The sequence below is a fragment of the Macrotis lagotis genome, chromosome 1, assembly GCF_037893015.1.
Source record: "Macrotis lagotis isolate mMagLag1 chromosome 1, bilby.v1.9.chrom.fasta, whole genome shotgun sequence".
Taxonomy (NCBI): Eukaryota; Metazoa; Chordata; class Mammalia; order Peramelemorphia; family Peramelidae; genus Macrotis; species Macrotis lagotis.
The window spans coordinates 200,387,109-200,675,466 of NC_133658.1; the positions used below are offsets into that span (position 1 = coordinate 200,387,109).

At 34.8% G+C, this 288,358-nt stretch overlaps 2 protein-coding genes, 2 long non-coding RNA genes and 1 pseudogene across 11 annotated transcripts; 3 read left to right on the top strand and 2 right to left on the bottom strand.

Moving 5' to 3' along the window:
• Positions 1-10,041: 10,041 nt before the first annotated feature.
• Positions 10,042-63,802, top strand: TDRP (testis development related protein). The gene is made up of 6 exons (XM_074209555.1): positions 10,042-10,265; positions 10,737-10,977; positions 40,670-40,729; positions 58,739-58,842; positions 60,867-61,177; positions 63,579-63,802. Exons 2-6 carry the CDS (start codon positions 10,858-10,860, stop codon positions 63,611-63,613), a joined length of 630 nt encoding a protein of 209 aa, XP_074065656.1. The 5' UTR covers positions 10,042-10,265; positions 10,737-10,857; the 3' UTR covers positions 63,614-63,802.
• LOC141504505 (serine/threonine-protein kinase 25 pseudogene) lies at positions 22,885-37,554 on the top strand (annotated as a pseudogene).
• Positions 63,803-90,628: 26,826 nt separating the features above from the next.
• On the bottom strand, positions 90,629-193,760 carry FBXO25 (F-box protein 25). Of its 6 annotated transcripts, XM_074209556.1 has the most exons (11): positions 193,669-193,760; positions 179,400-179,540; positions 145,390-145,493; positions 143,837-143,886; positions 139,531-139,623; positions 120,525-120,618; positions 119,219-119,403; positions 107,746-107,928; positions 102,251-102,394; positions 93,033-93,059; positions 90,629-91,651 (listed from the first exon to the last, which is right to left on the bottom strand). In XM_074209556.1, exons 2-11 carry the CDS (start codon positions 179,531-179,533, stop codon positions 91,562-91,564), a joined length of 1,104 nt encoding a protein of 367 aa, XP_074065657.1. In that variant the 5' UTR covers positions 179,534-179,540; positions 193,669-193,760; the 3' UTR covers positions 90,629-91,561. The 6 variants fall into 6 exon arrangements, with proteins under 6 accessions (XP_074065657.1, XP_074065660.1, XP_074065659.1 ...); XM_074209559.1 differs by lacking the exon at positions 145,390-145,493; XM_074209558.1 differs by lacking the exon at positions 139,531-139,623.
• A 638-nt stretch (positions 193,761-194,398) lies between these two features.
• Positions 194,399-222,639, top strand: LOC141504509 (uncharacterized). Of its 3 annotated transcripts, none has more exons than XR_012473393.1 (5): positions 194,399-194,660; positions 202,319-202,436; positions 210,583-210,658; positions 212,300-220,473; positions 221,413-222,639. It is a non-coding gene; the product is annotated as an uncharacterized LOC141504509 (long non-coding RNA). The 3 variants fall into 3 exon arrangements; XR_012473392.1 differs by adding an exon at positions 203,254-203,305 and having other exon boundaries at positions 194,407-194,660; positions 212,300-222,639; XR_012473391.1 differs by having other exon boundaries at positions 194,423-194,660; positions 212,300-222,639.
• Positions 222,640-225,774: 3,135 nt separating this feature from the next.
• LOC141515096 (uncharacterized) lies at positions 225,775-229,378 on the bottom strand. The gene is made up of 3 exons (XR_012476217.1): positions 229,102-229,378; positions 227,211-227,314; positions 225,775-226,045 (listed from the first exon to the last, which is right to left on the bottom strand). It is a non-coding gene; the product is annotated as an uncharacterized LOC141515096 (long non-coding RNA).
• Between the last annotated feature and the right edge of the window lie 58,980 nt (positions 229,379-288,358).

Here is a 288,358-nt window from a genome sequence, read left to right on the forward strand (position 1 = left end):
TAAGAAGAAACAGATAGGGTTTCATAAGTGATATTCTGTTACATTAAAAAACTTCTTTGGTCTTTTTCTTTCATCTTTTAGGAAGATTTCAAGAAAATCTATCTTGTCAAATTCTCAGTCTAATATTTTCATATCTTTACTATTTTGAAATTGCAAGAAGGATGTAAAAAGTACAAGATCTCATTATGCTTATTTTTTTTTATTATGAAAAAGCACCTAGTAGAACAAAATGACACTTTAAAGGCTATTTTCCACAAGGTTTCTCCCATCCATACATATATCAAAATCAAGATTTCTTGAAAGAAATGACAGCATGATCCTGTTCTGTTTAACCTTTATTTTTAAAGAGGATCAATGTCTTTTCAGGATGATGGCCTGACTTGTGTGTGAATTGAATTTAAGTGAGGCAGAGTCACGCAAAGTTGTCGACCTCACTCTTCCAGAGTCATTGAATTCTAGAGGTGGTTCTAGTGTCATTGTGATGTGTAAAAATGTTTTGGTGTGTGCTTTTTTAAACTTTGTGTGTGAAGAATTCACAAAAGACTTGACTCTGGCCCATAAATATTTTGGACATAAGTTTTATTTATGTATAACTATGGTTAGCAGAAGCTAAAGAAGAGAGAGATAAATCCCCTGAAGGGATGAGCAAGAAAAAAAGTAAAGATAGTTAGCAACATAGCAGCAGCACCAAGAGGGAAAGAAGTATAAGGAAAAGGAAATGGGGACTGTTCCTAGATCATGTTGCAACAGGGCTGATAACAGCAGGATGCATCAAGGTTAAAGGTCAGATTTATATTGGGGATCAATGCAGTACAGGGAAAAGGGTAAGGGAGGAGTTAGGGAAAAGGATGGTGGTTAATTCCTATTAGCTTGGTGGATTCATCTGCGAAGGGGTTGAGGTGATTCCCCATCTCAGTATCTCTTTTATGTAAGGTTAGTCCCAGAATAAGTTTGGGAAAGAAGCTGAGATATATGTATCTCAGAAAGGATTGAGGAAATTTCCATCTCTGTACTCCTTTTATGTAGGATGTAGCCCTGGGTGAGTTTCCAGGTGGCTCACAATGGCTTGATAGAAATGGGATGGAAATCAGATGCCCACAGGATGGTCACATTTGGTCTCTGTCCTACATTTACTCTTCTTCAGTTGAAGTCCAGTGGCAAGGCAAAAATCAAGTCAACTGGCAATGGCCCAGGATGCAGTGGATGACCTTGGTGTCTTCAATGTCTGATCAGGCTCTAAGTGCTCCACAGTATCTGCTTCAGCTGTCTTCCTGGCCACCAGAACAAATGATTCTCATCTCCCCATTCTGTCTGGAGAAGTCACCACATGCTTGGGACTGGCATTCCCATAACATATATATGGATTTAAGGCTTGTCAGTTTCTCTTGACATGGTTTAGCCTGACGGCAAGATGGTTTTACTGGGGTGTGACCACAGTGCTGGCTACAACTTCTTGGAGCCACAAGTCAGTTGAGTGACAGATGGACAGCCAAAGTGGATGAGCAGTCCTGAAAAATGACTTGGCATCCCTCATATAAGAGGTGTTAGTCCTCCCTGAAAACCTATGACCCTCTTAAAAATCAGGCAAAACCATAAAATGGAGAGACATTTGTTTGCCAAAGATGTTCACCAAAGTTTTAGAGGAGAAACAGCTCATAGTCCAAGATGCTGATGGATATTTTGTGGGTGGTGTGGTCCTCCAGTTGCTTCTGTTTGCAAATGATGATGTCTTGGTTGTATCATCCCTGATATACTTGCAGGTATGTCCAATCTGCAGGTTGCAGTCCTTGGCCCTCAGGGCCCATCCAAGCAGACCTACATGGCATTTGTTGTGATGGTGTGGGTTATACTGTATTTATGATGGGGTACTGAATTCTGTATATAACCCTGAGTGCTTTTTGCTGGGTGATCCCAGAAGAGTTAAAAGTTACTTCTTCTTCAGTTAAGATTTGAAAGCACTTAAAAGAATTTAACCTAATATTCCCTGCAGAAATAATCAAATAGATGAATATTTATTGCTCAGATTATGACAGCTATTTGGATGGGTAATTTATAGATTTTTATCATTTTGTATATTGAGGATCTACCATCAAATGACAATTTGGGTTCAGAATTAAAGAGGAGGAGAGCAGATTGGATTGCCTTTAGGAAATTACAAAGTTTCTTTAATGAACCCAAACTTCTCCCAGAAAAAAAGGCTCAATTTTTAAAAAATATTAATGTTTTACCAATATCATTGCATTTGTGACATGGTACAAATATTCTCAGAATAAATGAAAAAGAATATCAGAAAGAGGAAAAATTTATTGCCATTAAAATCTCACGATTCAGTTATTCTAGATATGAATAAATTGCAACATATATCTTATTAGAAATCCAGAAGAATTGATGTAAAGGATGTTGTTAAGAAAATGTATGATAGAAAATGATGGTGACCTGGTCATGTGGTAAGAATGAGGAATGACAGGTAACCAACCTGAGGGTGAGGGTTCCACCAGTATTTTCTTAATTTTGGGAGAAAAAGAATTCCAGAATGTTTGGGAGACACTCTGTATTGAATTTATGAAAGGATATGAGCATCTGCACAGGATAGGAGAACATGAATGCACTGCATTAGAGACAACATTCAAATGAATGAATTCACAGGTCATCTAAGTTTTTGAGTAGTCATTAGTCAGTTCTAATGCTGCTAATCTCACTTGTTTCACATCACATAGGTCTTTCCAAATTTCCTTGTATGATTCATGTGTATATTTTTTATAGTATCATAAGATTAAAATGTTACCAGCTAAAGATTTCAAGGGATTTGAGCAAATATGAAAGAATTCACTTAAAATATCTATTCCAATCCAGGAGAATTTAGGGGCAAAAAGTTTATTTAGGTATAGCTGTGGTTACCAGAAGTTAAGGGAGAGAAAGAGTAAAGGTAATTGGAAGTCACTGATCCCCCTAAGGGATTAGCAGTAGCAGCAGCAGCATTTGCATCTACATCATCATCAACATCAGCAGCATAAGCTGCCAATGAGAGGATGAGTAACAAAGAAGGGTATAGGAGCATGAAAGGCTACCTGGGGGATCATGTTTCCCAAGAGTGGGCTAGCTTCATGGAAGACAACTCAAGAGTAGAGGGTGAACTTTTAAAAGGATACTTAGGGAAACTTAGTTGTAAGGAAATGTAGACATTAATGTAAGTGGGAGAGTGGGTAGCTCAGAGAGCAGAGATGAGGTAAGGAGGGATATGTTGTTGAGGGATGGGTAGTTCAAAGATTTAATCCTTTCAGTCTAGGTCAGGGATCTGTTTTATTGATAGGATCTTGTCCTTGCCAGGGACAAAACAAATTCAGGGACAAATTCATTGGCCTCATCTCAATGACTTGGCCAATGGGATGGGAGTAGAGACGTAATATTATTGGCCTGAACAATATTAGATGTAAGATACAGAGCAATATAAATATAAGATATATATAAAACATATTTTTCTAATATTTTTCTGACTTCACCGACATATTACTATCGCATAATGTATTTTAGTCATTTTTAAGCATTTGAAAAGAAGTTTTAATGAGTATAACTGTCTTAACCTATATAACAACTATTTAAGAAGCACTTATTCAGTTAATATTTATCACCTAGTGTTCTCAGTACCATGATAGTAGGAAATTTAGTTATAACATAAGCTATTGTCATAGTTATTATTTCACCTTAAAGAAGTTTAGAAAAGTTTTGAACTTTTAGATTTTTTTGATTCGTGTTTAAAAAATATTGATATATTTTATGACACAGAAGACACTTTTGAATGAATAGTTAAATTTACTATTTTATAGATTTGGGGTATAATTATTTTGGGCAAACATAATTATGAAAATATAGCTCAAATATCTATCTAGTTAGCTCTCTATCAACCTATTAGAGATTATAACAAGGCATTTTTTTTGGACAGAATTACTAAGCAAATAAGGTGAATTTCCCCTGTGCGTGAAGGAGTACAATCACAGATTCCCACATCCTTGGTGAGAGAAGAAACATTCCTAAACAACTTAACAGTACTAAGACTGAGTCCCATCTGGACTGTCTTTTACAACACTATCATGTAATAAATGGATTTGTTTCAACGGTGCTCCATTCTACCCCTCAAGCTGGTTTACTTGTTTCCAAAGTTACTTGTTGATCCTTCATCATAAAGCCACTCTTGCTATTTGATGCTGGGTTTCTTCTTTCCTACTGAACTCTTGCCATCTGCTTGGCTTGTTGATTACTGGGGCTTCTTCTTCCTCAAAGGGATTGCTTTCACTAATTTGTAACATAGCGCATGACTTCAGCTGTTCAACATATTTTGACTTTTTTTTTGTTATTTAAGCCTATAGGAACACTTACCAGTACAGAAAAGAAAGTCAGGATCTTCCTCTTTTAAAACCCTCACTGCTTCTCAGCAGGAATTTCCCTATGGTCACTTATTTAGGCAGGGGTTCACTAAATTCTTTTCAGTTCCCATCAATACCATGGTAATTAATGTCAGGACCTTGAAATTATCCTGCCTCTTCAGTAAACCTCAAGGTCTTAATAACTTTTGAGCTGACAACCTTTACCTTGAATTCCTATTGCTTCATTTATGTCTCTAATACCAATAATTTTTCAACCATTCTCAAATCACTGAGCAGATATTTTGTTTCCAGTTTTTTTGCTATAAAAAAATCATGAAAATTTTTGCATGTATTGATCTTTTCTTGCTGTCAGTAACCTTACTGGCTTATTATCCCACAGGTAGGATCATTGAATCAAAGCACATGATTAACTTATTAACTTTTCTTACATAACTGAAAATTATTTTCCATATTCACATCAAAGCTTTGAATTTATTCAAAGCTCTATCCCCTAAAACACTGAATTTTCACATTTTAAATTTTCTAATTTTATGTGTATGAGGTATTGTTTACAGAGGAAAAATAGTACAAAAGAAAAGGCATTGACTTGGGAGTTGGAAAAGATCAGGATTCAAATTCTACCTTTGATAGTTAACTTACTTGTGTGACTTGGGCTTCAGTTTCTTCATCTGGAAAATTACAACTAGATGAGGTTATCTTGGATGTTTTCTTCCAACTCTTGATCTATAGTACTTAGCAATTTTGAACATTTTTAAGTGGTTATTGATAATCTACCTATCTTCTTTTGAAAACTGTTAGTTAACCTTTGATCACTATAATGAGTGGCTCATAATTTTATGCATTGTATCAATTTCCTATAAGATTTTGTTATAAATTTTTTCATTAAAATATGTAAGTTTTTTTGATCCATATCTTTTCCTCTGAATCTAACTGTATTGATTTTATTTCTACAAGTATTTTTAAGAGGCTTAGCTCTTTCATTAATCCCCATCCCTCTTAATTCTAGTACCTTCCATTTGCTGTTTCTCCCATTAAATTGTGAGCTTCTAAGAGAGCAGTACATTTGCCTTTTTTTATCTCCCAAATGCTTAGCACAGTGCCTGAACACACAGTAGATATTTAATACTTATTGACTGATGAATCTATGAATGAATTAACACACTAAGCCTCACTGGTTGCATAAATAATTTTCATGTACAGAACAATCAAATCATAGGTGCACTGAAAAGTCAGTTGTTCGCCTATCAGACTTCTATCAGCTATAAATGACAGCTTCTCTTCTATTAACTGCTTTTAGCTAGCAATAACCTTCAAGCAACTGGATTGGGTCCTGTTCCTGACTGCTGACTCTGGTCTTAGAAAGCAATTATTTAACCTCTTTAACTTTGTTTTTCCTTGAAAATAACAAAATTGACTTAAAAAAATTTTCTATGAATCTTTATTCTATCAGGACAATTTTGTCCATTTTTCCCCTAAATTATTGATACTTAGTGTTTATCTAACATGATTTCTAGTACAGTATGAAAAAATTTACTGAGGAAGGTATGCTTTTAATTCTTGGGAACAAGGAGTTGTTTCTGACCTAGGCAAACTTTTGCCTGATGGTAAAGCTTTATGGAATGTGGCTTTACTTAGTCTGAATTGACTGGACAAGTTGTCCACAATTTTGTTTGGAGTTTTTGTGGATGTAAGCTACTACTTTGGGGGTGCATTCTAATAGCTTTTGAAGTATCCAAGACTGGGACTAGATTATTTGATTGCAGTTGGCTGATAGATATGGGAAAGGATATAGGTTATTTCTACCCCTAATTCTTCTGGAGTAGATAGGACCCTTTACTAGAACACCTAAAAATTTCAAAGTAAAGATTTACATGTCTATGAATCTGAGCAGATCAGAAGAGAAAGAAAAAGGAAAGAAGTTGATCGGTGTTAGAAATTGGAATGAGAATAGGAAGGAAAATGGTAGGACAGTTGGAGGCTAGAAATGGTAGGACAAAGAAATTAGAAGTCTATTGAATATTAGAGCAGGAAAGGGCCTGAGTTCAACTTCCTCATGTAAAAATTGAGTCTCAGAAATGGGAAGGGGTTTGACTATGGTTGCACATCTAATTGGTAGCAGAATTAGCATTAGAACTCAGTTTTCCTGACTCCTAATGTAAAAATGTAATACTACCTCTTATAAAATCTTAAGAGTTTAAAGGATCTGGAATTAATTTCTCACCTGAAGCAGGATCCCTACCTCAATATTCTTAATTTTACCCTTTCAGTTTTGAGATAGTCATTATGATTCTTGAGGGTATCAAAAACAGTTTAGTGGTTTTTAAGTAAATATTCAGGGGAACAGAGGACAATCTTTCTTTGTAATAGAATAACAGACAGAAGCAATGTGATACAATGGTCAAGGGTTCAGAAGATTAGAACTTGAAGAAACTTGAAAATATTTAGTCTAATCTCTTCATTTTATAGAGGGGGAAAGCAAGGCTCAGGTCACAATGCCGGCTATTAAGCAGATGGAAATAAGATTCAGGTCTTCTGCATCCCGGTCAGGTGCTTCTCCACAGTTCTGGATAAACAATGGGGAGAGTTAATCCAGTGCAACAAACATTTATTAAAAACTCAAGGATAGAAGGAAAAATGTCCTTTTGATCACAGCCATCAGTGAATGATGATTAATAGCTCAGCAATTGTGAATGTAGGTACCTGGGGTTAAAAAAAATCCTTGATATTTTCAGGGGATATCCTAAATGTTTTGTTGTTATAGAACTTTGCTTTGTGGTAAACATAGCCAGAAACCTCATCCTTATTCTTTGGGACTAGCTCAAACCAAACTCAAACTCAGTTTTTCATAACTAAATTAGGAAATTCAATTCAACGTTTAGTAAATTGCCTTGCATATGGGGGGAAATTCTGCTAAAACAAAACAAAACAAAACAAAAAAACAGTTCTTGCTCTAAAGGAGTAGACATTTTTACTGTGAAGAGATGCCATAATATATAGACATATGAGTAAATACTTTGAGAAGGGGGGGGAAGGTTTCATAGAGGAAGTGGCACCTGTGCAGAGATAGAGCAAAAGATAGAACAGGAAGGGATTCCAAGCATAAGCAGACATTTGTCCAGGTGCAGGTGGGAGGTGAAATGTCAAGTCTGAGTGGAAAAGATAGTCCAATTTAGCTGAAATGGAGAATGTGTGAGAGGGAGTAGTGTAAATTAAAACTGAAAAGATAGGTTGGGGCCAGATTGTGGAGAGCCTTAAATGCCTGGCAAAGAAGTCTGTATTTTACTTTCTGGCAAGAGTTCTTAGGCTTTTTGTGTATTGTGGACTCTTAGCAGTCTGTGAAGCCTATGGATGCATTCTCAGAATACTGCTTTAACAAAGCCTATCTTGGTAATGGGGCATACTCTATTTTAGTTAGAAGTAGGGGTTCTTAACTTGTGGTCAAATCAAGCTATGTTAACAAACTTTTATTAAGTATCTATTATATGTTAGGAGCTGGGGGACACAAAGCAAAAAACTGTCCCTGCTCTCAAGGAACTCAGTCTATGTTTAAACAAGATATGGACAAGATAAATTTGAGATGACTTCAAGGATAAAATATTAAGCACTAGCTCACAATGTTCTTTTAAAAAATATTTTTATAACTATTTTAATATAATTGACTTCCTTTGTCATCTTATATATTCTATTTCTTTGCACTAAAAACATTTTTCTGTAAAGAGATCCATTGGTTTCCCCAGACTGTCAGAGGGATCAATGATACACAAAAAAGTTAAAAACCCCTGAATTAGAGGTTAGTGAAAAGAAAGATGTAATGCTTATGTCCTACCCAAGTTAATGGACCCCTTGAAACCTATCCAGTCTCTGTGGACCTCAGGTTAAGAACCCCTATTGTGGAAGCAATCTTCAGAGGCGATTGAAGGCTTTTGAGTGAGTGAACTGGTGACATGGTCAAAGCAGTGTTTTAGGAAGATTATTTTGGCAACAAGTTAAGAACTTTGAACACAGTAGGAGAAAGAAGGAGGTGCCCTGAACATGCTCTTTCCCCTGCAAACTCCTGAAATTTGGTTTGTTCCTTTGTATTGGGGGAGGGGGGAGAAATGGTCCTTTAGGAGTTTAAATGTCTTTTTTTTTTAATTGCTGGGATGTTTGCCTGGGGAGGTTAAAGAGTGCTTGATAATTGAAGGGAGGACAAAATATAGCAAAATTTAGTAGAGAAGCTACTATTTAGTAGAGAAATTTAGCTCCTCTTTCTTCATAATTAAAATAACACACAGAAAGCAATTTTTCTTTTAGACTTGAATTCTGAAGTAGAAGTGAAGAGTTTGAAATTGTCTCTGTCACCAGTAATTTCTCAAAATGTTGGGAGTTAGTAGAAGTAGACTGCAGTCTAGGTTATTCTCAAAGAAATGATTTCAGGTCTATAGCTCTAATGTGATCTATCTCCTGAACTACTTTCCAAAGATCTGGGGGAACATTTCTATTTCCATGTCCAGCTTCACTTCAAATTGAATATGCCTAAAATTCAACTCAGTCTCTTCCCCCCCCCCCCCCCAGCTCTACTTAGAGACCTCTCCATTTTTGGCAATGGGACCATCATTCTCCCATTCTCTGATGGGGAGGCATCTTGTTTCCCCTCCCTTGATTTTCTTTTCAGTTTACCAATTCCTGTAAATTCTTTCTTTGTAAGGTTTTGCATTCTTTCCAGGGCCACTGCCCCCATCTCGGGCTAAAGTTATTACAATAATCCCTCCAGAAATGCCTCCCTGCCTCCTGGATAAACCACCTTGCACAACACTGTTAGATTATTCTTGTAGTCTTCCTAGATTTCCTAAGTCATTCTTGTAGTTTTTAATTTTCAGTGCCTTGCTTGCATGGGGCAGGTCTCAGTAAATGCAAAAAAATAGATGGTAAGCATTTTCAAGTGGAGTGGTTTTTTTTGATATGATCCAGGTGAAGATGTTGAGTTTGGTGCTTTTTTCCTTGTCCCGCCCCCCCCCCCCCCCCCATTCCATCCAAAAGCATGCCTGTAGGACACCAGAAAGCCTCATTCCCCACCCCACCCCCTTTCCCTACAGGATGCAGGCAAGCCAAACTGGCCGAGTCTCCAAGCCAAGTTTGCCCACCTATTAAAGAGGTATTATTAAGTCTGTACAGTCTCCTCAAGGGGGCTTTATTGCTGCTTTATGGTTTTGACTAATTAAATTATATAAGGCCGGATGAAAGTTCCTTTGCCCTTAAACCTAAGTATAAAAGCAAAGTCACCCGAGACCTACTACTTTGTCTTCTAACCTTGAACTCCGGTTAACAGCCCCAGGACATTTCCCCTCCCTTGCATTACTCCATCCTTTGGACCACATCATCCCCTGTGAGTGTGTAAAGAATGGATTTAGAGTCAGTCAACCGACATTTATTAAGCTTTCCCTAGCAAGGCAAAAACCCGGCCCCGTCCTTGAGAATGTGTTCTTTTTGGGGGGTAAGAGTCAGGCTCGGGGCTGGCTGGCTCTCCTCTCGGCACACAAGGCGGCCGCGGCCTCCCAGGTCCTCCCGCGCAGCCCGCGCGGCTCTCGGGCCCCCCACCCCGGGCTCTCGGGCCCCCCGGGCTCCGCCGCCGCAGGGCCCAGCCTGCCCAGAGCGCCCCCCCCCCCCCCCCCCCCCGGGGCCGGCCGCCGCGCCTCTCCCGGGCTCCGGGCCCAGGCCGGCCGCGGTTGCCGTGGTAACCGGAAAGCCGGTCTCCTTCCCCCCGCCCCGCTCCCTCTGCTCCTCCCCTCCCCCGGCCCGGGAGCGCCGCAGCTCGCTCCCTACTAACATGGCCGAGCCCCCCGGCCGGCGGCAGCGGCTCCGGCTTCAGCTCTGGGCTCTGGCCGGGGTGGGGGCCCCTCCCTGGTGAGACGGGGCTCCTCGGAGCCGCGGGGAGATGGGGCGCCCTGCGGGGAGGGGGTGCGGCGGGGCCGGCGCGGAGGGGCTCCCGCGGCCCTGGCGGGAAGGCCGGGCTGAGCGGCGGCCCCAGGCCCGAGGCAGCAGGAGCCGGGGCGAGGCCGAGGGGCCGGCGGGATGCGCAGACGAGACACAGGCGGCGGCCGGGAGCGGGTCGGGGCCGGGGCCGGGAGCGGGTCGGGGCCGGGGCCGGGGCCGGGAGCGGGTCGGGGCCGGGAGCGGGTCGGGGCCGGGGCTGGGGCCGGGGCTGGGGCCGGGGCCGGGAGCGGGCCGGGGCCGGGGCCGGGGCCGGGGCTGGGGCTGGGGCCGGGAGCGTGCGGAGCGCGGGGCGCCCCGGCCGGGGGGCGGCGCCCTCCGTCCCCGCCCCCTGCAGTTCTCACAACTTCAGTTTCTCTTTTTCTCCGTCTTGTCTTGGGACAGAAATCATAAACCTGACAAAAATTACAGCTCCTCAGCCCGCCACCCTGACCGGAATCCAGCAAGTTGCTTTTTTTTTTTAAAAGAGGGGTGGGGAAGAGAACGCCCCCAACCCTCCCGGAGCATGTGGAAACTGACCAAGAGCAAAGTGCTTCTGGATGATTCTCCGGAGGAGGAGGAGAGCCGGGGCCAGGGGAAGGCGCTGCCACCCCCCGCCGCCGGCCCGGCCGCCGCCGCCGCGCAGGTACGTGGGGGGCGGGGAGCTGCGGGACCCCCGGGCCCTCGTGCGGGGCACGCTGCGGGCGGCGGGGGTCCACCTCGGCGCCCCTGCCCCCGACGCGGGAGGCCCGCCTCTCCGGGGAGTCCCGGGGCTGGGGGCAAGAGCAGGCTTTGGCTTCAGACCTGCCCCCACTGCTCCGGGACTTCGCAGTCCTCCCAGCCCCCCAGATGTTCCTATTTTAAGCGCTTCTACTTTAAGGTTTTATTTATTTTTTAAAAATTTTATTTATTTCTTTAAGATTTTATTTATTTTTGCTTCTAATAATTTGTTATGCCCAAGCCAGCCCCCGCTGCCAGGGGAGTCCACATAATGTAATTTCCCTAACTATAAAAAGAAATTAGTTGATCTCTTAAGTTTCTTTCCAGGTCCAAATCCTATGATCCTATTGACTGTAAGGCGGCGAGGCTATGGGATGAGAGGACTAGGTTCTAGAGAGCCCGGGCAACCGAGACAGGATCCATTTATGGCAGGCACAGGAGTGCCAGCCTGACCCAGGGTGAGCCCCGTAACCTCTCACTGACTGACCTAGGCCATCCTTCTCAGACTGTTAAGTTGCAGAACAGTTGCGGGTCTGCATTGGTTGGGGGAGTTTCCTTATTTGGAGTTCCCTATTCCAGTGAAATTACAGGTCCAGATTTGGACCAAAAAAAAGCCAGTTCAAAATAAAATAAGGGAAATACATTTTAAAGAATATTTTTTTAAACATGCAGAAGAATGCTATCATAATTCTTCACAATCAAGAGTAACAGTTAAAAATAAAACTTATCAAAAAGTAATTTTTTTTCTGAATTATCTTTATAGGGCAGATCAAAATCCCTGCATAGATAATTCTTATCCTATACATTTGTTGTCCTTGTTCTTCCACAAATTGTTCTTAAAGAATCTACCTAAAGTGCTTGAGACATTATTCTGGCTCTTTTAATATTAACTGAATACCTATGCTATACTCAAGTTGTCTGTTTTTATTAAACTTTGCATGCTTTTTGCTTTTCCTTTCAGTAGATTTAAGCTCTGAACCATATGAGGCAGACATCTAAAACTAAAATAAAGAGTTTCAAATTTTAATTTGGACATTTTGGAATGGTCAGGTTCTCAGAACCACAGGCAAGAATTAGTGTATAGGCTGACATTTTAATAGTATGAAATAACAGAGTTTAGATAATGTTTACTTTCTTTGTAAGTAGCATCTATTAAAAATTGGGGAAGAAAGGCAAATAAAGGATATTTTATATTTTGTGTACTTAACCACCATATATTCATTTACTATTTTCAGAGTATACTCATCCTCAAGGTTGCTTTGAGAAGCACTTTATAAAGTCTTATATAAATGTGAACAGCTACTTATTCATTATTTCCCTTCCCAACTCAAATTTATGATATAAACTTCTTTAAATTAAATGTTGAGTGAACATTTTTCTTCTTATATTTTGTAGTTATGATGTATTTACATTGAATGTTAGTTGTAATAGTTGCAGAAGTATGACTTACAGAAAACCATAATCATATGTTTATTAAATAAGTTATTGAAATGCAGATCTTGATAAATTTTAAGTGTTAACAAACATTTGGTTTACAGGCATTTCTTTTTTCATTAGCCTTTGATTATATGAGGAAAAGTATACGCTTGTATACTGAAAACAGGAAGGCATTGATATTAAAATTTAGAATCTTGTTTCAAATGTTTTTGAGTAGAAAGTTTTCCAGATGGACTCTTTTCACAGATACTTTCCACCTTTCCTCTTCTATTATTTTCTTCCATTTTATGTATAACTAACTAGATGAACTATGCAGTGGGATTTCAATGCTTCAATTCCTTTTTGTGAAGAATCATAAAGAGTAAGCAGTTGAACATTGGCTCTGAAGTCAGAATCAAATCACCCAGTGTTTATCATGTACCTAGTATATCCCAATCCCTGGACTAAGCACTACTGTAAATTCAAAGAAAGGCAAAAAAAGTCCCTGCTATCAGAGAGTTCACAGTCTAATGGCAGAGGCAACATATACACAGCTATACCCAAAGAAATATAGGAAGACTATGTTGGGGATAATTGCAGAGGGTGTATTAAGATGAATTGGAAAGGGCTTCTTGTAGAAAGAAGGCAGAATTTAACCTGGCACCTGAAAACAGAGATGAGCAAAGAGAAAGAGTTGTGCCCCTCTAAACCCTCAGGACAGCCAGTGAACATGCACAGTGGGGAATTGGGGAGGAACAGCAAGGAAACTACATTTTCAGGGAGATTAGTAAGTTGTAAGCCAACTGAAAAGGTAGGAAGGTGCTAGCTTCTGAAAGAATTGAAAAGCTGAACAATTTTGGATGTGTTGAGTTTGAGATGTCGATAGTATAGGTTTTTTTGTGTATGTAATTTTTTTTAATAGTATATCCAGTTTGAAATATTTAATAGAGATGTGAGACTCTTGAGAGGTCAGGAAAGAAGTTATTGTTATAAATAGGTCTGGGAATCAGCACAGAGATGACAACTGAATCCTTGTGAACCAATGAAATCATCAAATGAAATAAATTAGAAGGGGAAAAAAAGAGGATAAGTTTGATATGCAAGTCAGGAAGAGGGGACCTGAGTTCAAATGTCCCTTATGCTCATTATCGGTATGTCCTTGAGCAAGACACAGTCTCACATTCTGGAGGTAACTGGTACTTTAGTCTTCAGAGAGTTTATGCTTGTATTTTTCAAGGACAAAAAGAATCAGCATTTCATTTTGAATAAATTATATAAAATCCTAGGTCAGAGTACTAGGTCTAGAGTCAGGAAGCCTCATCTTCCTGGGTTCAAATCTGGCATATGATACTAGTTGTTTGACACTGGGCAAGTCACTTAATCATGTTTTCCTCAGTTCCTTATCTATAAATTGAGCTGGAGAAGGAAGTGACAAGTGACTACAGTATCTGCCAAGAAAACCCCAAATAGGATCCCAAAGAGTTGTATATAATTAAAATGATCAAACAGGTATAAAATGAAAAATCTTAAGCTTTATCATAATCTATATAGCTTCCTATTTATCCCAAAATCTTAGATTCTTTAATCTTAAATAGAACTTGTCAGTATTCTCTGTATTACTAAAACATTAGTAAGATTTCATTTAAATAATTTCAACTATCTGGGTCATATACCTACAAGGTAAGTGAGGAGAAAACTGTTCATGTTTCTTATGCTGACAGAGATGAGGAGGAAAATTATCTACTAATTCTGATAGGTTAGTCATATACTAAATTTAGTGTTGCCAACTCTTTCAAAAGTCTGAATCTTTATCGTAACATCCATCAAATTCTTTTAAGTATTGAATTTAACAGTGCATTGCAATTCAAACATGAAATCTCTGCCCACAAAGTTTTATTTTAAGTTTGATAAAGAATTATACATAAGCAGTACTGAAATAATGTTAAAATATGACAGGTTCTTCAGTCTTATTAAAACTGATAACTTAGTATTTCTACTAAATTTTCAGAGTTCTTCATTGTAACTTCCCTTTTCCACACTAAGTAATCTAAGTAGCAAGATACTAAAAAGATCTCTATGCTAGAATTACATTTGGTTTGAAATGAAATATTTTATACTTCTCTGTTTTAATTTTTTCAAGAATGGTATCATTTAACTTGGCTGTACTATTAAGCAAAAAAGTGGTTTAGTGTTGAACAGAAATGAGGGTGAAATGTGAAGCTTTAAAATTTTTGTTATTTAATAGAAACTTCTTAAATATTGTGATAAAATGTTAGGAGAGAAGGTTGGGAAAACAGCATATATAAATTAAAAGATATCAGTATCAGAATATCAGTAGATTTCTAGATCTTTTAATATGAATTTCTTTCTTTTGTTTTAAATTCTGATCCTGAGGAAAGCAGTGTAATGACATGATCAATATCAATTTAGCTTTTTGCTTATGAGTATTTAAAATTAATCTTTAGGGAGGCATTTTATAAAAGTTGTCATATTAAAAAAGTTGTCATTTTAAAAAAGACTCCCAGATATGCCCAGGAAAATATTAGAAGAGAGGAGAAAAAAGGTGTTATTTCAGATAGTGAAAGAAATCAACACAGAAGAAAGCCACAGGATAGGTAAGGCTAGAATTCAGAATCTGTTAAGTTAGAGTCTTCTAATAACACAACCTCAGATAGGCTGCAATTTGATATAGAGGAAGAATAGGTTTGCTAACAAAATTAATCTTGAAAACAAGATTCTGGAGTATATGCTATTCGAATTACTGAGTTCATCCTTGCCTTGGTGCTGTAGCTATGTAGCTTCACTTAACTTCCATGTACTTCAATGACCTCATCTATAAAATGAGTTCTTAGATTGCAAGATCTTATCTTTCAATAATTTTCAATCACATCCAGCTCTTTGTGTCACAATTTAGACTTTTCTTGGCAAAGATAATGGCATGAATTGCTATTTCCTGCTCCAGTTCCTTTTACAGTTGAGGAAACAGAGGCTAAGAAGGTTGCTCAGGGTCCCACAGTTAGTATCTGAGCAGTTTTGATCACAGGAAGATGTCTTCTATTCCAAACCCAACACTTTATCCACTGCTCTATCTAGCTTCCCTATAGGGTTCCTTTCAGTCCTGAAATTTGGTGAACAAACTATTTTAGAGAATTTAAATAACTTTATTATTTGTATAAATGGTCACTATTTAGATGTTATGTAGATAATAGAACTTAACCTGGCAAAAATTCTGTACGGAAATAAATACCTTTTAAACTATTATTCTGTGACCTTGAATTTTTTTAAAAAATGAATTCTTTCAGAAATATTCTGCAATGTAAATTAGTCTTACACCAATTATTAGGAACTAACGAAGTTTTATTATATGGTGTACCTATCCCTAACAGATTCTCTATTGTCATTTTTGAGAATTTTATGTGTTACCATCCAATATGATCATGTTTCACTTATTTCTATGAGTTTTCATGATTACAAAGGGGAAGAATAGTAGGTTTGCAGGGGCTATATCTTTTTGATTACTTATATTTTACACATTCTTACTAATTGGGGAGAAGAAGGATGAGCATCTAAATTGGAAAAGGAGGCAAGTTTATTTTGCATGAGTATATACTATTACTCATACATCCTAATGTAAGATTCATTGAGATCTCTAGGCTTATCTTTTGGAATATTAGATATATTATTTTCTTCTCCTCAGTTATCTTAATTGGATCAACTTCTAGATTAGTGTTTTCAAAAAATATATCAGTTGCAAACAGTTTTGCTACAAATTCTGCTGGGAATATTCTGAAAATCTGGATGTTACATTACTGTGGATAAAAATTCATAATTTTGTTTAATATAAATTGTACTTACATAAGACACAGGCATTATTCACATAATAAATAAAACTTACCTAATTATACATAGCTAATTCTAAACTAACCTTGAAACCTGTTAGGTATTGAACTGCTAGAAAAGAACCTTCATGAAGACATAAGGTCTCCCCCCCCCCCCTTTTTTTTGTAGTTTTGAGAGAATTTCATGAGCTTGTTCATGCTAGCAATATTATAAATTCCTTAAGGGTAGTTATCAAAATTTATATATCTCCTTTTTTATTCACAGTTCTTAAGACTGTGACATATATATATATATATATATATATATATATTAGACTCAGATAAATAATTATTATATTAAAATAAACAAACCTTTATTAAGTGACTGTGGTAGACTGGGTATGTCATAGCTGACAATTTGAGATCCTTAAAGGCATTTATAACCTAGTAAACTAAAGAAAATTACACAAATAACTGTACATAATAAAAATTAGAATATGCCAAGTACATAAAAGTGATAAGGTACAAGATGTATGAATTCATAGGAGAGTAATTCCGATTGGAAGCAACAAAGAAGGCTTCATGGCTGAGGTGTCATTTGATTGGGACCTTGAGGGAGAGGCAGGATTTCTGATGTCTGCTTTTGACTTTTTGAACTTCTCCATCAACATACAGCAACCTCCCTCACCTGAAAGATCTCCCTGAGTTCTTTCTTTGATTGATCAGTTCTCTTCTCCCTTGAGCCTCCTTTAAGGGAAGTGTATAGGCTAGCTGTGTTCATTCTTTTGTTCCTCTCTCAAGATCCATTCTTCACTCTTCTATATTCCTCCCTTGTCTTCAGGATCTGGCTTTCTTTTGCTTCTATTTCTATTGGTAGCACTTAGTACTGTGCCTGGCACATGAAAATGCTTATTACATATTTCTTGAAATGACTTTCAATAAATGTAGGTGGAGGGAAAGATTTTCTAGGTAAAGAGAATAATGTGAACAAAAGTTTTCAGAATAAGATGTTAAGGTAGGAAAGCATGAGACGTATGTGAGAAATAGTTTTACATTTTGTATGTGTAAAATGAAAAAAAGAGTATCTAGCCTAGAGCTTGCCTTCCTTTTCCTTCCATCAGTTTACCTTCATTGTGACCTTATTTGCCTCTGACCATACTGTTTTGTTTCCCTGTTCCTCCTCTTCACCACTGGCTATACTTTCACTCTTATCCATACCTCCTGACATTGATCTCTGCGATTTCTGTACTCCTTTATCATCATCACTTAGCAACTTCTTTCTTTGAAGTTCACAGAATCAAAGTTTTCCATCCAAATCAGAGTATGATTAATGTTGTACATGAATCCCCAGGTCATCCTTTTTTTTCAGGGATTTTAGTATCTCTTCCTTTCCTTCTCAGTTCCTGATCTTATACTAATCAATTCATGTTGATTCTCCCTCTAACTCCCAAATTTTCAATTCCTCATTCTCTTTGAATTTCATGACATTTATTCCATTTTGCCCCATAGAAATTGTCACACACTGGATTCTTACCATCACCTAAAAGTATGTTTCATTTCTCTAATTTAAAATTCCTACATTTCTGTATTGGATTGTAATTTCATATCATTCACTCTCTCCCTATGCTTTTTATACCAGCTTTTTACTCTCATTGAAACTGCCAATCCTTCTGTCCCAAAGTACTTTCTTGGACCATTAATGACTTCACTTTCTTCACTTAATAATATTGACCCTGTGGATAGTCTGTTCTATATTGTCCCCTATTTTTGAATCTCTAGTCCCCTTTGAATCCTATAAATCCATATTATCCATCTTCAGCTGGACCCTCACTGCAGCAAGTCACTCTTTTATTCCTTCCTAATTCCCTATTTCCCAGAAAATCTTTTCTAAATCTTGATTTATACTTGCCTCCTCTTTTAGTTTAGGATCTTATTTTATTGAGGAAAATTGAGGTTATTTGAAGTGAACTTACTCTTCTTTTCATCTCAAAATCCATTAACACTGTCACTGATTCTCCTCCTTTCCCTCTGACAAAGAGATAGCCTTTTCTCCTTGCCAAAACTAATCTCTTTTCCTGGGCCCCTGATCCCATTCCCTTTTGGCTTCTCTAGTAGATTGCAACCTCATTCTTCCTCCTTCCCTCCCTTTTCCTTAGCTTTATCTCCTTATCTTCATGGACTTCAAATGTGTTCAAATCTCCATCCTTAACAAAAACACTCATTAAATATATCTTCTCTACATTTCTCAGCCACATTCCCAGGAAAAACTGTCTCCAAGTGCTCTTTTCTCTCTTATTTCTTAATCCTGTGCAGTCTGGCTTCTAATCTCTTCACTTATCTGAAACAGCTCACTTTGAAGTTACCAAGTGATCCCCTAATTGCAAAATTTGGTGGTTTTTTTTTTTAGAGTTTCTTGACTTAACAGCTCTTTGCCACCATCTCTTCCTGTATACTCTCTCTATTCTGAGTTTTTGTGATAATACTCTCTTAGTTCTACTTGCTCTTTCTGTTAACTTTGCTGGTTCACTTTCCAGTTTAAGCTCCTTATACCCTCAAGGATCTCTTCAGCTCCTATGGTTAGGATCCCCTCTATTCTGATGATGCATGTCAATTTCTACATATTTCTATGTCAATATAGAAATATGAACATATAGAAAATATATACATCTACCTGTATATCAACAGATTTCTCTAGCCCTAGTTTCTTCCCTTAGCTTCAGTACCAATTGCTTATTGGACAATTCAAACTTAGCATGTTCCAAGTAGAACTTTACCCCCAAAGTTACTCCTCTTCCAAACTCTACTGTCTGTCAGAGGTAGCCACCACTTTTTTCATCTCCTGGATTCATCCCTTTGTCTCTATTCTGGACTCACTGTCTCACCCTACTATAGGCAGCTTGCTGCTTCTCTCTTGGTCTAACATCTCTCATATTATATACCATCTCTACTTATATTTTTTCCATCTTACCTTAGCTTCTCATTTGGTCTCCCTACTTCATTCTCTTCCCCTTTCCCCTGTCCACTCCCTCCTCCACACTGCTGTCAAAATGATTTTTCCTTAAGTGCAGATCTGACTATTTTCTTACTCATTAAATTCCAATGGCTTCCTGTTGCCTCCAGCATCAAATAGAAACTCTTGTATTTAACTTTATAGATCTCTAGAAACTTGTGCTAACATGATTTTCCAGTCAGTCAACAAACATTTATAAAATAAATGCCTGCTGGTTTTCAGGCTCATTGCATATTATTTCCCTGTAACCATTACAGACAAAAATGACCTCTCTTACTCACATAGAACACCCCGTCTCTTGTGCTTTTGCTGTGATGGTCTCCTAGCCTAAAATGTACTCCCTTGTTACTGCATTATTCAATTTCTCTCCCCCTCTCCCTCTGTTTTTGTTAGGCAATGGGGTAAAGTGACTTGCTCAAGGTCACACAACTGGGTTAATTATTTAATGAAAGAATTTTTTTAGTTTTTTCCAAGGCAATGGGGCTAAATGACTTGCCAAAGGTCACACAGCTAGGTAATTATTAAGTGTCTGAGGTTGGATTTGGACTCAGGTACTCCTAACTCCAAGACTAGTGCTCTATCCACTGAACCACCTAGCTGCTCCAATTGGGTTAATTATTACGTGTCTGAGGTCAGATTTGAACTCAGGTCCTCCTGACTCCAGGCCTGATGCTCTATCAACTGTGCCACCTAGCTGCCCCAATCTTCTCTTTATGAAGCAATCTAAAGGTTCTCCCTCTCAAACTACTTTGGATTTATTCTCTTGACATATTTTATTTATGCTTTTCTATGTACTTGTTTCCCTTATCAGAATGTAAGCTCCTTGTTAATAGGGATGGTTTCATTTATTGTATTTGTATCCCCATTGCATAGTATAGGGCTTAGTAGGTACTTAAATACTTTTTGTTTGATTATATAAGGTTTTGAATGCCAGGCCAAGGTTCAAGTGGGAAGCCTTGAAATTTTTTCAGTAGGAAATGATGTGGTAAGAACTCTTCATTAAGAAGATTAAGTTGGCAACAGAGTTTAGAATGAAATGGAGAGGGAAAGGATGAGCCTGGAGGTAGAAAGGCTTATTGGAATAGTGCTGTTGAGGAGTAGTAGGGGCCTGAATTATTGTGGTGACATTGTTGAGACATTTTGGAGATAGAATCTATAAGACATGACAATTGTTTAGATGTGGAGTTGAGGTTACTGAATCAAAGATAACAGAATGCTTGAATGACTTGGAGAATGGTAGTGTCACTGGTAGAGACAAGGTAATGAAAAAGAGGAAAATGATGTGTGCCTTTGAGCATGTTGAATTTGAGGTGCCTGTAGTCTATCTAGGTGATCTAGTTGGAGATGTCCATCAGACCTTTGGAAATGTAGTCTTCTCAGTAGAAAAGTTATGTGTAGAAATAAAAACTTGGGAATGATTTTTATAAAATAGAGTTTATGAAGGGGTAGTTAATAGATACTCTTCATTTTCTTGGGGCCCCTTATTCCTTTGTTAGGGTTTTCTTAATTACTGCTCTGTACTTAGGCCTGTTTGGATCAAGGTTCAGAAAGGGCAGATTCAGTATCATGTGGGCCAAAGGGATTGGTCAGCCTTTGCATAGAAGAGGGCCACATAGGTGGAAGGAACTGCATTAAGTGACATACTAAATAATGTTTATAGAGAGAAAATTAACCAGAATTCTCTTTTAATCAAATATTTTACTTTCCCATCTATTTCCAGAGTTTTACTTGGGGGAACAGGAGAGAACCTCATTGTCTGACAATTCCTTTTTACTTGATAAGTGGTATAGATAAGAAAGTGAGAAAAGAGGCTTGTAGTATCAGAATTTAGAAAATGAAAATAGCTCCTGTCTTCAAAGATCTTACATTTCATTGTGGAGATTAGTATAAACAAGGTATTTTGGAACAGTTGTGGGGACCAGGAAAGGCTTTATGTAGGTCATACTTGATTGAGCTTTGAAGGAAATTAAGTATTCTTAGAACACACATGAGGAAAAAATTCATTGTAAGCATGGGGAATAATAGCTAGTATGAAAGTGTTAAGACAGTAGATGGAATACTCTGTGTGAAGAACCAGTTTGACTAATAGGATGTATAAAGGGGAGTAATATATAAGACTAGAAAGGTAGCTTGGAGCCAGATTATAAAGGACATATAATACCAAACTGAAAAATATATGTTTGATCCAAAGGTGATAAGGAGCTGATGGACTGGAGTATGTTGAAGAGGAAAGTGATCTGATTAGGCTTTAGGAAAACCAATTTGCACCTGTATGGAGGCTTTACATAATCTTCCCAAAATGCTGTTTTGATTATATCATTTATCTATTTAGAAACCTTCATGTTACTTAACTTTCAAAACTCTCCATAGGCAGGTTCTAGTTTGTTTTGCAGTCCTCATCTACTTAGTCCTCTCTGCACTTTCAGGTCCTGAATCTTAAGTGAACTTTGTACCATTCCTGCTAACTAGCACTAAAAATATTACAGTGCTGTTGATAATAGAGTAAGTAGTCAAAGAATGTCAGTTGAATTAAACTCCTATTTCACTGCCTTTTTTTCCCATTACTTTACTCTTTTAATTTTTTTTATCCAAATAATATCCATTTATGACCCACTGTGGTATAGTGGATAATGTTCAGCTTGGAATTGAGAAGTCCTAGGTTTGAATTCCACTCCAGTTATTAGTTTTGTAATTCTGGGCAAGTCATTTGATCTTTGATAATCTCAGTTTCCACATTTGTAAAACAAAAACATTGAAAAGGACTCTGATGATCCTTTCTAGTCCAAATCTATGATCCAAAAGTAAATCAAGTAATCTACTTGATCTTCCCTTGGTCATTTCAGGCCACCATGCTCTTTTCTTTCACTTGAACACACACAACATTTGACTATGTTTACTACTTGGTTCTTATTTAGAGCTAGAAAAGAATCTTAGAAATCATCTTATGTAAAGTCTTAATTGTTTCTACTTCAGACTTGCTGGGGGAATGTGAAAATGAGTAAAATTCTTCTTTTTGGTTTTTGTTTTTTTGCAAAACACTGGGGTTAAAAGTGACTTGCCTAAAGTCACACAGCTAGGTATGAGACCAATTTTGAATTTAGGTCCTCCTGACTCCAGGGTCTCAGTACTCTATCTACTGTGCCACCTGGCTGCCCCCCAAAATAAGTAAAATTCTTAAAGGGTATCACTATCTAGTTAGGGAATTAGATAAATAGCATAAATCAGAACATAAGTCTATAGGAAGGATAATAAATGCTATGAAAGCTCTGAAGAAAGAAAAATTACTTGGCATCTGATCTAGACCTAGGAAATTTTAATAAGAGAGGACAGATAATGGTATCTTCTTTAAAATCAAACAGGAAAGGGCAGGTTGATTTGGGAAATGATAAACTTATTTAGCACAATAGAGTCATGGAAAAGAGTGATATAGGCCGCGGGAGCCCGGGTGGGCCGGGCCCGAGTGGGGCACCGCGGACCGGGCACCCGGGCCTCCATGGGGACCCCCAGAGGCGGGGCGCGCTGAGGCCTGGGACCCCCGGGGGGCGCCTTGGGGCAGGTGAAGAGTCGGCAGGCCACCTGAGGCCCGGCCATGGCGCACCTCAGGGACTTCATGAACCAGCACTCGGGTGGACCCCGAGGAGCTCTTCACCAAGCTCGAGAGGGAGGATCGGGAAGGGCTCCTTTGGGGAGGTGTACAAGGACATTGACAGCCGCACCAAGGAGGTGGTGGCCATCCAGATCATCGACCTAGAAGAGGCTGAGGACGAGATGGAGGACATCCAGCAGGAGATCACTGTCCTCAGCCAGTGCTACAGTCCCTACATCACCCGCTATTATGGCTCCTACCTGAAGAATACCAAGCTGTGGATTATCATGGAGTACTTGGGTGGTGGATCTGCCTTGGACCTGCTGAAGCCAGGGCCTTTGGAGGAGATCTACATTGCCACAGTCCTGCACGAGATCCCCAAGGGTTTGGATTACCTTCATTCTGAAAGGAAGATCCACTGAGATATTAAAGCTGCCAGTGTGCTGCTATCTGAGCAAGGCGATGTGAAGCTGGCTGACTTTGGGGTGGCCGGGCAGCTCACAGACACTCAGGTCAAGAGGAATACTTTTGTGGGGACCCCTTTCTGGATGGTGCCAGAAGTCATCAAGCAGTCTGCATATGACTTCAAAGCAGATATTTGGTCCCTGGGAATTATAGCCATTGAGCTGGCCAAGGGAGAGCCTCCCAACTCAGACCTTCACCCCATGAGGGTTCTGTTTCTGATCCCCAAAAACAACCCTCCCACCCTGGAGGGACACCACAGCAAGCCCTTCAAGGAGTTTGTGGAAGCTCGTCTCAACAAGGACCCCCGCTTTAGACCCGCAGCCGGGAGCTGCTCAAGCACAAGTTCATCACGCACTACACCAAGAAAACCTCCTTCCTCACGGAGCTGATTGAGCGCTACAAGAGCTGGAAGTCGGAGGGTCGGGGTGAAGATTCCAGCCTTGAGGATTCTGACATTGATGGAGATGCAGCGGATGGTGACCAGGGCCCCCTCTGGACATCCCCCCCAACTATTGGCCCGAGCCCCCACAGTAAACTGCAGAAAGGCATGGCCCTGCAGGCCTCCCAGAAGCCAGCAGAGCCCATCAAACGGCAGCCACGGTCTTCAGAGAGCTCAAAGAGAAGCACAAGCAGACTGGAGGGAACGTGGGTGCCGTGGAGGAGCTGGGGAACGCTTTCAGCCTGGCTGAGGAGTCTTGCCCCGGCATTTCCGACAGACTGACAGCACATCTGGTGGACCGTAGCCAGAGGTTCTCCCATAGCAGGTACCACCTGACCTCAGCCCGCTGACTGGCCAGTGATGGCCCCCCCTTTCTGAGAACTGACCTCATCCCCCTGTGCTCTGCCTCTGGGGACCCCGCGGCTGGGCACGGTGCCCCCTTCCAGCCCCCGGTCTCTGCCCATGATGTTCTGGAGAAAGGTGGGGACTCTTGTCTCAACCCGGGGTTTGCTGCTCTACATTTGTGGCGACGGAAAGGGGGTCGGGGGCAGCCCTGCTCCCTCCCTAGGTCGGGATGAACAAGTTAGGGAGCCCCTTCCCCCCAGACCTCCTGTGGGGGTGCAGACCATGTCTTGTTTGTGATGATAGTAGATGCCTTTGTGGTATTTAATCAGACCCCTCATCTTCTTCCTCTGCATGCCAGAATCACCCCAAAAGGGGATTTTGGTGGGGTTTTTTTTGGTTAAAAAACTAGAACCTTCACTTGTTTCCTTCAGTATTTGAAGATAAAGATTTTGGTTTTCAAAGAGCATTGAAAGGGATCGGCTACTTTCAATAAAGAAATGACCTGGAAAAAAAAAAAGAGTGATATAAATTAGGTTGGAGACAGATTCTATAAGGCTCTAAATTTTTTATTTAAAAAAAATTTTTAATTGATATTTTATTTTTCCATTTACATGCTATGGTAGTTTTTCAGCATTCATCCACTTGCAAATTTATGTTAAACATTTTTCTACCAACCTCCCTTCTCTCTCCCCTCCCCTTGGTAGCATGATAAAAGTTGTACATGTACGTTTATGTTTCACATATTTACATATTAGTCATTTTCTGTAAGAAGAATTAGGATTAAGGGGAAAAAGGAAAGTAAACCATAAGAGAGGAAGGAACAACATGAGAAGTTTAAAAAAAGTGAACAGAGTATACATTCAGATTTGGTGCCCCCCCCACGTGGATAGCATTGTCCATAACATGTCTTCCAGCATTGTCCTTTGATCTCTGAACTGCTGACATCCTTCATCCTTCAACTCACAATGTTGTTAACATGGATAATGTTCTCTTATTTTGCTTCCTTTGCTCAGCATCAGCTCACATAATTCTTTCCAAGCTTCTCTAAAGTTTGACCACTCATGATTTCTTAGAACAATTCTACTCCATAACATAGGCCATAACTTGTTCATCCATTTCCCCAATTGATGGGCATTTCCTTAATTTCTAATTCTTTGCCACCCCAAAGGAGCTGCTGTAAATATTTTTAATATGTGGAACTTTCCCCATTTTTTATAATTTCTTTTGTATATAGACCTAGTATTTGTATTGCTGGATCAAAGGGTATAATCAGTTTTATTGCTCTTTGGGCATAGCTATAGATTGCTCTCCAGAATGATCAATCAGTTTATAATTCTACCAACAGTGCATTAATGTCCCAATTTTCCCACCTATCTCTCCAACATTGATTATTTTCATTTTTTGTCATCTTAGCCAATCTGATAGGTGTGAGGTGCTACTTCATAGTTGTTTTAATTTGTATTTTTCTGATCAGTAATTATTTGGAGCATTTTATCCATATGAATTTTTGAAGCTTTAATGTCTTTGGTCTGAAAATTACCCATTCATATCATTTGACTGTTTTGGGGGAATAACTTGTGAGAAGGTTCTAAATTAAGCAGTAGATATCCACTTGAAAACTTTTGATCAAGGATATGACCTAACTGGAACTATGTGTTAAGAATATTATTCTATCATTGGTAAATAAGGGGTGGCTAGGTGGTGCAGTGGATAGAGCACCGACCCTGGAGTCAGGAGTACCTGAGTTCAAATCCAACCTCAGACACTTAATGATTACCTAGCTGTGTGGCCTTGGGCAAGCCACTTAACCCCATTTGCCTTGCAAAAACCTTTTTTAAAAAAAAAGGAGAAAAAGAGGTAAATAGTATAAATTGAATTAGAGGACATTGAAGTTAGGAAACCCCTATTTTAGTAGCCCACATTGAGAGATAATTACCTGAAATAAGGTGATGAACATGTAGTAGTTATTCATAGCAGAACTGAAAAAACCTAACTAAATTGTTTGTTCCTGATGCCTTCCTTTCCTTACATATTCTCTCTCTTTATTTTTTATTGTCTTCATTCATTTGTTTTCTTATTCTTCTCTGATGTCTCAAGTTTCTATGTTCTGCGTCTAAAGTAATAAACAGGTTTTAGAAAATAGAATTAATCAGAAGATTCCTGCCTTTAACTTAACAGCAATGATGGAAAATATTCCATGTATGGTTATGTCTATGATAGGAAGGAAGATAGATTGAAGAGGGAATAGGAAGAAATTTAATGTGGAGGGATCTGCAGGACTTTAGATTTAGAGGTAGAAGGCATCAAATATAACATTCTGCTCCATGTCCCATTTTACAGATAAAGAAACTGAGGTCCAGTTCAGGTTTCCCAGAACCATGACTAGTTAATATCTGAGAAAGTATATGAGTTTGAATCTTCCTTCCTTCCAGTCTAGCTACATCCACTGTAGCAACCAATTGCCAAAGAATAGGGAAAAAGATCAGAGCAGCATTCATGAAAGGGACCAGGCACCTGGAAGCTACTGAGGATGTTTTTCCCTGGCTTGCTTCAGACTCTCTGCTATAAGAACCTAACTCAAGGACCTAAGTGATGTAGCCACTGCTACTGCTTCATGTTAGCAAGTATTTATTAAGCACCTATTTTGTGCTTGTTAGGGCATACTAGTTCTGGAATGATTAGATTGGTTCTACATATTAACTTCATGAGTTCAAGATAGCGGAAGTTACAGCTAGAATATAGTTGATCTTAAAAAAAAAACAACCTAAAAGTTTTAGTGGATTGCAAGCATAATATAAATCAACTTTGATATAGCATCCTTAGACTGACTGTCCTGAAGTGTTAATCACATTGTATTTTGTCCTGTTTAGATCACCTTTTAAGTGCTGTATTCATTTCTGAGTGAAGCAGTTAGGAAGAACATGTAATACTAGTATTTCTGCTACCTGCAATGACTACTACCACTGTTCCCACTTCCACCACTTAGCATTGTGTATTACTTTGCATAGTGCTTTACAAATGTTTCATTTTTATTCTCACTCACAACTCTGGGGTGTATCATTATTTCCACTTTACAGATGAGGAAACTGAGGCAGAAGTTAAGTTGCACAGCTAGTAAATAAATGTCTGAGTCTGGATTTGAACTCAGGTCTTTCTTATTCTAGACCTAGCACACTGTTCACTATAACACCTTGGTAAGACCTAGACTGTTTAGAGAAAGGTAGCCGAAATGGTGAAGGATCATGAGGATCACATATAATGACCAGTTGAAGAAACTAGAGATATTTACACTGGAGAAGAGAAAACTCAGGATAGGAATTATCTCTTTAACTTTAGAGAACAAAACAAGAAATAATGGATAGAAATTACAAAGAAGCATGTTTAGGTTTTGATGTATGAAAATATTTCCTAACAATCAGTTATCAAAAAATGGAAGAGTCTGTCTAGGGAGTATGGTAGATTCTCCCTTAGTGATGGAGGACTTCAAACAAAGGATGGATGACAATTTTTCAGCTACATTAATTTGAGGATATATTGAACTAGTTGAGTTCTGAGGTCTCTTAACATTGGACATTCTGTAATTCTGTAATTCAGACACCCAAATCTGGTATTACAAATGATTTCCTTAAAATTGAGAAGTAATTATTTGATAGTCTCTCTTTTATATTATATAAGTTGCTTTACCACTTCATTTTGTGAATTGTCCTTTCTCCACTTCCAACTTCCATCTAGTGTATATGTCATGATCCTTTAAGTATGAATTTTTTTTGGGGGTGGGCAGATCTTGGTATATAATTACTAATTTCTGTATTGTTTGTTGCCAAAATAAAGATTCTTTAGAGGTAGGTTACTTCTTAAATTTTTCTTCATGTCTACTTCTTTTTAAAAAATTTTTAATTTCCTTTTTTTTTTTATTTGCAAGGCAATGGGGTTAAGTAACTTGCCCAAGGTCACACAGCTAGATATTATTAAGTATCTGAGGCTGGATTTTAACTTAGGTCCTCCTGACTCCAGGGCTGGTGTTCTATCCACTGCTCCCCAACAAGCATCTTATAAGCACTTTCTAGGTGATAGATACTGAGAATGCAAGGATAAAAATGAAACCATTTCTATCCTCAAAGAGCTTTTGTTCTTTCAAGGGGATAACAAATCCATAATTAAGTATACAAAATAAGTTTAAGATAAAAATTTTGTGATGAAGGACTTTGTTTCCTTCTGATGATACAACTTCCCTGGCTTCTCTAGCCAGCAATGTGACTCATACCTTTTCACTCCTGTAGTTGGGTAGTTGGAATACTCCTTGCTCCCCATTACCACTCTCAGGTTCTCCCTCTCCCATCCATCACTCAGTAACTTCTCCTTTGGGTTCCATATTTATTAAGCACTCAAGATTCAGTTATCTGTAGATCTCCAGGGTACTTTTCTTCTTTACATCATTTCAGTGTGTGGTCAAAGTCTTTCTTTATTCCCCAATTCTGCCCTAGGGGACTTCAGCATATATATTGTTATTCCCTCAAGCATCATTCTCACTTCCCAATTCCTTAATTTACTCATTTCCCATAACCTATTCCTTTATCTAACCAATTATACAGAGTCATGCCCTTTATTTTGTCATCACCAACCAATGTTCCACATTCATTTACATAAGCTCGGAAATTTCTTTATCACACTCTGTGATCATTTCAGCTCTTTTATCTTGCAATTCTCACCATAACTTCCAATCCTTTTATTCCTTAGTTCTTTGGAGATATACATTCCTGTATCTCAGGAGAAAAATTGTATCTAGATTTTAGAGTTATCTCATATTCATGCATGGGAGTTCATGTTTTCACAAAGAGAGTACAGAAGGAATTGTTTGTTTGATGTTTTAATGCTGAAGTAGAGGTAGTACTACACACACATTTTCAGCTCTTTCTTACTGGGAACTTTTTATTTAGTCATTTACATACAAGTCTCATTGTAGAAATACTTTTATTTGGCATTTCTGTGAGAAATACTATCCTCATCTTTTAAAATAATTTTTAATTTTTGTGTTATCAAAACCCAAGAAGTTTTAAAAATTAAGTTTTAAAATGTATAAGAATAGAGTGCTAGAAAAAGTACTGATTTCTTTTAATCCTTGTTTAAGACTTTTAGAACATACAATTTTATCATTAGAAGGAACTTGAGATAGTTTGACCCAATCTCCTCATAGTAAATATGAGAAACTGAGGGATAGTTTAGTACCTGCCCAGCTGTATGTAGCTAATTGACAGTGGATTCAGTTGGTTTGAAGATTTTTGACTGAAACCTGGATACATGGCTATTTTAAAAAATAAACTTTTATTGATTATTGTTTTTTTTATCACCTTATTCCTTTCATTTACCCTCTTCCAGAAAGTCATCACATATAGCAGAGTTAAGAAAAGAGACAAAAACTGGTCATTGCATTGAAATATAAATATATTTATATGTAAATATATTTATATATATATATTTAATGTCCCCTATTAATGAATCATATTTGCAAAGGAATGAGGGAGTTTTCTTCTCATATAAACACACATGGTCTTTAGGTCCATGCTTGTCCTTTGAAATTTTGCAGCATTCATTTTCCATTGTTTAGTGATTATTGTTCTTTACATTTACATTTACATTGTTTTTTGGCACTACTTACTGCACATGGTTCATCTGAGCCTTTCTTACATTCTTCATGGTTCTTACATTGTAGTTGTATTACATTTCATTCATATGCCACAATTTATTTAGTCATTCCTCAGTTGAAGGGACATCAACTTTGTTTCAAGTTTTGCTTATCTTTCAGATTTCTCAAACTTGATGTCCACTTATATTAGAGGATAATTAGAGGATTATTAGAGGATAATTCCGTCTTCCTAGTCTAACAAGTTCATAGTCGAGGAATTATCATCAGCTGCTCACTATCTCTTACCCTCCCATATGCATTCCACTGCTAAGGCCTGTTGTACTCCCCCCCTTACCACCACTCCAGTTCAAGCCATCACACCTTGATTACTTCAATAGTCTGCAGAGGGGTCTCTCTTCCTCAAATCTTTCCCTTCTCTAATCTATCCTTCATAAAACTGCTAAAGTGATTTTTCTAAAAACACAAGTCTGACTACTCAGTAAACTTAATGATTTCCTTTTGCCTCCAGGATCAAATATAAAATGTTCATGTTGGTATTCAAAGCCCTTCGTAACCTAGCCCCCTCTTAGTCTTCTTACATCTCTTACTCCCTGCCATGTGTACCATTCTAACTAGGGATACTGGCCCTCCTTGCTGTTATCTCCAAGCTCAGGCATTTTCTTTGTCTATTCCCTATTCTTGTAATATTTTCTCTGCTCAATTCTGCTTTCTGGCTTCCTTGGCTCCCTTTAAGTAACAACTAAAATTGTCTTTTATTAGGTGGCTTTTCCCAATTCCTCTTAATTCTAATGTCATCTCTCTTTTTTAATAATTTGCTATTTATTCGGTAATGTTACTTACCATATTATATAATAATATATACATAATGTACATATAATATATTTATTTTCCGGATGTCTTCCCTGTTAGAGTGTAACCTCCTTAAGGTCAAGGGATCTTATTTTTTGTCCCTTTTTGTATCTTCATTGCTTAACATGGCACATAACAGAAGCTTAATAAATGTTTATTTCATGCTTGACTATCACAAAAAACTTGATAATATAAATATTTTGCTATAGATGGAAGCTTTCTTTTTTATCAGTGACCTACTATACCTGAGTGATTCTATATTGCTTCCAAAATGTTAACCCTAGATAGTTTAAGCAATATTTAACAGTAATAAAATTTTAACTTACAATAACCAATGAGGGTTGATGTATTAAAAAACTTGAATTTACTTGAAAATTGCTTTCCCAAAAGTCATAGAATTTTTTATCATCTCTAATTTGCTTCCTTCCCTTGGTTATCTGGGTTTTATAGGGGAGTGCATAATGAAACTCTTTTTTAAAAATCTGATTTAGCGCTTAAAATTTCAGAGGGAGGTATGCATGGATTTATAAGGAACATTCAATACACTTGTTAAATTAATTTTTTTTTATTACTTTACAAACTTGTTTAAACAAAAGAACATTTTTATGTTCCTAAGGAAGTTACGGCTAGGTTGTTTTTTTAACTTTTCCTAAGAATAGACATTTATAAGATTTTTATTTTTATTACCTAGACACCAAAAATAATGTATTCAAAGGATAATTACTTGTGCCAGCTATATAACTTTTTAAAGGAAACTTATACTGTCTGCTAAATTCTGAAACATTCTAAACAATGAAAACTCATTTGAACAAATTAGTCTGTTAAGTTGCATCAAAACTGAACTTTAAAAGAGATGAATAAAGAAGTATGATTTTAAAAAGTGCTTCAAATGGAAGATTTCTTTTTTTTAAAAGAAAACAAATGAAGTGATTTGATTTTTTTTTTTTTTTAGGTTTTTGCAAGACAAACGGGGTTAAGTGGCTTGCCCAAGGCCACCCAGCTAGGTAATTATTAAGTGTCTGAGACCGGATTTGAACCCAGGTACTCCTGACTCCAAGGCCGGTGCTTTATCCACTGCGCCACCTAGCCGCCCCCATGATTTGAATTTTAAAATCAGAATCTGGAAATAAATGTAAGCCATGAACAGATTAGTTTTAGTAATCACTTTCCTTGGCATCCCTGACTCTTAATGTATATAGAAAATTAACTTTTCCCCCATGTTATAATTTAAAGAACAGAAGCTTTGAAATATTGAACATTGAGAAATACTTAGATAAAGAAATAGTAAAGATGAAAGTTATGATTATGTCCGCTTAGGCCTTTAGTCAATACCCCAAAGTAATGTTAAAAACCAGAATCAATAAGTAGCAGGGTGTTGTTGGCTAAAGTTGTAAACAATATATGCCATCATCAAGGTGTAGAATGAACTTATTTGTTTAAAATCTACCAAATGTTATAGATGATATATAGATATGTATATGTATATAGTTGAAAAGTTTAGTTACCATCATTTAATTGTGAGGAAGATCACTATGGATCAAACTTTTCCCCTCATTATTATGAAATAAATTATTATTTATGATAAATTATCATAAATCATAGACTAGGAAAGAATCTTAGTCATCTAGGTCCTTTACTTTATGGATGTTGAAACTGAGGCTCTTAAGAAATGAAATAATTTTTATTTTCCCAGGGTCACACCGCTGTTGATTGCTTGTGTGAGAAAGTTTCAGTGTTCTTAAAAATTAAGTTCTCAAATCTTTTTTTCCCCTTGCCAGCCAAGACCACACTTCCTGTACTATTTTCTCTATATTCTTGGGTCTATTAGCTATTTTTTCCCTGTGAAATTTCACCTGATTCAATTTTTGCTGTTTTATATTTGCCAAGTACTATTTTAAAAACTCTGACTTATTGAAATTTTAGGAATCTAAAGATGAAACAAAGGATAATAAATGATTTTAACTTAATTTATCTTACCATTTGCCCAGGATATCAGTATTACTATAAATGTAACTCCTGCATTTAGAAAGATAGCCTCTTTAGTGAGGATTTTCTATAAAATGATTTAGAACTTTGGAAAACTATTTCATGTCATTGCATCACAGCTATTAGAAGGAATCTTAGTGACTACTTTTACAGTTGAGAAAACTGAGACAAGGAAGCAAAATAACTTGCCAAAGGTCAAACAGCTAGTAAATGACAAGAGTCTTATGATTTCAGCATCAGTGTTCTTTCCTTTGTACTATGTACTATGTGTACTGTATATACTATCTGAAGATTTGCATTTTACCTTCATTTATCTGTAATCTCCCTGTAAAGAAATAATAATTCTCAGTAAGTCATCAGCCAATGGAAAAGTATCATATACAGACATTGTGCTAAGTAGCACCAAAGGTACAAGATAAAAAAACTAAGCAGTCTTTGCTCTTAATCATTACATGCTATCAAACTAGTGTAAATTATAATAAAATTCTAGCTTCTTTTTAAGAAATGTAATTTTACTTTTTTCCTCATCTTAGATATTTTAAGAAATAATCTATAAATATTAATATGTGAATGGAAACTTTTATGACAGAATAATTATATCATAATATGTAAACTAATAAGTTACGTATACTGTATTTGAAATAGAGACATTGTGGTAAGAAGTATCTGACTTCAACCTAAATGTATAATCTTTAGGAAATTTCTCTTAGATTTTGATAAAGCAAAAAAAATTTTAGATTTGGTCATAAGTTAATGTCTTTTTTCCTTCATTGAGTTTTTTTTTTTAGTTTTTTTTGTTTTTTGCTAGGCAATGGGGTTAAGTGGCTTGCCCAAGGCCACATAGCTAGGCAGTTATTGTGTCTATGAGGCCGGATTGGGAACTCAGGGAATCCTGACTCCAGGGCCGGTGCTCCATCCACTGCGCCACCTAGCCTCCCCCTTCATTGAGTTCTAATATTTGCAAATGCTTTATTTTTATTTTCAAAAAAAAAAACTTATTTCAAAATGATACTTTTATATCATTACCCATTAATAATATGTTTTCAGAAAACTTTCTGGCCTTGAAAAATAAGGGCATTCCTTTCTCCCATATGCTTATACAAACCTTTACTCAAGTAAAGAATTCAGATTCTTGCTACTTTCTTTTTTTAAAAAAATTACTTTGAAGGACTTTTGATTATTACATTTTATCTTTAGCTTTTTAGATAGGCATTCCAGTGATGTTGACTATAAATAGAGCTAATTTTCTTTAAAACAGCTGCCTATTTCCACCATTCAAGAACTATTTTTAGGTGTGAAACTAAGTTTCTTTTTCTCCCAGTGTTTCTAAGCACAGTTAAACAATAAAACAAATTTGAGGGAAGGAAGAATTTTGGGTTGATTGATTAGATTGTGCTCCATTAATAATTTTTTAACATGTACTCCTAATGTATGCATATTTATTTGTATATAATATAATGTACTACTGTACTAATATGCATATTATAAAATGCACACAAATGTATTTTTAAATGATGAGATGAAGGTGAAATAACTTTGTAGTACAAACATTTTCACTCATTAAAATTATTGATGTTTGTTAGTGAGAATAGTGTGATTAATATACTTCATTATTTTAAAAAAATCTTGGTTTAACACTTCAAGTTTAGTTTATAATATTTCATGTATGTCATAATTGAAAGTACCTGGCATTTAGTAGTAGGTGCTTAATAAAAAATGTTTATTGATTGATTAAAAAAAAGATACTAAGCAACACAAGAGTGCTACACCTGGGCCTTGAGTGTGAGCCTTGAAAGGAGTGAAATTTCTCAAGGACATTTGTCTATTAGAATGTAATTGATTATTATTTAGTTCCGTCATTGCTGACAAGTTAAATAGCTTTTTCAGCTGTCTTTACCTTTCTAGGTTTTTTTTTGTTTTATTTATTTTTTTGTTATGATTGTGCTTCAAATATTCTGCTCATGTCTCTCTCCATCCTCAAAAAAACCTTCACTTAGTTGGAAAATGCCCCCACGGTTGTTATCTGTCTCACCTCTCTTTGGTTCCTAAACTTTTTTTTTTAATTTATGTAAGGGAATGAGATTAAATGACTTGCCCAAGATCACACAGCTAGGTAATTATTAAGTGTCTGAGGACGGAATTGAACTCAGGTCCTCCTGACTCTAGGGCCAGTGCTCTATCTACTGCGCCATCTAGCTGTCCCGGTTCCTAAGCTTTTTGAGAAAGTGTCTAAGCATTCCCTTCTTCTAAACCTCTTGCCAGCAGATTTCTGACTTTATAATATGTAAGGATAAAGTATCCTCTCTAAAATTAATAATTGCCAAATCTTTTTTTGTTTTTTTACAATGTAACAGGGAAGTGACTTGCTCAGGGTCACACAGCTAGGTAATTATTAAGTGTCTGAGGCCATATTTAAACTCAGATCCTCCTGACTCCAGGACCAGTGCTCTATCCACTATGCCACCTGGTTGCCCATGATTGCCAAATCTAATGATCCTTTCTTAGTCCTCATCTTCCTTAACCTTGACCTCTGTAGCCTGTGACACTGTTGATCATTGTCTCTTCCTTAGATTTTTGTGGCATTACTCTCTTGTCCTCCTTTCTGGCCAACCATTTCTTCTTGATCTCCTTTGCTTATTTTTAATCCATATTATGTATACCAAAGTTCTCTCTTGGCTTGTCCTAGCCTCTTCATTGTATACTGTCTTGCTAATCTCAGTTCCTATGGGTTCAAGAATCATCTCTCTGTAGATAATTTCCAGCTCTATATGTATCTGCTGAGTTATAATCAGCCATCTCTAATTTCCTCTTGGACATATTGAATGGATTTTCTTTAGCGTCTCAAACTCAAAATGTCCCAAAGCAGGAACACATTTCCTCCTAATTCTTCCTATTCCAAATGCCTTTTTATCTATCCCATTCACCCAGGATTGCAATCTTTGTTTCATCATTAACTTCCCACCTTCACCTCATATACCTATTCATTCTGCCTCCAAATCATGTCTATATCAATATCTCTTTATATATTCCCTTCTTTCTACTCATATGGCCTTAAGTTTAGCTAGTTCAAGCTTTGGTCCTACCTCTTCAAGTTCCATACTCTAATCTATCTTGCATTCATTCAGTTGCCAAGGTAATTTTTCTAAACTGTGAATCTGCCCACATTACCCCATTTGCCTAATAAGCTCCAATGGCTTCCCAATTTTACCTTCAGGATCAAATATAAACTTTTCTGTCCTTTAAACTTTTCATAACTTGATTCTTTCCTACATCTCCAGTCTTATTATTTCTTATGGAAACGCCATACACCATAGTCCAGCTACCTCTTTGAAGTTTTTAAATAGGATACCCCTCTCCCACCTCTGTGCCTTATCTCTCCACCAAGCTTGTAGTGATCTGCTTCTTTACTAATACCTGAGCTTTCTTTCAGTACTTAGCTTAAAACCCATCCTCTTTAATAGCCTTTTATGGTTTCTCCTTACTCTTTTCTTCTTCTTCCCCCCTGTATCCTCCAATTGCTAATGCTGTTTCTCCTTTCAGGTTACTTTCAACATACTCTGTATTTATCTTCTATATGCTTAGTTATTTATTTGACTTCCCCATATATACTCTTTTGAGAGCAGGGAATGTATTTGCTTTGTGATTCCAGTGTTTAGTACATTCCCTGCAACATGGTGCTTCAATAAATACTTGTTAACTGATTGATTTTTACTTGAGGCCCAGTCACGTTAGCAGTGTTTCTAAGTCTTCCACTCTATTAAGAGTCCATTTCTTCCCCTGGAGAATTATATTCAGTTTTGCACTGATAAGTCATTTTTGCTTATTTTTTTTTTTGCTTATATGCCTTTATTTATTTGCATTTTTGAGTATTATTAACTTTTCTCTATTTTATTGTAGTTATAATTTAGTCATGTGACCTTGTCTGTCATTCCTTGATGTTTTGACTCCATAGCTGCTTGCAGTATTTTTGTTTAGCTCTGAAAATTTTGGGTAATGGTTTTTCTGGGTGCTTTCAGTTTGAAGTTTCTTTTAAGAGGTAACCCAGTGGATTCTTTTAATTTTCACTTTGCTCTCTGAGTTCTAAAACTTCTGGGCAGTTTTATTTCCTTTGAAATACAATATCCATATGTTTTGTTTGAACATAGAATTCAGTATCTTGGTGATTCTTGAATTATTTCTCATCCTGTTTTCCAGGTAAGTTTTTATGGTGGATATCTTTTTACATCTTCTTATAATTTTTCCAGTCTTTTGACTTTATTCTAATATTTTTTGTTTATTTATTTTGTTTTTTGCTTTTTTTGCAAGGCAGTGAGGTTAAATGATTTGCCCAAGGTCACACAGCTGGGTAACTTAATATCTGAGGCTGGGTTTGAACTGAGGCTGGTGCTCTATCCACTGTGTAACCTTACTACTCCCTATTCTAATATTTTTTTGATGTCTTATTGAATCATTGAGTTCTGTTCCCTCTATTCTATTTTTTAAGGTATCCACTATTGACCTTTCAACTTTCTCTTTCCATCTGTTTGTCCTTTCCTCAAATTCTATAATTGTGCGTTTTTAAATTTCTTCTTTTAAAATTCACTTTTGGAGTTTTTTGTCCAATCTATTTTTTTTCTCCTTAGGTTCTTTTTTTTTTTTAGTTTTTTTGCATGGCAAACGGGGTTAAGTGGCTTGCCCAAGGCCACACAACTAGGTAATTATTAAGTGTCTGAGACCAGATTTGAACCCAGGTACTCCTGACTCCAGGGCCAGTGCTTTATCCACTATACCACCTAGCTGCCCCTCTCCTTAGGTTCTTCTGGTATGGAATCAACTCTCCTTCTGAGTTCATCTCTTATGCTTCTCTAAACCCATATTATTTTTTCAGTATATTAGAAGTTTTTGTCTTTTTACTTGTATCTTAGCATAGTTTCTGATTTGGGACTTTGTGCCACAATCAAAATAAGGCAACTAGGTATATATATATATATATATATATATATATATATATATATATATACCTTGATACAATAGAATGGCTAGGTTCTTGTATTCCTTACAGCTTTCTTAATCCCTTGTTTCTACCTATGTCTGATCTTGGGTTGACATAAGCATAGGCCTTTCTCTTATCTTCTGCTTAAAGTTATTCCTTTTAATCATTAATCTTTTTAGCTTCAGGCCTCCTGGAGATCCTCCAAGCACAGGCTGCCCAGGAGCATTAGTCCTTTGTTTCCTTTCATAGTTGCCTATTGGGAGCTATCCTTGTCCCTTGGTGTCTTGAGATCCTGCTGTTTCAGGTCTCCACCACCAGATTGCACTAATTTCAGGTTTCCTAGAGGGTCCCTAGTTGGAACCAAATTCCTCTCCTCTTCCTTCTCCTATTTATGAAGTCACTTGCCGAGAATTAGCTTTGTCCCCATGTCAGGACCCACAATCTCTTTATATTCTATCCCTCTTAAGGGTCCTAAAAATGGACAGCAAAATATAGCCTGCTGTCTTACATAATTGTAGCCTGGATAGCCAGGCTTGTTTTATCTCCCTGTTTTATTGAAATCTTTTCTTCCTTTGGCATTCTTTTTCATCTGTTGAATTATTGGCACATATCAGGTCTCTATTGTTAGCCATATTTGTTTTTATTTCAAAATATCTTTGATAAAAGAACTTTTACCAGGGATAGAAAAATGTAAGCTCTATCACATTCTTGTGGTTAGCACTCACACTAATAGAATTATCTACAATACATGCTTTCCTTATAGGAATTTTTTAAAATCACTTGTCCATTTTATTGGATTAATTTTGTTAAAACTGGATACTATAATCTATAAATGCATTTAATTGTTCACATATAAACTGAAGCATGTTGCAATACACAAAGTGATAAGGAGTGAGGGTGCTGTATTTTCAACTTTTCCACTTTGTGGAACCCCTATATTGCCTCAGGTCTATGGGCTACTGAAATCTCTTCCAAGTATCAAATTTTGTGATTCTAAGGCTTGATGGTTTGTAAAGTCAAGATACTTTTTATGCCATGCTTGATATGTTATTGTTTGTGATAGACAGATTGAGAGCTCCATTGCCAGTCTGTAGATATAGATTAATACTGGAAAGAATGTTACATTTATTTTGCAGATGAGGAAATAATTTAGTATTTTCTTTTTTATTACAAGTGCATAGAGAATTAAGTGAATATAAAGTTCTTTTGGTTAATAGGAAAAATCTCTTCAGTATGCTTTTTGTACTTATATTTTTTATCAATAATTACGTATTTGTTGATAGTCAGACATCCACTTGTAATTTGTTAATTGATTTTGTGACTTCTATTAAGAGTTATTGGGGGCAACTAGATGGCACAGTGGATAGAGCACTGGTCCTGGAGTCAGGAGGACTTGAGTTCAAATTCAGTCTCAGACACTTAATAATTACCTACCTGTGTGACGTTGGGCAAGTCACTTAACCCCAACTGCCTAGCAAAAACAAAAAAAAAAGATTTAAAGTTATTCCTTCTAATCATTAATCTTTTTTAGTTTCAGGCCTCCTGGAGGTATTCATTCCCAAAACTAGGGATTACTAAAGACCTGTAGTGTCGTCATATGTTAATCTTTGAGAGACTTTGCATACTATCAGGTTTTATACACTTGGAAGGGTTTTCAGTAGTCATGGAGCTCAATCCAATCACCAAAGATATTCTCATTATACCTGAAAAGTTGTTATCAAATCTTTACTTGGAAGGACCTACAAGGTATGAAGAGCCCACCATCTCTTAGAGACAGCCAATTCTGCTTTTTGTTAGTTCTAATTATTAAAAATTTTTCCTGACTTCAAGCCTAAATTTACCTTTTGTAATTTCTAACCATTCTCCTTTTGCCCTCTAGGGCCAAATAGAAATCATGCAATCACTTCTCTATATTATTGAAAGATTCAAAGGAAGTCCTGAGTCTTCTCTTGATCAAGTTCAACTTGATTCAGTTTCTTCAATTAATTCTTATTTAACAAATGGAAAAGGTCTTTTACCATATTGGATGCCTTTTCCTATTACATTCTTTAGCTTATCAATATACTTATTAAAACTGTGGTGTTGAAAACTAAATACAGCAATTCAAAGGAGATCTGATAAAGCCACAGTACAATGGGAATATTACCTTTCTGTTCCTGGAAGTGATGACTTTTTAATACAGCTCCAAATTGTATTAACTTTTGGTTGCCACATCATGCTACTGACTCTTAATGGATTTTCATTCTGCTAACCTCTAGATCTTCAATTCAGTTGTGTTTCTTCTTTCTTGTACATTTGTAGGTGAATAAATTAGGTTATAGAAAAATTTAGGAATTAGCCCAACATCATACAATGAGTGAATATCAGGTTAGGTTTCTTGGCACTACATCAAGTATATATTATATCATGGTGCATCCTTAATTGTGGAATCACTTTCGTTTGTTGTGGATATTGATCAGGAGCTAACTCTTCTTAGGGGGGAATTCATATCCTCAAGTATGGTAACTCAAATAGACAAATATTCTGACTCTCGGACCATTGTACAATTTATTTTTTTAAGTCAAGACTTTTTAGTATTACAATGAAAAAATGTTAAATCTTATTTATAGAGGGGGCAGCTAGGTGGTGCAGTGGATAGAGCACCAGCCATTGAGTTGAGAGAACCTGAGTTCAAATCTCACCACAGATACTTAATAATCCCCTAGCTGTATGACCTTGGGCAAGTCACCTAACCTCATTGCTTTAAATAAATAAAAATTTAAAAAATCTTATTTGTAAATGAAATTTCCTAACCATATGGAAAAGTTGCATTTGTCTTTGAAATTTGTTTAATTCCATATCCATTGCTTACTAGTTAGACCTGGGTAAAGATTTCTAAGTTTATAACAGCTATATTCTAAGTTGGGTTTTTTTTAGTGTTATAATTAAAATAATTTATACCACAAAAATAGAATTTTCCTTGGAATTGTGATGGAACCTATCATTAAGTTTGGTAGATATAATAAATGTTTTTGTTTACTACTTTTAATTGATAAATGATTTATTTCCTATTCAATTGTCTGACTTTTAAAAATTTATTTTTCTTAAGAATAAAGATCAGCTACTTCAAGATGAAATTACCTCCTCGGTGTCTCAACTTGCCACAAAGGTAGGTATTTGCATGTTTGCTTTTCCTTTTGCATGGTTTCTTGAATGAGTCTTTAGTTTTAGTTATATTTTGGGAGGAGTTTAGTCTCATCCTGAGAAAAAATGATTATATCTGTTTATAGAGCAGTTTACATGCACTTTTTAATTTAGCATGAATGGGGAAAGTAGTGATCAAAATAAAATAGAAGAGGGAAAAATATATTCTTAGCAAGTATTAAAGCACATTGTAATCATTCAACTAATATTTCTAGTAATAGATAAAATGCAAATCCATTTATCAATATCTCATTTTTTCCTAGTTAATAAAAATCAGTGCCGAGAGATTATTAATTTGCTCTAGTCTAAGCAAATTCCTAATAACTTTAGACAATTCCCAAATAAAATTGCTATATTTATCTATGCAAAATAAAGTGGGAAATCACAGCAATTTCTGGACAATTAAAACAAAAATGAAATAGCTTTTCCCTGAAAGTAAAGCAGAAGTGATTTTGAGTTGCCTGAAAATCATCTCAATTTTTTACTACATTATTGAATATTGATTTAATAATAATATCTGAAGTGCTTTCTGGTTTTTATATAGTACTTTGTTTTCTTTTATATTTTTTTATATGTAACCCAACATCTATCAGTAGATGTTGCCAGAGAGGATAAGAAAATATGGCAGCAACTTGATTTAGGAGAGACAGTATGGTTTAGTACAAAGAGTCTTGGTATTGAACATAAGACAGAGTTATTTAAATTGCCACTTGGATGCTTACTGGCACCATGTCTTTGAGAAGGTGGTTAACCCCTGCCAATCTTTGACTGTTATTCTGTAAATTGGAGGTAACACATTGTATACTTTGTTATAAGGTTGTTATGAGGAAAGGATTTTGCAGACTTTGTGGCATCATCTAAGACTGATATTTTATTATAATGCAGTTATTTACAATTTTATTAAAGACCTTAGAATGGAATCATTATTTTTTAGAGGTAGCAGAGCCTTTGGTTCCATAGAATTTATAGCTAGAAGGGACCTTAAAATGATATATTCCACACCCCTTTATTTTACATAAGAAGAAAATGTTCCAGTCAAATAACTTGTCTTAAGGTCTAGTTAGTAGGAGAGCTAGTCATAAAATCTGGATAGCTTAATTTTCTGGGGCTCATTATCTTCTATAATGATTCATTTTATTTGTATAAAAAGACTCTCTCTCTCTCTCTCTCTCTCTCCATACATACATATATGTACATATTTGTATATACACACATATACATACATACATACACGCAATAAATGTATATTGAGCAACTAGTAGAGTGCCTAGCACATGGGAGATATTTAATAGATGTTTGTTGAGTACCTACTATTTTACTACCAGGCATTTTGCTAAGTAGTTCATGGGGCTCAAGGGACATAAAATGACAGCCCCTGCCTTTAACAGAACTTACATTCAACTAGGAAAGGACTTATAAAATTATGCAAATAAATAGCAAAGTAATATTGTGGGTGCTAGGGGCATTAGTGACCAGATGATCAGGAAAGTCTTAAGGGGTTTCTGGAGCCTAGGAAACAAGGGATTCTCAGCTTATGATTAGAGGATTTCTAAGACTATATCTATTTCTTAAAATTCCATCATTTTTTGACTATTAGTGCAGTAGAAATGTTGTAGATGGTGCTAATCAAATTATACATCAGTGTTTTCCAAAGGAGAAAACCTTACACTCTTATTTAATTATCATAACTTTTTTAGTTTTTAAATTGGATGCCTAGGGTTATTAAAAAATATTTGGAAGAAATAGAATACTGATAGCTTTTGGACAGTCCTTAGAATTTTTAGTTATTTTGTAATATACATTTATTAAAAGCCTCTTTAAGTTTTTCTGCTTTATAAATACTCTTATCTAGTAAGTGTCTGAGGCAGGTTTTGAATTCAGGTTTTCCTGGCTCCAGGATCAGTGTTCTGTGTACTTTATCACCTAGCTGCCCCTCTTCAAATATTTTTTGCAATGCATTATCACAAATTCAGTATAGAAAGGGATTAATATTATTTTTAGAAATTGTCATGTACTAGTCATAAAATTTTTTTCAGTTTGAAATTCCAAATTTCATAATTACAATGTAATTTAGATGTAGTCTTCTCTTTGAAAGGAATTTTTATTTTTTAGCATTAGAGGAATTCTGCATGTAGAATTTTTGCTATAATTATGTTTTTATGTCATTTTTTACTTTTTAAATTATACTTGTTAATATGTTTTAAGGAGTATAAATTAATATCCTCTGACTTCTAGTCTGAAGATTAGTTATAGCTTGGGGTGGTCGAAATGTATGGAAAATTTCAATGTTTGTTTTAGTCCTTATCTGAAATATGATACAATTGGTGATTCAGAAGGATTCCTGAAGTTTAAGTTGTCATATTAATTTCCACACATTTCTTTCAAAACTATTTTTCTTTTTTCCTTTTCCTTCACTGTGAACTTATTTGTGAGACATTTGTTGTCAAAAATAATATTTCTTTTGTTTTTAAGAAGACTAAGAATAAAACTGATAACTAGAAACTTATTTATTTTGATCACCTTGGTAGAAATTTTGTACTCTTTATTTTATAAAATTTTAAAATGAATGAGAATACTTAATGTTGTTTCTATTCTCTAATTTGTCTCCCCCCCACTTATTCAAAAGAGTAACTTCTTTTTTAAAAAAAAACCATCCTTTATCCTCTGAGCTGCTGAATTATTTTTTAATTGTTTTTTAATTTTTATTTCTTTATTTAACTGGAGTTAAGTGACTTGCCCAAAGTCACACAGCTGGGCAATCATTAAGTGTCTAAGGCCTGATTTGAACTCAGGTATTCCTGACTTCAAGGCTGGTGCTCTATCCACTGTGCCACCTAGCTGCCCCTGTTTTTTAATTTTTCATTCTTATTTTCCTGAATCATCCTTTCAGTCTTATCAGCTCCAGCTAACTTGCTTTATTGGCACTTGCTTCTCCTTATTTTGATGATTTCAAGACCTTTAAAATGAAATCATGTAATCAAGTCTCAAGAGTGTTCACAACAGTGTTTAGTCAGCCTTGAGAGTGTTTGTGGTGGGATGGGATGTCTCAAGAATGCTCACAACAGTATTTAGCCTGAGAGTGTTTATGGAAATGGGATGAGGGAGGGGTGCAGGTTTGAACTTGGATGTGGTCATAAGTTATGCTCCTGAATTCTAATGTAAAAAGGGAATATTAATGTCCATTTATTCATCTAATCTCTTGAGGTTTGAAATGAAAACATGTAAGCAAGTTTCAAGAGTGTTCACAACAGTGTTTAGTCAGCCTTGAGAGTGTTTGTGGTGGGATGGGATGAGGGAGGGGTACAGATTTGAACTTGGATGTGGTCATAAATGAGTTTCTGGACTCTTAAGTGAAAAGGGTAATATTAATTGTCCATTTATTCATATAATCCCTTAAAATTTACTAAATACTTTCCTTATTGGTTTGATGATGGTGTTTGTCTTACATTCTTGAGGAAAACTGTGGAGGTATAGAAATGGCAAATGATTTGCCTACAATCATACAGGTTTGGAAGTACCTAGTACTGGAAACAAATTAAGGTCTTGTTAGCTTGGAAGTGCAAGCCTCTTGCCTTATTAGAATAATTTGACTTTCATAGACTATTGTAGATGCTTGAAGCAAATTATTGGATTATTAAATCATATCTGTATTGTATGGTATAAGTTTAGTTGTTATCATGTATACTTTTGTTCACTTAGTGTAAATAATTAAAGTAATTGTAATTAGATCAAGTATTAGTATTTAAAAGAAAAAATTATCTAATGCATAATTAATAAAGTGATTAAATAGTAATGAAAATTATAATGTACAAATAACTGAGGTGTACAGTATATTAATGTGTATGCACAATGATGTTTTTACTTTAGTTTACATGAATTTTAGGTGGTATATTAATAATAATGTAATTTACATTTATTTTCAAAGTGATTTTACATAACATTTTTATTATTCTTTTCCATCTAGTTTGAAGGTTGTTTAAAAAAATTCTGTACAGGATGTTAAATTTTTAAAATTGACTTGTGGCACAAACTGTTCTTCAGTCTGAATATAAGCAGTCTTTGCAGAACTTAGTGCATAATGCCGATATTATAATTTAGAATGCAGGTTTTACTTGGTTAGTACTCAGGGATAATGAAGCAAGGTGGAAGTTGCTATGGTTCCCAACTTTGTTCCAATTCTAAATCTAATTAAGTAAATGGCTAAGTCCATTGTATTATATATATTGGTTCACTGTGTGCTGCTGGAATTTCAATATAGCTTTATTCCACAGTAAATAGTGGAGTTTTTATCAGATGGAGGAACAGGGGCAGGGAAACATATAAAGGCCCTTGCATTACTTTGATCAACCTTGATATAATCAGCAGTGCATGCTGTCTGTCAGTTTTTTTAGGTAGCTTTTGTTGCCTTTATATTTTAGTGAGAAGTTAATGTTACTCTCTGTTCCCATTCGTCCATATCACAAGGTTAGGATCAATGATTTAGAACAGTAGGGATGTTAGAGTTCATCAAATCCACCTGCATCATTTTACAGAAGTGAAACTGAGGCCTAGAAAAGTAAAGTGATTTGCCTGAAGGTCACATGGAATAGAACTGGGATTTGAATTTACCACATCTATAAGAAATTGTTTAATAATTAATAACTAAGACTCACAGAAAGAGATAAATTCAGAGCTTAAAAACCCAATTCTTCCATTTTATAAACTAATTTCCAATTATTGTATAATTTAAAATTTTTCAATATATCCACAGGTAAAGTTTAAAATATACATCTCTATGTGGCATCTATTGATTTGACTGATATTCTCTGTTACTTTCTTGTAGATTATTCAGGGTCTTTATCATGTCTCCAATATTTTTACTTCATATACATATTTGGGATTGAATTTAAGATCTCCAAGGTAATTGAACATAACTCGGGTGGAGGAATATTGATATGAAGACAGTTTAGGAATATTCATTTTTTTCTTTAGAATTTTAACTGTGTAACATCTATTACATTCTTTTTTTTGTTTTTGTTTTTTTGCAAGGCATTGGGGCTTAAGTGACTTTTATTATTATTATTATTAATTATTATTATTATTAAGTATCTGAGATTGGATTTGAACTCAGGTCCTCCTGACGCCAGGGCCGATGCTCTATTTACTGCTGCCCCTTCTATTACATTTCTTGCATTTAAACTTTTATCATTTTATTTTCAAAATTTAACCTTTTTTTCTCTTAAGTTGCTGCCCCCTCCCCAAATACTCTCTTAATGCAGGGGGGAGGGGGAGAGTAATCAAAATTTCTCATGGACCATGTTTTAAAAAGAATATATCTTTTTTTTGGTAAGGCAGTGGGGTTTAAGTGACTTGCCCAAGGTCACACAGCTAGGTAATTATTAAGTGTCTGAGATCGAAATTTAACTCAGGTCTTCCTGACTTCAGGGCTGGTGCTCCATTCACTGTGCCACCTGGCTGCTCCTTTTTTCCCCCCCCTTCATTTTGATCATCAATATATAAGAAGGAACACATGTATCATCTTCCTATATATTAATCTTAAGCAGTTTATCCTTATTTCTTAGTGAGCAGTAAAACTGTCATTCGGCATCTTGCCCTGTCTTAGTGCCCCATTGTGGGCATGACAGAATTAGGACATTTTTAAAATAATGATTTAAATAAAAACCATTGATAGCCTCATCTGAAAACTGTGCTTATCTTTTAATCATTTTTCAGTTGAGGAATGGCTCTTATTTTTTATATTTTTTATAAATTTGACTCAGTTCTCTGTTTTTGAGAAAAGAAGTCTTTATCAGAAACTTGTTTCAATATTTTTTCCCTGCAGTTACTATTGTTAACTGTATTTCCCTCCATCCTATTCCCTCCACCCTCATTTTATTCTATTCTTTCTCTCCTTTCACCCATTCCCTCTTCAAAAGTGTTTTGCATCTGGCTACCTCCTCCCACAATCTTCCTTCCCTTCTATCACCTACCTTCTTCTTTCCCCACCGCTTTGTCTTGTCCCTTTTTCCTCCTACTTTACTCTAGGGCTCTGAGCCAATTCTGATGAGAGTAAGGCCCATTCACTCTCCCTCACTTTCCCTCTCTTCCATTCTACTGCAAGTTTTTTCTTTGCTCTTTTATGTAAAATAACTTATCTCATTATGCCTCGCCCTTTCCCTTTCTTCCAGTACATTTTTCTCTTACCCATTAACTCCATCTTTTTAATTAAATTGTCTCTTCAAATTCAACCTCCATCTGTGCCTTGTCTATATATGCTCCTTCTCACTACCCTCATAAATGAGAAAGTTCACATGAGTTATCAGGAAAATAAGCAGTTCAACATCATTAAGTTCCTTATGATTTATTTGCTTTTCCTGGTTTATTTTTTTATGCTTCACTTGAATCTTATATTTGAAAATCAAATTTTCTGTTTATCTCTGGTTGTTTCATTAGTGGAGTTTGAAAGTCTCCTGTTTCCTTGAATGTCTATCTTTTCCCCTGAATGTTTACTTTTGCTGGGTAGTTGATTTTTGGTTGTTATCCAAATGTTTGCCTTCCAAGCCCTTTGATCCCTTAATGTAGAAGCTGTTAAATCTTGTTTTATTCTGGTTGTGTTTCTTTCTGGCTGCTTACAATATTTTCTCCTTGACATGGGAGTCCTGAAATTCAACTTATAATACTGCTGGCAGTTTTCATTTCAGGATCTTTTTAGGAAGTGTTTGGTGGATTTTTTTCAGTTTCTGTTTTATCTTCCAGTTCTAGACCAGGGTTGTCCAAACCTTACTGTTAAAAGTTTTTATTGAAACAATAGACAATATAGAACTTGGCTATAATATTCCTCCGGGTTTTTTTTTTTTTTGAATCTCTTTCAGGAGGAGATTGGTGGATTCTCTCAATTTCTATTTTTATCCTTTGCTTTTAGGATATCAGGGAAATTTTCCTGTAGAAATTCTTTAAAAGTGAGGTCAAGGCACTTTTCCTGATCATGACTTTCAGGTTACCCAATATTTTTTAAATTGTTTCTTCTGGATCTGTTTTCCAGGTCAGTTGTTTTTTTTTCTTCAGTGAGATAATTCAAGTTTTCTTTTAGTTTTTTCATTATTTTGATATTGTTTTATTGTCTCTTGATTCTTTGTGAAGTCATCAGCTTCCTTTAGCTCCATTCTACATTTGAAGGAGTTGTTTTCCTCAGAGAGCTTTTTCGTCTCCTTTTCCATCTGGCCAATTCTGCTTTTTTTAAGTAATTCTTCTCCTCATTAACTTTTTGAACTGCTTTTTCCATTTGACCTAAACTGGTTTTTAACATGTTGTTTTCTTCAACATTTTTTTGGATCTCCTTGACTAAGTTGATGACTTGATTTTCATGTTTTTCCTGCATCTCTCTCATTTCTCTTCCCAATTTTTCCTCTATCTCCCTTACTTGATGTTCAGAATCTTTTTTGAGCTCTGTCATAGCCTGAGCCCAACTTCTGTATTTCTTGGAGTCTTTAGATGCAGAAGCTTGGACTTTCTCATCTTCTGAGTATGTGTGTTTTGAACCTTCATGAGACCAAAGTAATTGTCTATGGCCAGGTTCCTTTTTTTCTGTTTACTCCCTAGCCTGTACCCTGGTTTTGGGGTGCTTCCTAAGCTTTTTAGTATTATTGGGATACCTCCTGCAAGGACTTCACTTCCTTCAAGGTCTTAAGAGAGACTTTTGACTGCTGTCCTTGCCTGTGCTTTGGACTGTGGATGACTTCAAGCCCTCCCCTCTGCCCTGGAGCTGTGAAGAGGGTCCCTGCTCTATGGCAGTGGGGGCCCCAGACTGCGATCAGAGGAGAGACCTTGACAGTCTCCCTCCACCCCCTTACCTTCTGTGGGCTGAGTACTCTGGCAGCAGCTGCTGGGCTGCTCCCTGCTGGGTGGCTCTGTGGGCCTGCTTCTATTTCCTGGGGTCTGGGCTGTGCTGAGAGCCTTGGTTGCACTGAGGAGGGCCATGCTGGTCTGGGCTTCGTGCTCCTTCTGGCAGAGATCTCCATGCTGATCTTCCAAGTTGTGTTTGGTGCTCCCTGGGTTGGAAGATTGGGAAACACCTGCTGCCAGGAGCTGGTGCTCCCAGGGATCCAAATACTCTGCAGGCTGTTCCTGGAGGGCTGGAACTCCTTTGCTCAGGTGGGGTGAGCCTAGTCACACCCCCCCCCCCCCCAAACCCTATGGATCAGAGCCTTCCCATGATCTTCCAGGTTACCTTGGGCTGGAGAATTGCCTCACTGGATCTATATGTGGGTTCTGTCTCAAAAATTTAGTTAGTCATAATTTTAAAGTTTTGAAATATTTTGGAGAGTACTCCTAGAAAAGGCTATTCTCATGCAATCATCTTGGCTCTATTCCCCCCTCCTTTTTGAGCTTTTCCATGGCCTAAGACAAATTATATTTTTCTTGGAGGCTTTGGATATAGAAGCCTTGACTTTGATATCATCTTCTAGGTGTGTGTTTTGATCTTCCAGATGACCATAGTTACTGTTTATGGTCAGATTTTTTTTCTTCTGTTTTTTGCTCATTTTCCCAACCTAAGACTTGATTTTTGTGGAAGATGCATTGTTCTGAATTTTTGATGGTTTTTGCAACTGTTTTCAGAAACACTTCTAGGGAAATGCAAGTTTTCAATTTTTACAAGGTTTTATGAGAGATTATGATTACTGTCCTGGCCTCTGCTGCTCTGGTCTGTGGGTGACCACAAGCACTTCTTTCTGCCCTGGAACTGGGAGGAAAGTCCCTGTTCTGCTACAGCAGTAAGCTCTGTTATGTCCCAAAATGTGACCTAGATCTGAGTATGGACAAAGTAACAGAGTCCTGCCTCAGTGATAGAAAAGAGACCCCTGTAATCTTCTGAATCCCTTACCACTTGTGATCTGAGAGCTCCAGATGCAGCTATTACTGCTAATTCCCACCCTTATCATTTTTTGATAATGGCAATTTGGTTTTCTTTTTCTCTTTTAAATAAAATTAAAATATATCCCCCCCACATATATAAAGCAGCTCATAAGTTTAATTTTTATTCAACGGTATTTTTAAACTTTCATTTTTATGTGTCTCCTTTGATTTTTTAGGATTTCTATTTTGGTTTATAATTGGAAAATTTTTATTCTTTTGAGTTTTTTAAAAATTGCATATCTAACTTGATCTCCTTTCTCCCCTTTTTTTATTGATATAAGAATTTAGAGATAAATTTTCCCTTGATTTTGACTTCAACCCACAAATTTTGCAATTTTATTTCATTATTGTCTTCTTAAATGAAATTATTATTTCTGTGATTTGTTCTTTAACCCATTCATTTTTTAGAATTATTTAGTTTCTAATTCCATTTTAGGTTATGCTTCTAAGACCCTTTATTAACTGTTATTTTTATTGCATTATGCTCACCAAAGTGGGGCATTTAAAATGCATGTTTTTCTGCCCTAATTCATGATTCAGTTTTTGTGAGGGTTCCATATGCAGGTGAGAAAAATGGAATGATGATGATGATGATGATGATGATGATGATGATGATGATGATGATAATTTTAAAAATGGTATATTTCTTTCTCTTCCCATTCAGTTTTCTCCAAAGGTCTTTCTCTTCTAAAATTTTCCTGAAATCCTTTTCTTAGTTTTTGAATGTTATTTTATTTTATTTTTTCAATCACATGCAAAGATAATTTTCAACATTCATCTTTTTATAAGCTTTTGAGTTCTACATTTTTCTACCACCCTTTCTTCCTTCATGCCCATGAGTAATCTGATATAGGTTCTACATGTACTAAAATCATGTTTGTTTTTTTTGGCAAGACAGTGGGGGTAAGTGACTTGCCCAAGGTCACACATATAGGTTTATTAAGTGCCTAAGCCCAGATTTGAACTCAGGTCCTCTTGACTCCAGAGTCAGTGCTCCATCCACTGCACCACCTAGCTGCCCCCTACAATCATGTTTAGCATATTTCATGTTGTAAAAGAAGAATCAGAACTAAAGGAGGGAAAAAAATGAGATAAAGAATAAAAACAAATTTTAAACATTGAAAATTGCATGCTTTAGTCTCCATTCAGACTCCATAGTTTTTCCTCATGATGTAGATGGCATTTTCCATCACAAATCTTTTACGATTATCCTTAGTCACTGCTGAGAGGAGCTGCTTCCATCATCTCAGAATGTTGTTGTTGATGTGTACAGTGTTCTGATTTGACTCACTTCACTCAGAGTCAGTTCATGCAAGTCTTTCTAGACTCATCTGAAGTTCAGCTGCACATTTTTTCTTATATAACTATGTAACATATTTCTTATATAATATTTTTATACCATAATTTGTTCAGCCATTCCCCAATTGATGGACATTCTCTCATTTTTCAATTTTTTGACACTACAAAAAAAAAAAAGCTTCTATACAATATATTTTTGTACATATAGGTCTTTTTCCCTTTTATAATCTTTTTGGGATTCATTTATATATAGTTTTATTACCCTTTGGGCATATTTCCAAATTGCTCTCCAGAATGGTTGGGTCAGTTCAAAACTCCTAGAACAGTTCACCATTGTCCCTGTTTCCCCACATTCCCTCTAACATTGATAATTTTCCTTTTTTTGTCATATTAACCAAATCTAATAGGTATAAGGTACCTCAGAATTGTTTTAATTTATATTTCTTTAATCAGTAATGAGTTGGAGCATTGTTTCTTATGACTTGATTTCATCTGAGAACTGCCTTGTCATGTCCTTTTCATATCCAATTGGAGAATGCCTTACATTCTTAGACAGTTGTCTGTGGATATTAAAATTGTTTCCCTGTTTCCTACCTTCCTACTAATCTTGGTTGCATTGGTTTTATTTGTACTAAAACATTTCGATTTAATGTAATCAGAATTATCCATTTCACATTTTATTATGTTCTCTATCTCTTCTCTTAGCATAAACTCTTCCTCTCCATAGATCTGAGGATAAACTATTCTTTGTTCTCCTAATTAGATATCACCCTATTTTATATCTAAATATCTTTATATCTAAATCCTGCACCCATTTTGACCTTTTCTTGGTATAGGGTGTGTGAGGTGTGAGTTTGTTTCTAGTTTCTGCCATACTATTTTCCAGTTTTCCCTCATCTTTTTTGGAGTCTTTGAGTTTATGAAACAATGGATTACTATAGTTCCTTACCACTGCTTCTTTTGTGCCTAATCTATTCCACTGATCCACAACTCTTATTTCTTAGCCCAGTATCAGACAGTTTTGATCATTTCTGCTTTATAATACAGTTTTAGATATGGCATACCTAGACCGCTTTCCTTTGTATTTTTTCCCATCAATTATATTCTTGGCCTCTGTTACTTCAGATGAATTTTGTTACTTTTTTTTTAGCTGTATAAAATAATTTGTGGGTAGTCTAGAACTGAATAAGTGGATTAATTTAGGAATATCAGACATGACAGGGAGTCCTTGGGAGGAATGGAGTTGGAAACAGCACCAGTAATGGCCACTTACTTTTGAAGATTTGTGTATCTCATGACTTCATCAGAAACACTGTCTTTCTTTTATGTATATGGAGCAAAATTTCCTGGATACACCATCATAGCCAACATTGGCATCTAATAGTCTATGTGATTATAAGAAGAGCTAAACAGGATGAGAGAGTGATGAAGGCAATGTATGGTACAGACCACTGGACTGATCACAGACTCATCTTTTCCAAGCTAAGTATTCACATTCAACCTAAGCAGTGGTCCCAAGGCAGAATGACTACCAAAACAATTAATGTGAAGAGATTAGAGCACTTCTTTGAATGGAAACCATTTGTTGCTCATTTGGAGAGAAACTGGAGCCAATACACAGTTGGCAACACTGGAGCAGAAAAAGAGCAGGCATCTTTTAGAGATTTGGTACATCTATTTATCTGGGTAATGAAATTTTTGATGAACATGATGGAGAAATACAGAAGCTTCTGAATGAAAAAACAAGAGCTCCACAAGGTTTACCAGCAGGATAGTTCATCTATTTCTAAGGCAGAATTTAATTACATCAAAAATAAAGAACAATTGAAGCTAAGAGAGATGCAGGACTCTTGCTCAGTAAGAAGATAGATGAAATTCAGGGTTTTTTTTGCAGATTAGCAACAATCCAAAATGCTTTTATAATTCCCCAAGGGCTATATATGAGCCAAATACATAAGGTGCATCTCAACTACTCAGTACAGATGGAACCACATTGATTAATAATAGGGACATGATCCTAAAGAGATGGACTGAATACTTAAATGTATAGTGGTTTGCTGAGGTTGTCATCTATCAGTGCAAAAACCATTTACCACCTCAAATTGAAGTCAATCCATCCCTAGTTGAAGTTCCAACTGAGGAAGAGGTTTGGAATTTCATTAGACTGGCTTGATGTGGCAAAACACTTGGTGCTTTGAGATCTACAAGGTAGAGGTTCCATTGCTCATCCAAAAGTTGACTGAAATTGTTTAGGTTATATGGCATGAAGAGATTATCCTCTAGGAATTCAAGAATGCCTTCATTGTCTACTTCTATAAAGGTAAAGGGAACATAATGTCCTATGACAATCACAGAGTCGTTTCTCTTTTAGTCATTGCTGGTAAGATTCTTGCCAGAGTCCTTCTCAATAGGCTGATCCTTCACCTGGGGGATGGTCACTTCCCTGAGAGCCAGTGTTTGCTGCCCAACAACTCCTGGAAAAATGCCAGGAGCAGAACAGAGGTCTGCATGCAATGTTTGTAGATCTGACGGAGGCCTTTAGTACTGTCAGTCGTGAGGGCTTATGGAAAATTAAGTCAAAATCTTGCTTGATGGAAGTTTATCAGTATTGTACATTAGTTTTAAGGATAGTGGATGATGTTCTTCTCATTTTATGGTCACCATTGGAGTGAAACAAAGATGTGTCCTTGCTCCCATGCTTTTTAAAAAAGCATGATGTTTTCAGCCATGTTACCTAATATCTTCACTGAGGATGAATACAGCATCAAGGTCAGCTATCACAGTGATGGCAGATTCTTCAACCTGAAAAGACTACAAGCCATGATCAGTTTGGAGGGAGTGTTGAAACTTAATCTTCTATTTGTAGAGGATTGTGCATTGTGCACTCAATACAGCTTCTGAAACTGAGATGCACCAAAAAGTATGGTTCAGTTCTCTGCTGCTTGTGCTAATTTTGGCTTAACAATTAACACCAAAAAGACTTATGTGCTCCATCAACCAGCACCACACCATCCATATATAGAATCATTAGTTATAGCAAATGGAGAAATTTTGAATACTATGGACAAGTTCATTTACCTTGACAAGTATCCTTTCCAGGTAGGTACACATTGATAACGAGGTTGGCACACATTGCCAGAGCTAACTCAGTATTTGGGAGGCTTGAAAATGTGAGAGAGAAGAGGTATTAAATTGATTGCTAAACTGAAGGTCTACAGAACTGTTGTGCTGACTTATTGCTATATGCCTGTGAAACTTGAACAGCCTTTCAGCACCATGTCAGGAAACCGAATCACTTCCATTTAAATTGTCTTAGGAAAATTCTGAAGATCACCTGGCAGGAGCAGATATCAGACACTGAGATCCTTTCTTGAACTAAACTGCCTTGTATTCCAACATTACTCCAGAGTGGGCAACTATGATGAATTGGCCACATTATTAAAATGCCAAACATATGCTTGTCAAAAAAAAAAGTTATTTATAGGGAATTCAACACTGGGCTAGTGCTCATAAGGGGGTCAGAAGAAGTGATACCATTATACCCTGAAGGTCTCTCTTAAGAACTTTAGAATTGGGGGCAGCTAGGTGGCGCAGTGGATAAAGCACCGATCCTGGAGTCAGGAGGACCTGGGTTCAAATCCAGTCTCAGACACTTAATAATTACCTAGCTGTGTGGCCTTGATCAAGCCACTTAACCTCATTTGCTTTGCAAAAAAAAAACTTTAGAATTGATTGCACAGCATGGGGAACACTGGCACAGGACTGCCCAACATGGTATGCCCTCATCAGAGAGGGTGCTGTGTTAAATGAGGAAGGCAGAATTGAAGCAACTCAAAGTAAACATGACATAAGTAAGCTTAGAATAAACTTTCCAGGTATTCACATGAACTATTTGTGCCTGATCTGTGCTGGAGCTTGTCATGATCTGATCAGCCACAGTCGGCCACATTGTAATTTGTCTCAAACATAATGATGTCATTTTGTTCTTCTTTGATAATGAAGGACAAGAACCAAGAACCAATTTTTAGTCTTTTATTACACATGATTTTTATTGCATCATAATTTACAAAGGATACATTTAATATTTTTGCCTTTCTTCATTTGATTGTGAAGGTTTTTTTAATACTCTAATACATGGTCAATTTTTGTGTAGGTGACATGTACCACAGAGAAGGTGTTTTGCTTTCCATTTCCATTCAGTTTTCTACAGAGATCTAACATATCTAAATTTTCTGAAATTATAGTCACCATTTTAACTTTTCTCCTTGCTTATTCTCTGGTTAGATTTAATCTCGATCTGAGAGAGGAAGGTTTTGGTCTGCTAGTATAGTTTTGCTCTCTTGTAACTGCTTCAGCTTCTATAAAAGTTTGGATGACATTCCACTGGGTGCATTTTTTGTTTAGAATCGATATTAATTCATTGACTAGTATTTTTTTAAGAAGATGTACTTTCCTTATCCCTTCTAATAATGAGATCTATTTTTGCTTTTGCTTTGTGTAAGATCAGAATTTCTGCCCTTCATTTTTTTTACTTCAATTGTAGATATATATTCTGCTCCAGCAAATTGCTTTTATTCTGTGTGTTTCTCTCTTCTTTAAATGTTTCTTGCAAACAGCATATTATAGGATTCTGGTTTTTACTCCACTGTGATATCCACTTCTGTTTTATGGGAGAATTTATCCCAGTCACATTCTCAGTTATGATTTCTGACTCTGCATTTCACTCTATCCTATCTCTCCTGACCCACTCTTTGTACTTTCCTCTTTGCTTTCATCCTGTCCCTCCTCACCACTGTTTTGCCTCCATTCTCCTTCCTCTCTCTTCCCTCCTTTCAGTCATTCTCCTTCTTGTTTTCTTTCCCCCTTTTTCCTATTTCTACCTTTTTTTCCTTTCTCTCAGTCCCTTTCCCATCTCCCCTCCTAATTCCCTGTAATGTAATCTAAACCCAACTGAGTTCATTATTTCCACTTTGAGGCAAATCCAATGAGAGTTAGATTCAAGTGATTCTTCTTACCCATTTCCTTCTTTCCCTAAGCTTGTAATAGGTCCTATGTGCCTCTTCATGTGATGTTATTTTACCCTATTTTGTCTCCCTCTCCTTCTTTTAGCAATATAATCCTTTCTTCATATCTTAATTCATTTTGATATCATCATATAAAAATTAAATTATGCTTATACCCTCTGAGTATATCCCTCTAATAGAAATGCTTGTAAACAGTCTTATTGAATAATTTTTTTTCATTTCCTGTTTGCCTTTTTAATATATCTCTTGAGTCTTGCTTTTGAAGACTAAATTTTCTGTTCAATTTTGTTTTTTTAATCTGGAAAGTTTGAAGGTCCCCTATTTTGATGAATGTCTGTGTTTTTCCCTTGAAAGAATATTCTCAGTTTTGCAGTGTAGTTGATTCTTGGTGGTAATCCCAGTTCCTTTGCTCTTTGGAATATCATATTCCAGGCCTTTTGATCCTTTTCTGTTGAAGCTGCCAGTGCCTGTGTAATGCATACTGTAACTCCTTGATATTTGAATTATTTATTTCTGACTACCTCCAGTGTTTTCTCTTTGATCTGATAATTCTGGAATTTGGCTTCAATATTTCTTAACTTTTTCATTTTAAATGCCTTTCAGGAGGTAATTGGTGGAGTCTTTCAGCGATTGTTTTATCCTATGGTTCTTGGACATAAGGCTAGTTTTCTTGGTGATTTCTTGAAAGATGTCCAGGTTCTTTTTTTGATGCTGGCTTTCAGATAGTCCAACAATTCTTAAATTATCTTTCCTGGATCTTTCCATAGACTTGTTTATCCAATGAGGTATTTTATATTTTCTTGGATTTTTTCATTTTTTTTGATTTTCTTTGACTGATTCTTGATGTTTTATAAAGTCATTAGCTTCAACTTGCCCATTTCTAGCTTTTAAGGAATTATTTTCTTCAGTGAGCTTCTTTATATCTTTTTCCATTTTGTCCAATTCTGATTTTTAAGGAGTTCACTGAAGAAATGAAATTTTTATACCCCCCTTTTCCATTTATCTGTTTTGCTTTTTTAAGTTCTTTTTTCTCAGTGAATTTTTGACCCTATCGAATTTGGTTTTTTAAGGTACTTTTTCCTTCAATATTTTTGTACCTCTTACCAAGATATTGACTCTCTTTTCATAATTTTCTTGCACCATTCTCTTTTCTCAATTTCTCCCCAGCCACTCCAATTGCTTTCTTTAGCTCTTATAGGAATTCTTATCTGCCTTATTTCCAGTTTGCATATTTTTCTTTGAGACTTTGGATATAGCTGCTTTCACTTTCTTTTCTTCTTCCCTGTTACCATACCAGGGAAATGTGGTGTGGTGGATAGAGCACTGGCCTCGGAGTCAGTAGGACAAGAGTTTGAATCCAGAGTCAGACACCTGACTCCTACTAGCTGTGAGACTTTGGGCAAGTCACTTAACCCTGATTGCCTCACATCCTAGGCCATCTCCAGTCGTCCTGATTCATATCTGGCTACTGGACCCAGATGGCTCCAGAGGTGACAGTGAGGCTGGTGACTTAGTCCAGCACGCCCTCACTCAAATTCAATTCATGTGCTTGTCATGGCATCACCTCCCTCATGTTTTGGTATTCTTTGAGAATGAGGAACAAACATTAGTAGCTTTTTATGATTATGTTCTTTTGTTGTTGGTTGTTCATTTTTTTAGCCTTTTTTTTAACTTTTTAACTTTATATTAAAATTGGACTTTGTTCCCACTGTTCTGGGAGTTTTTGGGTGCTTTCACAGTGGTGTGATCTGAGGAGAGGTTTGGTCAGTTTTCCTGGCCTGTTCTCTGGTCTTTACCTAGGAAAGGTCACTGCTCCCCTGCAGCTCTAAATGCTAGTGCTCCCCTCTGCCTTCAAAGTGTGACTAGGGTCTCTGGTTCCCTGCTCTCTCAAGTGCTCTCTCCTCTTGACCTTGAAATTGTAAATAAACAGTGCAACTGGCTCCTGTGCCCAGGGCTCCTTTTAATCTTTCTGACCAGTCATTTTACCCCTTCTTAACTGCCTCTGAGTAGAGAGCCCTGGGAGCTGCCACCACCACCATGGAAGCCCTCACTAGGGCCTCCAGCTAATGCTGTTGTGCTCTAGGCCAAGTACCCAGGTGTCACAGATCTGATCTGACTTCCTGAGCTGTTTTGGTCTGAAAAAATGTCTCACTCTGACCCTCTTAGTTCTGTGGCTCCAAAATTAGATTTTAAGTGTTATTTTAGTTTTTGGAGGGGAATACTGGAAAAGTTGGGCTAGTTGATGCCCTTATTCTGCCACCTTGGCTCTGCCTCCTCTTTCATGAGTTTCTATAGCCTCCATCTCCCACATTCAAAAGCTGATATTAAGTATCATAAAATTTAGTTTAGGATGATCTTTAGTCAATAGAAATTTTTTTGTCCTTTCACCTATATTAAAAAACCTTTTCATCTTTTTTTTTTTTTGGTTTTTGCAAGGCAGTGGGGTTAAGTGATTTGCCCAAGATACTAGGTAATTATTAAAGTGTCTAAGGTCTAATTTGAACTCTGGTCCTCCCCACTCCAGGGCCTGTGCCTTATCCACTGCACCACCCAGCCACCCCCAAACCTTTTCTGTAAGCAGAACCCATCAGAATTTTGTGCCATGATGAGGCATTAGAGTAGGGCTTTAGTAGTCACTGTAATGCTATAAAACTTAGAATAAGGTGTTAGTATGTATAGGATTTTGATCTGCTCATTTGCTATTTCATATTAAATGTAAACTTTTAGCAAACTAAAGCAAACTAAAAATATTTTATTAGGTTCAGGGAGCCAGTTTCCGAGGTTGGAAAGAAGTGACCTCAATGTTTAATAAAGATGATGAACAACAACTACTAGAAAAATGCAAATCTCCAAAGTTTAAAGGGTAAGTAGAAAAGTTCATCAGAAAAAATTATATTAAAAGAATAAGGCAAGGAAACAGATTTGAATGAAAAAAGGAAATGATGTGTGTAATTATGTTGAAATGTATTTGTGTCTTGGTTTTCAAGTATTTTGGAAAATTTTTGTTGTTTGGATTTTTGAGCTGTCCAACTCTTCGATAGGGTTACACAGCTTATAAAGTGTCTGAGGCCAGATTTGATCATTAAGATGAGTCTGCTTGATTCCATCCAGTGCTTTATCCTTTGTGCCACCTCTTACCCCTTGAAATTAGTGATAGTATCTTTTATTTTTAAGGAACTTCACAAACTCAAAAATTAGCCATATTTATGGTGTTACAATTATTTGTAAAACTAAAGCTTTCAGATTTTTTTCTTTGTGGTCCTATAAATAAATCTATTGAACTATTTTTAAAAAACTTGGTATCTATATTTTAAACAGAAAATGCATTCTGTTTAATGTAACTTAGAAATTTTAGGACTTTTTAAAATTGTTAACTGAAAATTACATCTTGGAGTTAGCTATTAAGATTGAAATTTGCCTTGCCTTAAGCAGCTTCAGTTGATGAGAAGTCAAACTACATTAGAGATTAGGCACTATTACGTTTTAGTGGCTTTAAAAATATGTACATTTATATGTGTATATTAGTTTAAATGTATCTATACAACTTAAATTATTTTTTATTCTAGATGAATTACATTGATAATACCACTATGTACATTTTTAAAAGATGGATTGACTGGCAGTACTTTTCTTTATTTTAATAATTATTATAACCTTTAACTTCTGGCAAAGTAGATTTGATTTAAACATCATTCTTTTCTGGACAAGCTGGTTTTAACAATGACAAGCTTAGATAATTTTAAAAACTTCTTTTCGGTATGTTTATATCATGGAACCGTTCCCCAATTCTAGGTAGAATTTATTTTGTGGAAAATATGTTTTCCTGAATTTTAGCATTTAAGGAAAACAAAACCTTTTATTAAACCTGATGGGGGACAATCCTAGTTAAAGGTATTCAACTGCAAATCCTTGTTGTAAATTGATTGGTCTTTTTTGTAACCTATATTTTTGTAATCATACCTCAAATGCTGGTAGAAATATTAATGCATTTTTATCAGTTTATACTATAATATTGCATTAAAGTTTATCCTTGCATTATTCCTTGTCCCTAATTTTTTTTCCATGAAAACTGTGTGCAGTCTGTCTCAAATTTTCCTCTTCAGAGTGAATTTTATACAGAAGTGGTTTCATATTCAAATGGAAACAAAAGCCATTAAACTATACATAGGGATTCTTGTGGACCAAGAGGAACATATATTAATGTTATCTTTGATCTATCATATTCATATTTATTTTATTAAATGTTTTCCAATTACATTCTAATCTAAGGACATAAACATCATAGACAATAGGTCATGTGATTGACACCTGAAATACAGTCCATTGTTTTTAACTCATCTTCTATTTCTCATTCTAAAATTTAACTTTAGTCTGTTACTTTTATCCTAGTAGAAACATAGTTCTCTCACAATAAGAACTAAAACTCTTCTTTGCTTATAAATTTGATTGGGCTTCTGCTATTAAAAATATTTTTTAAGAGTTCTAGGAGGAAATCTTTAATTTCATTAATAAGGAAAATGCCAATTCCATGACAATTTAGTTTTACTATAGCTGTAAACAGTTTATCAAGTAAGTAGGTATTCTCCTCTATCTGTGCAACATTTTAGTAAATAGTCTTCTTGAGATACTAATCCTTTGATAAATCTCAATATATTATAAATTTTTAGAATTGATTTTAGATTACTTGGGAATGTTAATTTTATAAATTAAAAGTTTTGAAGAATGCTTTCAGAATAATTTTGGTAGCTCCCCTCACCCCCATTAAAAACTTCCTAACAGTTTATATCTAATTTTTAAAAAAATGATTTAATTGGAAGCATAAAATTAAAAATTGCAAAGAATCTTTTCAAGAAAGTTGTTTAATATTTAAATTTTCACGTATTTTAGAACTAACTTAAGAATAAAAGAAGATATGAAGACTGAAAAGAAATCTGGATTTTGGGACAGTTTAGTATTAAAACAGAATATGCAATCTAAGAAACCAGATGAGATCGAGGGATGGGAGCCACCTCAAATTACTCTTGAAGATCCAGCCACTGATCTAGGTGACTCTTCTAAGGACCATCTCTCCTGGCCAGGTTGGGAAGATGAAACTAAAGGTTCCACTAAATACACTAACCTGACCAGCTCAGGAAACAGTTCCAGGTGGAGTATAAAATCAGCTGGAAAATTGGTCAGCATTAGACGGCAAAGCAAAGGTAATCTTACTGATAACTGGGAAGAATTAGAATGATAATGGCGATTTGAAATACTTCATAAGTGAAAATATTCCTTGATGTCTATGTATAGTCAAACCAAAATTTGCTCAATATTGCACCTATATGTTAGTTTTGTTCAGAATCTTATATTTTCTGTTATTTTTAATTAGTATGTCAATAAATGATTTGTCTGTTTTTTCTTTGTTTAAAAAGAATAGAAAACCTCTTTTGTGCCTAGTTTTTACATTTGAATTTTTCTAATATGTCAGCTTATTGACATAACCAAAAATACCGTTTTTTCCTTTGTGAATGTATACACTGGGTTTGAATTTGAATGCCTTATCTAGAAACTTCTAGGTTCTTGGGATCCCAGGACTTCTGAAGTTACTGATGTTAATTGTGGATGACTTCCCTTAAAAGTCAATGTTGATTTTTAATTTGCCACAAAATTCTTTTTATGCCATAGTTATAATTCCTGGGTTTTTGTTTGAAAATCTTCTTTCCTTGTTTTTTTAATTAGCCATTCTGTTCCTGTTGTATGTTATATGAAATATGAGACTGTAGCAGTTGTACAATTCTCTTCCATTGCCAGAAAATTGCAATCAGAGAGTTAATGTCTTCCAAAGTTTAGGCTAAAAGTTATTTAATTTAGCAAAAAATTAAAATTTGCCATTAAGAAAACTTGGTTAAATAGTTGAATAGAAAAGTAAAGGGTTATAATTGAGTGCAAAATGTCAAATAAAAAATTATATTCATGCAATGCCTGTGGAGAAATAGCTTCTAGTTTGCACATGAATAGTAATGATTCTGGTTTTGTTTTGGTTTTATTTTTCCCTTAGTTCTCCTTCTTGACTTTTAAACATTGATCTTATTTTAAAATTATTTATTCTAAAAAGCCACTGTGCTTTTATGTTGTCAGGGTAACTAAGGAAAGATAGAATGTGTGCTATGTGACTTGGTACTCTTAAATTTTAGTTTGGAATTAAATTGATATACTTATGTTCATTATAGATTTCAAACTGTATAATACAAAAACTGAAAGTGCCTCTTTTTCTATTATAGTCACAGATTTGGATTTAATTTTCAAATTGTTATTCTTAATGTAATGGTTGTTAATTAGTTACATATTATCTTGTAAAAATTGACTATTTTTAGGAGGAAAAATAATTTATGGCTGATCCATTATTATCACTATGAAGTTATTTCTTGAAGTAAAAATGTTTTAAATTTCTAAACTTTATTGTCTTTTTCTCTGTCCTCATGTCAGGTGTCTTTAGCAATATGCCACCTCACCAGGGATGCTTACATATTTTATCTGAATCACCAATTTGTTTGAAGAGAAAAATAGTCATAGCTTTTATTGGTAAAGAATAATTTTTTCTTGAGATTTTTTTCAGGAGAAGATTATATGCTTCAAAACAGGCAATTTACCAATATTGTTAAACTGCACTCTCCCTGTGCTTTGCAAACCACATAGTGCAATTGTACTTCTGTGCAGTTCAGTTTAAATGGACTTTCCAATTAATATCTCCTTGGAATATCTGAGTATGCCTGATAGTAAAACTATAAAGTGTATAAGAAATTCTAAAACTGATATGTTTTAGGAAAAAAAATATTTTCTTTTACAAGAATAGTCAGAGGATGCTATGTTTTAAAAATTTAAATGTAATAAATTTAATTTTTTTGTTCAAAATATAATAGAAAGCTTTACTAATTCTATGCTACTTAGCCTTGTTGAGGAAGAAAAATAATTTGCCTCAGGTAAATAAGTTGATATTTGTTTTTTGTTGTCAGCATTTTTTGCAGCTGTGTTTGCTAAAATTACATAAGGATGCATTTCATAATTCATAGATCCATTTCATAGTTTATTAAAATTTAAGATCAGGAGCAGTGTTTTGACATGTTTTCAGCTGTTGCTGATTTGTGAAAATAGAAATAAATCAATTGAAGATCTTATTAACAATTCTTTAACTGGGGAAAGAGGTCAGGAAATGCCATTCCCCTCCCCCCCATGGGAGTTATGTTATACCAAGACCAGTAAGTATTTCTATGCCTTGAATAGTTTATTGTCAAGTGCCTGTATTTCATCTTTTAATGTATTTGTCATGCATAGCTGGAGAAATAGGTCTGTATAATTACAAAAAGTTTCCCATAATCTTAATTTTCTGGGATTAAAACTATATTTGGATCAGAATTTGCTATAATTTATCTGAATTTTTCTTTCTTACAGATGGAATATATTAAAACAAAATATTAATGTTTTCTGTATAATTGTATTGTTTGATTTTAAGATAAAATGAATATGTTGTTATTTTAATATAATTATTTATTATATTTTGTAGCATAATTCCTTTTGAGGAAAATTTCACTAAAGTGGGTTTTTCTTTTGTTCTTTTCATAGGCATTTCATTAAAGCTCTTACCCAGAAAATATTGAGGCCTTAGTTTGTGGTTTAAAATGTTTATATATCCTGAATATGATCAGGAGTACTGGATGCGTGCAACAGGGATAGTATGTAACTCTTTAATGCTTTGTTTGATTTTGATGAGAAATTGGTCATTCTTCATAAAAGATAAAGAATGAATTTTGAGGTTATACAAAAAATAAAATTTTACTTAAATCTTTTCCCCTATTGCCAATTTGCATGATTATTGGCTTTTATTTAAGTTAATGCTTCAGATGACTGTAATTAGTCATAGAGTGATTTGATTTTTTTTAGCCTTATCTTCAAATGCAAATAATACTTGTAGAGTTTTCCCATAAATAAAGAAATAATTTAAACTGGAGTTTCATGATCTTTTTTTTAATCTTCAAATTTCCCACATAGTAGGTATATCAAAATTGTCACAATAATTAAATTATCAGTGGTTGGTGGGACCTACCTCTGAAATACTATTCTTGATACGTGACACAGGTGGATGAGATGTTCAAGTAGGACCACTGTATTGTGGGTTATGACTGGTACAGGTTGCCTTGATTTCACCATTGTTTACTTTGTGTTCAATAAACCATCATCTTCTTGCTCCCAATTTGATAAACATGGAACAATAGATCAGAGATTTGTCCTGGGAAAAGACCTTGGAGGCTATTTGGTCCAACCCCATTATTTTTCAGATGTGAAAACTGAGGCTCAGGATTTAGCCTCTGGTTAAATGGCAAAGCCAGGTTTTGCAATTAAGATTGCCCATACAGATTTCTTAAGGTCATGTACCTCTAAACATGCCCCCTTTTTTAATTCTCTAAGTCTGAGATAGTACCATACTTTTCCAATGCATACTAGATAACTCTAAATCATCTTTTCTCCCTAATTCCTCATATTTAAGTGGTATTCCTGTTTTAAAGATGAAGAAATGGAATGGAAGTTCAGAGAGAGGTTTTATTTTCCATAATCACTTAACTAAGAATATATCAAAGCCAAAACTCATACCAGAATTTGTCACAAAAAGTAAAGGACTTCCCTTACTGTTGTGCCATGCTGATTTTAAGTTTGGATATTCTGATTCCATAGTCACTCTCTTACCCTTGTGTCTCTGCTGGACCATCTTAGCTGTTATCATAGGATCATCAATGGAGAGGTGACAGGGAGGGACCCCAAGCACAAGCATAAAGCATAATCTTCTTTAAAACAAATGAAAGGGGGGCAGCTAGGTGGCATAGTGGATAAAGCACCAGCCCTGGAGTCAGGAGTACCTGGGTTCAAATCTGGCCTCAGATAACTTAATGATTACCTAATTACCTAGCTGTGTGGCCTTGGGCAAGCCACTTAACCTCATTTGCCTTGCAAAAAAACCTTAAAAAAACAAAACAAATGAAAGGCAGTGTGGATTAATGGTCAGAAACCTTGATTGAGAATAAGAAGACTGAGGATTCAATCTTAGATTTGATACCATGTGATAGTGGGTAACGCACAACCTCTTTAGCCCTTAAATGTTCACATTTCTGAAGGGTAGGCTTGAAGTAGATAAATGTAAGGTTCCTTCTTAACTTTCAGTACTGTGATTTATGTGTCTTGAATGGTGAAAACAGTTTCAGGGGAGAGGTCAAAGAGGAGAGCTCTGTTTATGATGGGAAAGTACTTAGTAGAGTGCCTGGTGAACAGTAGGCACAATACAAAATAATTATTCCCTTCTCCTTTCACCTCTTGGGTATTTATCTTGCCTACCCAGAATAGGAGGAAAAAAATCCAGAAACTTCATAAGAAACTTATCTTGTGTTGACAGATTTCACCTTTCTTATTTCAATATAGTTTGACAGTTGTCTGGCAGTCGTTTCTGATTGGAGATATGTAATTCATAAAAGAAACAGGTAAGGGGTAGATTGAAGAAGAAGAAAGTTTCTGGTAGGAGATAGAATGATCTTTAATCAGATTTATTTTCTAATTTATTATTGTCCATTAACTTGTTTTGGTTCCTAAAGACAACAGTCAGCCCTTTCTTATAATACTTAAGAAAGGTCATGCAAGTTGATTTGGTTTTTAGATCTCTTTAATAGTTTAGATTGGGCAGCTAGGTGGTACAGGTGCCAGACCCAGAACTCTACTTCCTGAGTTCAGGTCTCTGACTGACACTCACTAGCTGTGTGACTCCTCACTTAATCTTGTTTGCCTCAGTTTTCCCATCTGTAAAATGACCTAGAGAAGTAAAGGGCAAACCACTTCAGTATCTTTGCCAAGAAAGTCCCAAATCATGTCTCACAGAGCCAGACATGATGAAATGACTGAACAATAATAACAACAAAAATTTTTAGATTAAAATTATGCACACTGCTCCTCAATCCAAGGTTTGTATCCAGAAGAGAGATGTCCTGAACTATACTTGTATCTTGTTAATATGATTTAAAAAGAGAAGAAAAAGAATTCAAATAATAGATTAAGCAGATGGAAAATAATTCAAATTAGATTAAGCAGACTTAGTGGACCTAATTATTTAAAATTTGTTGACCAAATTGAAACTTGAAATGAAATAATTTTCTTTTGTTTAAAAAAGTTTTAAAGATAATTATTTCCTTTGCAGGAATTCTAAAATTTTTTTTGCTGCCATGAACCTCTTTGGCGATCTAGTAAAGACTTTGGACCCCTTCTCAGAAGAATGTTTTTAAATGCATAAAATAAAACATATAAGATTAAAAAGAAAAAAAAACAAACTCATCAAAAATAAAAATGTACTTTTTTTTAAAGACCCAAGTTCCAAGAACCTTCTCCCTGCTCCTAGAATTCTTAAATCCTTTGGACTGCTTTTCTTTGAAATTCCTTGTGATTATTGTCCCCAAAGCTTAGACAGGCTTACAGAGTACTTCCTTAGTACTTGCCTCAGGATTGTTTGTTAGGATCAAAGAATTAGGATGGAAGGGACCTCAAGATCCATCTAATCTACTCAAGCTCCATCATTTTAAAAATAAGGAAACAGGCCCAGGGACTCATATCTTTAATATTAAAACTAAGTACTGAATATAATAATGAAGCAATCACATATATACATTGGGAGACAAAATTAGGAAATTAGGTTTTTGTATGTGAAACTTAAAATTCCGTTTCAGTTATCATTTTCTGATAGTGGAAAGAGTTTCTCTTTTAAAAAAAGATACATACACACACATATATGCATATACATGTATGCACATATATAAAATTATGTACCATCAACTAGTACTAAAATTGTAGCCACTGAGAAAGTGTATGTGTGTGTGTGTGTATATATATATATATATATATATATATATATATATATATATATATAGTCTTTTTCCCCCCTTTTTAAAAAAAAAACTTATTTAAGGCAGTTGGGTTAAGTGACTTGCTCAAGGTCACACAGTTAGGCAATTAGTAAATGTCTGGGGCTAGATTTGAACTCAGGTACTCCTGACTCCAGGGCCAGTTCTCTATCTACTGCACCACCTAGCTACCCCTAAAAACTTGACAATGAAAATATTGGATTTGTGAATATCAACTCAGAGCCACTTGTTTGAAAAAAAAAGGAAAATTAAAAAGTGACCATAACTTTAGTAAGATTTATCTTTTGAGATTAATTGAATTACTCCTTCTTTAACCACCAACTACTATCAAATATAGGCAGGTAAGCCCCAAAAGCCCCAGGGATAGCAATGTTCCCACATTATTGACTCTAGCTCCTGCAGCTAGGAAAGCAATTTTTTGTGGAGCAGGGCTTAGTCATTCCCACCGTTTGCTAATAATTGCCCCTCAAAGAAGAGGCAAGTCGGTCTAATTGAAGCAACAGTATACTTGGAAGAAATAAGAGGCAGCATGTACCAGGTCAGTCAAAGTATCACCTTCCATTAGACTCCAGGGGAGACAGTATGGCACCCTGAGTCCAAGAGCCTCTTTGATAGGCAATGCCCTATCCTCATTATCATCCCTATTTATAGACCAGTTTTTGCCATCATCATTTAGAAAATCAATCTTTGTGGATATGTGACCTAACTAATAACTTAAGAACAACAAAGTCCTTGGTATCCTCAAATGATGCAGTCTCAGAAATGGATATAATTTTATTGGTGAAAATATTTTAAAAAAATGCAGTAACATCCATTTGCTTTGCTGCTGCTTGTATCCTCAGCAGGTCTGTGTGGATTTTCTCTCTGACTTGTATCTGAAACTTTTATTTTTCTCTCCATTAAGATAATGAACTCCTTGACATCAGGGACTGCTTTTCCATTTGTATTTCTACACTTAATATATATAGGAAATGCTTTCTTAATTTTTTTCCTCTATTAACTAGTATAATCTAATCCAGTAGCCTCAGTTTGATTTTTTTTTAAGTTTTTGCAAGGCAAATGAGGTTAAGTCAGTTTGATTTTAAGTATAAATTGGAAGCATTAATAAGTTGAAGGAATCAAATAAGCAACAGACTTTACACTGCTTATATTACCAGATGAGAGTATATTGTAAATTACAATACCTCTCTGTATCTTAATTTCCTCATTTCAAAATTGGACTTAAAGAATTATAGCTTTCAAGTCAGAAGAGAAAACTCAGATGTTTAGCCCAACTCCCTCATTTTATTGATGAGCCTAAGGAAATGAAGGTACTTGTTCAGACTCCCTCAGGTACTAAGTGAGAGAATTGGAATTTGAACATAAGTCCCCTTTATCCAGTATTCTTTACACTACCCGAACATATTCTTTATCTGGTGCTATCTGTAGAAGGTTGTTGGGAGCATTAAATGCGAATATAGGTAACACCCTTTATAGTGCTTAAAAACATCTTTAAGGAATGTTTTATAAATGTTACAATTATAAGAACAGAAACATAAAAAGATGTCCTAAACAAAGATGATTCTCCCTGAAATGCCTAACTTTTTTCTCACAGTTCAGGAGAATTTATCATTTATAATCTTGGACCCCTCTTGAACAGGTGATCTAACAGACTTCTCTGCTAACCAGCAGCTTCTCATCCCCTAAACAAAGGAAGCTGGTATCAGATATTAAGGAGAACACTTCAGTGGCTTGATTATTTGCCTTATTTAAGTACACAAAAGGTGTACTATTTCTTTGTGGAAGAAAACTGACCTCAATAACAAAATCCACACTTTGTTCTTAAACTTTTTAGTGTGACCTAAGGGGAAAGTAAAAACTTGGAAATATGGCTACAGAACCAGAGTAAAAAACCTCTAACTTGCTTTGGAAAAGATTGCCTTTTAAAAGATGGGACTAGTAAACTGGTTTCAAGTAGCTTACTTTATTGGCTCTTAACTGCATAAAACTACTTAACTTACATAAGTCTCTGCTTCAAACAGTATTGTTTTCTCAAGTATCATTAAGTGCCTTGTTTAGCTTTAATGACCATGAAAGAGGGTTAACTTATTTATATCCAGTTTCGTATCAGGTTTACCTGTACCTTCCTGTATCTTCCTGTACTGAAAATAGGAACAATATTAAACCTCTCTACCAAATTAATGAAACCCCTTTGAAAGATGCTTTGTTCTTGTCAACCCATATTGTACTTCCCTTAACTGCATTAAATTAATTAGTTTATTTAGCAGTTTCATGGTATTAAACATTTATAGTTTTTTTATGGGACAAGGAAGGAGGCTAGCAAGAAGCAGCCCTAGCTCATGTATTAAAATTATTGAGTTTGTATTAGCTACTGAAAAATGTGTCCTGATAGGTAATTTAGGTAGGCAGTGTGAGAATTATTTCTCTCATTCTTAATAACTTATTATGTTATGACCAAGGTTTTTCTCCTTTTCTACTTATTCATTCAGAAGCCAATCTGGGTGGGAGATCTACCCAGGTTAAGATCTGATCAAACAGTTAAAAAATTCCAAGTTTGGTTAATGGATGTATTCTGTTTACTTCTTTAACAGTTTGGGGAAGTGTAGATTCTCCCCTTTTGGTAGAAAGTAATATGGAAATTAATGTTCCTTTGACCAAGATTTGGGTGACCCAGGTCACTAATCCCAAGATTCTCATTGTAATATATCCCAGCCTCTCATTGCAATATCCATCATCTCCTTAACTGTTAACCAATCAGGGTTGATTCTCATGATACACAACACTCTTCAAAGGGTATATAAAATGTGAGCCTGTCTCCACAATCGACTTTGGTTTAAGAGAGACCGCTAAATGACCGTCCTTTTATTAATAAATGTGCTGGCCTTATTAATAAAGCAATTAGATACTCAGAAACTATGTCTCTAAGAATTTTCTTAATCATCACAACAATGAGGTCTTTTTTTAATCATCACTACATCTGAAAAAGTATATTTTGTTACTTGACATTTCTCATTCCCCTTTCTGAATTCTGTGATCCAATCAAATTGATTTTTTGGTTGTTGTTCTTCACTCATACAAAAATAAAACTAAGGTATCCAAACGTAGATAGGAAATTCAGATACAATATCCTTTAATCAGAGGCACCCAAAGAAAGAAAAATGAATTTACATTGAAAATCGTGAAGTGAAATCTGAGACTATTCATTTTTGATTGACGAGCTACATTGATCAAAATGATTGAATAATCGGGTACTAACAATTACTATATTTTTTTTGTTTTTGCAAGGCAGTGGGGCTAAGTGATTTGTCCAAAGTCTCACAGCTAGGTAATTGTTAAATGTCTGAGGCTAGATTTGAACTCAGGCCCTCCTGACTCCAGAGTCAGTGCTCTTTACACAAGTTGGCCCTATCATCCAATACAGAAGGACTTTTTAAAATTAATGAAACTTATTCAATTACATTGTTCTCAAGCTAAAAGATTTTTTTGTACCATTTATTAGAAAAAAATTAAAAGTAGTATTTATTTAGTGCTCCAAATCACTAAAGATAAAAATAAATCAAAACAACCCTTGAGATTTTGCCTTACACACAGGAAATTGACAAAATGAGAAATACTGGATAAGAGGATGTGTGAAAAAGATTAATATACTATTGGGAGAACTGTGAATGTATCTAACTATCCTGAAAAGTAGTTTGGAATTATGGAAAAAGAGATCAGACAATTTATATCCTTTGACCAGATATTCTACTGCTTGGTATAACTGACAGGAAGGTTAACAACAAAAAAGACAAGCTCTGTATATACTAAAATATTCATAGTAGCACTTTTTTTTAATTTGTAAAGAATTGAGAACAATGTAGATGTTCATTGATTGGGGAATGGTTAATCAAGTTATAGTATGGGGAATGTAATGGAACAATGCTATAGTCTAAGAAACTATGAATGTGATTAATACAGAAGAGCATAGCAAAGTAAATAAAACCAGGAAAACAATGACTATAACAGTGTAGTGACAACAAAACAATGAAACTAAATATTGTGAAAGTAATAAAGATCAAATGGTTTCAAAGAAAGGATATGAAAAGAAGTTACCCCCCCCCCCCCGCCCATTTGTTATTGGTTTGGTGGACTTATAACACTGTATAATAGACTTTTTTTGATAATGTCAGTTAGTTTTGCTGAACTTTTCCAATCCGTCTTATATTTCTTAGTCTCCTTTGCTGCATGTTGAGTGTCCCCACAATGTTCTATCTGTGACCCCTTATATAACCCTTTCATTTGGTAATGTCATCAATTCCCATACATTCAGTTACCAAATCTGAACTTACTTTTTCCCACCCCATTTCTTCTTAACTTCCATATTACTGTTGAGGGTACCATCGTTTTCTTAATCACTCAGACTTTTAAAAAAGTGTTTCTTTTGACTTCTCATTCTGAGGCTCTATAATCCAATCAGTTGCCCAGGTCCTGTCACTTCTTCCTTTGTAATAACTCTCATATACATATATACACTATGCTTTTTCTTTCTTCTGACATTGCCACCACCCTGATGCATGTTGTCTAAGGACTCGACCTAGAGTAAGGAAAAGACAAGATAAAATTCAAATCTACTCTGAGTTATTGTTGGCTGTGTGACCCTGGGCAAGACACAACCTCTCTCAGTTACTTCCACTGTAAAATTGAGGTAATAGCATGAGAATCAAAAAAGATAAATTTGTAATACACTTAGCACAGGACCTTGTTTCTCCTTCCTTCCTCTGCTAGATCATTGCAATCTTGTGGTTGTTCCTCCTCACCTGTCAAATTGATCTTTCTGAAGTACAGGTCTGTCAAACCATTTAATAAATTCTAGTGGTTTCTTAATTTTTCCAGAATAAAAAAAAACAGACAAACAAAAAACTCAAAGACCTCTGATTGACTTTTAAAGCTCTTCATTGCTAATGTCTTTTTTATCTTTCCAGTTTTTTTATGCTTTACTCTTCTGCATAATTCAGTGACTGTCCTTTTTATTTCTCTACTTTTGCATTATTCTCCTCGTTGTTGTTGATCATTGTCCTTTGTTCAGGAAGAGGACCAATAATATCAGGAGGGTGATGCCTTGACTGAAAGTGAATTGAATTTGAGGAAGGCAGAGCTGTGCAATTATCAGCCTCACTTTCTCCTCCAGAGCCATCAGAATCCAATGGTAAGACATAGGTCAGGATGACTGGATGCAGCGGAAGACCTTTGCCTTCTTAAGGTAGGTGTCTCAGACTAACAGAACCTCCCTATCCCAGTCATTCCAGATCCACTAGCTGTCATTCAAGCTCCATTCTCCTACTGTTTACTCCCTTATTCCTATTTTCCTCCTCCTAACCTCCTAAGAGTTAAACTCTGAAGCTACTTGGCTCTTTCACTGCTTGTTCTATGGGAATGCTAGAAACATGCTTTCATAATAAATCTTTTGCTTTCCCACTCCTCTCTTCTGACTTTCACCAGGACCTACTCCCTCCTTATGATGGGGTTTGAAATTTCATTCATTCCCCATGCCCACAACACACTGGTTGATCTGGGGGAATTAGAAGACTTCATGATTGTCATTGCCATTTCAAAGCTCAACCTCTGCCACATCATTCCCACTCTTCCTTTGAAGTTCGCTCAATATATATCTACCAACTAATCAAGAATTCTGGCAGATATTGCTAAGACTTCCAGGATACACAATTAGTTAATGGCAGAGATAAAGTTTTTAACAGAGGTCTTCTTCAAACATCAGTGCTCTTTAGTAAAAACTAGTATTAAACATCAAACTTCTTGCTTCATGTCTTTGATGGAGCTTGTTAACTGGTTTTTTTCCTTTGGAAGATCCAATAGTAATCATACATAACTTGCTCAGCAATTTGGGTTTCTTGTAGGTCATGTGAGAAAGAGGAATAAAACTTTAGTTCTATCCACTGCATGAGTAGCCACAATAGAAGAGCTAGTAATCCCAACAACTCTCAGCAGCTAAACTTTGGCATATTAATTCTAGCCTCACAACATTTTGATATGTAATATCACTTGGACATTGGTTATCATAACCAAAGCTAGGTTGAGATATGTATGTACTTTGAGTGTGATCAATAAACAGAATGAAGAAAGGGAGGAAAAACATGTATTATCTATAAAAAGATTGGATTCAATTTGTAAACTTTTAAGTTTACTATCCATTTTTTTTAACTTACAAATTTCAAAGTGTGGCAACTAAGTGATACATTGGCTGTAGAGTCAGGGCCTGGAGACAGTTCAAATCCAGCCTGAGACATTTAACTATGTGACCCTGGGCAAGTCACTTAACCCAGTTTGCCTCAGTTTCTTTGTAAAATGAACTGGAGAAGGTCACGGCAAGCTATTCCTTTATTTGTTTGCCAAGAAAACCCCAAATGGGGTTACCGAGAATCAAGACATGACTGAAATAATTGAATAGTGGTGTGACATCATGAAATAGGGTATTAGACTTAGAGACAATGAAGAACTAGATTATAATCCTGTGTTTTACACTAGAACGTTATACCCTAGTTTTCTTCTTGGTAAAATAAGGCAGCTGGATTATATGACCTTTATGATTTCTTCTAATATTCAAATAAAGATTCTAGCAGAAAGACAGGACTCTCTTAGAATGGGCGGACAGGATGGAGGGGAAAATCCCTATCAATGAATTTACAGATCCACTGGAGTTTATACAGTTATGCAACATGATGTTTCTTCTCATTTAATATAAGAAATATGATACAGTGTCTTGGGAGCGATCAGTAAACTTGTTAAAGACATGAATAAATGCTTTTAAAGACTTTATATGGATTTTTTCTTTTCACACAAGGTATTCAAAGTATACTCTTTTTTAACCATAAAACTTTTATTTTGCTTTTTAAAAAATTAGTATCTTTTTTCTTTTACAGTACCTCCAAATGCCATGATTTTGTTTTTGAAAAAATACGTAAACAAAACCTACAAATTCCTGCTTTAGCGATGTCCAAAACTGAATGTTTCATTCTTTGTCGAGTCAGTTGATCTCTTTTTGGAAGTAATTAGTGGGACTCATCATGTCATATGGAATCATGATCAGTTATTATGTTAACCAGAGTTCTTCAGTCTTTCAAAGTGGTTATCTTTACTATATTGTTGTTGTGTATTGTTCTGATTTTGTTCACTTCACTCAGGATCAGTTCATTACCAGATTTCTCTGAAAACTACACAATCATCATTTTTTAAAAATTTTAGCAATGGGGTGAAGTGACTTGCCCAAAGTCAGACAGCTAGGCAATTATTAAGTGTCTGAGTCTGGATTTGAACTCAGGCCCTCTTGACTCCAGGGCCAGTGCTCTATCCACTGCACCACCCAGCTGCCCCTAGTCATCATTTCTTGTAGCACAAAGGTACCATTCCATTCATATATCATTCTCCATTTGTGAGCACTCACTTAATACCCAGTTCTTTTCCACTCTAAAAGATCACTATAAATATTTTTATGCATATGGATTCTTTTCCTCTTTTTCTGATTCTTTAGAAATCAGAGTTTTACAGAAGTTATTTTTACAGCAGTTCAGTGTAGTAGAAAGATTCTGACACTTAGAATCAAAATGGACTTGTGTTCAGATCCTGTCCCTGACATGTACTAGCTGCATAAATACTAGGCAAGTCAACTCCACTTTCTTTAAAGTAAGGTTCTCATTTATTTTGCTTTCCTGTAAAGTGGAAATGAGAATATTTGTATTAACTACTTTATCAGGTTATACGGAAAATATTTTTAAACCTTAAAGTGCTATGCGATGATGGTTATAATTGTTTGACATTTTTATTGAATTGGGTCTTCCAAAACAGAAATTCAGTAATATAACAATACTCTGTACAATCTCATTCATGCTTAAACAATCCCTTAAAGATGGATATTGCACCCATAATGTGCAATAAATGGTATTTGGTATTTTTTTGTCTCAATTTTAGAACATTTGTTTATATAAAACTTATTTTCTCACTTATTTCCTGTTATCTCAACAGTGGTGGTCCTTCCCACTTCCTCATCCTTTCTATTTCCATTCAGCTTCATTCCACTAGGGTTAAGGTTAATTGATTTATGGAACTTGTGAACCTTTTTAGTCTCAGACAATGACTTGGCACAATTGTGATAGAGGATTAAAAAAAATAACAAATCAGTTTACTTCTCTTGAGGAAGCAAACTATTTTTTGACCATATATATATATTCAATTTTCCTGTAGTAGGAAACCCCAATAGAAACAGTTCTGCCTACAGTGGGAGACAAGGGAAAGAGAATTTTAAAAAGCAACATTTTAAATGTAATAAAATGGTATTTAAAACTTTGTTGAGAATTTTTAATAAAAGGAATTAGTGATTGGAATGATATTTTATACATTTTAGTCACATTGAAACTGCCTGGAAAATAAATATTAAATGATTTAAAATATGGAAGATCATTCCAATGAACCATGCCCCAGAAACAGGTATTTGAGGTATGTCTAAAGAGGAATAGATCTGGTTCTTCTAGCTTTAACTTTATAGGTATTATAAACCAAATTGGCCTTTGACTTAAAGTACACAGAAATTATCACCTTTTAAGACTCCATTTCAGTAATTTTCCTTACTTTTCTCGGTTATGTTATGGTGGGTTACTTATAGAACCAATTCTATTCTCACTCTTTAAAATAACATGAATGTTCTAAGTTTCTAATGCGATCATGCATGAAAGCACTTTGCAAAACTTAATGTTATATAAACATCAGCTTTTAATTATTGCATCATTGGTGTGGTCAGTAAAGGGCAGTGGAAAGAATGATAGTTTTGGAGTCAGAAGACATCAAATCTGATATTTTATGGCTGTGAAATTTATTGACAATATTTAATCTTAGTCTGTTTTTTAAAAAATCTGTAAAATGGGCATAATAATATTTATATGACCTACTTCATGTGACTATTGGTAGGAAAACACTTTGTACAATGACTATGAAACATTGTGAACAATGAATGTGAACATTATGTACAATGTACATAAATACAAACTGTTGTTATTGTGTCCTCCCTTCAGTTTGCCAAAAATTACCCTTCCATTCATGCCTAGCAAATACCAAGGATATGGGCTAACCTTTGATTAGCAGGTGCAACAGTAAGTTGTCATACCTACTAGGAATTATGGAGTCACTGCTCTATTACTGGGTGTCACAGTTTGGGCAGAATGCCAATTAGGTGTAGGTTTGAGGTACCATTTCTATGCAGAACCCTGTTGAGTATTTAAATTGACAGTCCCTATCCTCAAGGAGTTTATTCTCCAAAGGAATAACACACACACACACACACACACACACACACACACACACACACACACACACACACAAGGATAAATGTTATATACCTGCCAGATAAAAGTGGAATAGAAAAATTTGAAGAGGAAGAAATTATTTTGGCTAGAAGAATCAGGGAAGGTTTAACAGAGGACATGGCAAGTGATCTGAACTTTGAAGGAAGAGAAAGATTCTGAAAGACAGATGAGAAAGATCATTCCAAGGATGAGCTTTGTGATTTCACTGAGGTTAAAAAAAGACAAGATCAGGGAATAGCCAGTAATCTAATTTGACTGCACTATATAGTATGTGGAGAGAAGTAATATGAAATAAGGCTAGAAAGCTTGGTTAGGTCCACATTGGGAGGTCTTAAATGCTGATTTAATAAATTTTTATTTGGAAACCACTGAAAGTTTTTGTTTAAGAATATGATACCACATCTCTGCATCATGAGCTTGGCAATTGTGTGGATCATTGATTGGTGAGGTGGAAAATATATATAGAGATCAATAAATAAGCTATTTCAGTCATCTAGTCACCTGGACCTAAAATAGGGTGGTGATGGTGTTACCCTATGAAGTTGAATGAAGGAGGTGTTATGGAGGTAGCGTCATTAGGATATGTAAAATGATATAATGTTACTTGTCCTTCATTCTCAAAGATCATGACACCAGGGAGTTGATGCTGTGACAAGGAAGGGAGTTGAATATGTGAGGGTATGCTGTGCAGTCACTGGCCTCATTTTTCTTCCCCAGAACCATCAGGGTCCAGTGGCCAGATATGGATCAGGATGACTGGAGATGACCCTGGATACAGTGGGAGACTTAGTCTTTAAAAACTAGGTCTTTTCCAGGTCACAGTTTGACTGAGACAGGGCGATTTCAGTCTTTAAGGCTAGGTAAGAGAGGCAAAGAGGTCAAGAATGACCACTTCTAGAAAGAAAGAAGAAAAAAAATGTTGGGAGAATATCTCTGGGATTTAGGCAGTTTAAGAAAGCAAAGAAGCTAGGAGCCTTTTTTGCATAGTCAACTTCATAGCTTTCTATGTACTTTAGTACAATTTCATATAATAATTGAGAAAACTATCGGTTTTGATGTTGCAATGCCAAGAACTTTAGTTTCTGGATTTTCAGTAGAGGTAGCTTTTTGAAGAGTTAGGAGGCAACTAGCAGATTAATACAGGTTCCCTGACTGGAGGTAGAGCTTGGGAACTTCTGGTCACTGGATTTCTGAGTCTTGCTCATATGGGACTCTGGCCTGGGACTAAGAGGAGATGGTCATGGGTGACTGAACCTTCTTGGCACATCCTCTCTCATGTCTTGTTCCTTGTGCATCTTGCTGCTTCAACCTGGTTTGCATTTGGAAGTGGTGGCTTGGGAGGTTCCCCCACTCACCGACTATGGGGACAAGACTGAAGCCCGAGAACATCTTTAAAATTGGACTTTTTGGAGCACAGAAATTTTTTTTGTTCATTTTCATTTTATATCTGTTAATCACTTGACTTCCAAAGGTTCACCCAAGGGACAGCTAGGTGTATCAGTGGATAGAGCACCGGTCCTAGAGTCAGGACCACCTGAGTTCAAATCTGACCTCAGACACTTAATAATTACCTATGTGTGGCCTTGGGCAAGTCACTTAACCCCATTGCCTTGCAAAAAACCCTAAAAAACAACAAAACAAAGGTTATCCAAGATTGTGGGAGAATCTTCAATCTTAGAAGATCTGTAAATCAGTTTTTATTTGGGAATGCATTTTATTGAATAGGGCTATTAGAAAAGTCCTAATTTTGGCAACAGAAATTGCAGACCTTATCTCATTGCTTTACTTAATTTGTAAATGGGAAATAGTGATCTTTCAGCACAAACCCACAGTAAGATTTTAACTTTAAAATAAACAAAAATCTAAAACTTCGTAGGGCATCTTTTGCTGCTGAAATCGTGTCATTCAGTACCATAGCGGTAGAAGTCAATGTTCTGTAATTATGAGGCAGACTCAGAGTATAGTACAGCTTTACAATCATCACTTTTTTTTAAGGTTTTTTTTTTTTTGCATTTAAGTGGCTTGCCCAAGGCCACACAGCTAGGTAATTATTAAGTGTCTGAGGCTGGATTTGAACTCAGATACTCCTGACTCCAGGGCTGGTGCTCTATCCACTATGCCATCTAGCAGCCTGCATCACTTTTGTTTTTTTATAAAAGATTTTATTTTGAATTTTACAGTTTTTCCCCTAATCTTGCTTCCCCTCCCTCCACCCCCCACAGAAGGCAGTCTGTTAGTCTTTACGTTGTTTCCATGGTATACATTGATCTAAGTTGAATGTGGTGAGAAAGAAATCATATCTTTAAGAAAGAAAAATAAAGTATGAGATAGCAAAATTACATAGTAAGAGAATTTTTTTAATTTCAAATTTGAATTTTTATTGTGATATCATAAATGCATTATGGCCTCCTAAAGCACCTTTACATCGGGAACTCAAAGATAGAATGCCAAAAAAAGTCCAGAAATTTATAAATCAAGCACTTTGGGAGACCTTCCTTCCAGGGACTTAAATTTTTTTTGGAAGATTTTATTATTTTGAGTTTTACAATTTTTCCCCTAGTCTTTCTTCCCTCCCCCACCTCCCAGAGAAGGCAGTCTGTTAGTCTTTACATTGTTTCCATGGTATACATTGATCTAAGTTAAATGTGATGAGAGAGCAATCATCCTTAAGAAAGAAAAATAAAGTATAAGAGATAACTTTTTTTTTACATTAAAAGTAATAGTCTTTGGTCTTTGTTCAAACTCCAGGAGTCTTCCTCTGGATACAAATGGCATTCTCCATCGCAGATAGTCCAAAATTGTCCCTGATTATTGCACTGATGGAATGAGCAAGTCCATTAAGGTTGATCATCACCCCCATGTTGCTGTTAGGGTATACAATGTTCTTCTGGTTCTGCTCATCTCACTCAGCATCAGTTCATGCAGATCCTTCCAGGCTTCCCTGAATTCCCATCCCTCCTGGTTCCTAATAGAACAATAGTGTTCCATGACATACATATACCACAGTTTGCTAAGCCATTCCCCAATTGAAGGACATTTACTTGACATCCAGTTCTTTGCCACCACAAACAGGGCTGCTATGAATATTTCTGTACAAGTGATGTTTTTACTTTTTCATGATGTCTTCAGGGTATAGACCTAGTAGTGGTATTTCTGGATCAAAGGATATGCACATTTTTATTGCCCTTTGGGCATAATTCCAACTTTCTCTCCAGAAAGTTTGGATGAGTTCACAGCTCCACCAACAATGTATTAGTGTCCTAGATTTCCAACATCCCCTCCAACATTGATCATTGTCCTTTCTGGTCATATTGGCCAATCTGAGAGGTGTGAGGTCGTACCTCAGAGATGCTTTAATTTTCATTTGTCTAATAAGCAGTGATGATCATCACTCTTTTCTCCTTAAAGCAGATTCCCATTCCAAAGCAAACCAACAGATGTGGCTATTTAGAAATGGAGGGGAAAAAATAGTAAAAGAGAATTCTGTTTAAATGAAGTTAAACTAAAAAAAATTTTAAGTGGCAGCTAAACTGCACAATTAATTTAGTTCTTCAGTATATTTTTTATTTGCTTTTCAATTTTTAAAGAAAGTACAGGAGAGGCCAGCCTTGGCCCCTTTAGGCTTCTACCCCAGTGTTCACCAGCTGTCCCATGGCAGAGTTCCAACTAAGTTAATTACTCTTACAGGTGCCAACAGCACATCTTGCCACAACAATGTGAAGGTATTTTAGCTAATTCCCCAATAATTCCTGATTCTTCACCAGAAGGAAGAGTGCAACTTAAAATGCAGGTGAGTTTTCTTTGTAAAAAAAAAAAAAAGAAAAATTGAGGGGCGTTGGATTTGAATTGCTGGTCAATCACCAAATAAAAGCAGTAATAGTAATTTCACACATTTCAATTGTTTAAGGACTCAGAAGTTCTTAGTTTATTATCTCTTAAATTGCTACCATTACATTAACAAGCTGTGTGGGAAAACCCTGTATGAACTATGATCTCCACTGCTGTCTTCTCATTAATAACTAAAGAGGAGGCAACAGTAATGAGTATAGATAGACAAAACAAACTATCTCAAAATCATCTTGATCAAGATTTAAGTGTGTTGCGTCCTTTTAATTAGCTACATGACAACATGCATGGAGATGAAATCTCATTATTTTTGAAAACATTGTTTAATGTAAATTAATTAAAAGAAATTTGCAGCTGTCACTGAACAAGAATGATAAATTGAGCTAAAGCCTGGTTTGGCAATAGAATGTTGGTCATGAAGACCATGAGATATTCTAATACCACAAACCACATAATTGGGTTAGCAATCTCTGTAGGAATACCTGCCTAAAGATGCCAGTTCTTGGAGGAGGCTCAGAAAAACTACAAAATTATCAAATCTTAGTTGTTACAAGGTAAAAAAGCTGCACAGTTTTCTTTTTAGGTTATTTTGGCAAGGCAGACAATGGGGTTAGGTGGCCTGCCCAAGGCCACACAACTAGATAATTATTATGTGTCTGATTTGAACTCAGGTACTCTAGACTCCAGGGCCAGTGTTCTATCCACTGCGCCACCTAGCCACACCCCCAGCTGCACAATTTTTAAAGGACAACCTTTGTTATTGGAAATGGGTATTATTGTGAGTGGAGCAAATCTGAAGATCAAGGAAAAGACAAAGCATTCATTGAAATCTGTCTCCTAAAGATAGCATATCCCTGGCAATATCCTCCACTGATGACCATTTACTCCCCTTTCTGTGACTTCTTATTTAAGGGCAGCTGACATGAGGTGTCACTATACTCTTTTTCCCACTCCTGTTTCTAGAATACTTGTATTATCATCTCTGTAGTTGCTTCTTTTCATTGAAAGTTTTCATTCAGATCATAGCATATTCTTCTCACCTGCATGTCTAAAATAATTTTCTTCCAGAACACTTCCTAAAAGACCAAAGAGCATGAGGATCAGTCTCCCCTTTCAGTTCCATCCTTTGCTATTCCTTTGCAACTTCAATATTTAGGGGGATGAACCTTCAACAAAATATTTGACGTGCATTCCTCTTTGTCCAACATTTTCACTTGGCTATGTCCTTCTGATCTCAACTTCCTCTATTCTTTCTATTCTTGATAATGGACTGGTGAACTAAGGTTTCAATTAAATCCTTTATGACTTTATGCTCTCTAGATGGAGTCTCCCTGTTTGCTGGATAATCCATTTATTTGTCTCTTATTGACACAGGTTTAGCTGTTTTTTCAAACTTTTCACTCTTCTCAAAACCTCAATTTTGCCTCATCCTCCCATCTAAATTACCTTTCTTATTTGTCTTGCTTTACAAAGATAACTTCAGCATTTCCCATTCATCCCATCTCAAAGTTTACTCTTGTCTCTGAAGAGGAGTCCCTCTTCCTTATTAATGTCTCAGTCTGGGCCCTTGATTATTCTTCTGGGATCTTGTCTGTGATCCTCCTCTCCATTAATCCTCAGTCAGACAGTTATCTATTAGTTTCTTGTCTTTTGCCAATAGACATAGCCAGGTCTTCACTATCTTAAAACAAAATCCTATGCCCCAAATCTCGTTTTTCTTTAAATTCTCACCTTTTCTTTCCTCTTGACTCCTAAACATCAACGATTTCTCTGCTTTTGTCTTCCAGCTTCTCACCATCTATGAATCTTTTAACCTTTTATTCAGTAAGGTTTTTGCCCCAACCACTTGACTAAAAGTGCCTTCAAAGTTTACCAGTGACCTCTTCATCAGTGTTCTTTTCCTTTGGCATTTGGTATGGTTGTCCAGTTCCTTCTGGAAGTTTTTCCCTTATTATATATATTAACAAGGTTTGACTACCACATCTACCTGGATGAGTTAAAAATCTATAGGCACTTCTAGATCATACTACCAACAAGTCTGAGGACTAGAAATCTCTGAAACCTCTCCAAAATAAGAATATGTATATAAGATAAATTTATGTCAGTTGAGATAATAGACTGATGAATGAACCCATCACCTCAACATTGTGCCTTGCTCATAGAATTTCAGAGTTTAGAAGGAACATCAGAGATCACCTAGTACTCCCATATTAAACTAGAATCTTTGCTACAAAACACACCTAAATGGTTTTGCTTTTCCTTTAATTCCACTGAAGACATCTTTTAATAGCTCTTAATAATGAACTGCATTGTGTCCTAATTTGATAATGTATAGTATTGAGTATTATAAATCATACCATTCATATCATTAAAGCCCCCAAAGCTATCAGTTTTCCTAGAAACTTAAAGTAATTTGTATTGTAAAGTTGCATTTCCTTAACTCAAGTGAGGTCTTTTCACTGGAATCCCACCTTCTATTTCAAATGAGCCTCTGTACTTAGGTGCAGGCCACCCCTCTTGCCTGGAATATACCTTTTCTCTGTCTTCTGACAAAATCCTTCTCTTCCTGTAAGAACCATCTTTGGTGTCACCTTTTCCATGAAACCTACTTTGATCTTCCCTAGGTAAAAGTTCACCATCAAGTTTTTCTAGATCCTTTTTGGAATATATGTACCCCTCCTGTGTCACCCTACATTCCTTTTCAGCTTCAATATGAAAGGTGATGAGCCTTCTCCAAAGTATTTGCCATCACCATTCTTCCTCCATTCTTGATGATTGACTGAACTAAAATTCCAATTGAATTTTTTGCGTGTACTATATACATGGGATGCTTAATAAATGTTTGTTTAATGAGATTTGTGTGCACTGATACAGAAGGAAATAAGTGAAACCAGAACACTATGCATAAGGACTACAAAAATGAAAAAGGAAAGTATCAAAAGGAAGAAGAACTTTTGAGGAGTTGATTAATTATAATTAATGCCAATAGTGGTTTCTTTTTTCTTCCAAGACTTCAGTTTCTTAATTCTCAAAAAATGAAGGCATGGACTTAATGTAGTGAATAGAGCATTAACCTTGGAATTAGGAAGAACTGGGTTCAAATCCCACCTCAATATGTAGTAGTTATGAGCCTGGGCAAGTCATTTAATCTCAGGTCCCTCCTATCTAAATTAATCATCCTATCATTTTGTAAGAAAGTATTTTTAATGTTCTGTGTAATTTACAAAAAATCCCCCAATTTTTTTTCTAATATAGCCACATGGAAATAAATGCATGTTTGTTATATTTGCTAGAAAACACAATTGAGAAATAAATTGAAATTATTTGCCACCATGTCATACATGTACTATGTTCTTAAAGATATAATGAGATATCAGCATCCATTATTTCTGAGGCAGATGATAAATTTTGAACTTAATTTTTAAAAGATTAAAAATATTTTCTAAAAAAACCAGATTTTTTTTAAGTTTAAAAGTTATATATATATATATATATATATATATATATATATATATATTCACTATTCCAAGAAAGCTCAGAAAAGAAATACAAAAATGAGGAAAGCAGAAAGGAAAACACCATATTTTTGTTTGTGTCTGACTCTTTGTGACCCCATTTGGGGTTTTCTTGACAGAGATCCTGGAATGGTTTGCCATTTCCTTCTCCAGTTCATTTTACAGATGAGGGAACTGAGGCAAAGAGGGTTGAGTGACTTGCCTAAGGTCACACAGCTAGCAAGTTTCTGAGGCCAGATTTGAACTTGGAAGGCTTTTCTGCCTCCAAGTCTGGGACTATACTACCTAACTGCCATAACTAATAGCATTTATTTTTACAATGGAGGTATCAATTCCAAAGGTGTCAGTAGGGGATACCTAGAAATAATCATGATATAGAACAAAAAGAAGATATAAACAAGAGAAAGACTTTATGAAAACTAATATCATCTAGCTTAAAAAAGTCAAATTGAAAGGTACTGAATATCACCTTACCTCAGTAGGTTCCATGAGAGTAGTGATTGTATTATTTTTCATCTCTGTAACTTCAGTCCTTCAAAGTAGCAGTTTAATAAGTGTCTGAACTCCAGTTCAGCTTCCTCAGTTGACATTTGAGAAAAATGAGATCAAGTGAAGCTCGAAGTTACAATGTGAGTAAATGACAGAAGTAGGTTTTGAACCCAGAATTTGATTCTCTACCCAATATCCTTTCAATTTGCTTTCCATTTCCATTTCCACATCACTGCAAGAAACTGAGAAGTAAAGATAGCAAAACTAGGGACAGGCATTGTTTCACCCCTTTATAAAAAAGGAGTTGACACATGAAGCACATCAACTTGGCTTCAGATTCGTGTTTATATTATATAACTTCTTTTATAGTCAAATGACAGATTCATACGGTGTTGGAGCTGGAAATGACCTTGGAGATCATTTAGTCCAATTCTCTTGTTTTAAAAAGAAATGACCTGCTCCAGTGAGCAAAATGCAGAATCTAGAACCAAACCCAGGAGTTCTAAATCTATAGCTTTATATTCTTTATTATGAACTAGTCCTTCCAAGTGTGGAGATTTTAAGAAAATGTTCATATAGACTCTTTAAATAGCAGATTTGAGTTCATTTAATTGTATTTGCAGGAAATCATAACAAACATGGAGGAGGAAAAATCCTTCTGTTTTATTTAGGTTTTCTCTTGAAAGGTGTTAGTTTTGAAATCCAGTTGCAAAACAATCACCTGCCTGGAGACCACTTTAGATTTTGGCCATTTTGTTGTATAAGCCCCTAAACGTTCATCACTCAGAAGCATATAAAGAAAATCACAGAATTTGTTGAGGACGAAGCTCCTGGAAGCTGGTCTCTGGAAGTCCAGGAGTTTCAGGTCACACAAAAATGACTACTTTTGGAGATACACTCATTTTTACAGATGAGCAAACTGAAGTTCAGAGAATGGAAAAACTTTGAGATTATCAAGTTCAACTTCTTCATTTCACATATAAGAAAAATGAAACTGAATGAAGCCCAAAGTTACAATAAAAGTAAATGACAGAAGTAGATTTTGAACCCAGAACTTGATTCTCTACCCAACATTCTTTCTATTTGTTTTCAATTTCCATTCTTTGCAAGAAACATTTACTTAGTTCCTATTATGAGTAGTTTATTGTGCTAAGCACTGTGAATTTCAAAGAATAAAAGTAAAAATATAGGTATATATATATTATATATATTTATAAAAATCTATAGAATCTTATACTAGGGCTCCTAGGATACCAGAACTTTCAGAAGAGCAAATTATTTTTGTAACAATTTTACTCTATGTCATATATACATCTATTATACATCTATTTATTTATACATCTTTTCTTATACATCTATTTTCAATACACATTAGCACTGTTCTGTGCTAAAATTATGTGATTATATTATGGCTTCACATCACAATCCAGACAGTTCATTTGGATGGAAATTGCTGGAGAAGTTCAACTTCCTCATCATTTGGTTTGTGGTTAAGACCAATTTTATAGCTTTTGATTTTATGCATATTTTTTCAGCATAGGGAAACCTCTCCCCATCAATGCTGACTATAACTGCAAGACATTTTTTTTGGCAAGGCAATGAGATTAAGTGACTTTCCCAAGGTCACACAGCTAAGTAATTATTAAGTGTCTGAGGTCAGATTTGAACTCAGGTTTGACCACAGGGGAAGTGACTTGTCTAGGGTCATACAGCTAGTAAATATCTGAATCAGAATTCAAACCCAAACTCTGACTTCCAAGTCCAACTATATTTACTCTACCAGACTTGGTTAATAAGATATAGCTGTTTACATGTTTCTGATTTGTTGGTCCCAAAGGAGGGAAAGAAAAATTATTTTCCAGAACCTGTTCTTATGAAACAGCATAATACAAAGGAAAGACCACTGTATTTGAGGTCAGAGGATCTGAGTTCTAATTCTGATTTTGCCACTTCCTATCTACATCTTGGACAAGTCACTTCCCCTCTCTCCAGGTTTCATGTTTCCACATATATAAAATGATGGTGTGAATTCAATGATTTGTAATCAGTCTTTTCCATCTCAGTCCTATTAAGACTTCATGGATGAGGTAGAGAGGGAAGCAGCAAGTACAATACCCAAAAAAAGGTGGGGCATAACACTTGTAAATGGAGGGCAGCAAATGGTTATGGGGGGAAAAGGACTGGAAAAGGCTCTAAAGATTGAATAGAGTTTCTGTATGCCATTCTGTAAGAATGGCAAGAATAATAAAAATAAGAATTCAATTATACATTACTTCAAGGTTTACAAAATAACTCTTTACAATATTGCTGTGAAATAGGCAAAGTCTGCTTTTGATGGGTGACATTCATCCAAAATGGGTATATTCATAACCAGACACAAGTATTATACATTTTTCAATTCCTGGAAAATCCAGATGTCTCAAGATGCAGAATGACATGCAAATAAGTAAAGTCACCACTTTTTTTTTGAAAGGCAATGGGGGGGGGGGCGGCTAGGGCATAGTGGCCTTGGAGTCAGGAGTACCTGGGTTCAAGTCTGGTCTCAGACATTTAATAATTACGTAGCTGTGTGGCCTTGGGCAAGCCACTTTAACCCCATTTGCCTTGTAAAAACCTAAAAAAAAAGGCAATGGGATTAAGTTACTTGCCCAAGGGCACACAGCTAGGAATACAAAGAATGGCAGAAACTGTCCCTACTCTCAAGAAAATAAGACTATGGTAGATAACAAAGAATACATAGGATAAACTGCAGGTAATTTCAGAGGGAAGGTGCTATCATCAAAGTATATAGGGAAACCTTCAAGAAGGTGGGATTTTTAGTCAAGACTTCAAAGAAAAAGAAAAAAGCCAGAAATAAAGAAAAGAAGGGAGAGCATCCCAGGCATGGGTACCAGTCAGTGAAAATGCACAAGACAGGAGATGAGTGTTTTTTCAAGGAGCAACAGCAAGGGCATTGATGTCACTGGATTGTAGAATAAATTGGTGGGGAATAAAAGTAGAAGATGGGAAGGATATGAAAAGGCCAGATTATGAAGGGCTTGAAAAGCCAGGTTTTTATATTTGATCCTGGGGATGATAGGGAGCCACTGGAGTTGTTTGAATAAGGTTAAAGGTGTGCTTTTAGGAAGATCATTTTGAAAGTTATTTGGAGGATGGAGTAGGGAGAGGACCATTGCAGGAACCCAAACCATTAGTGAAAAGGTAGACACACATAATACTATGTTGTGTGTGATATCATGTAGACCAGTATGACAGAACGCTTGGGAGAATATGTGAAGATTGTAAAGGTTGGCTACAACATCTACAAACCAGACTTCGCTTAAAGACCTTCAGTGATGGATGCTGCCAGTCATGCTGGCTCCACTGAGGACATCATCATCATCATCATCATCATTTTTTATCAGATCATGTCTCTGCCTTTGGAACTCTCCTGTTTTGATGGGTCAATTTTGGTTGTATCTTGCTTAGCTCTAAACCTCCCTAGCATTACCCATACTTATCTAGATATGTTGGCTTCCCTTCGGCCATTACCTCCACCTCCTTCCTAATAAAAATTGAGCTCTCATGAGGGTGGATCTTGAGGTGGAAGCTTGAATGGAATAATTACCCACTTCTCTCAATCAACCCCTCTAACCATAGACATTCTACTAGCCCCATTAGCCAGTGGTTATCATATTCTCATCCTCTCTTGCTCTCCCTATCCCAGTGGTTCTGAATCCTAGCTGCTGAAGTATAAACCTTATTCTCCATCCTCCTCAGCTCTATCCCTTGAATGCCATACTGTAGATCTACTTGTCCTTTCCACTGTGCTCTCTACTATATGTACTTTATCACCAATAAACTTGTTTTTTCTTTCCTCATTCCTGTCATCCTGGGTCTCTCCTGATGACACTGAATCCTTGGCTACTCTTTCTAGTTATGGGTGCACTTTCACTTATCTCCTCTTTGCATATTCACTGTGCATAGTCAGAAGTGGAAACACTTCTTATTAATTTCTACTTCTAGACTCCTCTGCGACCATCATTTCTGCTTTTTGGAGGCATATGTGATTCACTTCTATCACTCTAGATACTGGTGAGCATCATTTATTGATCTCTATGTCATCATTCTTCATCTTTCCTAATTAAACAGTACCTAGCACAAGTCTTATCCACCTTAAGTTCATATTAGTGAATTTCATTATACATAGTGATACTCCCTCTAATATTCTAATTTCACAGTTCATAAATCTAGTCATTTCTTATAACCTAGAGATTGTCATACTCTTAATCTTGCCCTCTCCTCTCTCTCTCTCTCACTACTTGCAGGTTCATGAACTCCAAAATTTCATTATCTGATCATCCTATGATCTTGTTTTTCATTCTGTGATCTCCAACCAGTGTTCTTTTCCAAGTCATTACCCTTGTATTGGTTAAAGTATCCTCATTTTCCTATCTTGATTGCTTGGTGAACCAGTTTAAATCTACGCTGTCTTCTGCATTTAGATCCAATGAGACATTTGTAAAATATATAGTGCAGTGACTGTCACTGTGTAGGTTCTTAATAAAAACTTATTTTCTGCCTACCTTGAATTCCTTGCCCTATTGCCAACACTTTGCTAATCGTCAGACTCATTACTCTGTTTCCTTCACTCAAGTTCACCTCAGAACACAATCACTTGATATTCCATAACTTTAACAGGGTCCTCGCTACAGCAAAGCAATCCTCATACTTCCTCAGATCTTCTTTAAAGAAGGCCTCTACCAACCCTCTCTTCATTTCTCACCCAGATGTGCTCCTTTGAGCACTCTCTACCATGCCCTCCCTCCTAGCTTTTCAGCTTTGGCTGTTGTCTTTCCCCATAAGATTGTAAGCTCCTTGAGGCCCTTTTTCATAGCTGTATCTGTAGGATGCACCACATGCATAGTAGAAAGTTAATATTTACTAGTAAACATACTGCCCTGAAAATTATTCCCTTTCTTCAAGCCCCCATGGCAGCACCTTCCCCTCCTTTCAGTGGAGAACTTCACAGGAAAAAAAAAAAATATATATATATATATATATATGATTCAGAGTTGCCCCTCCCCTCCCCTCTTTCTCATCTCGCATTACCTCAATGTCTTCCTCTACCCTCCTCTTTCACCCATCTCACATCAAGAGGTGATCCCTTTTTTCTTGCCAAGGGAAATCACCACCCTTTATCCCATTCCATCCCATCTTATCCAGGAGACTTCTCTTACTATCAAACTCCTTCTCGCTAATCTTCAGTTTCTCCTAATCTTTTAGTTGCTTTCATGCCTACGCTCTCTGTCCTACCATTAAAAAACAAAAACAACTCTTTTGATTCCTATCATCTTTTCCTTCTTGAGAAATCTGTTCACATAGAGCCCCCATTTCTCTTCTTGCTTTTTTCACAACCCTCTGTAAGCTGACTGAAATTGTTCTCTCCAAAGTTACCAATGATCTCTTAATGGATAAATCCAATGGTCTTTCCTCAATCCTCGTCTTTCTTGGCATTTCTGACTCTGATGTTAATGATTGGCCTCTTCTCCTGGATACTTTTTCTTCTTTAAATTTTTTGTGACATTATTCTCTTCTAGTTCCATTTGTCTGACAATTCCTTCTGTTGCCTTTGCTTGATCTTCATCCAGATCAGAGCCAAATTTGGCCATTCCAGCAGGGTTTTTTCCAGGGTTCTTTTATTTACTTCCTGGATACTCTCATGCTTGATGATCTCTCAATGATCATCCTTGTGCATGTTGTCTCCTTCATTGGAATGCATACTCTTTTAGGGCAGAGTCTGCTTGCTTTTATATTTACATATATATATATATATATATATATATATATACACACACATATACATGTATACATAGACTATATGTAGGTATATAAATACATATAGGATATCTGGGGGGGCACAATGAATAGAATGTCAAGCCTGGATTCAGGAAGAATCATCTTCTTGAGTTCAAATCTGGCTTCAGACACTTGCTAGCTGTGTGACTCTGGACAAGTCACTTAACCCCTTTTGCCTTAGTTTCTTCATCTGTAAAATAAACTGGAGAAGGAAATCATCAAATCTTCTGAGCACAAGTACTACATAAATTCTTTTTCTTTCATTCATGCAGCACCAGAGGCAATTTTGAATAGTAATTAGCTAGTATTTATAGAGAAATGTAGTGTTTGCAAAGTACCTGACAAAAATTTCATTTTGTTCTAACAGGGAGCTGGGTGCTATTCTTACTCTTTTTATGATGAGGAAACAGAGACAGACTGTGCCCAGGTTCAAACATCTCTTGAGCCTAGATTTGAATTCAAGTCTTCCTGATTTCTGATATAATGATCTATCCACTATGTCATCCAGAAGAAATGGGTAGGAGATGAATCTGAAGTAGTGAGACTGGCTCACTATGTGTTGGCAATATTGCAAAGAACCATTCATGAATGAGGGAGGGAGTCAGATAAGTTGGATCTTTAAGATAAGAGTGCATGATTTCAATTTTTTTTACTTAAAATTTTAAAAAAAATGACAAAAGAAATCAACAGATAATCATGATTTATTACATTTGTCTACAAAATTAGTTTCAAAACAAGCAATGTTTTAGCATATGTTTTGGGCTGTACATGACTCAATTTCTGGACAAATGCTTAACTCCTGAATTTCTTCAGCACGGATTTAGTTCTGTATTTCTTCTTCGTATACAAAAAAAAAAAGTTTTCACAAAAATGTTGCTTTTGTAAGTAAGTACTTTAGCAAGGAAGAGATACTAAAGTCTTTCCAGTAGCATAGGTCATTGAGTGCCCTGAAGACAATATAGTCTTTAGGTTTTAATTTTCCCTAGCCTAGACATCAAATGTGCATGAATGTTTTCCATTCAACAAATACTCATCAAAAGAATATGGCTACTGTTTCCCTAGATTAGTTGCCCATCAATAATAACTGGTTTGGACATACCCAATGTGGTTAATAAAATACACTTTAAGAAAAATAAATATTCTGCTTAACGTATATACACAGGAGTCAGTTTTATCATTTACCACAAAACAGGAAAACCATAACTTAAAATATGCATGTACTTGGCCATTAGTGTCTATTAGTAAATGTCTTGAGTTTCAAAATCCAAAAGATTTTAGTTGAATTATATTTATAAATGTGCAAAATTTAATATGTAGAAAACTTTTTTAAAAAAGGAACTAATACATGTTATGTGAGTCCCTCTTTCCTTAATCATCCCATCTCATTAATCAAATAAATATTACAATATGCAAAACTACAGACATTTTTACCTCACATTCTCTTTAGAACATGTAATTCAAAACTGATTTAATATTCATTCCAGCAATCCCCGTCTTCATGGGATGCCCACCCCCACCCAATCCCTTTTTAACACTGCACGTTCACCATTAGAGCTTGCACATAAAGCATACCACACATCATTTTTGAAAACAGAGGCACAGTGCAAGGGCTGAATTTAAAATTTGAAGAGATCAATGAAGTGCTGGGGGGACACTGGCATGAAGCAGCTGTCGGGGTTGTTTGCCGTACAGGGGTGTCCGGAGTCCTGCAGAGGGTGAGAGAAGAGGAGGTGAGGGCACATCAGTAGCCTGGCAACAATCTAGGGACCAGCCTAAGGGGCAGATTGCTTTCTTGAAAGTGCAATGATTTGCTGAAATGTACTAGGGAATTTGACACTATTTTGAGGGTGTGTATATGAAAGTTTGATTATTTATCATGAGCACTGCTCAAGCAGTGAGAGAGCATTGACAGTTTCCAATTGTGGGATTTCCTCTGGGATTTACTATTTAAGTTAGTCAAGAATAAATATACTTCACCTTTTGAGTGTCCCTGAGAAAAAGATCATGTCCTTAAGATTAAAATGCTGTGAGCTCATCAAAAAATTTCATTTTTCTGCCTAAGAATATTCTTTTTAATATTGTTTTAAAACCCTAGAACTTTCTGCAGCCTTAGATGAGCTGGTCTGATTTCCTCTCATTCTTACAGCCTTCTTCCCCAGTCCTGTCTCTCTTATTTCAGATGCACTATTTTCCTTGATTAATTCTCATTCTCAGATTTTTCTTGTCTTCTAACTATATAGATCCCCCTTTTTAGGGGCCTGGTAAAGCACTTTACAAAGCAGTTTGATTCGACACTGTTCTAGATATTTTGACAAGGAAGTCAATACAAGAAAGGAATTCTTAGAATCCTTCAGTCTGGCCTCTGCAAGAAAGGGGTTGGACAAGGCTGTAGTGGCACTGCAGATCAGTTGGCAGTGATAGCTCACACTGGGTAAACCAGACAATCTGATGACCTGGGAAATCCAGAACTACTCCTGATGGCTTCTGACAGGAGTGGTATCTGTTTTACAGGATGAGAAAAATGATAGAAGAAAAAACTCAAAAGCTTTGTAATAAAAACGTCTAAATGCTAGGGGACAAATGCTTAAGGCTCTTAAATAACAGGCAGAAATAAAGAATAACCAAGACACATGTAATTCTTTCCTATGTTCAAAAGAATTATTTACTAAGTTTCTGCTAAATATGGTATGCTGTGTATATATTTGTTATTTGAACTAGAAATGCACATTCATAGTTTTACATTGTCCCTTAGGATTGGACTTTAATTAGATTGGACTTAAAAATCTTTTCAATTAAAAGCATTTGATTATTAGTGCTGTGTGAAAGGTAGCCATGTTTTCACATCCCATTATATAAAGTGGAGCTAACTTCAATTGTTTATTGACCTTTGAACTTCAATAACAAATGCTTAACAAGCCACTCACACAAACATGCAATAAATACAAAGTATGGAAAACACCGAGTTAGGACAGAGACAGGCACGATTGCTACAGAACAAGCCACAAATGACACAAGATGGAATATCACTCCTAGTTCTGTTCATTCCAAACAGACAGACACAGTGTATGTGGTAAAATGTGAAAATACCTTAAATAATAAAGCAAGATGGTAGTCCTTGAAGATCATGAAGAAAGAAGCAGGAAGGAATGCAGTAAAGCAAAAAATGAAAAGTTAAACTTGGGAAAGGATCAGACAGAATTTAAGCATTTAGGTTTTGGAACACATTATTTGTAAAAAGAAAGTTCTATTTCATCACAAAAACAAACGAACAAACAAAAAAACTACTCTCTCTTCTTTATCCCAAACTAAAGAATGAAATTTTGGCATACAGAACCTTAACAAAAATCAAGCATGTGCAAGACAACAAAAAGTGTTTCAAAAACTCATTGACTTGAAGAAACCATCAAAGATAATGAAAAAGATGTCCTCTTCCTTTCAAAGCTTTCAAATAGATACATTACCAATACAGGAGTTACATAATGTAAACTATAAAAAACATCTCTAGAGGAAAAAAAAAAAAAAGGGAAATTTCAATATTTTGGCTTTATTGCCTCAAATCACAATAATTTTTGGGAAATACTTTCCTATATTAAATTAGACATGCTTTAGCAAATAGCAGTTAAACTTTTAAATATAAGATTAGCATTTCTATGTTTCTTTCATGAGTTGAACCCTAGAGTGTACATATATAACACATTTCCACCATATTCTTACTGCTAATGATTTGATAATGTAAATTATTTTATTTATTTATTTATTTATTTGTTTTTTAGTTTTTGCAAAGCAATGGGGTTAAGTGGCTTGCCCAAGACTGCACAGCTAGGTAATTATTAAGTGTCTGAGGCTGGATCTGAACTCAGGTACTCCTGACTCCAGGGCCGGTGCTCTATCCACTGTGCCACCTAGCTGCCCCATAAATTATTTTTTTTAAGGTTTTTTCAAGGCAAATGGGGTTAAGTGGCTTGCCCAAGGCCACGCAGCTAGGTAATTATCAAGTGTCTGAGACTGGATTTGAAGCCAGGTACTCTTGATTCCAGGGCCGGTGTTTTAACCACTGTGCCACCTAGCTGCCCGGAGAATGTAAATTATTTAGTGAATATATGTAACCTTTTTATCTCCATGTTAAAAGTATTGGGAAGGAGGTCGACAAGTAATTTGATCCTGAAAGACAATCCATACAATGATAAAAAGTAGGCTATTTCCTTGACTTCAATGTAAAAAAAAATTCTGACCATTACTAATTCCATGGAATTATTTTTAACAATTTTTATTCCCTAGGTAACCATGAGTCAAAAAATCAAAACAAGAAAAACCATACACCCACCTAACCACAGATACATAAAGCAGAAGGTAGTTGAGTTGAGTTAGTTATTTTTAAAAATACCTCCTCCAGATTGAACCCTCTTCTTTTGACTCTCCTCTCCTCAACCCCAATTAAGCCAAAAAATGTAATATAGTGACTACATGTGACAAAATTCATATATATATATATGTGTGTGTGTGTGTATACACACACACACACACACACAAAATACATCTTCTCTAATAAACAGATGAATGTGAATTCAGGGGAAAGGGGAGGGGGAGCAGAGTTTAAAACCTCAGATCTGATAGACTTGAGTGTGGAACAACTGCATATTGCTGTAAAAGAGTTGTTCTTGCTGAAAATGGTTGCAGATATGATGAATTTCAAAACAAATAATTTACGCAGCAAAGATGTTCAGTTTAGTCAACAGTGAGCTTTTAGCTGGTTCAAGTTACAGCATGACTACAACAAATAAAATGCATTTTCTTCTTGGTTCTCATTAAAGGATGGCAGATGGTCACTATCTTCCTGTCAACTCAATTATTTAATGAAGAGAAGCAGCAAGGTTTGACCTGTAAACCATTTCCGTAGTTATGTGCCTACTCAGTCCTCTGTACTGAGCCCTTTCACATTACAAGTGCGTTGTAGGAGGGCTTTAAATTTTGAGCATGCTACTGCTGACCAAATAGATATGTCACACTTTAAAGCCTGTTTCCATAAGGATGCAAGGTGGTACAGTGGAAAAATATTGAATTTGGAGTAAAAGGATTCAGGTTAAAATCCCATCTTTGTCACTTAATACCTATGAGAACTTAATCACATTGGGCCTCACTTTCCTTGTCAGAAAACTGAGGGGATTGGACTAATAATGATCTATCAGATCCCTTTCAGTTCCAAATCTATTATCTAACAGTGTAAAAATAAAAGTTTTTAGAAAATGAATCATATTTTAAAAAGTGACATGGGAAATTTCTATTTGAAGCAATTAAAAAAAAACTTTCCTGCAAAATGAGTCATCATACCCAATCTGAGTTTTTCAATATCCTGTTTGCTTAAAGAAAAATAATAGTTGCAAAATATATTCAAAGTACTTGAATTGCATTTTTGTTCTTACAGCTCCATATTTTTTCCAGGCTAGATAATTTTAATTCCTCACATTTCTTCCCATTAATTATTTTGGTACATGTCCAATTACTTTAGGTTGTTTTTTTTGGGGTTTTTTGCAAGTCAAATGGGGTTAAGTGGCTTGCCCAAGGCCACACAGCTAGGTAATTATTAAGTGTCTGGGACCGGATTTGAACCCAGGTCCTCCTGACTCCAGGGCTGGTGCTCTATCCACTGTGCCACCTAGCCGCCTCATGTCCAATTACTTTAAATTTTTATTTAAGACTTTCCAGTGCTGCTCAAAAAGGCAGTCAGTGAAACAAAAAGTCAAATAAGCAATGCAAAACTGGGTAATTACACTTTAGTATTAGGGTTCTTCCCTTATTTCTGTTCTGATGAAACTTTGATTAAAGAATATTTACTTGGTCACCAGAAATATTCTCCCAATTTATGTAACACAAATATGTGAAATCGCCTTTTTAACTGATAAAAGATTTTGTGCTTTAAATCTTTGCTCAAAGTACTGATTTCCCCAAAACTGAGTGTAAACTGGGTATCTGAGACAACTGACCTTTTGGCAGACAATGAATGAGGGATCCAGAGCCTAACTGGGATTCCTGGAAACTAAGCTACTCTAAGTTTGGAGCTGAAAGACTGTTCTGCTGCATTAGGAGCTTTGAATAGATTTAGCATCAGAGGTGACTAAAGATGTTCTCTTAGAGGTCAATGGACTCATCTTACTACCATTCTCATGGGGGAAACTGCAAGGAAACTTTCTATGAGTTTTGGAAGTTGTTGATTTCCTCCCATTGGAGGTTTTCAAGCAAGTTTTGACCCCCTTTTCTACTACCTCATTCCTTAAACTCTACTTCATCTCCGTAAATTCTGAGACCATGAATGCTCCCAGAATTCGCCTCTAGTTTAACTAAGATCTGGATGAATATAATGTTACTTATTGACATTCCAGAATGAAATGCAGATAACCATCGGGGTGTTGTACTCAAAGGGCAAGCTAGAATATACAAAGGGATCTAGTTTCAGTTCTGCAAGCTCTCTACCTTGTCTCAATGCAGAGAACTGAATTTTGCAATGGATTCACAAGTAGTAGGTTGGAAAGAGAAAATTAGACTTCAGAAAGAGTGAGCAGGTTATAAAACTGGACCTACCAATGGTGGTACCTGGAAATGCTTCATGAAGAGAAATCCTTCAAAGGCAAAGAGGAAGGTGAAGACTTTGGGGAGGGAATACACAGCCCCATAGTGGGACAGAGAGCCTAGGGACACTATCCTATGTTAGGGGAAACTGGAGACCTTGGCACAAACCCCAGAATACTAAAAAGCTGATTCTGAGGAGGCAGCCACTTAGGAGTATGGAACAAGCCTGAGCTGGGCCAGAGTTCACCTGAACAGCAGTCATTGTTGGAGACAGGGTGTGGAGAAGAAGAATCATCTGGTATCTTCCCATTTTAACTAAATGTTTTTGCTAACAAAGTGCTGAGCACAATTGTTTCTATCTGCTAAAGGACAAGAGCTGTCAGATCTAAATTTAAGATCCTTGTATGAAAGACCTGATTATCATCAGAGCCTTTCAGGTGCCACAGAGGAGAAAGTATTTGACTTGGGAGTCAGGAAGCCCTGAGTTTGAATCCCATCTTAGACCCTTCCTAGCTGTATGACCCTGGCTTGACAAGTCAGAGATAATGTGTTAAATTCTCTCAGCCTCACTTTTTTTCCTATATAAAACGAGGAGACTCTTAGATCCTACTGCACAAGAATGGTATGAAGATAGATCCCTTTTCTTTCACCTTAAAGTCCTATAAAAATGCTTGATACTGCTACTTTACTATTATTTCTAATTACCACTTTGGTAGGTAGATCAGAGATAAAATAGGAATAACAATTCATACTGAATGTTCAATTGTGCTTTGCTACCAAAAACTTATCATAAGCGATATGAATAACTAATAAATTTGCATGCCCAGGATATGAAAGTCTACATGATCTAGTGGAAAGAACATTTGAGAGTCAGAGAATCTGAGTTTAAGTTCTTGAAGGTTTACTATATGTAGGATTTGGGGCATTCCCTGGGTCTTGGTTCTTTCTTCTATAAGAGGAGGGAATTGGTCTAGATGGCCACAGAGGTTCCTTCAGTTCAATCTAAGTCCCTATGATCCTATATATCAGGAAACATGGATTTGAGAAACTTTCACTGAGATTTCTGACTTATAACCTATAGTTGGTAAACCTTCCAATGTAAGAACTGTACATGGAAGCACAAAAATGGATTAACTTTTGAATAAAACAGTCTGTGTTTGTCCAGAAAGAAAAGATGGTAGAAATCTAATATGCTATTTTTTCCCCCTTAAGAGATTTGCTGATATAGGAAAATAAAGAAAGATGCTATCCTTAGTGTAATTAAGGGAGTTCAGATGGGAGGTAGACTGGGGACAAGCAGAGAAGATGCCTGGTGCCTGCTTACCTCAAAAACAAGATAGAAATGGCCAGATAATAATGGTGTCAACTCCTTACCAAATCTAACAGCTTTGATAATGCTTTCAGTTAATCTAAATCCAGTGCTTCTCAAACCCCTTTTTTTGTTTACTGGAAAGAGAAAAGTACTTATTGGGATATCAAATAAAATGACTAAGTTGTATGAAGCATACTGTAAGAAAATCTTGAGGCCAAATTAGAAAATATAGAAACTAAACGGGAGAAAAGATCTATCAATTATACAAAGAACAAATTTTCTCCTTATTCTACATATTATCAGCTAAGCATTTCTTTTGTCAGCAAGTATCACTTGGAAACAAACAAGAGAGCAGGGGAGGAAATAAGCATTTTAATACAGTGCCTACTATGTGCTATTTGATTAGGTAGATGGATAGATTAGATAGATAATGTCTGAGAAAGAGAGCTGAGCTGCTAGGTGGTGCAGTGGAGAGTATGGCCCCTGAGTCAGGAAGACTTTTTCTTGGGTCTAAATCTGGCCTTGGACATTTGGTAGTTGGATAATCCTGAGCAAGTGACTTAACCCTGTTTAAGTTTCCTCATATGTAAAATGAGCTGGAGAAAAAAATGGCAAATCACTCCAGGATCTCTGCCAAGAAAACTCCAAATGAAGTCATGAAGAATCAGATATGATTGAGATGACTGAACAATAACAATAACAACATGAGCTGATCATCATTGGGACCTGTTCCATTGCTTTAATAACTGCAATTACTAAAAAGGTTTATCTATGGAGAAGTTCTATCACTTCCTGAACAAGAAAATGAAAAAGTATCTTAATATTAAAAATACATATTTATTTCATTTTAGGCTTGTTTTAGAATTTATTTAAATTCTTTGATGATAATATGTTCTGGAAGGGCTGACTTCATGAAATACAATTAAATGGGATCTTATTTGGGAAGGGAGGGGCTCACCCCAACAACGCAAATCACATTTGCCACAGATTATCCACAGAAGAGCTATCAGGCTAGTGTCCTTTACTAATTTCTCTAATATTAAGGGCCCTAGTAGGGCATTATGGCTCTCTACTTGTCACCTCTGCCTTGACACTTGATCAACCATCTTTTCTTTCCATCATTCAAATTCTTGGTGACATTTTTTACTTTGTTCTTTGAAGTTTGCATGTTGCAGACAGCTTACAATAAGCATCTGCCTCTCCAATGCCCTCTATTATTATATTCATTTTTAAAAAGTTCTTCAGGGAGTTATATTTCATGTCTCACTGTCATATATAGCAGCACTGGTAGAATGTTAGCATTAAAAGGATGGGCCTTGTTTCCATGGGAACCTTGGAATTGTTCAAAAAAGCTTTGCAATATCCCTAAGGCAATCCAGTACTTTCTTCTCCTATTTAATTCTCCGTTCTACTCATTGACCATCTGTCCAATTGTCTGTTATTGTCTATTTAAGATAGACAATATTCAGCTATTGGTCAAGCTCTATAGGGAAATAATAAACCCTAATTTTAGTCTTTTCTGTAAGTCTGATTCCTTATATTTTCAATTATTTATATTTTGAGAATGCTATATGAACTACAAAGCATTTCCCTCACAATCTCACAATTATGAGGTAAGTAGTGTAAGTGATTATAGAATTTTTTTTTTTTTGATTAGTGGCTTTCTTGGGCAATATAATGGAATGTTAAAAGGGTTTAGACATTTTATCTTTATAATTCCAAATTGATTTCCAAAATAGTTATACTAATTCATAGTTCCACCAACAATTCATTAGTGTGTAATCTTTCATCCTCCCTTTCAACAAAGAATATTTCTATCTTTGCCAGTTTATGCCATGTACTTCCTTTTATTTTTTTGTTGTCTAATTAAAGGTCATGTGTTTTCAAAGTGATTTAAAGCTTTTTACAGAAACAAAATAGGTTGGTAGAACCTTAGATATATGATTTTAGAGATTACTTAGATTAATTCCCTTAATTTACAGATCAGGAATTTGAGACCTTGAGAGGGAAAGGACCTTGTCTAAATTACACCATTAGTAGTTTGCAGAAATGTGACTAGAATTTAGGTCTTTGCTACCACTAAACCTTCTTAAATTTTCATTTTCTCAGTTATAGAAAACTTATAATTAAAGATAACATTCATAAGTATCCTGAAACTAAGAGATAAAAGCCTTCCATCTCGGGAAACTAAGAAAATATTCCCCACATCTAAAGTCTTTTAAAACTATTTCATTTTTCATATATATATATATATATATGCACATATATAATATATTTTCTCAATACTGATCTTGGTATCTTGGCTATTATAATTTCATTGCTTTTTTCCCCTCCCTCTTTTGGAAGCAAAACATCATTAGGAATTTAAGAAGAAAAATGAATCCAAAAGTTAAATTATATGTGCAGAAGTCAATAGTTCTAAAGGATGCTTGTTATCAGGCACACTTGGGTTTAAGTCTCCTTTAACCTCTCAATGCCTCAGCTAATTCTCTGAGACTTTAAGTTACAAAGGTGATACATTGATCTGCATTGGTTCACAGAGTTTCTTTACTAGGATTTCCCTAGACCAATGAAATCACAGATCAAGTAAAAAATAAACAAAGCCTCATTTCTCATTATAAATCACCTTGGAGCAAATGAAAGAGAAATGTTCAAATAACAAAAGGAAAACAAATCAGTCTACCACTTATCAAAAACATCCAGAAATTGCACAAATAAGATTTGTTCCTAACTCAAAGGAAGTTGTAAAGCAGACACATACAAAGTTAAGGAGAGGAACCGAGCAAGAGAGGTCAGCTTCATTCCTTGCATCAGTTGGAGAGATGAAGCTATTCCCTTGGAAAGGAGCGGGGAACTGATAAAAGTCAGGGTCAGTGTGATGAACCTACAAAGAGTTCATAGTTCCTCTAACCTGAGTCTTCCCTCTACAGACTGTTTTGTTTGGAGTGAGATACATCCAGATTCAAATTCAAGCAATACAAATGCATTCCAAAGAGCCAAATCATGAGCTTCTATTGCTGTGCTGTTCATCAGGATAGAAAGAAATAGCATGTAGAAACTTACTGAATAAGTAAAATACTTTTTTAGGCACATTTTTTTTTTCCTGGCTATAAACAGCAAAAGAAATAATGAAAGAAAAGAGGAAGAATGATTTCAAAATTGATATTTTCTGAGAGATAGCAAATGTCATTGAAAAAAGAGGCCCTAAATCATCTTTTTAAGAGTCAGGCTTCTTGTTAACCTTCAGTCATACAAATATGTAACTAAATGTTCCTGTATTTAGGACTGTAAAACTAATATTTCTAAGATTTCTTTTACAACATACTTGTTATTTTCTAAACAATCTTTATTGTTTATGAAACTAATTCAGTCTGAGAGAAGGAAAAAAGTTTATAAGAACTAGAAAAATGCATTATAATTCTGGTGGATGATAATATAAAATTAATGATCTGATGACATGAAGAGCCTGATTATGTGTCTTATGGACTGATACCCAGTTCAGGTCAAAAAGCTCTTCCTATCTGTTACACTCTCAGACATCCTTCTCAATGAAGCTGGCATTGTTCAAGGGTAGACACTGATTTCTGAGACTAGGTTCAGCACAAATATGGTAGAGCAAAGTAATGAAATTCTAGAATGCTTATGTGAGATGGCTGTGGGCTCAAGAGAACAATTCCTGAGTAGAGGTGGGTGAAGCACTTGTTCTAAGGAAGCTGCCTAAAGTAGCATAGAAAAAACAGCTAAACAAAAGACTCTTTAAGTCATTTATTAACATATTGCAAGTAGTCCACTTAGATGAAAAAAAAGTTGTCTAATTGAACTCACTCTCATTTAATTTTAAACTAATGTTGGGTTTTAATATTCAAATACATATTAATAATTATTAAACAGAAGCACAATCTTAGAACTGGATGCCCATAATCATCACCTACCACTGGGCTGTGTTGGAAAATGTTTTAATAACTTTCTTTCTTAAAAAAAATGTATGCATGACACGTTTTTAAGTTTAATCTGAATTAATAATATTCTCTCCACTTTTTGGTCAAGATTAGGAATCAAAAAAACAACAAAACCAGTCCCTAGTAGCATTTGTTGATTTCTGAGGTATAAATGCTCACACTGAGAATTTAAAGATCATTTTGCCAGCAGGTGTGAGTTGGCTCTATAGTTCATGCCTTTCGGCTAGTATAACCTACCACTCCATTCCAGATTCATCTTTACAGTGTCCCAGACAATCCCTAATTCAAATATTTCTAGTGGCGGGCAACACATTGCATAAAAGGCAGTCCATTTAATTTTTCTGGATAGCTATAATTGCTATAAAGTTAGAAATATATTTTATCCTTAGAAATATATATTGAAATAGTTAAAAATTTATTTTAATTTTTAATTTTAACACCTGGAATTCCAGTATATTTTAAAACCTTACCTTCCAAAAAAGAATGCTGCAATGCCTGCAAAAATGCAATGTGTCTCCATATTGCTCTTTGATGGGATAACATTTCTGGAGTGCAAAATACATCAGCTTCCATTCAATGTGACCTTTTTCAGAGAGTATCAAATGTCTACAAAACTAGAAGGAAAAGAAGCAATTTCTTTGGAATCAGAAGATAATTTTCAAATTATAGCATTAAGAATAATTTATTTTTTAAAACCACATAAAATGTAAGTGAAAGTAATTGCTCTAAAAAACCGAATTGGATAAAATATTATGTCTTAGATTAGGACCCATAGTATACAAGAATTCATAATTTTCAAGTTTTGAGGAGAGTTATCTATATCTTCAATTATCTAAAAGATTCTTATTTCTTCTCCCATTTATACTTTATTCATATTTTTATAAAGTATATTCATACTTCAAAAAAAATTCCATCATTAGTTTTGATCTCTCCAAAGTGATACCATAAAACTAACTGCATACATTGCTAAAACAAATGCCTCTAGAGGTATTATAAAACAAAAGCCCTAAATAGATTCATAGCTCTCCTGTGTCTTGATCCCGTGTCATTTATTTTTTTCCCCAGGGTTGGAAAATGCCATTTGGAAATGCACTTGCTGCATCAGGTTGATAAACCACACTTTCCCACCTAATTTTGACTTACAGAAGACCTGTAAATGGTATTTTTTTTAATGTATAGGTCTTAGTTACTTCCTGTTAAGACAATCTAATTGTAAAGGTTTGATTTATATTTAGACTAATATGGTCAATCTGTTTTACCTTTCCAGTTTTATTAGACTTGACACTACTCATGATTTAGCAATGCTGGCTTTAAATGCTCTTCCTCCCTCAGGATTCTCCATTTCTTCATTCCTTCTCCTTAACCAGTGCCTATGCCTTCAATACTCTCTCTTCCTAACCTTTCCTCCAACTTAGATGTCACCTGCTTCCCCTTCCCTACCCTTACTGGTTCTCCTCTGAGATCATTCCTCCTTGGATCCCATTTACCTTGAGTTATGTCCTCCATGTATTTGGTTTCCCCCATTAGAACTTGAGCTCCTTGAGGGACCATCGTCTTTTTGTTCTTCTGTTGTAGCCTCAAGGCACATAGTAATTTCTTAATATATGATTTCTAACTGACTGTCTTTTCTTTGATATACTGTAGAACCAGATGCTTCTGTTGCTAAACAAAGGCAAAGTGAAGAGAGCTAAAAGGAGCCATGACCTTTCTACAATGTATGAGAATTTTTAAATACCAATGCTAAACAATGTATCACACATCCTAAAATCTTTTAAACCATTAACACTGGATCTATTATGTGGGTGTTTCAAGTAACAACTTCAGACTGAAGAGAGACCAGCACAAACTTCATGCAAGAAGAATGAGTAGACGAAGAACTGTAAATTTAGATGATTTTGTGCTATGATGGCTACTATTCTAGAGGTAAGTACAACAAAATAAATGCCTTCCTTGGACTTTTGGTTCATTTCTATCACGCTCACTAAATTGCTCTAAAAGCTAAAATCGTAACAGAATTTGAAGTCCAATCAACAAGCATTTATTAAGTACCTACTGTGTACTGGTTACTATGTAGTTCTAGGAATTCAAAGAAAAGCAAAAAATATCCTGCCCTCAAAAATAAAAAAAATGGGGAGAAAATAACATTTAAACTGATTATGTACACATATGATCTATTGGAGTAAACTGGAAATAATCTCAGAGGGAAAGCTGCAGTATTGAGGGGCACTGGGAAATGCTTCTTTCAAAAGGCTGGATTTTCAGCTGATACTTGAAGGAAGCTGGGAGGCAGATATGAAGGGGAACATTTCACCAAATGAAAACTCAGAGGATACAGGGCCAGGAAGAGCAAAAGAAGCTGGTGTACTGAATCAGAGAGAAGTAGGGAAGAGTGAGGTATAATTAGCCTAGCAAGATAGGAGAGGGCCAAGTTATGAATGAATTAAAAAACCAAAGTATTTTATATTTGATACTAGAGATCACTGAAAATTACTGAAATTGGTTGACTATAAGGAGTGACATTGTCACTTTAGGGAGAACTCTTTAAAACTAAATAGAAGATGGACAGAAATGGGAAGAGAGGAGGCAGAAACATCAGCAAGCTATTATAATAGTCTAGAAATTGATAAACAAGAGACTGAACCAGCTGTAGCAATGTCAGAAGAGAGTAAGGGATGTGTTTGAGAGAAGATAGAAAAGTAGCCTTTGGCAACTGATAATGGGAGTGAAAGTAAAAACGAAACAAAACACAGGATGAGACCTAAGTTGGACACTTTTGTGATTGAAAGAATGATAAGTAATACCCTCATCAATAATAGGAAAATTAGGAAGAAGGATTGGTTTTGAGAGGGAGATAATGAATTCAGTTTAGGCCATGATGAATTTAATATATCTATAGGATATTCAAGATATTCACTAGGCAGTTAAAGATTTGAGAAAGGAAATTAAGAAGTGAGGATAGGGTTGGATAAATAGAGCCAAAAATCATTTGCAGAGAGGTAATTGAATCCATGGGATTTATTTAGAATTTTTTTATTAGCATCAAAACAACCAAAACTTCATATTCAGAATGTGAAATCCTTCCCAGAGTTCTAAACTTTGATGTTCAGCATAAATCAAAAGGAGGTAGTTTATCCAGGTTTGTATTCATGAGCCAACTCTGAGCAGCTTTACTCTACTTGGAATGCTATTTTTCCTTTTTCTCCTCAAACTGCATTTGTTCAGATGATCCAGGAGAGGCTGGTATACATCATATCTTCAAAAGGCATAATCTTTAATCATAACTCACGTTTACTCTTCCATTAAAATCTTATTCTGAGCTTTTAAGTCTCAGCCTAGCAAGTTAGAAAGGTTTGGCCACCAAGAGATGAATATTTCTGTCCATAGCAACTCATGGAAGAGGCAACCAGGGAAATGCTGCTTCCAATCTGCTCTTGGTGGAAGAACACCCACAATGATGAAGTCAGAGATCTTTGGAAGTATTGAGTCATTCAGTTTTCTAATAAAAAGGGATTATTATTTTCTCCCAAACACTTTTTTCTAATGACCTTTCAAGATGTGCCTAAATTCTTAAAATGAGAACCAAAGTGAGTATTTGTACCCTGATGACAATTTTATTTTATGTTATGAATTTGGGAGATAAAATTTTACACAAAGTAGGTGCTGAATAAATATGGATTGGATGTCTAAATGAACAGATAACTTGGGAATAGAATATATAAAATGTAAGATGATGGTGCATTTCTTCTTATATAATCATTGATCTTATGCTTTCTTCAAATTAAATTAGATCAACAACTACTTAGAAATATCAACCAGAATGACACCTAAAAATACATCTATTTTTATAAAATATCTGCAGCCTCTCTTGTTTACCCATTCATCAATTCTATTAAGAAATTTCTCACTTCTCAATCCTCCATGGTAGATCTTATGCCTATATTACCTTAATGGGAATAAATTTCATTTAGTTTATCTCAGAAAATTATGATACAAATTATTTCCCCCCAATTTATATGTCATAAATTATACTAGGTAAATAGGTAGATGAGTTTCAAAATGGATCATTAAATAGCTATTATTGATGCATCTAGTTAATAATATCTTTTAAAACCAACTTAAAATTTATTCCTAAAAAGTTCAAGCAAATATTAGTTTTTTATTTTTTCCTTTCATTAATTTTACATAGTGAATATAAAAACAAATGTAGGGTATTGTTCTTAACCCTGAAACTTCCGGTTAGATTTTTTGCTTTTTATGTTTTTATCTACATGTGCATTATACATATATATGCATGTAAATGTACATATATGTATATAATTTAAAACAATGAGATGCAAATGAATATTGCTATATTAAATTTACCCCAGCCTCACAGATTCTGAAATACTTTCAAACCGATGAGGTATACATAAATTAATTTCTAAATGATGCTCATATATCTCATATTCATGTTGTTATAACTCATATACTATATAGACCTATAAATCTATAAACTAGAGATAATTTCATTGAGCCAATTTTGAAAATGATGTGTTTTTATACTTCTTGGTTTAAGAAAATCTGTACATAAATGGCATATGTCTCTAAGTGCTAATTGCTACATAAAATCCAACTAATCTAAGTGTCAAAAAGCTAAGTGACTCATTTAAGTTATTTTAGTGATAACTGTAGCAAAAAAGTCTAAAAACTTCACAAAAGTTTTAAAAGACTTTCTAAAATGCTCTGGAATATGGATTTATACAAATGCAATGTAGGTTTTTTATTTGGGAAAAAGTCATTCACAACAAAGTGGATAATCCTGATCAATAAAGTAGTGACTAAATAAATCTAAGAGACTATGAATACACACACTAGAAGACAAAGGAAGGGCAAGTGTCCCCAAAATATACTTCCCAAGATGGAACTGTGTAATGGCTCAAATTGGAGAGTGAATAAGTCCTGAAAAGAAGTCTGCTTTCCAAGTGCTTCAATGACATTCACCTCATGCAGGGATTTCTAGGATTTGATTTCTATCTCTTAAGATACCTCCCCCCCATTTTTTTTCTTATTCCCAATTTTCTCTCACCTTATTTTCCTGTTGTCTCCCAACAAATTCTCACACTCCTTTGACCTATAGAACTTAAATCTTCTTTCTTTACAATTTACTTATCAAATTCTTTTTAATCTGTAATAAATTTTAAAGCTATACCATGTTGAGACATGCCATATAACTAGACACAGAGCACGACTTACATAACTAATTCCTCAGTCATTTCAAATGTTGACATTAGATAAATTCCACATAAAGTTTCTCTGACACAGTTCTTATTCTCATGTATTAATTACACATTAAGAACCAAAATATAGTAAGATCTTTGTGGTCAATATTTAGATACAAGGAAGTCCTCTGGAAAGATGAAAGAAGATGTAAGAAAGGCAAAGAACGAAGAAAAAAATATTCAATGAAGGATGAAGAATTGTGTATTCCCATGCTTACAAGAGTGACAGTAAAAGGCAAACTAACAATTTATGGGGGGGCAAAAATCAGCCTTTGTTTCCACAGCTCTCCAGGAAAAAGGAAATAAAAGGGAACTCATTTCACAGGATTATGTTATCTTCTGGAATCATGTTTTTTCCCCACATATCAAACAATGATTCTACATTCTACAAATTGTACTTGGAACAGACAACATGTGATAATCATAGAATATCAGATATGGAGGGGGACTTCTGAGGCCACTGAGTTCAAACCTTACCTGAATGAAAATTCCTTCCATAGCATCCTACCATTGCTTGGAAATCTGTCAGGGTCCTGAATTCCACTACTTCATGACACAGTTTGTTCTGCTTTTGAATGTCACTAGCTAATTTTGCTGAAATAGTAGTCATATGATTGCTCTGTGTAACAGTTGAGTGAATGAATATATTTACATATAATCTTCTCAATAAGCAGAGAAACACATTTCTACCACCATGGACATCTTACCTGCTTTTCAGCAAAATGGTATTGGCAAAGTTTCTTCCATAATTGCCTGTCTTCACTGAGCATGTATAATGTTGGGGTCACTTGACCTAAAGTAATGATATCCCAACCATCTGAGAATCTGTATAGTATATTATTCAGCATATGCAGAGGAAGATCACTAAGGGTAAGGCCATTATTTACTTGCTGAAAAAAAAAGAGTAGCATTTCATTGAAAGAAGCAATAAAGGTCATTCTGTTTATTTACATTTAAACAACATTTCAAGAGAAAAAACTGTATTACCTTTACACTGAACTGGTTAATACACACACACATATTATATATATGTATATATAAAACAATAGTCATTTCAAATAAGATGGAAGATGTCCACAATCATCTAAGGAATTATGATGGTCAGTATAAAGATAGAGATTGATAAATGAAAACAATATTTTATTGAACAGCCTGGTTGGTCACACAGTCAAGAAAGAACACTTGATTGATTTAGGAGACCTGACCTTTTCCAGATTCTAAAACACACATACTCTCATCTAGCCATGTTTTTGGTTTTTTTTTTTTGTGTAGTTATGAAATAGTTCTTATTTGGGAAGAATTTGACTAAAGTCTGGTAAAGAAATGTATGATATACTTTTGGTCCTTAGTCAGTATAGTATTTATTTCATGCTGTTTTCTTTTTTTTTTGTTTTTGGTGAGGCAATTGGGGTTAAGTGACTTGCCCAGGTATACACTGCTAGTAAGTCTCAAGTATCCGAGGCCAGGTTTGAACTCAGGTCCTCTGTACTCCAGGACTGGTCTCTACCCCATTGCATCATCTAACTTTCCCAGTATAGTATATCTAGATGTGAGTTTGTCTAGGAATTCATAAAGCGTAAACCTGAGAATCTTAAGACCTATCTTATCAGCTATTAAAAGAAAATGCCCATATTGACAACTTCTAGATCCAGAATGAAAGTTATCATAAAGATATGATTCCCTTATAAGGATATGTCCCCTTAAAAGGAGGTCTAGAGGAAGGCTGCATTTATTCCAGGGCTCAAGTTGTGTAGGGTCATCCCAAGGGTTCAATATAGTACCAAAGAACACAACTTAGTGTATCTTTCCTTAAGAGGTGTTTAAATCAGTGTTCTGTACCTCTTTATGGGCATGAGACAATTGCCCAGAGGAATCATCCTATGAACACTGTTGACAAATATGACTCTATGCCCTACAATTTGACCAAAGAAGAAATAAACTGGGGAACTTTCTGGACTGACTTCTGGGCCCAGCAATGCTAGCTCAAGTGAAGCCAACTCAACTGCAAGGCACAGTTTGCTGGGTTATTGATCCCTTGATTTTCTTCTCCCAGGCCCCTAGGAAAGATATAACTAATAGAAGGCATGTTTGTTAAATAATGAAATATATAATATTCTTTCTATAAACAGAGCAATACAAAAAGTTATTCATACTGGCATCTATTTTTAAATAATATTTGTACTTTATAAATGTATAATTTATCAGTTCTTGCCTTGCAGTTTTTAACTACTCAGTAAGTACTTTGTGAATGAGCAAATTTATAAAATCTGCAGAGTTTGAAAAGAATTGCATACTTTAAATAGAATATAAAGTGATTTTATGGATAATTCAAAAGATACATGGGTTATCTTCTGAGTATAATGATGGAAACATCTAAGCATATTTTATTCAGCAACTTTATACTTACTATTTAGTAATGACAGCATGCATAAGGCAGATGTACATTCGAAAAGATAATGTTCAACTAAAATTATCCCCATCTAATAAGTCTTTCTACCACTACCAGAATTAAACATAATTTTACACAGGTGCTCCTTTCTTCCTTACACTAAAAAGAAGAAAATTTCTACAACTATGAGATTTTATAAAAACAGCCTTGTGAAACTTTCTTTCTTTTTTTTATAAGATTTTATTTATTTTGAGTTTTACAATTTTTCCCCTGATCTTACTTCCCTCCCCCCCACTCCCCACAGAAGGCAATTTGTTTGTCTTTACATTGCTACTGAAACTTTCTTAAGGCAGACTGGAAAGCTGGGTGGAAAGAACATATGACTAAGTAAAGAGAACAGGGTTCCTGTCCTACTTTTTCTAATAGCTAGCTTCATGGGTCACTTAGTGATAATAATGGCTCCACCTATCTCAAGTTTTTGTGATGAAAAAAATCAAGCATGAATTTAAATGAATGTCCTTCAAAATAAAAATCATTAAAGCATTTTTTTCTTAGGTTTTTCAATGAGGTTAAGTGACTTGCACAGGGTCACCCAGTTAGGTAATTATTAAGTGGCTGAGGCCAGATTTGAACTCCAGTTCTTCTGACTCCAGGGCCAGTGTTCTATCCACTGCACCACCTAGCTGCCCCCTAGAAATGTATTTTCAATGACAACATAAGATTTATAAAGAATCTCAGAATTGATAAATGGCATTCTCCTAATTCTGTCTTTGGGGGAAAAAATCAGAATGTTGTAGGGGAAGAAACAGACTTGAGACTTCACATTTTCATAAAATGATACTACTCAATTGAACAACAGTGTTTAACAAGCAAAAAAATAGGCACTGTTAATCTAATGAGTTTTCCCTGTGTCAGTGTATATACATAAAGACATTTCACAGGAATCACTTCAAACATTTAGAGGAACTACAGGGTTCTAATCAAGCTCACTAACTACCCACACAGCTGCCATCCTGGATTTTCAAACCTTTCATCTATCAAGAAGAACAAAGACATCTCCAAAGCAAAATGAAGTTGTTCGAGCCAGATTGAAGACCTGATCTCTGCTAGGAATTTTTTTTTTCTTTATTTAGTCAGTATTTATGCCTCCCCTACTTCCCAAAGGACTTAAGGGAGAGCTCTGGGTATTTTTCTCCTCTGAGGTCTCAGAAGTAATTTCCAGATTGCTAATTTGAGAAGGCAAGCACTACCTATCTTCAAAATGTATGATGGATAGTCAGTCAAAAAAAGTTAGATCTGCTTTATGGAATAAGAATAAAGATTATTACAGCACTGACAGAAAATAGAGCCGATATGTAAGAGATCGATTTAAAAAGAGTGATTAATTCTCAAAGCTATTATTATGTAGCTGTTTTTTTACTTTTGCAATACTACAACTAAAAAAATAATGAGTTCAAAATTAATGTGTTTGGGGAAAATTTTAAAGGAGAAAATGGTAGTTGGTTGGAAGTAGAGAGTATTTCTGTCAAAAGGTTTTAAAAATAGTCAATCTAGTAATGGCTCAATCATGGCTTAAAAATGCATACTCAGAAGCAGTAGATTTCCTATCCCTTGTCCCAAGTTGACAAACTAAATTTGCCATCAGTGAAGTAAACTGGTAGGACCAAATCTCCAGAATAATCAAACGGAAACATGTTAAGAAAATTAGGAGGGAGGTTACTGATGCTTTTTAAAGACTTAGCAATCTATAATTATATTCTATGTATTTGTGGTAGATTAAAATTTGAGGAAGATTTTTTTTGTAAGGTTATCAAGATCCTTTTGTTAGAATAATGCATGGAAATTAGAGGGAAAAAGTGTTAGGAGTGGGAAATAGGCAACCAGATTCTTTAAGGCCAAGCTGAATTCAATTTCAAGAAATGGTCCTGCACTTCAGTCTATCAAGAATCTGTGGAAGACCTTGGCCATTCATTATTATTCTTCTCTCTGACTTGTGGTAACACCTTAAAATTGACTATGAATAAACATAAGGCACCAATTCAGCTTTAGATCAGCAGGTTGAAAGAAATGGACTTATTAAGCAGAATCAGACTAATTTGGTTGGCTTACTTTAGGAGCTACCTAAAGCAACTGAATCATTTGACACTGTGAATGAGCTTTTATCACTGGTTTCAACTAGCATTCATAGGAGAAGTAAAAATCCTCAGAGTAACTCATAAAATTATGTTATAATAAAAAAAGCACATGGGAAGTGGTAATAGAGTTTCAGAAACCACAAGGTATCACAAAGCAATGTAGACATGCCAAGGCCAGATATGCTTCCTTCCACCTTCTTTTATTATCAACAATATGAACCAGGAAAAAAAATTCAAGATGAGCAATGGAGAGAGCAATCCACTCTCCATGCCATGCAAATAATGGGATTTTTTAAAAGGAGCCTATGAGAAGAAATAAACTTGAAGAGGACATGACAAGAGCAACATAGAGAGGTTTGGGGGTAGTGTGCAATGGTTAAATCCCTATGTCTGAACTACAGCTTTCTACCTACTGCTGATGAGACTTGGGCTAGTTTTCTTCTGAGGGCCACAGGTTCTTTACTGGAAAATGAGTAAATTGGGCTAGATTACCTTTTAATTCTAAAACTATGATCCTATGAATTCAGTGGCTATCTAATAAAAAATATATGAAAGGGAATTCTATAGGCAACAACTGGCCACCTACCTTCAGCCTAAGAACTTTCATCAAAAGGTATTCTACTTCTATTGAAAGAAGCCTATTTCACTTTTGGACAATCAGGTAGAACATGATAGTCTAGGTGTGGTTAGAATCTCCTTATTCCAGTAGATTAAGGTTCTTTTAATGTAGGCCAACATCAAATGAATTTTTTTTGAAGCCTCTAAATCTTCTTTCAAATTATCTAATCATCTTGTACTTGTGAAGTTGACTTCTTCATCCCAGTAAGGCTACATTTATCCCTAATGAATTGCATCTCGTTAGATTTGTAGCCAAGAATCTTGACTGTCTTTAGTGTATTATTTTTCTATTATCTACAAATCAGATGAACATGCCATCTTTGCCTTTATCCAAATGACTGATAAAGTCACTGAAAATGTAAAATAGTATATAACCAAACATTAATATCTTAGAGAAATAAATTGGAGACATCCTGTCAAACTAAAATTGAACCATTAACAATGAATCCGAGTATGGTCATTCAATTGGATTGGAATTATCATCTGAACTTGTATCTAAGTCATATCTCTCCAGGTTTAACTCAAGAATAACATTCAGATACTTTATGAAATGCTTTGCTTCAATAGTGCTCTGACTAGTTTAGAAACTATTTCAAAAAGGGAAATGAAATTATTTTGGCGTGACCTTTTTTGAGGAAGACATGATGACTTTTTGATGCCAGACTTCTTTTTCTAGGTATTCTAGGTATATAAATTGAATTTATATAATTTATATAATTTAATTTATTAAATTCAAAGTCAAGTTCACTGATCTGTAGTTAAAAACTCCATCTCTACTTTTTTCCTTAAAATCATGGCAAAATTTGCCTTTATTTTAATCCTTTGTAACTTTTTTTATTCTCTATATATCATGACAACAATAACATCTGCCAGTTCTTGCAGCTCCCAATAATACAGTTATCTGGGCCAGTTGACTTATATTTATCAAGTGTAGTTATGTGTTTCCTCAATATGTCATTACGCATTCTCTCTGTCAATTACCTGTTGGCCATTCCCCACCCTCTCATTTTCAGTCTAGTTATCAATTTTCTTAGCAGGGAAAAAAAAAAAGGTAAAATCTAAGCATCTAATTCTTTTCTCTCTTTTCAGCTATCCTTTTACTATCCATCCCAAGCTATAGTCCTATTTTTTTATCTTAATCTTTTCACCAATATAACTATAAAAGTACCAAAATGAATAAAATCTGTTTTTTTTTTTGGTTCATGTGGAAGTCTTGATTCATTCTAAGCTTTAGTATTTTCAGTTCTAGTTTTATATAGCATGGAAAATTCTTATATTTTATTCTCTGTTACCTGCTCTTGATTCTATACACAACACATACACATATATATATATATATATATATATTTCTACATATATGTGCATAGAGAGAGCTATAGATATATATCTATACATACATATACACTCATATACATATATATGTGTATACATACAAATACACACAGATATATATATACACATATCTATCTTTATAGTTTTTACTGTTTTTCCTGCTAAGAAAATTGTTAATTAGATTGAAAATGAGAGGGTGGGGAATAGTCAACAGGGAATTGATACAAAGAATGTATAAAAACATAGTAAGGGAACATACAGTTACACTTGATATACATATACATACATAAATACATATATATGTATACATTTATATTATATATACATATATACACATATATGTATTGGTGGGATCTCTGTATAAACAAATTGATTTCTTCAGTCAACTACCATTTACCTCTTACATTCTTCACCTAGAGAATTTTAATCCATGGTCTCCTGCTTATTCATCCTCTGAACTGTTTACAACCTGCTCTATAAAATCTAGAGTGCATGTCAAACTATGCCTAGCTATTTTTTCTTCTATCACAAATTAATAGGAAGAAACTGATCACTTTCCCCTAGGATTCCAATTATTTTCACTCTAACAACTAGTTCTTTTCTGATGTTTAAAGTCAGACTCAAAATTGAATTCCTCCTTGGTCAGATGAGATTACCATTAAGGAAAGTCAAGAAGTTATTAGTTGTTACTGCTATCCCCTTAGCTAAATCTATGGTCACTAGCCTTCATGTAGCTGATAGTTGGCATAAGAATCAATCTAGAGAGCTGCACACACAAGAGCATTTCATTCATCTGGAAAATGTTTGGGAAAATCACAGTACCTATGTTCATTTATCCTCTTTCCTTAGATATATATGGTCAGCTATAGGTATATCAGTCCATAAATTTTGCTAGTATATATAAATTTTGTTGACATATTTTTAAAATTTTGTTTAGTTTTATAACTTTGTGGTGTTAGTAGAAAGAGAGCTCTAACAGATAACTGGATAACTGATGGCCCTCACCACTATTATGCCTCTGAATCACTTTTATGATCTATTTCCAATATTCCTTATCTATTTCCTCTTTCTGTTCAGGTCTCTGCAGTTATCACTGCTTGGGTAATAAAACTGCTTTTCTTTTTTCCTCCATTGATATTCATAGAAATACTCTCCATCAAGTTTTCTTTCTCTAAGATATGGGTTTTCTTACATGAATATATGTTAAAATACAATGTTATATCAATTTTCACTTCTTTTTTTCCCCATTCTATTTTGCCTGAGAAAGGTATAGCAATTGAGAACCAGATTTTTATTACTGGCTTAATAATCCCACAAGTGTTAGTGAGAAATTCAAGGTAATATTTGCTTCTTTGAGTTCTAATCTTCAGTTTTTGCTTAAGCAAACAATTACTTATTTAAAATGATAACTGGTATCATTATTAATTTAATTTAAGAACTCCTTTTTCCCTGGTCTCTTTATAGTGTGTCTTTGGACACTGAGATAAAGATTTTATTCTTTCCTCTTCCTGGTAACAAATTTACCAATTTATTCAAGCAAAGCTTTATATACATAAATTGGAGGAATGACATAGTGTTCTCTTATGCATGTGTCCACATCACAACTATTTGCAGTCCTACTTGAGGCAAACAGGGATTGTGGGAGCTTGGTATAATGTATATTCTTCCTCTTGATTTATGGCTAGAATTCTAAACCAGAGATCTAGAGAAAAGACATTAGGAATATAAAGAGAAAGTTTCTGACTGATGAGTGGTGAAAGAATAGAAAGAAGAGGTGACTTTCCTTTTTTGGGACAGGATTATTAAATAGCAAACATGAGGAATGCTACAGATTTAATTTACTTTTCACAAAGAAATAAAATCTTAAACTATTCCTGTGGAAAAAAATACAACCTAGATGAAGGAATACTTTGTTGTCTCTATGCCTGTTAAATGACTTAGAGTCAAGTAATAGTCATTAATAGTTTAATATCAACTTAGAAGGAAAGTTCCAGGGTAATTCCCCAGGAAACTGGCCCTATGTTGCCTACCATTTTTTATCAAGGACTGGATCAAGAAGCATTTATGGCAGACTTATAAAATTTTCAAATGACACAAAGCTAAAAAAGGATAGTTAAGAAACTGTATGTCAGAGTCAGGATCTAAAATGATTGACAGGTTAGATCACTGGGCTGAATCTAGTAAAATGATATCTAAGGAAATTATGCAAGCCTTAGACTTGAGTTAAAGAAATCAGTCTCATAATTACAAGATGCGGGAAATATGGCTAGATAACAGTTTGAAAAAGATCTAAAGATTTGAGTGGTTTGTGGGTTCAGTATATGTACAGCATGATATGTTAGCCGAAAATGTCTATTTGATCTTGAGTTCCAGTAAGAAAGGCCTCAATTTCAGGAATAAGGAGGTAACAGACCCTCAGGATATTGTATCTAAATTATGTGTTTGGAGGCTGACCAGTACCTGAAGTAGGAGAATCAAGAGAGTGGAAATTTTTGAGTTCATATAAAAAGAGAATTGATTGATAATTAAGGATAACATTTCAGCCTGGGGAAGCAAAGGCTTGTGAGGATATGACACAAATATTCAGTGAATGAAGGCCTAGGATATAGAGAGGACATCAGACTTGTTTTCCTTGGCTCTAGATGGCCAAAACAGGAATAATGGATTAAAATGTCAAAAAAAAAAGGCAAATTAAGGTTTGATGTTAAAAACATATATATCTTTCTATCCCAGAGTGGAATGGGTTGCCTGGGAGGGTATAAGTAGACAATGTAAATATTTTAGATGTCTTCAAACACGATAACTATAGTATGCTGGCTACATTATAATGTAGATTCCTCTGAGCATGGGATAGACTAGGTCTTATTCAACTCTAAATTTCTATAATTCTGGTTCCTGAGGTCAGAGGTATTCCTGAGTTCATGTTCCAGAGATTAAAGGTAGGGTGAAATCTTTATCTCAGGTGTCTGAAGTGTTTTTACTAAACAAATCAGTGACAAGAGCATATTGTATTGGAAGAATTGTTGTTCTTTAACCTCTTATGTATAATAGGAATCATACTAAATGACCTCTAAGATTATTTACTTTTTTTCCCCATCTTTTTCTAAATTTTTGAATTTACTTTTTCCCCTAATCTTGCTTCCCTCGCCTCACCCCCCCACCGAAGGCAGTCTGTTAGTTTTTACATTGTTTCCATGCAATACATTGATCTAAGTTGAATGTGTTGAGAGAGAAATCATAACCTTAAGGAAAAAATGTGAGAGATAGCAAAATCACATAATAAAATTGCAGTGTTTTTTTTTTTAAATTAAAGGTAATAGTCTTTGTTCAAACTTTGTTCAAATTCTTTCTCTGGATACAGATGGTATTCTCCATCACAGATACCCTAATATTGTCCCTGACTGCATTGATGGAATGAGCAAGTCCATTCAGATTTATCATCAATCCCATGTTGCTGTTATGTTGTAAAATGTTCTTCTGGTTCTGCTTATCTCACTTGGTATCAGTTCATGCAAATCCCTCCAGGCTTCTCTGAATTCCCATCCCTTCTGGATTCTAATAGAACAGTAGTGTTCCATGATATACATATACCACAATTTGTTTAGCCATTCCCCAATTGATGGACATTCACTCAATTTCCAATTCTTTGCCAACACAAACAGGGCTGCTATGAATATTTCTGTACAAGTGATGTTTTATTCTTTTTCATGATCTCTTCAGGGTATAGACCCAGTAGTGGTATTGCTGGATCAAAGGGTATGCACATTTTTATTGCCCTTTGGGTGTAATTCCAAATTGCTCTCCAGAAAGGTTAAGTTCACAGCTCCACCAACAATGTATTAGTGTCCCAAATTTCCCACATCCTTCCAACATTGATCATTGTCCTTTCTGGTCTAAGATTATTTTCAATGAAAGAGGGTTTTAGAAAATTTTGACATTAAGTCAGTGAGACATGAAAAACAAATAAATAGATTAAAAAACCCTACCATCAACTTAGGGTATTTTAAGTATAGTATCAACTGAAGAAATTGATAGTCTCAAATAGATTCTTTCATAATCAGAATATATTTAGTTCTGGATAAATTTTAGGGAGACAGTGGGGAGGGATGATGGAAAGAATGTTGGATTTGAAATCAGAACTTTTATTCAAACCATTGTACTTCTACTAACTACCTGTTTAACCTTAGTCTTAAATTTCTTAATCATCAAAATGAAAGGGGAAGAGTACATGGTTTCTGTGGTTCCTCCTAGCTCTGAGTCTATAATCTTATGTTCCTAGGAAGGAAATTGATAAGATAGAGGAAATTCAGAGGAGAAGAATAAGATGATGTGAGGACTAGAAGCCAAGCAATATGAAGAACAATTGAAGAAAGTGGGGATATTTAATCTAAGAACAGAAAGCTTTGGGGGCAAGGAGAACATGACAACTTTCTTCCAAATATTTGTGGACAGTCACAAAGAATAGAGTGTAGACTTGTTTTGCTTGGCTCTAAAAGGCCAAAGTTTTAAAAAGGATGATTTAGATTTGTTATCATGAAAAATTTTCTAGTGATTAGAAATCCTGAAAAGGGTAACGTATTGTCTCCAGACATAGTGTATACTCAAGTAGAGTTTCTCAAGGGGAAGCTGAAGAGCTCCTCAGTGGGGATGTTACAGTGAAAATTCTTGGTTAGGCTGTGAGTCCCTTCCAGAATGTGGAGGGAAAAAATGTTTAATGTGTCTTTCAAAGGGAGAATAATGGAACCTTTGGGAAAGAATGTACCTGAACAGTAAAATGCAGAAGCTCATCAATCTGGTTGGTAGACAAGCTAGCAGTCTTAGCTGGGCAGGATGCCACACAGACTACAAGAATCCAGAGAACTTTACAGAATCACAGAATCTCAGACATGGAAGGATTTCAGAGGTCAGCTAGTCTATATAGTAAGTACTAAATAAATGCTTGATAGTTGAAAAGAAAGGGAGGATATATAAAATTATCTTATTTGCCAATTCTTTTTCAGAAAACTAGTTAGCATAATTGTTTAGAAGCAACAATACAATGGATTTGAATTCACTCTCAAACAGGAGAGGGGGAAATAAACAACTTAAGGACTAGATGGTCTATAAACTAAATAATAAAGGATTACTGTCAGTACATTGTACTTCCTGAAAGGTGTGGAAAAGTTACCTAAATTAATTTACCTTCTATTCACTTAAGAGCTCAGACTCATTGGATGATTATCATTTCTGTTATATTTCCAGAAAGAAGTAGTAAAATATTTAAGGTTTCTTCTAACTCTAACTTATCTAAAAATCTTTTCATTATTACTGGTAAGAAGAAAACAGGTATTGATCAAAATCTAGAACTGTCACTGATTGATTTTTGGAATACATGTAGGCATTATAATATGGAATTTGTGGATATAATGTTAAGAGTAAATTAAATATTTAACAAAGAATCATAGTATCAAAGATCATAGATTTACATCAAGAAGGGACCTTAGATAACATGGAGTTCAACCTTTTAATTTTAAAAAGGAGGAAACTAAGAGCCCAAGATCTCCCAGGCAGTAAAGATAGGTGGAGGTTGAACCCAAGTCATTTGATTTCTAATCTAGCAGCTATCTCACTTATCCATGGTGCTTTTTTCAGCATTTATAAATATTCTGTAAAATGTGGACATTATTAAGCACATATTGTCTAATAAAGAAACATATACATACATACCTTGTTCATCTGAAGGTTTTGCAGCTGTTGTTGCCAGGTAAGGATAGTTTCTAATCTACAAATCCAAATATTGATATTTCCAACCAAAACAGATTTTCCTACGCCCCTAATAAGAATACAAAGCGTAGAACTCAGATCCTGAAGAAGATCTTTGATTAGGCGAGGATTTTGCTGGTCATCTAAAACTGGAAAAAAATAAAGACAGTCTAAGAGTTGGTGCTGGAGTTAATCTTCAATTTAAATTTTTCAAATTTTACTATAATTTTGAAGAGGCACTGCTTCCAAGATAACATCACATGGGAATAAAATATGATAGTTTTTATGTTCATGACTATCTAATAGTAAATTTTTTTTGAGGGAGAAGAGTGGATAGTTTAGGGGGAAATTTTACAATGTTTCTTTTTGCAAAGCACTGGGGTTAAGTGACTTCCCAAGGTCACACAGTTAGGTAATTATTAAGTGTCTGAGTTTGGATTTGAACTCAGGTCCTCCTGACTCCAAGGTCAGTGCTCTATCTACTGCACCACCTAGCTGCCCCCAACTTACAATTTTTTTTAAAAAAGATTATATATTTCAATGTACTAGTTAATAGTAACTTTAACATTATGAAAGTAAATCAATGTAATGTTTAAGTGTCATATGTACTTTAAACCATAGATTTCTGCATATGAACACTTGTTCAGTTATTTGAGTACTGTCCAACTCTTCATTACCCTGTGACCCACACTGTCTAAGGGATTTTCTTGGCAAATGTACTAGAGATGTTTACCATTTTCTTCTCCAGTGTAATAAGGTACACAGAGATTAAACAGAGCATTCTATCTACTCAGTCTTTAGCTGCCCCACTATGTGTACTTACAAATAGATATAGACACATTTTATATACATGGTCCAGTTAAAAACTTGTGAAAGGTAATTTGCTTTCATTTATCAATGACTACTTATCTGATACCTAAACAAAACAATCTTGGGCTTTTCTAGTGGGTGAATTGAAAAACTGATAGAGCTGATTATTCTTCCTTTTTGGGTCATTAGTAAGGAGTTATCTGAAGAGATAAAATGTCTCCAAAAATTAAGGAATAAATCATCTTTCCCATTATCAGAATGATACTTTGTATGTGGTGTACAAATGCTACAAAAAGAAAAAACCAAAACATTAAGAATTAAAATGATTACAGTAAAATTTCTGTAACACAACTCCAATTTTAACCATTAATTATAGACAATACATACATTACAAAAAATTATATCACAGGAAAAGACTTTTGGTTATGATTCCAAATACCAACATACCAATCATTCTTACCCTTTTGAACGATTTTGTCCAAAATGTTAAAGTAATTTTTTTGTGCTACTCCACTTAATGAAGTTAACTGGGATTTCGCAATTAGCTGCAAAAGCTTTAAAAGAAAAAGAAAATAGGATGTAATCTAGTCAATAAAAAATTATGTATTATAAAATATTAATATGTTACTATAAATTCAAATGCCAGGCTACCAAAACATTTAACATTTATGAAACCCTCAGAGACAAATCTCAAAGGATGTTTTGTATAGTTCATGACAAAGTAGCCTGGTTATATGTGTATGTTTACCTTTGGCCAGTGATGACAATAAATAAGTTTTTGGGGAAAAGGGTCTCTTAATAGTAAAAAAAGCTAATTTAATTCATTTAAATTGAGGAAAACAACTTGTGTTCAAATTCTGACTTATTAGCTTTGTGATCTTTTTTAGGTAGATTTCCCTTTCTGAGTCTAGACTGCGTAGACAGAGTGATTATATATATATATATATATATATATATATATATATATATATATATATATATATAAAAAGCAAAGGGATATAGATCCTGGCTTATTATTTTTTTTTGTCATGGACCCTTTTAGGTCCCTAAAACACTAAGGAAATGCTAAATTTCCATTAGAGAATAGTGAAAATAAAGGGTAATTTTTTTACATACAAGTTTTTAATAAGGCTCCCTAAATTAATATATCCAAGGAATCCTCATTAAGTAATCATGAGCTACATGGTGTCTAAGTTCCATACCTATTTTGACACTCAAGGAGTCAATTATGGGAAGACAGGTGGGGGAAAATAAAGAGCCTTAGCCTTTGAAGCTTTTTTTGACACTAGGGAGAGGTATCTAATAGAAAGAGGTAGGCCAAGGCACCACTGAAACTCTAAGCTATCTCTACCTTAGATAACTGGGGACTGTAGATTATAGTGTTCTATTATGGTGGTAAAGGATAGATTTAGCTAATTGAACTAGTAGTATTCTACAATAAGGAATACAAAATCTTATACTACCTATACAGAGTTTTGGATGTTATAGAATCAATCTCATAGTTGCATAGGATGTAGGAGGAAAATTAGTCCAAACTGTACCTAAGAAAGAATCTCTTATATGACAGACATGTTAAACAAATGGTTCCAGTGAGTGATTGGAAGTTTGTTGGAAGGATTCTAGTGAGGTACAATCCATTACCAACTTGAGGCAGCCCATTCAATTTTTGAACAGAACTAATAGTTATTTTTTTTTTCCTTTTTAACAAGTCAATCAAATTTGCCCACTGCTCCTTGCTTTACAGACTGGGGTCAAGCAAAACAAATATAATAATCCTTCTTTCATTTAATGGTCTTTTAAATATTTAGAAATATCACAGATCTAGAGCTGGAATGGAATGCAAAGGCCATCTAGTCTAAATACTTCATTTTACTGTTGAGGAAATAGACCCAACTAGGTTAAGTGATTTGCTCAAGGTCACCTAAACCATGGGTGGATTTGATAACAGGATCTCTTTTCAAACACACCTAGAATATCAAGATTTCTGTTCTCTAGATTAAACAGCCTAATTCCTTCAAATGATTCTCATATGACATGCTCTTGAGGACCCCCATTACCTACCTCTTTCCTAAAATATGGTGCCCAGAAATGAACAAAATACCCAGGTGTTACATGACAAGGGGAGAATATAGGAACCCAATCCCTGGATACCATGATGGTCTGAAGACATTCTAAGTTAATATTATTCTCTAAGTTAATATAATTCTCTCTGTATAATTTTATATAGATAGGATCAACTTCTCTTTCTCACCCTCTGTCTCTCATGTGCACACATCTAGAACCACTTCTGAAAAAAAGAACTCAAATTTGTTTTCAGTCTTTTAGAACTGATCACTCCTTACTGATCACTGATCATCTCCTCAATAATACATACTAGAATTTTGCCAGAAATTAAAATCAACCCCATTGCTCTGTAGTTCACAGATTCTCGCTCTACTCTTTTCTTTCCTGTTTGAAAAGGGAACAAAATTTACTCTTTTGTTTACTCCAGTTCTCTCCACTGCTGATAATCTTTTACAAGTTACTGGCTCAGTACTCAGTTTTTGGTTCAACAAGCAAATGGTTTTTTTCTTCAATTTAAGTAATTTTATTTATGTCTTTTTCCAACAACATGCAATGGTAGTTTTCACAATTTTGGGGGGTAATGTTTTGAGTTCTGCATTTTTCTCCCTCCCTCCCTTCTCTTTTCCCACAGCCTGACAGAAATCAATCTAATGTAGGTTCTTTATGTATATCTATGCTAAACATAGATCCATATTAATCATGTTGTGAAAGAATCAAATCCAAATGGAAGAAAAAAAAAGATAAAAAACCCAACATAATAAATAAATAAGATAATTTTAAAAGTAAAGATAGTAAACTTTGGTTGGCATTTAAATTCCACAGTTCCTTCTCTGGATATGGATGGTATTTCCCATCACAAATCTTTTAGAATTGTTTTTGATTACTATACTGCTGAAATGAACAAATCCTTCAAAGTTGATCATCACCCAATCTTGTTGTTAGTATATATAATATTCTTCTGGTTCTGCTCATTTCACTCAGCATCAGTTCATATAAATCTTTCCAGGCTTTTCTTAAGCCCTGTCCCTCACAATTCCTTATATAACAATCAGTGTTCCATCACATTCATATACAACAATTTGTTTAGCCATTCCCCAAATGATGGGCATCCCCTCAATTTCCAATTCTTTGCCACCATGAAAAGAGCTGCCATGAATATTTTTGTACATGTGAGGTTTTTTTTTTACCTTTTTTTCATGATCTCTTTGGGATACAGATCTAGTTAATGGTATTGCTGGATCAAAGAGTATGCACATTGTTATTGCCCTTTAGGCATAATTCCTTCCAGAAGGGTTGGATTAGTTCACAACTTCACCAACAACGCACTGGTGTCCCAGTTTTCCCATATCCCCAACATTGATCATTTTCCTGTTGAGTCATATTGGTCAATCTGATAGGCATGAAGCAGTACCTCAGAGTTGTTTTGATTTGCATTTCTTTAATCAATAATGATTTGGGACAATTTTTCATATGATTATAGATAGCTTTAATTTCTTCATCTGAGAATTACCTTTACATATCCTTTGACCATTTATCAATTGGAGACTGACCTGTTTTCTTATAAATTTGACTCTGTTTTCTATATATTTTAGAAATGAGTTCTTTGTTAAAAATGTTAGTTATAAAAATTGTTTCCCAATTTAATGCATTCCTTTTAATCTTGGTTGTATTGGTTTTGTTTGTGCAAAAACTTTTCAATTTAATGTAACCAAAATTATCCATTCTGTCTTTTATAATGTTCTCTATCTCTTCTTTGGTCATAAACTTCTCCCCTTTCCATTGACTTGACAGGTAAACTATTCCTTGTTCTTCTAATTGGCTTAAGATATCATTTTATTAGTCTAAATCCTGTACTCATTTCAATCTTCCTTTAGTATAGGGGGTGAGATTGGTCTATGACTATTTCTGTTATACTATTTTCCCATTTTTCCAGCAGTTTTTATGGAAGTGAGTTCCTAGAAGCTGGAATTTGGGTTTACCAAATAGTAGATTATTAAAGTCATTTACTACTGTTTCTTTTGCACTAGTCTATTCCCCTTATTCACCACTCAATTTCTTCGCCAATATGATGACTTGTTGTTTATAATTTTAGATCTGGTATGGCTAGGCCTCCTTCTTTTGCTTTTTTCCCTTAATTCCCTTGATATTCTTGATCTTTTGTTCCTTCATATGAATTAAGTTATTTCTTCTAGTTCAAAAAAGTAATATGTATGTAAGTTTGATTGGTATGGCACTGAATAAGTAATTCAATTTAGGTAGAATTGTCATTTTTATTACATTAGCTTGGCCTACCCATGAGCAATTAATATTTGCTCAGTTATTTAGTTCTGATTTTATTTGTGTGAATAATGTTTTATAGTTATTTTATATAGTTTCTGAGTCTGCCTTGGCAAATTGACTCCCAAGTATTTTATATTGTCTACTGTTACTTTGAATAGCATCTCTCTTTCTGTCTCTTGCTGCTGTGTCTTGCTAGTAATATATAAAATGCTGATGATTTCTGTGGGTTTATTTTATATCCTGCAACTATGCAAAAGTTGCTAATTGTTTCAAATAGTTTTTTAGGTGATTTTTCTAAGGTTCTCAAATCATCTACAAAGAGTGAGTTTTGTTTCTTCATTATTCTATTCTGATTCCGTCAATTTTTTTCCTTCTTTTATTTCAGCAAATCAAACCTACCAGTTCTTTCTTGAGTCTCGAGATCAGAGACCACTGAGAACCTTTCAAAAACATCAAAGGTACTCTTAATATTTCCCCTCCCAATCTTGCTGATTAACACTTTATCACCTATTTCTGTTGTTATATCCAGTCCAAAGAATATATTTCTTGGCAGAAAAAACAGAAGCAAAAACTCTTTTACTCAATTCAGCAGGTTTGTTATAGGAGGTTATCTGACTTACACATTGGTGAATGCTTTTCTCCAAATGGCTAAAAGTTCACATTAGTTTTGCAATTGAATTATTACTACATTTTCCTTTTGTAAAATTAAAATGCCATCTTTCTTCCCTCTTTGAGATGAAGAGAACACTGATTGCTCTTTGTAAGGGAAGCTTACTCTACCAGTTGGCCCTTGGTATTCTTGTTATGTTATAAATATGTCAATACCCCTGGCCCACAACTTCAATAATAAATGACCTTGTGAAATTAAATTTTTAAAAAAATTTTCTACCTGGAAAGTAGATGTAAGTACTGAATTAAACCTCTCCATGAGGTTGGAGTTAGCTACTCAAAAAGAGCATTTCTCCTACTTGATAATTTCCACTGGTTCTTAAAGAGTTTAAACTTATCCCTTACTGACCTTTTCTATCTATCCCTGAAGAATTAATCAATAAATAAACATCCAACAAGCACCGGCTATGTTCCAGTTCTTGTGCTAAATGGTGGGAATAAAAAAAGAGGCAAATGATAGTTCCTGTCTGCAAGTGGCTTACAATCTAACGGGAGACCAAACATGCAAAAAAAAAAAAAATATATATATATATATATATATATACACAAAGCAAATTATATACAGAATAAATAGGAGACATTTAAGAAAAGCTTCCAGTAAAAGATAGTATTTTGCTACTGCTGATGTTTGTCCTTTGGTCTCAGAGAAGACCATGACATCAGGGAGGTGAGGTCAGGACATGCATATGTATTGAATTTGAGTAAGGGGGTGCTTTGCTAAGGCATCAGGCTTATTTTGTCCTCAGGAGTCATCTGGGTCAAGTGACTAGATAGGAATCAGGATGACTTGGAGAAGGCCCTGGATGTGAGACAATCAGGGTTAAGTGATTTGCCCAAGGTCACACAACTATTAAGTATTTGAGGCAAGATACGAACAAACTTGGGTCTTCTTGACTCCAAAGCCAGTGCCCTACCCACTTCACCACCTAGCTACACCTAATTCTAGATAGTTCAAACTTAAAGGAAGGCAGGGAGAACATAGGCAAAGGGGAGAAAGAATAGTATTCCAGGTAAGAGGGATAGTCAGAGAAAATGCCAGGTCTGAAGGCCTAATGTAACTTTAAGCCACGCCCTTTTTTCTTTCTCTCCTCGATTTTTTTTGGCTTTTGACATAACTGTCCCCAATCCTGCTCTATAAAAATCAAGGGTCTAGAATTGTTCCCCTCATTGATTTCTTTACGTTTGAAGGTTGAAGTTACCTTTAAGAAGATTAGATTCCTGAGACTAGTCTATTTTCAGCCTTGGAGTTATAGGATGATAGATACAACTTTAAAGGACATCTAGTTCTCTCTCATTTTAATAATGATAATAATAATGATAATAATAATAATTATTATTATTATATTGCTTTTACTGTGGGCCAGTTACCATGCTAAACACATTATAACTATTATCTCATTTGAGACTTACCATTGCAGTTATTACCCCAATTTTACACATGAGGAAACTGAGGCAAAGAGAGATTATGTGACAGCTAGCAAGTATTAAGCTAGATTTGAACTGTCTTATTGATTCTAGACCTAGCATTCTATCCACTGCTCCAACTAGCTGTCTAGAGGTATGAACTGGTTGCCAACCATTTATAAGACATTTCCTTGGGTAGTATCATCTGCCTTTCACCCAAGAATCTAGCTGTCCTTTCAAAGTGAATTAGAGCTTAACCACATACATTGATAAGATTATGGGAAAGTTCCTTAATGTTTAATCTTGCTGATTGATTAAGGGAAAGCCCCATCTTTATATTAGTAATTCCTATTTCTAGAGTGATCTACTGCTTGCAAAACATTTCCCTCAGGACAACTAGGAGAAGAAGCCAGTGTTGATTTGCCTTTATTAATGTGCTCATTTTGCAGAAGAAACAGGTAAGAGAAGTAGTTACTTGCTATTAGTTACAGAGCTAGCAACTGTCAAATTCAGGACTCAAATTCAGGTCTCTAGACTTAAAATCTAGTTTGCAACATTTGTTAACTTGTATCCCTCATTAGATTGTGAGCTTCTTCAGGCCAAGGGATATCTTTTGCCTTACTTTGCATCCCCACTGCTTAGTATAGGAGCCTAAGATGTTCTTGTCCATTTACTGATCAATCTTGAGGAACTTATACTCTATTAGGGGATATAACATGTTGGGAGAAATGATTATTAAACCAATGATTTGGGAAGAACCAGAGTGCTCCCACTGCCATTCCCTTTTTCTAAAGTCCTGATTTCAAAGGTTCAGTCTCCTGAAAGACATTAATAATGAAATTAGATTAACTTTCATAATAATTTTGTTCAGACCCCATACTGGCAGCAAAGTAACAGTGCTCTAGGTTTGGATTAGGGTAAACATTTTGAATAGATTGCCCAAGGCTGAGGGTAACAAAAGTAAATGACAAAATCAAAGTTTATTTGAATATGTTCAGTCCCTCATTGTAATATTCATTCTTTCATTGTTAGTCATTTATAGTTCAAAGTCACCCTCTTCCAAGAGGCATATAAGCCATGAGCTTGCCCATGATTATCTTTGGCCTTAAAGATAGCCAAGTGGTCATTCCTTTATTACTAAACATGCTAGCATTATTAATAAAATGATTATATTACACCAAAATTATCTCTTAAACTTTGTAAATATCACAGGTAAAACAAGGAAATATAAGATAATTGGATGATGAAAAAAATCAATTAATCATAAAAAAAGTAACACCTGGGCTGAACCATGAAGAAGCTAAAGATTATAAGAGGCAGAAATGAAGAAGAGATGCACTTGAGGAATTGAGGTATCCTGCAAAATATTTTGTAATGGATCAATAATTAAGCCAGTTTGGCTATCTGGGGAGTATATAAAGGCTAGAAAATGTGAAGTAAGTCTGGAAAGGTTAGACTAGGAAAAAAATAATTCTCAAGTGTTTTAAACACCAAGTCAAAAATTTAAGATTTTGTCTTCCCAAGTTTGTCTGATAAACAACGTGTTCAGCCATTTCTCAATTGATGGCATCCTTTCAATTTCCACTTTTTTGCCAACTTAAAGAGAGAAGTTATAAATATTTTTGTACATATAGGACTTTTCCTTTTCCTTTATCTCTTTGGAATTCAGAAATAAAGATAAGATTGCTGGGACAAAGGTTATGCACAGTTTTATAGCCCTTTAGGCATAGTTTCATATATTCTCCAGATAACTTATTTCACTCCACTAATAGTGCATTAGTGTATTTATTCTTTCATGTCATCTCCAGGATTTATCATTTTATTTTTCTGTCAAATTAGTGAATTTGATGTGTTTGAGATAGTTATTTAGTTGTTTTAATTTGCATTTCTCTTTTAGTTATGTAAAGAATTTTCATGACTATTGATAGTTTAAGTTTCTTCTTCTGAAAATTTTCTGTTCTAGTCTTTTGACTATATATCAACTGGGAAATGGCTTTTATTTTATAAATTTGGTTTAGAGACCTTTATCAGAGAAACATGCTATAAACATTTGCCCTCAGTTTCTTGCTTTCTAATGTTAGCTGCATTAGTCTTGTTTGTGCAATTTTTTAAATTTAATGTAATCAAATTTATCTTCTGGTTCTCTATTTTACTGGGTGACAAATTCTTCCTTAATCTCCTCATGATATCATTTTATGTCCAAATCATGTAATCACTTTGAGTTTTAGTTGGTATACACAGTAGGAGATGTTGGTTTTTGTTTAGTTTTTGTCAGACTGGCTTTCCAGTTTTTTCCCAGCAGTTTTTGTTAGTCAAATAGTGAGTTCTTGACCTCCCCAAACTTTGGCTTTTTGCATTTATGAACACTAGTTTTCCAAGATCATTTTCTTCTGTATATTATGGGCTCAATCAGCTCTTCTGATTAACTACACTATTTCTTATCTAGTACTGGATTGTTTTGATGATTACCACTTTGTAGTTTAGTTGAAGATCTAGTACTGCTCGGTTACCTTCCTTCACTTTTTTCCCCCATTGGTTCTCTTGATATTCTAGACCTTTTGTTCCTCCATATGAGTTTTGTTATCTTTTTTAAAAAAAGTTCTATAACATAATTCTTTGTAAATTTTTATAACACTGGGCAAATAGACTGATTTAAGTGATATTGTCATTTTATCATATTGACTTAGCCTTCCTACAAGCAATTAATATCTAATTACTTAGATTTGTTTTCATTTGTAAGTAAAATGCTTTATGATTGTGTTCATAAAGTTTGTCATGGCAGGTAGACTCCCAAGTATTTATTACTGTCTGCAGTTATTCTGAATTGAATTTCTCTTTTTTCTTCCTTTTTGGTTTTGCTAATAATAAATAAGATTGCTAATGACTTATGTAGGTTTATTTTATATAGTAACTTTGCTAAAGTTATACCATCATATAATTGGCACTGCCTTTTCTTATTCCTTATATTTCTTTTTCTTGTTTTCTTACTATTTTAAGAACACTATTGATGATAATGATGATAATGGTTATCTTTCCTTTAACCCTGATTTTACTGAAAAGGATTTTTATTTTATCTCCATTTCAGCTAAGGCTTACTCTTAGTTTTAGATAAAAACAACTTATAATTTTAAGAAAAGCTCCATTTATTCCTATTTTTAAAATTGGTTTTTAATAAAAATTGATGATGCACTTTGTCAAAAGCTTTTTTTGCATTTTTGGGGATGATAAATGATATGATTTGTGTTGTGTTTTGATATGGTGACATGGTCAATTATGCTTACAGATTTCTAATACTGAACTATCTCTGAATTCCCAGTATAAATCCTACCTGGTCACAGTCTATGATCTTTGTGATATGCTTGCTATATAATCTTCCTAGTATTTTATTTAAATTTTTTGTATCAACTTCATTAGGAAAATTGGTCTATAGTTTTTAAAATTTGTTTTTTGCTCTCCCTGGTTTAGCAATCAAAACCATATTTGTGTCATAGAAGGAATTTAGTAGAATTCTTTTACTATTTTCAAATAGGATTTTTTTTATATGTATAGTAGAATTCACTTGTAAATTCATCTGGTCCTGGAATTGTTTTTCTTGGATAACTCATTTATATATGACCTTTACAATTTCTATAAGTTAGGGTTGTTTTCTTTTCTGTCAATCTGGGAAGTTCATATTTTTATAAATATTCATACATTTCACTTAGATTGTCACTTTTATTGGCATCAATATTAGGGGAATTGGCCTATAGTTTTCTTTGTTTTTGTTCTGTTTTGTTTAAGATTTTAAGGGCATATAGGTTTCATAGAAGGAATTTGATAGGAGTCTTTTTTTACCTATTATTTTCAAATAGTTTACATAGTTTTAGAATCAATTGTTCCTTCAGTATTTGGTAGAACTTGCTTGTAAATCCATGTGATTCTGGGGATTTTTTTCTCAGGGAGCTCATTTATGGCTTGTTCAACTTCTTTTTCAAAGAGAATTATTTAAGTATTTGAGAAGTTAAGCCACTTAAGATTTTTGAAAGAATCACATGGTTTGACCTGTGCTTTGGGAATAAGATTGGCAACTGTGTGAAATGAGAATTGAGAAAATCTGGAATCAGAGAGACTTTGAGCAAAGAAGTCAATCAGAAGGCTAAAGTAATAGTTTAGGTGAGAAATGATGATAGACTGAAGTAGCTGGTTGGCCTTTTGAATGGTGAGAAAGGGAAAAATGAGAGTGATGTGATAGGGTGAAGGAGAGGGAAGAGCCGAGGCTGAGTCTAGAAACTAGGAGTAGACAGGGTAATGTTGACCTTAAGACAAACAGGAAAGTTTAGGGGGAATAGGGAAAAGACAATAATTCTAAGGTGAATGTGGGAGTAATAACAATAATTACACTTAAAGATTTTCTTACCTACCAGGCTGTGCTGAGCACTTTACAATTATATTCTCATTTTATCTTCACAATAACCCTGGGAAGTAGGTCCATTATTGCCTCCATTTTACAAAAGAGGAAATGAGGCAAACAGAGGTTAAGTGACTTCCCCAAGGTCACACAGCTGGTAGGTATCTGAGTCCAGGCTTCCTGACTATAGGTCCAGTGCTCTATCTATCATACTACATCCTGGAAGATATATGATCTCAGTTTATAAGGCAAATATACTAACAAAAGTTAATATTATGTTGAACTTACAAAATTGAATGAATAATTTTAAATATCTTTTTTTGGTATTACTAATAAATATTTTAAAAATTTGATATTTTCTGAACATTCACAATATTTTATTATCCAAGACCCTATACTGATTATTTATTAGTTAATTATATATTATGTCTCAATATAGCAACCAGCTCTTTTTCCAAAAATAAAAACCACTAATTGTTTAAGCAGCCTACTATTTAAAAAAATTACTTTCTGCTGCTGTCAGAAAAACGAATTGCTAATTTATCTGATGAGAGAGAGCCCAATGCAGTAATGAATACTCTAAAAATAAGAGCTCATGAAGAAATTGGAAAAAAGGTAATCCAAATCCAAACTCATACTATTTGGATTTCTGGTAGGTTGCATAAAATGTCATCTCTTCCTGAAACTCCTTTTTTTGAGAGGACCTTGTCATTAATTCTAGGTATTTTAGGTAATTATGGTAACCTCTCTAAAATAATGGCAATACAAATGAGAGGTTGCTCTTATATAATCAGATTGTCCCAAGTTCATCTAATATATATTTTCTCTTACAAAGATGTGTGTACCTTTGGAACTTAGTTCATCTCTTTTGCAGTTTAATAGAAACTTGAAATTGTATTACCTTTTAAAGTTGTTCACCTTCAAATATAAGTTTGCAAGTTCTAAATACAAATGTAAGTTTAAGGAGATACAATGGTAACATGTAGGTAGAAGTGATTGTATAAAAGGTAGAGCTATATTATAAAAGACCTATTGTGCTGTTCAGTAACAAAATCTTTATAGAATTATTAATGAAATCTTGAAAATAGGCACTGGACACATGGTCAGCATTTATAGGAAATCAGAAAACAGGCTTAATGAAAAATTAAGATCTAATGTAAATAACATACAATGTAGGCTCTTATAGAATTTATAGTTTTTTATATGGGCAGACACATTTGCTGTAAATCAGTGCTTTTGATTTTCTAATCCCTATGGAGTATTATTATCACACATACAAGATATATGTGTGTGTATGTATATAATTTAATATCCACCAATGTATAAACATCTATCTTTGTTTTACTTGATTTTTATTTTCCTATACTCTATTAGAAATATAAGTTTTTTCAATTCTATTGGTCAGCCTGTCAAGTTATAATGATGACTATAATAATGAATAAAGTTTATTTTAATTCAGAACTTCTTATTAAAAGCTCATGGAAAATTTGGAAGAAGGTAGAATATTAATTCTAAAATATTAATTTTAAAAGATATAACTGCTAATAAAAGGCCTGACTTATTACTGATCTATGGAAAAGAAGATTCAAAATTCCCATAAATATTTGTTTAAGAAAGATAGGAACCAATTACTCTCTGTTTCAGACAGAACAAGAAATAATTTAATCCATAGAAGAAATAATTTGGGAAATATATCGGAAGTAGTTTTCTACCAATAAAGACTAATAATATTGAAATGGTTATCAAGGAATAAATGCATACTGCAGACTCTCAAAATAATAAAAATTAATAAAAATGATGATGCATTTTGTCAAAACCTTTTTTTTTGCATCTTTTGGGATGATATGATTTGTGTTGTGTTTTGATATGGTTACAGATTTCTAATACTAAACTATCTCTGAATTCCCAGTATAAATACTACCTGGTCATAGTCTATGATCTTTGTGATATGCTTGCTATATAATCTTCCTAGTATTTTATTTAAATTTTTTGTATCAAATTCGTTAGGAAAATTGGTCTATAGTTTTTTTTTAATCTTTTTTTTTTGCTCTCCTTGGTTTAGCTATCAAAACCATATTTGTGTCATAGAAGGAATTTGTTATTATTTTCAAATAGGAATTTTTTTTATATGTATGGTAGAATTCACTTGTAAATTCATCTGGTCCTTGAATTTTTTTTCTTGGAGAACTCATTTTATATATGACCTTTTCAATTTCAATTAGTTAATGATTTTATGAGTTTAGCAGACAGTACTGAAAAATCTCTCCTAAATTAGTTAGACTGATCCTTAGAAATATACAATCTGTCCCAAGATACATCCTAAAAAAATGTTTCTTGGTTCATAGGGGTATTCTGATGGCTTTATTTTTGCTAGGTCACTTCCACACACTGGAGTAGGAGAAAAATTTTTTCGTAGGGGTGATATGTCCCCCAAATGCAGGAGGTAGAGGATGAGAGGGAAATCACTGTTACTAAGGGACTAGAAAATTCATCTTCTAGTCATGAACAAAATAGACTCTATATACTTTTCTAAATTAGAAAATAATTCATAATCATTAACATATGAAAGAAATCACCTTAGAACCATGATTTCTAAAAATAAAAGTGTCTTGCCAGAAGGGGAGGATCCAGGAAGTAACCTTTGAGGGATAACCCGGCTTAAAATGTAGGAAATGAATAGTTCTGAAAGGAAGACTAAAAATCTGGTCATGGGGGAATTTGGAAAAACAGTGAAATAACATTCAAGGGAGGAGAGGGAATATTCAGGAACCTAAAGGGATAAACTCTTTGCAGATAGCCCCAGGTTAGAATATGTATAAATGGAGAAATATATTTATTAACTTGGCTATATGGTTCGACAGAAGAAATGAATTTTATCTAGTCATATAAGTTAAGTTATTCCTTGAATAGGATAGGAAATGTTAGGGATGTGTGATCATTTGAAAAGTTTTATAAATATTTATATCCCTTTGTTCTAAAGGAAATTATATTGCCAATTTTTATTTTAATTTCAATTATCTTAAAAAGCCTCCTGAAACATATCAAATATATTCATGCTTTAGGATACAGAAATGCTAAATTTAATTTAACTTAATTTTAATGATGAGGTGATCTCTATACTATCTTACACAGTTTTTGGAGAGAAAACATTTTGCAATCTCCAATTACATAAATCACTGTATATCATTAGTATTATTATCATCAAAACTATCAAAACCTTATACCCTAATATCTCATCAGAGTATGAAGTTCGTAAACTTGGGTTCTTGAAGGCTATGCCAACAGAACACAAGTTCAAGTAATATATATTAGAACAGAAAGACTTTAAGATTAGTCCTAGCAAAGATTTAGTCTGATTTGTGAACAGTGGTCTGGCTGAAGAGACTTATCAGAAGATTAGATCCTCATTTTTTCAGTCATGACAAATCATCAAAGAAAAACACAAAACAGCTTCAGTTCAGGGGCAGCTAGGTGGCGCAGTGGATAGAGCACTGGCCCTGAAGTCAGGAGTACCTGGGTTCAAATCTGTCCTCAGACAATAATTACCTAATTGCCTAGCTGTGTGGCCTTGGGCAAGCCACTTAACTCCATTTGCCTTGCCAAAAAAAACCCAAACCCAAAATAGCTTCAGTTTTGATTCTGCAGCACCAATGACAGAATGGATGCAAAAGGGGACAAAGGGTACTAAGGATAATCCATGAACTTTTTACTTAATGAAAGGGGTAGGGTTATTAAGGGGTATTAAGCATTTGCTGTGTGGAATGATGTGTTTGGTGCTAGAGATACAAAAATGAAATCTTTCCTTAACAGAGAAACTGCACTCTAATGTTGAGGTCTAAAGAAAGGTCTGGAGCACACTGGGTAGATTTAGGTGAGGATATGGACAAAAATAATATAGGATGGGGGCAGCTAGGTGACGTAGTGGATAAAGTACCGGCCTTGGAGTCAGGAGTACCTGGGTTCAAATCTGGTCTCAGAAACTTCGTAATTGCCTAGCTGTGTGGCCTCGGGCAAGCCACTTAACCCCATTTGCCTTGCAAAAAAACTAAAAAAAAAAAGTAATATAGGATGATGGGGTTCAGATGCTTTGCTATTTGCACTATTGTAGATCATATCAACCTCAATAAGTCACAGATCCTATTAAGTATTAACATCAATGTAGTGCTGCTATAGTGAAGCCCACAGAAGATATCAAAATATGTATGAATTGCCTTGCCCTTTTATTGCATCCCATGAATGAGGGTAAAGAGTGCTTTGCTTAATGTAATAACAAGAGTAAGAAGTTAATAAATGTTTATTGAATTGATTCCCCTAGTCAACTCATCCCAAACTGATGTGCTCTTCTAAGTAGGACTTTTTTCCTCCTATTTATTCCCTTGTGACTATCTTGTTTCTCTTCATTGATAATAGACTTGTTTCTGTTTTCCCTGGCCCCAACTCTTTGACTGTTCAGAAACATACCTATTACATTTTATAGATAACATAGCACAAAATTGAAGATTTGATGCATTTGTGCCTACCATTCACTTTATCTTCAACTTAAGAAACACTGTTTTCCTTCAACATTTTTAGAGGTGCCATCTTCACTGGCAAGTTTTTCCTCATCCCTCCTTGTTTCCTCTCCAGTTCTGAAATGATCTTTGCCCTTAGTTTACCTTCTACTAATTTTGTGTCTTTTATTTTTATCCTCTCTTCTTACATCAAAAGAGTTTTATTTCATCTGTGCTAAAATTCTTGCATGTGGTGGTGCTTAGTATAAAAATTTTAAATTGTATTGATTTTTTTTTTTTAGATTTTTGCAAGGCAAATGGGGTTGTGGCTTGCCCGAGGCCACACAGCTAGGTAATTAAGTGTCTGAGACCGGATTTGAACCCAGGTATTCCTGACTCCAGGGCTGGTGCTTTTATCCACTGCACCACCTAGCCACCCCGTATTGATTTTTTTCAAGGGGAAATAATGGAAAAAAAAGTCTTATGTGTAAAAAAATAAGTCAAATCTCCACTCCCTAGATACCACAAAAGAAAAACTTCACTTCTGACTTGGACAAAAATACCTAGGTTTTGAAATAGTTTGGGGAAAAGGTGTAGAGGGACAATAAACTCAGAACCATTTCAACTTTCTTCTGGTTTCATGATTGTTTTATAAAGGAGGGACCTACAATAAAATCTGATTTATTCTGGTCATTTTTAAAGCAACCTAATATAATGTTTTGTTTTGTTTTTTTGGCAAGACTTGCCCAAGGTTCTACAGTGAGGTAATTATTAAGTACCTGAGACTGGATTTTAACTCAGGCCCTCCTTACTGCAGAGCCGGTATTCTATCCACTGTACCAACCTAGCTGCCCCTAACATAATGATTTACTGAAGTTATATTAACAATGTGAATGAGTCATTAAAACAGAAGCAAATTGCTTTTAAAAAGTGGTGTTATTAGGGGTGGCTTGGTGGTGCAGTGGATAGAGCACCAGCCCTGGAGTCAGGTGTACCTGAGTTCAAATCTGGCCTCAGACACTTAATAATTACTTAGCTGAGTGGCCTCGGGCAAGCCACTTAACCCCATTGCTTTGCAAAAACCTAAAAAAAAAAGTGGTGTTATTCCTAACAATTAAGTTATTAAAAACTAAAATATAAGTATTTTATGAATCCAAGAAAGTATAGAATTTTGAGATATTTAGTCAGTCTTTTCTAAAATTCATTAAATCATTTTAAAAGGAAAAAACATAAAACCATGATAAATTTAAAAATAACATGAACAACTTTTTAAACAGACATTTTTCAAATGCTCTACATTGTGACTTAATGATTAAAGATATTTAAGTGTTGCTATAAAGTCAAAGAGAAAAAGGAACATATTGAAGAATTTGAAAATTTGTTTATTAACTATATCACAATCTTAAACTGACTTACTCATTAGCCCAAATGCATAGGTTTCAATATACTCAAATCTCTCAACAGCAATCAGTTGCATAAGGGTTGTAGAAGTACTGAACAAATTAATGGTTTTAAAAACTATATGAATCATTAGTTCTTCATTCCTTTTAAATAATCTTTATAATAAATAAATAAATAAAAAATAATCTTTAAAGATAAATCTGAATCATAAAGGAAAATTAGGTATTATATGGCATGCTATTTGTCGATAAGTCATTTCAGTCATACCTAACTCTCATGACCCCATTTGAATTTTTCTTGGGAAAGATACTGGAGTGGTTTGCCATGTCCTTCTCCAGTCCATTTTACAGATGAAGAAACTGAGGTAAGCAAGGTTAAGTGACTTGTCCAGAATCACAAAATCAGTAAATGTCTGAGATCATTTTTGAACTCAACATTTTAATTATCCTAACATCTTAAAATTAACATCCTAAGCTTGGAAGCTTAAATAAAATTTATTTTTTTATTTTTATTTGTGACTTAAAAGGTATCAAATTTTGTTCCATATAACTCCATAAGAACCATACTTTGAGACTACCAACTAGAATGATATTTCCTTTGATTATAGAAACAATCTATAATTGGAAGTTGAAATCTCATACTATTACATTCTTAAAAATGTAATATACCTGGACAACCTCCAGAATTTGATAATGGTAATTTGGGCATAACTATGAATTCCTATATAAAATGTTATCTTAAAAGCTTAATTGAAACCTTTTTATTCACAAGTTTCTAAAGAGAAATTCTTGAATTCATTAGAAAAAGTGCAAAAATACTCTTTTCATACATCACAAAACTCTTTTTTCTAAGTTAATATATCTGTAAATTAAGAAAAATAATCCAATTATATCAATAATACTCACTGAGAATACAGATAATTTGATATTAGTCATATTGATAAAGCCATGGCAGTGAAGTTAAATATCATTGAAAAAAAGTTACTACAAATGCTTAATAGAATAGAAAAACAACATGCATTTCTCTTGTAACCAAAGAAAATAATGATGGCTGTTAGTGAAAATTATTATGTTTGCCTCCTATAATGCTCAAGAGATCTAAAAACAACTATGTTCCAAATGAATTTGCATCTGCTTGCTTGGGCAAGCCACTTAAGTAGGCAAATATATAAGCAAAGTAGACAATAAGTAGACTTGGGCAAGCCACTTAAGTAGACAAATATATAAGTACCTTAAGTCTTTGTATAGCATTTCCCTTCCTACAACATCTAAAATTTTGTGTCACTCTGCAGAAGACTGAAGGAGAACAAGGATCTCTCCGTGGGAATAAACAAAAAGGCAAACATCCTTAAAAGCTTTTGTTTGTCATCTGGCTTCACTCCCATGGTAACTCTAGATCTAACTTTCTTTTCCTCTGTAAAATTCAGAAACTCTTGTGGAGATTAGAACATGCAATCCTTTATTTAAAATATTATTTTTTTCATTCATTTGTGATGTGGTAAATATTTTTTTTTAAATTGCAACATACTTCCTGGGTTATTTAGTTGTGCTTCTGGGCAAGTCATTTAGCCTGAAGTATTTCAATTTCATCACCTATGAAAGGGATAACCGGAGTATATAGAAATATATGCATAATACTTTATAAACAATAATGAATTCTGCATAATCAGGATCAGAAAAATGTCATGAAGTAGATATATACATTCTGTAGAGTTATTATCTTATTCTCTAATGCAATATATAGATTTCATTTTTTCTCTCCAGTAATCTTTTTCAATATTTTAAATCAAAATACTTTTTAAAGTGACATTTTATTTTATTTTTTTAGGGTTGTTGTTTTTTTTTTTTGCAAGACAAATGGGGTTAAGTGGCTTGCCCAAGGCCACACGGCTAGGTAATTATTAAGTGTCTGAGACCGGATTTGATCCCAGGTACTCCTGACTCCAAGGCCGGTGCTTTATACACTACGCCACCTAGCCGCCCCTAAAGTGACATTTTATCATTAAGAATGTATAATAACATTCATAAATACCTATACTTTATCCAAAAGTAAAACATAAGAGCCCACAATACAGGGATATTCTTATCCATTAGAATGAAGATAATTACTTAGACATAATAAATACAAATATCTATCTCAGGCTCATTCTTTTGTATGTCATCTAACATGAAATCTAAAATGTTTAATTTTATGAAAAAATATATGGTTTCTAGTTCATCAATTAAAGATAAATTTTATTTTTGTGAAATTCATAAAAGAGACTTGTATTTCTGAAGCTCAAAAAAAACATCACTATTGAAGAAATTATCTTAAAAAGATAGGAGCACCCAACAATGTATCCAAGAGAATCAAGGCATTGGCATGACATGACAGTAATATAGAAGACTAACTATACACAAAAATCGATTTTTAGAAAAATGGCATCTCTGTAGAACTAGGATCCATGTTTCACATTATTTTCACTCTTTTTTCACACTATTTTCATCCCAATATGATAACTATATTTTGATGAGGGGAGCTAAACTATAATCCTACAAAAAGGCAAGAGGAAAGTTTAAACTTTTTGGCATTCCTTTCAATTCAGTAATTCTATCATGGGTAAAGTTTAGTTTTTTCTGAACTCTGTTTTTCCAAAAAGCAATTCAGATAAAATTGTCCACTAATAAAAAACAAATTAATCATATTAGACATGCAAGATGCTAAATGTATCAAGTGTGGATAGATTAGTTATTTATGACACTACTATACATTTCAAAGCTCCAAGTCCTTACTTTAACAACGTAGTTGAACCTTCGGATATCTTGAATTGCACTTGAAAAGTCTAAGCGATTAAAGGCTTCTCCCAACGTACAATAACCATGCCTCTTTAAAAAAAAATGGAAAAAACCAAACAATAATTTAAGAGATAATACATATATATATATATATAGTTAAAATACAAGTTTAAAAACAAACCAGTAAAGGTATTGATGTATTTGTTAAACATTAAAGGAGAAGAAAATAGATGAAAACACCAATTTTACATTATTTTAATCAGGTGATCATCTAAAATAATTAAATAAGCTAATTTTCAAAATTGGTCTTGTGAAATGTAAGCAACATTATTTTTCTATTATCATTATAGCTAGAAGACAACAGAAGGAATCAAAAAATGTAACAATTATATGTAAGAGTATATTACTTAGACAGTTAGGTGGTGCAGTGGATAGAGCACCAGGCCTGAAGTCAGGAAGTCTTATCTTCCTGAGTTCAAACCTGGCCTCAGACATTTAATAGTTATGTCACACTTGGCAAGTTACATAACCCTGTTTGCTTCAGTTTCCTCATCTATAAAATGAGCTGGTGAAGGAAAAGACAAACTATTCTAGTATCTTTACCAAGAAAACAAAGAATTATGATGACAATAATGGGTAATGATTGGAATTCTTCATGGCTATGTCAAAATGCTCTGACAGGTCCTATAAGGCTAGAAGATTTCAAGTACAGATTTGGTAATGGATTGAATAAACCAACCCATATAAATTTTAAGGGACTCAAACAATTAGCTTCTGGAAGGTGAGTTTTTCAGTGATAAGTCCTGAAGACTATTAAGTTATAGAAGAGCCATAATCCAATACCATCAGAGGCATTTGAATACTTATGCAAGTTTAATAGTTACATATTTGAGATTCATTATCTTCCGCAATATAGTGCAAAGACTTTGAAGGTGGGAACTGTCCTATTTTTGCCTTTAGATTCTCAATGTCTAAGACAATAAGAGAACTTAATAATTGCTTTTTATTGACTTATTCCTAGTATGGTCACCCAATTGTGAAATCAATAGCCACAAAGGATCAAGAAGTTGTCAAGTGGACAGCCCTCTTTTTTTCTTTATCCCTTATTTCGCTTTTAACAGTGGTAATTTAGAGGACTTTTATCTCATCCTACTTTCTTTATTTCACCACAGTGGGTTGCAAAGAGGCTGTATTTTAAGCTAAGTAGCACTAGTATGGCCTTCATGGTTCTTTTAAAGAAGGTTAGGAATATACTCCTTTGACAGTCAGTCACTTGAAACCCTGATTTGATAAAACTCCTTAATCAGAAAATTGCAAAGGTAAAACTAGAACCTAAACATCATCTTGAATCATGACAAGAACAAAGTATCATATCACTTTTGCATTTGTCAGGAATAAAATATCACAGTTATTATGAACAGGCTGAGGAAAAAAAGGTATTCCTTGGTCCTTAAAGAGCCACCAGGGTTAGAAAGTATATACACAGTTCTAAAAACTAAAGAGGAGAAAAAAAAGAAATGAACTCAAACGAAAAATAGAAGATTCTTCTTGTCTATTTCTTAGATTACTTCAATGCGAGTATATACTATGACATAGGAAGTAATGAAGTAGATTTTTAAATGTTCAAGTGAGATTAACAATAATAAATAAAATAATGTAAAAAGAGACAAGAAACAAATAACTATAACTGTAAAAAAAGAAAATTGAAAATGGTTAAGGGTTAGTGTCCTTCCCATAGTCCTGGCTCTGCACCTGGTAGCTATTATACCATAGTACAGACAGATATATTTATTACAGCAAATGAAGGGTAGTATTCTTAGGTTCTATCATGGCTTGGAAAAAATATTTAAAACTGTAATAACTATTTCCCCTGATGCCTTATTCACCAGGTAAACCAAAATTGAACTGGTACTTGCATAAAGTTTCTAATTCAGGAAGAAATGCCTGATCTTAATGGGAAAACTGCAAGTTGGCCAACAGTTTTCACTGTGAAACCAAATTTCTAAGTTTGGTTATATTTATAACAGTCCTGTTTTCCTGATGTCTATGTTTTTGGTTTCTTAAAAAAATGTGTGCATAAAAATCACTTTATAAAGAAAACTTGTATTTGGCTTTTTCTGAGATTGAAGAGGGAAAATAAAAACCCAAACTCAGTTAAAGTCTGACAGGATGAAATGAATATATAGGTCAGGAAAACAAAATGAGAAAAAGTTTTGCATGTAATTAGGCATTCAATAAATGTTCTGCCAGGCATCATGAAAATTTCAAGTTTGATTTATCAAAGAAAGGAGATAGGAAGGCTATTGATAAGAGAATCTGGATAGCAGTAGTAATGAACTATTAAAAATTTTTTCAGTGTTCTTTCATTTTGCATGAATGATGGTGGCAAAGAATTAGAAACTGAGGGGATGCTTTTCAGTTGGAGAATGCATAAACAAGTTGTAATATAGGATTGTGATGTATTGCTATTATCCTACAGGAACTGATAGGCAGAATGGTTTCAGAATGATGGTGAATGAGCATCTACCAGAAAGTCCAGGTTAAAAGACAAGAATGATATTAATCTAACAGGTAAATGGAATCTTATCAGGTAACTGAGCCAACAGGAAAAACTTTCTTAATTAGGAATAAATTAATTTATTAAACATAGATTTTTTCTTTAGATAAATACAATTTTATCCAATAGTAAATGCCTTTTAATGCACATAGTACAGAATTCTCACGGTATATTAACTAGGAGAATTTCATTTTAATACTATCTTCTTTATCCAAGATATTTCCTCCTTACTACTCAAAAAGCCATATGAATTTTTTCCTTTCTTTTTTTCAAAATATAACTCTACATCCTTAGATATAATTAAATATTAGTTTTCTCCTTGAATACTTATTGTAAGAGTCTCTCTTCATCTTCCTAGAAGACAGTCATTATTATATGATTCTCTTTTTATCTCTCTCCAAGGATATAACACAAACCAGATATCCTCCATACAATCTGAACATCAAATTCTATAGTTCAATTATTTACAATATAAACTCCAATATTCGAGACATAAATGCTTTAAATAGGCAAAATATTTTCAATTTAGAAGTGAAAAGAATACAATGGCTAGAGATTGAAAATTCTCAAAATGATCTCAAAAAGGCTAATTTCAGAAGTGGAGACAAGAAGAAAATGTGAGTTCTTTTTTCTTCTTTTCTTCAAGATGCTAGTAGTAAAGGGATAGGCTACTCCTCTTCAAACCTCCCAAGGAAAAGTTCAGTGCCAAAGTGCATTTGTAGGGCAAAATCCTCTCATGCCTATTAAAAAGGAAAGTAGCTTGGAGGCCTTTTCTAAATACCTTCCCAAGATTTTCAGAATTCATTATGTTGGCATATAATATGAAATGTAATAGACTTTCATATATATTTATTTCTAATTCTCTATATTTTTGAAAAACAAATAGGAATCTTTTAAAAGATTTCTTAGAAGGTTCAAGGACAGTGAGAGCTATATCAAGAACTTTTAACACCACTAAATGATCTGCTTTTTTATAAACTAGTCTGTAGAGAGAGTTTTGGTGGCTGGTATCTTTTCAACACATATTCCTGGAAGTTCAAACTTAACTTATCTTGGTCAAATTAGTACATAATGAACGCGTGTTGCTTGCTCCCTTAGTCATTTCCCCTGATTGCTACAAAGTGTGCTGAAAGAATAATTTACTCCTTAGTCTAAAGGACAAACTAAACTATACAATGTTTTACATACAGTTAAGCAAACAATAAAGACTTTTCTGCCAGAGATGAGGCCATCATTAAAATTCCAAATTTGGCTTATTAAAGAAAGGAAAAGTTGTAACCTATTATGTTTGGATTGGGTACCTTAGACCCACTTCTTATAATTCCCATCTCCACTCAAAACTTGATCAAGTATCCCTGGATAACAGTTCTAGAGCAGGAAGGACTGCAGAGCTCAACTATTTCAATGTCTTAAATTCAGATTAAGAAACCAAGGCTAAGGGAGGTAAAGGGTCACACAAACAGTAAACAATTACTCTTCCATGAGGCTTTGTCTGCTATTTATCATTTGTGTATATGTTTGTATAGAAGCAGATATATTTTGTATATACTTATATGTACATTATTATTTGCATGATAGAAGCAAACTCTTTAATAGTGAAGGGTCTTTAATTTTTGTCTACAAATTTTTCAATTTTAAATATGTTCATCAAAACTCATTTGACCACTGGAATAATTACCTCAATAAAACTGAAAGAAAAAGGTATATAAAATCAAAACCCTTCATTCTATATGATAAAATACTTACTTCTCTGGTGCTTTCTTTATGTACATAAATCCATTTTTCACGATAAAAACCTGAAACAAAAATTAACTTTTAAAAAAAATTCAATAAATTGTTTTTCTTTCTTTTTGAAAGATTTTATTTATTTTAAATTTTACAAATTTATCCCATTCTTGCTCCCCCCCCACAGAAGGCAGTCTGTTAGGTTTTTGTTTTTCTAAAAAAGAATTTTCATAATATTAATAGAACTGCTACGTTTAGATGACTGCAACTACATTATTTAGTTGAGGGAAAAATTACTTTTACTAGAAATATCAGAGTCTTACAAGTGGTCTTCTAAAACAAATTTCTTTGAGAAAAAATGAAAATGAATCACAGGGCAAATACCAATGAAGAATTTAGAAGAATCAAAAAGGAAGTGGTATCAATGAAGCTAGAGATAATAGATACAAGTTATAGAAAAGAAACACTTAAATATACAAAAATTCCAACTTAGCTGACCCCCATTTTTTTTACTAATTCCTTATTCATTTTTTTTAAAAGAAATGTTAAATATTTTTAAGTATATTGGTTTCAAATTCAAAATGTAAATGAATGCTTCCTTCATTGGGGAATGTGGTATTCTATAACTTGGAACTTTTAGTTAAAGCACTAAAACTTAATTTTAGCTGTTTTGGACCAAAATCTTTAAAAACATTTCTGCCTTTTTAAAACAAGCATAATTTAATCTCTTTTTTGATGACGAGGGGGTCATCATCACACGTCAATTAACACATTGCTCCAAAACAAAATGATTTCTTCAATGTCTACTTAAACTATCTCAATATAGGCATCAATTTACTGTACTTTTACATTTTTTTCTATCTTTTAAAATAGTTTTTTATATCTCCCCCCCCCAATGTTTGTGGTTGATCAGCTGTTAACTCTTGTTAGTGTTATTCTCTACTCCTCCATTCCCCAACTAAATGGCTTCAGGCTAGGAAATATGTTAACTAAAATTGTTAGAACTATATACAGTATAAATTTTAAGTTAACTGGCTTCCAATAAATGCCTGGGTTCCCATTACAGGGACAAAATGATTAAGCTTTGTGATAACTATGCCAGTCATTCAGACAGCATGGTTTTATTACCTTTTTTACATGCCAGAAGTCTGTCCTAACCTGAAAATTGGGACATAAAAAAAGAAAATACAGATATATATATACTGATACACTGGGGCTTATTGGATAAATATAGTCTCAGCCTGTCCTTGACAATTATTAATTGAGTGATTATGGTTAAATCATTTAATTTCTTACTGCCCCAAATATTTCTCAAAGTCCATATTTAAGTTTCAGATAAACTGCTGCAAAGGGTAGCAATTTCTATACCACATTATCCCTGACACCAATAAAATCACAGGTTCAGACCAAAACCTAAATAAAACAAAAGAAATAAACAAAAATGCCTCTTCTATCTAATAAGAGTCAAAGGTAGTAAATGAATCAATGACACACACACACACACAAACACACACACACACACACACAAACACACATATATATGTGTAAAACTATGTTATGGAAAATTATCTTACATTGAGTATTTGTGCTTTGTCTAAAGTGATCCTTTTTCCTTTTTTTGGTTGCAAATTCACACTCTTCAGGGTTGAATATATCTTCATCCTCACTATTTACAATACTGAAAGAACAGACATATTTTATTAAAAATGTCATCTAGTAAACTCTTCACTTTTTTCTCTGCCACACAATATAAGAGGGTATCAATAAAAATTGAGCTTAGAAGTCAGGAGACCAAGGGAAAAGACAAGAAAATATTGATTTGATAGGCAGGCTTGGGCTGTAACATTTTCAAGTATGATCTGTGTTCATGAAGTGGCATAAAAGATATTATAAAGAAAATTTTTATTAGAAAAAATAAGTAAGGGATAGGGATAATAAAGACAGACAGTTCCAGGTGAAATACATAAATATTGAAGGACCCACAAAAAGCTTCCAGCACATGGGCTATTTTCTTTAGAGGATTTATCAGTTGTCTTGAACAAGAAATACAGAGTATAAGAAGACATAAATGGGACGTGACTTATAATATTGGAAGGCAAACTCAAATTGATGCATTGATGAGATTAAGTATCAAAATGTATCTTTTAATTCTAAAAATAAAATGAGAATTTATAGAATAAGAGATCACATAGAAACTTTTACGATAGTGAATTCCATTCTTGAAAATCTGAAATTTTACCCTGCTTCCTCAGGCTATAGGACAACTTATTCAAACACTATGCCAAGAAGAGAAAAACATTCTATAAAGTGTTCAGAAGAATTCTGTTATATTAAGCTGAAATCATTTCGGATATTGATAGAATTTATAAATAATTATAAAGACAATTATATTCTAGAAATGTAGTTACTAATGTTTTCTGTTCCATGAACCCCTTTCAACAGCAACATCAAGTTTGTAAATCCCTGGGGTCCTGCATAAGGCACTAATAGCCAATTTTAAGTGCAGTTCCCCTTTGACCACTGTTGTAAACTCCCATGGGGTTCATGAACCACTAAAGGGAACCATTTTCTAGATGAAAGCATTTTTAAAAATTCTTTTTAAATGATTTGGTTACTTTCTGTTTGAAAGTCTATTACCTATTCTTAATACAGCTACCATTTTAAACACAAGTACTCTATAAATGTTTGTTAAATCATTACAGCAATGTAGCGTTTTCTTAAGCACTAACCATATATATTATACATTTTACATAGCTTAACTAAACTAGAACAAGAAAAGTAATATAGGAAAACTTTGAATATCTATACATTAAATGCAGTTACTCAGATTTTGTTTTTTTAAAAATATATATATTTTTTAATTTCGGAAAAGAAAAAATCAGAAGTCATTCATATATTTCATTTTTTCATGTATTTTTTAAACTAAAATTTTTAGTTCCCAGACAAGTGGAAAAACACATGTATCATCCTAGAATTACAAAAAATAAAGTCAAAATTATACTCTTTTCCCAACATACGCTGATAACTAAAATGGTTTTTAGTTTGAAAGTAAGAACATTTCAAAGATAAACTAAGAATAACTCAAGGTATGTGGAACTGATGCTCAACAAGTAGGAAGTAACATCACTTTATTTCCCCATCATCATTCTCTGACAAGAAAATTGTATACAAGCTCCTTTCTACTCAACAACATTCACTTTTAATAAAAACAGCTGAGTTTTCCAAATGAATCTATTTATCATTGTCAAAATAGACTTAAGCAGAACCAGCAATAGTTGTAAATCAACAAGACAAGCAAAAGTGTATTTGGAAAAAACCTCATACAAACACATTCTCAGCAGCAAACACTAAATAATTCGAATCCACAATGATGTGTTGATCCAGGTTAAATCTAATAATATTCAATCTTAAACTATCTTCTGTCAAACTATCCAAACATTGAGTCTAGCAGGTTTTGTATTTGGAAGCCTTCCTAACTAACTATATCAAATAAAGAATCATATTTACTGTTTCAAAAATGTCAGAGAATAGGCCTTGTAATGGGGATGGAAGTGAAGACAGATGGATTTTTTCCCTATAATTAGAGAAGCAAGAGGGAATGCACAATAGACAAATGTCATACACCTAAAGCTATGATCATGCAAAAGGGGAAGAAGCGAGGACAAAAAATGAAAATATAATTAAATTCTAGTTTTGAGATGTCCAATACAAAGGAGAATTCAGGGGAGAAAAATCAAGAATGCATGCCCAACTTGCTTATGATTCATAGTCCAGTGTTATACAGTCTTATGTATAACAAAGTGTTTTGTAAAATATGAGTTCTTACCATACAGAAGTAAGATGCTATTCCAGTTATGAAGATGACATAAGAGTCTTTGATTGTCTTATCTGGAGGTAAGAGGGATTTTGATTCTATGGAATTCTACTGAATCCCAGGGATGGCTCAACTAGCTGCCCCTGACTTTCTAAAGATCATGAGAACCCAGTTCCTTGTGTTGGCTTCAGTTGCCTAAGAATTCCCCAAGTAGGGTGTGGTTCAAGACCTTCTTGGATTCCCTCAAAAAGTACAGAGCATATGGATTCATTTTAGCAGAGTAGGAATCAAACTAGCTTTGGGGGTCAAAAATCAAAACAAAAACAAAAAATGCTAAGTTATAAAAGATGAAAAAGAAGACAGCGTTATTGCTTTAAAGAAACTTAGAGTCTATAAAGGGAGATAGATTGTTTCCAAATAATCATTCACAAAGTAAAATATGGTGGGTTCCTAAAAGAAATAAAACAAAAACTCTATTAATCAAATTCAGAGGAAAGAGAAATTCTTCATGAGAGAAAAGGGAAAGGATTCTAAGATATAGTACTGGGACTATATAGTACTATAATACTGGAAAGATACATCATATTTAGAAAAGCAGAAAAGGGAGAATAGAATGTCATTCTTTTTGGTGAGAATATTATTAGCAAAGACACAGAGGAGGAAAGCTTGGGCTGCATCTAGGGAATGATAAGTATTTCAGTTAGAATACAAAATACAGTAGCGTAGTAGGGAAGAAAAGTCTGGAAATACTTAGGATTAAATCACAGCACTTCTAAAATGTGAAACTGATATGAGAACTTTAAAAAAAATCTTCATAGGCAATATCTCCAATAATGGTAAAAATCTAAGGTATATAAGATGAATGTATATCTGGTTATATACACATATGAATATGTGAACATGTATATCATCATTATCCTTATCCAAATCCACATACATATATATTTTTAATATATATGTATATATCTAATATACATGAAAAAAATAGTCTTTTTTGGCAAGCATACTTCTGGAAACGTGACCAGCCCATCATAGTGGTACTCTCTGTAGTGATATTGGAATACTAGACTTTTTAGCTAGAGGAAGGACCTTAATGTCTGCTATCTTCTTCTGCCAGGTGATCTTCAGAATCTAAGACAATTCAAATGAAAGTGATTCAGCTTCTTGACATTGCACAGGGAGATTGCCCAGGTTTCACAAAGTATACACAATAATGATTTTTGTGGAGAACTCACACAGGGCAAGTGCTCACAAGGGGGTCAGAAGAGGCAATATTGGGATACCCTGAAGGTCTCTCTTAAGAGCTTTAGAATTAGGGGCAACTAGGTGGCACAGTGGATAGAGCACCAGCCCTAGAGTCAGGAGTATCTGAGTTCAAATTTGGCTGTGTGGCCTTGGGCAAGCCACTTAACCCCATTGCCTTGCCAAAAAAAAAAAAACAAACCCAAACAAACCCTGAAATAAAAAAAATTTAAAAAAAAGAACTTTAGAACTGATTGTATAGCATGGGAGACACGGGCCTAGGACCATTCAGAATGGCATGCCCTCCTTAGAGAGGGTGCTGCATTCTATGAGGAAGACAGGATTGAAGCAGCTCAAATCAAACGTAACATATACAAGTTCAGATAAGCACCCCAGGTGTTCACATGGATTATTTGCTCACATACACACACACACACACACACACACACACACACACACACACACACACACACTCATTCTCTCTCTCTCTCTCTCTCTCTCTCTCTCTCTCTCTCTCTCTCTCCCCTACCATTCCCCAACTGATAAATCATCAAAGGATATGAACAGGCAATTTTCAAAGAGAACTTCAATAGAAGAGGCAAGCTTATTAATGACCATATGAAAGAAAATCACATATCAGTTAATAATAAGAGATACATTTGAAAACTTCTTTGGAGTTTCATCTTACAAATTAAAATGATAAATATTTCAGAACTATGTTATAGCAAACACATTGATGCATATTAGTTGAGTTACTGAAGACCTCTGACTAGAAATCACTAAATTGTAAATACCCTTTGATAGGGTAAAATCACTACTAAAAATAACCCCAGACCACCCAATACCTGGCAAAGTCAGGTTGGGTCAGATGGAGGAGAAATTTAATTGACCTTCAGAGATTGAGACCTTAAAATGACAGAAACTCTGAATCTCCCCAAATCATAAATTATCATAACTTTCTCAGATATATATCATGCTAATAGGATCTGAAGAATCTGATAATCAGTAGGATCTGTTGAAAAACTGGATATGGGAATTAGGGAATAGGAGAATTCAAATATGATTCTAGGGCCTCAAACATGGCTGACTAGTCATATGAAAAAAGATTGAAGAGATGTTAAAAAGTCAAGCGAGGAAACAAGACAGGACAAAAAATTTAGGAAATAGAAGGCCTTTTAAAGGAAACTTTCTTTGCCTCACCTCTGCCAACATCAACCATTTAAAGATGGAAAAATTCTATGGAAGAATTTTTTTTAAAAAATGTGTATGTTTTTATTTATTTGTATATTACTAAAATAGTCTTATTGTAAGAATAAAGATAACCTCTCCTACACCCCACAAAAATAAAAAAAACCTCATGAAAAATAAAGTGAAGAGAAAAAGAAAAAAAATTGTACTTCAGTCTGTGTTCAGATTCCAGCAGCTCTGTCTTTGTGATGGATTGCATTCTCTATCATAAATCCTTCAGAAGAGTTGCTTCTATATTTTTTTCCACAGTTGCTATTGCTAAAAGTATTTCCCTCCATCCATTCCTCTCCATTCCCATTTATTCTATTCTCACTCTCCTTTCACTTCGTTCCTCTTCAAAAATGTGTTATGGGACAACCAAGTGGCACAAAAGACAGAGCACTGGCCCTAGGGCCAGGGAGGACCCAAGTCCAAGTCCTGTCCTGGACACCCAACACCACCACCTTGAAAAAAACAAAGAAAGTGTGTCATATCTGACTACCTTCTCCAATGATCATCTATGCAGAATTTTAAAAAGTTAAAACATCAAAACTTAAAGGGAAGGAGAACAATAAATATTTATATAAGATGATGTTCCTAAGGCAAACAGTCTATATTACACTGGTGTAGTATTATTTAATACTATACAAATCTCCATATTAAACATGTATAGCATTTCCCCAAATCAAAGCAGTTTATCTATGTCTCCAAAAACTGTACAATGTAATCATAACTCAAAGGAAAACTTCCTGACTAGGTTTGACAAGCATGATAATCTAATCATCACTTACCCTAATAGGTAAATAATTCCTTTTATAGAATTCTATGACGTGACAAGTTTTAGTGCAGAAAACAGATAAATTTTCAAGTACAAGTTCTTCATAAATCTACAATTTATCTAACATATGCCACCAAAATTTTATATTATCTTCATCAAAAGTTGTGTTCCAATAGCACTTCAGTCACTCTCTTTTAGGCAAACTGCCTAAAATGTAATTAAAACTACAAGAATTCTTTTACACACATTTGAACAAACCCATCTAACAGTGCATGCTCATACCAAAGTAATCTGCAATTTAAAAAAAGGCTAAAAATTTGAAAGAATCTTCTAATTAACCCTAATGATGAAGGTAAGAAATTTAACTTCTCTGGGTTAACTTTCTTCATCTAGAGTTGTTTGAATAGATGGGCTCTGAGGTCCCTTCCAGTTCTAATTCTGTGATTTCAAAGCACAGAAAGTTAGGTTCACCTAGTAATTTATTTTAAAGGCTAAAAAAAACCCTTAAAAATACCTCAAATATATTATCCATGGATGCAAAGATTATTTACCTAAATTGCAACAGGTATTCTAATGTTAAACCATTCAAAAAAGATACACATTTTACTTGTCTAATATTTATTCCTTAAAAGAGAATAATCAATCAAGAGAATTTTCAGTGCCTACTATATGCCAGACATGGTATGTTGGGTATACAAAGAAAGACAAAAGACAGTCCCTCTTCTCACAGAGTTCAGTTTAATGGAGGAAACTATGCAAACTACTACTGTATATGCAAACACTGCATATACAGGATAAATTGAAACAATCAGCAGAAGGAAAGGCACCAGCATCAAGGGGTAATGGAAAAAAGTTTCCAGTAAAAGGTAGGATTTTAGTTGAAACCTGATAGAAGTCAGGAAGTGGAGATTAGTGGAAAGCACATTCTAGATAGGGGGAACAACCAGTGAAAATGCCCAGAGCAGAGAGGAGTGTGTGTGTGATTAAACAACCAAGCGAATAATGAAGAAGTCAGGCTATGAAACCCAAACAGCAAATTTTATATCTGATCTCAATGGTAACAAGGAGTCAGTGGAGTTTACAGGGGGACATAGGGGCTAGCTAGGGAGATGATCAGGTCAGACACATACCTTAGAAAGTTAACTTTAATAGTTGAGTGGGGAACAAACTGGAGTGGGAATGACTAAAGTCAAGATGATCAACAAAACAACCTATTGCAGTAGTCCAGAGGATAAGTGTCTACACCAAGGTATATAGCACCAGTTCTCCAAAGTACTACTTGCCTATCAATGAAGAACTATGATTCTATAGCAAAAGTATAATACATCATTCTAGTTTTCCAAATGGACAATCAAAGACATAAATCAAACAATTGGCCACAAGATAAATACATCTGTGTAAAAACTAAGAGTTCTAATTCAATTCCATTAAAAATCAAGGAAACCTGACTTCAACAAGATTAAAAGTTTTTCAACTTCAATACCAACTATCTAAACAGGAAGAGGTGAGTTTTTTCTAAAAGCAAAGAACAAAAATCTGAAGGAAAGTTCCCCCCCCCTTCCTCATCTCACCCTTTGCAAATGCTATACTGGAAAGTACTGCATTTGGAACCACAGGCTCTGGGTTCAAAAATTAACTCTGCAACTTAGTGAACCTTAACAAGAAACTTAGGCTCTTTGAGTCTCCGTTTTCTATTTGTAAAATAACAGGCTATACTCAGTGGGGTTTTTTTTTCAATTATCAATCTATGAGTATATAATTCACCTGGTGATACATGTATGGTCATGCATAAAACTTTTCAATGAGATATTTTTCATCCCTTCTGCTGAAACCAAAATTAGGGACAGGAAGGAACATTATAAAATTTCTCATTAAAAGTTTTTTAAAACTCTTTGGGAATACTAATTCACCTTTCGAGTGCTTAAATAATGCTAAGCCAAAATAATGCACAATCAATAAGAAATGTTGAAGCTAAAATCATATTTAATTATTTAGACAGGCATTATTAAAGACTGGTATAATAAATGAGTTAAAAAGGAAATTCTGCAAACATCTAGTCCATCTATCCCCAAGAAGAATTCTCACATCTAAAGATGGCTCATCCAGTCTTTTACAGACCTCTAATGAAGAAGAACCCACTATGTTCCAAAATTGACTTTAGGGCAATTCTTAATTGACGGGAAATTTTTTTCTCTTTATCAGGCTTCACTTTATCTCTTTTGTCATTTTGTCTATTGCTTTTGTTTTTTTTTTCCTCTAGGGTCAAACAAAACACATTCAATCTCTCTTCTTCATGTGATAACTTTTCAAACAACTGATCACAATGGCTTCCCCCACCCTCCACCCCCACCCCAGGTCTGAACTTCCTCAAATTCTTCAGGTAATCTTCTTATGGTATAAACTCAATGCTCTTTCTCATCATGGTTGCCTTACTCTGAAATCTCTCTAGTTTATCAATGTCATTCCTAAATGTGGCACTCAGAACTAAACAAAATGATGTGTGACAAGATAGGAGTACACTAGGAATATCACCACCTTATACTGGAAGCTATGCTTCTCTTAATACAGTTCAAGATCACATTAGTCTCTCTCTCTCTCTCTTTTAAGTCTGACACATCATATTTCTGGATCATGCAGAATCTACAATTCACTAAAATATTTCTATCTTTTTAGCTAAATTGCTGTTTAACTGTTCCTCTCCAGACTTGAACATTTGAAATTAATTTGTAGAATGCCAGTATAAATAAATACTGAATTTATTTCAATCCAACTTTTAATAAAAGATCTTTTTTTACATTATTTTCATTTCAAAATATATTCTTTTCCTCCCCTCCCCCATTTAAAGAACAATCCATTGTTACAAAGGATAAAAATGGGGGGAGCATGTAAATAAAACTAACTAATAAATTGACTGAATGAAATGTTCCACATCCAAAGTCACCTCTGCAAAGATTGGAGGGAAATATATTCTCTCAATCCTTCTCTGGGGCAAAACTTTCAGCTCAATGATTTAGTTTGTTATGATTCTTTTAAATCCTGATGAACATCTCCTGTTGGCTAACCTTTTGAGTTGTTTCATCTATGACTTGGCTAAATTGACTGAATTGATAAAAATGTTCTACAGCACAGGGTCGCCCCATTGGAGATATTCTGTCAAGCTGACATAAAGTGTTAACATTTATTCTTTAAATTCAGTCATTCAATCAGCTATGAATACATCTAATTGTAGTATCTTCTAGTTTACATCTTTCTAATACAAAATATAGTATATGATACTTTATCAACTGCTCTGCATAACCTAGGTAAATTATATTATAAAAGTTTCCTGATACACAAATTTAATGAGGAAATAAGTCTGGCAGTCCTGTTCTTGATTATGCCATGTTTTTTCTAGACACATACTAAAAAAATCTGTTTAATTTAATTAATCTGTTTAATTCTAATATTTTCCCAGGTATCAAATTCAGGGCTATAGTTTGTGGATCTCCTTTTTAAAAAAATTAGGACAATATTAACATTTCTCAATTTTTTTTTAAGGTTTTTGCAAGGCAATGGGGTTAAGTGGCTTGCCCAAGGGCCACACAGCTAGGTAATCTTTAAGTGTCTGAGACCAGATTTGAACCCAGGTACTCCTGACTCCAGGGCCGGTGTTTCATCCACTGCACCACCTAGCTGCCCATTGTTCATGATTTCTTACAGAACAACAGTATTCCATCATATTCATATACAACTATAAAAAGAGCTGCTATAATTTTTTTTGTACATATGGGTTCTTTTCCCTTTTTTTAAGATCTCTTTGGGATACAGATCTAATAGTATGGACCAAAGGGTATGCACAATTTTATAGCTCATTGGACAGAGTTCCAAATGACAGCATTCTTCTTAAACTTTGTCAAGGTTGTCTGCCATCTTAGATACTTTTTTCTTGACCAATGAAGACCAAATTTCATTTAAAAATTCTATGTAAAATTAAACTTGTAAAAAAAGTATGATTCTCTGTTCTTGTAATTGAATGTCAGCAATCATACTAATATACTTAGAATTATGGTCTCAGCACTGAAAAGTAATTCAATCTCTACTTCAAAAAATAATTCACTCTATAATACAGCATGCAAAAATGATTATTCAGTCAGACTGAACACTTTGAATGCAGGGGAATCCACTACCTCCTGAGACTGATGAAAGTGCTTTTGTATAACTGTTCCCTTACATCTTGCCTGAATTCTACCTTTTTGCAACTTCTACTCATTGTTCCTAATTCTTTTCTCTGGGGTCAAGATGAATAAGTCTAATCCCTCCCTTTTCTATGTGACAGTCAATCAAATAAATACATGAAAACATTTGCAAAACATAAGTCAATGAGCAAATTTCCTCTATAATCTTTTTCTTTTCTAGTCTATCTTCAGCTCCTTTAACTGTTTCCCATATTATATGATCTCAAGACCACTGATCACAATAGTCTCTATTTTCTAGACACTCCTCAGTTTATCAATGTTTTTCCAAAATTTAATGCCCTGAATTGAATATAACATTCCAGAAAATGTGACAAGGATAAAGTAGAGAAAGACTATTAGCTCCCAAGTCCCAGCTAATATATTTCTTAATGCAAGCTTATACTCAAATTTAATCTTTCTGGTTATCCTATAATACTAGTGATTTATACCGTGTTCACAGTTCAGAAAAACTACCAAAACTTGTTTTTCAGAAGGTATTGTTTAGCCATGCTTCCCCAAACTTGTATTTATGAAATGAAATTTTAAAAACCAAAATACAGGGCTTTACACTTATCCTTTTACAATTTTGGGTTATAGTTTCAGTCTTCTTTTTACAAGTCATATTTGCTCCCTAAGGATGGGGATCATTCCATTTTTGTCTCTGTATTTCCAATGTCAAGTTCAGCATCTAACATTCCACCAGGTGTTAGGTTTTTGCAAGGCAAATGGGGTTAAGGGGCTTGCCCAAGGCCACACAGCTAGGTAATTATTAAGTGTCTGAGGCTGGATTTGAACTCAGGTACTCCTGACTCCAAGGCCAGGGCTCTATCCACTGCGCCACCTAGCCGCCCCAAGCAAATTCTTAAGGTAATCAGTCTATTAGTGATTTCCCTTCAAACTAACAATGACTCACTTATCCTTTAGGTCCAATTCATTCAACTAGTTCTGAATCCACTTAAATCAATGACACAAATATCACACACACATATCACTCCATTTTATTCACATGGGAAACTCAAAAAGTTCTTTCAACTGTGTTGCTACAATTAGGTAAATTCTATTTGTATCCTCCTGATCTACCAGTCTAATAATCCACTCAAAAAAATGAGTTTAGACTAGAATGACTGATTTTTGGGGGGTAAGGCAATGGGGTTAAGCAACTTGCCCAAGGTCACAAAGCTAGGTAATTATTAAGTGTCTGAGGCCACATTTGAACTCGGGTCCCTCCTGACTTCAGGGCCAGTGCTCTATCCACTGTGCCACCTAGCCACCCCTTAGAATGACTGATTTTTTTAAAGTTTTTTTTGCAAGGCAAATGGGGTTAAGTGGCTTGCCCAAGGCCACACAGCTAGGTAATTATTAAGTGTCTGAGGCTGGATTTGAACTCAGGTACTCCTGACTCCAGGGCCGGTGCTCTATCCACTGTGCCACCTAGACGCCCCAAATGACTGATTTTTAATGAATTTGTGCTGCAAATTTATGATTGTAACTTCCTTTTCTAGGTATTTACTAACCATCCCTTTAATAAAACATTCTAGAATTTTGTCATGAATTGAAGGCAAGCTAAATGGCCTTGTAAATTGTAAATTCTACTCTTTTCTTCATATTCCTTCTTAAAAAAAAAAAAAGATTGGATTTCTCTCTATCTTATCCAGTGCAGAATTCTACTTATGGCCCAGTTCCTTTCTAGAATCTTTCATCTAGTCTACCCCTCCTTAAGCAAACTGGTGAGGGTTTATCATATTTATACAAAAATTAGAGTATACATTTGATTAGCATAGCCCCTGGAAGCTCACAACTCCCAAGAGAGCAGACTCATTACCTTGCTGGTAGTTAATATAACAGACATGCACCACCATGCCTAGCCCTCATTTTCTTTCTTAAAAATCAGGAAAATATTTGCTATACTTTAATTCTGCAAAGTCTCTCTTTCAAAAATCACTTAGATTGGCTAAGCGTTCACAGTAACTAAAGAATGCTTTCAATACTCTGGGATGTAGTTTGAACCTGCCTTTTGAAATTCATGAAAACAAGAGTTCTTAACTTTGGATCTGTGAACTTTTAAAACAAAATTCCAATAACTATATATCTATATAACTAGTTTCTTTTGTAATCCTAATCATTTTATGTTATACATCTAAAAATATTATTTGGAGAAGAGATTCATTGATTTTAGCAACGTGTCAAAAGGGTCCACCACACAAAAGTTTAAATACTCTTGTAATTAAAGGCATTAGGTGCTGTTATAATATCCCTACTCATCTTCAGTTCCAGCTCTCTTTAAACCAATTGTATTGCCTTTCTGGTGTGATGACAATTCCCCTGGGCAGAGAAAACAGATGTAAAATAAAAACTGAGCAATTATATCTTTTCTCTAGTATCCATTAATAGCACTCTGTCAACTCAGTCTTATTCTTTTTTAGGGATAAGGAAGGGGAGGGAAGGAAATTTTTGTTATCATTAGCTCCCTCACTAAAGCTCATTCTAAGCTCTGGGACTCCTGACATTATTTTTCAAGGATTTGCCAAGTTTCAGTACATATTCTGCAACTTCTGCCCTTGTTCACCTCTTTCATACTGTCTTTTTAAAAAAAAAAAAGATCTAAGATTCATTCATTTATTCAAAAAATCTTTAATAAGGAAGTGTCTACATTCAATAAGCTTACAATGTTTGTGGGAATGAAGAGAGAAACCGTATTGGATTCTTTGGATAATTCCCTTTTTCATTATCATTTTTAATTAAAAGCATTTCAATCTTTAGAGCTTACATTCCTCCTGGGTTGAAGTTACCTATAGAATTACTGTGAGACACTTTTCTAACCTTTCTCTAAAATTTTTGAATTTACTAAATTTAAGGTTAAGTTCACACTATATCTGTGTTTTTTTTCATTCTCTATCACAAATCATTTCTAATTCAGCAGCTAAGTCTTATTAGTAGTAATCATATACAGAATGGAAATTATCCTTGTTAATTTTCATTGATTATTCTACTTTTTGAAGCATGACAGGAAAATAAGTCAAAAAACTTTCTGCTAGTCTGTATTAGCAATCAATCTATCAATCAAAAAGCATTTAGAAAGCATGTTACTATGTTTCATGTGTACTAAGTGCTGGAAATACAAAGAAAAAAATGATCTTACGTTCTAATATAAGAGAAAACATGCATAAATAGGTATACACAAAACACATTCCATGTTGCTATAAGGAAATGCACAATCAACTTGGGGGATAGGGTGAAAATTCTATAGAAGGTAGAATTTGAGCTGAATCTTGAAGGAAACCAGAGATTCTAATTGAACAAGATGAGTTCTGGGTCATGTGGATGGGAGACAGATTAAGGTTCAATAAATATCTGAATATAGTAATGGGAGACCCCTAATAACAACAGTGTTGATAACAGTAAGCATGTATATAGCATTTTAAGGTTTGCCCTTTGTATATATTATCTCATTATGCTCACAACTACTAATCATGCCTCTATGCCAAGTTAGTGATCTTTTTCCTGAACATTTATTTTCTCTTTCAGTGCAAGCAGCCCATATATTTATAATATTGCTTCCATTTCACTTCTGTTGACTTTCATCCAAATGTTCTCTGCAACTCTGGATTTTCATGATACTATTTTCTTCTTTCAATTTTTTTTCCATTTTAGAGAATATCTTATTAATATTTATTGCAAGACACCCAACCTCCACCTACAATCCAACCCCTGTCAAAAACAAACCATATTTCAATCTCAAGTTCCATTATCTAAATCTCGGTAGTATCTCTGAGGTCTAAGTGCCCCCTTGCATTGGAACACCTAGGTTTTGCTTGTCACCCATACTTTGTTCATCAATGCACAAACACATGAGTCCATCTATTTTACTACTGGTTCCTTTTTGGGAATTTGTCGCCTTTGAAAATTTTTTATCTCTGCTATTCCCATGTGATATTTCTGCCAGTATTAAGAGGCAGTTTGTTCTTTCTCCTACACAGAAGCTTCAAAAAAATAAAAAAAAATTATAGTTCATCACCAGATAGTTGACTAGCTCAATGAAGTAAAAACCAAAATGCAAATAAAAGCTTTCTTTGAAGTGTAACACACAGAGAAAGCTAGTTTCAGAAGTCCATGAGTAATTACAAGGGTTTAAAAATATAAGAGGCAGGGAGCTAGATGGTCAAGTTGATAAGAGTGTTGGGTCTGAAGTCCAGAAAACCCACATTCCTGGGTTCAGATCTGGTCTCAGACTAGCTGTGGGACCCTGGGCAGGTCACAAGTTTCTTCATCAGCTAAATGAGCTGGAAAAGGAAATGGTAAATCACTCTGGTATCTTTGTCAAGAAAATCAAAAATAGGGGCAGCTAGGTGGCGCAGTGGATAGAGCACTGGCCCTGGAGTCAGGAGTATCTGAGTTCAAATCTGACCTGAGACACTTAATAATTACCTAGCTGTGTGGCCTTGGGCAAGCCATTTAACCCCATTTGCCTTGCAAAAAAAGAAAAAAACTAAAACAACAGTAGGGCAATCACATTTGGCAATGGTAGTAATAAAAAAAAATAAAATATTATTACTATTTTAGTTACTACTGGCTTTTCAATAGGAGGAAAAAAAAATCTAGACCAAAAAATAATCTTCAGAATGAGAGAGAAATGCCAGATAGATGAATACAAAGTTCTTTGCAATTCTTGGGTTTCTTTATTTCTTCCCTCATTACTAATCTGATCTCTGCTCATCCTTCCCCTAAGCAAGTAATCCAGCATAAATTTCATATTTCTAAATCTAAACCTTATCCTAAATATTTTCTAATTGTTCCATATTAATTCATAAATGTTGAAGTATTTCAGTTTTAAGTATGACTTTTAATTAACCTGACTTATTTGCATTGGGGATACTTTTATTATGATGTTGATTAGACAAGCCTAGAACACTGCTGACACTAAATTTTTACTTTATAAATGTTCCTAATTGATTTCTATTCAAACCCTTTATTGTCTGACTTTACACAAAGTTACTAAATAGCAAAACTGATCATCTTGAATTGTCATTTCTATTTTTGTCCAAACAGGGAAACCCTGGGCACATCCCACCGAGTTTTCCAACTTCAAATTAGTCATTTGTAGAACAGCAGGTTATGGTCTATACGCTAGGCAGTCTATATATCTATTATTATCTTTGCTTCATGATCCACTCAGTATCTCTCTGCATAATCAACTGCCTTTAATATACCTATCATTTTTGATATTTTGAGAAGAGTACCTCATTTGTTACATAATCATGCTGGAAGATTGCAAATATCATTATTTTGATTCTACCCCAGACAACCCCAAACTTCTGTTCTTTACTCATTGCTACAGAACATTCTGTGCTGAGCCAATAACAAGCAACGAGTCGGAATTTTCATGAACACTTCATTATTAGTTAGGATTGTGGTCCAGGTCCTATCTTCTGTTCTATTCTTCATTCAAATTCTTATCTTCTGGAATTTGGTGACCAATTGATCACTGAGTTTTAAAATACCTTTTTATTTGTTCAAAAATTAATTTAAATGAAGGATTTCAAGAAGATAATCTTCAAAATAGACCCCATTACTTTCTGCTCAAGATTTACTGCTGTGTTGACAGCTCAAGGTGCTCCGATTCTGATGCAGTGTATTAGTGTCATTGCAATAATTTCCACATCTAGTAATACTTAAAACATAATGCAGTAGGTACTTATTTGACCACATGATCATGTATTTAAAGGCAGAAAGAATCTGTTAGGTTATTGAGTTCAATTCTCTCATGAACTGCCTCTAATTCTTTAGTCCTTTTTTATATACTGTATTATTATGTATTTTATATTACCCATACAACAATATATTCTTTTACTACTGCTTGACTGAAATTATACAAGAATTAATGCCACTGTTGAAAGACTAATAAGACATTAGCATTCAACTTTCTTTGTTATTTTAATTTTTTTCTCATAGTCAACAAAATGGGTTATTTCTTTTTTTCTATATGCCAAAAAAGGTTTTCATTTTGTCAAGTTGTATAAAGTCAATTATTTCCATTATCCATTTTCTTTGATTATCCTGAATTGGCAATCTGTCACACTGAGGACCAAGAGTCTGGGAAAGTATATATTTGATACTAATTTTACAGAAATTCAGTAAAGAGAAAAATCCCTTTTTTCATTCAACAGCTAGGTAGTGCAGCAGATATATTGGCTATGAGTCAAGAAGATCTATATTCAAATCTGGTCTCAGACAGACACTTACGAATAGTGTGACCCTGGACAAATCATGTAACCTTTGTACACCTCAGCTTCCTTGATTGTAAAATGGGGATCACAATAACATTATTCTCTTATGACTGTTATGAGAATCAAATGAGATAGTATTTGTAAAAGTCCTCAGCATTGTGCCTGGTATATAGCAGGTGCTTCATAAATGCTTGTTTCCTCCTACTCTATTAAAATCTTTGAAACCTTATCTAGTCAACACTTTCTCCTATATCTAAGGATAATTTAGTTTATTCTGAACTTAATATGTGCTAAATAAATTGATATTTCTATGAAAAGTATAATAGAAAGGGGTTATAGATCTTTTATATAGTTTGCTTTTCTTTTAAATATATATGCATTTAAATAATCCAAAATGTTATTTTCAAAGCTATCTTATCAGTGATTCTTTATAGCCCATTTTTTCCTGTTGCTCAATGACTACTCTTTCTTTCTATTTTCTTTCTTTCTTTTTTTCTTTTTTGCTATGCTACTTCTTCTTTCCCCGATGGGGGGAAAATGAAGTCCTTGCATTGTCAAGCAAAACAAATTCCAACATTTGCCATGTCTGAAAAATGTTTCCTATTTTGTATCTTGGGTCCATCACATCTGTTAGTAAAATCATGATTGTTTAATAAAATGGTTCAGAATTCTTCAGGCCATTTTAGTGTATATGTACATGTTCCTATATAAGGATTTTTCTTATTTTTTTCCTTCCCCTAAACTACTTCTATTCAGTAATTCTATTTCCCCACTTATACCTCAGATACTTTTTATACCTATTATACATTTATTTTTATATATTATATTTGTATATATAATATATGCATATAATAATTATATGCATGTCATTTCACTCTATTGTAATATAAACTCCTTTAAGGTAAAGGGTCTTGTCTCATTTAATTTTTTTAATCTTACCTAACACTTATTTCAGTTTTCTGCACATTGTAATTATGAGAACTTATATTAAATATATTTAAAGTCCACAAAATACTCAACTTATAGCCCTTATGGTAGACAGACACTAGTAAATATTGTTGTATATGCTTATATATCACTATGGGTGATCATATATTTGGATATATAACTCTGCACTCAGGGGCCTCAGGGTCATTCATCTCAGTAAAGATGAATGTAGAGAAAGTGAGGTATAGGTAAATGTAAATGGTAATTATCAATTGACTAACTCAAAGACATTAATGTATGAGCTGTTTATAATTATATGCATCTAGTGTATATGTGTATCTGTCATCAATATCAACTCTACAAATGATGAATGGACACTTTAGTACTTTTCATCTCTAGACAAGAAAGGATTAGAAAAATTCTTTCCAAAATTCTTAACATCTGGGAAAATATGCTTACCCTTAGTAACCCACTTCACTATAACACAGAATTTGGCATAATACAAATACATATATTATATTCTGATATATTTTTATATTTTAGAAAACAACATAGCCTCTATTCATGCCTTTCTTGTCAAAAGAATGCTCAAAGATAAAATTTTATTTTAAGTTACAATGCAGAAAGATGATTGAGTAAATGAAATTACAGGTATTTGTGAAAAGCAAAACTAAGAAGTGAGCTGATAGCAAAAGCCAATCTCAAATACAATACAAAAATATATTAAGTACAAAACTAGCCAATAAGCAAAATGGAATTGAGCTCCTAATGTAAGTTGGCAAATCTGACCTCCCAGGAATTGCTGTGTCTTGATGGGATAAAAACCACAACTAAATTAGGATCAAAAGAAAAAGGACCCTCAAAAAGTGATGTATAAATAACATTATATTCAAAATACATACTCATGTTAAAGAAATCCAAGGGCCAGAGAGAGGAAGAATGATGTTGAATGTTTTAATTTCTAACCTCTCCCTATTGATGTTTTGAGTCACTCAGCTTGCTTAACTCCTGTTTGATCTTATAGAGTATTAAAAGAAAAAAGAAAGAAGTTAAAGTTCTCATTTACCAATATTGTAAAATATAATAATGTCAGAATGATGCAGACTTCAAAGGTCCATTCTTTCATTTTATACTAATTAAAAATCTTATTTTTCTGAAAAAATCAAATGCATCTCAGAACTTTAACTCAGGAGGGTAAGATAAAATTAACTCAGTAGTTCTAAATAGAACTTGATAATTTCCAATTGAAAGCTCATGGCTGTCTTAAAATAAGATTAAGGATTTTTAGAGCTGGACAGGATCTTAAAGATCATAAAGATTCTTGTTCAAACATCTCATTTTAGAATTAAGGACACTGAGAGTTAGAGATTACATGAATTGTCTATGGTCACACAATTAGTAGTAAATAGCAGAGATGATTTTAAAACCCAGTATTCTTTGTGCTACACTATATAGAAAACAAGTTTAAATTACATTTCCCATGCTTCTTAATATGTACTATTCTGAATATATAAACACTCATCTTCAGTAGAACTTTTCATCTGCTTTCAGACTATGTTATTGTTCAGTTGCTCAGTTGATGGACCATGCCTGACATGGGATTTTTTTTAGCAGAGGTACTGGAATGGTTCTCCAGTGGATTCAGGCAAACAGAGAATCCTTATTTGAATTCAATATGAATTCAATTGGACCTAGAATTCACCATACTGGATCGAAAAGTATGGTAGCAGAGGTGAAGAATGTGTCTCCTTGGCCATCAAGCCACCCCGGCAAATGTCACATAAGGAGAAAGCTCTCTACAGGAAAGCTATTTTTTAGGATCAAAGAACCAGGAGACAAAAAGATATTGTAAATTAGAGGGGCTATGATAGTTCAAGTCTTCCTGACTTCAGGTCCAGTGTTCTAGCTATCAAACCATCTAGCTGCCTTGGTAGGTATCTCTAAAATATGAAAATTTTAACCTTTCTGGAGAAACTGGAATATACATACATATATATATATATATATATATACATACACATATATACGTATATATATACGTACATATATACGTACATATATACGTACATATATATATATATATATATATCTCACGGATATGTCACCATCCTTTTAGATAGTCATTTTTATGTTAAATACTTATTAGATATCCACTACTAATGGGGCAGAGCATAGAGGGATTGGGTTTCTGACATTACTAGCTGTGTGACCTTTGTGTGCCTCAATTTCCTCAACTATAAAATTAAAGTAATAATAGTACCCATCTAATAGGGTGTTTTGAGAATCAAATGAGATATTTGTACAGCATTTCACAGGGTCTGGCAGGTATTCTATAAATGCTCAGTTCCCTTTCTTCTCTTCTCTTCTCCAGTTTCTAGTTATCTTTTCTTATTACTACTCAGTGGGCAGGACTCCAGCCCTGGATTACCCACACAAGTCACCTTTTTGGCTCTTTCTCCTATGTTACTAAATAGAATTAGACACAGTGTCTCTGCCATGCTGAATGGAGCCCCTACAAATTTGTTATCTAAATCTTCACTAGTCCTTGACCATAGTAAGATAATTCTTATACTCTCTCCTTAGTTGATTCTATATTGCACTCTGCACAAAGGTCCTTTAAACTTGTTTCTTTTCTCTTCAAGCCTCCTCACCAGCACTTTCTTCCCACCCTCTCAGCTGCTGTCCCACTCATGCTTTTGAAGCCCATCCTCCAGTCCAACTGTCCCAATTTCCTCTATGTTGAGGAGTCAGAGAGAACTTCAGAGCTTGTCTATGTCTCTCATTCAGGATTCCAGAACTCAATGAAGGTGTGAGATTTTTCTTTCCTACTGCTATAGTTCATGAGCCACACACATGTGCTTTCAGCCATGATTATCCAATAACCAACTAGTTATCTAGCATTTAGGAAAGAAATTCAAGGGCTTGTCCTCTAATCTCCTTGCTTACAAAGCACATCTTTTTCAGGAATTTTGCAAGAACAGTCTCTCCTAGCTCCTATCTGCTTGAATCTCTCAGGTTCTAAACTATATCCCCTTTGGGGTAGCTAGGTGGTACACTTGTCTTGGAATCAGGAGGATGGGAGTTCAGATTCAGCCTCTGACACTTACTAGCTGTGTGACTTTGATTTTTGTGTGACTTTTATTTAAGGCAATGGTAAGGTTAAGTGACTTACAGCCAGGCAATTATTAAGTGTCTGAATCTGGATTTGAACTCAGGTCCTTCTGACTCCAGGGCTGGTGCTGTATCCTCTGCACTATCTAGCTGCCTTGATTTGAGTGACTGGGTAAGTCACTTAACCCTGATTGCTTTACAAACAGGACCATCTCCAGTCATCCTGACTCATATCTGGCCACTGGACCCAGGTGACTCTGGAGGAGAAAGTGAGGCTTGTGACTCAGCACAGCACCTCGACTCTCTCAAATCTAGTTTATGTACTTGTCATGGTATCCCCCTCCCTAATGTTGTGGTGTTCTTCGAGAATGAAGGGCAAACATCATCATCATCAACAAATTATATCCCTTGAATAAAAGATGCCCTACAAATTTTTCCAAATTTTCCTCAGTCAAAAGGAGTAAGTTTTCTGGCAATATCATGTAAGTACATCCAATGACATGTCACAAATATATCAAGTGATCAAATGACTTTTTCACTTTAGTTAGAACGCCTTTGATTTACTGGGTCCAATTGAGATGTATTCTCACATTGTTAAAATATTAACAATGTAGCATTTCTTCATTTAATTTAAACTGAGTAAGAGGATAGGGTTTTAATTCAATTATTATAATTCATTCCCCCCAAATTAAGGCTCTTTGTAAAAACTTCCTCTCTTCTCAGCAGACAATCCTCCTTCATCTCCTTGACATTACTTCCTCATCTTCTTTAGCACCTGATGAAAGTCTCTTGTCAACATGGTTAACTTCTTTACATGCATCTTTGATCCTATATTCTCCTCTAGCAGAATGCCTGAACTATCACAGCCCCTATAATTTACAATATCTTTTTGTTTACTGGTTCTTTGATGCTAAAAATAGCTTTCCTGTGGAGAGCTTTCTCCTTACATGACATGTGCTGGGGTGGCTTGATGGCCAAGGAGACATGTTCTTCACCTCTGCTTCCATACTCTTCATTCCAGTATGGTAAATTCCTGATGGCCATCTTGCTCAGCTCCCCTTCTTCAAGGGATTCCAGTTTGTAATCCTGTAATGCTCCATGGTGATTCCATTTTTCTACTCTCACTCTCAATTCCTGGCAATTTAGCTTTTGACCTTAACACTAAACTTAATCGGCTCTCTCAAAAGGTTACTGGTTAAATTCTAATAGATTGAGATTTGCTAAAGTGACCAATGTAGTTGCCTCTTCTCAATAATCTCCTAACACTTATTTCTTTGCTACATATGATACAAGGGACTCTTTCCTTCTTAATATTTCCTTCTTTCTAGGTTTCTGCCCTTTCCTATGTTTGATTGTTCCTTCTCAGCCTCCAACTACTCATGCCATGCCACCTAACTACAGATGTATCCAAATGTACCAGTGATGTATGCCTGGGCCTGGAGTCAGGAAGACCTGATTCAAACTGAGCCTCAGATACTTACTTACCTGTGTGGCCCTGGACAAGTCAATTAACTGTTATCTATTCAATTCCCTCAACTTTAAAATGGAAGTATTAACAGGACTTACCTGATAGGGTAAAGTAAAGTGTAAAGTGTAAAGGTAAAGTGCCTGACACATAGGAGTATGGGAACTCTATCCACCAAAGTTGGTAACACCAAAATCTAAGATTTATCTATAAAATTTCATTTTATTGTCATCAATTCTGGTAGAAGCTCTCAAGAGTTTCTTGTGCTAAAGTATAAAAGAACAAATAATAGAGTTGAAAGACACTTTATTAAATAAATGACTTTAGATATTAAATTAAAATTATACCAAAGGTAGCACTTTTTAATAGTTCTAAAGAATTAAAAAAATACCCAGAAGTTTGGGACAATAGAGATGAGAGAATCTATACATATGGATCAGTTAGAATATAGCAAGGTGAAGGAAAAATCTGATATAAAGTACTATGCTATCAAAATGAATACATAATGATAGAATACCAAAGATAGCTTAAAAGGAAAAACTAGAAGAATGAATATGCCAAAAAGAAAATGTCAACTATGTTTTAGAATACTGAAATAGGTCTATATGTCAAAACCTATTTTATGTGAAGATCAGAATGGCAATAGTTTAAACCCATACATGTTATTAAACGACTTTTTAAAAAAATTATCAAGTCGATTCCTAAAATTCTCAGGCAACAGAAGCAACACTGCCCCCTGGTGCATGGGTGCTTATCTGCATGGAAAAGCTAAAAATACAGCTCATATGACATTCATTTGCAAGTGACAACACATACACACACACACACACACACACACACACACACACAAATTAAAAGAAAACAAAATGATTATAAAAGTAGTATTACCTCAAGAATGTAATTCTGGATCCAGAATGATCCCCTGGACTCTGAAGGTTACCACCTTAATTTTCCTTCCCTCAATGGACAGAGAAGAATCATATAGTTCTGGTATTTTGTCTAATTTTTTCAGCTCAAATTTTCAAGTGACACTATAATCTTTTAAAGTTAAGCTTAAGTTTTCATTTCTTTAGCTTGTTTAATGAATAAACTATGTTTTATGATTAATCTTTGCCTTTAAAAAAATTCTGGATTGACAATGATAAACAATTATATGTGTACTTAAACCAAACTATGTACTTATAGTTATGTTATTAATTTTAAAAAAATTAATAAGTCTGAAAAGAATGTAGAAATAGGTACCTGTAGCCTCTGAAGCTTTTTTGACTTGTTTTAGAAGTTTAAATCCAACTCAGACATTTCACTAGATCTATAAACCAGAGAAAATCAGTTAACTTCTCATCCTATTTTATTACAGCTATCTGCATCTGTATTGTCTCTCGTATTAGCACAAAAGATTCATGAGATCTGATACTTTCTTTGTATTCGCAGCACTTAGCACAGTGCCTGGCATACAGAAAATGTTTAATTAATGTCTGCTGACAGACTGACTTCCTTTCTTTAACTGTAAGTTCCATGTGGGCAGGACCTATGTCTTATATTTCTTTGAATTGTATGCATACTGTGCACTTAAGGAGACACACATTTTTTAAAAAATTTTAATAATAACAGTAATAATGACAAGACCGAGAGTTAGTTTTTGAATCTGAATGAAATTTTTATATTTTTTAAATAATCTATTCTCTTTCCCCTTAATGTTTCTATCAGTTTAAAGTATGCTATTTAATTTCTTAAAAGGTTACTATCTCAAGAACATTGCTTTTCAAGTTCAGACAAGAAATAAAAGGTCTAGGGCTCATAAGTAAGTAAACTGTACAAAATCAAAGACAAACATTGTGACTAAATGTCAAAATGTTGCTTTCAATCATAAATGTATATAATGAAAAATATCTACATTTCAAAACATTCTTGTATTTATTATGCTAGTGTTAGATAGTCAGCAGTGGGTCTACAGTATTACAGTTAATTTTTCTTTAACTGTGTCTATTCTTGACAGGCTTTTTAAGTTAACAACAAGGGAAGCCAGTAAAAAAAAAAATCACCATGAGCAAATTCTGAACTTTTACTATATAAAGTATATGTGTGGTGTATATATATGTGTGTATAACATATGAATACAAATTTAAACATATAATCTATATTCACACCTATGTATACAAATGTTTACACACACGATTGTACAAATAGCTTATATTTTTATGGCACATAAAAGGTTTGTAATGTGCTTTATACATATTATCTCATTTGATACACACATCAGGAGTGAGGAAGTCAGAAAAGTTAACTGATTTCCTCAGGTTCATAGACCTAGTAAAATATCTGAGGTGGGATGCAAACTTCTAAGCTTTGAGTCCACAAATTTACCCAGTTTTATGTATTAGGTTTTTGAGAAGTTGCTTATTTTTAAAAGAATCCTAAGGTTTCTTAGTACATGAAAGTTATGAAATTTAGAAATAAAATAAGGTAACCTGAGCTTTAATTCATATCTGTCATAGTTATCAATGACAATATAATATGGTACAAAGAAATCAGTTCCAAGGCCACAGAAGGAATTCCAAAAAGCTTGTGAATAGTAGATGATTCAATTCAATCTATTATTATTAGAAAAAGTAGAAAAGTATAATTCATGCCTTATTGTCAGGGAATTAACTCAATTTTCACATATAAAAGTTAAAAAGCTACCATTGTTCTTATTAACTGTTATTATGTATTTAATATTACTTTAAATTTTTTATTGATTTCTTACATATCTGAAACTGCATGAAACTCATGAGGAACTCAAATTTTAAACATCATCATGCTTGCATGTCTATAAATGAACAGTAACAATTCCAGGTGTACTACTCATATACTCATATCACTGATACTTCAGGAAACAGTCTCAACAATTAAGACTAGTTACTTAGTCTTAGATCACTAGCAATTAGGACCAAATCTGTTTCTGATATTGAAGGATGCATGAATATTCATAGCCTTTATATTTAATTAAAACTGACTTTTCCTGATCAAGTTATTCATTAGAAGTAATTTCAACTGCAATCACAGATTTGGGAGGGGGGGAACCTTTTGAATATGGAACAATATAAAGCAATTACTAAATGGCCATGGCATTGCTGCAGTAACTGTTTCAATGAGTAAAGATATTAAATGGGAGAATCTGAAGCCTCTAGAACCTTCATTAATCTTTGAGATAATCCTACTCTTTTATGAAAGATTGGTAATACACCTACAGTTTCACAATAATTATTATAAAAGTCACTGTAACTCAGAACCCCTGTACTGTCATTATATCATCTCCCTGAATCAGTTTTCTTCCTAATTTTTTTCTTTTTTGGTTATGTTGTAGTATCTTTCAGAATAAATTTAGATATTAGATAAAATACTAAACATTACAAAGACAATCACAATAAGCAATGGTGACAGTGAACAGGTTTCCTACCTATAAAACAGAATAGCTAATTTGTATTGTTGGGTTTAGCAAATTTAAATACCAATTATTGTAATGCATTTCTTTTAAAGTCCCAATTAGCATTATTTTGAATTATTTCAATCATTAAACAAAAAATTTAAAAGATCACTTGGTTAACACAAATGCTAATCTGCAATCCTGGTTTCATGGTACCTCAAATGTCATTAATTATATTAGAGTTGCAAAATAATTAAATAAATTTAAAAAATTAAATCCTTTTGAATTAAAACACTTGTAAAAGTTCTATTATTCAAATATTTTCTAGTATACCTTAAACAAAGTAGGAACACTTAAATGTTCGGTGAACCAGAAGTTGTCGCTGTATTTGTGTGTCATGTTTTCTCAATTATTTCTAACATAACCACAAAAATGTTCCCAAAACACCCCCCAACATATAGTAATAATTAGATCAAATTAACAATGATTTTAGGAATAATTTGCCTATGTCAACGGACAAGTTGCAAGTTAAAATACTTTTTACTTTTTATTAGGGCAACAATCCATTTATACTCAGAAATAGATTTCCTCTATATTTTATTAGATAAATGTATTTTATGTTGTTCTACAAAAAATAAAAGGTGAAATTAATCTAAATTCTAAAAATTCACATATTTAATTATATATAACATCTAAATGTATGTCTATATATAATTAAATATGTGAATAAGGAGACATCACCAATGCATTTACACATTTAGAGGCTGTTATTAAAAAAAGATGCAATACATATTCACATCTACTTTACTATTTAAAAAATTCAGGAGCCCATTAGATATAGTTGATTTCTGGATATATCAAGCCAGTGATTAATCAAATGGTGGTAAACTGACTGGGTTCTCTCTTGTATTTTTTTCCTCTCATTTTAAAAACAAATGTTTCAGTGATTCTTTTCCTTTCTTAGATCACTGTGAATTCTCATTGACTCTCCTTTACATAACTCTCCTATCTCAACAAAACAATTTTTTTGTTTCCTATCACAAATCAATAAAAGGCAAACTTTGTGGTTTTTTGAGGGTACTGATTTCAACTAGATCTCAGATTTTATCATCTACTCTTTTCACAAGAATTAGTTTTCATACTTGTAAAAATGGTTTCACTGATTTAAAATGTAATTGCTGTAGATTTTCTATTGCATTTCACCAATGGAATATTCCTTCTCAATATCCAATATTCCTCCTCAGCCAACATGTTTTATTCACATCTGCTTAGATATGGCTTTTCAATTATGGAATTTTTTTTGACGAGTGTAGTTCTTCTACTGATAGGCACATAGGTTTTCTGGGAAGAAGTTCCAATGTGAATCTAAGAAATGGTTCTTTAGTGACATGTTATATCCCATAATTTCATTGACTTTGAGAAGATCAATGACAATTTCTTGATAGTTTTCTGCCTTGTATATTTCCCTAGAAAGGTTTTTGTTCACTTTGTATAATGTTTTCACATAGCATCTTCATTATTCACCTGCCTTTTAATAGGTTCATCTTTTATCACTTTCTTTGGGGATACATATATTAAATCTGTAACATTTCTATACATCATCTTGACTAAATTTTTCATTAAACCAAGTCTAATGCATAATGATTTTGCTATCTGTTCACAAAGTATCTGTAATATACTTAAAATGTAATGAAAGAAAAAAGAGCAATCCTTTCCAGATACCCACAGATATGCCAAGAATACTTTTTTATAATTAAAAGAATACTTTTATACTTATGCTTCTCAAGAGGAATTTCATATTTTGGAAATACTTTATTGCAGGAGGCTTCACAATTTTATCACAGAAGCTAAAAGCTCAGCCTGATTGTGGAATAAAATTAGGATTACAAACAAGGTCTTTTTATGCCTGCTTGATTTACTAAATAGGATTGAAGACAAAAAGATGATTTCAAATGGAGATGACTACTTTTCTTTTTTCCAGGTTTGTCATGTAGAACCTCAGAAATGTAATCAGAATTATTGAGTTCACCTTGATCCATGTTTAAAATTTTAAAAGGGACTGTACTTTTCACCATATAATTCAGGTCATAATCTGATAGCATATTTAAATACTATAGAGTATATTTAGATTGGATGAGAATACTTATTCTCCCTAACTTCTAGAAACCATAAATGGCTTGTAATGAGATTCTTGTTTTCAGCTAGTTGGTACACTAAGATAAATGTTACAGCACAAATAAGGGACCCAAGTCTTTTATAATCACAATATAATTCTTATGCTTTCTTAACTAGGAATAAAGTTTCATCACTGAGATTTAAAAATTAACTTACTGAATATATAAATCAAACTATTTAAGTGATAGACACATTTTTAAACCATCGTGAGAATTTAAATAATGCATGCCAATGTCAACAAAGAATAAAACACTTTAAAAATTAGAATATGTTTAACAAATGCCACTGAGCAAAGAGCTGAAAGATAGTTTGCTCCATACTGAGTTTCATACTTGAATATAACTCAAGAGGAATTAATGCGTCTGTGATGCAGAAAATGTGTTAAACAGGGCTAAGTGATCCAGGGTTATACAGCTAGAAAGTGTCTGAGGCTATATTGGAAATCAGTTTCCCGTTTTAAGGTCCAGAACACTATCTACTGTGTTACCTAGCAGCATCGAATACAGACAGGTTATAGCAGGTATTTAATAAATTCCTAATAATTTATTGATTACAATTTATTGGCTATATTGGTGATATAAGATCTTGTATCATAAAAAGCTCCCTTCTGTTGTGTGAATTTGTAATTGTCATTATCTTAGTAGATATGTCCTATTTTTTAATGGGATAGTAGTGGAAGTGATTGACTTCAAAGTTAGATAAATTAAAAACAAAGACTAAGGTAATACATAGAAATCAATAAGTAAAGATTAAAAAAATGAAGTTTTTTTAAATAAACTTGTGGGAAAATGAAAATGTAAACATTTTGAGAGTGAAGAAATAACAATATTCAAAATAAAGCTTTATTAGATTGTTGATATTGTTGAGTATGTTTCACCTTTTGCCATTTATGTTAACATACTTCAAAGACAGGAAAAAAAGAAAATGGACTCATGCCAGCAAATGATTTTCTTACCCATGATGCCAACATTTCTGGTACTCTTTCCAGAGCACAGCAATATCAGATATAATAACTTTCCTTGATTCTGCATGCATTAGTACTATGGATATAGAATTCTTCCTCACAACTAAATTCAAGACCGTATAATCAATAACAATTATAAGAAAGACTGACAAATTATGTACTTGCAAAGGCTTATTGGATATCCTTATCCTAATCAATGTGATGAAATACATTGAAAAAGGAGAAGAAAATTACTTTCCAAAGAAAAAGTTAAGAAGGATGGTTACTAACATTTTTTTTCAGATTAAGAATCTATTATGAACACTGGCATATCAAGTAATAAAAAGAAAAGGTAAGATACAAAATTGAAAACTCAGAAAGGGAATTGGATAGATGATCACCAAGGGCCTTTCAAGTTATAACTTCCTTCTCTTTGAAATAAGTACTTTTGAAATTTCTCCTATGGGACAAAATTTGAAGTAAAAGTAAAATGGTAAATCAAAGAAATATGAGTTCTATTTTTCACTGTGTAACTTAGTCTCAAGTTCTGTGCCCCAAATTTATCTTTGAGACGTAACCAAAAAACTATTTCATAATTGTTTCAAAAGGATCCCATTACTGTATTCATGGATGATTAAAATGATACTATTTATTCCACAATGATTCTCAAGTTTATTTACCTTAAAATTCACTCAGTCCATCCTCACTCCCCATTCAAATAACATTTATTGATTGTTTATAATGTTCAGAGCTGGGTATTTGAGGATACTAATTAAAAAAAAAACTAAAACTTGCTCTACTCAAAAGAAATTTTAGGATTAGGAATACTGTCAGTTGGATCATTAGGAAAGCCTGTGTTTTGGAGGTAGCAGTTGGAGCTGTCTTAAGAAGAGCTTTGGGACCAAAAAGATAGATATGAAGTTGGAGAACACCCCAAACATACCTAATGGGAGCCTCAGTCCTTCAGGTTTACAAGGTCCCTTTTCTATACTCTTCAGTAGGAAAGTACTTTAGATAGCTCCAGAACATGAGTATTGAATTATAATTATGATAAGTGCTTATAGTTTAAATATAAGATAGAACCACACGTTTAAAAACGGTATAAAGTTGATGGATTAGAATTAATCTTATTAAAGTAAATACTGTTGGAAAAAAATGCCGTGAAAAACCTTAAATATATAATAGGTGCTACTAGACTAGTTTTTGTAGAAACAACATACTTTATTTTCAAAAATATGTAGGTCTTTATCTGTAGTCAATAATGGCAGTCTGCTTTAGTTTTGGTTATTTTCACCATCCTTTGCAAAAAGAAATGGGACATTAAATAGAAATTAAATCACTTCTGTATTTAATACTTACAGAAAAGCCTTGACAAAATTTTCAAGGTCTTTCTGACCCCACAATCAGTCCTCTGTCCACTGTTAAGGTTTAGTTAGTTTGATTTTTATGGTGATATTTTATTCTTACCATATGCCACTCTATAGATAAATGTGTATATAAATGTGAGGCTTCTGCACAATCTACTGACCTTTGGACCTCTCTGATTTTTTAATATTGAAATTTTTTTTTCATCCTCTTCATTTTGCTTTAATCCCTTGAATTGGTATCCTACCAAGCAAACTACCAAAAGATAACTTTATAAAGTTAGAAAAAAATAACAATTTATCTGGAGGAAGAAAAAGTCTAGAATTTCAAAGGAAATAATTAAAAAGTGAGAAGTTATTTTCAGTGATTTAAAAAAATTTTTGATTATTAAAAAAAGGGAAAAATGGATTTACAACAATTTTGGCATAAGACACAACTAAGTCATTTTGTCCATGAGTATTTGTTGCCAAGAGAAAGATAAGATAGCCAACATATTTGAAAAAACTTACATAGGAGATAGTAGATTGTTAAAAATAGGGTTCCTTTGAAGCAATGGAAGGAAATACAAGTTTAAAGAAGATTGATTGAGAGTCTAAACTAATAAGCAAAGTCATCAAGAGAACATTTAAAGCTGAAGTTAAAAGAACAATAAACATGAAAAATGGATATCTGTAAAGATTTTTTTAGAACAAACTCTTTTCATCATTAAGAAGAATGGAGTCACTCCATTTGGTTTTCAATGTGGAATGTTCAATGTGCCACATGAGGAAATAGGGCTAATACTAAAGAAAAACAAAGACATAGAAAGGAACTGCACTAGAACAAAACAGATAATTTCTGTACTAGAGGCCAAACAATTAGTAGTGAAGTAGGTTCTCATAGTTTTTTTTTTAAATTTTATTTACTTAAGGCAATGACGTTAAAGTGACTTGCCCAAAGTCACACAGCTAGGCAATTATTAAATGTCTGAGGCTGGATTTGAACTTTGGTCCTCCTGACTTCAGGGCTGGTGCTCTATCCACTCTGCCACCTAGCTGCCCTCTCATAGTTTTTAAAATAGGAAAAAGATTTCAAAGAAATGGAAACACCTGACATTTTTATCCAAAAGGACAAATGAGAGAATAACAAATGAGCTCCATGCACACTTTCCCAACCTCTATAAAATATCTGACAGAAATAAAAAAATCTATACATTAAGGAAATCTTTGGAGTAACTATGAAAAAAAGACAGGCCTTCTAAAATAATATTCTATCGAATTCTAAATCTTTACAATCACAAAATTGATGAGATGTAGAGAATACACGATTCCACTGAATTAATTATCTGACTATAAAATGTATATATTTGAATCATTATGGAGTTAAATGCCCCATAAATACTCCATTAAGAGGGGTCTTAAAGGTACCCCCCCGAACAAAATGACTCCCATGCAAATGTTAAAATCATATTTAAAAAATTATAGTGATTGATTGACCAATTCAATTCAATTTCACAAATATCCTATGGCAAGTACTTAGGCAATTAATTTTAATCAAGGAATAAGACAGAAAGACACATACTTGCAAAAGGTGTTAATCATAAAAAAAGGTGTTAATCATGATCATGAAGAATATCTAGTACAGTATTCTAATCAAGGAGGGGGGAAAAATCAAGGTGAATCAAAAATTCAAACTGTCCAATTCAATTTCACAAATATACTATGGCAAGTACTTAGGCAATCTCTCAAGCAAATTCATCACTTTTTTTGTTTTTTTTCTTGCTAAATAGATGTTTGATTGATTGAACTCTCTTCTTTTTCCCTTCCAGCTTCCACTCAGTCTTCAAAGTGCTATTCCTAAAATGTAGGTATGGCTATAATATCTCCCTACTCAATAAGCTCCATTAGCTCCCTATCACAAAAATTTTTGTAGTCAAGTTCCTTCCCACCTTCCAATATTCTTGTACTTTACTCCACCCACTTTCTAATCCAGTGATATTATCTTCCTTTTTGTTACAGAACAAGACATTCCATTCTTGGCTCTGGGCATTTTCTCTGGCTAGAATCTCAACTAAAATCCCTCTTAATTCAATGCCTTCCTCTCTTTCCTTTCATTATCATATATATATATATATATATATATATATATATATATATACACACACACACACACACACACACACACATATATGTATATATATAAAACACACGTGTTATATATATAAATATACATGTATATAAATATGGTTATATATATATAAATATACATGTATATAAATATGGTTATATATATATGGTTATATATGTTTGTTATTCTTTCCATTAGATTGTAAGCTCCTTGAAGGTTTCCTTTTGTATCCTCGGGGCTTAAAATGGAGCATGGTACATTGAAGACACTTACTGAATATTTACTGAATGACTAATCGATTGACAGAATATTTCTGAAACTCTGGTTCACTTGGCTTGTTTATTCATCTAAAATTAAGATATAATACTAATATTACCAACCTCAGAGTGTTATGTTGAGGATATTACTTTGCATATGTTATAGAAATGTGATTTCTTATTATGAAACATATTCATTATTCATACAGTTTAGGGCTAAAGGGGACCTTAGAAATAACAGACAAACCCAAGGCCCTGATATTTTGGAGTTAAGGGAAGTGGGCTTGGAATATTTTAAGAGATTTGCCCATAGTTATAAGCTGATGAGTGGCAGGAGTATGTGGATTAGCTTAATGAGTCACCAACAAGATCACTATGTAAGATCAGTTATAATACCAACTTCCATTTATATATTGTTTTATGTTTTATTAAGCTCTTTATCTACAAAGAAACTTGAGTGATAGGAAACAGAAGTAGTCTCTCTCCATTTTATGAATAATGCAATTGAAATTCAAAAAGATTAAATACTCTGATCAAGGTTACAAAAATACTAGTTATAATTTGAATTCAGTCTTCTGACTCTCAGACATTACTTTTTCCATTGCATCAACTAACTTAAAGAAAAGCATTTTCTGATGGTGAATTAATCATGTTATTTCAGAATAGAAAGGCAGAAATATGTAAATATTCTTCATTAACATTGGTTTTGTATTTTTCCTTTCATTGACAAATTCCTAGGAAAAATAATTAATATTCTTATTGCTTCCCCTTTCTTTCCTTATTTATTTTTCACTCACTAAAAATCTGGACTCAGACATTTATTCCTCAAAAGAAACAACTCTTCAAAATTGCCTTCAGCTTTGCTATTTTTCCAACTTTTTTCAGCTTGCTGTTATTCCCACCTAGTTCCAGGGTCTTCTGTCTTTAAGTTTTCAGTGCTTCCAAGATAGTGTGGTCAGAGGAGAGGTGTGGTCACTAGTCTATTCTTTGACTCTTATCCAGGAAGGGTCCTTGCACTCTTGCAACTGCAAGCACTAGCACTCTTCAACTGTCCTAGAACTGCAAACTGAAACTATGGTCCCTGCTCCCTTGTGACCACAAGTGCTCTTCTCTGTAACCCTAACCTGAGACTGGGTAATTTGTGATGGATCTGCCAAATGGTGCCCAATTCTATGCCCAGGCCCACATAAGGGTCCCCATAATCTCTTTCTCACCAGGTGTTCAATGCTTACCATCTAGGGTTGGATGGCAGCTACAGAAGGAAACATAAAGCTGAATATAGAACTAAAGGCTGCTGCTATCATAGTAGTTGTGTGGTTTCATTCAGTCTGACTCTTTGTGACAACATTTGGGTTTTTCTTAGCAAAGGTACTATGGGTTGCCTTTTCCTTCTCTAGCTCATTTTACAGATAAGAAAACTGAAGCAAAGAGGACTAAGTTACCTCCCCAGGGACCAACAACTAGTTAAGAATCTAAAACTGGATTTGAACATAGAAGGATAAGTATTCCTGACTACAGGCCTGGCACTCTACCCACTGCACCACCTCCTTAAAAGAGGAGAGGTTAGACCAAATAACATTTGGAAAATTGTGACTTCAAACACACAAATTCCACAGAAAGCTCTTATCTAACATCAATATTCTCCCTGAGAATGCAAGATGCTTGTGAAACATGAAATCAGAATCTCAGTAGAATGAGTTTTAATTAATCCAGATTTAAGGTATAAGTAAGATTTCAAAATGTTACTAAAAAGCAGAACAAGAGCAGTATGAAAAATAAAAAATAACATATAGGAATAGAAAAGTAGCTGGCACAATGATTTTTCAAGAATGAGAGATAGAATGACAGTCAGAGTACCACAGTGGTCCTCTTAGCACTTTGAGATCTTTCATGGAGAATTAATGGGGGGGGGGGGCGGGTTAGGAATTATATTGAAAAAGGAGGCATAAAAGAGTGGCTATAATCTTTATTTATGGGTATAATACCTATTCTGATGAAATCCCAGACATGGCAAAGTCACCAAATAATCAATTTGATAATTTACTTTTTTAATAAATGAACATCAGTATCTCAAAAAAGTAAATAAGTACTAGATGGCAAATTCAACAAACATGCTAATTTATTGAATTGAACTGAAATTTATCTTGAAACCATGAAATTATTTAGTGCAAAATACAATCTCATGTTTAAAGACAATGCATATCTTCATCATAAGGATGTTTTAACAAAATCAAAAGGCATATTTCATGAATTTATTATAGTTTATGAATTTATCATTTAAAATAAAAATACTATATCAAATTATAAATTAACAAATAATTGTAACTTACATGCTATGATTGATGTTACATTGGTTGTTCTCTCTTTCAAGTTCCTGACTACAGGATTCACATCTTTTCCAGCCATCATCTGTTTTAATCCAACTCCATCCAGGAGATCTCCAGTCTTGACCCAAAAATGGCATGTTTCTCCTAGAAAAATGTTTCATTTACATAAGATATATGTATATATAAATATATATTTAAAAACTTTTCATATTACAATATTACATTAACCTTTTTTCTAATAACAATATGGCACTAGAAATCAGAACTAGTAGAATGACATTAGTTTAGTTTACTCCTTGTATTGCTGCAATAATTTTTTTCCTCTTTTTCCATGTTTTTGTTTTTTATTTTGCTACGTTTTAAGTTCCGACTAACTCTCTCCCTACCTCCCCAATCTGCACTAGAGAAGATCAGCATTTGAAACAAATTTACAAACATACAGAAAATCATATGCATACTTCTATTTATCAGCTTTTATCTCTGGAAATGGATAGCATCTTCCTTCATAGGTCCTTTGAAGTTGAGCTGAGTATAATACTCAGAATATCTTGGTTGTTCACAATTATTCTTCAAACAATATTACTGTTACTGTATACAACATTCTCATAGTTCTGCTCCTTTCACTCTTTAATATTTCATGCAAGTTTTCCCATATTTTTCTAAAATCAACTAGCTCATTTTATATACATATATACACACACACACATATATATGTGTATGTATATATATGTATATATATATATATATATATATATATATATATATATATATTTTTTTTTTTTTTTTTAGATTTTGGCAAGGCAAATGGAGTTAAGTGGCTTGCCCAAGGCCACACAGCTAGGTATTTATTAAGTGTCTGAGACTGGATTTGAACCCAGGTACTCCTGACTCCAGGGCCAGTGCTTTATCCACTGCACCACCTAGCCACCCCAAGCTCATTATTTCTTACAGCACAATAGTATGCTATCACAATCAGATACCACAACTTGTTTGGCCATTCCACGGTTTCCCTCAATTTCCAGTTCTTTGCCATCACAAAGAGGGCTGCTATATATATATAGTTTTTTTCTTTTTTTCCCCTGAACACCTTGGAAAACAGAACTAATAGTGTTATTACTGAGTCAAAAGGTATACACAGCTTTATAATTCTGTTAGCATAATTCCATATTGTACATGCATAATGTTTAATATGTATATTGTGTGGTCTTTTAACCAGTTTCCTTCTCTTAAGTCTTTCATCATTTCAATACATCTTCCACATAGTTGCCAAAGTGATTTATCCTAAGGTGCAAGTATGACCAGACTACTCCTCAACTCAATAAATTTCAGTGGCTCCCTATTACCTCTTTAATCAAATATAAACTCTCTTTGGAATTTAAAACTCTTCACAACTAAGCTAAAATCTTCTCTTAGGTTGGTTTTAACCCACTCTATTTGTACTGAACATATCTTGTGTACTACAGGGGCATACTAAACCAGTTCAAACAAATCACGAGAGTCTGTTGATTATTAAACTTTATGTTATCATTTATCCCTTGGAAATTAGCAAATATTACAAATCAGGGCCTGATTTATTGTTGTTATGTTACTGTTTGTTATTATTATTGATTATCTAGACTTAAGTGTTTATAGTTCAGATTAAATTTAAAAGTGTCATGTTCTCTCCACCTCTCCCCCCCCCAATATGGTTAACATTTATCAAAATCCAAGTCATCCTCGCCCACTTCCCACCCCCATAATAAAGTTAAGTCTATAAAGGTAGAGATTTTCAGTTCTTTTCTTGTTCCCTTAGGACATAGCATCATACTGCCTGGCAGAAAATGAGTGCTTACCAAATACTTGGTGATTAAGTATCAAGAATTCAAGGTATAAGAGAAAATAATCTTTGCATAGACCAGAATTTGAGAATTTAGAAAAGACCTTAGTGCCCATACAGGTCAATATATACAAGAAAGCAATCTCCAATACAACATTTTCAACATATCTTGCTTCTGTTTCAAAACCAACATAGAAGGTAAATCCATCACCTATCTAGGCAATCTAATCTAGCTTTAATTGTTTGGAAGGTGTTCCTTACACCCATCTGAAATTTGCCCCTTTTCAACCTAGTTGAACCTAGTTTTCATTCCTAGTTCTGCTCTGGAAAGTATCTTAACTGTTCTTCTACATGATAAACCTTCAAATTTTTGAAGACATGTCCTCTTTCAATCTTCTTTTCTTCAGAGTAAATATGTCTACTTCTTTCAAATGAATATCATATGGCATAGACTCTAGGTTGAAAATCATGCTGAATGCCTTCCTCTGGTCGTTCAACGATTTAGCAACATTCTTCTTAAAAATGATGGAACCTAGAACTGACCACAGTAAAGCAGATGAAGTCTGAAGAGGGCAGAACAGAGTGGGACTACCACCTCCCTAATCCGGAAAACTGTCTTTCTTAAACTAGTCCAAGATTAAGTTAGCTGTTGGGGAGCTGCTATATTTTCTGACTCATATTGAGGTTATGGTCTATTAAAACCCTCAGATGCTTTTAGAACAAATGCTCACCATACCTAACTTGTACATAGTTTGCTTTTTGGTCCCCAGGTGGCATAGGAGACACTGACACAGGACCACCTAGCATGGCATGCTCTCACAGAGAAGGTACTGTGCTCTATGAGCAAGACAGAATTGAAGCAGTTCAAAGGTTCACGTGGACTATTTGTGTGATGTCGTTATGGTCTTCAATATCAAAGAACAAGAACCAACCAGAATTCCTTTTCATTATCCTTACTGAGTTTCATTTTACTAGATGGAGCCTAATGCTGTTTTTTTTTTTTGGATTCTGATTCTATTAACGGGTTCAGGGGGCACATGGATAGAGCCTCTATCCATAGAGTTAGCTACCTGAATATACCAGTTTTGTGTCATTTGCAAAATTGGTGAGCATGTGATCCATATCTTTATCCAAGTCAGGGGCAAAAATGTTAATAGTACAGAGCTGAGCACAGATTCCTGGGAGTATTCCACCAGAGACCTGCCACTTTGACATTAAAACTGAATCATTAGCAAAATTATTCTAAGTCTAGCTATCTAGACAGTCTGAATCCATGTAATTATGTTTTCTCCTAACCTTCATATCTCCAAATTTTCCACAAGCATGAAAAATTTTTATCAAAAGCTATGATAAAATCTAGCTAAACTACACCCATTGCATTTATTCAGATCTCCTAGTTTATTAACAAAAAGGTAATAAGGTTAGTTTGGCATGATCTATTCTTAATAAAGTCATGCTGGATTTTTGTAATCATCACCTCCCTTTCTAGATTTTGCCAATAATAATTTAAAAATCATCTCCAGAATCTTCACAGGAATCCAAGTCAAGCTCTACTCTCTGCATTTTTGGAACTAGGAAAACATTTGCCTTTTCTCCAATCTTATAATACTCCTTACATTTTTCATGATCTTTCAAGTATCCCTGACAATGGCACAGAAATCACAAGTCAGTTATTTCACTAGGTGCCGTTAATTCATCAAAGATAGTTATGTGCTCTCTTATTAACTTCTTTCATATCCTAGGTATCCCCCTCTCTCACTTTTATTATGCCAATTACAGGGCAAAGGTCATTCTCCTTAAAGAATCAGATAGGTAGCTTTGTCTTTCTTTTTAAAATTCAATTATCACTGTAGATATTATCTTTTCTTGTTCTTGGTGTTTTTTTAAGGCAATGGGATTAAGTGAGTTGCCCAAGGTCACACAACTATTAAGTGTCTGAGGTTGGATTTGAACTCATGTCCTCCTGACTCCAGGGTCGGTGTTCTATCCACTGTGCCACCTAGCTGCCCTGATATTATCTTTTCTTGAACCTCTTTTTCCTCTGTTAGCATTCTAAAATAACAAGAACCAAAACACTCTCAAAACAAAAAAAAAAAAACCCCAACAAAAACATTTTGTTGTCTTTCATTTCCATCAGCAGATGTGACTCATTCTAAACTACAGCACTTCTAATAATATTTTTCCCCAAGGTCATGCTAAGCTTTTTATAAGGAAAGGTAGCCCAGTGGATAGTGTCAAACCTGGAGTCAGAAAGATATGAGTTCAATTCAGATGCTTGCTAATTGTGTGATCCTGGGGAAGGTACTTCAATTTTGCTGCATTAATTTAACCCTCATCTAAAAATGGGGTTAAAAATAGCACCTACTTTCCAGGGTTGTAAGGACCAAATGAGATAATAACTGTAGAGTTATTTGGTTATACAAATATCAGTAATATCATTATTATTATTGTTTTTATCTGGTATTTGGTCTTTTACTGTCTATATTCTGCACCCTTAAGTTCCTTGTGAACCCACATTGATCTCTTCAGATGAATTTCATTCTTATTCTTTGTTGGATTTGTTTTTCTCTGCATCTTCAGAAAGTCATTCTTGAGCATCCCCCATCCCACTTAAGCTGACTTCTGTAGGTCTTTTATTCCATGAAACTCTATCCATCTTTCTTATGAATCTGTAAATTTTCTTTCTCAAAAATTATAATGCATGTCAGAAATGCTCAGAATTCTTTTTCTTTATTTTTATTTTACTATCAAGAAGTCTAAGAGGGAATAGTCTTTTCAAGCTCCAGTTATTTCTACTCCAGCAACCTTTAGACTAATGAAAATAGCCTTTTTGATCCAGAACAGACTTTCCTCATTTTGATTCCTATATCTTTTGAAGGCTGCAATTATCATTAAGGCTCTGTTTTTCTAAGAGACAATTTGTGGTGATAGAAGATCATCCCATCACTATTAGAAGTTGTTTCTGTATCAAGATTGTGATATTTCTTGTGAGCAGAAGGGACTCTTTATTTAGTCAGTCAATTTGTAAATATTAATTTAGCAATTACTTTGTGTCAGATATCATGCTACATAGTGGGAATTCAAAGAATGACAAAAGACAGTCCTTGTCCTCAAGGAGTTCATAATCTAATGGGGGAGGCAGTATGTAAACAATTATGTACAAATTATATAACCAGATATAACTAGAATATAGAGAAAATAATAAAAGAGGGAAGACTCTAAAACTATGAGAGATTAAAAAGGGGAGAAAAAAGATGAGGACTGAGACAAGGTCATCAGATTTAGTAATTAAGTAACTTTATAGAACCATTTCATTTGAATGATGAGTTTGGAAGCTTAATTGTAGAGCTGATGTTTGTCGTTTATTCTCGAAAAAGACTATGACATCAGGGAAAATGATTCCATGAAAAGCACTTGAATTGGATTTGAGGGGAGGGGGTGGGCGGGGGGTGGGGGTGGCTATGCTAAGTCACCAGCTTCACTTTCTTCTTGAGAGCCATCTGGGTCCAGTGGACAGATATGAATCAGGATGACTGGAGATAGCTCTGGATCTGAGGCAATCAGTCTTAAGTGACTTGGCCAAGGTCTCACAGCTTGTTCGTGTCAAGTGTCTGAGGCTGGATTCAAACTCTCATCCTCCTGCCTCTGAGATCAGTATTCCATTCACTCTGCCACACTGAAGAGTTAAGAAAAGTGAAAGGAGAGGAAGTGGAGACACCTATTGTAGACAGACTTCTTAAGGAATTGTGTCACAAAAGACAGAACAGATATGACACAATGGTAGTAAAAGGAGACATGGATATGTTTCTAAGTAAGAAGCAGCCAGTAAACATGGAGAGATTGAAGATAAGTGAGAGTGGGGCCAATAAGCAGGGGATTTCAGATGGAATGGAATCATGTAGAATTTGTCTTGGAAAAGAGGGACATTTCATATGAAACAGAAGTGAAGGAGGAGATAGTGGCAGAAGATATCTGAGTGAGGTGAGATGAGGAGGTGAATGGTCTCAATTTTTTCAGCAAAGTATGACATAAGGTTCTCAGCTGAGAGGATGGAGGGAAGGGAAATCATGGATGGTCTGAGGAGGGACAAAAAAGGTTCAGTTTAGAGGAGTGGGAGAATGAATTGTTTAGGGAGGTACAAAAGGATTGCCCAATAGCAAGAAGACCTAGTTGAGATCACATAAGATAAATATATTTGATCCCTCTCTAGGTTGGTATGTATCATATTCTATTGACAAAATTATTTTTGTTTTTCTAATATTGACCTTGACACAAATTGTCTGAACAGAAAGGCAGACAGATGGTAAGGAACATGAGTTTGTTGTGAAACAGAAAGGATTGAAGTTGGTGAATCCTTGCTCATATAAGTCTATGGAAGATTATGTCCATGTAGTGAGAGTAGAACCCTGTCCACAAGTGGAATGTAAGAAATAGGTCCAAAGGTCATGATGGATCAGACTCTGAGTTCTCTTGTGGGATAGGGTGGGTGGGTGAGCAGCCTCAGCATCTAGCCAATACAAAGAAAAGGGAAGGGATATGAGCAAGAAGGTTGGGAAGGGCCTCTCACAGAATCCAATGTGCTGGACCTCCTGACACATAGAAGAAGGGAAGGGAGAAAAACACTTAGATAAGGAAAGTACAGATTCAAGGATGACCCTTAAGTCACAAACCTAGGTGACTAGAAGAAAGAGAAAAGTTAAGAGAAGTGATGAACTTGAGGAAAAATAATACATTTTTTGTTTTGAACAGCTTTTGAGATACCTGTATATGTCTCAGATTCAGATGGAAATGAATGACAATTTCCTCACCAGTGCTAAACTATACACACAAATGCACATTTTTCTTAATCACATGTAATTAATTGTAAAATATATACTGTAAGAAAGTTCCAGTGTAACAATCTAAGAAGGACAATTAAAAGCATAGAACAGAACTTCTTAAAATAGCTTCATTTATTCCTGTCATTTTTACAAAGAATATTTTCAAGTGTGTTTCCTAGATACTGAACATTTTAAAATGTTAAAGACATCTATGTCAGCAGTCACCCCAGGTCTATATAAGAATGGGGTCAGGGAATAAGAACCAGAAAAGAGAGCACAAAGTTTATAAGATCATAGACTTTGAACTGGGAAAGACTTCAGGGATCATCTGGTCTGCCCCCCCCCCACCCATTTTATTGGAATTTGGTACTTAGAGAAATGGTACTTAACTTCACTCAAGGTCACACAAGTAGTATGTAACAGCATGAAGACTTGCTAAATAGAGAAGAGAACTGGGAGCCACTGACATCACTAATATCTCTGATATCAAAACAGATATCTTAAAATCCAAGGCTGTAGAGGAAGCATCTTAGCAAATAAGCGGAGTCTAAACCAGGATTGTGTGGGATTGTGTATTAGTATAGAGAAGGGTGCATACACAAGAGATATTGTGAAGTTGAAACAAAAAGATTTGGCAACAAGATAGGCTATGAAATGAGCAAGAAATATAAACTATATGCAAAATACACAGTAATTTGGAGAAAGCACAAACAGGGAATCAGAAAAGGCTTTCTATAGAAAGTGGCATTTGAATTTTGAAAGGAGTTAGGGGACCTGGAAAGTAAGAAGAGTATTCTAGGAAGGGATATACTGTTGCAAAGGCATGAGAACAGGAGATGGAACTAGTTTGGCTAGAACAATATGAAGAGGGAGCAAACAATATGTAATCAACCTAGAAAAATAAATTAGAGATCCATTTTAAAGGCTCCATATTACAAATAGCAAATGTTTATGTTTTAAAATAACCAGACAATAGAGAGCCACTAAAACTTCTTGAGTATCAATCTAAAGAGACTTATGGAAGATAGATTAGAAAGGGAAAAGATGAATGAAGGGAAACTTTGACCTGGACAAGATTCGGGGGCACATGAAAGCTGTCATCCCACATATATGAAGGGATAACATGTAGAAGAGTGTTATTTTTGTTTGCTTGTTTGCTCCCAGAGGATAGAACAGAAATACGTAGGAGTTACAGTGTAGATTTAGGTTTGACATCAGAAAAAACTTCCTGGGAGGTTGTAAATTCTTCCTCACAGGAGGTCTTCAAGAATAAGCTGGATGGCTACTTGTCAGTTAAGTTATAATGGGGATTCCTTTCTGGGACTGGTGAGCCTACATGCTGCTAAAGTCCTTTCCAACTGCAAAAATTCTGTGATGTTATCCAATTAGGAGACTATCACAGAAGTCCAGGGAAGATGCAACGTAATGGCTTTGAAAATGCAAAGAAGGACAAATGCAAAAAAGTGTTAAGGTGGTAGAATCAACAAGACTTGACAAATGATTGAGTATAGGTAGAGAATGGAAGAGGGAAGAATTAAGGATGATTCTTGGATGGCAAATCTTGTGTCCTTGACAAATTACTATCTCTGTGAAATGCACCACAGAAAGTACTTGAAGTCAAAAGACTTGTGTATGAGTCCCAATTATGCAATTTGTATGAACTTGGGTAATCAATTTTTTTTGTCGTTCTAAAGGGTAGCCACAAATCACAAAAGAAAAATAGATATGGTTTAAACATATCAACTATTTAAATCATCCTTAGAACTCATAGTTAAAACCTTAGTTTCTTGTGTTTTTTTAAGGTTTTTTTGCAAGACAATGGGGTTAAATGGTTTGCCCAAGGCCACAAAGCTAGGTAATTATTAAGTGTCTGCGGCCGGATTTGAACTCAGGTACTCCTGATTCCAGGGCCAGTGCTCTATCCATTGAGCCCCACCTAGCAGCCCCCAAAACCTTAAAGTTTCTAGTACAAATATAAACAAAATAGTTTTGTTATTGCTGCTGTGGATTTTGATCAGATCTGCTTTCTTCAGTGAAAAAATGCTTGTGCCAACTGCAAAGTCAAGATTTGAGACAGAATTAATCAATCAACATGTATTTGTGAAGTACATACTGCTCACAATATGCTAAATGCTTGGATGAAAAGACAAAAATGAAATCTCTTTTCTAAAGGTTACATTTTGATAGAAGATACAATAGGTAACAGATAAGTATTTAAAAAATAAAAACATAGTAATTTCAAGTGAAATGGCATGCCCAGAGAGGATCTGGAAAGGTTTATCATCAGAAATTGTGTTTGAGCTGAAAAGGAAACTTCAATGGAAATTTTCAAACAGAACCTAACAGTCACTTTTCAGTTACATAGGAATCTCTTTTGTGAACATGGGTTGGACTAAATAGCCACTAAGAGCCCTTTCCAAATCTCAAAGCATCCCCTTCCATCAAAGAATTATTTCCGTCATTTTTTTTTTTAGGTTTTTGCAAGGCAAACAGGGTTAAGTAGCTTGCCCAAGGCCACATAGCTAGGTAATTATTAAGTGTCTGAGACCGGATTTGAACCCAGGTACTCCTGACTCCAGGGCGGGTGCTTTATCCACTGTGCCACCTAGCCCCCCCCCCCATCATTTCTTCCATAACACTTTCCCAGAGGCAGCTAGGTGGCTCAGTGGATGGAACACTGGCCCTGGAGTCAGGAAGACCCGAGTTCAATTTCGGGCTCAGACCTTATTACCTAGCTGTGTGACCTTGGGCAAATCACTTAACCCCACTGCCTTACAAGCCCCGCCCCCCCCAAAAAAACCCCTTTTCAATACCTCCTTCTCTCAAAAATCCTAGTTTTCAAATTCCAGTAGAATTATCATTCATTTAGCCAGTAAAAAGAAGAGCTCATGCTACCTTGTTTAGTTATTTATCTTTGCATGAATATGTTGCATTTTACCAAGCAAAATGGTAAGGAGGACTGGGTATCACGCTCCTCTGTGTCCACATTATCCAGTACAACATCTGACATGCAATGGGAGCTTCTAGCATCTCTGGGCCTTTGAATCTCTCTTGCCCAGAATCTAGACTCTTCTCCAACTCTGAAATTCTGTGATTGCTGAGAATGACAAAGGCTGCTGTTTCCTTAAAAAAAAAAGTGATTGCAGTATTTCTTAACCATCAGCTGCCATAGAGATCTATCAAGTCAATCAGTCAAAAAATATTAAGAACCAGCTATGTAGAGGCAGCTATATAGCGCAGTGGATAGAGCACTGGCCTTGGAGTCAGGAGTACCTGGGTTCAAATCCGACCTCAGACACTTAATAATTACCTAGCCATGGGCAAGCCACTTAACCCCAATGCCTTGAAAAATCTAAAAAAAAAAAAAAAAAAAAGAACCAGCTATGTGAACATGGCAGGTACTATGCTAACCTAGAGATAAAAAGAAAGGTTAAAACAAATAGTTCATGCTCTCAATGAGCTCACAATCTAATGAGAAAACCTGCAAACAACTATGTACAAACAAGCAATATCCAAAATAAATTTGAAATAATCAATAGAGGGAAGAGATCAGAATGAAAGGAAAACAGGAACAGATTTCTGTAGAAGGTGGGATTTTAGCTTGTCTCAAGACAAGATTTGAAGGAAGTTTAAGGGAGCCAGGAGGAAGAGATGAAGAGGGGAAAATGATCCAAGCTTTGGGGGATAGATGTGAAAATGGCCAGAGTTAGGAGATAAGAGTGTCCTATTCAAGGAATAGCAAGCAGATCTGTGTCACTAGATCACAGAGGATGTGGAAGAGTATAAGGACTGGAAAAGATGTTGAGGTAGAGGGTTGAGGGGCAAGAGACAGATTATAAAGGGCTTTTAATGTCAACTAGAGAACTTTGTATTTTAACACACAGGTGCTAGGGAGCCACTGAAGTTTAGTGAATAGGATGGGTTAACATGGTGAAACTTAGTTTTACAATGATTACTTTGATAGCTGAGTGGAGGATACACTGGAATAGGAAGAAATTTGTGGCAAGAAGACCAACCAGTAGGCTATGTCAATAATCCAAGAGTGAGGTGAGGAGTGGTGACAGGGGAGAGGAGAAAATGGAGCATAACAGAAAGAAGGTGCAAGAAATTGAGGATGCCACCTAGGTTGTGATTCTGGGTGACTAGAAGGATGATAGAGTCCTCAACAACAACAATATGGAAGTTAGAAAGAGAAGGTTTTGGGGGAAAATAAAAGTTCAGTTTTGAATAATTTGAATTTAAGATGTCTAAAGGTTATAAATTTCAAGATGTCTGACAGTCATTTGGAAGTGGGGATCTGGAGGTCAATAGAAAGGTAAAAAGTAGGATAAGTAGATTTTTTTATTTGAAATTTTATTTTACTTTCCCAATTACATGTTATGAAAGTTAGGATAAGTAAATTTTGAGAAACATCAGCAAAGAGATCATAACTGAATTCACAAGAACTGACACCAAGTGAAATGATATAGAGGGAGAAAAGATCAAAGCTTAGGGTAAAAACCTACACGGACATCTGAGATTAGTGGACTTGACCTGAATGAAGATCTAACAACATCAACATAGAAATTGAGAAGATAAGTGGGAAGAGAATCAAGAGATAGTAGTATCTTGTAAACTTAGAGAAAAGAATATCAAAGAGAAGAAATCTGAGAGGTCAAGAAGGAAGAAATTTGGGAAAATTTGGTCATTAGTGATTTTGGAGAGAGTAGTTTTGGTTGAAGGATGGGATCAGAAGCCAGAATGTAGACAGTAAAGATAAGACTGAGAATAAAGAAAGTAAAGCACCCATTTAAACCAGCCTTCTTAAGGAATTTAGTAACAAAAGGAAAGAGAGGCATGGAGTGGTAGAACTCCTCTAGTATTGCCTCATTCTTTTCAAATAAAAACCTCATTTTACCATAAGCCCTTAATTAAGCTCATCATGAGAAAAAAAAGTGTGGATCTGACATTGGTCTCCATTCCCTAAGTATTAGGAACAAAATTAGAATATTCACAATACAACTTATCAAATATTTATAAAGTTTATAAAATTTATAATATGTGCAGAATACTATATATAATGATTAAAAACCTTTTTTTAGACTTGAGATACTATGAGAATTTCAGTATCTGGTACTTGGAAAGTTTTTCCTTTTTTTTTCCTTTTTTGATTTTTTTTGCAAGGCAATGGGGTTAAGCTGCTCATGGTCGCACAGCTAGGTAATTATTAAGTGTCTGAGGTCAAATCTGAACACAGGTCCTCCTGACTCCAGGGCCAGTGCTCTATCCACTGCACCACCTAGCTGCCCCTACTTGGAAATGTACAGAATTAAAATTAATTTTATCTTAATAAACTTGGAGAAACTCTGGCTGTGGCAGATGTAGGAATCATACAGGTAGAGAGTATTATATGTATAACTATCTAGTTGCTGGGTAAATATCTAGCTGCCTTGTACAATTACTTGTAATGAGGCTACTGCATATTTCATTGCAAATAATGTCAAGTTAAATGTAGCAATGAGCTCTCTTATCATTAGGAGGAAAACTACATCCCGTATTGTATTAAGTAAAAGTGATGAGTTCTAGTATAGATAGAAAAACAAGTCCATTTCAGAAGCAAGTTTAGCAAAAAAAAAAATAGTTGATCCTTCAACCATATGACAGCATTTTCCTTCTCATTTGCTTCCTCAAATCATAAGAGTCAGCATTTAGCACCCATATTATCATAGTACTATGTAACACATAAGAATTAAAATTATGAATAATACAAATAACTGGCATTTATGTAATATTTGAAGGCTTACCTTACCAAGCACTTTCCATAAAACAATCCTACTACACAGTAGAAAAGTGTGAATGTTATTTTCATTTTACAGATGAGAAAAAGTAAATTTGAAAGTGACTTCCTCAAAATTACACAATTTTTTAAGTACTGGAGGCAGGATTTAAACCCCAGTGTACTGACTCAGCTTCATTAAATTGACTTTGAAATGTCTTTTACAGTAAGAAATGGAAAATGTGATTCAAACAAAAAGCAACTTTAATCCTCAAAAAAGAAAAAGCTTTCTGAACCTTTTATAATATTTTGCCATCTCTTTCTCTCAGTTAGGTGGAAGATATGCAACTAAACATGCTTTGAAAATCATTAAACTAGCTATTATATTGTTCTTCAAGATAATAACAACTCTAAGTATAAGGTATGATCTATAAATAGTTTGACAAACAACATTATCAACTGATTATAATGGCAACAAGGTTGTTTTTATGGATGTCCAAGAGAAGATATATATATTTTTGATTGTTTATAATTTTTCACTATATATTTCAAAGGTATCACAGTCTGGAAAGAGCATTATAAGCCATGTACTTCAACCCTTTCCTTTTTCAGATGAGAAAACTGGGATCCAGGAAGGTTCAGTGATTTGTCCAAGGTCACACCATTCCTCATTCTTAAAAGTCTGAATCCACATCATATAGGACATTTTTTCATTACAGATAAACTCTCAAATTCTTCTATAAATTAATACAAATAATTTAAGACATTCTATTTCTAGATTGCTTACATCAAGGCTGAGTTTCATTAAGGAAAGAAACAGAGAATTCAATCTAGGGCAGAATGTTAAGAATAAAGTTAAAGAAAGCAAAGGAAATAATCATTGTTATTGCCTGAAAATGGAGAAGCTCAAGAGGAAAATAAATATAAGCGATGTCAGGAGATGGGCGTCCTTTTTTATTTAGGGCTTGTTTGGAAGATGGCTCAAAAAGAGAGGAAAGAGATGATGTCTTGGGTCAGGAAGAAAGCCTCATGTGAGCTGGGTCAAGACTTGTTTAGGTCTTTCCAAATGGGAGAAGTTTGATGGAGTGTCAAGAAGACTGAATCTATGACCCAAATCAAATACTTTTCTAGGGTTTCATCCAGATCCAACATCTTGATGTGATTCTGTGACTGGGTTTTTAACAGGATGGAGAAAAGAGGCAGTATCTGATGAAGAAAGGTGGTTAGAATTACGGTTTAACAGTAGGAAGACAATCACCACAAGTAAGGGGGAAAGGTAAGGAGTTAAAGGATTCCATTTCCTAAGCAGTGAGTTGGGGGAAGAGTCCAGTCAAGCCAAGAACGTCACAGGCCCTGTATTAAGCACTGGGCTATGGAGCAAAGTCCCTGCCCTCAAGCAGCTTACAGTTCGGTGGAGACAAGGTGCAAACAAATACACCTGGAAATGCCTGAGGGCGGGTACCCGTAAGGGGAAGGTTCCTGACAAAGGAGGCTGGAAGGAGGCTGGGGAGGAGAGGGCTGGGGCAGGCCAGAGAGCAGGAGGGGCGCGCAGGACCCGGGGAAGGGGCGCGCAGGACCCGGGGAAGGGGCGCGCAGGACCCGGGGAAGGGGCGCGCAGGACCCGGGGAAGGGGCGCGCAGGACCCGGGGAAGGGGCGCGCAGGACCCGGGGAAGGGGCGCCGGCGGCTGCCCGGGGAAGGGGCGGGAAAGCCGAGGGGAACAAAGGGGAAGGGCGGGCGGGCTGGGGATGCGGGAGGCCGACCGCAGCGCCGAAGAGGGGAGCCGGCCGGGGGGGAGGCAAAGGGGGAGAGCGGGGGGACCCCGGGGAGGCGGCGGATCCCGGGGCGGGGAGGGCAGGGAGGGGAGCCGCCTCGGGGTTACCTGGCTGCGGCCCGACGAGGAGGAAGCGCCCGACTCCGCAGCCCCGCAGAGCAGCGCCGGGTTATTGCCGGAAGTCCCCGAGGGGAGGCCCCACCCCCCTCCCGCGGGCTGATTGGCTGCCGCGCGCTCCGCGTGCCTGTGTTGCTACCCTGGGCGGTAGACGCGGGGATGCCCTCCGACTCCACGGCTCGCGCATGCTCCTTGCCCCCTCCCCCACGCCTCGGCTCCACCCCTCTGCCGCCCCACCCGAACTTAAAATACGGCCCTAGAGCGGCGGATGAGACGGGGTGGGCGGGGCTGCGACGGGGTGGGCGGGGCTTAAAGGGGCGGAGCCATCGAATTCAAGGTGCATCTCCTTAACCTTAAACTGTCCTTAAAGACGACAGGCACCCGAGGCTCTGAAGAATTTTTATGTCACGAATCCCTTGTAATCTTGTGAAGCCTATCAGAAACTGTCAGAATGATGTTTTTAATTACATGGGATAAAATATATTGACAGCAAAGCAATTCAATTATGTTGAAATAATTATAATTAGAAATGTTCAGTTAAGAACCCCAGTAGGTTATGACTCCTTCATTTTCTTTTAAAATTTATTTTTTTCATCCATATGCATGTGTATATTTTTAAGTGACAAAATTTCCTTCCACCCTCCCTTCCCTCCTCCCCTCAGCAGTGTACAATCAGGTTAACATTGCACACACACATACATATTTTTGATAAACATGTTTACAGATTAGTCATTTTCAGTATGACTAATTAGGATTAAGGGAAAGAGATACATAAGAGAATTTTTATAAAGTGTTCATTAGATTCTGAAGGGTTAGTTTTGTTTTGTTTTTCCTCCTCTGCAAGGGGGTAACATTGCCCGGTCTAATGAGATTGTCCTAGCTCTCTGAACCGAGAGGAGCTGCTCCCGTCAAGGCTGATCATCTCACCATGGACAGCATTATTGTTCTCCTGGTTCTGCTTCTTTTGCTCAGCATCAGATCCTGTAAGTCATTCCCTGCTTCACTAGAGTAAGACCATTTATGGTTTCTTATAGAACAATATTATTTCTTTGTATTCATGTACTATATTGTTTAGCCATTCCCCAGAGCCCTTCATTTTAGAGAAAGAAATTACAACTCTGACGGGAAAGTTCTTCCCCAGAGTCACAAAGTTAGGGAATATCACCATTAGGATTTGAAGTCTTACGTCTTTGCCAAGGCCCTGCATTTTGTGCTAGGCATAGGAAAAGAATAGAAAGACAATTCCTAGGGGCGGTTAGGTGGTGCAGTGAATAGAGCACCAGCCATGGAGTCAGGAGTGCCCGAGTTCAAATTCAGCCTCAGACACTTAATAATTACCTAGCTGTGTGGCCTTGGGCAAGACACTTAACCCCATTTGCCTTGCAAAAACACAAAAACAAAAAAACCCCAAAAGACAATTCCTGCCTTCAAGGAGTTTATAATTAAATGAGAGCAAGGCAAACAAATATGCACAAACATATTTAGGATAAATAGGAAATAATTAAAAGAAGGAAGAATATGGGATTTTTAGCTAGGATTTAAACGTCAGAAAAAGTATTAGGTAGAAATGGAGAAGTAGCACATTCTCGGCAAAGGGGCTAACCAGAGGAAATGACCAGTGCTGAGAGATGAAGGGTCCTGTTCAAGAAACATCCAGGAGTTGGTGTGGATGGAAGAGTATGAAGCAGGGATTAAGGTATTAGAAGACTAGAAAGGTAAGAGGAGGATAGGCTATGAAATACTTTAGTGCCAAAAAATAAATGAAAAGTTTTGTTCCAATTCCAGTCAAGTGAGGAAGCCCATTATGTTCTATTCAGATTTGAGTGGGGATAAATTCCTTGATTAGATTGTCTAAGACTGGGGCTAAATTTGGAAATAAATAACATAATCAAAATCACATTCCCTCTCAGAATGTATCCACCTTTCATTATAATAAGCATTCTCTTTCATTACTTGTTAACCAATCAGAGTTGATTGCCACCTTTGGAACTGTCCACTCTTCCAAGGGCAGATAAGTGTTAGGTGGGCTCTATGAGGGGTCTTTGGCATTTAAAAATGTCACTGATTTCTTTTATTAATTATTGTATTATTAATAAAATGATTAATTATTCAGAAATCATGACTCTTACAGTTATTAAACATCACAAATTGGAGTGAGGACAGACTTGAGGAAGGCACACCCACCAATAGTTATTTAAATAATGCAAGTGTGAGGTGTGAGTGATGAAGGGTCTGCACAAGGGTCTGCACCCATATCAGAAAAGGTGAAAATGCATACCTTGATTTGCTTGAGTGTTCTCTCCTCACAACCCTTTCACCCCCAATTATCTAGGAAACCAGAAGAACTGTAAGAGGGCTAGCTATATTGGATTGATATACTTTGTGGTGGTGGAAAGTAACCTCAGCTGGACATGAAGAAAATCAGCAATTCTGAAGCCAATTAAGATTATACCAGCTTTGAAGCAGACAGACCCTGAGCCATTTGGCGGTTTATGGTCCTTCAAGAGCCATCCTATTTTCAGTCTTTCCTGACAGCAGGTTATAAGACTATAGACACATCCCATTTTATGATTTTTGGAGAAAACCTTAAATCAAGAGACTCCCCTAACTTCATTTAGGCACTCTCAGAATATCTCAATTCAAGAAACATCTCCTTTTGAAGACTTGAACTACGAACTGCTTATCATTGAGGATGCCTTCTGATTTGTATATCAAAGGACCTGACACCTTCTTCACTTCCCTCCCCTTGGAAGGGCTCATTGATTCTTTCCTTTCTAAGCCCATTTCCCCCCCTCAATTCTTTGCCTTCCTTTGTTTAAAACTCTTCCTGTCCTTTACCTGATAATCCTGTTCAGCACAGGCTGGACAGAACCCATGGGCTTTTTTTTCCCCCCCTTTCCCTGCTCAATAATTTTACAGATATTTTCTTTCTTTGGTTTACTTCCCTTTAGAGAAAAGGAAGATTTAAATAACAAGAACTGTTCTTTGGGTTATCCTGGTATTTTTCTGCTTTGAGGAAATAGATCTAAATTCTTTCAAGAGAGCATCTGCCTTGGTTTACAGGAACAGATTTCAGAGATGTTGCAAAGAAGAACTCTATAAATCTTGGCGATAGATTGAGTATGATACTGAAAGTAAAGGAAGAGTTGAAGATGATACTTGGTTTAAGAGCTTGAGCTCTAACACTCAGCAGTAATAGAGAAATTAGGAGAGGAAAAGGGTATATATTGCATAGATATCTTTTTCAAGGTGTCTGAAGGGCAGCTGAAGATGATGATATTGGAGGTCAGCAGAGAGGTAGGATAGGTGGAGTCAAGATCATTTTCAAAGAGATTATAATTGAATCCAGAGATCACTAAGTGAAATAGTATAGAGGGAGAAGAAAAGAGGACCAGGGTAGCAGATTCCCATGGGATATCTACAATTAGAAAGCATGATTTGAAAGAGGATCTACCAAAGGAGACTGAAAAGGAGTACTAAGATGGATAGGAGAAGAACCTGGAGAGAGTGGTGCCTCAAAAACCTAGAGAAAATAAAGTATGAAAGAAAAAGGTTAATCAATTATCAAAAGCCACGGAGTGGTCAAGGAGAGTGAGGACTGAGAAAAAAAGCCTTTGAATTTTCTTTCTATTAAAGAAGTTTTTGAACTGGAAGCAAAATTTAAACTAAAGCTGGGAAACCCGAGTTCCACATTAGGCTCAGATATAAACTATGTGACCTTGGAATCTAAATTTTCCTTTTGGAATCTAAATTTTCTTATGTATAGGGACAATGTTGTAAATATGAAGAGGTTAGCCTATAGGGTTTCTAAACATGGAATATTTTGATTCTAAGTCATATAATTTATTTCCTTTATAATTATATTTTATTTTTATGCATTTAAAAACATCAAACAAGAAAGTTTTGAAGGACTCTAATCCTCTGGAACACACAAATACTATCATATCATTTTATTAAAGCTGAAAGCTCATGGAAGGACATTTAATGGGGGAAAATGGTGTAGGAAGAGGAGGAGATGAGAAGGAATGCCAGTTCAAATGTACTTGAGGTATTTTATGATAATGGACAAAATTGCAAAACTAACATTCAAACCCCTAGATCCTTTGATTTCAAATTCTCCCTGAGATGCTAAGCAATCTGATATGGTGCAATCATGTAAAGTATTTCCATGTTTGTCATTTTGTAAAAGAAGATTTGAATAAGAGAAAAAGAATGAAAGTGAAAAATAAGTTGCTTAAATCTATATTTTACCTATCAGTTATTTCTCTGGAAGCAGAGAATATGCTTCATAATTAATCCTTTGGAATTGTCTTGGATCATTGTATTACTGATAATAGCTGAGTTATTCACAATTCTTCATCATATAATATTGCTGTTATTGTATACAATGTTCTAGTAGTTCAAAAAGAATATATATTTTATTTTTTCTTGTTTTTTTATCAGTTTTCTTTAATGAAATGACTATCATGAAAATATGTTTTATATGACATATGTATAATTGATCAAATTGCTTGTCTTCTTAAAAAGGAGGGAAGAGAGATGGAAGAAAAGAATTTGAAAATCAAAAATTAAAATTTTTTAAAATGATTTTTACTTGTAATTGGGGACAAAGTAAAATATTAAATAAAAAAAAAGTTCCACTTGGGTAGTTATCACCTGTTACTGTTATTTCTGAAGGTCCTTCTTTCATTAACCCATACTGGCAGAAACATTCTGAAGAGGAGAGCTCCATCTAATTCACTTTTACCCAGCTACATACTGATTTCTCAAATTAATCTTCTCTGAAATGACTTCAGTGCTTCAAAGGATCTATGATTTCATCAGTATGTGTGCTTCCTTCTACATCTCCTACATTATACTAGTTAAACTTCCTTTCTTTACTTTGCCCTTATTGCAATGCATGCCAAGCAGTCATTGTATGCTTGTCAGGCAGATAATTCTATTCTACTGTCTTTTCTGCCATGGTGGAGGCTGAACTGTCTTCTTGGTCATAGATGAGACTCTTGTTTCCCCTGTTTTCCATATTTCCATAACCTTCAGTAGATACTGGTCTATATTTGCCCCCACAAATCACAATTTAGTGCCTACTCACTGTCTTTGAATAAAAAAGCCCAAGAAAGTGATTTTCAAGTTCACAAAATCAGTCACAGATTCTCAGAATTCCATGGGACTTAGAAGTTGCACAGTCCAACTTGAATCTAATGAAGAATTCTCCTAAAATATCCCCAGTAGGAGACATCATAGCATAGGAAATATCTGACTTCAGATCATCAAGAACTAGGTTTAAGTCCTGCTACTCATATGATCTGCCTGTGTGATTGTGGGCAAGACATTTAATATCTCATTACCCCAGTCAGTCTAAGACTGTATACATTACAGATGAGTAAACAGAAAGTTTCCTCATCAGATGTTCCCTCCACCATTGAAATCACATATCCAGATTAAAAAAAAAAGAGGAGGGCTGGGGGTGGGGGAATGGAATGTGTGCCACATTTCTAATTTCAATTGTTCGCAAGTGTTATACCTGGAGAAAGTGTGGTACTGTGGAAAGAATATAGGATTTGGAGTTATAGGTCTAGTTCGAAACCCAGCTGGGTCACTTACTACCTGTGTGACCATGGGCGACTTACTTTACCTTTTCAGGTCTTATTTTTGTCATCTGGAAAGTAAGGGAGTTAGCCTGGATGGTTTCTATGTTTCATTCCAATTCTCAATCTATTTTCCTATGATCTTACACTCAAACAAAACCTGCCTCTATGTAGTTAACACCCATTATTCTTATTCCTAGAGACAAAGAGAATAAGTATAACCCCTTTCCACATGAAGTCCTTTGAATACTTAGAAAATGTTGTTTATCATTAGCCCCTTGGGCTAGAGTGTCAAACCTTGCCTGCCAAATTTCCAAGTGGGTCTAGAATCAGATTAAAAATGGGGAAATATTTAACAAAAATATATATTATAACATATACAATATTAATTTATGGTTTTCTAAAACAGTATTAGGGCCTACAGGGATCTGTGTCTATTTGAGTTTAACCTTTCTGCTTCATACCATGATATCCCTAGTTCCCTCAACTAAGTTCTCTTACATTATGATTTTAGGGTATGAAAAAAATTATAAAAATTGATAAAATAAACATAGGCAAAACAAAAACAAAATTATCACTATATTCAGATGGGGCAAATAAATGGTATAGTAGATAGAGCCCCTAGAATCAGGAGGACCTGGGTTCAAATCTAACTTCAGATACTAAATACTTACTAGGATAAGTCATTTAACTTTTATTGCCTCACATCCAGGCTGTCTCCAGTTGTCCTGATTCATGTCTGTCCACTGGATCCAGAAAGCCCTGAAGGAGAAAGGGAGATTGATGACTTAGCACAGAAATCTCTCACTCAAATCTAATTCATGTGCTTGTCATAGCATCACCTCCCTGATTTCATGGTCATCTTCTAGAACTAAGGACAAATAACAATATGAAGGCATACTTTACCACCACAGAAATTCAAATAAAATTATTTTGAAATAACTTCAGTAAAGTATCAAAATAAATAAAATAAACCCAAAGAAATCACTGGCATTCTAAATATTAAAAACAAACTCCAATAGAAAGAAATAGGGGAAAAGTCATCCAAAAAGATGGTAAAATGCACATAAAATATCTGGGATCTAAACTATAAAAGCACAATTAGGATTTTTTTTTTTTTAGTTTTTGCAAGGCAAACGGGGTTAAGTGGCTTGCTCAGGGCCACACAGCTAGGTAATTATTAAGTGTCTGAGACTGGATTTGAACCCAGGTACTCCTGACTCCAAGGCCCGTGCTTTATCCACTACGCCACCTAGCCGCCCACCACAATTAGGATTTTTATGATTACTATTACAAAACTACTACCACCACATTCTTTACAGAAATAAAGGAAGACATAACTGGAGAGATTTTAAGAGTTGATGGATGGGTGGGCAGTACCAAAATAATAAAAATGATAGTACTCCTTAAACTAATTCTAGATTTAGTTCCATATCAATCAAAATATGAATTATTACTTTATAGAACTAGACAAAATAATAAACAAATTCATTTGGAAGAACAAAAGGATAATAGTGAAAAAAAGTGCTGTGCTGTGATATACTATACAACAGGCATCATCCATTTTTTAAAAAAATATTGGTTATTTAAAATAAATTCTTATTAAAATATAAAAACTATCAAATTATTTTTTTAAAAAATAGATCTAAAAGCAATTAAACATAGCAGCAGAGATATTTCTTAGAAATTCTCTAAATAACAAAAACTGGAAATCTGTCTGGCAAAAATTAGTCCCAGATAAGCTTCTCACTTCATATATTACAATGCTTTTCAAGTGGATCCAAGACTCAACAGGTCAAATCATTTAAAAAAATTTTGGAAGAAAAGTAAAATGATACCTTTCACAATAAAGACTGAAATGGGAGAATTCTTAATTAAATAAAAAATATAAAAAAGAAACAATTTGGATTATGTAAAATTTTGCATAATCCAATAAATTCAGTTAGATTAGAAGGAAGAATTAATAGGGAAAATCTTTGTAGCAAACTTCTCTGATATTCAAGATATATAGAAGCCTGATTCAACTATATTAAATAAAAGCCATTTCCTAACAGGAATGGTATATGAATAGGCATTTAAAAAAGAATAAAGGAAACATTATCAACATATATGGGAAAAAATGCTCCAAGTCAGTAGTAATAATAATAAAATGAAAACTAAAACAACTCTGAAATTCCACCAATAGCATAAAGACAATTCTGACGGACTATAACACTCTGTAGTAGATACAAAAGTAATTGAAACAATTCACTTCAGGGCTCTGTCCTTTACTACTTGTGAAACATTGTGTATATTATCTCACATGTTCAAACTTCAACTTTTTGGTGTGGAATTGAGAATTGGGACTAGATATCCTTTGAGATTCTTCCAGCTCTGTCATTGATATTTGGTGGCAAGAAACTCATGTCTAGCCAATGGTTCTGTATGTCTGTATATAGTTTATTCATTAAGAAACAGGGTTGGTAAAGTGAGAGAAGGGTTAAGTGGTAGGATATATTTAGAAGGTATACTTTTGTAAGGAAATTCAGGAACCAGAGGTTTAAAATTTGACAGTAAAATATTTGAATGATGGTCTTTGGAGGAGGAAGCAGAAGTGATTTACAGTGAAATGAGCACTGGCTTTACAGTCAGAAGCTCTGATTATTACTAGTTGTGTATATTTGGCCAAATTAGATCACTTCTCTGGACCTCAATTCCTCAGCTATGAAATAAAGTTTTTGGACTAGAGGGCCTGTATAAGTTCCCTTTTAAATCTAATTCTTTATTACACTGATACTTTAACCTACTAGAAAGAGGAAATAAATGAAGAGTTTGGGAAGCAGATCATAAGCTTGTCACAGAAGCATGATACAGTAGTGAAGAAGGATTTCCATTATCTGGACATTGACTGGGATTCTCTCAAAAAGCAGAAACCAAATAACTTTATGTCTTACTTTAGTTATAATTTCATACTTCAATATCCTTACTTTAGTTATAATTTTATCTTTCAATAATTTTATCCTTGCAAGAATCAACAAAGGAAATTCTAATCTAAATGTGTCTTTCATTTACAGAGAGAAAAATGGGTACTGAAGTGAAAATGATCATTTCCTCCTAGAATTTATGATACAGAAAGAAATCTTGGTATTGTCTAACACACAAATTAGATTTTGGGAAAGCAGATTTCAAAAGGTAAATGGAAAGATAGTATAATCCCAGGGGAAGTCAGAACAGGAGGGATGAGAGATGTTCAAAGGTTTTTATGGTGATTTTTGTGGATTTACTTTATATCCTGATAGTCTGCTAGAATTATTGTTTCATCTATATTTTTAGTTTAATCTTTAGAATTTTACAAGTATATCATCATACTGTTTGCAAAAAAGATAGTTTTATTGACCTATTCACTATTCTGATTCCTTCTATGTCTTTTCTTGAGGAAGGCTTCTAGCTTATCCCCTTTAGAAATATTTGCTCGTGGTATTAGATAAATGCTTTTATTTTTATCAATTCAGAGAAAAATCTAGTTATTCTTATACTTTCAAGTGGTTTTAATAGAAATGAGTGCTGTACTCTATCAAAAACTCTTTCTGCATCTATTGATATATGATATTTTTTATTATTGATTGTTGAGTCCCACTTCTGGACTCCCTCAATCTTCCCCAGGGGAACATTGGAGGGGCAGGAGACAAGGAAGACAAAGGAGACAAGTACTCCATCAAGATCTCCAAGTGCTCCATTTATTTACCAAAATACCAGTGCATAAATACCTTTCTAGTCTCTAATCCACTCCCACTCCCATGGCACTTAGTAAGATAAGACTCTGGTGCTCAAGGGTGCCAGGTGAAGATAATTTACAGTATTCCCACACCCTAACCATTGATATATTAATTTATAGTAATAGTTTTCTTTAAGTTAAATCATTTCTGAATTTATGGTATAAATCCTATTTGGTGGTAATTATAGTCTTTGTAATATATTGTTGTAATCTTTTTTTTGTTTGTTTTTTTAGATTTTTGCAAGGCAAATGGGGTTAAGTGGCTTGCCCAAGGCCAAACAGCTAGGTAATTATTAAGTGTCTGAGACTGGATTTGAATCCAGGTACTCCTAATTCCAAGGCCAGTGCTTTATCCACTACACCACCTTGCCACCCCTATATTGTTGTAATCTTTTAGCTAGTATTTTATTTAGAATTACTGCATCCTTATTGTAAAGCAAATAAAAATGTAAGTCAGATCCACTATGTCAAATGTATGTCCTTATCTAATGGAGGGGGAGCAGGGTGTTTCAAACAAATCCCAGCCTCATTGCTTTTTTGGTTCTTTATTCAGAGAAACCAAAGGATTGCTGAGGAGGTTTGGAGAGATTTTTACCTTTTATTATACAACCTTGGAGGTGGAAGGCTGCAGCCTCAAGTCCACACTTAAATCTGTCTGCATAGCCCAAGTTTATTTATCAGTTTCCCAAATTCCTAGTCTGCTTCTCCCCCTTGTCCTTACCTTACCACATGCTAGCTGTCCACATGGTCTGCCCACCTAACCTGGATAGTTATAGGGGTCTAGAACAAAGCCAACTATCATGCCAAACTAAGACTTACATAAAAATCATCAACTATAAACAAAGTATGTAATTGGTTATCTGTATTTCATACCCAAATAAGGTATATATTACCTAATTATATAAGCATAATCTCCTTTCTGGGCCTTATCCAGTCAAGCTGGGTCATTATGATTAAGGGAAATTCATATTCCAAATCTGGTAAAATGTTTTATCTTACACATATTCATTAATTGGTCTAGAATTTTCTTTCTGCTTTTACTCTTCTTGGGTTAAGTGTAAGTATCATTTTTGTTTCATTAAAAGGAGTTTAGTAGAATCCCTTCATTGCTAGTGTTCCAAATAATTTACTAACTATTGGAATTAGTTGATCTTTAAATGACAGAATTCACTTTTAAGTCCATCTAGTTCTGGATTTTTTTTTCCTTTGGAAGACCATTTATGACCCTTTAAATTCCTTTTTTTTAAAAAATACATCTATTTAGATATATTTCCTTTTGTATTAATATAGACAATTTATATTTTTGAAATTGTTGGTAAATAATTAGGCAAAATAACTATATAATTGCTTTAATTTCATCTTTGCTAGTGGTATGTTCACCCTTTTCATTTTTAATAAAAGTAATTTGATTATCTTCTTTTTTTAAAAAAATAAAATTAACTAATGGTTTTATTTTATTGTTCTTCATAAATCTAACAGTTTTATTTATTAATTCAATTTTTTTATACTCAATCATATTAATCTCATCTTTAATTTTTGAGATTTCCAATTTAGTGTTCAATTGAGAATTTTCAGTTTATTCTTTTTTCTAGTTTTTAATTGTGTAGCCCAATTTATTAGTCTATTCTTTATTTAATGGATGAAAGCAATTATATATATATATATTATATATATATTATTCTGATGAATGCTTTTGTCATATTCCATAGGTTTTAATATGTTATCTCATGGATTGTCCTTTTTAATGAAATTATTTCTATGATTTATTCTTTAACCCATTCATTCTTTAAGATTTAGTTGTTTCATCTCCAATTCATTTTTTTTAGGTTTTTTGCAAGGCAAATGGGGTTAAGTAACTTGCCCAAGGCCACACAGCTAGGTAATTATTAAGTGTCTGAGACTGGATTGGAACCTAGGTACTCCTGACTCCAAGGCTGGTGCTTTATCTACTACGCCACCCCGCTCCTACCAATTCATCTTTAATATGTTCCCATTAAATACTTTTAATTGCATTGTGATTTGAAAAGGATTTTAAAAATATTTCTACTCTTCTGCTTTCAACTATAAAATTTATGTCCTAGTATATGGTCAGTCTTAGAAAAAGTACAATGAAATGCTACAAAAAAGGTATATTCCTTTCTATTCCCATTCAGTTCTCTCCAGATTTTTATTATATCTAGTTATTCAAAATTCTATTCACCTCTTTGACTTCTTATTTATTCCTTGGTTAGATTTTTTTTAGTTCTGACAGAGGAATATTAACCCCCCCCCCCCATGATAGTGCTACTAGCTATCTCTACCTATAATTCATTTACTTTTTCTTTTAAAAATGAAGATGCTTTAGTATGTGGTACATATACATTAAGAATTGATATTGTGTCATTGTCCATGGTGCTTTTTATCAAAATGTGGCTACTCTATTCATCTCAGGTATTTTATTTTTTATTTTTTGAATTTTATTTATTTAAGGCAATGGGATTAAGTGACTTGCCCAGGGTCACACAGCTAGACAATTTTTAAGTGTCTGAAGTTGGATTTGAACTCAGGTTCTCATGACTCCAGGGCTGGTGCTCTATCCACTTTGCCACCTAGCTGCCCCCTCTAGCTGCCCCCTATTTATTTCTTTTAATTAAATCTATTTGACTCTTACTTTTAACTGAGATCATAAGCACTACCCCTGATGTTTTTGCATTAGCTAAAACAAAATAAATTTTCCCTGAACTCCCCTTTATGTTCTTCCAAAAACTCTTTTCAAGATTGTGACCATTTGCCATTACTTTTTGGGTAGGAGTGATTTTTTTTCAACTTCACTAGGTGCCTCTGAATATGAATCTCAATCTTTTTTATACCATAGTGCTATGATTGTTTCATTTTCCTTTGCTTATTCATTTTTACTTTAATTTAATTTTTAGCAGATTATTATAGTCAGGTTTTAATCTTGAGCTGTAGGTAATTGTTCCCCAGAACTCAAGTCCTTCTCACTGTTAATTTCTAAATTTTGTTTGGGGGTGGTCAGCATCTGGTACTACTCTCTTCTCCTAAGGCACAGTTATGACTCCCAGCCATATAGGTCCCCAAATGGTCTTGCTCCCTGTGCTCACCAGGTGTTCTGCTTGCTCCTCCTTGCTAGCAGCTGCAGCCTGGGATCACATCTGGTGAACACCACTAGGTTTGGCATCTGGAAATGGGGGGTGCTTCTTAACTTTCCCTCCCTCCACTTTCTGAACCCCACATTGTTCATTAGACGAAAGTTTGTCAGATGAAAATTCTTGAGGGTTGCCCCCTGGGTCTATTGTTTGATGATTCAGTGGCATCGAAACAAAAAAGGAATAGCAAATTGTACATAACAGATTTGCAGTTTCATATAAAAATCATCTTATTTTCTATACTACTATAGAATTATTGTTTTATTTCTTTAGTTCAAATTTTTAAAACAAGAATGAAACTTTGAAAATCCATGGGAAAACCAATGAGAGGAAACATGAGATTTGTCTGAAAAGACCAATGTTGATAACTTAGATTCAAAAAGGAAATGCACATAACATGGAATGTATAAGGCAGGGCACCAAATAATTAATTTAAGAGCATGGCATAATCCTATAAAAACTTGAGGGCTAAAAGCTCACAATAAGCAAAATTTGATGAGAGAAGTTAACATCAAGATCATTTTTGTAAAAAAAAACATATTGGAGGGGGAGAGAATGAAAATCAAGGAAGTACTAGAATAGTTATTTTGAATAGATAAGATGAAGTTAATTGTTAACAAAAAGAAGATTTTCTTTCCTCTCCTCCATTCTCTCTCTCTCTCTCTCTCTCTCTTTCTCTCTCTCTCTCTCTCTGTCTTTCTCTATCTCTGGGAGAATGACTTTTGTTCGGCAAATAATAGAACAAATATATCTAAGAGGCAGTACATACTCAAAATAAGTAATGTGGTAGTAAGAGAGACCATGTTACCCTTGATGAATTCAATAATTTGTCACAGATGAAATATAGCTTTTGGTAATGAAAGAGCTGATGGATTTGATTACTAAGCCACTTTTAATAATCTTTGAATGAGTTTAAAGGCCAAATTCCCACTCCCCCCCTCCCTGATTTTCAAAACTAGGAAAAGAACAAAGGCTGAAAGTTATAGATCAACAAGCTTTACTTCAATTCTGGAGAAGATTCTAGAGTGAATCATTAAAGAGCTAAATGACAAACAACTAGGAAAGGAAGAAATGTTTACAAAGTTGTAATATATCTATGTCAAGAACATATACTACACTTACTCATATTCTTTCTTTTTTACATCATTACTAAACCAGGAGATGAAATTAATGTTGTGAATATGGTTTAGCTGCAAGTTAGAGAAGCTTTTGATAAATTATCTCATTTTATACTTGTGTAGAAGATCAAGAATTAGACTATTAGTATAATTAGAATAGTAGTATAATGAGAGATTTAAAACTGGATTGATAAGAAAATCTCAAAGAGTAGTTGTTAAAGTCAAAGTCAGTGTAATAGGCTATTTTCAGTAGAGTATCTCAGGAATTTGTATTTGTTCCTGTGTTGTTTAACATTTTTTTTTTTATCAATTACCTGGAGAAAGGCAGAGATGACATGCTCATCAAAATTGATGACATAAATCTTGGAGAGATAACTGCGAGAGTGTAAGATAGAATTAACATCTAAAGGAATCTTACCAGCCTGGAGCAGCAGGATAAATTTAATATGATATTAAACTCAAAAGAGATTAATACAAGTTTTATACAGGTACAAAAATTCAACTTCACCAATGTAAGATGTGAGAGTCACTTTAAGATAGAGATTGTTCTGAAAAACAAAATTGGGAATTTTAATGGATTATGAAACATGAATTAGTAGTGCGAAATGGCAGTCGGAAAAAGAGAATATAATTTTGCACTGAATTAATACATATATTTTCTAGAAATAGAGAAATGATAGCTTTAATGTACTTCCTCTAGATTGTTATGACCAATCATAGTTTAAGCAGGACTTTAATAAACTGGAGAGTATCCAGAGGAAGATAACTGAGATGATGAAAGACCTTGAGTCTATGTCAGATGAACTTCATGTTAAGGATTTGGACATGATTAGCCTGGGAAAAATAAAGCTCAAGGTGGGGGCAGATAGCTATCTTTCAGCATTTGAAATGCTTTTTTTGTAGGAAAGGAATATTAGATTTGTCTCAGGGGATAGAACTAGAAGCAAAAGGTGGGAGGTTCAAAGAAGCAAATTTAGTTTTGATGTCAAGAAAAACTTCCTAAGGATTAGAGTTGCTTAAATGCAGACATTTTTGTAGGTGATGCCCCCTTGGAGGTCTTCAAGTAGGAGTTAGATGGCTACTTGTCAATTATTTAACAGTGATGACTCATGTATAGGCTGTACTATGTAGCCACTATTACAATACACACACTAATTCTCAAAATCTGTGTTTTTTTAATACTTCATATACATATGTGCATTTGTATTTGTTTATGTATATATACCTATATATTTATGGAAAAAGGTAAGGTGGGGGCGTCTAGGTGGCACAGTAAATAGATTACCAGCCCTGGAGTCAGGAGTACTTGAGTTCAAATCCAGCCTCAGACACTTACTAATTACCTAGCTGTGTCGCCTTGGGCAAGCCACTTAACCCCATTGCCTTGCAAAAATCTAAAAAAAAAAAGTCAGGTGAGATACTGAGAGTTAGAGAGAGAGAGAGAGAGAGAGAGAGAGAGAGAGAGAGGACATTGCTAAGGTTTGCAAAATACTTTTCACTCAAGAGTAACCAATTGAAATGGAATTGGAGGAAAAAGTACTTAGATTTCTGGAATTTCATGGCTTAACATAAAAGAATCATTGTCTTAACCAAGAACTTAATATAATTAGCAAGGCATGGTTTTAAAAAATTTATTTGCCTGGAATTTTACCAATTTAAAGAAGAATATTTTAGAATGAAAAGTAAGAGAGAGGAAGAAATCAAGAAATCTGTGTTCACCACCCCCTCCCCACTCATATCAGAGCAGCAATAATTCCTCATTTGTCCTAAATATATTCCAACCTTAAAGGGTAGGGAAATTAGATGAACTTCACTATTGGATCTGATAATCATTAGTAAGGAGGAGTAGGCGGATGAGGAATCATGAGAAGTAAAATGGGGATAATGACAGCACCTATTTTTTAGATTTTGCTGTGAGGATTAATTGAGATAAAATTTGTAAAAGTGATTAGTATAGTGCCTGTCACATAGTAGGCACTATATAAATGTTTATTCTCTTCCCTTCTCATGAATTTAAATTGTAGATATATCAACTCAGATGGCAAGGGATTGAGCTTTGTGTGTGTGTGTGTGTGTGTGTGTGTGTGTGTAGATGACAAATTCTACAGAGTGAAATTTTGAAATCCTAAGGTAAAAAATTATGATGAGGAAAAAAAAAGAGTTATCAAAAGAAACATATGGTTGTGTAAGAAACTCATCCATCAATTTAAATTTTAAAGATATATTGATGATGGAAGTATGAGCAGGTAAAAGTAGTGGAATCCAAAAGTGACAGAGTCCTTTAAGAATATGGGGGGGCAACTAGGTGATGCAATGGTTAGACCATTGATTATGGAATCAGGATAACCAATGTTCACATCAAGCTTCAGATACTTAACTAACTCTAGGTAAGTATGTAACTCTGGGCAAATCACTTAACCTCAATTGTCTACCAAAAAAAATAGCAAGAATATTTGTGGAAATACTAAGGCCAAGAATGAATTAAAATCAGTAAGCAAAGTTAAAAATGATAAGCAGGAAAAAAAAGTTTTAATAAGGTTCTATTGAGTAAAAGAGGAAGATTAAGGAAAGGTTAGAATCACTGCTCATGGTAGATGGGTCAATGATAAGAGTTGGAGAAGAAAAGTTATAACCGTTCAACTCTTATTTTACATAGAACACAGGTTCATTTGATGAATTCAAGTTACCAGGCCCATATCTGTTTCATTTTTGAAGTAACACTTAGACCCTTCTAGACACTCAGCTAAGAGTGGTGAGGGGGCCCCAAGAGGCAGGTGCTGAGACTTACCTAGTGACAGATCCACCCAGCTCAACACCAAGTTCCAACTATAAGCTTTTTAAACTCAGCAACCTAAACATACACTATTGTAACTGGAATTACAGGCATCAGACTTGTCCTCCAAAGAATTTAAAGTGTACTCATTCCAAATATAGGACCTCTAAAAATTCCTGTATTGTTATTTTTTTACTTTGAAAAATTAGAGTGTTCAAAGCAAATCTGAGTCACCTGGATACCCCAGTTAGGAATAATGATGGAAAAGGACCCTGATTCTATTTTGTTGTCTTTCAGAACTGGGGCCCTTATTAAGAGGGATGGCTGGGGGCATCTGTATTGTGCTACTAGAGGTGAAATTCTTGGATCAGTGCAAGATGAATCAGAGTAAAGTATTTGCCAAGAATGCTTCATTATTCAAGAATGAAAGTTGGAGGTTCAAAGATGATCAGATAATGTCATGGTTCCAACCATAAATGATGCTGACTAGTGATTCAACCTGTTCTTTCCCTGACCCATCTGGCAGCTTCTAGGAAATCAACATCTTTGGGTTCCAGGGGAGTACAGTTGCAAAGCTGAATAAAATAGAATGTCGAAAACAGGTAAAGAAAATTTTACCATATTGATAAAATGTCACCCAACATGAGTGAAACCATAATTCCATACTAAAAATACTAAAGGGGTGTTGCTACTAGTTGTGCTTTTACTGAATGTCACTAATCAAACCTCCAGGCCTGATATTACTACATGTAATTTCATGGTGCTTCCAAGATATGGGAAAGACCTACATCTAAAAGGTCAAAGTCTCCCACTAAATCTAGAACCCACACTAGAAGTCTTGTTTCCCATACCATCAGACCATTGGCTAAGATGGTTCTGGAAGAGGCAGTGAGAAGGGTGCCTTTGGCACAGCATTCTCTGATATATATATATATATATATATATATATATATATATATATATATATATATATATATATATACATATATACATACATATATATATGTATATACATATATTAATCAATATAGTATGCATATCATGTCATCATTCATTTGATGTCAGGGTCTTCTTTGATTACAAAAGGCAATCAATTATCTGTTACATTTTGGGATCCTGAAAGAAGTGGCAGGTATGATTGCTGAGCCAAGTCAATGATCTTTGAAAGATTATGGAGAAACACTTCAGATTTGGAGAAGGACAAATATTTTGATTTTCGTAAAAGAGAATGATGTAGAATATGTGAACAATAGTCCATTGAGTTTGACTTTGATGCTAAGTTCTTGTAACTTTTTATGAGAGCAATGGTTAGTGAAAATTTAGAAAAGAAAGTTGTAATTGTAGTATAAAATAGGTTTCATCATGAATAAGTAATCCTATATTCCCCTCATTTCCTTTTTTGACAACGTAACACATCAGGATCTGCTCTAGTATGAGCAGGACACTATTGACTTGTGACTTATGAAGAAGAACTTAATTTGTCATCACTTATGGTGAATCAACCATACCAACTTCTTCTCAACTGTAGTAAGCACCAACCCCTGGAAGTGTTTACAATACAGCTTTGTTTTTGAAAAGAAAATGCAAAAGTAATTTTTATAATATAAATTCTACTTTGTTGTGGACTACCTCTCCCATTCTACAATGAAGAGAACTAATAATTATTTTTTGTGTATTCTTATTTCTTATGTGTGGAAAAAAAACAACTTTCAGATTACACCATATTGTTTATACTTAGGCCATTTATAACAACAGATTAAATGTTAGAAAATATAGCTAAAATCCATCCAGAAAAATGAAACAACATATGTATTTTAGAATTTGGATGTTTAATTACTAGTTAGTATTATTTCACTGTTCACTTTCAAATCCTACATATATTTAAACTGTATTTATGACTCATACAATTACTTAGACAAAGACCAGTTATGTTACTAGAAGTTTAAATGGTATATTGAATAAATTCCTTTTCCTTAAAATAAATATTAGGATTTATTATTAAAAAATTCTGTTTTCCAGATTATAGCATGTACTTGAAAAGACAGCTTCTGGAACTTGTCCATCACTATGTATAGCTGTGAAGACAGTAAAAATGAAAAATGAGCTAGGTACATTGTTGCATAAAAACAAAAGAAATGGATGCATTGCATTTAGGAAATTAATTATAAAGTATCTTTAATAACCCAAAGTTTCCCATGAATGCAATGTTCATAATTTTAAAATAAAATCTTCTACTATTGCAGGAAATTCTGAAGAATTAAGAAGAAATATTTCACAGAAGACAATGGAAAGATATATGGTAAAAGTGAGCAGGTTGATACGTTTAACCAACGAGGAATTCTACATATGAGCAGAAGCACAAAATAGTTTTCAAGAGATAAAGATTACAAGTAGATAGCCAAAATGTTCCATTATCACCTAAAAATGTCAGGAGGAAGCAATAAAGTCTTCCAGCTCCTTATGTATCACCTGAAGCAGAACAACAGAAGAAAATGGACAAAAAATGCATAGGATGGGTAGGAATAGATAGTTTTTGATCTATGTGGTTGGAACTCCTATATCAATGAAAATCACAAATCCATTCAATGATTTGGCTATATATGTGCATGTCTCCTGATTAGAATGAACACTTCTAGGACAGAGATTATTTTGCTTTTGGCTTTATATTCCCAGCACATGGCATAGTGCTTGCCACTTATGATTTATAATTTGATAGGAAAAATAGCAGAATACAAAATAAATACACCAAAAAAATCAGCTTTTCTATATAGTACTAAAAAAAGCCAAGAAAAATAACAATAAAAGACATTTCATTCAAAAAATTACAAAGTTATATGAAATAAAATAAACTATATAAGAGCTAACTGACCAAGACATAATAGGAATTTATCCATAGTACTATAAAACATTTTTTATAGATATAAATGAAGATGAATAGAGAGAGTTTGTTATTTGGCTCAGTCAATATAATAAAAATACTACCTAAATTAATTTACAATCAAATTTCCAAAATGATACTCTACAGAAATAGAACAACAACAAAATTCATTTGAAGGAACAAAAGATGTAGAAGGAAATAAAAAGGAAAAAATATGACTTAAGGGAGTATTACCAGTCTCTAAGCAAGTAGTACAAAGTGATAATCAATAAAACTATTTCAGAATCAGATAAAAAAAAAACTACTTTCATTGACTTGCTCATCTTTTGCAGGATGAAACAAAAGTTTATTAATTGCTATTCTCTCATCACTAATATCATCCTTCCATTTTAGGCTTGTGATCTGTTTTCTCTTTCTATTTATTTTCTCTTTCTGATATAGTTTATTTCCATGAAATCATCACTTTTGTTTCTTCCTCTATTGATATTTGTTCAAAAATTGTATATCATGCTTCCTCCTTTGACTTCCAGGTTTTTCTCACATAAATTTATTTTCTTAATATTCAATGTTACTTGTCCTCCTCCAGCTTTTCTCCTTTTATCTGCCAAGAAAGTGATATAACAGCCAAAAAAAAAATTAAAACTACCATAGGCTCTGTTTTGGCATAGGTATCAGACTGAAGTGATAACTTCCTCTGACCCCAACAAAATATCCTGGGTCACACTGAAACCTTTTTAGGGTGAGAAGACATTGGCAGAAATACTCAGTATAACAATGAATTCATAGCTATTCATAAGAACTTGAGTGTTTGTTTTCATTTGATTTAATCTCAATTTTTATATAGATAAATGAGAGTTTCTTCCCTTGGATTGGCATCTAAGCACCCTTGAATAGTTTTGTTTAAAAAAACAACAACAAATCTCTGAACTATTAAAGAATTCAGACTGAAATTCTGGAAGAGAAGACCAGTTCCTGATAAGATACTTGTGGGAAATGTATTTGAGAATGACCACAGAAGAGAATGGATAGATTTTTTTTTTGTACCTTTGTTTGGATGTGAATGCAACCCCTGTTGTAAAGCCTTTAGTTTGGAACATTCTCCTTTTAGGTAGAGAAAAACACCCTGACTTAAGGGCAGAACTGAAGAGAGGGGAGAGCTTCTGTTCTCAGCTCTGAATGTTTAAAAAGTTCAAGAGACAATTTCTACCTAATTAATAATTCTAGAACATTACCAATAAAATGGATAATTGACAATTTAGAATGCCAAAGACCAATCATGACAATAGGCTCACAGTTTTTATATCCTTGGAAGAGCTACAAGATGCAGTCCTCAAGTCAGGAGGACCTGAATTCAAATTTGACCTCAGATACTTGACATTTAATGACCTTGGACAAGTCACTCAGTCCCCGTTGCCTCATATCCGGGACCATCTCCAATCATTCTGATTCATATCTGGCTGCTGTATCCAGATGTCTCCAGAGGAAAAAAGTGAAGCTAGTGACTAAAATCCATTTCACTTGCTGCTCATGACATCACCTCGGTGATGCCATGGTCTTCTTCAAGAATGAAGTACAACAATTATGTCATTTACTTCTAAATTGTCCAGCTTAGTGCAAACTAATCAAAGAATTTATCCTCACCAATACTAGTGTAGAGCACAATGGGCTTCAGATTCAATTCCTCATACAGTTGAATGGGTTCTGAACGCGATTGAAGAGAAAGTTAATTCAATATTATTATCAGCAAAGTCTTTCAGAAACTGAAAATCCTGTAAGCTTCTTGAAAAAATTCCTGACCCTAATTCAATGACTGATTATTAAATTGAGAGAGAAATAATCATTTTTTCTTACAGTCAATTTGCCCTTTTTGAGTCTCTTAAAACAAGAGTATCCCAGAACTCTACAAGCTAAAGTTTTCAACCTTAGCACACAATCGAATTCAGCTTCAATGGAAGAGACCAACCATACTACCTATTGCTGAAGGAAAAGACTATGGGAGCTAGCAGTCATTGTTCAATAAATTATAGATAAGCTCCCCAAGCATGAACTTTTCTCTTTCCCAGCCTTGAATCTGGAAGAAAACCATTATACCTCTAGACCATACTTGAAATTGGGGTCAGTTTATCAATTTTAATTGATATTTGTTGTTTTCACACAGAAGATAAACATCTCAGAATGAACACTTCCTGAAAGCTTAGTATTTATAATCTTGGTAGCTGACCAATTATTAAAAGAAAGAATGAATGTTTGCTTTAACTTTAATGAGTTAGTGGTAATGTTCAATATATTTCCCTTGAGATGGGGTTAGGGTTTTGTTTGTTTTTTTTTTCTATTTTGATCTTCTCTACATATCATCATGTTATATTGGGTGCTACCTTTTAGTAAATATACTGATAAACTGGAGTTGGTCCACAAGTTGGAGATTATGATGTTGAAATTCCTAGATGCCACACAAGGATTGGGAAAAGAGAAATTGGAGATATTTAGTGCAGTGAAGACAGAAAAAGGACATAATAGCTATCTCTATGTATTGAAAAGCTGTTGTGTGGAAAAGGAAGGGAATCTGTTCCTCTTGACTTTAGAAGGCAGAATTAGGAGTAGTGGGAAGAAGTGACAGATGACAGATTTTAGGTACAAAGAAATGAAAAACTTCCTAATCTTTAAAGTTATCTAAAAGTGAATTGTGCTGCTTCAGGAAGGAGTGGACTCTTCCTCAATAGAGGTCTTCAAATAAAGACCAGATTAACATTTACCAGGTGTGTTGTGGATAAATGGTATCAAAGGGTCCAGATGAAAATGCAATTGGAAAATATTTAAGAAAATACATATAAATATAACAGATAATATAACATTTTAGAACTGGTGATATGTGGTTTATAGGGATCCTTAAGTTTGGATTATTGGTCCCATTTCTATTTGAGTTCAACATTACTCTTATGTAGCAGATTCTTGTTTAGGTATTGGTCAAACTAGATTCTGACTTCTGAGATCCTTTTCAGCTTTGGCACTCTGTGTCTTCACTGATAAAGGGTACTTTATGAGTAGATTACAACAGTGATCCCTTGAAGTCAACTGGCAAAAATAACCCAAAATAGTTAACACAATGAATGAAACATCTCAGAAAAATCTTGCCTATGCTAGAAAAAGGAAGTCAATTAACTGGTCATTTTTATCACTTTCTACCATTCCATGTGTTGTGGTATTTCTAATCAGAAAAAAAAGGTGAACATCTGACAGAGATGGGGGAAAAAAAGAGTTTACATCAAAAACTTGTTGCAAAGTAGACCTGAGCCAACAGCCTGTTCTTTCAGATGCATAATGTGGAGGCATGCTCCTCATACTATTAGGAGAATGACCATTGTTCCTCTTTTGGTTGACCTAGATTGCAGAGACAGGAGATTAAATTCTGGATAAATTAATTCTAGGGCAAAATAACATTTAGAGCTTAACTTTGCTTAACTGTTATGGACAGCTTTGGAAGGTTTTTTTTGCAGAATAATATTTTTAAATGCATAAAATAAATACTTATAAAGGAAAGAAATTATACTATAATGTAATCTCAATATATTTTATATAGACATACACACATATATACACATATATATACATACACACATACATGTATACATACAAGTTGACTTCAGGTTATGAACATTTATTTAGAAGATCTATTTTCTACCAAGATATTCAAAGCCAGTTGAATTTATCAAATATATAAAAGAATAGGAACTAAATAGTTGGAATAGTTGCTAATGGTGGACCATATTAATATAATAAAATTCTGATTTTATCTAAATAAATTTACAAAGAGTGCAATAGCAATCAAACTACTAAGGGTTACTTTATAGAACTATACAAAATAATAATAAAATTTATTTGGAGGAAGAAAATAAACATCTCAAAAGAAATAATGGAAGAAGGTAGGAATAAAGGAAAACTACCATTTTCAGATCACTAACTATATTATAATGTCCTAATCATCAAAACTACTTGGTAATGCTTAAGGAATAGAAAGATTAGAAGAGCAGTGAGATTAAATAAGTAAAATCATAAAGATAACTGGCATAACCCCAGGCAGGTCTAAGTGAACATGAATATTGCAGAATTTAACTAGAAATCAAATTAATTAAGCAAAATTTTAGTTATTTTTATTTATTTGGTGATGCTGGAGTTCAGTTTATATTCAAGATGGTTCTTAATGATCCAAATTAGTATTTTATATTATGTAAAGTAGTCACGTTACAAAGCTTGGCAGGCATACTTGCCTTTAAAAGGAAACTGAAGAAATATCTGCCAATGTATAGAAATCTCCTTTCCCTAGACTACATGGTCTAGGAAAGTATTTAAGATAATAGTGTGAGAAAACATTGTTCAAATTCCAGCTTTCTGTTTTACAACTTGTGAGAATGGGAAAGTCCTTTCTCTTTCCTTAAATTCATGTATTAAAATGAATGGTTTAAACTAATGTTCCTTTCAGCTCTAAATACTATATATGTTTCTGTTTACATCCACAAAATGTTATCCTTCACTTCTGCCCTTTTAGCACCTCTGCTTCAAAAAATCAACTCAAATAGCATCTTTAGAAAATCTTTGCTGATTCTTCTTGTTACTAGTGCTCTCTCACCTCCTAATTATCTCTTATTCTCTCTCCCTTTCTCTTATTATCTTTCTCTAATTCTTTCTTTCATTCTTTCATTCCCTTTCTCCCATTCTCTTCTTTGTCTCTCATTTTCTCTTTCTCATTCTCATTTTGTCTTCCTCATTCTCTCGTTCTCATTTTCTCTCTTATTCTCTTATTCTATATTTCTCATTCTCTGTCACTCTCTTTCTCTGATTTTATATTTCTTATTCTCTCATTCTTATTTTTTCTTTCTCCATATACATGCATATACTTATCAAATAGAGTATAAGTTTCTTGAGGGCAGGGACTATTCTTAACAAGCCTGGAACATAATAAATTCATAACTAGCCTGGAACATAATATGCTTACCAGATATTTGGTGATAGGCTGATGGCTTTGCCACCCTAACTTTTGACCCATCTCTGGATTACCTAACTACTGCTGATAGGACACTGGTCAGGCAGTAGTGACTGGTTAAGTCCTTAACTCCTACTTCAACAGGATATTAATTTGTGAATACACTTTTTTGTTTTGTTCGGAGGTACCATCAGCATCTCTTTCTTGGGCAAGCACTATAGATAGGGCAATGAACTGGGTCTTAGAAGTGGGTAAAAGGAAGAATGATAGCGATAGCTGGATTCTGTTTGAGAATTTGCACAACACTTAAGCTACTGCCTGAAATAAAAAAAAAAACTCATCTTTTTTTAACATCATTTCCCAGGTGATACTGTATTGCTGTGAATCAAGGTACATTGTGATATACCTAGAAAAAAATTTTCAAGTGGCCTAGAGGACAATGGGAATAAATATGTGGGTATAAATGGAATATCATATATAAATAATGATGGCTTATGCAAAAGAAGTAGTAGGGAAAAGATATCAAGAAAATGCATGATTAGCCATGGAGGTGAGCAGGTTATAGAGCAAGAATGAGAGGTAGCAGGTACTAATGGCAACCCCTTCAGCATTCTGCATAGTTCATTATAGACCCTATAAGAAGAGTCCACAAAAGTGGATCACTCTAGGCTCCTGACATAGTCCTGTTGGTTCTATGACCCCTAAATGACAAAGAACCAATTGAGAATCTGTTGTGGCTGAGATTATCTATTACCTACCAGGGGACTCAAGGTCCTTCTTCAGAAGATAGATTTTTTTACTTGGGGGAGATTAAATAAGTGGGAAAAAACTGACGCAACTTGGTTGCTATTGACTTCCCTGCCTTGACTTCCATTGCCTAATTCTCACAGAGTGAAGGAATAAAGTAAATCTTGTGACCATAAAGTATAGGGGTTTTATCATCATTTCAAGATGTAATCCTCCCTAACTGGCTTTAAACAATCAAATAGAGGAGTCTGGATTTTAGGCCAGGTGATACATACCTTTCTTACTTCTGGTGGGAAAGTCAGGAGCTGGAGAAAACTGATTCCTGAGAAAGAAACATCAACAGAAAAGCCATTCTTTAGATAGATACATAGAAGCTAAATAGAGTAAATGCAAGATTTGTGCCTATCAAGGTTACTATAATATAACTATTAACCACCTCAGAGGCATTGTGAGTAGAGTACTGAGTGGTCTGGAGAGTGATTTGATCCAGTTTGTACATGATTAGTTATGGAGGTGGGCAGGTTATGGAGCAAGAATGAGAGGTAGCAGATACTAATGGCAGCCCCTTCAGCAATCTGCATAGTTCATTATAGACCTTATAAGAGGAGTCCAACAAAAAGTGGACCACTCCAGGCTCCTGACATAGTACTGTTGGTTCTATGACCCTAAATGACAAAGAACCAATTGGGAATCTGTTGTGGCTGAGATCACCTATTACCTATTACCTACCTAGAGAGAAGTGACATGAGAAGGACTGAAGGAGAACATATTTGGGAGGTGGGAAAATTATAAGAAAAATATTGTAGTAATATGGGGAGAAGATAACAAGAGCTTTCAATAGGGTGGTAGCCATGAGAATGGGAAGAAGTGTTAGATTTGAGAGAAGTTGTAGAGCTGGAGTCAAAAAGATGTGAAATATGGTACAGTATCAGTTTTTTAATAGTATTTTATTTTTTCACTACATATTGCTGAAAATTTTTGCAATTTATATTTTACAAGATTTTAGTTCCAATTTTTTCTCTCTCCCTTCCTTTCCTCTCTTCTTCTGAAAATAGTAGGTAGTTTGATATAGTTTTTACATGCGCTATCATTTATATTTCCATGTTAGTCTTAGCAGTAGAAAACAAAATGGAACAAAAGGAAAAAATAACCATGAGAAAGAATAAAGTAAGTGAAGAAAATATGCTTTGATCTTCATTCAGAGTCCATCTGTGCTATATCTAGATATGGATACCATTTTCCTTAGCAAGTTCTTTGTACTTGTCTTGAGAAGAGCTGGGTCATTTGAGGCTGATCATCACACAATCTCATGTATACAGTACCAGTTTTGGCAGGCATTTATGAAGGATATCGAAATTATGCTAGTTTATTAGAACACTCATTGAAATGAAATTCAGTGAAACTATGAAACAGGTACAATGAAACAGGCTCTGGGAGTCAGTTGACTTGAGTCCTGGTTCCAACTCTGCCACTGTCTATTTGACCTTGGGTAAATTCCATCTCTTCTCTGAGCTAAATATACCTTATCTACAAAAGGAACGAGTTGGATTCAGTCTTATTCAGCTCATTCTATGACTTATTTGTTTACTGTTTAGGTTCTGAGAGCATCACCATGGAAACCAAATCACTAAGTGTTGCCAGGGAGACAATTATCAATACTTAGCTCTGACATTACTGTCACATCTGAAGTGACTTCAGGAGGTTGGCCATATTCCAAGTGGTCTGAAAGATAATTTGTTAGCTTAAAAATTATTATTTGGGATTAAAAAGCTACTAAGTACCCTGTACTCTCTACTATTAAGAATCTGAACCAGGTAAGGGTTTGAAATAGGCTTGCCAAAAGGAGGGGTTCAATTTTGCCAAACTAATAAATATTTACTTTAAGCATAAACACCACGTCAGGAACTGTGGCTGATAACAAAAAATTTAAAGCCTGGTTCTTGCCAAAAAGTTGGATAAATATGATGTCATCATTACTACAGTTAACATTTATATAGGATCTTGAAGTTTGTAAAGTGCATAAAAAACCATCTCAATAACCTGTGAAGTATTTATTATAGATGTTATTATCTCTTTATTGGAAAGGTGGAGTCTCAGAGAGGTTTGGTGATTTGCCCAAGATCATACAACTAGGGTGAGAGGTATGATTTGAACCCAAGTCTCTCCATACTCCAAGTCTAGTAGTCTTTTCATAATACTATAATGCCTCTCTCATGTGTATATGACAAAGTTCCATGAGATTTGACTGGTAATTATGTCTTTGACACTAGCTACTCAATAATGGGGACAAATTGGTTAACCTGAAATTTGTATTCCTATCTCTGTAATGGGCAAATATAATAATACTTACAGTAATTGCTTCAAAGTGAGGTCAGTGATTAAAATATTATGTAAACTTTCAAAACACTATGTAAACATGAACTATTAGCATTATCTGATACTTTATAACAGTACAATATGGAAGTAACTTCTCATGTTTATGCAAAACACTGTGAGTTTACAAAACCAGTCATAGTTTACGTTTACAAAAGTGTCGATTGCAACTCATCTAACCTTTTTTTCTGCATAACTATGTTCACATAAATTTTGTACAAACTAGAATTTTCTTGATCTATTACCACTGTGTAGATACCAGTATGGCATTCAGGCTCTTTGTTAATCTGTTCATTTCCAACTCTGCTGTTTAGCCTTGGTAAAACAATGATAGCAAAACTGTGTGAGTACTTTTCTATTTATTCCATCTTTTCCCTCAGGTATAAAAATCCATCCGCTGAAGAAGAATTTTGGGCCATTCAGTGGGTTGCAGTGAATCTCTGCCACAATACATTCCCAATTGGGTTTTTTGTTTTTGATTTTGGTCACTGGGACCTTTAGTTTTCTCAGCAGTTGGGAGTTGGGTGTCTGGGTTGATCCACTGCTGTTTGGGCTCCCATTGTAGAGGCTGAAGTGAATTGTAATCATTGCTGATGGGGCTATTTATGTCTGCAATAAATCTTGATTTATTCTGTAACTCTCTAAGTCTCTCATATATTCACCATGTGGATTTATTAATTTAAACCCAAGTACTGATTAACTTGTCTACCAGGCTAATTTACCCTTCTGGTCATACTCCTTTGACTTACATTCAAGGATCTCTGAGACTTGATGCTGTTCTGTTTTTCTGGATTTTTTTCAAATACCCTTTTCCCTCCTATTTCTGTATCTCAGAATACAGCAGTACCCTGGCTGTTCAAATTGAGCACTCCATTTTGAAAACAACTCAAATATCACTTACTACATGAAGCTTTTCATGATCTCCAGTGCCATTAATACTCACATAGTATGCTGCATCTCTCAACAATTTATCATGTAAATTTATATCACATATTAAGAACTTATTTATAGAATATTGCCATCTATAGATATAAATACATATGATAAGGGAATTTTGATGCAAGAAAGTATTGGGATCAATCTCCTCAGTGTCGGGGATAATAAAACTATGAATTTGTTTTAAGCCTGACAAGAGGCCTTTGGACATAGAAATATAGTTATGAGAGAATCCCTCCCTTGTCCTTTGATTTTGCTTGACTGGAATCAGGCATGAGAAGAGACCTCCCTATCTCCAGAGCCTCATGGATAGCCCTTTCTCCTGGGAATAGTTCCCTCCCTCTTGTTTGTGTAGAGTTCCTAGGTCATATTTGCACATTTTGATTCATTCCTTTCTCCTGGGAATTTAGCAGATTAAATACCCTAACACCTAGACATGTGGAATGTGGGGGGAGGGGTAGTCTGAATTCACTATTTAAACTCACTCTTCTCTTCCTAAAGCAGGCAATTAGTGTGACCTGTATTAATTGTCTTCAGCAATTAGTGTGACCTGTATTAATTGTCTTCTGCTGTTCCTGAACAAATTCATAAAAAACTTGGTTTAAAAGGGATTCTTTGTTCTTGTCTGTGTTTGCTCTCAAACCTAACCCCTCAAAATCTAACCCTGACTAAGGGGCTTTTAGTCTTATTTGGGGGGGTCCCCTCTCATAAACAGCTAGATCAGGAGATTGTGAAATCTATAGTATCCTCTATTTAGCAAGTTGGGGGAGGGGGCAACTCCTGTTTCTAATCCTCCTCATTTAGGCAGGTTTAAAACTAGTTCCACTTTTTCTCCAGCCCAGTTCTTTTTTTTTTTTTTTTTTTTTTTTTTTGCAAGGCAATGGGGTTGAATGGCTTGCCCAAGGCCACATGGCTAGGTAATTATCAAGTGTCTGAGGCCAGATTTGAGTTTAAGGTACTCCTGACTCCATCCAGCCCAGTTCTTGATCATGAAGTCCAAGCTGCTCTGCAGGATGATCAGGTGAGAAGAGAGGATGTGGGAAAAGTAAGATTGATGGGGCTAAAAGTTTAGAAATCAGGCCCCCACACCAAAGAGATATCTGTCAGAAAAACTAATATTGAAGAAAGAAAAGGGAAACAAATAAAGGAGGCATGATCTAAGATGATAAATTTCCTAAGGGGGTGGGGAGGAAAGCAGACTGATCAAAATAAGAGAAATTCATTAGAAAAACAGTATAATTATTTGTGTCTATGTCTTGTTCTGTTAGGCTATTTAAAATTCATCAGGACAGGAATTCTGTTTTATGTATACTTTGTATCTTTCCCAAATTCCTAGCACAGTGTCCTGAAAAGAGTAGGATTTTAATCCATGCTCACTAAATAAGGGCAATGGAGGAATTAAGTTCTAAATAGTTATGAACTGAGTCACTTTCAAATTGTTTCTCTACCTATATTGAGTCTCTGGTTAGCGTTTCTGACTCTGGGCCTAACATAGTTTTTCCAATTTTCTAATGGAAAGAGTGGGGACTATTGAAAAGGAAATTATAAATGGCATTAACATCCTGATCCTTTATAAGTAATATGAATTCCCCATAATAAAGATTTGTATTTCTTTTTGTTGTTCAAATAATTATAGCATCTAATAGTTCAAATTATACCAGAAACGAACTACTCCAACCCTATCTGAAATAGAAAACCCTCTACACCAGAAGTGTTAATATTGCATGTTGAGAATACTTAGGGGTAGCAGGATCAGATTAAAATGTAATGGGGACAAATAAACAAAATAAATTAAAATATACTAAAACATAAATAATATTAATGTGAGGTTTTCTATGAAAATAAGACCTGCAGGGATTCATTTTCAAGTCCAGTCTTTGGTTAAAGACCTCTAGTGAGGGAGAACACAATAGCTGTTAAGGCAACTCATTGCACATTCAGAATAACCTTTCCTTCATTCCTTTGTGTTTCACATTTATATGGGGACTTTCAAACAGAAAAGATTATAGTAATTTTATTTTTTTAAAAGCTATTTTTTCCAATTACATGAAAAAAGTTTTAACTTTTTTTAAAATTTGAGTTTGAAATTCTTTCTCCCTCCCTGCCCCACCCCCCCACCACTGAGAAAAGTAATTTGAGATAAATTCACTGTGTGTAGTCATGCAAAACATTTTCATATTAGTCATGTTGTGAAAGAAAACACAGGCAAAAAAGACATATACAGTTAGCTAAAAAAACTAGTATGCTCAATCTATACTCAAACTCCTTCAATTCTTTCTCTGGATGTAGAGAGTACTTTTCATTGAGTCCTTCAGAATTATTTTAGATCATTATGTTGCTGAAAACAGCTAAGTCAGTTTCAACTGATAATCATACAACCTTGCAGTTGCTGCTTTCTGTGCTCTCTTGGTTCTACTAATTTTATTTTGCATCAGTTCATATAAGTCTTTCCAGGTTTTTCAGAAAGCATCCTGTCTATCATTTCTTATAGAACAAAAATAGTATTCCATCATAATCATATACCTTTCCCCAATTGATGGACATCCTTCAATTTCCAATTCTTTGTCACCACAGAAGAGGTAATAATAATAATAATAATAATAATAATAATAATAATAATAATAATATAAATGTTTTGGGTACACACACACATTCTTTTTCTTTTTCTTTTTTTATTTCTTTGGGATACAGATCAAATAGTGCTATTATGATTCAAAAGGTCTGCACAATTTTATAGTCTTTTGGACATAGGGTAATTCCTTTAAGTTCATGACTGTTTTCCAGATATCTTTAATGTGCACTGGATGTGCTGATTTTACCACCCCCCCCCTTTTCCTCTTTCAGAGGCTTCTGGGACCAGTAGATAAGAGAGTAAGATTACTATCTGGGTGGTTTGAAAATGAGTATAAACTCTGAGGTCAGGAGTGGTATTAGGAGGCATAAGATTAGAGGTAGAGCCATGGTAATAGAAAATGATTCATTTAAGAGCCATCTGATGTCTGGTGGCATGGTCAATCAGAGCAAGTAATATACAACAAGCATTATTATTATATTATTATTTTTATTGTCATATGAACCAGGTACTGTGCAAAGTGTTGGGAATACAAAGGTAAAATGAAAAAGTTTCTATCCTTTAGAGGCTTATTAGTAATGAGGGAATATGTACCCAGAGTCAAGTACTAGATTTTCTTTTTCAGTCAATGTCAGGATATTTTCTCTGTAGTATCAACTATCTTTATATAATGACAAAAGCAAATTGTTCCTTTCAAAATAGATTAAAGGCTCATTCGTGCCTACTTTACATTTTTGATTGATTCTTTGGATCTATATTGTCCCTGTGTATTTAATTACATTAATTGTGGGAGAGATATAAACTCCTAACCTTATATATACAAAAAAGGTAATTTTAGGAGAAAGTTTACAAGGGGTGGAAAAGCTCAAGGCGATGGAGATTGAACTAATTTTTGAACGGAACTAAGGATTCCAAGAGCAAGATGTAAGGAATAGGTGCATTTTAATCATGGAGCTTAGCCAGAATTCAAGGACATAGATGAGAGATGGAGTTGCTGTATGTAAAACAGTAAGTCAGTATAGCCAGATTTTAAAGCATATGTAGGAGAGTATTGTACAGAAAGACCTGGAGAGTAGAGAGGAACCTGCTTGTACATTATTTAATTTTCTAATTCAAATTCTTTCACAAATAATTAAAGTGTCAACCATAGAAATTATAAAAATAGAGGACACCTGAATAGAGAGTGCTAAACATAATGGGTTATTCCAAACAAGTCCTAACAATGGATGTGTATTGCTTTTTTTATTGAATTACAAAATTCATAGTTAATAGAAAGACAGAAATTAGAATGATTCTGGATTTCATTATGGCATGATAATGCCTTTCATGTATGTCATCAATAAAAGAATGAAATCTGGCACATGGGCTGAATACCAATGATGATGTATGTATGGGGTTTCTTTTTTGTTTTTTTACATTGACTTCGGATTTCCTTTTGAATATCCAGTAGATGAGAGATAGAATTTTTTTTATATGAGATGATTCTCAGAGATCCCTGAAACTCTCTAGGAGAGAGAAGAATGGAATAAGATTAAAAAAACTGGTGAGATCACTAAGTAAATATAAAAACTACAAAAAATTCCAACATATTATTCTTATTAATTCATTCATCTATCCATTCAAACAACATTATTATATAGTTCTAAATATACATACTGCTGTATTTTGTGCTAGTTAGTGGAGTGGGAATGAAGTAAAGTGAGGTAGGGAAAAAAAGGGTTAAGTCCTGGTCCCTCTAGATAATCATAGGGCCTAGGGGAATTACATAGAAAAATAAATAACTGTGAAATGAATATTAAATAATAAAGAATAAATTAAGTGCTACCTGAAGAGCTTGCTGAGGGGAGGTAAAGGAGGTAATCACTGAATGAGGAAATCAGAGAAAGCTTCCAGAAAGATATAAGCATAATCTTGTTGAAGAGATGAAAAAGGTAAAATAGAAAGATAGTTCTAAGGGCCATTACTTCTTCAATTTTTTGAAGAAAATAGACTATCATAGATGAATGGCATTTGGACATGAATCAGCAATGCAGAATAATAAAGACGCTACAGTTTTATAGTGTTTTACATTTATGAAACCATGTTATCTACAGGATTTATTTTGATCCACATGACAATCCAGTAAGATACTTTCTTTGAGGAAGAAGTACTCTGATTTTATCAGTTTGTAGAACTTCCATTTTTGAAACACCTGTCACAAGACGGTTGATTAATTTGTAACTTATAGTCTTAGATGCTCCTGGGGCAATAAGTCACTATTAAATGACTTGTCCATAATTATATGTGTGTATCACAGGTGGGATTTGAACACCGTATTTTATTTATTTATTTATTTTTGGTTTTTGCAGGGCAATGGGGTTAAGTGACTTGCCCAAGGTCACACAGCTAGGTAATTATTAAGTGTCTGTGGATTTGAACTCAGGTCCTCCTGATTCCAGGGCTGGTGCTGTATCCACTGCACCACCTAGCTGCCCTGAACATACATATTCTTGATTTCAAGGAAACACTATCTACTTATGAGGTATGCCACACATTATCATCCCTATTTTATATATATGAAGAAAACTGAGGATTAGAAAGGTTAGGTCATAGAGTCCCAGAATCATAGAATCTCAGTCTATTCTGGAAGAAAAATTCCTCTTACAACATATCTGCAAAGTGCTCATTTACCTTTTGCACCAGGGAGGAAGAAGTCAATGTTCTCAAGGTCAGACAGACCTCGGACTCCAACCCCAATGTTCTGATTCTGCTGATTGGATCCTTCATATCTTGACCTGAAGATACCAGAATATACTGACAGAATTATGGCATACAAACATTTAGAAAATAATATTGCTCTTTGGTTAGATGCTTGCTTTTAATAATCGCTCAGAGTTTTTCTCCTAGAACATCATCTTTGTAGAGGAAAGAGCAAAAAAAAATCAAGGTAGTGAGTGACCATGGTGGTGAACTTCTATAGATAGACCGAAAATCTTGCAAATCACTGTGGAAATGGGGATGGGGGAGGTCTTGAGCAGATTGATTTATAACAAAAGATTAGAGAAGCTAATTGAGCATAACTTAGTTAAGTAACTACTGAGATGTGATAATTATCATTGAATATCTGAAAGGGGTGATGTCCCAAAGATGGAGATCATTATTTTAGATTTGTATAGGGCCATAATTAGAGTTAATGTGCTAAAATGGAGAAATATCCAGTGGATTCAATGAAAAAAATCTTGAAAAATGAGTCTTTTCCGAGGTTTTCAGGAAAGCATAGTTGCACTGCAGTCAAACTCAGCAAGGATTTAAGGTATAGAGTAGAAATGATACTACATTATCACTCAGCTATCAAACTAAAGGACATCAATTATTATTTACTTACATTATATATGTGTAAATACACTATATATTAGTGAATATAAACCTTGAATACTTATCATTCAGGGCATCTCTCTTTTCTATTGGTTATATTTAATTCAAAGAATTTTAGTATATTAGTTAAACATCCTGATCTAGTCAATAACCAAAAAAAAAATTAAGTATCTACTATGGACAGGGTACTATACAAGCTATTCTAGATGCAAATTCAGAAATAAAATAGTCCCTCACCTTCAAGGAGTTTACATTCTATTGGTCAATATATTTACACTTTTTTTGTGTAGTGTTGTGGGGATGCATCCGAACCTGATGTTTCATCACTTCAAATAATTCCTGGTAAATAAATTCATTCTCTAAATGCAGATTGACAAGAGTCATATTACTTTTGAGTTTTCCAGAGTTTCTTGGGCATCCTGAGACATGCAGTGACATAGTAAATGTGTGTCAGACTCTGGTTTTCCTGATTCCAAAGCCCTTCTTCCAGCCACAATGCCACACTGATTCTCATGTACAAATAGATAAACAAGTACAAAGTATATATATAAAGTAATTTCAAGAAGGATACAACACTAATAATAAAACTAAAGGGTATCAGGAAAGATTTCCTCCTGGATCACTGCTTTATCATGATGGAGGGGCTTGTGTAGCTCAATGAAAGCAACAGTTATGCCATACAGGGTTACTTGTGACAGACAAGTCATGATTCAGAGTTTTGACAAAAGGTGACCAAGTGGAGAAAGAAATGGCAAACCACTACAAAGAGGTAATAGATTTAGGGTACAGAATAAGAAGCATACATATACATACAAGTGAGCATATATGCAATCGCTGAGGGAATTTGTTTTGCTAGGTTATGCAGATTTGTTATAAAGTTTTTGTTTTTGTTTGTATTTTATAAAGAATTGGAAGAGAATATATTTCTATTTTTTAAAAGTAGAAGATGACATGAAATTATTTATTTTTAGATGAAATCACTATATTATTAATTTTACTTAATTTTAATTTATTTCAAGAGAGCTCTCACAAAGCAAGAATAATTTGTAAAGGTTTATAATGTATTAATAAGGCATAAAACTTTTTTAAAAAGAATAAAAGAATCTAGCAAATGCAATCAATAGCTGAAAAAATATTTCCTCTATATTGTATCCAACATATGAACATCTAAGCTTGAAAGATTGATAGTGGGGAGGGGAGTTATTACCTCAAGAGTTCTCTTATTCGATTTTTGAATAGCTCTAATTATTGTTTATTCTTTAATGAAGCCTTAAACTTCCTTTCTAAAACCTCTAACCCTAGTTGGAGTTCTAGTTTTGCTTTCTAGGTCAATAATAAGTCTATTCCTCTCCAAATAGCAGTTCTTTAAAGAAGTGATCATCTTTCCTGTTCCCCATCACAAGTTTTTTCTAAGTATTTCTCCCTTTACCCATGTAAAGACATGTGATATTTTGATGACAGTGCTGTTTCAGTCCAGTGCAGATATATATATACCTATTTCATCTGCTAATAGTCAGATGGACCTCATCCAAACATGATGAAGAGCATCTTATCTTTCTTACTATGCCTATCTCTGTATGGCAGGCAGTCTGACCATGTGCAGACTAATAAACTGTAAAATACCATATCAAGATTGGTTGGTTGGTTATTATTGCTGTCATTTCTTTTGTCCTGTTTCTTAAGCTTGTAAAGTTTTAAATTTCTAGCTTGGTTTCCCTTTCTTTTAATAAATTTTACTTTATTGTACAGAGGGTTCCAAAAGTCTTAATGCAGTTAAGCTATTAAAACTTAACACTTCTCTAAGACTTTGTTGTATACATATTTTTTTTCCTGAGAGTTCTATGTAAAGAGAGGAATAAACTATCTATTCTACCCAAACAGTAGGTATATATTTTGTCAGGTCACTATTGTAAAATCTTATATGTAATGATAGCTGAGAAGGAACAAGAAGGAACAATTGAAAAAAAGTTTAGAATCATTCAAAAACACCAATTGAAAGAAGACTAGCATCAATGAAAATATGAACTTCCCTGTGAGGATTTTAAAAGACAAAGAAACTTATGGGTAAAATATGACCTGCCTCAAAACTGAAACTCCAGTTTATGAATCAGTAAGCTCCAAGAGTTCACAAGAGAGGACAACTATTAAAAAAGTAAACCTTGAGCATAGAACAAATATACTTTCATACTTGCTTATAGATGGTGCTGAAGTAATAAACAATCTATAGTATCTGTTGGTGCCATCAAAGTGTGAAAGGGAAACAATAAGAAAACAACAAATTAGAAAGCCAGTAGTGTTTTGCGGTAATTGTTAACTAAGTGCCTTCTTGGATATAGTGAGCAATAAACCATCTCTTGACATCCTCCACTATATTTGACTGTAATACTTTCTCTCTGAGTGTGAAAATGGCTCATACTAACTGTTGAATGATAAATTTATTATAAGGGTAGCAAACTAAGTGACTTAGGAACACTTAACATATGTCCCAACAGAATAAAAATATTTTCCAATAGAAACATTATAACAAAGTGCTTATGTTCCTATATTAGCAAACAAAATACAATTTAACTTGTAATGTTATTAAACTGTGGGAAGAGATTAAAAAGAGAATGAGGAAAAGGAAGAGGGACCACAAAAAGAAAAGGAGCAGCACAAAAGAAGGAAGAAAAAGTGATCTGTACATAGTAGGAGTTTAATGAATGTTTGTTGAATAAATGAAAGAAAAGGAAGAATATTAAAACAAGAAAGAACAACAGGGAGGAGGAAAAATGAGAGTATTAAGTAGAAGAAAAATGTTAGGAAGATCACACAAACCATACATAGTAGATGAGTCATATGGAAGGGAGGGGACTAAATAAAGTTAATTTTAGCTACATGATGGGTTAAAGATGGTTTTTGTGGGTTAGCTGGGAACTTAACTACCATGTTCCCATGAGAAAATGCATTCCACATTCCAAACACCCAACAGACAAACTTTTGAGACATGGTGCCTTTGTAAATGCTTGTTATCACTGACTGTTCTGTTCTCTCTAGTCTTTGATAGATATAGAATTTCAAGACTGAAGTGGAGAAAGTGAGGCTGGTGACTTTGCACAGCATCCCCTCACTCAAATCCAATTCACTTGCAGGTCATGGCATCACATTCCTGATATCATAGTCTTCTTCGAAAACAGGATAAACATCATCAGATTTCAAGCTGAAAGGAGTTTATAAAAATTAAGCCAAAGAATCACATAGTTTGAAAAATGGAAGGAAACTTTTTTTTTAATTTTAAAATGAAGAAATTGAATATCAGAGAAGTAGGTTGTCTAGTGTCATATAGTTGGTAAAGGCACAGGACCAGAGTTTGCTCCAATTAAGGACAGTGTCTGATTTAGACCATGGTTCATATTTAATCTATTCTGGTTTTGAGACTAGGTTAACTAAGATGTCTCTACCCCTGTGGAGGCATGTGAAAAAGGTAGCTGAATTATGAATCTGAAAGGCATTATTTAATTCAAAAGCAGAGTCAAAATCAGGAATCATAACAAGGTCTGAGGGAAAGGACAAAATGAGAAGGGAATTTGAATTTTCAGATGGTCAACAGTCCTGCAAATGACAAGCAGCAATGTGCTGGACTCCACAAAGAATTCTCATAATTTACTATTCTTGGTCTGTGATTTTCTTCTGTAGTTTTCATGTAGAGAGTTTGCCCCTCCCTTATCTGTCTATATAATGCCAGACAGTTCTTATTTGTCTTCAGTGTTTTAAGGCTATCCTTTTTATTGGTACATCATTAGTTTGGAAATATAGGTTTGAATAGCTCCATAATAGTCATGCTTTATGCTGGTTTGTGTGTGTGTGTGTGTGTGTGTGTGTGTGTGTGTGTGTGTATATATATATCTATATCTATATATATATCTTATGCATATTAAGATGTCATTTTTAAAGTATTGTCTAGTGGTTCTTTCTTCTTTGTCGACTCTTGCCATCCAATTGCTGCACAGGTGATCAACAGTATAGGAACCCTCAAACTGTAAAGCCAAGGATAATAACTGAATTCAATTGCTCTTTGGGCAATTCTGCTTAAGAATATCCTAGAAGAATGTCATAGACTTGTAGTCGAAAGATTAAAACCAAGTGTGATATTCTGAAACTTTTGCATATTGTCTCAAGTCAAAGCATTTTCACTATTTTTCCTCAATAGATTTTTCCTATGGAAATTCATGGAGGGAAACATTTTTGGCTATATTGTTGCCCATAAATATACTTTATGGAAGCTAATAAGTCAATCATCAAGCATTTATGCTAATACAAAGAAAAGCAAAAATAGTCCCTGTCTGTAAGTAACTCACTTTCAAATGAAGAAGACAAAATGCAATATAAATTACATGTGTATTCACACATAATATAAAAGAAATGCAATTTCAGAGGGATGTCACTAACAGTGGAATAAGAGTCATTTTTTACTGAAAACATTTCCTGGAAAAGTCCTAGACTTCAAGCCAAGATGCTGCTTGTAAGAAGGCAGACAACCTAGATCTATCATATATCCTCTACCAAAGACAAGAACATTTTTCTAGAGCAAATGATTATCAAGAAATTCAAAGAGAAACCCTTTACCCCATAAGTACATGAAATCCACAGAAGAGGGGTAAAGGGGTCATCAGTAAAACAAGTAGCAGTACAAATAGGCCAGATATCTTTCAATGAGACCAGAAATGTGCTCAAGAAATGTAAAGCTTTCAAGTGTAAAGTGAGAGCAGAGGACTCCACCAAGAAAGAAACAGAAGAGTAAAAAAAAAAAACACTCTTAGAAACAAATGGGAGCAGCAAGAACCAGTTGGTTGTAATGATGCTCAGACTATAACACCCTAGAGCTCTGAGAGATTGGGAACTCTGTCCTGAGATTCTGCAGGTGACCATGAAGATCCATAGCTGTAAACTCCAAAGATCTTAGGCGATTAATCCCAGGAGGTGTAGATCAGTACAGGAACTCAGGTATTAAGACCAAGTAAGATGGACCACCCCATCAAAAAAAAAAAAAAAACAAACAAAACTGCAGCAGAAACAAGAGGCTGGTCCTAACACAAGCCTACAAGTTCAGGAGCTAAAGTTGGAGAGATGGAAGAAAACATCCACTACCATAATGAATTATTATATATGCAGAGTTGACAAAAATCTAGTCCAAGAGGAAAGAGAGCTACAAAACAACTGCACACAGAGCCTCAAATGGGGGGGAACTTTTTTTTTTATCCAAGAACTACTTTAATGAATAAAGAAATGAAACAAGACAAAAAAAATGAAATAAAAGCCCTGGAGGAAAGAATTGGAAAGAGAATAAATAGGTTAGAACAGAAAGTGGCTAACTATGCAAGTAATATACTCTGAAAATTTGAATGGATCACCCATAAATCCTACTCACTAATGCCAAAGTAACTTTTACTTTAGATTTTTATGCGAAAGATAATCATAACTAGTGGATTGATTTTTTTATCTGGAGATTATTAGCAGATTTTCTCAATGGCAGTACATTTGAAGCATGTGTAGAGTTTGGTTTAGGATTATATAGTAAGTCATGACAGTGAATTAAATAGGGAAGAATTTATACTGGATGCACTCAAGAATAAATTGTGGTTAAGTTTCAAAACTGGAGCAGCATTATCATCAGGTTCTGGAGTGGAAGGATCTGGATAGTCTCAGAGCTCTCACAATGTCATTAGACCATTGTTAAAGGTTGGCTAGACAGAACTTCCATGGGTGAAAGTGAATTGATTCCAATTGTGTGATGAACAAATGACATAACTACTTATTGTATTAAAATAATTTCCTACTGGATAGACCTGGATGCCAATTTAATAAAATAATACGCTAGGCCTGAACTGTGAACTTTTAGCAAATGACTCATCTCATCATAACTCATTATCAGCATTCTGTGCATTGTATAGAAGGTAGCTGATAGCATTGAGTATATTAAAAAAACAAAAAATGAAAACAAACAATGGCTAAAACCACATCATTTTACTGGATTACTAAAACAGTTTTATATCTGGTCTCTCTATCTTAAATCATTTTCCATGCTAATTCAGTTCTCCATAGCTGCTAAAGTGATTTTCCCAAAGTACAGGTCTATGTCATCCTCTTTTTCAATAAACTTTAATGGCTCCCTTTTGCCTTTTAGCATCAAAATCCTGAAATAATTCAAGATTATTTGGATTATGTGATGGTCGTCAAGTCATGTATTTCTCTCAGCTGCAGGATGGAATGAATGTGTTTCTAGCAATAGGCACTGATTCCATCTCTATTTGGCTATGTCAGTGGGTGATTTTGTTTCTGTATATTCAGACCACTGAATACTGACAATAGGACTTATAGTGCTCCTACCACTTACCTGTACTTTAATAAAAAAGAATGCCTTTAATGATTGATGAATATTAGAACCGTGAAATAATCAAATCATCCTCTCCACAGCCTATGAAATGTGATTTTGATTCTCCCCCCCTCTTAACCCCCACATCACTTCAGACATATAACTTTATTGGGTTGACTCATGACAAAACGTTATATGAAATATACAGGAGATGGTAGCAAGGTCTATATTGTATTTTTTTATCTTAGTTCCTTTTTAGAATTTAGATATTTTGAAATTTATTGTTACTATATCCACTGGGCTTACAAGACCACCCATGTCAATAATGTTACAAGGTTGGATAGAAGACCTATTGATTAGTATTCAAACTTTGATCAACTTTGAGTCATTATAGAGAAAGAGTATATGTACTCTAGCAATTTCAAGAAAGATCTCAGAAGACTGAGAAGATTTCTTTTTTGTGGAACAGAAAGGCAGCTCCTTTTTTCAACAGTTTAAATAAATCTATAGTTTTGGTCCTTGATAGTCATATCTTTGGCAAAATGAAAGTAATAATCTCTTGGATTCCAGTCATATAGTTTTAGAAGATTCGAATACCTTGTCCAATCTATTGATATGACCAGAGCAAAGTTCAGGCTCTGTAACATCTGGCCTGTGAAGAAGACTAACATTACAGAATATAGTTTTGTGTTTCCTGGATTATGGTGGTGATTATAGATGAGAGTTAATGAATTTACTTTAAAAAGGGATGAATCTACCTAGGTTGGAAATAGAGTAGGTCAAAACTTCTACTTATATCAGTAACAGGATTGGCCCCATGTATAACCATTGCACTTCCAACCTAGGTGAGACAGGGAGATGTGGACCCCAAAAACTAACAAAGAAAGAACCATGAAGATGGTCTAAGGTACTGTTGTCTGATGCAGCTGACTCTACTTTGGGAGCAACCATTTTGTTTAATGCCTCCAATATGTTCTCCTCAACAGTTTACTTGTTTCACGGGGTGTAGGGTATGTTCAAGGAAGACTAGTACTTCTGGTGTGAGTTTTCTGAGTCCTTTTCAGGTCTACTTTCTACCTTTGATGTTCACTTGAACCATCTAATTCTCAACTGTAGCTCCAAAACACTGTAGCATGCACAATGACCACACGCATTAAACTGCTTTGGCAGATGGGCTAAATGAGGTTGAAGCAAATAAGGGAGTCTTAAACTCCTAGGTGAATGGGGGGGGGGTGTCTACCCCAAGCACGTGAAGCTTCCACTGGTGGAATGAGTGGATAAGAATACTTCCTTCCTACGACTATGAAGACAATCGAAATAGATGCTGTGGTGTGCTTAGAGCTTGGTTAGACATTGATGACTCCAAGACCAACCACTGCATCTAGACCCATCACCAGTTGTCTTGACTCCATCTTGCCACTGGATCTTGATGACTTTGGAAGAGACAATGAGGTCGATGACTTTGCTCAACTCTGCCTCACATAAATCAAATTTATATCCAAACCAAAAACATCATCCAAATCTACTTTACCATTCCTATCTCAGAGTTCTGTGGCAACAGGTAAATGATGAAGCAACAGGTGCAGATATATTCAGGGCTATAATCACAACCCTGCACTCAGATGACACAGGCCAAAGGGTCATTTCCTCCCCTGAAAGTAGCAGTGTAATTCAGCAGACCCCGGATATCTGAGCAGCCCTTTTAAAGATTGCACTGCTCACCTCCTGGTGTGAGGCAGGGGCTAAAAATTGTCTGCTTACCCAACCCTGGCCTGATTACCATGGCAATTGGGGATCCCACCTTATGGTTGAGACACAAAAATATCCACAAAAATTTCTTCAAAGAAGATTTCATCACCATCAGAGCATGGGATGTGTGCATACTCATTAACAACACAGGTCCAATTGACCTGTAAAACAAGCAGCTCTTGTTGCAAGAGAACTCAGCAGGTAACATATCCAAATAGCAGCCCTGAGTAGAACAAAGATGGCAAATGAAGGCCAGTTTACTGAAGTTGGAGCTGGTCACAGTTTTCTGTAGTGGCTGCAGTGCAGGGGAGCCCCATGAAGCTGGGGTAGGTTTTGAAATCAAAACGAATCTAGTCAACATTCTTGAATGCCTACCAAAAGGAGTAAATGACAGGCTCATGACAATGAGATTGCCATTTCCAGGAAAACACCATGCCACTGTCATCATTTCCTATGTTCCCACCTTGATGAACACTGATGAAGTCAAAGTAAGAATTTATGATACTGGAAAATTTTCCCAATTGTTTGTTTTTGTATTTAATTATTTTTAGTGACATTTATATAGTTCTTCTCTATATCTGATAGACTCAAGCATTTTATACATTCTGTGATCATTTTAAATTGAATTTCTTTTTGTATCTCTTCTAGCTGAGTTTCATTGAAATTGGCTAGAAATTTTGATGATTTTGTAGATATTTTTATTTCTGCAAGTTCACTGATCTTAATAATTGATTCAATTAAGTTGTTAGTTGAAACTTAAAGTTCTTTAAGAGTTCATATCATCTGCAAAAAAGTGTTAATTTTTGTTTCTTCTTTATTCATGGACTTTCCCCTCAATATTCTTGTTCATTTCCCTTCTCTTGGAGACTTCCCTGACAGTAGTGTGTTCATAGGCTCTATGTGAAAGCTCACTGTTCAGGAATATATTATCATTAGTCCTTTCTTTAGTACTAGGAGCCGCAAACTGTGCTAGCACATTTGTAACAACTTCCATGCAGGTCATTATGTGGGATTTAAAAAAAAAACCATGCACTACATTTTTATTTATGGCTTTTATTTTCCTATCACCTATATATTTTATAACTTTATGTTTCTCATCTCCTTCTAAAAGAACTCCCTGATAATAAAAAGAGAGAGGAACCCAGTAAGATGAACCAACATAACAAAACATTTGATGTTATATATGTAGCATTTCACAACTATATCTTCCTCTCCCTTGTAAAGAAGTGGTGAGATGTCTTCTCACCAATCTTCCATTGATTTCTTCTGATATCCAATAATCTCAATCTTATCAATTGCCAATAATCTTTTTTCTAGGGCCAACCTTTTTTTATTATAATTTTATAACACTGAGTTACTTCCATTTACATCATTGTAGTCCTTGTATATTTTGTTTTCCCAGTTCATATTACTGTACTTCACAACAATTTATGTCTTCTCATATCTCTCTATATACAACACTTTCAAAATTTCTTGCAGCACAATACTATTCTATATTCAACAATTTATTTAGCCAGTCTGTATTTGAATATCTACTTTGTTTCTATTTCTTGCTACTGCAAAACATGCTGCTATAAATATTTTATTTTTTTTCCCTTAGAGTATATTCCTACTAGTTTTATCTCTGGGTGAAAGGGTATAGGTATTTTTAGAGTGTTTTACTTTTAGAAGTTGTGAAAGTAAATTCCCAGTGTAATTTGAACACACCAATTCTCATATTGATGATGATTTGCATACTTACCTATAAGTTAAATTTCCTGAACAGAAACAATGTGAACGGCAACCTTGGTGTATTAGCCTTCTTTGAGAAAGACATGATATCAAATTTCTATTTTGATATACACTGGCTGTGTGATACTGGGCAAGACACTTAATATCTCCATGCTAAAGGCAATTCTGTATAATTATAAGCGCAAAATAGTTGCCAATTTGCTTACATAGAAGGTATTTCCATCTCAGGAGTTCCCAGCACTGATCAAATTGATCAATGTCTGTTTTAATCATGTTTTTTAAGAAAATGACATTCTTATTTTCACAGAAAGATTTGTAAGAGTGTGAGCTTCTGGATACAAACTGCCAAAATGATCTACTGTCAAAACTTAAGGATTCCAAATTAATAAATTCCTAGAATAAACACAAAAGAACCACATGACCACCAATGGAGCTCACTAAGACTAGCTGCTTATTTTCCATATCTGCTTTTCCCTTATGAATTCCCTGGTGTCAGTTTGCAAGATTCAATTCATTGATCATTTTCTAATCAAAAGATTTTTCTATTCCAAAGATTTTTGCTTTGTTGTTATTCCACCTACTATCCCATTTTGTTTTTTAAACTGAATTTATATTCTTTAATATTGCTTTCTAAGTTCCTTCCAGTGGTATCATTTGTTATTATATTAATCAATAACTTTTTGGTTTGATGAGTGCTGGAAGGTGTTTCTTTGTTATGTTTTGGATAAATGCCCTAGGGAGACAGCAGATCTCTCTTTTCATGTCATGTTACCAAATGATTTTTGGGTATTCCTGATCAGTAAAAAACTAATCATTGCTACTTGTTTTATTCCTGTGATATTATATTATATTAGCAATATTGTATAGTAGAAAGAATTTCAGAATTCAGAGAATCTCAGATTTTGAGATTGGAAGGAACCTCAGTAGTTTCTTACTTAGTAGAATCTGCCCTGTATCATACTTGTCAAGTTGTTTTTCAGTTTATTGTGGTGAAGTTCTATTGCTTGAAGCAGCTATTTTTTTTTTTTTTTTTTTTTTTTTTTTTTTTTAGATTTTTGCAAGGCAAATGGGGTTAAGTGGCTTGCCCAAGGCCACACAGTTAGGTAATTATTAAGTATCTGAGACCGGATTTGAACCCAGGTACTCCTGACTCCAGGGCTGGTGCTTTATCCACTATGCCACCTAGCTGCCCTTGAAGCAGCTATTTCAATTTTGTAGAACGCTAATAGTAAATTTTTTTCCCTCATGAAAGTGTCAATCACAAAATCACAGGTATCATGATTGAAACTATTAGTCATTCAAAAGAAAACTGGGTGTTAAAAAGCCCTTAGTTTGAAAGGATAATAGGAACTATGGATCATTGGATACAAATAGAACCAGACAGGAATTGTCTTTTGATTTACTAAATAAGATTGAGTCAATCCTCTTGGGTTACATATAAAAAACAGGAAGCTGTTTTGGAATTCAGAATCATTTTTAAGCCGCTGCTATGTGTCAGTCTAAGCCACCCTAAGCACTTTGCAATGTCTCATTTGATCCACAGAATAGCTTTGGGAGGTAGGTACTATTCTAACCCCTATTTTACAGTTAAGGATACTGAGGCAGATAATGGTTAAGTGACTTGTTCAGTCACACAGAGTTAGAAACCACCAGAGACTAAATGTAAACTCAGCAAGTCTGAGAATCATAAAGGAAGTTAACTTGTAGGCAGCTGAGTCCAAATTTAGGAGAAGAAGATTCCAGAATCTTGAGAGAGAATTCATTTTGGGGAGAAGACATAGTATTGCTGTCATTCTCTTCCCATCCTTGTTTACTCTATGACCAAAGAGACTGAATAAACTAGGAGTAGAAAGGGATATACTGTGGGCCAACAGGTCTTTTGTGAAAAGTATTCAGTGATAAAACTGACTAGGTATGGATGAATCTTAGGACTAGTTCCTTATAAACTTTAAAAAATCAGAATACTCAGAGGCCCCTATGGTCTTGTAGTAGTGTTCACTGGAGTCAATAGCAATCTTTAAAAAAAAAAGACAACTTTATGATTCTATGAATTTACTTTCAGATTCCAGGAGAGAGCTCCATCTAAAGGGAACTTCATAAGGACTACAAGAAGGAAGAAAGGAACCAGGATCTATGAATTACCTTTTGCAAAGTTTTCCTATTTTCCTATGTTTTTTCCTTTGTTTTTTTGGTTATTTATTTATTTTTTCATCCATGTACACATGTATATTTTTAAGTTACAAAATTTCCTTCCAAACTCCCTTCCCGCCTTCCTCCCTTCAGTGGTGAACAGTCAGGTCAGCATTGTGCATCCATATTTTTGATAAACACGTTTACAGATTAGTCATTTTCTCTATGAGGAATTAGGATTAAGGGAAAGAGATACATAAGAGATAATTTTTATAAAGTGTTCATCAGCTTCTGAAGGTTTTTTTTGTTTGTTTTTTTCTTTCTAAAATGAGAGTTTCTGTATGTTGAGACCATTTTCTTCAGAGACCTTCTGTTTACAAGGGAAATGTCTATTTGAGAAAATTGCACTGTAACAACTGTTCTAGATAAAGCTGTTGAGTAAAGGCTCTTTCTAAAAGCTAATAAAATCTGACTGATAATCAATGGGAAGCACAATGATGGGGACTTATGAGTGACAGTATTAGAAATTCCATCAACCTTCTGGGGAAATAAGGCAATGAAGGAGAATAAGCATTTCTATAACATGTATTTATAGTTGAGGAAACTGAGGCAAAGATTTTAATAATAATGATGATGATAATGATAGTAATAATGACAATGATAACAAATATTAGCTAACTTTTTTATAGTGCTTACTATTTTACAGGCACATTATATAAGCACATTACAATTATTATCTCATATGGTCTCTATAATAATCCTGGGATATGGGTGCAATTTTTTAATCCCTATTTTACATATGAGGAAATTCATGCAAACAGAGGTTTGGTGACTCTCCCAAACTCCCACAGTTAGTATCTTAGGCCTTTGAACTCAATTCTTCCTGAGTCCAGGTCTATCTATCAAACCATCTACTTGCCTTTAAAAGTATTTAAGACTACTACTAGTAGCTACCAACCTGCTAATATGTATAGGAGTTGAGGAAGTAGCATTTGAGGGGATGCTATGCTGATATTAGGCCTAAATACTCTTGAACTCATTTTTCTTAAATTGTAGTGCCCATAACCAAACACCATATTCCAAATGAGATGATGATGATGATGATGATGATGATGATGATGATGATGATGATGTCTGTCCTTCATTCTTGAAGAAGACTATGGCATCAGGAAGGTGATGTTATGACAAGGAAGTGAATTGAATTTGAATGAGGGGGTGCTGTATACTAAGTCACCAGCCTCACTTTCTCCTCTGGAGTCATCTGGGTACAGTGGTCAGACGTGAATCAGGATGACTGGAGATGGTCCTGATATGAGGCAATTATGGCTAAGTGACTTGCCCAAGGTCACACATCTAGTAAATGTCAAGTGTCTGAGTCCAGATTTGAACTCCTGTCCTCCTGACTCCAATGATGGCGCTCTCTCATAGTTACATACATTCTTTCTCTTCATAGAATCCGTATTCCAGTCAAGCATTGATTGTACTTGCTGCTTCTCAAACCCAACACTCCATCTACTATCTTCATACTTTTTCAAGACTATTCCCTATGACATGACTCACATCAAGTAACCAATAATTATTTATTAAGCATCTACTAGGTTCCAGACACTTTGCTAAACAGTAGGGATACAAAAAGAGGTAAAAGATAGTCTCTGCTCTCAAGATGTTCACAATCTAATATTAACCTGATAGAAGGCCTGGCTTCCTTTAAATTTTAATATTTAAGGCTCAGTCCAAGTGCTATCTTAAGCCTAAGGCTTTTTTTGGTCCTCCCAGATGCTAATGTGAGGGGAGTTAGGTTGCAAAGTGCCAGCCTGGAGTCAGGAAACCTGAGTTCAAATCTAACAGAATCACCCTGAGTTTTATCATTTGTAAAATCGAGCTAATAATAGCAAGTCTCCCAGAGTTTTGGAAGGATCAAATGCAATGATAATTTTAGAGCATTTAGTTTATTATTGTTGCTATTTACTGAATTTTTGTAAGGTATATAAGGATCGACTATGTGAGTGAACAGAAGGGAATGTTTGTAAAAGACATTAATATTAATAATAATAATAGTAGTAGCTAGAACTTACTTACTAGTTCAAGATTTAAAATTGATTTACAATTTTTTAACTCATTTTATCCTCAAAACACCCTGAGAGGTAGGAGCTACTGTTATCTCCATTTTGAAGATGAGGAAACTAACTGAGGTACAAGAAGAGAAGTTGGTGCTTGCCTAGGATAATACAGTTAAGTTAGTATTTGGATTTGAATTCAGGATTTCCTGACTCCAAGTTCAACATTCTATCCACTGTACCATGTACCTGCTTCCCAAAAAGCAACCTAGATGTCAAAAGATTCTTTTCAAGGTCAGTTTTACTTTCTTAAACCAAGATAAGTTTTCATTTCCAAATCATGATTGAAGGCTGGTACCACCAGACTACTGCAGTATTAAAAAAAAAACCCTCTTTTTTCTGGGTTCTTAAATCAAAGAAACTTTTATTATCATTTATTCTTGATTTATCTATACAAAATTATAGGAATCATAGAATTTAGAGTCAAAAAATGTCTTTGACATTATCTAGTCCAACTCCTTTATCTTACCATAGTGGAAATCAATGTCTAGAGACCTGAGATGCCAAAAAACTTCAGTTTATAAAAATTGGATGTAGCAGAAGCAGAATTCAAATGTATATTCTCTGATTCCTCAGTGCACTTTCCATTAACTATGTTGATTATGCTTCCTATTCCTTTTTTTTTTTTTTTTTTGCAAGGCAATGGGTTTAGTGGCTTATCTAAGGCCACACAGCTAGGTAAATATTAAGTGTTTGAGGCTTATTTGAACTCAGGTCCTCCTTACTCCAGGGCCGGTGCTCTATCCACTGCGCCACCTAGCAGCCCCATACACTTCCTATTCCTAAAACACAGTTTTTACCATTTCACCAAATCTCCCTTTCCTTTCCTTCCCTCCCTGCCTCCTCAATTTTAGTTTTAATAGCTTTCTTTAGAATGAAATACAAAATCTTCAGTCTGACATTTAAAACTGAGCACTATTTAACTCTCATCTACTTTTCCAGGATGTCTCATTCCCCTACATGTGTTCTTTAGTCCAAACTGACACCTTCCTGTCTTTTATACAAGCAGTGCCCCATATCTAGAATTCACTTCCTCCTTACATTTGCTTTCTTGGATCTCCCTGTGTCATCTCTTACATGAGAGCATTCTTCCATTTTTTTAGAAGTCTCTCCATCTTGAAATTACATTGTATTACTTTACATAGATTAATGTTATTGATTAATTTTTATGTAGATATTGCATTATCCTAGTGGAATATAAGGTCCTTGAAGAAAGGGCTATTTTTAACCAGTGCCATCCACATAACTATTCAATTTGTTGAAATGAATTGAATTGATGCCAGAAGTTTCCCAGGGACAATTCTATCATGTACTTAAGGTGAATTTCAGGGGGGGAAAATGTGATTCATCATCTGAAAGACAATGATTCAGATATAGTTAAAATGCTACTTACTTTTGATTTGTGTCTTACCCCTTTCTGCTAATGTTTATCTTTCATTTTCCATAAACTTTTAGTTTTCATTTATGCAATTTAGACTTCATTTAATCTAATCATCTAGGTTTGCCAGGTGCTTTAGTGGATGCCTGAATTAACATCAGGAAGACTATAGATCAAATCCTTTCTCACACATTTAGTATCTGAGTGACCTAGGGGAAGTCACTTAATCTCTCTGTCAGTTTTCTCATTTGTAAAATGAAAAGTAATCTCACCTTCTTTACCCAGGTACTTTGAAAATCAAACAAGATAATCTATGTAAAGAGCTTAAAGATTTCGAAATACTTTATAAATACTAGCTATTATTATTATTATTTGAAGATGAGAAAATGGTGTCTCAAAATGGTTATTTTTTTAGATTTTTATATTGATTTCAGAAAAGGATGTTTATGGTTCTAGATCATTGTTTATTTCGGTGTGGATCAGAAGGAGTCTTGATTCCATGGTAATAGAATCTGGGCTCAAATTCCATCTCTCTCACACTTGCTATCTGTGCAGTATTTAGTTTTTCTGTACCTTAGTTTCTTTACATGTAAAATGGGAGGGTTAATGACCACTGAGGTCCCACCTAGATCTAGATTTGTTATACCACTTACTGAATTGACTTATAGTGTCTGAACTATCTTTCTTATCTATTCCAACATGAGTTAGCAATCTATTTCTTGTCAAATATCAAGTTTGTATAGAAAGTTTTTTTTTTATTACTTTCAGGCTGCTCATATTAGCTATGGATTTCAATTGAATCCAATACTTCCCCTGCATTCAACCTCTTCTGCTGCTTTCTCTACAGCTCCCTAAACTGCCTATTTAAGATTCTTAATTTAGGAGAGTTGTTTAGACATGCTTATCCACCTATGGAGAAAAACACAAGTGTCTATAAAAGCAACAATAACAAAAAGCCTTTGTCAAACTTCGAGGTACAGTTCTGCTTCCTGGTGCTATGTAAACTAGGAAACTTTTGCCAAAAGAAGGCTCTATAGCACTCACCACAGGAAGTCTCTAAACATAAACCTCTCTGAAAATCCTGCCGAGCTTCTTTATAAAGAGAACTTCTTGTTTCTCTCAGTTTTCCCTGTAAGTCATTGATTTCTATTACTATGGCATGGAGACTTAGACTATGGGAGAATGCTCAGCTTTATGCCTCTAGTTCTGTGTGAGGTTTTAGCTCTCATGTGCAATCTCTTAACATCCTCAAAATCATTCTTAAACACAGTTGTAACCAGGGTGGTGCTAAACACTGACAATAATAGAAACATAGAATGTCAGAACTGGAAGGGACAATAGAGTTCAGTGAATGCAAGCCTTTCATTTTATGCATGAGAAAATGGAACCCCTGAAAATTGACTTTCCCAAGGTCACATAGCTAGTTAATGGCAGAGAAAGAAATAGAACTCAGATCTCTTAACCCTGACTCCACACACTGGCTCATGTCACTTTCTGGCTTATAAACGTTTCCCACTGCCTACTGGACAATGTCAAAACTATTCATTTTGGCATTGAAGTTGCTTTATAAACTGACTTTATACTATTCATCCAATCATATCTTTTTGACAGAAAAAATTTCAAGAATCACAGAAAGCAGAATTAAAAGGATTGTTAATAGTTATTTAGTTTAACCTGTACTTGAATGAGAATGAGAATTTTTTTCCATCAGACTGTTTTAGTTCTAATGTCTGAAGTCAACAAGCATTTTCTGGGGGTCTTCTGTAGTCTTGGAATTGTACTAAAGACTGCAGTAATGTAATCACAGAGTAGGGTGTGAAGAGAGAGTTGCATAATAATGGTCTTTGAGCTTGAAGTTACATTAGGGATTTGCATAATGTGAGCCTAGGATAGGACATTCATCTCCACCCATATCAATGGGTTTGGGACCTGAGATTACAATTCGGATTTGGGATAATATAAATGCAAGGTAGTACATTCAACTCTATCTTGGAGGAGAGAGTCCCATACCAATGGGTTTTGAGCCTCAGTTTACATTTGGGAAGAGGTAATCACCCAGAGTTAGAACTGATAAGAAGAATAGGGGAGTTTTAGGATTCCATTTAAAAGAAAGTTGGAGAAATATATGAAGGAAGGAAGTTGAGTGAATTCAATGAGTACCTACTATCTATTAGACAACATAGCCCCGACTCTCAAGGAACTCACAATCTGGCTGGTTCTTGTCCTCCTTTAATGAAGAAAATCAAAATGACATCACCATGTTTGAGATAAATTACAGTATGTCTGACTGTGGCTAATCAGACCAATATGAGCTTGGGATGCTCTACCACAGATTGGGCATAAATAGTTCATGTAAACACCCAGGGTACTTACTCTAAACTTGTGTATGCCATATTTCCTTTGAGCTGCTTCAATTCTACCTTCCTCCTAGAGTGAAGCACCTTCACCCCATACTGGGTAGTCTTATGCCAGGGTCTACCATTCTGTTGTAAAGTTCTTAAGAGAGACCTTTGGGGTGTCCCAGTATTGCTTCTGCTGACCCCTTGTGAGTGCTTGCTCAGTGTGAGTTCTACTCATAATTTAATGAGGAACAGGATACATAAACAATTAGGTGCAAATTAGATGCATATAAAATTAGTTGAAAATAGTCTCAGAAAGAAGGCACTAGCATTAAGGAAGACTGAGAAAGGCTTCTTACAGAAGACTGGGAAAAGCTTCTTACAGAAGCCTTTTATTCCTTGTTTGTATATAGTTATTTGCAAATCACATTTCATGTTAGATTATGAGATCCTTGATAGAAGGAACTTTTTTTTTCCTTCTTTTTATTCCCAACATTTAGCATGGTGCTTGGCATATAATAGGCCTTAAACTGAAATGATTCTGATGCAGAACACAGGAAATAACTTATATTGGACTTAAAGGTCCTGCCCTTTGGGACAGAAAAGAGATGTTTGTCCCTCATTTTTTTTTTTTTAGGTTTTTTGCAAGGCAAACAGGGTTAAGTGGCTTGCCCAAGGTCACACAGCTAGGTAATTATTAAGTGTCTGAGACTGGATTTGAACCCAGGGACTCCTGACTCCAGGGCTGGTGTTTTATCCACTACACCACCTAGCCACCCCTGTCCCTCTTTTTCAAAGAAGACCAAAACATCATGGAGGTGATGCCATGACAAGTACATGAATTGGATTTGAGTGAGGAGTGTTTTGCTAAGTCACTGGCCTCACTTTCTCCTCAAGAGCCATTTGGGTCCTGTGGCCAGATATGAAGATGGACCTAGATGCAATGTAATTAGGGTTAAGTGACTTGCCCAGGGTCACACAGTTAGTAAGTTAAAGTGTCTGAGGCCTGATTCAAACACCTGTTCTCCTGACTCCAAGTCCAGATCCCTATCCACTGCACCATCTAGAAAGACTGGTGTATAGACAGTCACCCATGTACAAAGAGTATTGCTTTGACCACTCCTTGGAGGGTCATATGTATTGGAGAATACCTGGAGCCAGGTGCTAAACCACTCCCCAAGTGCCACCCCTGTCCAACCCACTTTAGAAATGCATTTAAGTAAGGAATTCTGGAAGAGAAGGCTTCTTTCTTTCCTCTCTTCCTTGAAGGATGAGCACTTTCTCTCTCTAAGCTAGAACCAATGCTCCATCTGGAGAACCATGATCTTTATTGCTTTCTCTCTTACCCTCCCCTAAAACTTCCATTATTCAGGTCTCACTCTAGTCTCAGCCCAGCCAAGTTTAATGACTACTTTCCTTTCACTCTTTCCCTCAGGCACTTCACCTAGTCCTTTATTATTCAATCTGGCCTTCCAGCTGCTTACTGTCTCTCCAGAAAAAAAAGATTTTCAATCTGTCAACTTTACAGGTTTGTGAAATAAAAAATCCTGAACTATTTCAACTCTAGGGCTAGTCGTGATTCTTCCTTTTCACAAGAACTCTCAATCTTTATTGGTGACACCAATTTCTCCTACAACAATTCAACTTATATCCAAGGGGGTGTTGGAACCAGATCACACTGGTTCTTGAGAGACAATAGTTAAATTTTCAGTGTGAACATGTACTTTTTGAAAATTATCAAATGCTACAAGCCAGAAATGAATTTCTTTTGTGGAATGTCTATATTTAAGAAAGTGATGGATAAATTGCTAATATTAAAGATTAAGTTTAAAGCATAATACATGTGTATATTATGTTTTAGAACACTTGTTACTAAATATTTGCTAGCACTTTCCTGCTCACAACACACCTGATGAGTGGTTATCAAACTTTTGGTTTTGTTGAGATTGCTTTTGTGAGGCAATTGGTATTGAGTGACTTATCCCTGCCACTTACAAGCAGTTAATAAGTATTGAGTTCTTTGGGCTGCAGTTGATTTCAGATCCTCCTAATTCTAAGACCAATGCTGTATCCACTCTATCACTGAGTTACCCCTGATCATGGGTCTTTTGCTTAAAAATGATCAATGTGGAGCAATGACAGCGGAGCCAAGATGGTGACCAGAGAAGAGCCTCTCTTAGGTGCTCTCTCCCAAAATTTATAAAATAAGGACTCTAAATTTTCGAGAGACAGAATCCACAGAGGGATCCAGTGAGGCAATTCTCTAGCTCAAGGTAACCTGGAAAATAGTGGAAAGGCTCCGCTCCATGGGGTTAGAGTGGCCACCCGCTAGAGTGAAGGAACTTCAGCCTCCCGGAGGCAGCCCCAGGGCTCCTGGGAGCCGTGGCTCGGGGCAGCAAGGGCAGTTTCCTGACCTACACCCTGGAAAGCACTGGGCATAACTTGGAAGATCAGTGGGGGGGGGGGGGGCTCTGCCAGAGGGAGCATGTGAAGCCCAGTCCTCAGGGCACTCAGTGAGCAGTATGACAGCTGCTGATTTTATGGGCAGTCAGGCATAATACTTCAAAACCAAAAAAATGAAAAATTAGAAGAAAATGTGAAACATCTCATTGAAAAAATAACTGATCTGGAAAACAGATTCAGAAAAGATAATTTAAAAATTATTGGGATACCTGAAAGTCATGATCAGGAAAAGAGCCTTGACATCATTTTTATTTTTTTTTTAGGGTTTTTTTTTTTTGCAAGGCAATGGGGTTAAGTGGCTTCCCAAGGCCACACAGCTAGGTAATTATTAAGTGTCTAAGGTCATATTTGAACTCGGGTCCTCCTGACTCCAGGGCCAGTGCTCTATCCACTGCGCCACCTAGCTGCCCCACCTTGACATCATTTTTAAAGAATTCCTATAGTAAAATTGCACAGATATCCTGGAAGCAGAGGACAAAATAGAAATTGAGAGAATCCACCAATCTCCCCTGGAAAGATTTCCAAAAAACAACCCCCAGGAATATTATAGCCAACTTCCAGAACTCCCAAGTCAAAGAGAAAATATTACAAGTAGACAGAAAGACACAGTTCAAATATCGTGGAGCTGCAGTCAGGATCACATAGGACTTAGCAGCAACTACATTAAAAGCTCGTAGGGCTTGGAATATAATATTCCGGAAGACAAAAGAGCTCGGAATGCAACCAAGAATCAACTACCCAGCAAAACTGAACATCCTCTTCCAGGGAAAAAAGATGAACTTTCAATGAACCAGGGGAATTTCAAATGTTCCTGTTAAAATGGCCAGAGCTGAACAGAAGGTTTGAACTTCAAGTATAGAACTCAGGTGAAGCATAGATGGTAGAGGAGAAGGGTAAATTATTTGGGACTTAATGATGATGAACTACATGTATTCCTGTATAGAAAAATGATACTGATAATACTCATATGAACCTTCTCATTTAATAGAGCAGGTAGAAGGAGTTTTTATAGATGAAGCACAGGAGAGAGCTGAATTTGAAGATATAATATATTGTAAAAATGGAGTCAGTGGCTAAAAGGGAAATGTAATAGGAGTAAGAGAAAAGAAATGTGGAATAGGCTAAGATATTTTATAAATAAGATTTTTTTTTATTACAATGAGCTATTGCAATGATATGGAAGGGGGGGAAGGAGAGGGGGAATGAGGGAACCTTCATTCTCATCAGAGGTGGCTCAGAGAGGAAACAGCATATATAATCAATGGGGTATCGACATCTAGAGTAAGAAGGAGAGAAGGAGGACAGGGGGAAGGGGATGGATGTGAATGATGGAGGAGAGGGTGGACCATGGGGGAGAGTGGCCAGATATAAAACATTTTCTTTTTTACTTATTGCAAGGGGCTGGGATTGGATGTCCTGTCTGGGACCATAGGGCTGGGTGGATACTGAGCCTTAGTGGTATGTGGGCTTGGGGTCTCTTGGCCCCAGGGCCAGGGATCTGTCTGCTGCATCACTCAGCTACCCTACAGCACTTTTAAGAAGAGGGACAGAATGAAAGGAGAGAGAAATAGTAGGGGGGAAGTATGAATGGAGGGAGTTGTGATAAGCAATGGCAATGGTGGAAAAATAAGGAAGTAGCTTTTGTGATGGACTTATAAAGAATGTGATCCACCCACGACAGAGCTGATGGTGTTGGAACACAGACTGAAGCACATTTATTATTATTATTATTATTATTATTATTATAATTTGGGGGAGGGGCTTGCAGGGCAGATGGGGTTAGGTGGCTTGGCCAGGGCCACACGGCTGGGTGTTTATTGGGTGTCTGAGGCTGGGTTTGGACCCAGATGCTCCTGACTCTGGGGCCAGTGTTCTGTCCACTGTGTCACCTGGCCACCCTTATTATTATTATTATTATTATTATTATCATCATCATCATCATCATCATTATCATTTTATTTTTTTTTTACTTGCTTGGAGTCGCACAGCTGGGTGTCTGGGGCCAGATTTGGGTTCGGGTGCTCCTGACTACAGGCCTGGTGCTCTCTCCACTGTGTCACCTAGTTGCCCCTATTATTACTATTATTTTTTTTAAATTTAAATTAAATTTTTCCTCTTTCCTTTACTTTATTGCTCATGAGGGTCTATATTTTTTGGGAGGAGGGGGTATTATGTTTACTCTTAAACAAGAATATTTTAGTAATGTATAAAAAATCAGTTGTACAAAAAATAAAATAAATATAATAACAATTAAAAAAATGTGCAATATGGAGGGAGTTCTTTGTACAAGATCATATAAAGAGTGTATAGAATTTAGATTCACATTCAAAAATCCTCACTGTTAAATCTGTTGCTCTTTTTTTCTACACTACAGAAGTTAATATACCTCACTGATACCAGGTTTTCCTTACAAGATTATGCCATATAATAGCTAGAAAACCTTTCCTTAAATACTTTTGATGATCAGAAATTTGCTATATCCAGAGGAGGAAGCCCATTTGATTTTTCAATAGTTCTAATTAATTTTTAATTAACAAACTATGAATTTATGTAGGCTATTGAGGCTCTCTGGGCCTCTTCTTTAGTCATATTAATTTCTTCACTTTCCCTAAAATATACTTAGAATGCCTTTGCCTTTTACCTTTACTTCTTAGAGCCCAATATAACCATCCTTCAAGGTTCAGTTCAAGACCTGCCTCCATCATGAAGTCTTCTCTGGATTTTCAAGTCTTCATTGAATCTCTTCTTCACTGAATCCTAATGGCATTTATTATGTGTTCCACTGATGTCCTTTTTATCTTATATACTAATGTCTAGAATCTCAAGGAAAAAACCTGAAAAAAAGTGGGAATGAAGAGAATATTAAAATACTAGAGCATTTACTGTATATAAAAACATCAATCACCAAAACAATTGATAGTGGTTTAAAATATTCTATTTGTTGATAGATTAGATAAATCAGACCCAGAAGCAATCAAACATAATAGTCTAGGGTTAGAGAAACCCAAGAACAAAGATTTCTAGGTGAAAGACTCCCTTTTATTAGAATATTTTTGGGTGTTGATATATTGTTTTCACAATAATATTATAATCTCTAGAACAGTGAAGCCTATATAAAACATTCTTTTGTTTTTTTAATTTAACGAATAGGAGAGGATTAAATGCAACAAGTATTTATTACTGAAAGTCTTTCTAGATAGCTGTAGTCATTACTTTTTTCTATTGCACAAATTATTTTATATTTATTCACATTTATGATATGTTTTTACATTATATATATATGTATACACATACCTATACATGTGTATATAGAGAGAATATATGTGTGTTTGTGTGTGTGTGTGTGTGTGTGTGTGTGTGTGTGTGTGCATGCTATTTTCCTCCTTAGGAGCCAGGACTTTCATTTTCACCTTTGTATCTCTAGTACCTGGCTTAGTAGATGCTCAATAAATGTTTATTGAGTTGGGGTATAATATTAAAACCTAAAGTTTCCCTTCCTTAAAAAAACTTAGATTTTGTTGAAGTTAGATGGGTGTATGTGTGTATAAGTGATCAGAGAAGATGAAAACCAAATAAATGAAATTATCCTGATTTGAACTGATTTGTTTCATAGATTTTTTTTAATGAATTCTTAGGCATAATTGCAAGAAATTAACCATATTTACTTCCTTTTAATGCTTTTCATATAATAAAACATCACTTATAAAAATACTCTGCGCCAAAATATGCTTAATAGAATTCAGCTAAAACCCCCCTGTAGTCATACAGCTTTTGCTTGCACATGAATGCATATGAATGTGTACATGTGTGTTAGTGTGTAAAATCAGGCAAGTGATTAACTGCCCTTAACTACTAGTTGGACTGATTGCTATCTTGGTGCCATAGAAAAAAACATTACTTTCCTGAAAAACACAATTTTTTCATAGAACTGAAAGGAGAAGCAATTTATAATTAGATCTTCTTCTGTGTGATTTTCATTGCTTCTAACCTAGAATTCTCTCAGGTTCTGGGATTTTTGTCAAGTGTTCATTCACTTAATGAACATTTTTTAAATTTCTGCATAATGCAAATTACTATGCTAAGAAAATGGGAAGATGCAAAGTTTTGATGAGACATAGTCTCTATCTCCACAGCATTTATGGTTAAGTACAGGAAACAAGTCATGGACACAGATAATTATGATATCATTATTTTAATCACTTTAATAAATTATATAGCCATTAACAGTGAATTTTCAAATCCTATGAATGAATTTAGATGAATCAAATTGAGGAAGAGCTGCATGGGAATAATGACTCAGACCCTGGCCAAGCCTACATTTCTAACTTTATTATAAATTATTCAAATTCAGACACACTATGTCCCTCCAAAATGGTTTTCTTTTGTTCCTCATTCACAGCAATGACCTATCATTTCTGTGCTATTCTATGGGTTGTCTCCCATGACTCTTTTTACTTTTAAAATATCTCCTTTTCCTTAAGACTTCCATTTTTTACATGAAGTCTTTCTTGATCCCCCATATACTACAGTCATCTTCACCAATTCATCTTTTCCCTCATTTTGTATAAACCTATTCAACTAGACTTTTATTTATGCTCTTCAAGGCCAGGATGACTTCATTTGTGAAAGTCTCACAAGGGAGAGAGAGAGAGAGAGAGAGAGAGAGAGAGAGAGAGAGAGAGAGAGAGAGAGAGAGAGAGAGAGTATGGGACGTTTATATGTTGAACCCAAGCGAGTTGGAGATATCACCAATCACCAAGGGAGAGGACATGGAAGGAAAAGAGAAGAGGACTGGGAACAGAACTTTGGGGAGTTATATTCATAATTAGTGAGTAGGATATGTATAAAGATTCCTCAAAGGATGATATAGTAGAAGACGTAAGAAAAGTTATGCTGGAATAAAAATGACAAGTATTTACATCCAGGCTTATTTAGCATGGCATACAGTTGCACAAATAAATTGGGTCCTAGGTTTTTGGTAGCATATTTTACATTTATTATATAATTGAAAGGAATGGAAAAACAGGATTCTAGGGCCTGAGATACCTGGTTTCTTAATGGAGGATCAAGAGACTCTGAAGTGAAGGGAGGAATAGTCTTATGACTTCCCATCTTATAGTTTTCCTATGATTGGGTGATTTATAAGAAGCTGGAAATTCACAAAATGGTAGTTAAAGGCCAAATGGAATCATTCATTCTATTTTCCTCATGAACAGAAGGAACAGCATCACAAAAGTCCAAAGTAGAGAGAGGATATGGAAGGAGACTAGCACAAACCCTGGCATGTTCTATCATGTCAGAAAGGTTTTAGTTATTTGTCTTGGCAACCAAATCTTTTTCTTTTTGTGGACCACCCTCACTAATTTCACAAAGATTAGAAAGTTTCACCATAGTCTGGCTGCTTGGGGGTGAATTCTTGATTATGACAACTCATAGAACAGTAAGAAACAAAGTGGCCTCAGTCCTAAGCAACCATCAAGATAAACAGAGTGTAGGGAAATGGGAGAAAGTACTAAGAATCATATACTTTTGAATCATTTATGAATATTAACTACTGATAATTTGAATTATTAATATAATTATTTAAATTATGGTCAATAATGATACACGTAGTATGTGTATAGGTAGATATACTAAAGGAACTAAATCATATCAAACTTGAAATTAAAATTGAAATTAAAAATGAAGCCAGAGGACAAGAATTTTGTGTAGTTTAATGGAAGAAAGGCTCATAAATTCAACTTTGTGAGGCAAATAAAGGAATTGGTAGAATTCATTTTATCATGCATCCAGATACAATAATTAACATCATTTGTCCATCTCATATTGCAGTGCTCAGGATAAACATTTGCAAAAAGACCATTATGAAATTAATTAAATTTCATTCTCTGTTCCAGAAGATGAGAGATAAGGATAAGCTTATGAAGACAAAATAAAAGATTCTTTAGGAAGATGGCAAAATGAATCTGGTCAACCCTTGTTCTCTATATTTCTATCTCCAAAATAGTAAGAAATGTGCCCCATGATGTAGAATGATAGTAATAAAGAATGAAGAGAAAAAGAAAATTCTCACATGGTGATTATGTCTGAAAATTAAAAGGAAAAAATACAAACATACTTTATTTCATATGCTTTAAATAGCCCCACTCCCACCCTTGCTCTGCTTTAGTATCATCATGGTCAATGGCTGTAATAATTGCTGAATCAATGAAAATCTGAAACTGACTACAGGTTCTGTAGATAATTGAATTGTTGATTAATTTATAGAATTATGAATTGAGGACAGGTTCTTTGGGTATTTGCTAGAAAAACCACAAAGGCAATAGAAAGTAAGATTACAATCCCACTTTATTAAGGTTAGAGGGTATGGGGCAAATGGCACAGAAGGTATAGAGACAAATGGTGAAAAGTGAGGAGGCATACCAGAGGCAGGGATATGGGGATAGTGTGGGAAAGGAAGGCAGGCAATGTGGGGAAAGGAATAAGGAGGCAGAAAGTCACTTACATAATCATGTATCAGAGTTGGGAAAGAATGTTTGGGGACTCAAGTTTCATGGGGTTTTAGTACGGGACAGACTATTATTAGTGCCACCTTCAGGTTAGTTCATTAATAGATCTGCATCATCTCAAACTTATCAGCAATACTTTAAAGTTAAGTTCATAAGCATATCCACCTGATCTCAAAGTTATCAGTATCACTTGGTGTTCTTCTGCACTTACTGAGAAATCTGGAGCTTACCTTAGGTTTCCATATAATAGGATCCAAAAGTTCTGACAGCAAAGTCTTCATAACTTCCTCTTATTTAGCACATAGTCTCAGATGTGATTTTAGTTAATATATTGTAAATTATGCTCCTTTGATCCATTGGGAAAGTCTGTGACTTCTAGGTTTCCCTTTTAATCTTACTTCCTGTTATTACTTTATAGTGGCTACTTATAACTTACAATATTGACAAGAAAGAGGTAGCATTCAGGAGGATCAGAACAAGTTATAATTTTAACACAGCAATCATGAAAGATCCTCACTGACCACACCAGATTACATTAAAGTTAGCAGTTCCAGGGACTCTCTCCTAAGTCAGTTGCTGTGCTATAGATTTCTCACTTAGTGACAAATAATTTAATAGAAACTTGAAATTAATTTCAGAAGGGATGGATAATCACTAAAGACCTTATCTTGTGAATATTAGAAAATTGGCTCTCATAACTATTTAGAGACCATCATTCCTCAAAAGGGAGTTTATCATTAAAGTCAATTGAGGGATGGAGGGATTTACTGAAGGGTGGGAAAAAATGGTGAAAATACTGAAGTGACTAAACGAAGGAAAATAGTTAATGTAATGCAAAAACACTATGGGATATGAGAATCCCAGGCTAAGACTCCAGAAGCAAAAAATTTTGCAAAGCCTTAGAAAAGACTGTGTTATATTCATGATCAATGAATAAATCAGCAAATATTGATTAAGGACCTATTATGTGCCAGATATTATGTTAAATACAAAGGATACAAGCAAAATAACTGTCCTCAAGGAATTTACAGCTTAATGAGGAAAACCACATGTATATGCATTACATTTAACAAATATGTAGGGCATTTGTAATGGGGGGGATATCATTTAAAAATTAAAAAAGAAACACAAGTCAGATGCAAAGTAATTGTGAGTGGAAATTTACTAGCAGCTTAGGAGAATAAGAACTCCAAGTTTTTGAAAGGCCTTATCAAAGCATTGAAGGAAGAAATATAAAATAAAATAGTATGGAGAAGCTGGGAAAGCTTAGCAGAATTGTGGAAACCCTAAAAAAAGAATGAAAGAAACAAAATTCAAAGATTCAATGTTATCAAGAAATATTAGAATAAAGATACACAAGATATCTACTATAAAAAATGATCTATAAAACAGAGTAATGATTGACAACCTAAGAATCAATAGCAGAAAAATAGAATAAAACAGCAAATTTGAATATCATTATATTTTAAGAAATCGTAGAGGACAGTAATTGGAACCAGTAATCAAAATAAAGATTGATTGATTCTAGAAATCATTATCAAAGAGAAACATCATCTGTGGCAGACATGTGACTTCCAAACTCCAGAGAAGGAAATGATTAGAGAAGGAAATGATAAACCATAGAACTGTCAGAACTTTTTACCTAAACTCCAAGAAAGGAAAGGAAAATTGGGTGTATGGTATATTAAACAAAAAATGAAAATTACTGTAAGGAAGTTAATTTTTGAGCAAACTTCCCCCCCCTCAGAAAGACCAGAATATAATCAGAAGGTATAAAAGTGGTGTTTGACCAAGTTTATGCATATTGACTCATTTGTAAAGTATCAATACCTCCATTATTGAGGCAAAAGGGAACAACTTAATTAACTCAGCAAATTAGCTATGCTACTGGGCACTAGAGGATTGTTAGCCCTAGGGAATGAGAGGGAATCCAAGCTCAGGTGTTCAGTTTTGTTGGTTTTCAGATGGGGTCACCATTAAGAGGAATGGAGGGGGGCATTAATCTTATTTGGTGCAAGATGAACCAGAGTGAAAGTATTTGCCAAGAATATTTTCATTAATCAAGAATGAAAGTTGGTGAATGATCAGACACTACGATAGTTTTGACTATAAATGATGCTGATATGTAGCGTTATTCCCATGACCTGATTGTTAGCTTTCAGTCTTTGGGTTCTGGGGGGAATAGGGAGTATACTGATGATTAGATCATTGAGTGCAAGGTTGACCTGTCCTTATAATTAGACCATGGAGAGACAGGTTTGGATAGACTATAGTCAAAATTTGTTGCCAGGACATCATATGCTGGTATTTTGCCAGACGTTTCAAGGGTACCTTGGTGCCTCATTGATATGGGAGGGATCCACATCTGTAAGACCAAGGACTCCCACAGTTATCACCCTGTTCTGTTTTCTATTGATTAAGGACCTATTGGGTCATGGGGTGATAAGGGTTCTGGAAAAGGCAGTGGATATGCTCCCCTTAATCAGCATAATGTGTATGTTATGTCATCATTCATCTGATATAGTCTTCATTTATGAAGGACAACTAACTGTTTTTCTACAATGTTTTGTGGAAGATACCACTGTGGAGGGAAAAGGAAGGGATTTCTCTCTGCTCCTCCCTCTCCCTATAAGTTATCTAAATAGTAAAACTTATCTGGAGGCATATGTAGCAGTTCAAAATTTCACTGATTTAAATAGTCTAGGCAGAAAATCTGAGAAGAGACACACATTAGCTATACAAGGACATAGAAAGACAAACCCTCAAGAAAGAAGGCACCTTAAAAAAACATAGGACTCTTAGAAACAGACTCTGGGTTCATTGAACAACCCACCAGTAATGCTGCACCCATGGGGCGTCACATGAGGACTTTACAAGTATAGCTCCTACTGTTCCAGAATTTAAAGCTTCCTTTGCCACAGATGTATCTTTAATATATGTCTCACTATTATTGTTGTATATATTTGTGTGAGAGTATGACAGGTTTTTATTGGGGGATGGCATTCAGTTAGTAGGGTTTTTTCTATGCCATTTTGGCAAAGCTTTTGGTAAAAACGATTGATTATGAATGGGAAGCACATGAGGGGAGTTTTGTCAGTTATAAGGGTTAATAATTGAACATCACAATCTAAATTCCCCAGAACTTGTGAGAGTAGTTATCCACTTTCTAGGCATTCAAACAACAAGTTATGAGAGAAGCTTCAGAGGATATTTATTTTTAAAAATATTTATTTAGGGGTGGCACCGGCCCTGGAGTCAGGAGTCCCTGAGTTCAAATCAGCCTCAGACACTTAATTACCTAGCTGTGTGGCCTTGGGCAAGCCACTTAACCCCATTGACTTGCAAAAAAAAACCCCAAATAAAACAAAACAAAAAATATTTATTTAAAAAATAGGCTTTTGAAAACAATATTCTATAGCAGGTCACAGTTGTGTGAATACATAATTGACAAAAATGTTGAGAGTACATAAGGTCTCGTCATGTCTATGTTAAATGTTTAAAAACTTTTAATTCAGTAGATCAATATTGAAACTTTTGTTCCAAAGGAAAGTGCACATGCCTTTGTTAAAATCATACAATAGTCATTAAGAGATATAACAACAGAGATAACTGTTTGATAAAAGATGTAGCAACAGAAATAAGTGATAATTAAAATTATATGAGGCATAAAACAAGGAGCTCAAGCTCAACAAAGTTATTTATCAGTGTTATGCATGAAACTAAGGCCACATGCCAAATTGAATGGAAGAATCCTTATGAATAATGGAGTTCTCTAGTTGCTCCTCATTTCTGATGACATTATGCAGATTGAATTAAGCCTCGGAACAGTTTTCAGATGAATCTAGAAGCACTCAAAATAATTTCTTCTAACACCAACATGAGAAAAACTAAGTGGATGAAGGTTATCTATGGGTCAAACTATGACAATCAGTTCAATAGATGACCCATAGAGTGGGTCTAACAACATATCTTTCGTAAATTCTTCAGATGATAATGAATGGTACCTCGAACTTAATAGGAGTAGAATGATCTTAATTGTATCTGGGGAGAATTTGCAGAACTCTTAATAACTTTAGGTTTCCCCCTGAAACAAAAGGCTATCTTTTCAATATAAAATGTTCTGATAATATTCTGGCTGCTAGTCACATAGTACAAAGTCTGAAGAATTAAAGTGTGGTTTACCCCAAAGTACATGATATGTATGAAAAGGTTGTGTCATGCTGTCACAATGTGTAGGAAGCAAAGACTTGGATTGCTTGCCATCTAGACCACTGAGACATATTAGGGTTGAGAGGCAGTGTATTGTAATGAAGAAATATGGAGTTTGAAAGACCTGAGCTCAAAATTTCAACTGAAATGCTATGTTTTTAAAAAAAATTTAATAAAGAGCTTTTAAAAAATTTTAAATTTCTCTAGTTTGTTTAAAATATCCCAGCATATAGAAATTCTGTTTACTCACAACTTTTTCAGAAGTCATTTTGTAAATTGAGGTTCAGGTACTCTGTAAAAATGTTAGAATTTGCCTTCTAATTCTTCTTCTTCTATCTCAGTAATTTAAATCAGCAATTTTTTTAAGAACCTCCTATGTGCAAGATACTAAGTACTAAGAATGCAAAGATAAAAATAAACCATCCACCCTTGAAAAGTTTATAATCGTTACTGTGAGGCAGAGGTTGGGGAAGGCATTCAGGAGAGAAAAGAGACAAGAAAGCACACAGATAAGGATGATTCATAATTACTGTCAACTACTCTAGGAAAATTTGAACAAAGAGTACTTTCAGTTGGGAAAATCAGGAAAATTTCAAAAAAAATGTTAACACCTGAGTTAAGCCTTTTTTAAAGGAAGAATCTGGAATGCCAACCACCTCTTTTTCTACTTTATTGTCTACTACTGTTGATTTTTCTGTTTTTACCAATGTAATGATTAAGTGAAGTTCTAGAATTTCACTGATGTACTTTAAAATAAATATCTTGTTCTATGATGATATTAGTATTATTCTTTTTAGTAAAGTAGGATTGCGATTGTGAAATTTGAATAAATAATGTAAAAATTAAGCATTAAATTTCTAATACTTAAAAATTAAAATGCTTGTAAAGTAAAGGTCATGGTGGGTGATTGCTGGGTGTAGACTACTCAGTGATTCTAAATTTTCTACTTCCTCTAATTCACTTGTGATGGAATTTTATTAAAAAGGAGCATGGTTGGTAACTAAACAATTGGCAATGTTGGTTGAACAACTGAACTGGATCCCCTGATGCTAGTTTGGATCCCTGATGTTGATACTGATGATGATTATGTTGGAAGGGGAAAATGCTAACACAGCTGCCAGCCTTGATTCTCACTCTATTATTACAAGTATCACAAGAGTGGATGACTGTGAATTGGGCAACACTGGAGAACACTGAATTTTAAAGAAATTAGAGAACAAAAAGAAACCAAAACCAGATCAATATCCATATTCAAAATAAAAATGACAAGGAATAATAAACCCTTGTCAACCTGATAAGCATTGAAGGATGAAAACTGTATTTGACATTTTTCCCCTGAATTTCTTATAGGTAGCCTTCTACCTAAGAGTTACAATGAAATTAATTTTTTTCTGTTGTAACTGGCAATTATGTATGTCATTGCAATTAAACAAATGTTTTACTGATTGCCTATTTTGTTCAGTGAACACATATATACAAGATATATATTAGACATAATACCTGCTTTAGGATAGATTAAAATCTAATTAATTGAACATAAATTACAAAATATCAAATGAGAATTCTGCTATTCTTCTTTTGAGATTAGAGGATATTGAAAAAATGCTTTTCTTTGTGTCTAACACTGAGCACAATGATAATACGAATAGGGAAATTTGAAAAAGACACATTTAGGGGCAGCTAGATACCACAGTAGATAGAGCACTGGCCCTGGAGTCAGGAGGGCCTGAGTTCAAATACAACCTCAGGCACTTAGTAATTACCTAGCTGTGTGATCCTGGGCAAATCCATTAATCCCACTGCCTTGCAAAAACCGAAACAAACAAACAAACAAAAAAAAAAAACGAGAGAGAGAGAGAGAGAGAGAGAGAGAGAGAGAGAGAGAGAGAGAGAGAGAGAGAGAGAGAGAGAGAGAGAGACACATTTGGGAGAAAAGGTAAAACATTTTGTTTTACAAATGTTGAATTCACGATGCTAATGGAACATTTAATGCAAGACTTGAAAAGGAAGTTTGTGACTGGAGGATAAGTTCAGGCAAGAGATTAGTCCTGGATATCATATACAGATCTAAGAATCTTCAGTATAGAGATGATAACTGAATCCATGGCAGCTGATGAGCTCATCGTGTGAGACAATATATAAAGAAAAGAGAGTCCATGATATAACTTGGGGATACACATAGTGGAGGTGATCTCTTATCATTCAACCTACTGGAAATGGAGGAGGAGATGGCATTTGAGGTAATCAAATATGTGTAATATGTGTACTATGTAATAATAATAATAATAATAATAATAATAATAATAATGTTACAATATAAAGTGCTCTAAGATTTACAAAGTACTTTACATTGATTATTTCATTTGATCCTTACCATAATCTTATAATATGGAATGAGGGATTTGAAGTCAGAAATATGTGAGTTTGAATCCTGCCTCAGAGACTGTGTGATCCTGGGCAAGTCATTTAACCTCCATCTGTTTCGGTTTCTTCATATCTTAAATTGGGGCAAGAACACTACCTACTTTCAAGGGTTGTTGTAAGGATCCAATGAAATAATATATGCAAGAGACTTTGTAAACTTGAAAATGCTATAAAGATTATAGCTATTATTACAAATTATTCAATTCATCAATGTTCAAAGAGAAGCAAGCATGTTGTAGTGGATAAAAAGTTAGCCATGGAGTCAAAATGTCCTGGGTTCAAGTCCATTCTCTAATATTTATTATCTATGATCATCATGGACAATTAATCTAACCTCTCAATACTCCAGACAATTGGAAAATTAATTATAGACAGATTGCTGATCTGTATCACTGAAAGAAGTTTCTTCAAAGGAATTTCCCATGCCAATTAAGTCATAATTGAATTGACTCTTTCTGGAATCGATTAGGAGAGGAAAATAATATAGGGCTCTATATATAAGAACTGTTTTACCAGTGGGGTCTCAGAAATGGATATGGGGCACTTACAAATTTGAGTGTATAAGCAATGGTGAATAACTAGATAGGGGAAGAGCTTCCAGCAGCGACCTAAAAGTTTCCAAATCAATGGAATGCCTCCAAATGAATCACCCTTCTTATGATCCTAACAGTCATTTTAGCTTTGCAATACTTTGCATGTTGTGTGTGTTCTGCAACTTATTATCTTAGAGAACTGAATAAAGCACTTAGAGGTTAAATAATTTGACTAGACTTGTAGAAGTGGTATATGGACCTATATCTTTCTGTCTCCTCCCTCCACTGCCATAGTGTTCTTAACAGACCTCACCAATTCATGCAAAATCCATTGGCCATTTACCTCAAGTTGAAGACAATCAGTCCCTAGCTGAAGTTCCAATTTAAGAAGAGGCTTTGAATGCCATTAAACTCCTTTCAAGTGGCAAAGTACCTAGGAACTAATTCTATTCCAGTTGAGATTTACAAGGTGGGGGGGGTCCATTGCTAATTCAGAAGTTGACTGAAGTTTTTCAGGTTATGTGGCATGAAGAGATTATCCTCCAAGAATTCAAGGATGCCTCCATTGTCCATCTCTATAAAGGTCAAGGGGATAGATTATCCTATGAAAATCATAGGGGTATTTCTCTTTTAGTCATTGCTTGTAAGATTCTTGTCAGAGTTCTTCTCAATAGGTTGCTCCTTCACTTGGAAGATGGTCAACAACCTGAGGCTTCAGAAAGGGTCGAGGAACAATCAATATGGTGTTTGGGGTCTGACAACTCCAGGAAAAATGCCAGAAACAAAACAGAGTTCTACATAGAAAGCTTGTGAATCCGACCAACACCTTTGATACTGTCAGTTTGAGAGCTTATGGAAAATTATGCCAAAATTTGGTTGCCCGGAGAAGTTCATTAGTATTGTGTGTCAATTTCTTCATGGGGCATGCATGACCAGGTTCTGGATAGTGGACAATGCTCTCAAGATTTCCCAGTCACCAATGGAGTGAAACAAGGATGTGTCCTTGCTCTCATGCTTTTTATCATGATGTTTTCAGCCATGATATCAAACACCTTCACTAAGGATGAATATAGCATCAAGGTCAGCTACTGCACTGATGGCAAATTCTTCAACTTGAAAAGGCTTCAAATCAACACCGAAGTGGAGGGAGTGTTGGTTCATGATCTTCTGTTTGTAGATGATTGTGTATTCAATGCAGCCTCTGAAGCTGAGATGGAACAAAATATGGATCGATTCTCTGATGCTTGTGTTAATTTTGGCCTAAAATTAAGATCAAGAAAACCCAGGTGCTCCATCAGCCAGCACCACATCATTCATTTTGTGGAACCATTGATTATAGCAAATGGAGAAGGTTTGAACAACTATGGACAAGTTCACTTATCTTGGCAGTGTCCTTTCTAAGGAGGTACACATTGATAATGAGCTTAACACCTGCATTGTAAGAGCTAGATAAGTATTTGGGAGGCTCTGAAAGAAAGTGGGGGGAGAGAAGAAGTATTAGAGTGACTACAAAACTGAAGATCTACAGAGCTATTGTATTGATCTCATTACTATATGCCTGTGAAACCTGGATAGTCTACCAGTGCCATGTCAGAAAATTGAATTGCCCTCATTTAAATTGTCTTAGGAAAATTCTGAAGATCACCTGGCAGAAGATACTAGGCACTGAGGTCCTTTCTTGAACTAAACTGCCTAGCATTCCAACATTATTACAGAGAGTGCAACTATGACCAGCATTGTTAGAATGTCAGGCATATGCTTGCCAAAAAAACTATTTTATGGAGAACGCACACAGGGCAAGCACTCACAAGGGGGTCAGAAGAAGAGATACAAGGACATTCTGAAGGTCTTATTGAAGAACTTTAGAACTGATTGTACAACATGCAAGACACTGGCAAATGACCACCCAACCTGGCATGCCCTCATCAGTGAGGGTTCTATACTCTTTATGAGGAAGACAAAATTGAAGCAACTCAAAGGAAATATGACATATGTAAATTTAGTGAAAGCACCCCAGGTGTTCACATGAACTATTGTGACCAACTTATGGTAGAACATTTTGAGCTCATATTGGTTTGATCAGCCACAGTCAGACACACCGTGATTTGTCTCAAACATAGTGATGTCACTTTGATCTTCTCTGATCATCTAAAACCATCTAAAGCTAGACATTCATTTAGATATAGAATTAGACCTGTCATTTCACTGGTGTAGGAAACTTTCAAGTAAGGAAGCTATTTACTAATGCAAATTTGAATCTTTATATAGTATCAGAGAATTGCTTAGAGCATTGAAAAGTTAAGCAACTTGTGTAGGATCAACCAGGTAGTCTATGCCAAGGTGGGAGTTGAACCCAGGTATCCCTGGCCTCTAGGTTGGCTTTCACTTCACTACTCCAAGCTGCTTCTATCTTTCTCTAGTCATTGGAGAGTCAGATGAGACATCCTTTCCTCACCAGAGAGTTTGAGATGTGGACTCCATTAGTATCAAATTACCAACGGCCATTTGAACTCAATTTTAGTTGCTGATGGCATTAATTTAGGTATCTTGTTTAATAGGAAAAAAATTTAGTAAATACATTAGGAGTCACCCCAAAATATAATTTTATAGTTGTGCTAAAGTAAAATAATTGGTTGGTTATGGATCTTTTTTCCTGAAAGGACAAAAATGACATCACTATGTTGTTAATTGCAGCAGAGAATTGGTTTATACTTTATTTTATCTCAGCTTCAAAGGCTGCACTGAGTGCACAATCATCTGTGAACAAAAAAATCATGAACCAAATCTTCCTCCACTTTAGTTTTGGCTTTTACTCTATTCAAGTTAAATAATTTTGTGATATCTGACCTTGGTGCCATGGAGGCATCTGACAGTGTGAAATAGGAGAAACATTGTTGAAAACATCATGCTGAAAAACATGGTAGCAAGGACACAACTTTGCTTTATTCTGTTGGTGACTAGGAATGCATGAGAGTATTTTCCATTATCCAGAAGCCCAGGTAAGCATGTCCTCATGAAATTAAGTAAAATGATAGTAGTGATAGATTTACCTTTCACAAAGCTTATGCCACATAAATCCTTTATATCTTAGTTTCTTTGTTTGTAAAATGAGGGTGCAGTAGATAGGATACTAGGTCTTTAAATCTGGCTGCAGACACTATGTGAACCCGGCAAGTCACTTAACTGTTTGCCTCAGTTTCCTCATCTGTAAAATGAGTTGGAGAAAGAAATGCCAAACTGCTCCAATATTTTTGCTGAGAAATCCTGAAGAAGGGATTCTAAAGAGTTGGACATTATTGAAAAGAACTGAGCAATGAAATAATGGAAAGAACACTTAATTTGACATCTGAAGACAGGTTTGAGTCCTGCTTCTTCCACTTACTGTGTGACCCTGTTTAAGGCTTCAATCAAACAATTAATCAAAAAAACATTTATTCAGCAGCTACTATATGCTTGGCACAGTATTAATTGAGCAGCAGAGGTTTTCTCATCTTTTAGAAGAGAGATTTGGATGAGATAAATTTGAAAGTAGCTTCCAACTTTTATCTCAATGATCCTGTATCATGTGATAATAAAATAGGTAGGGATAAGAAGCACACAACCATAAAGCTCCAAAACTTTTGTGGTAAGTAACAGAAGGATCTTCTAAGGGAGCAAAAGAAGGAACCCAGAATAATTTTCTATTTCACTGGAAAAAGCATGAAGATAAGTGATTCTAATTAGAAAGAAAGAAACAAAAAAAGAATGCCAAATAAGATACAAGATACCATATGTCCAGCAAATTAGTTCTTTTATTTCTTTTTTTTTCAGTCAGTATTAGAAGATTGTTATTCCTAACTCTCTAATCTCTGGATGTAATTAGAATGTATTTTTTTCCAAGACAGATTTGGAGAAGCAATTTGTAGAATATCAAAAGATGAACTGAATAATTGAATACTGTGCCTTTTTTCCTATCAAAATTTGACCATTGACTAGATAGAAATAATAGGGAATTGTAAGTTTGCGTGCACTTTACATACAGGATCTTATTCCATCCTCATTACAGTTCAGTCCAGGAGATATTTTTACAATTTTTACAATTTACAGATGAGGAAACTGATGATCAGAAAGTTAAATCAATTGGTCACACAGCCAGCAAGTGCTGAGGTGAAACTTGGTCACACATCTTCCTGACTTCAGATCAAATATCCTTTCTCCTATTTCACACTGCCAAGTGAAATGTTTAGCTAGCCTGTTAGTTTGTTTTTTATTTTTCATAATTTTTTTCTGGTTGCTTTCTTGTATGGGAAACTGAAGACTTGTTCCAATCACTGAATCTCCTGATGGAAAGATATGAATTATCTAGACTGATGACTCATCCCTGGACCTTCTTGGGAATTTTAAATCAGAGAATCTTAACAGAAATCTAAAGCAGGAAAGCCTTAATATAAAATAAATGTATATAAATACTGAGAGAGAAAAAAATCAATTCAACTCAACCTTCACAATATCTACTCCATCCTTCCTCTTTTCTTCACTCATATGACAACTTCCATATTTTAGGGCTCATCTGGCCTATTTCAATAGAATCTAAATTTTTATTCTTGCTTTCTATATGCCCCCCTTCCAACCTCTTTTCACATACCTATGTCACTCCCTGTTCTCTTTTATTTTAGGATAAAACCAACTCCTCAGCTTAACATTTAAAGTCCTTCACTGTCTGGATGCTTTACCTTTATACACTTCCCATTAATTCCCTCTGGCCAAACTGCTCTCTCTACTTGCTGCTTTTTAACTTGGTAAATCCAATCGCTACCTCCTTTTCTTTTGCACAGATTGGCCTGTGACTGAAATGTACTCTTTCTTCACCTATACACACCCTTTAGAATTCTTAACTGTCCTCAAGAATCAGTCTAGTTGTCACCTCTGACAAGAAAGCTATTTAGGCTACATAGTTGTTAGTGATCATTTGGATTCTACTTATTTGTTTAACTCTCTTGCAGGTAGAGGTCATTTAAGGTTTTCAGATCTCTAGTGTCTGTCCAGTACAAAATTTTGTACATAGTAGGTACTTAATAAATAATTTTTGCTGAAGCTGTTAACTTTCACCTTGCCTCCTTTAGCCATGGCCTCATCAGTCAGGGTAACGTTTTCATTTATTCTGCTTGATAGTGAGATGGTGGTTAATGGCTAGGGTGAAAATATTTAGAACCTTTTGAAGGGGATAACTGACTGCTCCATTTTAGAATTTGTGATAAAGAAAGGAAAGCCTGTCAAGCATAGTCAGACAAGTACCCTAGATTATGGTTATGAAGATTTAAAAGTGTTTTTAAAAGTATAGGTAGGAATCCATAGATTAAAATTCAATAGGGGATGTTAACTCAAGGAACATGCAAAACTCTTATAAAAGTGAAATTGTCAGAATGTAAATAGAAATAGTTTTGATGAGAGGAAAAAAATAATTGTTTAAAGAGAATGATGTGGATGCACAAGCAACTCCAGCTTAGATTTTAATAAAAAGTGTAGATGAAGGAAGCAATGAAATGTAATGGTATGTGAATATGAAAGCCTGGTATAGATTTGTAAAATAATACCCAAAGTACAGTTATCCTTTGTACATTGTGTGGTAGAGGCACAGAAAGTAGCAGTGGGATTTGGCAATCCCCTGGGTATCTGAGCAACTCTTTTAAGGACTGCACTGCTAACTTCCTGATGTGAGGAAGGCGCTAGAAAAGATGCCCTAAAAATTATGTTTACCTCACCATGATCTGATTACCGAGGTAGGTGGGGATCCCACAGTGTAGTAGAGACACAAAAAAATCTTAAAAAGATTCTTCAAAGAAGATTCCACTCACCATCAGTGTATGGAATATACTCACATTCATGGACAACACAAAATCCAATAGACCTGTAAAACAAACAGCTCTTGTTGCAAGAGAACTCAGCAGGTATCACATCTAAATAGAAGCCCTGAGTGAAACAAAGCTTACAAATGAAGGCCAACTTACTGAAGTCAGAACTGGATACCTATTTTTTCTGAGTGGCCTCAGGGAGGGGGTGCCCCATGAAACTGGGATAGGTTTTGCACTCAAAGCTAATCTAGGCAACAAGTCTGAATGCCAACCAAAAGCTGTGAATGACAGGTTCATGTCAATGAGATTGCCACTTCCAGGGAAATGCCATACCACTATCATCAGTGTCTATGCTCCCACCATGAGAAATCCTGACAAAGTCAAAAAAAAATTTTTTATCAACATTTAGAGATCCTTAACATCAAGATAAGCTTGTAATTCAGGGTGTCTTTAATGCTAAGGTAGGTTCAGAGACATGAGAGGGAGTCCTTGGGAGGAATGGAGTGAAATAGCAACAGCAATGGTCACCTACTATTGAAGACTTGCACATCTCATAACCTTCTCATCACAAATTCTGTCTTCCATTTACATAAATACAATAAAACTTCCGGGATAAACCCTCATGGCAAACACTGGTATTGATCATAAGGAGAAGAGACAGACAGGATGTGAGAGTGACAAAGCAGAATGATGGACAGACTCATCCTCTCCAAGCTAAAGATTCACATGCAACCAAAGCAGCAGCCCCAAGGAAAAATGACTACAAGAAGAATTAATGTCAAGAGATTATAGTGTCTCTCTGAGTGGGAATAGCTTTTTGGTAATGTGGAAGGAAAACTGACCCAACACATAGTTGGTAACAGTGGAGCAGAAAAATAGTGGACAGCTTTCAGAGATCTGGTGTCCAGCATTGCCTTTGCTCATCTGGATCAGAATACTTGAAAACACCAAGACTGGTTTGAATGAAAATTATGGGGAAATAAAAATCTGCTAAATAAAAAAAAAGAACTCCACAGGGTTTTCCAGCAGGATAGCTCATCCATGTCTAAGAAGACAGCATTTAATTCTATTGAAAGTAAAGTATAAGCGAAGCTTAGGGAGATACAGGACTCTTGGCTCAGGAAGAAGGCAGATGAGATTCAGTTTTATGCAAATAGTAACAAACCAAAGTTCTTTTATGATGCCCTGAAGTTACTTATGGACCAAAGACCTATGGTATATTTCAAATTCTTAGTGCTGATGGATCCACATTAATTATAAATCAAGGGACATGAACCTAGAGAGATGGAGTGAACACTTCCATAGTGTTCTTAACAGACCATCATCAATCAATGCAGAAGTCCTTGATTACTTACCTTGAATTGAAGTCAATCAGTCCCTAACTGAAGTTTCAGCTGAAGAAGAGATTTGGAAAATCAGTAGGTTTCTTTCAGTAGCAAAACACCTGGTGCTGATTATATTCCAGCTGAGATCTACAAGGTGGGGAATCCATTGCTCATCCAAAAGATGACTGAAAATTTTCAGGCTGTATGGCATGAAGAGATTTTCATCAAGGATGCCTCCATTGTTCATCTCTATAAAGATAAAAGGAATAGAAAGTCCTGTGACAAATCCCAGGGGTATTTCTCTTTAAGTCATTGCTGGTAAGATTCTTGCCACAGTCCTTCTTAATAGACTTCACCTAGAAGATGGTCACCTCCCTGAGAGCTAGTATGGCTTCAGAAAGGGTCAAAGAACAGTTGACATGGTATTTGGAGTCCAACAACTCCAGGAAAAATGCCAGGAATAGAACAGAGTTGATACTGGCAGTTTAAGAGCTTATGGAAAATTATGTCAAAATTTGGTTGCCCAGAGAAGTTCATCAGTATTGTATATCAATTTCATGATGCCATGCTTGCCCAGGTTCTGGATAGTGGATGATGCTCACGAGATTTACTAATCACCAATGGACTGAAACAAGGATGTGTCCTTATTCCTATGTTTTCTATCATGATGTTTTCAGCCGTGTTATCAAATGCCTTCACTGAGGATAAACATGGCCTCAAGGTCAGCCACCACACTGATGGCAAATTATTCAACTTAAAAAGGCCAAGACCAAAGTGGAGGGAATGTTGGTGTATGATCTTTTGTCTGAAGATGATTGTGCACTCAGCGCAGCCTCTGAAGCTGATATTCAACAAAGTATGAGTCAATTCTCTGCTACTTGTGCTAATTTTAGTCTAACAATTAACACCAAGAACTTATGGTTAAAATTGATCTATTCCTGAGACAGAGTTGATAGTATCTGAACATAGAATGAAATACATTTTTTTCTTTTTCTCTCACTTTATTTTTCTTGAAGTTTCTCTATCTTTGTAGGGGGAAGGGGGTTATGTTTACTTTTATAATGACTATTTTAGTAATGTGAAAATAAAGAAATAAATTAAATGTAAAAAAGAATAAAATATAAGAAAATCTGTTAAAAAATTAAGAAAACAGAGATGCTCCATCAACCAGTACCACACCATCTATATATGGCATCATTGATAGTTTTGAGTATTATGGACAAGTTCACTTACCTTGGCAGTGTCCTTTTTAGGGAGGTACCTGTTGACAGCAAGGTTGACAAACACACACATTGTTAGAATTAGCTCAGTATTTGGAAGTCTATCAAACTGAAGGTCTACATAGCTGCTATGCTGACCTCATTGTTGTATGCTTGTAAAACCCGGATATTCTATAGTCATGTCAGGAAACTGAATTGCTTCCATTTAAATTATCTTAGGAAGATTCTGAAGATCACTTCACCAAACACTGAAGTCCTTTTTCAAGCTAAACTACCTAGCATTCCAATATTACTGCAGAGAGTGCAACTATAATGGGCTGACCAAGATGTTAGAATACCAGATATAAACTTTCCAGAAAGATTTTTTTATGGAGAAATCATACCGGGCAAGTACTCACAAGGGGGTCAGAATAAATGATACAGGATTCCCGAAGGCCTCCCTTAAGAATTTTAGAATTGATTGTATAGCATGGGAGACACTGGCACAGGATTGTGCAGCATGGTGTGTCCTCATCAGTGAGGGTGCTGCACTCTATGAGCAAGGAAGAATTGAAACATCTCCAAGGAAATGTGGGATATATAAATTTAGAGTAAGTACACCAGGTATTCACATGAATTATTTGTGCCCTACTTATGGTAGAGGATTCTGAGGTCATATTGATTTGATCAGCCACACTGTAATTTGTCTCAAACATAGGTGATGTCATTTTGATTTTCTTTGATAATGAAGGACAAGAACAAAACATTTTGCTTTGCTTTTTCAACTAAGTTAAAGAAAGATTGTCAGATTGGAAAGTATAAAACTGCAGTGGCTAATAGAGAATTATTATCCATGTTAAGTAGGAAGATGGGACAAGGATACTTAGTTATAGGTTCAGGTGAACTATATTCTATGATATAATAGAGAGGGTTTCTTGTTCAGATGCAATTTAGACTAGATGGTTTTGGAAGTCCTTTTCCACTCTGAGATTCTGTGAAGTATTTTAGACAATTTTATTCTCTATGTGATGTGTGATCCACTGGGGAGTATGTTAGTATATGTTCCAAGTCTACCTGAACTGTTAACAATTGTTAAAAAAGAAGAGTCTGTCTTTCAGAAACTAAAATTCACTGAAATCACAGAGAAATTTCCTTACATACAATCCAGTTCACTTTTTTTTGGTCTTATTTGATTCTGAGTCTAGTTCTTTGTATATCCACAGTGTCTGTCTGAGATTTAATAGATCATTTCTATGGATCATTCATTTAATTCCATACTGTAGTATGAACAATATGAATTCATTATCTACTTGGTTTTCCATTTGTGATTAGTGATATTGAACTTTTTTGAATGATTATAGATTTCTTAGGATACTTTTCCTATGATCTGTGGCTCAATGAAATTGGTATAATATCAGCAACAACTGGGAGGGGTTGGAGACTATGAACTATGGAGAATTCTATTTCTATTTGTACTCTGTATTATGTATTTTCTATGACAGTGTCAAGCATCACTGGTAGGCATATATCTCTTCATTCTCTACCTTATATGATACTAATATAACTCTTGACTTGAGAACCCTAGGCTCTGCATTTACATGAACTGGATTCAGTCTGTAGTTTGTCTTCCTCCCTCTCCCCAGCCCCTATTCCAATTCCCAAATCAGAGTTATTTGCTTGTTCTAGTTCTACCCAAGGTTTCTTCTGAGAATGTCAGAATAAATATCAGAATGGGTAACTAGAGGGCACAGTGGATAGAGCACTGATGTTGGAGTCAGGAGGATGGGAGCTCAAATATAGCCTCAGATACTTGCCACTTACTATATGATCTTGGGCAAATCACTTAACCCTGATTACCTTGCATCCAGGATCATATCCAGTCATTCTGATTCATATCTGATCACTGGACCCAGATGATTTTGGAGGAGAAAGTGAGACTGGTGACTTAGCATAGCAACCTCTCACTGAAATCCAATTGACGTGCTTGTCATGGTATCACTTCCCCGTTGTCATGATTTTCTTTGTGAATGAAGGACAAACATCATCAGACATTAGGGTAGGACTGTGGAGCCACAGGGGCCATATACCATTAAAACCACTCCGGTAGTAGATATGTACTTCCTCTTCCTTTCCTGATCCCTGTCTCCTTGGTCTAGTTTTCTCACAGAGGTTTTAAGTCAAATTCCTTTGCAAATATGTGATTTCTAGTCAACCACTAAATATTTTTTATCTATGTGATCCTTAAGCTTCATTGCAAACAATTCCTAGACTATTTATCTATTGCCTTGTCTGATATATTATCCCACTGAAAACTTCCTGAAGTCTCTGTAATCCTATGTAAATTAAATTCAAATTTAGTGCAATGCAATGAAATACAACCTTAATTGAATAGCATGATTAATTAGGTTTCTGTTTACCATATACATAGTCATGAACTAGACTAGAAGAAATATAAAACAAGAGTTGGAAATTGCTCTTCTTTTTTTCAGGGTGTTCTAATTCAATGGACATAGTAATAAGTCAAAAAAAAGATGAACTTCCTACCACATGCTTATGGGAGGTGACATGGAGGATCTTGAAGAAATAAATGTGAACTTACTGTCAAGTCTATCAGAGAAGCAAGACAAACATGAAGTTTGATTAAGTAATAAATTAAGATGGAACCTTAATGGCATAGAAAAACCAGAAACTTTCTTGAGCAACATTAAATCTGGCCTCTATTCAGATTCTGAAGCAATAGAACCCATGTAAAGGCAGAGTGAAAGAATTTTCCAGCTAAGATAACTTAAAAGGACTTTGAGAAGTCAATATCTTCCATTTGCCCCTAATAAAGGGGGAGTACAGGCTAGCATAGGCAGTGTCCAGCCTGCAGATTCTCAGCCACAATACAGATCAGCAACTGAGGCAACCTTAGTCCTGGCTCAGCAGACCAGTGGGCCAGCTGGGAGGCTTCCAATCCCAGAATTAAGGGCAAGCTGCCAGCCTAGAACCCCTGGCACAACAGGTGTGACTGGATGAAGGTTGTTTTCCAATTGCAGTGAGCAAACAACCCTCAGTACCTGAGGTCCCTGGCTCAAAAAGTCAGTGACCTGTCCCCTTAACCTCCAGTACAAGAGGCTTGGGACAGTAGCTCCAGTGCCCCAGGAACAGAGTTCAACATTAAAATACATAAAAAATAGTCTAGAAAATGAGCAAGAAACAAAAGTAAAATTACTATGGTGACAGGGAAGATCAAATCAGAAACTCAGAAGCAGAGAATAATGTCAAAATGCCTTCAGGAAAAGCCTCAAAGGGGAAAATGAATTGTTCTCAACATCAAAAAATCTTCTCAGAGGAGCTCAAAAAGATATTTTAAAATCAAGAAAAATCTCCAAAAGAAATGTATTATGCAAGACAGAGTCAACAACTTGGAAAAGGAAAGACAAAAATTTCAACTGAAGAAAAAACTTAAAAAGTAGAATTGGTCAAATGGAAAAGGAGCTACAAGAGTTAATTAAAGAAAATAATTCCTTAAAAATCAGAATTGTACAAATGGAAGATATTGACTCTATAAAACAAAAATCAGTAAGACAAAATCAAAAGAATAAAAAATTTAAGAAAATCTAAAATGTCTCATGGAAAAACAACTGACCTGGAAAATACATCCAGGACAGGAAATCTTAGAATCACTGGACTTCCTGAAAGTCATTATCAAAAAAAGAGCCTGGAAAGTTTCTTTTAAGAAATTTTGAAGGAAAACTGCCTTGCTATATCAGAACCAGAAAGTAAAATAATCACTGAAAGAATTCACTGACAATCTCCTGAAAGAGGTCCCAAAATGAAAACTCCAATGAATCTTGTAGCCAAAATCCAGGATTAGGAGGTCAAGGAAAAATACTGTAAGCAGCAAGAAAGACATTTCAAATATCAAATATCAAGGAAACACAATCAGGATTACATAGGATTTAGCAGTTTCTACATTAAAGAATTTGAAAGGAGATTTGTATTACAACCAAGAAACAACAACCAGCAAAATTGAACATAATTTCAAGATAGATATTTAATGAAATAGAGGACTTCCAGGTTTCCTGTTGAAAAGACCAGAGTTGAACAGAAAAATCAACCTTCAAATACAAGACTCAGGAGAAGCATAAAATGCTAAACAGGAAAGAAAAAATGCTCTTTAATAAAGCTAAACTTTATTTGACATCCCTTCACAAAAAGATGATACTGATACATATTGAAAAATATATCTCTATTATGACAGGAGTATACATAGACAGAGGTCATGGATATAAGTTGACTTTGATGTGATGATTTTACATATATATATATATATATATATATATATATATATATATATGAATTAAGGGTGATAGAAAGGATTGTAAAGGGAGAAGAGGAAAGGGAGATATAGAATAGGGTAAATTATATCACACAAAGAGGTGCTATTACAGTAGAGGGGAAATAAGAGAGGAGCAATGTTTGAACATTTCATTGGATTTGACTCAAAGAAGAAATACTTAATTGGTTATAGAAATAGGAGAAAAAAGGTGAAAGAAAAGGGAGGAAAAGCTAATAGGACAGAAGTTGGAGGAGAAAGGGAAACAAAAGGGAAGGGACAACTGACAGAAGGAAGGGCAGATTGTGAAAGATGGTGATCAGAAGCAAAACACTGGTAAGGAGGAACAGAATGAAAAGAGAAAATTATGAATGGGGGAATATAGGAAGAAGAGAATTACACAGTTAATTATCTTAGGAAGAAATACAGAGCAAAACTACTAGTGGAGGATCTCAACTCCCCTCTATCAGAATTAGATAAATTTATTTATAAAATAAACAAGAAAAAAATTAAGGAGATGGATAGAATTTTAGACAGTTAGATGTGTTAAACCTTGGAGAAAAGTGAATGTGGATAAAAAGGAATATACCTTTTCCTCAGTAGTACATTTCACCTACACAAAAATTGATCACAAATTAGGTTATTAAAAACCTAATAATGAAATGCAGAAAAGCAGAAGTATTAAATGCATTTCATTCAGATTATGATTCAATAAAAATTATATATACTGAAGGGCCATGGAAAGATATATTAAAATTAATTGTAAACTGAATAATTTAATCCTAAAGAATGAGTCAAACAACAAATCACAGAAATTATCAATAATTTCATTAAAGAGAATGACAATAATGAGACAACATATTGACATTTATAGGATGCAGCCAAAATATTACTTAGGGGAAATGTTATATCTCTAAATGTTCACATAATAAAATAGAGAAAGAAGAGATCAATGAATTGACAATGCTATTTTAAAAAGTTAGAAAAAGAACAAATTTAAAATCCCTAAATTACAAATTAGAAATTCTGAAAATCAAAGGAAAGTGTTAATAAAATTGAAAATAAGAAAACCATTGAAATAAAAGAAAAAGTTGGTCTTATTTAAAAAAATAGAAAATTTTTTGTCAATTTGATTAAAAAAAATAAGAAAACCAAATTACCAGTATCAAATTTAAAAGGGTGAATTTACTATCAATGAAGAGAAAACAAAGTAATCATTAGAAGCTATTTTGCTCGCTCTATGCCAATAAATCTGATACTTTATGTGAAATGGATGAATATTGGGAAAAAATTTTAACTGTCCAGATTAACAGAAGAGGAAGTAAAACAATTCAGTAAACTCATTTTATACAAAGAAATTGAATAAATCATCAATGAACTCCCTAAGAAAAAAATCCACAAGGCCAGATGAATTTGCAAGCAAATGCTACCAATCATCTAAAAAGCAACTGATTCCAATAATATGTAAATTATTTGGAAAAATAGGCAAAGGAGACCTACTAAAAACTTCTTTTGAAAAAAAATATGGTACATATACCTAAATCAGGAAGAATAAAAAAGATTACACCAAGTTATCACTAGGATAATACACTATGATTAGTTAAGATTATACTAGGAATGCAGGATTGGTTCAGTATAAGGAAAACTATAAACAAAATTGACCACATCAATAGCAAAACTAACAAAGTTATATGTTTATCTTAATAGATGCAGAAAAAGCTTTTGACAAAATACAATACCTATTCATTTTAAAAACATTAGAGAGCATAGGAAAAGAGGGACTTTTACTTAAAATGTTTAGTATCTATCTATCTAAAATCTGGAATGGGGATAAGCTAGAATCCTTCCCATTAAGATCAGGAGTGAAACAAGGATGTCCATTATCACCATTGCAACACTGAACAATAATCAGCTGTTATAGATTTTGCCCTTTTCAGCAATACGATGATCCAAGGCACTTCTAAAACAGAAAATGTTATATACAAAAAGAAAGAACCTTGGAGTCTGAATGTAGATGGAAGCATACTATTTTCACTTTTCTTTTGTTCTTTAATTCTTGGGTTTTTCCCCTTTTGTTTTGATTCTTCTTTTATAATTTGATGTGGAAATATGTTCAACACATTAACATATATAACATTAACACATTAACATGCAACATATATAACATTAACATATAACATTAATATGTTATATATTATCTATATCAGTTTTCTTTATTTCTTGGAGAGCAGGGAGGAGAGAGGCAGAGAGAGAAAAATTTGGAACTCAAAATCTCATAAAACTATCTTTACATATAATTGGAAAAATGAAATATTATTAATTGGGAAAAATAGATTAGGTGTAGTTTTTGAGTAGCATATGAAGTCAGAGGGAAGGGGAACCCATCAATCTCATCCCCATTATATCATTTATTTTTTTAGCTTTATTACCCTGATCATCTTCCTAAGTTCAGGATTTTATCCTGTCTTGAGGAAGTTATTATAATAACCCTTTCCATAGTCTTTCTCCATGACTCCAGTCTCTTATCCCTCCAGTCTGGCCTTCCTGCCATCATATTATATTTTCCTAATGCACCCCTCTGTTGATATTAAAAAATGCAGCAACCTGATGACTACCAATTTGTTCCTTATTAAGGGGGGGTTGGAAGGAGGGAGGAGTAAGGAAGGAAAGAAGGGAGGGTCAGAAAATCGAAGAGACAGGCAGACAGAGACAGAAAGGGTCAGATGAAGAGAGGAGAGGAGAGGGGAGGAGAGGGGAGGGGAGGGGAAGGGAGGAGAGGGGAGGAGAGGAGAGGGTAGGAGAGGGGAGGGGAGGAGAGGAGAGGGGAGGAGAGGAGAGGAGAGGGGAGGAGAGGAGAGGGGAGGGGAGGGGAGGGGAGGAAAGACAGAGAGAGAGAGAGAGAGAGAGAGAGAGAGAGAGAGAGAGAGAGAGAGAGAGAGAGAGACTGACAGAGAGACAGACAGAGCATTTAAGACATGCTGTATTCTCCTCTGACCTAAATTTGTTTAAGCATTCCCACTTTGCTCCTCATCACGTGTCCTATGCTTCAACCAAACTCATCTACTTATAATTTCCTAAACAACCTCACAGTGACAAAAATAAGCCTACCATGTTTATGGAATGAATGTTTGGGAATAGCAGGAAATGGGCAGGAAGGGCCAGAATATGGAAGGATCTGAAACTCAAGTGCAAAAATACAATCTAATTGGACAAGTATGATTGTCTCTAATATAATTTTCAGGCAACACATTAGAAAATGTGAGGAGGATGAGATAAACTGTAAGAAATCTTTCTGATGAATTTTTTCTTGTTCCTCCATTGAGTTGGGATTTTTGTTTTGGGCTGGAAGAGTCACAGAATTCCCACAATTTTACACTTTCTCCTCAAAACCCCCAATATTAAAGTCAATATATGCCTGGCTGAGAGTCATTTACCAATATTGCCAACAATAACTCTTGCTTGAAGTCCTCAAGTGAAAAGAGACCCATTATCTCCCCAGACTGCTTTTTTGGATACCTTTAATTCTAATTTTTTCCTTTCTTCATATCAAGCAGAAATCTATCTTTTGGAAGCTTCTATTCATTACTTCTAATATTGCCTTCTAGGGCTAAACAGAAATCCAATCCCTCCTTCATCTAGGTAGCACCTATCTTAACCCCCTCCCTCATCCCTGTCAAATCTCTTTCCCAGGCTAAACATTCCCAACTTCCTTCAAATTATTATTAAGGTTTCATTTTCTTTCATCATTCTCCATCTTCTTAAATATCCTTCTTAAAATGTGGGACCCAGAAAGAAACAAAGTATTCCAGATGGAATTACCCTCTTTAAGATATTTTGGGTTCATGACACTGCTCTCTCTAAATTGTTCTACTTCTTTGGTCCTTCCTTGCTGATATCTTTTGTTGATTTACTGTTTATATGTTTATATCACAAGTCTTATGTCTTTACCCAAGGTTCTATCTTGGTCCCTTTTCAACTTTTCTTTCAATACTCTTTTAATTGATGAACCCTGCAGCTTTCTCAGATTTAATTATCATCTCTATGTGTTGCTGTTCAGTTGTTTTAGTGTTTAGTCTTCATGACTCATTTAGGATTTTCTTGGCAAAGATATTGGAGTGGTTTGCCACTTCTTTCTCCAAATTATTTTACAAATGAGAAAACTGAAGCAAATATGGTTAAGTGACATGCCTAGCATTACATAGTTAGTATGGCTGAGGTCAATTTGAACTCAGACCTTTCTGACTCTAGGTCTGGTTCTCTAATCATAGTGCCACCTAGCTTCCCTCATCTCTATGAAGATGATTCTAAAATTATTAGACCCTTTATCTTCAACTCCAGTCACTTTTCTGAGCTCCAGTGCACATCACCAATTCTATTTCAAAGTGGTATTCCACAGACATCTTAAACTTAACAGATCCAAGACAGAACTTTTTAATTTGACCTCAAAAACCATTCCTCTTCTGGAATTCCTTGTTTCTATTGAGGGTATCTCTATTTTTCCAACCATACAGGATCTTAACTTGACATTATTCTCATATTTTTTTTCTTTCCCACAGTTGATTCAAATAAATTTCCAACATTTTTCTTATCGGACCTCTTCCTTCTACTCATATAATCACCACCCTAATTCAGGTCCCCAACATTTTGCCCCTTGACCATTGTGATAGTCTCTCCTTTTCTGCAGAATCCTCTGCTTTGAATATCTTTCTTCATTTGTCCATTGTGCCCCCCATCTCTAGTGGTGTAGAGGATAGAATGATGTGGTTGGAGTGAGGAAAACCTGAATTCAAATTCATCCTTAGACTCTAACGAGCTTTAATCCTCAGTTCATTCAACTTTAAAATGGAATTATAAATGGCATGCACCTCACAAGGTTGTTTGTAGAACCAAATGAGATTGCATTTGCATAGTGCTAAGTACGATGCCTGTTACATAGCAGTCCCTAAATAATAACAAGAACAACAATGTAAATAAATATTCATTTCTTTCTATCTCTCTCACTCTCCTCTACTTAATAAATTTGAGTGGTTCTCTTTTACTTCTACAAATCATAAATTTCTTGATTTGATATTTAAAGTCCTTCCTAACTGTTCCCAACCAACTTTTTCATAATTATACATTTTCACACACATTTCCCTTCTCCATCCGTACTTTTGCATTGATTATTCTCCATTCCTGAAAGGCATTCCTTCACTTGTCTCTTAGAATTTCTTATTTCTTATTTATTTATTTGTTTGTTTCTTATTTATTTATTTATTCATTTATTTATTCATTCATTTATCCATTTATTTATTTGTTTGTTTCTTTGTTTATTTATTTATTTATTTAGATTTTTGCAAGGCAATGGGGCTAAGTGGCTTGCCCAAAGCCACACAGCTAGGTAATTATTGAGTATCTGAAGTCAAATTTGAACTCAGGTCTTCCTGACTTCAGGGTTGGTGTGTTATCCACTGCACCACCTAGCCGCCCCTACACTGCACCACCTAGATGCCCCTAGAATTTCTTAGGTCTTTCAAAACATGGTTCAATTGCTACTTTGTCCTTGGTTCATTCCTGATCCCCCAAACTACTAGTGCTCTATCCTCCCAATTTACCTTATATTTATCTTGTGTATATATATATATATATATATATATATATATATATATATATACATACATATATATATATATATATGTATATATATATATATATTTATATAATATAGACTACCACAGTAAAATGTAAACCCTCTTAGGGTAGGGACTGTTTCATTTTTGTTTTTATTTCCCAGCACCAGCACATATAGTTGATACTTAATAAATGATTGTTGATTAAATGTTATCTCCTGTATTCTAGATTGTTCTGCCATTTGAGTTTGCATAAATTTGTCATGTAATATTATATAAATCTGCTTTCTCTGTTATTGGCTTATGCCCATCTAGACTGTGAATTCCTTTGGTACAGGCACCACATCTCATATAAATTAGATTTCCTAGATAACCCAACTCCTATCACAGTTCTCTACATACAGCATACCCTAAATAATTATGCATAGGTGACGATGTCATGAGATACTAACCCACTATATAATTTTAAATAAAAATGTACCTGGAAAATACAATATTTCTAGAAATAGTTTAAAGTCAGCATGAGGGGAAAAAAAGTCATAGTTGGTCAGCTGTCAAAGGAAGCTTATACAATGTTATAGTTGACCACATGATGTCCAGTTTTTAGGTCACATGTGTAGCCGTATTAGCACAAATGATGGAATGTTATTATCTGGCTTTGACTTATTGATGGGTGAAAACCTATCTCCATTTTGGATCTTAAAGTAAGATTACATAGCAGTGCTTCTCTGAAAATGTACCTCCCTAGGCATCAGTTACATTATCTGTAAAATGAGGGTATGCTTCATGATCTCTTAGATGCCTTCCAGCTCTGACATTTTATCACACTAGATACCCTTTCTATCCTCTCATGCCCATTTCCCCTGCACCCCAAAAGGGAAAAACCACCAAATTTTCTAAATACCCACTTAAAAGCCATTTTTTTTCTCTCCAACAAACATATATATATATATATATATACACACACAAGCACAATTTGACAAAACCCCAGGGTCCTAAGCAAAAGTACATTATTCTCATACATCTTAATCTGAATAGAGCTCATAGTAGTGTTTCCCTGTAAAAAAGGTGAAATAACCAACTAAGAGCAATGCATATTGCTTTCACCACCACCCTTTTAATCTAAATTCTTATGCATTTCTTTTCTCACTTCCTTCCTGAAGGCAAGAAGGGCATACTCTAATGTCTGAGAGAAAACAGAAATCTTGAATGGAAGACACATACGTGCAGGAGAAGAGTTCTGCTCCCACATTTGGCAGAGTTCAGTCTGGTTTGCAGCAGGGGCAATCTTTATTATCCATGGCTAACTTGCCTTTTCCCCCCTTCACATTTATTCATTTTATTTTTAATTTATAGAATAAAATAAGTATTTCTATAACATAGTATGATAAATAAAAGATGACTGCACATGAAATTGCCAAACTATTATGTACAACTTGCTATTCCTATTAAATATATAATAAAGATCTTAGAAAATGGAAAAACTTGCACTAAATAATGAACAGAGAAATGAGCAGAACCAAGAGAATACCAAGTTATAGCAATATAGTTTTAGAATGAGTTTGAATGAATAAGTCATTTTGACTATTACAAATATTCAAATTAACTACAAAGGGCCTATGAAGAAAAACCTATTTACATCCAGAGAAAGAACTGATAAATAGAAGAATATATAGAATAATTTCACACACATATTCATGAGAAGATATAACTCTGTTTCTAATGATTAGTCATCTCTAGGGTAGGGGGAGGAAAGGGAAAAAAAGAAAAAAGAAGAAAATTTCATGATAACTGCCTTTTATAACAAAAGTTTGTCTCTCTAAACTTTGTTTAGGGAAGATAAATTGCCTTCATTGAGCTTATAGTCTTTCAGGATGGATTAGAAACAAAACTAGACAATACTACTTTAATTTTTCAATGGATATGTAAGTTCTCCTTGGCATCAGGATGTTGTCTTTGCTTTATAGAGAAGACTGCCGACCCAACACGAGCTCTTACCTGTTTTTGTGACCCTTGAAAGAGCTAACTACACAATGTTACATTGTTAGTGTACTAGAGAGATCTAAATAAAGTCCCTCTTATAAGTGGGTCAGGAAACAGGGATAAGTGTACTTTAGGAATGCACAACAAATAACAAAATTATGCTATTCTAAGTACCACTGTAGAATGAGATTATTCAGTGACTTGTTCCTGCTGTAGGGATATTTTGAGCACGGACAAGTCAGTCAGTCAATCAATAAACATTTAATTGTCTATTATGACACTTAAATTAGTATGTTAAGCACAAGGGATACAAAAAAGAGGCAAAAGATACAATTTTTAAAAATCTTATTTTTTCAATTATATGAAAAGATAGTTTTCAACAGTCATCCTTCTGTTAGCTTTTGTGTTACACATTCTTCTACCTGCCTTCTTTCCCTCTACCTTCCCTATGACAGCAAGTAGTCTATTAAAGGTTATATATGTACAATCATATCTAACATATTTCCATATTAATAATGTTGTGAAAGATTCAGAACCAATGGAAAAAAGCATGAGGGAAAAAACAAAAAATATAAAACAAGTTTTTAAAAAAATCAACATAGTATACTTTGATCTGTATTCAGACTACATTGTTTTTTCTCTGGATGTGGATAGCATTTTCCATCACAAATCTTTTAGAATTGTCCTTGATCTGAGGACTGCTGAGAGGAGATAAGTCCATCACAGTTGATCAACAAACAATATTGCTGTTAATATGTACAGTGTTATCCTGGTTCTACTCACTTCACTCCAATAAAGTCTTTCCAGGATTTTCTGAAGTCCAATTATTTGCTGCTACAAAAAGAGCTGCCATACATATTTTTGTACTTGTGGGTCTTTTTTCCCCTTTCTTATTGATCTCTTTGGGATAGTGATCTAATAGTGGTATAAATGGATTAAAGGATATGCCCACTCATGATTTCTTACAGAAAAATTATAACCCATCACATTCACAAACCATAACTTGTTCAGTCATTTTCCAATTGATGGGCATCCCCTCAACTTCCAATTATTTGCCACAACTAAAAGAGCTGCTATAAATATTTTTGTATATGTGGGTATTTTTTTCCTTTTTTAATGATGTCTTTGGGATATTGACCTAGTTGTGGTATGTCTGGATCAAAGGATATGCCCAATTTTATAGCTCTTTGGGCATAGTTCCAAATTTTTATCTAGAACAGTTAAATCAGTTCAGAATTCCACCAATGCTGCATTATTGTCCCAGTTTTCCCACATCCCTGTCAACATTGATCATTTTCCTTTTTCATCATTTCAGACAATTTTAAAGGTGTAAGGCAGTACCTCAGAGTTGTTTTAATTTGCCTTTCTCTAATCAATAATGATTCAGAACATTTTTTTATATGATGAAAGATAGTTTTCATTTCTTTATATAAAACTGCTTGTTCATATTCTTTGACCATTTATCAGTTGGGTAATGACGGCTATTAAGATATTAATTAGTGGAGAGAAGGGGAAAGGCATTGCAGGTAGAGGGAGAAATGTTTGTTATGAAGGTAGTACAGGATATTAGAGAAAATGCTATTCTAACACCAACTCTGCTACCTGCTGAGCAACTTGTGACTGAGCAACTTGTTTCCCTTAATTGGGCCCTTACTTTCCTTTTCTGTAAAATGAGGAACCTAATAGCTTAGCTATGACTTCAAAAGATCATAGAATTAGAGCTAGAAGGGAACTTAACAGTCATTAAATCCAAGGCCTTCATTGTACCAATGAGGAAATTGAGACTCAGAGAGGTTAAATGCCTTCTATCTCTAATTTATTCTGTATTTATCTCATATCTACATTGTTGTTTGCATATTAGTTTCATGATTAAATTACATTTTCTTAAGAGAAGGGACTATTTTTGTTTTTTCATGTTCCCATTTTTCAAAACAGTTTTAGTATTTTGATTTTATTCTGAATTTTGTTACTTCTGTGTGAAAAACTGGATGATCCCGATGGACCATACATCCAAGGAGTTTTCTTGGTAAAGCTATTGAAATTGTTTGCCATTGGATTAAAGGCATACAGAGATTAAGTGATTTATCCAAGGTTATTTTTAATTCTCCCATACTACTACAACAATTATCTAGCTTCTTTGCTGATCCTCTTGAGTTGTCAAAGTAGGCCATAATGTCCTCTTATTTATTAAGTTTACATAGCAGGAACTTAATAATAACTATTTCTTGACTTGTCTGGTTTCCCACAACTAGTAAGGTGGCTTGGTGATACAATGATCAAGAAATGACCTTGGATTAAGAAAGATCTGCCTCAAAATTCACTTAATTTATCTTAGCCTCAGTTTCCTCATCTGTAAAATGAAGATAATAGAGTCTATTTTCTAGGCTTTTTGTGAGGATTGAGATTACATATGCAAAGTTCTTCGCAAACCTTAAGTGCTATATAAATGCCATAAATTATTATTATTATTATTATTATTATTATTATTATTAGTAGTAGTAGTAGTAGTAATAGTAGTAGTAGTAGTATTGTCTGAAACAGGGTTTGAACTGAACCTGACTCCAGTTTCAACTTTAATATGTTTTTCTATTGTTTAAGAATAAGAAAAACACCACGTAGGGGACCAGTTAGCCTGAAGTGCTAGTATTGTCTTGGGCATCAGTGAAAAAAAAAGACTGTATATGTAAGATAAATTTGACTTTAAGCCCAGTTTTCATTACACTATATCACACTTCCTATGAAAGTATCTAAATGAATTAAATTAGGCTAGTTGAATCTGAAATTATTCGATCTGAGTAAAAAAAATTGTGATATATAAGATATCTAAGTAAAATATTTTTGAATGTGCAACCTAATATGCATATATTTACTTATGTATAAATTATAAACATAGACTTCTATATCAAGAATTTTGTATAACATGAAACTTATACAAAATAGATATTTTGAAAGGATGTGATAAAGATGAAATTTTTTTTATTCTAGAGTCAAAAGGTACCCATTAGATTTCACTGTGTAGAACAATGATATGATAAGAATGGTGCTTTAGGAAAAATCACTTTGACAGTTGTATGGAGGAAGGATTGGAAAGAAGAGGGATTACTGGTAGCTCAAAGTAAGCACTTTTCATAATAGTCTGGAAGAGAGGTGATGAAATCCTGAGCTAGATGATTTTTGGGAGAAGAGGGAGAAAGAAACACATGCATGGAGACCTGGAGGTAGAAATGACAATATTTGTCAATTGATTGTACATGTAGATTTAGAGAGAATAAGGAATTGTAGGTGACAAAACTGTGAAAGCACTGGAAGGATATTAAATCCCTCAATAGTATTAAGGAAGCTTAGAAGGTAAATATCTCTGATTCAGATCACAATTCATCCATATTTGCTTGTCCTGTGTAACTCTTGTTTCATCAAAAATGATTAGAGGTGTAGCTCTTACCAGTCAAATCTCATCACCAGTTAACTCAAGCCTTGCTGTTAACTCAAGCATTGAATAGTCATCTCCTTCCTACCTTCCTACCTCCTCTGACAGGATGACTAGAGGGTGGAACACTAAACTCCTAAAAATCTTCATTTACTTTTTAATTTATTTTTTATAAATAATTTTATAAATATATATAAATAAACATAAATAATTTTTATTTAATGAGTGCAAAAATTATACTTTTAACTCTTCATCTGTAGTTCTACTTGGTTTAAATTACACCAAAGAAGATATTCTGGCAAAATTACCACTTGGTATCTCTCAATATTGTTTTTCTTGAGTCTTTCAGTCATGACAAATTCTTTGTGACCTATGATCCCCATGGACCACAGTGACTAAGGAGTTTTCTTGGTAAAGATAATGGAATGGTTTGCCATTTCCTTCTCCAGAATATTAAAAGCAGAGGTTAAGTGACTTGTTAAAGATCACATAATTATTTGAAACTGAGCCACCTTGCTGTCTCTTTACCAGTTTCCTTTTGTGTATCTTCTTCCCCCATTAGATTATAAGCTCCTTGTGGGAAGGGACTTTTTCTTATTTGTATACCTAGAATCTTGCACAGTACACCACAAAATAGGTACATAATAATTGCCTACTGAAGTGAATCGAAACCTTGAATCAGATATTTTCCCTCCTTGGTGTTCAGTTTCTAACTAGGTAAAGTGAATAATTCATATTAGATGTTAGTGATATAGCAGGAATGTTTTTGAAGTTCAGAACCTGACTCTACTACTTGCTAACTGTGTGATTGTGACTTGTCCATGTAGTGTCTCTGGGTAAAATGAAAGACTTAATGTCCAGGCAATGGGGTTAAGTGTGCCCAGGGTCACACCACTGGATAATTATTAAGTACCTGAGATTGGATTTGAACTCAGGTCTTCCTGATTCCATGGCTGGTGCTCTATCCACTGCACTATCTAGCTATCCCCCCAAAATACTTTCCACCTGCTATTCTATAAACCTCAAGTTCTGTGTCCACAGTATAATATTAAGTGGTTATTTATATAGCTCTTTAAATTTTGCAAAGCATGTATCATACATTATCTCATTTAAACCTCACAATAACCTTATGCAGAGGTACCACAATTATTATCTTCATTTTACAGCCAAAGAAATAGAAGCTTAAGGAGTATAGTTGGTATTTAATAAATCCTTATTAACTGATCTTCATCACCAGTGTGCATTTTCCAAGTTAAGATTTCAAGCTTTGCTTTCTTAACCATAATTTCAATGCTCTATCCACTATGTCATTTTGTTTAGGACAGGTCTACCAGAATAACTTTATGAGATTTTCATTTTCTTTTCTCTTTTTTTAAAAATATAATTTATTTTCTTTAAGAAAGTTTTCATGGCCTTTCTCCAGGTTATGACTATTTTTATTATTATTATTATTATTATTTTAGGTTATTATTTCAAAGATATTGTTTTTCTTCCTTTCTACTTTTTAGAAAGTATATTTTACAAAGTATACTGGCAGATGACTGATTATGAAATCATATACAGTACTTGCACAGTTATGTGAGTAGCATTTGCTTCTTGAAATAACATACAGTTTTCCTTCCTCCTATCTTCCCAATTATTAGAGAGGGCAACACCATTTTCCCTGTCCCTCAAGTTCTCAATCTAGAGTCATCCTGGATCCCTCAGTGTCTTTCACCCCCATATCTTATCTGATGATTTTACCTCTGCAACAACTGTCCTGATGTAGTCAGGTCTTATCACTTCATACCTGCTGAAGAGACAGTGCTTCATATCTCTCCCTACTATAATCTATCCTTTATTGAGGATAGTGACTGGTCTGAGTTTAGTGCTCATCTACTCAACAAATAGCAGTAGCTCTCTTGCTTCAACTGCCAATGCTCTTTTTAGTATGTAAAGTCTTTATAAGAGTCTAGTCCCTTCCTACCTTTTCAGTTTTCTTACATTTTACTTCTCAAAGGGTATTCTTTAATCAAGTGACACTGACCTCTGGCTGTTCCATGAATAAGAAACTTTTTCTTGACCTAGATATTTTCTCTGGCTCTCCTCTGCACCTGAAATGATCTAACTCCTGAATTCTGTCTATTGGCTTTCATGACTTCCCACTTAAACCTCCCTCTGAAAATCCTGCTAGCACTATATCTATAATCCTTGCAGTCCTTTCCAGTTTTTTCTATATTTAAATCATTCACTATAATTGAATGAATAAAGAAAGTATTTATTAAGGACCAATGACAAGATGGATGGGGAGATAGCTAGCTGGGATATCAAGCATGGTAAAGTTTAGGGCCAGCTAGATTTATTATATTTCATGAATTTACATATACTTTTCACAAATCAAGACAGCTCAGTAGGGTGAGACTTCTAAAGCTGAATAGATTAACTTCCTCTGGGACCTGGGGAATGATTTCTTGAGGTTTGGTCCAGAGACATGCTGTTCAGACACGAAGTGAGGCAGCAGGGAGAATCAATGGCAAATTGGATGTGATTTGCATGGAACAGGAGGCACATGATGGAGGCAGAAAAAGAATGAAAAGTCTCCTTGCCAAAATTTCAGAAAGCATTTTTACAATTTTACTAGGAGGTTTAGTTCAGAGGGTACTGATTTGGCTAGACCAGAATTATGATAGGAATTAAAAGCAATTTTCTGACCATAGCTCAGATTAAACTGAAACAGTCCAAAATTAAGGGGAGGAGAATCAGTTCTAAATATAGATTTAAATATGGCTTTTGACTTTCCTAGCTAAATGGTAGGTAAAAATGACTGGGTTTACATCACAAAAGAACAACAAAAAAACG

Excerpts from the sequence above, each read along its gene's own strand:
- FBXO25 (XM_074209556.1), bottom strand. The coding sequence starts at position 179,533 with ATGCCATTTTTGGGTCAAGACTGGAGATCTCCTGGATGGAGTTGGATT. Across the intron at positions 143,887-145,389 it reads ACAAAGCACAAATACTCAAT|GTTTTTATCGTGAAAAATGG; the intron begins GTAAGATAATTT and ends TTTTTGTTTCAG. Across the intron at positions 102,395-107,745 it reads ACCATTTTGCTGAAAAGCAG|TTTTGTAGACATTTGATACT; the intron begins GTAAGATGTCCA and ends TTTTCCTTCTAG.
- TDRP (XM_074209555.1), top strand. The coding sequence starts at position 10,858 with ATGTGGAAACTGACCAAGAGCAAAGTGCTTCTGGATGATTCTCCGGAG. Across the intron at positions 10,978-40,669 it reads CGGCCGCCGCCGCCGCGCAG|AATAAAGATCAGCTACTTCA; the intron begins GTACGTGGGGGG and ends ATTTTTCTTAAG. Across the intron at positions 61,178-63,578 it reads CATTAGACGGCAAAGCAAAG|GCATTTCATTAAAGCTCTTA; the intron begins GTAATCTTACTG and ends TTCTTTTCATAG.